At 45.3% G+C, this 246,920-nt stretch overlaps 5 protein-coding genes and 1 pseudogene across 8 annotated transcripts; all 6 read right to left on the bottom strand.

Annotated features, from left to right (window-relative positions):
- Window positions 1-24,987: 24,987 nt before the first annotated feature.
- On the bottom strand, window positions 24,988-25,051 carry LOC128897273 (U2 spliceosomal RNA; annotated as a pseudogene).
- Window positions 25,052-39,491: 14,440 nt separating this feature from the next.
- Window positions 39,492-103,274, bottom strand: LOC104300366 (cytochrome c oxidase assembly protein COX16 homolog, mitochondrial). The gene is made up of 4 exons (XM_054161574.1): window positions 103,168-103,274; window positions 84,355-84,432; window positions 55,021-55,083; window positions 39,492-40,115 (listed from the first exon to the last, which is right to left on the bottom strand). Exons 1-4 carry the CDS (start codon window positions 103,225-103,227, stop codon window positions 39,999-40,001), a joined length of 318 nt encoding a protein of 105 aa, XP_054017549.1. The 5' UTR covers window positions 103,228-103,274; the 3' UTR covers window positions 39,492-39,998.
- Window positions 103,275-106,691: 3,417 nt separating this feature from the next.
- On the bottom strand, window positions 106,692-172,681 carry LOC104300354 (deubiquitinase DESI2). 3 transcript variants are annotated; one of them, XM_009900627.2, is made up of 5 exons: window positions 171,450-172,676; window positions 132,797-132,869; window positions 131,497-131,590; window positions 130,186-130,327; window positions 106,692-108,712 (listed from the first exon to the last, which is right to left on the bottom strand). In XM_009900627.2, exons 1-5 carry the CDS (start codon window positions 171,486-171,488, stop codon window positions 108,470-108,472), a joined length of 591 nt encoding a protein of 196 aa, XP_009898929.1. In that variant the 5' UTR covers window positions 171,489-172,676; the 3' UTR covers window positions 106,692-108,469. The 3 variants fall into 3 exon arrangements, 1 of the variants encoding a protein (XP_009898929.1); XR_008462247.1 differs by lacking the exons at window positions 130,186-130,327; window positions 131,497-131,590; window positions 132,797-132,869 and having other exon boundaries at window positions 108,599-108,712; window positions 171,450-172,681; XR_008462248.1 differs by lacking the exons at window positions 106,692-108,712; window positions 131,497-131,590; window positions 132,797-132,869 and having other exon boundaries at window positions 130,241-130,327; window positions 171,450-172,681.
- Window positions 172,682-203,322: 30,641 nt separating this feature from the next.
- SYNJ2BP (synaptojanin 2 binding protein) lies at window positions 203,323-212,542 on the bottom strand. The gene is made up of 4 exons (XM_054161573.1): window positions 212,414-212,542; window positions 208,508-208,644; window positions 206,350-206,445; window positions 203,323-204,903 (listed from the first exon to the last, which is right to left on the bottom strand). Exons 1-4 carry the CDS (start codon window positions 212,475-212,477, stop codon window positions 204,760-204,762), a joined length of 441 nt encoding a protein of 146 aa, XP_054017548.1. The 5' UTR covers window positions 212,478-212,542; the 3' UTR covers window positions 203,323-204,759.
- Window positions 212,543-214,464: 1,922 nt separating this feature from the next.
- LOC104300365 (disintegrin and metalloproteinase domain-containing protein 21-like) lies at window positions 214,465-216,686 on the bottom strand. The gene has a single exon (XM_009900638.2). The coding sequence runs from the start codon at window positions 216,684-216,686 to the stop codon at window positions 214,524-214,526; it is 2,163 nt and encodes a 720-aa protein (XP_009898940.2). The 3' UTR covers window positions 214,465-214,523.
- A 13,060-nt stretch (window positions 216,687-229,746) lies between these two features.
- On the bottom strand, window positions 229,747-242,184 carry MED6 (mediator complex subunit 6). Of its 2 annotated transcripts, none has more exons than XM_054161572.1 (8): window positions 242,143-242,184; window positions 237,912-238,071; window positions 236,597-236,688; window positions 233,745-233,827; window positions 232,251-232,359; window positions 231,692-231,807; window positions 230,890-230,917; window positions 229,747-230,307 (listed from the first exon to the last, which is right to left on the bottom strand). In XM_054161572.1, the coding sequence occupies exons 1-8, from the start codon at window positions 242,162-242,164 to the stop codon at window positions 230,177-230,179; spliced, it is 741 nt and encodes a 246-aa protein (XP_054017547.1). In that variant the 5' UTR covers window positions 242,165-242,184; the 3' UTR covers window positions 229,747-230,176. The 2 variants fall into 2 exon arrangements, with proteins under 2 accessions (XP_054017547.1, XP_054017546.1); XM_054161571.1 differs by lacking the exon at window positions 242,143-242,184 and adding an exon at window positions 240,930-240,972.
- Between the last annotated feature and the right edge of the window lie 4,736 nt (window positions 242,185-246,920).

The following is a 246,920-nucleotide window of genomic DNA, read 5'->3' as shown; positions in this document are numbered from 1 at the left end:
CCCCTTACACTGTGAGATGATGAGGGAGCAGAAGCTTTCTGGTGAGACCCAAGCACATGCACAAACTGTCCATGTCAAAAGCAGCTGTGTAAACTGCTCTGAGAAACCTGAGTCTGGGTAGCAGTTCTTACCTTGGCACAGGCACACAGGCAGGGGATATACAGAGAGGAAAGGGGAAAGGGCAGCAGAGCAGTTACAGGGAGGGTGATGTGAAATAGTTGCACCTACTTCACACTGCCAAAAACAAGTAAGGAAAGCTGCAGAAAGGCTGTGGTCCCCCAATAGCAAAGCATGGACCACTGGGTACCTGAAAGTTCACTGGTATGTTCTGGTTATGGCTTCACAGGGCAGCTCCACATCTCAGCACAGAAGGGATCTAGAGACCTTGAGGAACTGTTGCACACCCTGGTCTGGCTACTCCTTTTTACCAGGAATCCCAGAGACCAAGGTGCAGCTGGAGGTGGCCACAAGGCTGCTGCTGGGTGGGGTAAATGAGAAGGAGATGACAGCACAAAAGAGTGGGTCCCAGATTCAGCCCTGTATCTCTCCAGTCCTGCAGCCCCCAAATAACCCAAGCAAGGCAGCATACCAGATGGGAATGTGGTGTAGGATGCACGCAGACCAGAGTACAAGGTGAAATCTCACATGTGCTGAGATGCCTAAGCTCAGGGCACTTGCCAGCCTCACACAGAGCTGCATGCCTGGATGATGTTTCTGTGGTGATGGGAAGGGTTTTCCAGTGCCCAGGGGCACAGAGACATTTATACATGTGTGGCCCAAGACATTAAAGTGCCCAGCAAGCTTGCTGGAGCTGTGGAAGACCCTCTTATTGACATAGAATTATAGAATCATTTAGGTTGGAAAAGACTTTTAATATCATTGAGTTGAACTACTAACATAGCACTGCCAAGTCCACCATTAAACCATGTTCCTAATACCACATCTACAGGACTTTTATACACTTCCAGGGATGGTACCCATTTCCACCTTTCAACTCCATCACTTCTCTAGACAGCTTGTTCCAGGGCTTCACAAGTCTTTCAGTGAGGAAATGTTTGCTAGTATCCTACCTAAACCTCCCCTCGTGCAACTTGAGGCAGTTTCCTCTTGTCCTATCACTTTTCACTTGGGAGAAGAGACTGACATCAACCTTGCTACACCCACCCTGAGCTTCCTTTTCTTCAGGTTAAAGAACCCCACTTCCCTCAGCCATTTCTCACAGGACTTGTGCTCTGGACCCATCACCAGCTTCACTGCCCTTCTTCAGACATGCCTCAGAACCTCAGTGTCCTTCTTGGGGCATGGGGCTGAAAACTGAACATAGAGTTCAAGGTGCTGCCTCACCAGTACCTAGTGCAGATCATCAATAAAGGCCACAGTTGGCCCCAAAACTGAGCCCTAGGGAACACCACTTATGGATGGGCACCAACTAGATTTAACTCCATTCACTACCACTCTTTGGACCTGGCCATCCAGCCATTTTTTTAACCCAGCAAAGTGTCCACCCATCTAAGCCATGAGCAGCTAGTTTCTCCAGGAAGATGCTTTGGAAAGCTGTCAAAAAGTACATGAAGTCAGCAGCACAGCATCAACGGCTAAAACCCAAGATTGTATGGATGCAGGGACCCTGGTGCCAGCCACTATCACTCACTAGCTGGGTGGCCACCTCCCAGACCTCACAGCCCTGCCAGTGGGGAGAGACCCCCAAGGGCAGCAGCTCTCCGGTCTCCACCAACAATAAGCAAAGGAAACTATCCTGGCCAGCACAGGGAATCTCTCCCAAGTCACAACACATCATCAGGCGCTTCCAAACAACCACTTGTGTTTCAGGCTCAGTGAGAGCAAGTCAGGAGTCAAGGAACAGTGTGGGAACAAGCCCTGGGGGCAGCACACATATATACAGTTGACAATAACTTAAGAGAGTCAGAGCTGTTCATTGTACACAGATGTTTCATTTCACCTCATCACCTCAACTCAGTACATAAAAATCATGTCTAATACGTTTAAGAAGTGCTCCCAGGCATTTCCCTCTTCCCTTCCTGGTCTTAGGCTGATCAGATTAAGCAAAAATTGTTCATCACCAGTGGAAGTACAGGAAATTTTTTATCTCCTTTGTCTTGAAGGTGTCCTTGCAAGGTACTAACCTAGGAAGAGAGGATCCAAGTCATTTACATAAAAATACTATTAAAAAAAACAGCCACAAACCAACCAACCACAAAAAGAACCCAAACCACCCCAGCCTCTTCTTGTTTACCTTAGCTTTAGCAAATAAAATACAGGGATTTCAAACTCCTGGGCTGCTTAGCACAATCTCACTAAAGAAGCCTGGATGTCAGTTTTCAATGAATGCCAAAATAATTTGATGCTTCAAGAGTTACCTCACCTAAACCAAAACCAGGAGAAGACTATCAAATACTAACATATTGAAGGAACACACACTGTTTCCTTCATAAAAGCTTTTCTCACTCCCTGTGAGCAACAGACATAAAACTGATAGTTAATAACTCCATTGTGCAGCACCAAAAAATAAACATACAATTTGTAAAGCAAACCCCATTCCCCTCCAGAGTCAATCACAGAATCACCAAGGTTGGAAGAGACCTCAAAGATCATTAAGTCTGACCTGTCAACACTGACCTTATGACTACTAAACCATGGCACCAAGTGCCATGTCCAGTCCCCTCTTGAACATCTCCAGGGATGGTGACTCCACCACCTCCCTGGGCGGCACAATCCAATGGTTAACAACTCTCTCAGTGAAGAACTTTCTCCTCAACTCCAGCCTAAACTTCCCCTGGTGCAGCTTGACACTGTGTCCTCTTGTTCTGTTGCTGGGTGCCTGGGAGAAGAGACCAACCCCCTCCTGGCTACAACCACCCTTCAGGCAGTTGTAGACAGCAATGAGGTCTCTCCCGAGCCTCCTCTTCTCCAGGCTAAACAACCCCAGCTCCCTCAGCCTCTCCTCATAGGGCTGTGCTCAAGGCCCCTCCCCAGTCTCGTTGCCCTTCTCTGGACACGTTCAAGTCTCTCAATGTCCTTCCTAAACTGAGGGGCCCAGAACTGGACACAGTGCTCAAGGTGTGGCCTTAACCAGTGCCGAGTACAGGGGCAGAATGATTTCCCTGCTCCTGCTGGCCACACTATTCTTGATGCATGCCAGGATGCCATTGGCCTTCCTGGCCACCTGGGCACACTGCTGGCTCATGTTCAGCCAGCTGTCAATCAGCACCTCCTGGTCCCTTTCTGTTTGGCAGCTCTTCAGCCACTCCGGCCCCAGCCTGTAGCTCTGCATGGGGTTGTTGTGGCCAAAGTGCAGCACCCGGCACTTGGATTTGTTGAATGCCATCCTGTTGGACTCTGCCCATCTGTCCAGTCGGTCGAGGTCCTTCTGGGGAGCCCTTCTACCCTCTAACAGATCAACATCTGCTCCCAGCTTGGTGTCATCTGCAAATCTGCTGATGACTGACTCAATCCTCTCATCACTCATGAGCCAGAAAGCCATCGGTCCAGTCCTTTTCTCATGAATGATCTTGCTCTTCCTTTCCTTATCCACCTACGACTAAAGAAGGTTTTTCTAACTTAATCCATGGTTTCAACATTTCATGGCTTCGTCTTCTGCTGGCAGCCGTGCTGATAATAAAGACGCTGACAGCAGAATGCAGCCGATGGCAGCACCGTCGATAAAACCAACGTGCGGAACAGGCATCGACTTGCTCTGCCAGGCTGGTATCATCTATTGACATATAAAACCTGCCAATGTCCTATAAGTTCCAGAAGAAACTCTAGGAGTGTGTTAGCTGATTCAGAAAGGACTTACTCCTCCTGCTTCATCCACCAGCCATGCTCTTGGCACACATGGGTCAGAATTTCACACAGGCACCCTCCAAAGTTTCAGATTATAGAATCATAGAATTGTCAGGGTTGGAAGGGACCTCAAGGATCATCTAGTTCCAACCCCCTTGCCATGGGCAGGAACACCTCACACTACATCAAGTTGCTCAGAGCCACACCCAGCCTGGCCTTCAAAGCCTCCAGGGATGGGGCTTCTACCACCTCCCTGGGCAACCTGTTCCAGTGTCTCACCACCCTCGAGGTGAAGAACTTCTTCCTAACATCCAATCCATATCCAGATGGATATGGTCACATTATTGTTTTATTGTGGGAGACACCACAAGCTCCAGGTTTGTCTCCTTGGAAAATTTCTACCTGAGCAAGTCCATAGGAATTTCTTCCATCATCTTAACCAACCTTCTCTGATCTTTCAACCCATGACCCAAGAATGGCCACAAACACTGTCTGCATTTGCCCTTGTTGCTTGAGTACAAGTGGCCCAACTGCTCCTGCTCCGAGGTTAGTATGTAAGGACCTAGCACAACCCTCTTCTCTCACTCATGATTTGGCTTCGTGAACCTGGTTTATGTGCCTGGTTCTTTTTTTCCATCACTTTGCTTTTCCTCTCTCATCAGCTTTCATCAGGTGCCTGCTCACGTTCATGTCAGAAGTGATGGGATAATGTGACATTTATTAGTATGATGCATCTGCAGTGCCTTGAAATGAAGATCCAAATCTGAGAAAAAATTGCTTTCCAGGGGAAAGAGGAAAGGAGCCATGGTGTAGGAGGCAGCTTCAAGGCTGTCCCTGATTACGGAGCAAATGAACCCAGTTTAAATGGAAAAGTCTGCTTTGCAAACATGAGTGAGGCTCTGAGAGCCAGGCTGAGCTTCACACAAACATCCCCAACAGTGCACAAGGTCCCTTCAGATAAGCCTTGAGACACTGGGACAGTCCACCCTCTCTTCATGGCAATTCTTGTGACCAGTAGGCAATTCCCCCACAGGTCCTAGCAAAAGGATTTCTGTCACAGATGCCCAAGGAAGGATGAAGCATTGCTCATTCTTTGTTTATGTTAAATTACTTCATAGTGTTTTTTCACCCCTGATTCTTATAGACCAGGAGCTGAGTCTCCCAGGGAGAAGCACATTCACCCTATGGCCTGCATTAGCAGAGCCTGGCACAGGGCTGTGGGTGCTCAGAAAATGCTGGTGCAGCTACAGGTGCCCCTGGCCTTCACATCATCACAGTTTCTGTGGGAGCTGCAAACAAGGATTCACGCTGTGGTTTGTCTCCACTTTGAGCAAGCAAGATACCAGAGCTGAAGGCCCCAGACCTCAGGGGATGTTCCCAGATGGCACAGCTACAGACCTTAACAGCAGAGTCCAGTGGGGATAGCAGTAAATGCTGGATCAAGATAGAATAAGATTTTACTCTTCTCCTAAGGTCAATGTAATAATTTTCCTAGCAAAGCAGCTGAGACCTACTGAAAAATAAAATGAATAAAGAAAAGTCTCCTATGCAATAATGTCTCTGCCTTCAAAAATCTGGGACAAAGTGGAGGGTGCCAGATTGCCTCTTCCCCCCTGAGCAGTCAGAAGAAAGCCGTGCTTCCCTCTAGGAGACTGAGCTCTGATAATCAGGGATAAAAACCCCTATGAAGTAATTTAACATCAGCTGTTAATGAAAGTTATCAGTTCAATTAAAAATAGTGAGCAGCTTGGGTGTGGATTGAGTGGAGAGATGCACCCAGCTCTGGGATACACATGCTCTCTGACCAGGTCTGGCAGGACCCAGGACAACCTGCACTTGCCCTTTGGGGAAGACCCTTAGGAACTGGAAGCCACTAGAGAGAGAACATCTTCCTGCTACCAATATGTTACCTGTACCCTGACCATTTTTCATTACCTATAGCAGCACAATTCAGCCTGTGAGCAAATCCACTGGCCAGGGAGTAGCTTACCCAGAATTTGAAGGTACAGGCAACAGGATGAAGGGGGAATAGTTGGAGAGAGGTGTAAGAAAGTCAGCCTGTGCACAGCACGTGGCCAAAGCACCAGCTGCTGCTCTAGAATCGAGGTGAATCCTCTCCATGAAGCACTGGCTTAGTTTTAGAAACACAGGAATTGTTTTTCATGCTATGAGACAGCACATGGTGGAAGAAGCTGGGAAAAAAAAAGCTGGTGCCAGTGTTTCACAGGGAAAGCAGAGTGGTGGAGGTACAGTTGATTTTTATTTTTCTCTGTCTTTGGTTTCAAAAAATCAATAAAAGAGGAGGGGTTTTCCCAGTGATCTTTGGAATTTAAAGTGATTTGGGGAAGCTGTTAAATAAGTTGGACACCTATGGAACAATTGCTCCTGGTGCAAGGTCTGATCCTAGACTGCTCTGGTGATTGTGGCAGGTCAAAGAGTCTCCCTGAGAGGAGGGCTGCCATCACTCTCACCACTGAAGCCTTGACTTCAACCTCTAGTTATGTCAGCCAAATTCCCTTCTGATATATGCTGTGGTTTAAGAATACAGAATTAATCAGGTTGGAAAAGACCTTTGAGAACGCTGAGTCCAACCTATCACCCAACACCTTCTAATCAACTAAACCATGGCACCAAGTGCTTCATCCAGTCTCCTCTTAAACACCTCCAGTGATGGCAACTCCACCACCTCCCTGGGCAGCACATTCCAGCGGGCAATCACGCCTTCTATGAAGAACTTCTTCCTAACATTCAGCCTAAACCTCCCCTGGCACAGCTTGAGACTGTGTCCTCTTGTTCTGGTGCTGGTTACCTGGCCACAACCTCCCTTCAGGTAGTTGTAGACAGCAAGAAGGTCTCCCCTGAGCCTCCTCTTCTCCAGGCTGAGCAACCCCAGCTCCCTCAGTCTCTCCTCATAGGGCTGTGCTCCAAACCCCTCCCCAGCTTTGTTGCCCTTCTCTGGACACGTTCCAGCAACTCAACATCTTTGCTAAACTGAGAGGCCCAGAACTGGACACAGGACTCAAGGTGTGGCCTAACCAGTGATGAGTACAGGGGCACAATTACTTCCCTGCTCCTGCTGGCCACACTATTCCTGGTACAGGCTAGGATGCTATTGGCCTTCTTGGCCACCTGGGCACACGTTCATAAGAAGTAGCTGAGCCCACTTAAAGGATGACATGGGTCAGACTCAAGTAGTATCATTTGTTTCAGTGCTTAAAAAAAATGCACAGCCACAAAAGGACAGAGGTGCATGCCACCTGTATCTGCTCAGATCCTGCTGAACATAACCTATTTGTCCTGTCACAGCCCCACAGCATTGCTCTGGGAACAGGATCTCACCATCAGAATAGCCAAAAGGATTCAGATGGAAGGAATTTGATTTGTGGAGGAAAAAGGCATGCTCAGATGCATGCACAAAAGACAGAGTGCTCTTCCACAGCCCAAGTTTTCTTTCTAAAGGGGTCTCTTTTCCACACAATATGTATTTTGCCCTGTGCTTTGTACACAGACCTACACTCAGCCTCTGCCCCTTTCTGCACACCCACTCATGCCCCTCTTCCTCTCACCACCCACCCTCTTCAAGTCCTCCTTTATGTTCTTGCTGTGGGGACGTGGGTTCACCTGTTGCTCTTTGTCACCATATCACATAAACTGTGAACCTGGAGCAGCTCTCTCTCTTCCTCTCCATGATAACTAATTTGCATCCCATGATGTGCAGATGGAGTTTTGCTCTGGAGATTATACAGGAATAACCCAGAAACACTTCAGAATGGGGAGTCTCAGGCTGCCCATCTTCTGCCCTCAGCATGATCCTCGTGCTCCTGGCAGACAAAGGCTGCAGGCAGTTTGCACAGCCTCTGGCCTGGGTGAATTCTCCCATTCATTTTTGCACTGCTGACCATCTTGCAGCTACAGAGCAGTACCTCCTTCTTCCAGAAATCCCAGACACATGGGGCTACTCACAGCATTGGTTACCAAATTCTCACCCCACGGATCAAAACCACCAGGTAGGTAGATCAAAACCACCTTACCTCCAGGTGCAGGTAGGAGGTTTGTTCAGGATTCACACCTGCATCACATTAATCAGGAGTGACCCAACATCACTTGGCACAGCTGGGCAGAAAAGACCCAGCTGGCCACAGTCCTTGTCTCCCAGTAGAGAGACTGGGTGCTTCCCTCAGCTTGGGCATCCCCAGCCTCTCCTTCCTTCCCTCATTTGCCTAATTTCTCACAAGGGAGAAGTTAAAGTTTTGGAACCTGCTACTTGACTACCAAGTTTTCCTGCAGGAGGCTAGTAGGTCCTAGAGCTATGGGAGGGACTAGCACAGGTAGGTACCTACTGGCAAAGCAAGACCACACAGGCTCCTTGCTTCAGGAACCCATGCCAGGAGTCACAACAGGTTTCACACACACGCACATTAAGTGCCAACCCCACAAGCCCTTTACAAAGGCTAAACCATGAGAAAATGCCAATGACTTTAATGGGAAGAGCAGCAGAACCTCACACAAACACCAGAGTTTGGAGGAAACCAAATGCCAAAGGCCAGCAGAGCTGTGCTCCCTACAGTGCTGGCAAGAGCTGAAGAAGCAAGCAGCTTTGTAGGGCTCAGGGAGGCCCAGCTCACCTGCATAACAAGCAGGTGTGTGCTCAGAGCAGGCTGTCTGGCAGGCTGGAACCAGAATGGTGACAAGCTGCAGGTAGGATCCTCAGCTCAGGAGCATGCTGCCTCCCCAGCAATGCTGCCTCTGTGGAAGGTAATGAGTGATACCAGGGAGCAAGTCCTATTTCAGGTATGTGCTTTTGGTACCCCAGAAAGACTCCTGAAGAAAACTCTGGGGGCATGGCAGAGTCCTCACTCCTTTTCTCCCACCAGTCCCCTTCCTCCTGGGGTCAGTGATCATCTGTGAACCCACATGAGCAACCCAGTCACTACCTCTACATGCTGTTCTCTGCCCTAGCTTGCACTCAGCTCACATCTGCTGTATCCACAGTCCTCAGAACAGCCTGGATTTACTTCTGAACTCTAAGTCAAAGGCACTGACAGTGCTGGAAGCAGTTTCCATGTCCATCTTCCAGTTATCCATGCAGCAGAACAGGCTCCTGAGTCTCAGCAGCTTGCAGACCAAGTAACCTGACCAGGAGCCAGGAAACATGCTGCTCCCAGCTCTGCCCTGTCTTACTCCAGGAGCTCCAGCAGTGCCAGGCAACTCCTTGGATACAACAGGGCATTATTCATCTCCCAAGGATGCTGCAAGGGCTAATTGCTGGACACTTGGTCACAATGCCCTGTGGACAATGAAGGTGTGGTTCAGCACATGCATCATGTGCCTTATTACAGAAGTTAGCATTTAATAGACAAAGGAAATGGCACTCTAGCAGTAGAAGCATCCCAAAGCAACCTCCTTTCTTTGCATCATGTTGTTTTGCTCACACTGCAAGAGCAGCAGGTGCTTGGGTTCCCTTTCAGCTGGTTCTGCTATGAACCACTGCAGCTGCCATCCCCACTTCCATGATCTTACCGATTTCAGCTGCATCTAGGAATGGATTGAGCCCACCCTTACTTAGTATGGTTATATTCTGCTAAATGTCTTTCTAGTGCCTCTTCAGGTACTTTCTTGTTACTGAAAGGAGAGTAGGAGGATGGCTCTGTGTCATGCACGGCACAGGCAGAGAGCTGTGGCTTCTGCCAAGGAACTAGGGATACCCAAACCATGTGCTACCACTATGCAAAAGAAACCCCAAAACACAAGGTTCCCCTCTTCTCCACTGGTTGGTAGAACAGTATCCCCTCTGCACAACACTGTCTTGCAGCCCAGCATGCCTGTAGGTGTTTGGGTTGCTCCCTAAAACTTACCGCACTCAGAAGCTGGGTGACAAGTCCCTGACTTCCCTGGGCTGGGTTGCTCCCAGACCCATTACAGCTCCCAGGGGAAGTGAAGGGCATAGCTGTTAAGAGTTTTGATTCCATCCCTACAAGGGTGTGCAGGGAAAACAGCAAGCAGCGGAGCCATGAGGTGAATCTCATTTTGTCATGTTTTCAGAAAGACAGAAACCAAGGAAACACCTTTTATCTAGCCTCTGCACAGGCACATTTTCATCCTCCTTCCTTTATTGGTGGCTGCATGGCTTCCTGCCTTTGTGAGACAGACACAGCTGCTGCCGTGTGGCCAGGGGACAGGCTGCAAGAGCAGCTCCCTTGTTGGACTTATCGGGGGGGTTGTACTGAAATTTTAAGTCCTTTGCCAGCTTCCATGAGCAATGAATGTGTGTTCAGGAAAGGGTGTATGCGTGTGGAATAAAAGAGAAACATTCTATTATCAAAAGGAGCAAAGCCTCAATGAGTGCCATCACTTCTCCAGCTGCTGCTGTGTCTAATCATTTGCACAGTGTATCAGAATGTGTGAAATTACTGATTAGTTTTATGACAAAGGTTTTCACCACAGAAGGTGGGGACATGAAGCCTTCCTCTCCTGAATGCAATTGCAGCACCAGGTTCATTCTGAGCTGCGGAGTCTTCCCTCTTACCCCAGGTACCAGTGGGGAAAGTGATGAGACAAAACACTCCAAACCAGGTCACCTCTTTTCTTTGATGGAAACACACAGCTGAGTGTCAGTCCCTGCTACAGAAACCTCCCAGGATGCTGAGATGCTGAGCAGGGGAAGTTCCTTTCACAGATTTCTCACCAGCACACAGTAAATAAGACAGGTGGAAAACTCCTCCAGGGCTCTGCTGCCTGGAAAAGGCTCTTGTCACCTCTCAGTAGCAGTAAGGATACTCCAGCTGTGAAGCACCAAGCACCCAACCTCTGCCTCCAGGCACTGTCTTAACTGTCTGAGCATTGCTCTGTCCTTGGCCAGATCAAAGGTCTCCACACCTTGTAAAACCAACACAGAAAACAAAAACTCACGAACTTCGGGCAACCTTCTCTGAGCTGTTGGAGAACCTAAGAACAATCTGTCCTCACACACCCCCCTGCCAGTGCAGGACCTCTCCCTTAACCAATGCATTTAGAGACAGCCAAGTGCTGCAAGGTCCTGACAAGCTCAGTGTCACCGCACTGCCCTGCCCAGTGGGAGATGCAGAGAGCTTCAAGTCGCTTCAGCAGAGTACAGACTACAATGAGATCAAACCAAAGCCTGATCCTATGGGAATTAGCTGGAACTTTGTCCCTGTGAACACTGTAGTCCACACTACGCTATAGAAGCTGCTAAAGAGACTGGAGGAGCAGTGCAGTGTGACAGAGGGCAGGACACAAAGCGTACTGCCTCTGACACCTTCCAAGAGTAACCTGCAGAAGCAGAATGCAATTCGTACTCTGTCCAGAACATGACAGCCAGGAGCCCCCTCACAGAATACAAGAGGCTTTTAATGACAGCTGCTGATTGGATGTCTGCCACTGAAAAGCAAGACCACAAACAGGTCATTGGTTTGCTCCTGACACTGAACTGGAAAGGAAGCTATTGCAGTCCCACTGGCACTGTGTCAGTCTCTCAAAGAGAAGAGTGCATTATGCATGAAAGCTCCCTGCATCACGCAAGGGCTGCCTCCTTCACACACCAGCCCAGCACAAGGTCACTGGCCACCCTGGCATTACACTTTAGCTGGTCATTATTTAATGAAGCAGAGGGGAAGGGGATTACCTGGAGCAGCAACAATTCTCCTGCTTCCCTGGCATGGGATGGTGGTAGTGGGTGACAGCCCCAGCCTCACCTCTGTCCAGAAGGAAAGGCTAGCATGAGCCACATGTGGGTGCAGGTAGTGCTTGGTTTCCACCAGCATCCAAATTGGACTGAACAGATCACAGCACTGGGACAGAAAGAAACCCTTGAGCCAGGATATAAAACTAAATCAAAGTTTTATGGGCAAGGATGAAAGGGGAAGCACTTCAAAGACTGCAAAGCATTAGATTTTGGTTTTGCTGTGGTTTTTCCTTCCCCCTTGTTTTAATATGAAGGATCACCTGATAATGCCAGGCCGTTGCTCTGACCCAGGACAAAGGAGAGCAGGAAATTGGATCTGAGGTTCTATGTTGTATTTTAGTGAGGTTTAGAGGCACTAGAAAGAGACCCTTGGCCAGATTGCTGAATGCCATCACATTCCCTGCAGCCACAGACATGCAGTCCTGTGTTCAATTTCCTGCCATCACTCGTCGTGCCTAGTGTGCAGCCAACAAACAGGAGTATGAAGTGTATCTGATTTAGAGATGTACATGGATGAGGCACAAGCTCTGGCAACAGTAGGAAATTGAACTGTTGATGGAAATGCTTTTCACCAGGGAGCTTCCTTCTCTTCTCCCTGCCTCTCCCATTCTGTGTTGTCCAGAACTTAAGATCGCAACTACTGCCTCTTTCACCAAGGCACTGACAAACTGGTTTAGTACTTGCTTTTGTAGCCCCACCTTTTCCATCCACTCTGAGGACAGTCCTCTCAAAGTGCATAGAGCCTCTTTCCCTCTTGCTCCCTTTCTCTCTGCTCCAACTGCTCTGTGCCATGGCAGAAATAACACATAACCTCAGTTAACTTCACTCTGTCACCTTCTGCAGCCTACAGCAAAAGCTGATTTGCCTTCTGAAAGGGATGAGGAAGGCAGAAGGGGGGCAGGGCAGGGGGTAGATTTTCTATTACATGGTAGACCCTCTTGTGGGTTTGGATCTGGCCTTGCAGGAACTGTGAGAACATTGGGAACCTGTTTGTGTTGCAGGCTTTGCTGGATTGGCAAAGCCAAATCCCATCACGTGCTCTCTCCACTGTTAGGAAGGCAGGAGGATGCTTTCCCAGAAGGACCATGAAGTTTGTGATGTGCAAAACCAAACATTGATGTGGCACTAAAGCATCAAGTCCTGGATCTTACCCTGCTGATATTTTGAAGGAGAGGAAGCTTGTAAATCCCAGCCTGGAGAAAGGCATTGATGTTGGTACCTCTTTCTGAGCTGGACTCAAATAGCTTTGCATTCCAGAGGTTTTGGAGTCCAAACCCTGATTTACAGTCCTCACTCATCTCTTGCCACAGACAGCTATTGCAGCCTTGGATTAAAGACGGGTGCTGTGAAACACACAGGAAATGTTTTTGCTCAAGTACAGCCATCCCTAAGCAAAGTAGCCTCGATATCTTACGAAAACAGTGATTTCTGTTTCAGATTCATGGCTTGGACAAGCATCTAAACATGCATCAGTTTAAATTGCTTCCCAGCTTTGGGGGAATCTGCACTACACCCCCTTGGAAAGCTGTTTTAATTGCTACACCACCTGGAAAACCACCCAGCAATAATATTCCTTGCCTTGCTGGCCCATCAGGCTGGGCTGTAACAGATGAGATATTGATGCAGCAACCTGATGTAATCAAGAGCTATAAAAGGCAAAGCAGTAAATCATTTGGATGCAAGAGTCTGTCTGTGCACTTAGCTGTTCTTTATGTTTTCTAAAGCATCCAATGAAGAAAACTGCATTTAACCATTATCAGTCATACAGCAATTTTCCTTGCAAAAATTGTGTTCTCACAGGCGATGGGTGGTGATGGGGAAGGAACAGGACTGGAAAAGTAGGTCAAGGATTGTCCAGAATGAAGATTATTCTTTTCCTTTTTATTTCCTTCAGGTGGGTCATCTGTAACTTATCTTGTAGTCGAGCACAGCTCTTGGAAAGGTGTCTTTCACTGCTCCTAAGGTTAGAAGGTCAACCATATTCTTCACGGTGCTTCCCCTCGGTGCTCTTAGGACTGGCCATCAAACCCACTCCTAAGACTGTTCTAAGGGAAGCTTGTGCAACACTAACTGGAAATGGTTTGTCTCTTATGCCTCAGTTAGGACCAATGAGACCTGCCCTGGGGGGCAGGAGCTACCTGGGCAGAGGCAGAAATGCTGGCAGCAGCTTTCCTCCCGAGTGGTTCTCCAGAGCTGCGTGCTCAGATAAGCTGGAAAAGTGCACATCCAGGCGATAAGCAAGAGAGGGTCTTTCTAGTAGACCACAAGGGTCCTCTCCACAGCACAGAAGTGGGTTGTGGTCCCCTCCATGCCAGGGACTCAGCATTTCAGCATAACCCATGGAAATACAAAGCCTTCTTAGAGATTTCAGATGCCCTAAAGCACATTTTTGTTCCAGCCCATGAGATGAGCCTTGCTTTTCTTCTGCATTTCAAGACTCTGGTTTCCAAATAAAGAATCAGTCAAGATAAACAGAGAGTAAATGAAATCAATAATTCCTATCAGCTTTTAAAGTGATTAAAGAGACAACTGAGGAGCTGGAAAGAACTGTAGATTAGACACAAACTGAGGTATTTTCTCAGCTGCTGCTTTACCAGAATTTCTGAAAAGCAGAGGAAGACTGAACCCTTCACTTTACTTACCTGGCCCCACTAATAAGACAAACTATGAGGTCTCAGGAGAGTGAAAACAGGCTTTCCTTAAAAGCTCTGGACCCTCTTACCAGCCTCACCTCAGCAAAGCTTTTGCAGGTAAGAGCTATCGCACCAGCCAGCTCTTGAGGTGGATGTTTGGTGGCTGAGGGTCCCTGACAGCTATATGGAGTGACTTTAACTTAGCCCAGCTGAAAATTTTCCCCATTGGCTGGCATTTAACTACCCTGTTTTTTTCCAGGACTTATCAAGAAGTCAGGCACTCAAGGTGACTCATCACCAGCTTAGCCAGAGCCAGCAAGAGCTGTCACACTGCACAGTACTCCAGCTGCCCAAGGGGGCTGTCAGTAAAGCAGAGTGACCAGATCTTCCCCTGTCTTACTCACTTGGGCATCAGTAATGTGTTGCAGGGCATTAGTCAGGTTGGATAAACCCCTTCTATGCGTTAGAGATGTGGACAATGAGCAGCTTCTGCTTCACACTAACACCACAGCTAAACTTCAGATCACCAGGGCACATACAGAGCAGCCCAACTGGCTTGTGTGCAGTCACACCAGGATAAACAGGAATAAAATCCCCATTGTCAACCTGCCCATGTCTGCATCCAACAGATATTTTGCTCCATGGGCCACCTTCCCTCTTCAGGTCCCAAATGCTGTACTTGGACCACAGGCCTTTCTCACTAGACAGCAGCAGGATGCATTTAGAGACGGACACAGTGGAGCCAACTGGGCCAGAAATCAGTCCAGCCCTCTGGATCCCTAAGAATCATAGAATGGTTTGGGTTGGAAGTGAAATTTAAAGGTCAACTAGTCCATCCTCCCTGCAGCTAGATCAGGTTCCTCAGAGCCCAAGAACACAGGACTTGGAGAAAAATAAATAGGACAATAGCCAGGCTGTGGTTTTGATGGTGCCAACAATGCAGCATGAACAAGGGGCCAGGAAGAAGCCAGCCCAGAAAAGCCCTGGCCAAGCGGGCAAAGGGAAGGTTTTGCACTCAGAGTTATGCCAAAGGGTCCAGGGCAGCACTGCCTGACATTAATATGCTTGGCACAGCATTAAAAGAGAGGAGCAAATGGGATAGGAGGCCAAAGCACCAGCCTTGATGTAGGACATGAAAGGAAACATTTGCTATCAGAAGATCAGAGATGAGGAGGCGCCTCTGTGAAAAAAAACCTGAAGAGCTACGGCAGAGGGTTCAGCTGCCAAACAGCCATGTGATGGGCAGGCCTTTGGAAAGAGCTGCTGCTTTCAAAGGCAAACACAAACCTGCCTTCCCCTGGGTAGTTACAGAGAGAGCAGGAAGGAGATGTGGGATGAAGCTGTGTTCAAACAAGAGAGCTGCTAAAAGCTGTAGAAAACTGAATTGAGTGCGCAGGATGAATTGAACAAATACATTGAAGCGACACAAAGTTTGTCGCTGGGATCTCTGGAGTGGGGGGAAAAAAAGATGTAAAAGAAGTGGAAACTTCTCACTGAGGGCAGGCAAGCCTCTGTTTGATCTGTGGAAACAGCATTTTCAGTTTTACTGCAAGAGCCAAATTAGTCCAGGGGCACCGAAGGCAGCGCTCATTTTGGCGGGCCAGGGATCTTCCCTTTCGGTGCAGGCTGGAGCGAGCGCCTGTTCCAAAGGCATGATCACAGGTAAGTGGTTTGGTTCTCAAATACCAGCTGTCCTGTAGGTGACACCACTAAATTATTGCCCAAGCTAGTCCCTGCTTTAGTGGAGAGGAAAAATAAACCCTGCAGAAAGCAAGGGTATGTACCAGAAACCATACAGTTATTCTTCTCCCAAGGATCAAAGGAAATCTTTGTAAAACTTCACAAACCACTCTGAGCCACTCCATCCACCATGGAAATGGAAACCTCGGGGGGAGCACAGCAAAGCCATAACCAGGACACTTCCTTTAGGACAGGAGCTGAGGAAGGCAACATCCAAATAGGACTGGGGAGTATGTTTCTGCAGATGAAGAGAAGTCACCATCATTGGACTTGGCCAGGAGGAGGCTCTTAGGGTGCTGTGGGACTGTAGACCTAAAGGTATCTGCATAGACAGGTGTGGTCTGAGCCAAGAACTGGACAGAGTCAGGGCCCAACGTTGAGTGATGGAACCAACCAGCCACTGGTACAGTGCGGTCCAGAGCACAGCTACCTCTTTCCTCTGGCTGGTTTCATCCTGGAGGCCAAAGCTTGCCAAAATTGTGTGGGGGCTAGGGGACCTCATCCTCTGAGAGGCACTGCTGAGGAGACACCAGTATCTCAGCATCTAGGAGCTGACGGACATTGGGCTTTGCCTATGACTGTTACTGGTTTCAGACCCTTTGCTGTTCAGGAGCAGACTGCTTACTGCAGTCTGGATGTCTCAGCAAAGTGATCTTCCTGGCCTCATCCTGCAGATGGGTGTCTCTGGTGGAAGGCTGTGGTCACAGTGGCCAGTCAGCCCTCTTCTTTTATAGCCTTCAGTAGTGGTCTAACCACAGGGAGGGACAGCTTGTGTTGCCCCAGTGCTGTCCTCCTGGGACACGGACAGCAATTTGGAGAAGGCACTGTTAGGGGAGGCATGGGAGGGCTTCAGTCTGCAAAGCTGAGCTTGCTAAACACCAAGCAGTCCTCAGCTAGGGCATGATTCTGCGACACAGCCCTGCCAGCAGCTGAGATAAGGACAACCATGGCCGACCCACCCATGCTGGGAAAGGTCTCTTGAAGAAAGGCTTAGAGTTGGAGGACAGCCAGCATTTAGCCCGGTATAACACTTAAATAAGCTTTTTTTCAGCTATATTTGGACCCCTGAAAGGCTCCCAAGTTTTGAGATAACTTCCCAAAGCAATGAGGTGTTCCTGGGGGTCTGTATCTCACTTGTCTCTGCCACCCTCTGATCCCAGTGGCTAGAGACATTGCTCAGGCAGAACAAGACAAGAGCACAACTAATTTAGGGAAATGGAAGCAGGACAGCAAACCCCAGACCTACAAACGGTTATCTTTGAGTACATAGTTCCTAACTACACACTTCAGCAAAGCCAAGAGTAATTTAGTAAGTTAAGCATGTAATTCCTCTTTAACTGAAGGGTGAGTCCCTAAAACAAATGCCTGCATGCATGCAGGGCTGCTCTCTAACTTGGCCAAGACCTGCTGGGGAGCTGGAAAGGCCTTGCTTAGGTGGCACAGGGGATGCTTTAGCAAGGCACCATACTGGTGTGCACACAAGCAGACAAAGCCATGCCCCAAATGTGTACAATCCCAAATCTCTGAGAGCAACTCAGAGTGAGAATAACCCACTCTTACTGAAAGGATGGACGGCAGGGACAGATGCAGAATTGGGGGGCGGCTGCCCAGCCCCACCCCACACGGCAGCAGCCAGCCCTAAAGCCTCCCCAGCAACTCTGCACCTCTCCATCTGCCAGCACAGCTCCAGCAGCCAGCCAGCTCACCTCTTCTCACCCTGGCACAGCTGCACTGCAACGAGTTTGTTGCACAAACCTGTCTACTTCTTAGCTTCACTGTCTATAAAACTAGGTTGAAAAACAGACATTCCAGCCTTAGAAAAAATATTTGGAGATCCCTAGGTGGGAGCTGGACAAATAGAAATTGTTGTCATTAACAGCCAGGTAAAATGAAAATGCCTAGGAAAAACAAAAAATAAAATGAATCTATTAAAGCCACATTCACCCTTTGAAATATTGCCCCATCTCTGATCGTGCTAAAAAAAGCTCCTGCCAGCTCAGGTCAGCTCCCTCCACTGGTGTTTGCTTGCTGTGCTGGTGGGCTTGCTGCTCTCGGGGAGCCCTCATGCTCTTCACATGAAGTTTTCCATTTCTGCCTTCAGACAAGTCATGAAGCTGTACATCAAGTGAAAGCACAGGAGAGAGAGAGGAGAAAGCCAGCACCATGGCTTGATTAATCTTCTGGGAGGTAGCATAAACATGAGACCAAAGTCTTGGCACACTGAAGATTCATCACACTTCTGCTGGTGCCAGCACAGTGGAGAAGGGATTCAATGTGATGCTCAAGGGAGGAAGGGTAAAGAGGTGAGAGTTGCCTCCCACTCTCAGGCACATAAACAAGGCTCTGGGACAACAGGACCCATCTAAAGGATTACAGCACTCAATGCACATCCAGCTTGTTCAGTAAAGAAGGTCACACAAGCCACAGATGGCACCTTCACCAAGACGCAGAGACCCGTCTGCCTGGCATGTGACAGTCAACCTTCCTCAAGCAGTAGCATCCTTCCTGCTTCTTTACCTTCCCACTTGGCACTGAATAACATGCCAAAAGAACAGTGCAAGCCAGTCCTCCAGTTCTGGTGCCTGCATGCCTCTGCTGGAGTTGAGCCAGGGTTACAGGGTGGATAGCTACAAGTGGCCTCCAGCAGTCTGAGCTGCATGCTAACAGCACCAAGGAATTTATCCACTGCAGAGGATCGTTGCTCTGGGCATTGTGTAAATGCAGAGAAAGCAGTTGTTGCCTTCTCACCAGCCTATGAAAGCTAGGCAAAGGGTGAGGACAGCGGGAAAAGCAGATCAATGACATGATCTATCCACAAGTACAGAGGGAAACTGTGGCAGATCTTTTCCATCTCCTTAGCAAGTAAGGGACAATTTCTTTCAAGAGCAGCATCAGTAATTTCTCCAAGGCCAACAGTCAGTTCACTAGACAACACAAATGCTCACTGGCATTTTGGAGGTGAACAGCAAATAAACATTCGTTGCTGAACAGATGCCCTCCTCTCTTCCTTGCGTTAGATCTGCTTTTCTCTTCGGCAAAAAGATAAACGAAAAAGGCATTGCTGATTAGCTTCCATCAAGGCATGCAATGGCACCTGGCCAGGCCTGCCTACCCCCTGGGTACCACTCTGGGTGAACATCCCAAAGCATCTTGCATGTGCTGGGTTTCATTCCAGCTGGGTGTAGTTTGGAGGGTGGAATCACCTGGGGAGAGATGTATGAAGGAGGAAGCAAAATGAAACTGAAGAGCTGGGAGGGGGAGGAAGCATGCAGCAGGGAGGAGATGAGTCTGCCCTGGACAGCACCAATATCACTCAGTCAATGTGTGACTCAGTCAATCCACTCTGAGCATGACATTTCCCTCGGTAGAACACGTCCTCTCCCAGTTTCTCCGCTCTAATGCACTGGTGCTTTCATTTTAAAAGGTGACACGATTACAAAGGGTGCTAAAAATACACACAGGCTTTCATCCCGCTCCCCCATCTCTGGTGGGACAGCATTTCTAGCTTTCCTGCTAGCCAACAAACAATTATTTAATCCAAAAGGCATTTGAGGGGGAACAAGACCATTTCTTGGTTTTCATTATGTCCTTCCTTCATACAACACTAACAGCCAAGGTTCAAACCTTGGCCCTAGTCTAGTTCTTTGGATGGCCATCAGTTAGCACTCCCCAGCCTAGCAAGGGAAAGAGACTTTCCCCTGCCCATCTTTGCAGCAGCCAGACTCCTTAAAGGTCTAGCCCTTAAATGTAACCACACCTCCCATGCTGCTGGCCACCTTAGCTGCTCTCCGAGGTCCTCACAGCCCCTTCCTTGCTGTAGCACTGAGTATACAGCAGGGAGAGCTGGGGTTCCTCACACGCGCAGCAGCAGGGCGCTCCATGGAAACGCAAGCCTCCCAGTAGGCAAGCACCACAAAACCCCTGCCAACTGCCTGCTGCTCCTGGGGGGCCCTGGGGAGAGAGGGGCCTGGGGACCAGCGCACAGGCTGGATCAGTTGTCCTACCAGGGAATTCAGCTCTTAGCTACATAGAATCATTCCAGACCGGAGGTGAATGTCCAGGGGGGTTTAGATAATAAAGAGGTAATCATGCAAATGTGAAGCTCTTCTTGCTTCAAATGCTCAACATACTTGCAATTCTGCTACCAAAAAAAAATCAGCCTATGGATTATATCAGGCAGACTTTCTGCAGGGTTGCTCTTCAAACTAATAAGGAATTATTTAACAAAATGACAGGGTTTTGGGGTGTTTTTTTTGTTTGTTTAACATTAGGCCACTCTGAACTTTCTGCAGCTTTAAATCCTTTTACCTCACATCTGAAACGCTTTTTTGTTTTAGCTTCTTCCATTGGTTGAAAGGCAGAGCTAAATACTAAGTTACAGTAATTCCTGCTTGTGCCTTAGGTGTTTAAAATAGAAACTTTAATTGCAAGTTGCAAATGCTGTAAATGGCAGGCAACAAATCTCGAGAGCAGAGGATTAAAAAGGGAAGAAAAACCAGCAACATGGTTATTTTTACCTAAAACCAGGACACGTAAGCCTGGTACAAGACCTCAGTTGTTAAAGGGAAAGCTTTACCTTCAGCAACAGATTCTGTGAAACCCTTCTGTATTAGGAAGATTAAGGAAACGCAAATGTTTCTACTCAGGATTATTGTTAGGGGCTGACTCTGGCATTTCATTGTCCTTTCAGGAGAAAAAATTTGCACACAGAAAAGTGCAGGGCTACTGAAAGGCACTTCTTCTAATAAGCATCCCATAGCCTTCATTCCAAAAATTGCATAAGGAGAAATGGATAACTGGAAGCATTTTAACCACACCTGTGGTTCCTGAATTATTGATGAGCATAAAACCAGACATTTCCACTTACACGTTGGAAAACCCTTTTGAGGTGGATGTTTTGTAGCAAGATGCAAGCCTCATATAACTTCATAGTAAGCTTAGATGGAGAAGATATCTTCATGCACAGGAGCAGGGAAGTCACTGTGCCCCTGTACTCAGCACTGGTTAGACCACACCTTGAGTACTGTGTCCAGTTCTGGGCCCCTCAGTTTAAGAAGGACATTGAGACTCTTGAACATGTCCAGACAAGGGCAACGAGGCTGGGGAGAGGCCTCAAGCACAGCCCTATGAGGAGAGGCTGAGGGAGCTGGGTTTGTTTAGCCTGGAGAAGAGAAGGCTCAGGGGATACCTTATTGCTGTCTACAACTACCTGAAGGGAGGTTGTGGCCAGGTGGGGGTTGGTCTCTTCTCCCAGGCAACCAGCACCAGAACAAGAGGACACAGTCTCAGGCTGCACCAGGGGAAGTTTAGGCTGGAGGTGAGGAGAAAGTTCTTCACAGAGAGAGTTGTTAGCCATTGGAATGTGCTGCCCAGGGAGGTGGTGGCATCACCATCCCTGGAGGTGATCAAGAGGGGATTGGACGTGGCACTTGGTGCCATGGTTTAGTCATGAGGTCTGTGGTGATGGGTTGGACTTATCTTTGAGGTCTCTTCCAACTTTGGTGATTTTGTGAAAATGAGCACACCCAATTTATGTCCTAGTTACTGACCAGAAATCATTTAAGTATAAAATCTGTGTTAAGGGCTAATGAATTACTCCTTTAGGAACATGAAAGGAAGTTCCTTAGTAAACTCAAAAGCATGAGTTACCTCTCCAGAAGAATTAACCAGAGAGAAGATGACCTTCTGTTTTGATTACAGGATGAAAGAATTCATTACTCTTAGAGGCAACTTTAAACTAAAAACACTTTCATAGATGCTTGAAGCAACTGAAACAGCTTTTTAGCTCCCATGAATGAAAAAAAGAAGGCAAAAAGCAAACTGAATATATATTTTATGTATATATAATATATGTATATGCTCCTGTGTAGATAATATATAATACTCCAGGGATATCTAATTGCAACCTTAAAGGGGGCCTATAAGAAAGATGGGGGCAACTGGGCCTGTTGTTGCAGGATAAGTGGTGATGGGTTTAAAGAGCTTCACCTAGAAATAAGGAAGATATTTTCTACAAGGAGGGTGGTAGAAGCCCCACCCCTGGAAACATTCAAGGTCAGGTTGGACAGGGCTCTGAGCAACCTGGTCTAGTTGAACATGTTCCTGCTCCCTGTAGGGGGTTTGGACTAGATGACCTTTGAAGGTCCCTTCCAACCCAAACCATTCTGTGATACAATGATGTATTTATGTATATCAAAAAAGGCTCCAAAGACATTCTGCAGAGCTGCTGCCACAAGGATAGGGCATCACAGCCTCTCCAACCCTGCACAGGAAGCCAAATTCATGAGTGAAGCAGTCCTTCCACAACCAAGGCACCAAGCTGTGGCACCCGTGAGACTGTCACCAATAATGGCAGGCCCTTCTTGCATGGCAAACTCCATTTCTACAGAAACTTGAAGACAACAGATGGTTTTCTTTCACTGAGCAGCCCACAGTGCCCTGCCCTCCCAGCAGACCTTTCTGTGCATGCTCACTGCTATTGCCTATCTCAGCAGCAGCGTGAAGCAGCAGCTTCCCAGGTCAGCACCATTTCCTAGCATGATGGCATCCCCCACCATGACACTGGGAGGAGCAAGAGCCTGGCAAACAGGGCCAGCAGCTTGCATGGCACTTCTCTAGTTCAGCTTCTAAAGGGCCAGTGAGGTGGGATTTTAGGTAGGAACAGATTCTGTTACACATTACAGGCCTGAGGCCACATACCCACAGGGAGACAGGAGCTCTTCTCAGTAAACAGATTTCACTTGACCGAACATATTCAGTTATTTTTTTCCCCTGATTTGGTTTAGTGGTTTTCCTGCCATTATTGATTCAAATACTTTTGCTAATTATTTGGAACACAGCTGAGATTTGCCCAGCTGCTGCATTTCTCTGGGATTTACCAAACAAGGGTCACCAACTGGTAAAGATGGTTCTTGTGTCAAAAACCTCATCAGATTACTCACACTGGAGCAAGGCTCGCTGCCACGTATGGAAATGAGGGCTTTGCTGTCCCCTAAGGAGCATCCAAATGCTCCTAGGTCTGTTCAAAGCTCTTCAAAGAGACAGAGAGAGAGAGACAGAGATTGTCTTCCAAGTAACCATGGTTTATTATTTATTTCTACCTTTTCCTTTTTTAGTAACAAGCCAGTCATAATTAATAATCATGATTGTTTTGAGTGAATCTAATTGCAGTGTTCCCTAAAGCATAGCAACACTCCCTCTACACCCAGCCAAGCAAAATAGGGAAAAAAAAAATCACATACCAAAAATAGCAGCCAGAGACAGTGAACATAACCTGGCCTCCCACAACTTGTGTTGCTAGACCAGACAGATCTTTGAGACAAGAATGAGAAATGGAGACTCTGGAAGACGTTGCTGCCTTCCTACACAAGCCTGCCAGAGATTTCCTGCAGCAGAAGTCTCCTATAGCTGCCCCTACATCAAGGGGCATAGACCTGGCTGATGCCAGCCCTAAAGCTTTTTAGAGTAATACCTGGCCAACCCTCCCTGGGTGGAAGACAAATTCACAGCATCCTCCATGTAACTCCTCTACAAAGGGCAGCTACAGTCACAAGGGTGGGGTTTTTAAGTGATCTCTGCCAACACAGTGACTGGAAACACTCTGTAGTTACTGGGTTTGATGTAGGAATGCTGGAGTAGAAGTCCTCTATTTGAGTTACCCACAAGGGTTCCCCCTCTATCATTTTATGGTTTCTTCCAGAAATAATATATATGATTTCTTGTTCCAAGAAAAGCCCCAAAACTCCCATGCATGATGGAATTGTTCCATAGAATCCCCAAGGGAGGTCCACCACAGAAATCAAACCAAGGGTCTGCTCTGAAGGAAAAGCTCAACAGAAAAATGCACACAGATGTCTGGCCAAAATCAGTTGCTTGAGAGTTCCTCACTTGGTGGTTGAGCACAAGCCCTACAAGGAGAGGCTGAAGGAGCTGTGATTGTTTAGCCTGGAGAAGAGGAGGCTCAGGGGAGACCTTCTTGCTTTCTACAAATACCTGAAGGGAGGTTGTAGCCAGGTGGGGGGTGGTCTCTTCTCCCAGGCACCCAGCACCAGAACAAGAGGACACAGTCTCAAGCTGCACCAGGGGAAGTTTAGGCTGGAGGTGAGGAGAAAGTTCTTCACTGAGAGAGTTGTTAGCCATTGGAATGGCCTGCCTGAGGAGGTGGTGGAGTCACCATCCCTGGAGGTGTTCAAGAGGGGACTGGACGTGGCACTTGGTGCCATGGTCTAGTAGTCATGAGGTCTGTGGTGACAGGTTGGACTTGGTGATCTTTGAGGTCTTTTCCAACCTTGCTGATTCTATGAGTCTGCAACTGCAGCAGTTTAAACTGGGAAGGAAGGGAGGTGCCACCTACATTACATCACCCATCTTCTATCACAGTAGTTAGAATGGGTCAGGAAGGCAAAGCATTGAAAAAAGTGTTCCAACAAACTCCCAGACAAAGTAGCATTCAAAGGTTTTTATCTGGGCCATCAGCATTTCCCCCCCAGGTCTAACTGCCCAACAAACTCTTTTTCATTGCAAATTAATAGATCTGTGCATAAAAGCCAGGATTACATAAGGTCCTCAGGCACTAATTCTGGCTGGCAATTACAGTACCCATTGTGAGCTTCATATCTAGGAAGTTTACAACTACCAAAACCATAAAAACATGAACAGTGGAGCATAGCATTTTCAAGTTTTCCTGTCTAAGGGATGTTTTTTTCCTGCCCTTAAAGCCCCACTGATGCAGGAGTGCAAAGCTCCCAAAAGACTTACCTCTCTTTTCTTCTTCCAACGATTTCTGGTTCATATTTCCTCCAAACATTAAAGAAACTAAAAAAGGAAAGAATCTCCTGTTACACATAGATGGGCTTATGTTGGCCTTCAACAGAAGGGAGCTAAGCCCTCCAGCTGCATCACAATTTCTCCCAGGCTAGAAAGCTGAGGCCCACCTGCCTTTTGAAACAGAAGCAATGCAGGGTAATGCACCTCAGCTGTACTTGCAAGGCATGTTAAAGGGGACCTGGCTTCTAAAAGCTGCCAGGTCTTGTAAAGAGCAGGAATTACAGCAGTTACAGATGGAAAAGAGCTAGGAGGTCACCGAGCCCAGCCTGCTGCCAGGGCAGGATAGAGTCCCCAAAGACATCAACTGATACTACACTTGATCTTAGCCAAAAGGCCAAGAAGCAATAATGGGAAGGGGACTGAGGATAAAAGCAACTGGCAGCTGCCTCTATGTGCTTGGCAGAGGAGATTCAGGCAAACCTCTTTGGAATAATACTTAGAATTTATCACATTAGGCAGATAGTATTTGACTTGCTGCTCTTAATACATAATCCTGAAAGGTCTGTGCCAGTTCCCTGCTGTAGAAATAACGCTGTTTCACATGTTACAGGCAACCTGAGGCAGCATCAATAAAGTAGTCTCACTGGGACAGTTTCCTGACACACTGTCCATGCCCTTATTGTACACAAGGTTATCTTTCACAGCAGAAAATATCTTTCTATTGCTCCCTCTTGACTTCAGAGAAGACTCTGGATCCTCTGTCCTTATTGCCCATACAACAGGAGCTTTGGCTGAAGGATGGTCCAAGCAAAACTTTGCTTTTGAAGTAGTTTACTTAATCCATCAGGCAGGACTGCCTTCAGTGCTGCCCAAGAAAGCCTATAGCATGACTTCCCCTTGTCTGTGCCATGATTTCCCTGATCCAAAAAGGCATCTTAGATATATTACCTCTGTAGTAGGCAACGCTGGGATTGCAATTTCTGTCTAAACACCAGTGTGACACAGTAAAATATTTGCTGATCATTGTAAAAATAGTTTACTGAGATAATCTTTATTTCTGTCAAGAAGCTCACCAGCTTTTCAAGAGAAAGAAATAATAAACTTTACAATTCTGGCAATATCAGAGATGCCCTAATTTTCACACCCATTTACAGTGCCATAACACTGTCCCAGAGGGTTCAGGGAGAGAAGCCTGGGGGCAGTAGCAGAGGAACACAGGCCCTCACTGGTTTTGCAAGCATCCATCCAAAGATTTTTTCCTTAACTTCCATGAAATCCAGAAGTGGAGTTTCTCAGACTGCTTGCTAAATAAGGAGACTCCTCGGGATCCAGATCTTCCAAAGCTAGGCTTAGGCTTAAAAGGCAAAATGATCAAAACTCGTCGTGGAAGTGCCTTTCGTGATCAGTGGAAAGGAAGAAGTGGTGGAGCACAATTCAATACCCACCTTGGTAAGCATCTACTTTTGAATGAAGTGATGACTGCATGTGCTTTGTTTGCATAGACATTTGACTTCTGTGGAGATAGCACATGCATGGATAGAAAAAGGAATTCTCTTCCATGTAACCTGAGCAGGCAATCACCACACAGAGCCAGTTCCTGCTGCCACAACCATCCTCATCCCTCAGAGGTGATCCTCGGCAAGTCCCCACCTTGGCAAGGCAGTGACTGCAAAGGGATACTGTGCTCCAGCTCTCCATTGCGTGGGCACAGAAGGGAATGCAGTCTCTGGGGCTGTCAAATATGTCTGTCTGTCTCTGTCATGCACATCCAGCTTTAACAGCAGCATGGCAACACACAAGAGGCCTGACAGCATTACGTAGTTTCCAAATTTCAGACCTTCTGCTACACCTCTGTAGTGTGCCCAGGTGGCCAAGAAGGCCAATGGCATCCTGGCCTGCATTAGGAATAGTGTGGCCAGCAGGAGCAGGGAAGTCATTGTGCCCCTGGACTCTGCATTGGGTAGACCACACCTTGAGTCCTGTGTCCAGTTCTGGGCCCCTCAATTTAAGGACATTGAGACTCTTGAATGTGTCCAGAGAAGGGCAACAAGGCTGGGGAGAGGCCTTGAGCACAAGCCCTATGAGGAGAGGCTGAGGGAGCTGGGGTTGCTTAGCCTGGAGAAGAGGAGGCTCAGGAGTGACCTTATTGCTCTCTACAATTACCTGAAAGGTGGTTGTGGCCAGGAAGGGGTTGGTCTCTTCTCCGAGGCAACCAGCACCAGAACAAGGGGACACAGTTTCAAGCTGCGCCAGGGGAGGTTTAGACTCGAGGTGAGGAGAAAGTTCTTCACTGAGCGAGTCGTTCGTCATTGGAATGTGCTGCCCAGGGAGGTGGTGGAGTCACTGTCCCTGGAGGTGTTCAAGAGGAGATTGGACGTGGCACTTGGTGCCATGGTCTAGTCATGAGGTCTGTGGAGACAGGTTGGACTCGATGATCCTCAAGGTCTCTTCCAACCTTGGTGATACTGTGATACTGTGATACCTCTTCATGCAAAGAAAGCAGAGTGATGAATCACCTGAGGGCCACAAAAAAACTTCCCCAAGGACAAAAGAACAAGGCACAGAAATGCTTTGGTCCACTGCTGCAGGAGTTCTTAAATCACAGTGTCTCCAGACAGAGAGCACAGAGGAGAACTAACACCTGTTCTCCCCATATTTTCTTGGCATTACCTGAACACACAGAAAAGAAAATGCAGAAAGACTGTACAGAATATGTGGCAGTAAAAGCAGATAGTTTGCCATTGTTTAAAAAGAGAATGTCCTTTTGGGGAGAAGAATTGCTGATGTTTCAACCTTAGGGAGCTGTAGAAAATCCTGTGCATCTTTCTACTGCTAACAAAGAAGATGAGGGGAAAACAAACAGACACCTCAGGGATAAATAACTGGGAGGCTTGTGTATGCTACAATACATGCAGAGGAGGCTATCAAGTTAGTGAGACTAGTCTAAGGCACTAACATGCAAATCTGGCTTTGCCAGGAAATCATATCTGCACTTTTAAGATAGTGTTAGGAAAATGGACCTGTCAGGTAACATTGCACAGCCCTGTGTAGCTTCAAGGGACCAAGGCTGGTTGAGGTTGGATTTTTGTTGTGAATAGTTAATTACAGGGGCATGAAATCTTCTTGAATGGATGAAAGAGATGAGGTAAAAGTCTCCTCCTCCTCTTCCTGGTATTCAAAACCCCTGACGAGCCAGCTGGGTCTGGCCATAGAAAGTAGAGGTTCCCACCAACAGCTTTATTGTTGCGAAGTCTGAATAGCTTGGACTAGTCACAAACCCCAGATCACTTAACATAAGAGGTCTGTGCTGGTTGTGGAAGACAGAGTAAAAATCAACATTCAACAAACATTTTACACATTTAAATTGCTGATTATTTAAAATATAGAGGGGTTTAGCTAAACTGAAACACACCCTGAATATTCCCAGCTGATCCTCTGCAATACCTCCCCTAAACCAAGCTGCAAAACGCTGCCTGTTATGACTCCCTTTTAAACCTTCCCCCCACCCCCCAAAAAAAACCCAACCTCTTATCAGGGCCTGGGTGAACTTTTGAACAAAATTGATCAAACTGCATTTGACTTCTCTCCATCATTTTTCAACACTCCTGGCTCACTGGAGAGGTCCCAGAGGACTGGAAGCTGGCCAACGCGGTGCCCATCCACAAGAAGGGCCGGTTGGATGAGCCAGGGAATTCCAGGCTTGTCAGCCTGACCTGAGTGGCAGGCAAGATTATGGAACAGGTCATCTTGAGTGCAATCACACAGCACTTACAGGATGGCCAAGGGATCAGGCCCAGCCAGCATGGATTTAGGAAGGGCAGGTCCTGCCTGACCAACCTGATCTCCTATGATCAAGTGACTGCCTGGTGGATGTGGGGGAGGGCTGTGGATGTAGTCTACCTGGACCTCACCAAGACCTTTGACACCGTCCCCCACAGCAAACTCCTGGCCAAGTTGTCAGATCCTGGCTTGGACAGGAGCACTCTGTGCTGGGTTAGGAACTGGCTGGAGGGCCGAGCCCAGAGAGTGGTGGTGAATGGTGCCACATCCAGCTGGCGGCCAGTCACCAGTGGTGTCCCCCAGGGATCAGTGCTGGGCCCCATCCTCTTTAACATCTTCATTGATGATCTGGATGAGGGGATTGAGTCTATCATCAGTAAATTGGGAGATGACACCAAGCTGGGGGCAGGAGTGGATTTGTTAAGGGTAGGAGAGTTCTGCAGAGGGACCTTGACGGGCTGGACAGATGGGCAGAGTCCAAGGGCATGAGATTGAACACATCCAAGTGCCGGGTTCCGCACATTGGCCACAGCAACCCCATGCAGTGCTACAGGCTGGGGTCAGAGTGGCTGGAGAGCAGCCAGGCAGAGAGGGACCTGGGGGTACTGGTTGATAGTAGGCTGAACATGAGCCTGCAGTGTGCACAGGTGGCCAAGAAGGCCAATGGCATCCTGGCCTGTATCAGGAACAGTGTGGCCAGCAGGAGCAGGGAAGTCATTCTGCCCCTGCACTCAGCACTGGTTAGGCCACACCTTGAGTCCTGTGTCCAGTTCTGGGCCCCTCAGTTTAGGAAAGATGTTGAGTTGCTGCAGTGTGTCCAGAGAAGGGCAACAAAGCTGGGGAGGGGTTTGGAGAACAAGCACTATGAGGAGAAGCTGAGGGAGCTGGAGCTGCTTAGCCTGGAGAAGAGGAGACTCAGGGGAGACCTTATTGCTCTCTACAACTCCCTGAAGGGAGGTTGTAGACAGGTGGCAACTGGTCTCTTCTCCCAGGCAACCAGCACCAGAACAAGAGGACACAGTCTCAAGCCGCACCAGGGGAGGTTTAGGCTGGATGTTAGAAAGAAGTTCTTCATAGAAAGAGTGATTGGCCATTGGAATGGGCTGCCCGGGGAGGTGGTGGAGTCACCATCACTGGAGGTGTTTAGGAAGAGGCTGGATGGGGTGCTTGGTGCCATGGTTTAGTTGATTAGATGGTGTTGGATGATAGGCTGGACTCGATGATCTCAAAGGTCTTTTCCAACCTGATTAATTCTACTCTATTCTATCTGGATTTAAAGGATGATAAAAATAAAAAGATAGGATTTTGCTGCTTGTTATTCCAGCAGAGCTGATAAGGATGTTTGCCCTGCACAGAAAGCACACAGACCCAAATGCCTGCTAAAAGAAATGTGCAAGTTCAGACTTCTGTGCCGAGAGTATGTGGCTTAACTTCAGTCACAGCTGCAGCCCAGTCAGGATGTTTGCAAGGGAAGAAAAAAATCTGCAGTGGGGCAGACAGCCAAACAAAGGTAAAGGCATGACTCCCAAATTAGATTGACTATAGTCACTTCAAATGGGCCTGGTATGAGTCAGAACATAACTAATTCTGTTCAGTGATTTTACTTTCAGGTCAGTCTGTTCTAAGCGATGGCACTTTCTGAAGCCAGCAACATGTTTGTGCAGTGTCCACTTCCACAGGTGGGTCAAACTCTCTTCTCCAACAGCTAGCACTGAAGGGAGACTGTCCATTCTACCTTCAATCATGACTCCAGCTTCAGAATCCAGCTCCTGAATCTGGTTCCCCCCTGTCGCTGAGTCTGGGACTTCCCCAGTGCCTGCCCACAGCATCAGAGGTGACAGTGCCATCAGGGGATTTGGGCTCAATATTTTGAATATGTTTGCATGTATTTCATTTTATTGTTATCCTTTTCATTAAAGCTGTTTAAGTTTTACTAATCCACCATCTCTCTTCCTTATTCCCCTTGTCTTCCCTTTGGGAAAGGAGAGGGGATAATAGAGAGCATGTGTTAGAATCACAGAATGTTAGGTGTTGGAAGGGACCTCAAAAGATCATAGAATTGTAGAATGGTCTGGGTTGAAAAGGACCTCTAAAGGTCTTCTAGTGCAACCCCTTCTGCAGTAAGCAGAGGCATCCTAGGTCAGGCTGCCCAGAGCCCTGTAAAGCCTCACCTTCAATATCTCCAGGATGGGCCTTAACTACCTCCCCATGCAATCTATTCCAGTGTTCCACTACCCTCATGCTAAAGAACTTGTTCCTAACATCCAATCTAAATCTACTCTTCTCTAGTTTGAAGCCATTGCCCCTCATCCTATCACTACAGGCCTTTGCAAACTGTCTATCCTTCTTGTAGGTCCCCTTCAAGTGCTGGAAGGTCATTGTTTGGTCTCCCCAGAGCCTTCTCTACTCCAGGCTGAACAACCCCAGCTCCCTCAGCCTGTCTTTGTAGTAGAGGTGCTCCAACTCCCTGATCATTTTTGTGGCCCTCCTCTGGACCCTCTCCATCAAGTCCATGTCCTTAGTGTATTGAGGGCTCCAGACCTGGATGCAGAACTCCAGGCAAAGTGGTAGAATCACCTCTCTGGATCTGCTGGCAATGCTTCTTTTGATGCAGCCCAGGATGTGATTTGCCTGCTGGGCTGCAAGCACACATTGTCTGCTCATGTCCAGCTTCTCATCCATCAGCACCAAGCCTTTTTCCACAGGGCTGCTTTCTATCACCTCCTCCCCCAGCCTATATTGCTAGTGAGGATTGTTCTGGTCCAGGTGCAAGACCCTGTTGAATCTCAGGAGGTTCACCTGGGCCCGGTCATTGACTGGGATATCAGAATACTTGATGCAGTAAGGGGTAGGTCTTCTCTTTGGGATTGTTGAGCAGCAAAATCCTGTTAAATTGAAAGTGTGCAACTTCCAGAATGCAGGTGTGCACCCCTTTGGGGGGAGCACGCTGCTGCACACAGCCACAGAGCTGTGCAGTCACACGCTCTCCAGAGAGCAGGATCAGCACTCCCCAGTTAATGAAGGAACTCACTGGTACCGATGGTGAAAGATCCCTGCTTGGATCTCTTCTTTTCTTTTTGCTTTTTTCAATCTGATTGATTGACATTTGGCAGCTTGTTCACTGGGAGTGATCTGCTTTGACAGATCTTTCCCCTTACTGAGAATGCTTCTTGTGCAGTTTTGGGAACTGTTGAGACACTTTGTGCTAACAGTCTTTTAAGTGAAAACCCACACTGATAAGATCAATGGGGAGTTTTCATTTCTGAAGTTAAGCTCACCTGAGGAAAAAGAATCAAGAATGGGAAAACTTGAAAATAAAAGGGCCAATGGCATCCTGGGCTGCATCAGGAATAGTATGGCCAGCAGGAGCAGGGAGGTCATTCTGCCCCTGCACTCAGCACTGGTTAGGCCACAAATTGAGTCCTGTGTCCAGTTCTGGGCCCCTCAATTTAAGAAAGACATTGAGACTCTTGAATGTGTCCAGAGAAGGGCAACAAGGCTGGGGAGAGGCCTCGAGCACAAGCCCTATGAGGAGAGGCTGAGGGAGCTGGGGTTGTTTAGCCTGGAGAAGAGGAGGCTCAGGGGAGACCTTATTGCTCTCCACAACTACCTGAAGGGAGGCTGTGGCCAGGAGGGGGCTGGTCTCTTCTCCCAGGCAACCAGCACCAGAACAAGAGGACACAGTCTCAAGCTGCACCAGGGGAAATTTAGGCTTGAGGTGAGGAGAAAGTTCTTCACTGAGAGAGTTGTTAGCCATTGGAATGGGCTGCCCAGGGAGGTGGTGGAGTCACCATCCCTGGAGGTGTTCAAGAAGGGACTGGACGTGGCACTTGGTGCCATGGTTTAGTAGTCATGAGGTGTTGGGTGACAGGTTGGACTTGATGATCTTTGAGGTCTTTTCCAATGTTGTTGATTCTATGATTCTATGAAAACATTGGAGTTCACCCAAAAAAACCAAACCAAAAAGGTATTTCTAAAACCACTGTCTTGCAAAATATTAGACTTGAGTTTTCATTCTGACTTGAGTATTTTTTGAGCTCAAACATTTTTGCCTGATACAGAAACAATTTCCTTCCCTACTCTATCCAGAGGGACCAGTCAGAAAGAACACTGTGTTTTCTATTACTATTTTTGTCCCTAAGCTTTTTCCTTTCTACATTTCTTCTTTTATTTCCTCTTCCCCTCACCCCCAACTTTCATTTTCTTTCCTTTTCTTTCTTAAAATGCCCTATCTACTATAAAACAGAACAAACCCAAGCCTGGAACCCAAGACTCTTTGCTCTTTTCTTCTGTTTATTCAGAGAGAGTATGGAAAGAGCTGTATTAAGCTGAAATTTTATTCTGCTGTCCCCTGTTCAATAAAAGATAGTCCACTAAAGCCACTGAATCACAGATAACACTTCTCTGGGCAACATTATTAGGAACTGACAGCTGGTGATGGATGAATATCTCATCTTTTAAAGAAAAAAAGAAAAGTACATTTAATTTCCTTTGTACATAAAATACAGAGCACAGCATTGTGTGTCTAAAGATAAAAAGAGACCCAGTGTATGCTGGGTGCCATACCTATGGGAATACAACACTAGGTTCTCTGCTTCTGAACTTACATTTTTGCAGGGCATCTTCAAATCAATTTAGAAACCACTATTTTCAGTTCTTGGTAGACCATGAACTTATAAAAGCAGGTGACATTTTTCAGCCAGCTCCATTAGAGAAGAGCAGCTCAGGGACTGAGATGTTACCTTTTAAGAGGAACACTGGAAGAGAGGACAGAAAACCCAAGGAGAAGTCAGAGAGGGCTGACAGCTCTGATCCTGCCTGGGATTAAGCCACACTCCTGGAAGCCACTAGACCCTGTAATGCATTTAGTACTGAACACACACAATGGCATTGGTACTGAACATCACAGAATCAACAAGGTTGGAAAAGACCTGAGAGATCATCAAGTCCAACCTGTCACCCAACACCTCAGGACTACTAGACCATGGCACCAAGTGCCACGTCCAATTCCCTCTTGAACACCTCCAGGGATGGTGACGCCACCACCTCCCTGGGCAGCACATTCCAATGCCTAACAACTCTCTCTGTGAAGAACTTTCTCCTCACCTCAAGCCTAAATTTCCCCTGGTGCAGCTTGAGACTGTGTCCTCTTGTTCTGGTGCTGGTTGCCTGGGAGAAGAGACCAACCCCCATCCTGGCCACAACCTCCTTTCAGGTAGTTGTAGAGAGCAGTAAAGTCTCCCCTGAGCCTCCTCCTTTCCAGGCTAAACAACCACAGCTCCCTCAGCCTCTCCTCATAGGGCTTGTGCTCGAGGCCTCTCCCCAGCATCGTTGCCCTTCTCTGGACACGTTCCAGCAACTCAACATCTTTCCTAATCTGAGGGGCCCAGAACTGGATACAGTACTCAAGGTGTGGCCTAACCTGTGCTAAGTACAGGAGCACAATGACTTCCCAGCTCCTGCTGGCCACACTATTTCTGATGCAGGCCAGGATGCCATTGGCCTTCTTGGCCACCTGGGCACACTGCTGGCTCATGTTCAGCCAGCTGTCTATCAGCACCCTCAGGTCCCTCTCTGTTTGGGAGCTCTCCAGCCACTTTGACCCCAGCCTGTAGTGCTGCATGGGGTTGTTGTGGCCAAAGTGCAGCACCCGGCACTTGATTTGTTGAATGCCATCCTGTTGGACTCTGCCCATCTCTCCAGCCAGTCAAGGTCCCTCTGCAGAGCCCTGCTACCCACTAACAGATCAACATATGCTCCCAACTTGGTGTCATCTGCAAATTTACTGATGACTGACTCAATCCCCTCATCCAGATCATCAATGAAGATATTAAACAGGATGGGGCCCAGCACTGATCCCTAGGGGACGCCACTAGGTGTCAAGGTTCTTACCACCTACCTTGAAACAGACATGCTAAAAAACAGATGGTAATTTACCCACTAACTGAAGCCCATGAAGCTAGACTCCAAGTATGCTGGGTGAAAGTGCACAAATGTCTTCTACAGAGGCACTGGCAATACACAGTACTCCCTTCTATCTGGATTTCAGCTTCTTTTCACTCTCACATGGCCTCTAACTACGGCACAGACACTATTTTCTTTTCACATTTGTAATGGTCACCATGTTTTACATGTGCTTTCTGGGCACCACCAGCTGCTGCTTTGGTTGGGTTTTATTTTAACACGCCTCCCAAGCAGCATTGAGATGGTGAGGGTGAAACTTGGCCTGAGTTAAGCAAGATGCTTGAACATGCGAGTAGAGCACCTGCTCAACAACAAAATCTGGTTGCTCTGATTTGAGTGGTGTCCAAGTCTGCTTTGGGCTCATGGGGTGAGGACAGGCTCAAGAAGAACCTTTACATGGGGTTTCTGTTTGTAAGCATAGAGGCTGCTTGTGTGTTGGCTGGGTCTGGCTGCAAGCCCTTGCAGGAAAGGAAGGCCGAACAGCAAACAATTACTTCCCTTTGATTGAAGCCTTCTAATTTGCTCATCTAAAATAGGCTGGAAATTTTTGTGTGAACCTTACTCCACTGAAGGATGAAAAACGGTTTTCCACTGCAAACACTGACAGAAAGCAGTGTTTTTGACCATGGAAAGGGTTTATGGAAAACTCTTTGGCCATCTTCATGTAAAAACAGCTATTCTGCATTCCCTCAAGACTGTAGATCATTCTCTTCTTTTTCCCTGCTGCTGTATTCTTACTTTTTTTCCAGTGGACAGCAAGTAGTTACTAGCAAAGCATAACACGAGGCTTTCCCATTTCTTGCAAGAAGAAAACCCTCTGGAAAGTACAAGCTAGGAAAATGAGATTTGCCCTGGACTTGTGCTGGAAACTCTAACACAGCAACTCAGAGCAAATGCAAGATCATCCAGAAGTACAAGGGTCTGTGTAGTTACCTTGGAAGGTGAAACCTGCTGTTTCATGTTTCACCTGTACACATGCACATACAGCTAAATAAAAATCTCAAAACATCCAGTGAACAGTGACCTTTAAATCCATGGCAGTTGTTGCTTCTCTGTGAAGAAATGGATTTCTCCCTCTGTTTTTTGGGCCTGGTCCCCAGCTGATGATGGGGTATGCTCAAGTTGTTTTTTTCAGCAGTTTCTGCATTCTATATTCTGGTCTGATTCTCCTATCATCACTCATCTCTTATCATACTCTAGCTTACCTTTATTTGGGTAGCTGGAGCCACGTTCAAGACCTTGGGGGATCACTATTGGCAAGACTGTTCCCCACATCTTCATTCTAACAGTTTTTAACACCCAGCTGCTCATCCAGATGTATTTGGGAGCTCTGAAATTCAACTGCCATGCCATTCAGCAAGTTTTGGAACCCTTTTTTTGGATCACAGCAGCTACAGCTTTTGCAAAGCCTCCTCTTCATCTGCGTTACAGCTGAACTAAGATATTGAGCATTTTCTCTTTTGGGTCATCCATGACTCTGCAAATTCTAAGTGCTGTAGGAGACACACACTCAGTAAGCAGGCTCCACGGGGCTGATCTCATACAAATATCTGGTTAGCATTTTGCAGATAGCTGAAGCTGGGAACCACCCAACCAGATACCCTTTACACCAAGCTCTCCCTGCTCCTGGAGACAGGTGCCCCAGATGCCCTCCACTTCTATGCCCTTCTGCTTTTTTTTGCTGGGGGAAGATCGCAGAGACCAACCTTGCCACAGTTGCTTTTGAGAGAGAAACACTTTCTCCTTCATTGTCAGAACAGAGATTTTGAACCTGTTTTCTCAGTCCACACACAGGCAGACACCTAGCCAGACTTGCTTCTTTTATGTCTAACCTCCACAAGGTTGATTAGAAGAACTGGCTCCTGCAGTCCTCTCTTTTATCCCTTTCATACTTCACACCTCTAACTAAAGCCTTGTTTTCATTCCCTTCAGACAGCTATTTACCAGTTACCAAAGAGGATGCAAAAACATCAAACAATGCCTCAGACTGACAATTGCATGTAATTACCTCTGACCGCCCCCTCAACACCCACAGATGTTTAGAATAACAATTCAGGAATTCAACATAGCTGTCCCCAGGTGCCATAGAGATAACCAGAAGTGCTGTAACATGGATTTCAAAAGGGTAGTTCAAATAGGGAGCCAAACTATGCATGAGTCCTGAACTAATTAAGTTTCTCTCTCTTGCCAGTGTTGTGAACTATAATTTTCCACACTTCTGGAGTGCCTTCTACTCTGGGATGCATGACAACTTAAGGCACTTTGATTGACTCCATCTATTCCTTCCCTAAGTGCTACTTCCAATTCCATGGCTAAGAAAACCACAGCATAAAACTGAAATCCACTGCCCAAGCACAGGGCAACAAAAAAATTGCTGAAATGACATTTTATGAAAGGTGCAGCCAAAAAGATACAGTTCTGCTTGGGTTTTGTTTTGTGGAGGCTTTGTTTGTTTGTTTGTTTGGTGTTTGGGGGTTGTTTGTTTGTTTGTTTGGGGTTTTTAATTCATAAATGTGTCAACAGCATTGAAAAACCCCAAACAACAAACTTTTGGTTTTTTAGGGCACTGTCAATAGGTAAGGGCTGTCTCTTCAAAGGGAAGTTGAAGAGAGAGGCAAGTTGGGAAGTTTTCCAGCAGCATGTCAGGATTTCTCAGAGCTAAATCCATCACTTTCCAGAGATGTCACTTCAAAGTTCCTTCCAAATATGCCCTCAGAAGCTACAGGAAATTTAGTGCCTATAGAATACATAGAATAGATAGAACCAGGTTGGAAGAGACCTTCAAGATCATCGCGTCCAACCCATCAACCAATCCAACCCACCTAATCAACTAAAGCATGGCACCAAGCACCCCATCTATGAAACAGGGAAGGGTAGGGAGACCCCACAACCAGCAAGCAACCAATCAACCTAATCCACAACAATAAAAGTCTTCTGCATGGAAGTACTTATTTACAACTACATTTCCAGACCTGCTGAAATAAGATGATTGTTTCCAAAATAACTTTTGTGGGATATCAAATCACTAAAACCACACAGTGAGTGAAAATTGATAAGCCTAAGGTGTTCATGGAAGAGAAATATCTTTGCTTCTTCCCCTAGGGGGAAAGGTAGCTTTTCCTACACATGTTGCTCCTAGAACACCATGTGTTTATCTCAGGGGTAGCATTGGTCCATGTTGTAAGCACCATAACCTGGATTTAGGAGTTGAAAAAATGCTTAGCAATGTACACAGCTTTAATTGCTCCTTATTTTGTCCTACCTTTTATCTTTTCTGCCTAAGAATATTGCTCTGTTTTTTCAGTAAAACTAATGACAAAACAATTAAATCAATATTGTTGTTTTTCTTGTCTAGGTGTAGCACAGCTTAATGCAACCATATTCTACTTTTCCAGTTGTTTCCCCTCTACCTCACTCTTGTATTGCTCCTCTTGTGCCTCTTCTGGTTGGTTGAATTTGTTAGTACATTTATTTAGAACCCAAGATATCTATGATATTGAACAGGGCAACACACAAGCACATGGCTCCAAGCTTGTTCCAAATAACATGCAACACTTTTCTGATGGTCTCTGCAACTCTACCAGAAGAACACATGCACAAAACATGGCTAAGACATTTCATGTAATGCTTTATGAAATGCCTTGCAACCTTCTCTAAATCAATGTTAATTCTTCTTTCTGAAAGGAAAACTAGGCCTTATCACTGAGAGACTGAAGAAAATTAAGTGCTGAGGGAAGGTTTTCATGAGGACAAGGAGGCTACCCTAAATCAAGCATCTCAAAGGACATTTAGATTGTATTTGGCACTCCTGCAGAGAGGAGTAAGACCATACATCTTCCAAAGACACTTCCAAAGACACTTCCAAAAGGATTTACTCATAGGCATCACTGAATGCTTTGAAACTAGAATCTACTGTTAATCTGTGCTCTACTACTCAATTGCTCTGAAGAGAAGTTTGACAATCTACTGTAAGCCTTATCAAAAGCATCATTTCATTTGAAAGATTGACTTGATGCTTCTTCACTGAATCATCTATGGAACAATTAACTAACCCATGGTGAACTGGTTTAAGGGACTCTTTCCCCATAGGTAATTTTCCCTTTAGTTATGCCAAATCAAAACAATGTGAGGCTGTGTCCCAATCATAAAAACACAAAAGCTGCCTCAGCAGAAGGGTCCTGAATGCTTGCATGCTTTGCTCTATCACTTAGCACATGAAAGCAAATACAAAAAGACAAGGATTTCAGAAGGATTCATCAAAAGATAAACTCTGCACATGCACAAATATACATGCAATAATACATGTAAGAGGAGCTTTGCCACTATACAGTGGTTTGGGAGGATTCTGCTACAAAAGCTGCTCACAGTAAAACAGCATAGCTCTTAGCTCTTTAAGATGTTGACTTGCTGCATCGTGTCCAGAGAAGGGCAACGAAGATGGTGAGGGGTCTGGAGCACAAGCCCTGTGAGGAGAGGCTGAAGGAGCTGGGGTTGCTTAGCCTGGAGAAGAGGAGGCTCAGAGGAGACTTTATTGCTCTCTACAACTACCTGAAGGGAGGTTGTGGACAAGTGGGGGTTGGTCTCTTCTCCCAGGCACCCAGCACCAGAACAAGAGGACACAGTCTCAAGCTGCACCAGGGGAGGTTTAGGCTGGATGTTAGGAAGAAATTCTTCATCAAGAGAGTGATTGCCCATTGGAATGGGCTGCCCAGGGAGGTGGTGGAGTTGCCATCACTAGAGGTGTTTAGGAGGAGATTGATGGGGTGCTTGGTGCCATGGTTTAGTTGACTAGATGGTGTTGGATGATAGGTTGGACACGGTGATCTCAAAGGTCTCTCCCAATCTGGTCTATTCTATTCTATTCTATTCCTATTTCTATTTCTATTCTATTCCATTTCTATTCTATTTTATTTCTATTCTATTCTATTTTTTAGTGAGGAAAAATCCTCTCAATTGAAACTGAGAAGTTCCAATGGAAAGAACCTACCTGCACAGAGGTAATGGCAAAAATATCACCACAGCTACACAAAAGTTATTTGAGCAACTACCAGCTGACACCCTGTACAGACAAGTTCCTGGAAATGAAACACAAGAATATTATTTAGCCAAACCCAGGCTCTCTGTTCCAAACAGCTCATATGCCTGTGGAGTCCCTTCCAAGCTTAAGAGCCTGAAGTCATGCAGAGGCTCCCTGAAGCAGCATTTACTGGGCCACGCACATCTAGATGACAGCACTGTTGTTCTCATTAGGGTGACAACTTCTGGTACTGACAAGTGGCTCCTGAAATGTTATTCTGTGCTGTAGCATCTCAGTTTTGAATGACAGAGAGTGAAAAACTCTGGAATACTCTCGGTAGAATAATCAGCTATTCTTTAATTGAGAGCTCGTATCTACAGCCCGTGGAGCTCTATGCAAATGGAGGCAAACAAAGAGCTTCACATTATACAGTGCTTTTTGGACTGATCTCACAGTTACACACGGCTCAGCGCAGCCCACCCATCTCAAGTCTGTTCCTGACAATGGATTAAAAATTAAAAGTTCAGCCTAAGGTGGTTTTGTTGTTGGGCTTGTTTTTTTGCAGGGGGAGCACCAAAGCAGTCTTGCTCAATCATTCTGTTTTGAGACGGAGAGCCTCTCGTTGTCGCTTCTGCACAGCCCTGGAGTCTTCCCCCAGACGGGGCCCTCTGATGTTCTGCCAGTTATCCAAGTTGGACTTCTCCAGCTTCTGCAGATAAACAGCAAAAGTAACAGTGTCAATTTGACATGATTGAACATATGTGTTATTCTAAATGGGTTTATTTTTCCAGCTGAAACTCAAGCGGCACTATTCAATTGATCAACTTTGACCCACCCTGCAAAAGAAGTTCAACAATGAGGAAAAACATTAGGGAGCTATCCATAGCTATACATAAACAACTAAGGTGGGCATCATGGCACCTACTCATCAACAGGTACAAATAAGATGTAGGACAGGAAGCACTACAGCACCTGAACACGACTGATGAGATCTTGTATTCACTTTTTCTTTCTTCTCTCACCTTGTTTTCCCAATCTGTTCTACAACTGCAAGTCTGTCAAGCACGGAAGCAAGAGTGATAAGCATTGATACAGCTCAGAGAGAAGATTAGTAATTAGTGACCTGTAGTATCCTGTCAGCACAGATACAAAGCATACTGGAAAAGATGAATTATCTAGACAAAGAGAGAGAGTAACAACGCGATCCCTCTCAGTTCATGCGGTTTTGAGAGAGGTAGGTGATGTTTTCTGCTGCCTAGTTTCTCATGGTACCAAACCACCACAAATAGGTCTCTCACTAAATCATACATGAGATACACTAACTGGCACAACTGTCAGATGCTTTAAAACTGCCTAGATTTTAATTATTTCCTTGCCTATTTCTATCTTCCCCATTTAGAAGTATCAATGATTGCAAGTACTTATCCAGCTTTAAAGGCAGGCAAACATGAAGAACAGGTACCCTCCTGACACCACCTGCCAGCTGCTGCAGTTGAAGGAGACAAACATGCACTGCATCTTCACAGTCCTGCTGGCAGAGACACAGAAGGCCCTTCCCAGACCTCTAGATCCACATAGCAGCCTGCAGCATGGAACAGTGCATTGGACACAGTGGGGCTCTGCCAACAAAACACTGAGGAGGGATCTGCACCACTGCCAGAGACAGGGCTATTCTACATGCCCCAAAAAGGGCCATGCTGCATGCCATTAATGACAGATACTGCAGTTGAGATTTAAACCTCTGATCTGTGACCAGGGCCTCATCCCAGCAAATGCTGTAAAAATACACCAAAAAAACTTTAGCCCTGCCCTGAGCCCGGGGTCTAATTTGCCTGCCATCAATCATCCCAAAAATGGGCAAATACTGAGGGACTTGAGTAATAGCCACAGAATAATTCAGCAGCTATAACAGAACAGACCTGCTGCTATTAGTTCATGTTATGTAAAACTTTTCTGCCACTTCTACAATTGAGGAAATTGCAATGAGGTTAGTCAGGTATCAAAAGAAATTAGGCAACACTCAGCAGAAGATCTGTTAGAACACATGCACAAACAGAGCAGACGTTCACAAGGTAGGAGCAACTGAATTTTTTATACAGTGGAGTTGGCAAAGGTCCTTCTAAAGAATTGTCTTCACTGCTTTGTACATCTTATGATTATCTGGTACCCTCACTTCATCTGGAAGGGATCTGAGCTGACATGGAAGGAGGGAGAAAAGGGGAAGGTACCCATCATCCCGTGCAGCAGTGACCATCCACAGCGATTGCAAATTCAGAATGTAACATCTGATTCCAATGGAAGCTTCAAAGAAAACTGGACTGGAAATAACCTTGTGCTTTAACAGAAGGGAAGCATGCTGATTTTATTAAACACAAAGGAACAACCCAGTTGTGAGGATCTGAACTATCCCCAAAGGTGCTCCATTAGAGGAGACCTTATTGCTCTCTACAACTACCTGAAGGGAGGTTGTAGCCAGGTTGGGGCTGGTCTCTTCTCCCAGGCAACCAGCACCAGAACAAGAGGACATACTCTCAAGCTGCACTAGGGGAGGTTTAGGCTGGATGTTAGGAAGAAGTTCTTCACAGAAAGAATGATTGGCCATTGGAATGGGCTGTCCAGGGAGGTGGTAGAGTCACCATCAATGGAGGTGTTTAAGAAAAGACTGGATGGGGTGCTTGGTGCCATGATTTAGTTGATTAGATAGTGTTGGGTGATAGGGTGGGCTTAATTATCTCAAAGGTCTTTTCCAACCTGGTCTATTCCATTCCATTCCATTCCATTCCATTCCATTCCATTCCATTCCATTCCATTCCATTCCATTCCATTCCATTCCATTCCATTCCATTCCATTCCATTCAGCTTTGTGCAACCTGATCTAGTTGAAGATGCTCCTGCTCACCATAGAGGGGTTGGAGTAGGTGACCCTTAACAGCCTCTTCCAACCCCAAATATTCTTTGATTCTATGAAACACAGGAATGCAAAGCAGATTAGCAGTGACAATCAAGTACAGCTTTCAGAGAGGAGAAGCATGTCGATCACACAGTAATTCTGAGGGTGGCATCCCAGTCATCCGTGATACACATGTGCCTGTATCTGCAATTTAAATAGCCCACTTTTACAAGCAGTGTTTCTCTCAGTTATAACTGTTATTATTTATCTGCCTACTTACTATTTGTGGCCATTGGTTTTAGTGAAAAAAAACAAAGCTCAAATGTATTACATCTTGTAAAATGAAGGGTTCAATTACTACACAAGGTTGGACTCGATGATCTCAAAGGTCTTTTCCAACCTGGTTAATTCTATTCTACTCTATTCTATTCTACTCTATTCTATTCTATTCAAAACTTAGAATGAAACTCATACTATCTAAAGATAGGATACACAAAGAAGACATGCATACTTTTTATCTTTGTCTTTTAATCTTTACTTTCTATCTTGTGCTGGGAGTGCACAAGGAGTTGGGAGGGTAGAGCTGGGACACTTGACCTCAGCTGACCAAAGGGCTATTCCATACAGTATGATGCCACATTTGGCATATAAATTTGGGAGGAAGAAGGAAAGTGGGGACTTTTGGAGTGATGGTCTGCCCAAGTAACCATTACCTGTGATGGAGCCCTGCCCTCCTAGAGATGGCTGAACACCTGCCTGCTGATGGGAAGCAGTGAATGAATTCTTTGTTTTGCTTTGTTTGCATACACAGCTTTTGCTTTACCTATTAAGCTGTCTCTATCTCAAGCCACGAGTTTTCTCCCTTTTACCTTTCTGATTTTCTCCCTAGCCCACCAGTGGGGAGTGAGAGAGTGCCTGCATGGGGTTCAGCTGCCAGCTGAGGTTAAACCATGACGCTACTTCACGCACAACTAACCCAAACCCAACCTTTTTCTTTGGGCACCGACGTGAAAATTCTTACAACAGTATCACCACCAAAAGAATGGCTACACTAGATGTAGGCTAAAGATACAAACATGGCTACATTTTCAATTTTCTTAGTGCTGAGAGTAAGACCAAACTGACAGTCCCTCCATCAATGAGGTGCAGCATGAGCTGCAGTCACACAGCTCCTGCATATTTTCTGAGCTGGACAGTGAGAATGAGGCAAGCAGCTAGTTCTGCTCCCAGGTGAAACCCACCTCTTTCATTCTAACTGGCTCTTTAATTTCTTTTATCTTTGTCTTCTTAATCATTTTTTAATTTTTAGCCACCTAGACTCTGCCCACCTGACCTAATGAAGATGTCACATAAATCACTCCCAGGTTTTAGTAAATTGAAATACATATGAACTGGCAGTCTGAAAACCAAAAAGCTTCGTCCTCCTGATTCAAATGTACTAAATAGTCAATCACTGGAGACTGCAATGAAGTGTAATCAGATCAGACCAGCACTGCTTCTCCTGCTTGTCTCAAATAGCCCAAAGGATACTGAAAATTAGCTGTTTAAAGTAAGATCAGTGTAGTCCATTAAATCTACTGATTCACTTCCTAAATCAGCTGAACTACCTCTTAAAAAACCCAGCACTGACAGAAGCTGCAAATTCAACATCCACAAAACCAAGCAACAAAAAACAGCTATGCAGAGAGGCAAAGCTAACAACCCCCCCTAAAAATGTTCAACTATACTTCACACATATGACTTTTAAGACTCCTGTCCAAAAGCTTGCCTGATGCAAAGGTACCGATAAGGATGTAAAGAGACCTTAGCTTCTTCATGGCTGGTTTATATGGCCACGGCAACCCCATGCAGAGCTACAGGCTGGGGTTGGAGTGGCTGGAGAGCTCCCAAACAGAGAGGGACCTGGGGGTGCTGATTGACAGCTGCCTGAACATGAGCCAGCAGTGTGCCCAGGTGGCCAAGAAGGCCTATGGCATCCTGGCCTGCATCAAAAATAGTGTGGCTAGCAGGAGCTGGGAGGTCATTGTGCTCCTGTACTCTGCATTGGTTAGACCACACCTTAAGTCCTGTGTCCAGTTCTGGGCCCCTCAGTTTAAGAAGGACATTGAGAGACTTGAACGTGTCCAGAGAAGGGCAATGAGGCTGGGGAGAGGCCTTGAGCACAAGCCCTATGAGGAGAGGCTGAAGGAGCTGGGATTGTTTAGCCTGGAGAAGAGGAGGCTCAGGGGAGACCTCATTGCTCTCTACAACTACCTGAAAGGTGGTTGTAGCCAGGAAGGGGTTGGTCTCTTCTCTCTAGCAACCAGCACCAGAACAAGGGGACACAGTCTCAAGCTGTGCCAGGGGAAGTTTAGGCTCGAGATGAGGAGAAAGTTCTTCGCTGAGAGAGTCATTCATCATTGGAATGTGGTGCCCAGGGAGGTGGTGGAGTCACCATCCCTGGAGGTGTTCAAGAGGGGATTGGACGTGGCACTTGGTGCCATGGTCTAGTCATGAGGTCTGTGGTGACAGGTTGGACTTGATGATCTTTGAGGTCTCTTCCAACCTTGATGATACTGTGATACTACTGTGATATGCCTGAGTTGATATTAAGGAAAAGCCACAATTCTCTGTCAAGCCTTAAAATAAACTATTTTAAAATAGTTTGCATCCTACTCTTGCTACTCCTCCTGCCATAATAAACAAACCAAAACCTGCAGAAATTCATTTAGAGCTATTGGTGCTCAGGCTGAGTCACTTCAAGATGGTCACTGCTGAAAAATGTTTGACTTCAGTCTTTGTTTCCCACATGTGAAAAGTAGGATAAGAAAATCCTGTTTGCTTTACAGCTTGATGCAATAAATTCTGTGATGAGCACCACAGAAAGAAATTGCTCTCATTCAGAGAGACAAATATTTCCCATCATTATAGCAAGCAAACCCATCCACAGATAGAAGATGAGCCAGGAAGAATATCCTCATGGCTGAAAACATGCAGTGGAAGAAGTGAACTAAACCAGTCAGCATTTGCCATAAACAATATGTCGAGGAACTCTTATGATGATGTACAGATGCCAAGGTACAGAATTAACTCTAACACTGAATCTGCTGTCTTGTGCCTGACTGAAAATCTTAACTTTATCGTCACACTGATAGGGCCTTACTTGTTTATTTACATCTCCCTCCTAGAGACAACTTCTTCTAAGTTTGATGTTGCTTAATTTGTTTAGGATGTGACGTAATTTAATACCTGTCATTAAGGATTTGATAATGGGATTAGCAATTTGATCCTCGGATTAAAAAGAATCATTTTTCCAAGTAAAGAATGTTTAGTTATTAGTGTATAAGCAAGTCAGCAAGCAGCATGCTACGTCCAGAATAAGGGTTTTTTGTTCATTAAGGGAAGGAATGGGGATATTTTTGCATGTAGGCACCCACAGAGCTGCTTCTCTTTTTAGTTTTGCTGAAGAGTGGCAAAAACCATGATGATGAAACCATCAGAGGCTTTGTGGCTAACTTCAGTGGGATCTAAGACCTTTCATCTATGGATCAATTAACTAACCCATGGTGAACTGGTTTAAGAGACTCTTTCCCCATAGGTAATTTTCCCTTTAGCTATGCCAAATCAAAACAATCTAGGGCTGTGCCCCACTCATTAGAATAGAATAGAATGTAGAATAGAATAGAATATAGAATAGAATATAGAATAGAATAGACCAGGTTGGAAGAGACCTTCAAGATCATCGCGTCCAACCCATCAACCAATCCAACCCACCTAAACAACTAACCCATGGCACCAAGCACCCCATCAAGTCTCCTCCTGAACACCTCCAATGACAGTGACTCCACCACCTCCCCAGGCAGCCCATTCCAATGGGCAATCACTCTCTCTGTGTAAAACTTCCATCTAACCTCCAGCCTAAACCTCCCCTGGCACAGCCTAAGACTGTGTCCTCTAATGACATAGATGAAGAAAACAAATACATACTGCTGATGAATTAAACCTATTTAAGGGTATGCAATACTTGAACTGGCACAGATGATGGAATCTCTGGGTGGAGAGAGACCAGAAACATTTCTGAGTAGCTACACTGTAAAAGATGTGTATCAAGAAACTGTGCCAGCAACTTGCTTGTGCATCCTTTTCCCAATCTGAGGAACAAGAATAGGATTTACTTCCATCTCAGAGGTGTCAGAGGTTGTAATTAATGTTCACAGAATGCTCTCATAGTTTTGAGTGAAGATGCTATAGTGATACAAATTACTCAGTAAATCAAATACTTGTAGCACTCAGTTAAAGCCACACATTTACACAGCCTTGGATTTTGAAAATAATAGAAAATAAGGTTGGGCAGATATATTTGCATCTGGGACTTAGGGTTCATAGTATCATAGTATCAGTCAGGGTTGGAAGGGACCACAAGGATCATCTAGTTCCAACCCCCCTGCCATGGGCAGGGACACCCCACACTAGATCAGGCTGGCCAGAGCCTCGTCCAGCCTGGGCTTAAACACCTCCAGGGACGGCGCCCCAACCACCTCCCTGGACAACCCATTCCAGGGCTTCACCACTCTCATGGGGAAGAACTTTCTTCTCACGTCCAGCCTGAATCTCCCCACCTCCAGCTTCATTCCATTCCCCCTAGTCCTATCACTACCTGATATCCTGAGAAGTCCCTCCCCAGCCTTCTTGTAGGCCCCCTTCAGATACTGGAAGGCCACAATGAGGTCACCTCTGAGCCTTCTCTTCTCCAGACTGAACAGCCCCAACTCCTTCACCATGATTTCCTTCTAATCAACACACAGCCTCACTTCTTAAAATGAAGAATGCCTTAAAAACCACATCAAATCTCAGAGGATAACCTGGTGCCATTTACACATTACACCTGCAGATCACCCAAGATGGACTTCTTGGTTCAAAAGTTCCATGGGTAAAGTCAAGAGAACTCATGAGTGGGTCATTTACTTCCAGCATATCTTAGTGAGTATAAATGAAACTCTGAAACACCCAGCATAACGAACAGCATGACTGCAATACTACACCTTCAAGACCAAATCTCAGAAATTCAGCAAACTCCACTTTTAATTAAGTACTAAAGTGCACATAGGATAGTTTTCATTTCTCTTGTATATGGGAAATTATATTGAGCCGTGATTCATGTGTCCTAGAAAGAGAAGGGCTCATTGTTGAAGTTCACCTCTGGGATTACAGCTTGGGAGACCTAGCCAAGTTAACAGGACCAGGGAATTTCCCAACTTTGACTGCTTGATCTTGTCAACTTTGTGACATCCTTAACTTTGTACAGGTACATCCTAGTTAGAGCAGCACAAGCCTCTAGAAGAGGAGCAGCCAAGGACAGGCTTTGGGCACGTGTGCAGAACTTGTGTTAACTATATAAAGGTGACCTTGGCTGAAGGGGTATGTGATCTCTTACAGTGTAGGAGTGCAGGGAGAGAGAAAGAAGAAAAATTAAAAAGAGCTAAAAATGACAGTTCTGGAGCTGGTAGGAAGAGCACGTGGAGGATGCCTCTGAAGGATGCCTCCAAAAGTGTCCTGTCACCACTGAGAAGGTTTATTTCAAACATCTTGCTAGAACTATGTATACTTGGAAGCGTGGGCAATATTTTTTACTTGGTGTATATAAAACTTGGCACACTATGTCCTTCTAATAATGATTAAAAAATACAGTCTTAATCAAAAAAAGAAAGAGGTGTACAAGGATCAAAATAGAGCAGACCCATGAGTCATACACGGTGTTTTTTTGACAAAGTCTGAAAAAAAAGCTTGTACAGGCTGCTTATGTAAGAGGAAAAAGCTGTGGTGAGTATCACAGTGAAGGGCTAAGGGATTACCACAAGAAATGACCACTTGCCACTATGAAACTGCTAACAGAAGTGTGTGGGCATAAGAAAAGATACAATGAGAGATGGTTTACAACAATAATAGTATCATAGTATCAGTCAGGGTTGGAAGGGACCACAAGGATCATCTAGTTCCAACTCCCCTGCCATGGGCAGGGACACCCCACACTAGATCAGGCTGGCCAGGGCCTCATCTAGCCTGGTCTTAAACACCTCCAGGGATGGGGCCTTAACTACCTCCCTGGACAACCCATTCCAGGGCTTCACCACTCTCACAGTGAAGAACTTCCTCCTCATATCCAGCCTGAATCACCCCATCTCCAGCTTCATTCCATTCCCCCTAGTCCTATCACTACCTGAGATCCTAAGGAGTCCCTCCCCAGCCTTCTTGTGGCCCCCTTCAGATACTGGAAGGCCACAATTAGGTCACCTTGGAGCCTTCTCTTCTCCAGACTGAACAGCCCCAAGTCCTTCAGTCTGTCCTCACAGGAGAGGTGCTCCAGCCCTCTGATCATCCTTGCCGCCCTTCCCTGGACACCTTCCAGCACGTCCATATCCCTCTTGTAATAGGGGCTCCAGAACTGGAGTCCAATTATTCTTAAATCCAGGAAATTAAATAACTATTTTATAGTAACCACATGTTTAAATCAGCCACTCTGAATTGGCGAGTTAAATCATGTGTCTCACCCACTGCTCCTCTATCCTGGCCTCACTCAGTCCACCTAACATTCACTAACATTGGTTAGTGCAGTTTAGGACTTTTGTTTCTTATCGACACCTTCCTGCTGATTTTCCACTCAGCTCTCTTCCAGAAGAATAGAATAGAATAAACCAGGTTGGAAGAGACCTTCAAGATCATTGTGTCCAACCTATCACCCAACACCACCTAATCAACTAAACCATGCAACCAAGCATACTGTCAAGTCTCCTCCTGAACACCCCCAGCAATGGCGACCCCACCACCTCCTCGGGCAGCCCATTCCAATGGGCAATCACTCTCTCTGTGTAAAACTTCCTCCTAACCTCCTAAAGTTGCTTGTCAATTTATATGCAGAAACAGAATGCATTTCTGTGTAGAAACTAGGGGTTTGTCTAAATATTAAAAGAGCTATTTCAATCCTTTCAGCCATAAATAGCTTTCTTTTTCAGCGATATCAATGGCTACTGCTTGATTTCTGCTGTGGGGGGAAATTTCCCATAGGAAAAAAGATAATCCTCCTCTCTCTTCTTTGTGGCATTCCCTGTCTACTTGATGAGGACAGTAACATGAGTGTTAGTCCCCCACTGTATTGCCCATAACAGTAAAACTATTTCTCAGCAACACTGCTGATTGTACAGTACACAAAAACCTGATGAATCTTTCATTCTGTCAGAACCAACAGGACTTCAAATCAGAATGACTTCTGTCTGAGAGGAATCAAGGCATCTATCTACATTCTTACAAGAATGCAGAGAACATTTCAGAAGGTAAGGTCTGGGCTCTTTCTGTGGTTGGAGAGTATTTTAGTTTTGAGCTCCATCATGCTTAGACTATTTTCACATTGGAACTGTAAGATGGCACAGTGCAACAGAAGCTTTCCAGTGACTCGCTGGGAAGATGCCATGAACAAGATGGAGTACTACATACTGAACTGCCAACAGTATTCTCCTCAGCCTCTGTATTTCTCAGTGATGTCTCCTAGCTGTACTTGGGCGAAACTCAAGTTTTACCAGCTGCATGATGAAGTCAGGTATTGAAATGGGGACCTTTTCCATTCAATTTCTTTTAAAGTTTGATTATTTAGTTAAAAAGCATGCAGACTCCATGGCCAGTCTGCAGTGGCATCTTAGATCTCATTTTTGTGTTCAATCAGTAAGCCTCTTAGGACAGACAGTGAGACCAACTCTCTGACTGTAACTTGCTGGTGCAGACTACAATTGCACAGTGTAAGTCTGAGCATTAAATACAGATGAGTAAAAACAACCTGAGAAGCAAAGACCATGCAAGAATTGCATAACAATCTTTTAAAGTATTTAAAATTTGGAGTGAGTGTGTGTGTGGGCATCACCTGGAAGCATGCTGGCAATCAGAGAATATTCTGGATAGTTTATGAAATTGGCTCCTCTCCATGAGACTTTGGCTGCGCTGCTGTGTCCCCAGCATGCTTCAGGGCTACAGGCTGAAGGCCCTTACTAGTTCCCCATCCCACCAGTTCTGGTGTGTCATCCCACAGCTTATCACATAAAAGCCTGATGCTATTATCACCCTCCCCTTCACACCTAGTTTAAAGCCCTCTCAATCAGCCCTGCAATCTCCTGGGTGAAGACCCTCTTCAAATGGTGCTCCCATCTACTAATAACAAAACTTACTTCTAATTTTAGTACCTTTGCTGGAATTAAAACCAAAATCTTCAGTAACTAGCATTTCTTCTTATGAAGGTATCTGTATATAACTAACATTCTTTTTGGTATCTTTTAGAAGATTTAATTAAAGCATTTTCTCAAGCCCTAAGCTGATATATTCAGCCTGTTCAGCAACCTGTTCCATTTTTAAGGCCTTGTTCAAAATGTGGGCACCAGAAGTAGATCCTTCATTTGAGCACTAGTCTCATCAGTATTACACTCAGAAGGCCATTGGAATGGGCTGCCCAGGGAAGTGGTAGAGTCACCATCACTGGAGGGGTTTAGGAGGAGACTTGATGGGGAGCTTGGTGCCACGGTTTAGTTGATTAGATGGTGTTGGATGATAGGTTGGGCACAATGATCTTGAAGGTCTCCTCCAACCTGGTCTCGTCTATTCTAGTCTAGTCTAGTCTAGCATCTAGCATTCATGTTTATATTCATAAAGACTGAATTAGCTCTTTGCACCACAGCAGATCAATCTGAATTACTTACACACTGACTCCTAAATCTTCTCCAGCATTACTGGAGGGTTAGGGCCTGCGTTAACAGTTTTAGAAACAAATAACTTAGGTTATTTCAAAAGGTACTTTGCTCATTTAATGGAGCCAGCTTCCCAAGGAGTATGACCAGCTCCCTGCCTTGCCATACTTTTACCCTTTCAATACTTTTGTATCACTTGCACTTCAGTACTCATTTTACAATTACTTCCATATCACTGAAAAAAGTACTCAGTATAGCCCAGGTATGAACCAAATCTCACTGAGCACCTCAGAATACCACTTTCCTGCCCAGTGATGATTCCCAGAGAATCATCATCCCCAGACTGATATTCTGAGCAGTTACTGAAGTCTTCCCAGCATTTTCTTCCCAGCCATAAGAGCCTGACACTATATTAAATAACATCTTGTTTGATTATCAAGAGTTTTGGAAGTATATCCCTCGTCTCTTCTCATTTGAATACAAGGAATTTTTTCCTCTATAAAGTAATAGAAATGTTGGGGTTTTTTAATGCTGCTACTCTGCCAATGTGCTTCCTCATGATTTTACATTCTCATTACTGTATTTAGTTCCCTGCAACACCATCCTCTTACCCATATCCTTGTCAGCTTAACTTATCAGACAACTCTCTGATGTCTTTAGTGCCTTTTATCAATCTTCACTGCTTTATAATCTCATGCACTGTTTCCATAGCAATCCTTCACATTTTTTTTCTTTATTGTGATATTTTTTTTATCTCTGCTTTCAATTGTCATTGATTCCCACTGGATATCATGCATTTGATTCAAACTTAACTGATGTTTTCATTGTAAAATGTTAATAAATTCCATTTAAAGAGCTTTTCATTTGTTTGAAAACCCTAAGCAACAATTCCTTATTTTACAGTCTGATGTAACTAACTGAGGACAGATTTTTTTTCAATGTGTACTAGACCCTTAATTTGACAGAAGGACAGAAACCAAGTGTTAGAAAAAGGAATGCTATCCTGAGATTGCATTTAAGGCACTGAAAAGGATTGTACTGCTGTGGTCAAACATCTACAAGAATGCTTTTCACAGATCACATCGATTTTCATTTTCAATTTTTCATTCCCCTCTTTCAAACAAGATTCCTATGCTTTCAAATAAAATACTCTAGGCTTTTGTCACAGGTCAAACACTTGACATTTTTTACAGTGTGTTCTACAAGGCCCAGCTCAGCAGCAGAACTACATTCACATCAGTACCAGTGTCACTAGTGGACAGAGCTGTGATTTATTAGGCAAAGGGGAGCAGCAAGGACTAATGAGGACATATGAGGACACCAAAATGTGTGAGAGGAATGCATAAAGGGAAAATGCATGCAAAGGTAGCTTGCTTCTCTGGCATGTCCCAAGGCAGAAGATAAATAGCATTATTAACAGATCAGAGATACAAGAAGTGCAGTATGTATTACACACGCCAGTTCCTCCTTCCTCAAAATAGTATCCTGGCCAGAAACACTCCTGTGTGAAATAAAGCAACTTGTGTATAGCTTGAGAAGTCATAAGTTAGTAAATTAGAAGGTGAGAAAATGTCTTTATGTTAATTTCCTCACAGTAAGTTGATTCAATCTGTGATTACAACTTTTTTCTTCACCACCACCACACTGGCGACAAAACACAGACTTCAACACGTTTTAAACACACACACGCACACACACAAAAGTCTTTATCTTTTGCAATATGCCCATAAAGATGTATGCTTGTTGCAGGAATTGTGACATTCTAAAAGAACTCAGCATACAGGCAATATGTGAGGAGGTTTCTGTAAGGACAAGGAGATATTTTTAAAAGTCGTAGAGAGGGCCAATGGACATTTACATGGATCAGGCAACCATGCTTCAAAAGAGCTGGCTTGGTATCCTCAGTAACAGCTGCAGATAAAATGCTAATAATATTGGAAAATAAGGCTTTACATATGAAAAGAGCAACTTTTTTTTTTTTTTTTTTTTAAACTGCCCTTGATCTCTTCTCATACCATATTTAGTAACAGCCACCAGTGTAATCCTCCACTGTGACCTACATATACAATTAGAAGATGTTCTCAAGAGCTGTATTTTGGACAAGGTAAAAAAAAAAAATGATGAGGGGGGGCTAAAAAACCCCCCTGGCCCAGAAGACATGGGGGGGTCTACAAAAAACTACTCTCCTAAACACCAGCTGTAACTCAGTGACTGGTTAGATTTTGTCCAACAGAATATAGAGGTAACGTTGACTAAATTTGTCACATGCTCCCTGTTGAGTCTAGGAAGTACACACGATGACTGCTGGTAGTTGGACTCGATGATCTTTGAGGTCTCTTCCAACCTTAGTGATACTGTGATAGTTCCACAAGTTTCAGTGAAGCAAGGAATGAATTTGCCTGGTGCTGGCAAGTGGGTACCCAGAGTTAAGTGTATATTGAGATCAGAGTTCAAAACATTAATCTGAATGCATTTTCATTATGTGGAAATGGAAATCCATTTGTTTTGTTGAACTGGTCTAGCCCCTCTAACACCTAAATACTGCTTTGGGAGAATTTCAGTCTGGGAACTCTCTGTAGTTTAGAGGAAGAAAATAATAAGATTGCTTCTGTCATTTCTGTCCATCAGGAAGAAGCCTCATTACCCAGTAGGCTTGTAATATGTGGTTATGCCAGTTGTATTTTATTATCATCGATTTATCCATAAAGCTAATGCATTTATGGCCATTTAAATATTATCCTTCAACTATTTACTTCTGAAGAGAAAGCAAGGCATATCTGAATACAGATCAGTTGATTTTGAGGTTAGGTAGTGAGTTAAACAGAGAGATGTGGTTTCTTTCACTGCTTGGGGCTCTTCCACATAAATAAACCAAAGCAGCCTTGCAGTATATTCTCAAGAAAGTGAGACACAATTATCCCTGAGGCAATCAGAACTTTGTGGATTTGTACATTTTGAGTTTCCACTGGAGCCTTCCACATGCACTTAGGGATCACATATTTTTATCCCCTGCACCATAAAACATGGTTCATAGGAGGAGGATGCCCCAAACCTGTTTGCAATAATGGCAAAGACACTGTCACAAACCTGGCAGGTAGGCAGGCATTCTGAGAAATTAAGCACACAGAAACAGGAAAAGTTTTGCTCTCGTTTCAGAAAAATCACAAAAGAGTAACACGACAGGAAAGTTTGATTAGCAAGACCATGTGCTGCCATTTGGACATCTGACAGATATGGGGGCAATCAAGCTCTTCAAAGGCTTGTGACAGGAATGTGGCACAGGAAGCAAAAGAAAACCCGTGTTAAACATAAAGCCACAGAGATAGACAAAGTGTTAGCTGGGCATTCAAGTAATTTTAGAAGATTATCAATTATCTTACACAGCTTTATCCTTTGTTTCTGGATACAGGGTGGTTTTTCCCAATTTTCCTAACATTGCTTTTTGCAGGCCTGAAGATTTATGGAACTGTGGCTATCAATCTGGCCAAAACAGCCATTTTGGACCTCAGTAACATCTGAAGAAAAGGCATGGCTAAGGAAAGAGTGAAACTGTTCCCTATAAAATGTTCTGAAATAGGGAAAAAGAACAGCAGTTATTTGAAAGACACATGTAAGCTTCAGGAGCAAGAAACATCAGAAAGCACACCTAACACATAGTTCCCTAATTTGGTACACAGATCATCAAAAGTCATACAGTGGAACTGTTGACATATACACATACACACATTCCATCTAAGGCCAACCTCAGCTCTGCATTTATAGACTGGTTAGCCACAGAAGTGGTGGAACTGATTTGTGCCGCTGTACTTGACACCTGGACATCAAAGTAAAGCTTGTGTTCAGAAAGAAACACTGCATGTTCAAAAACCTTTCATTACATAAAATCTTGGTTTTATTGGACATCAGTGAGTCAAAGGCAGATGGCTGATCTAATTTTAGTTAGGGCCAGATACAACCCACCAGCGGCCAGGGTAATCAAGGGTAGCCAAGGTTATGAGCCACAAGCAACACATTTATTTTACCTCATATTCAGATTCCAGTGTCACTGTGTTCTGTTTTAATTTTTCTTTCAAAGCTGGATCGACCTGCAAGACAAAACCAAAACAAATCTGTTTGCTTTTAAGAATTTCTCCTTAAAAAAAATCTTAAGCTCTAAATGAAAACCCACCCCGAAATGAGTTCCTGTGCTCTTTGTTCAGATACCAGGATGATGAACACAGTACAAGACTTGGGCTGAAAAGAGACAAGTCAACAGCCAAATTTTTTTCAAATCAAGCAAGGAAGCACGTTTGTAACTGCAATTGCATTACCTTAGACACTGAAATCTGTAACTCTCTAGTTTGAAACTGTCAAGCCATGCAATGCCTTTAAACAGATGAAACACGACCACGAAAGAGACAATTGTGATCACATTACATGTTTCACTGCTGAATGTTGTGTTCAGTGGTTTTTCAGTGTCTAAGCATGAGTCAAGCTTCCACTTTTCTGGCGAATACACAGCTGTTTCATAGTTTTGCTTCTGTGCCAACAATGTCAATGATTCCTGACACCTTTCACAGGAATCTGTTCAAAGAACAAATCTAAGAACAGACACGTCAGTGAACCATAGCAGATGCATTCCATGTTTTAACTTCTGAGTCCAGAAGAAGCTATGTTCATCCTCCCCTTCACTAAGAAGCATCTGTCTCCCACAGGCCTAAGTGTAGAAGCAAAGCAGAGAAAGAGAATTAGCATTCTTCATGCTTAGAGAGAGTGTTTTGTCTTCTCCTCAAACAGACATCAGCCACAAATGCAGTATTCAGACACAGTATTTAGGCTAATCAATTAAAGTCTCAAACAAATCTATCATAAGAAAACATTCTCATTTTTAAAGCTTCAATACAACCAGTGTTAAACAAAACAGATGTGTAAGGAGACTGGTACTGAGTCTAGTGCTACATCCTTGGTACACTAGTCCATCTATGACTAGTTCAGTGAAGAAAAACTGCTATTCTTTTAATTTTCTGCTTCTTGATCTAAATGAAAAGGGCTCAGCTGTCCTTGTCACAACCAACTTCAAATGCCTATAAGCAGTCTAGGAGAGAAAAAGAAGGCAACATGTCACAGAATTTGCCTGGTTGATGAGAAGCTCTCCTTTCAGATTCTGTCCCAACACAAGCTCCTGATCCTCAGAGGTACTTAAAATACACACCTACTACCTCTATTGACGGGAACTGCTCTAAAGATTTCCCTAGGCCATAACATTCCCCTTGATTACAGACACTGCCTGCTAGTTAGTATGCAGGCTGTGAGACCTCAGTTCCTAAGGATGCTCAGACAGGCAAGTCTAACACCATCTGTGCATGGCCAGAGGTTTGATTTCCCTATCGGATCAGAGATCTGGCCGGAGAAGTAAATGTGTTTGCAACCTCTAGACTCACTACACTTGGGAACTAAGCCAAAACTTTGAAAATGGTTGAAGTCTGTGCAGGATACAGCTCCCACCTTCTTTGTAATATAAAAACAACTTGTAAAACAAGGTCCTGTCTCTGCACTGGCCCTCTACATCAAATAAAAAGTGAAATGCTACGTCTCTGTCGTGGCATTTGAGGCCTGCATACAACTGCCCCTCATTAAAGATGGATTACAGCTCTCCTGTGACCATGACCTCCAACAACAGCCATGCTTCATTAGAACAACAAACTCATCCATCACATGCACAGAAATGCTAACTCTTTGGAGCTTGCTTTCAATGAGATAAGAGTGATCATGGACCTCACTGTATTCAGAACTAAATGCAAACACCATTTGTTATGCTTGGTATTCTCTCAACACACATATGGACAAGGGGAAATAAATGTTCCAGCAAGTCAAGAAGCAAGAGAGTTGTTCTCCTCCTGTGCTTTCTATCCATTTAATAAAGCACCAAAGATGACATAGTTGGAGCAGTGTTTTCACTTAATTAACCACAGCCAGAATTTATCTTGCCAAGCTCAATAGCTCCATTATCAAGTTTTATTTTAGCAATTCTTAGTGTAATTTTTAAAAAGTTTGCATGGTCACATTTATGCAAGGTAAAGGGAAATAAGCAGTGAAGTCACTGCTGCTCCTGCTTCCTTACAGGCTCTTCTGTCCTCAGATTTGTCTTGGCTCCTCTGCCTGCACAAAAGGAGAAGAGTAGCTAAAACGGAGACACAGCATCCAATTACTCATAACTGCTTGATGCTGTAGCTGTAACACAGACACCAAAAAATGCAGAAATGAAGGAGGCTAGTTAAAGTTTCTACCCCCAAAAAAAGTTATGCTGTAAATGATACATTAAGAGAAACTTCTTTAGAAGCAGGAGTTTTACTCAGCAAATTAATTTAGCAAAAAAGTAATTAAACCCTGATTTGAGGGCACAATATACACCATCTTGACATGCTCTCAACACTCAGCAGGCAGGCACATGAAAGACAGAAGTTCACTCTGAAGGACATGTTATTTTGCTCAAAGATCCACCAGAAAGAAAAAAAAAATAAAAGAAAAGGGGGGGGGGAGCAAGTTTGTATTTCCTCTTGGCTTTACCTTTTCTTCCCCTCCTATATATACACTTACCCACATAGAACAATTTAAACACACTTGCTGGGGTTGCTTAGCCTGGAGAGGAGGAGACTCAGGGGTGACCACCTTGCTCTCTACAACTACCTTAAGGGAGGTTGTAGACAGGCAGAGGTTGGTCTCTTCTCCCAGGCAACCAGCACCAGAACAAGAGGACACAGTCTCAGGCTGCACCAGGGCAAGTTTAGGCTAGAGGTTAGGAAGAAGTTCTAGAGAGAGAGAACGATTACCCGTTGGAATGGGCTGCCTGGGGAGGTGGTGGAGTCACCATCATTAGAGGTGTTTAGGAGGAGACTTGATAGGGTGCTTGGTGCCATGGTTTAGTTGATTAGATGGTGTTGGATGATAGATTGGACGCTATGATCTTGAAGGTCTCTTCTGGTCTGGTCTGGTCTATTCTATTCTATTCCAACCATGACTCTGCACAGAATTTGACTCATAGAATCAGTAAGGTTGGAAAAGACCTCAAAGATCATCAAGTCAACCTGTCACCCAACACCTCATGACTACTAAACCATGGCACCAAGTGCCACATCCAGTCCCCTCTTGAACACCTCCAGGGATGGTGACTCCACCACCTCCCTGGGCAGCACATTCCAATGGCTAACAACTCTCTCTGTGAAGAACTTTCTCCTCACCTCCAGCCTAAACTTCCCCTGGCACAGTCATCTGCACTTTCTAAAAAGTGATTGCAAAGCCCTGCTTTTCAGCTGCCAAATGGAGACAGATGGGTTATACAAATTGTTTTCAGAACCAATATGGCAGTTGAGAAAGAGCCTCACCGTAAAGTTCTGTTCCCGCAGTGTTGGTCCCAACGCTAAACCATCCTTACAAGATCACAAGAACAACAACAAAAAAAAAAACCAGCAGAGAAAGGAGAACAGAACGGTGCCATTTTCATTCTGAAGAGGCAGATAAACACAAATGTGAGCCACAATCACAGCTCCTAACTAGGGAACACTTAAAATGTGGGCAGAGCCACGACAAGTGGCTGCGCCAGAGCAGCAGCTCCTTTACGTTACACATCTGCCACAAGATCCAAATTTAAACGCGTACATTCGCTTGCATGACGACGGCTATGCCAACGCAAATACTGCCAAAGGAGCTAAAATTACTCAGCTATGGACTGGCAAATGAATCATCAGCTAAATTATGAATACAAATCCCTATTAGTAAACACGACGGAGGAAGCAGACAAAGCCCAAATGCCCTAACAGCCTGGCAGTGTCCTCTGCACCATTATTTAGGAGGCAGGAAGGAGCACAAGACAATATCCTTTTGCATTAGAGGGCTCCTTCTTGACAGGAAAAATCTCAGACTTAAGATCCATTTAAATGCAAGCTTTGTCTCTAAATATAGAGTCCCAAGATATATGGGCTTCTAATTACAGCATAACTTCACATTACATTTCTACTGAAAAACTACTGAAATACTTGATGTGAGTATTGTAGCCAGGAGGGGGTTGGTCTCTTCTCCCAGGCAACCAGCACCAGAACAAGAGGACACAGTCTCAAGCTGCACCAGGGGAAGCTTAAACTCGAGGTGAGGAGAAAGTTCTTCACAGAGAGAGTTGTTAGGCATTGGAATGTGCTGCCCAGGGAGGTGGTGGAATCACCATCCCTGGAGGTGTTCAAGAGGGGATTGGATGTGGCACTTGTTGCCATGGTCTAGTAGTCATGAGGTGTTGGGTGACAGGTTGGACTTGATGATCTTCGAGGTCTTTTCCAACCTTATTGATTCTATGATTCTATTCTATGATTCTATCCAGTTTTCATCAGAAGCTGTGTGCAAGGCTTCAAAACCAATGCTGTAAATAAAATTTTTCAAGGCTTTACCATTTTTTTTTTCATGCTGGCACAGTGGTGGTGTTGGTTTTTCCCTGCTGCAGCACTTGAAGCAACAATGAATGAAGCATTCTTAAAGTCTTTTGGGCTATACATTCCTATTTCACATTACATCAATTCAAAGCGCAAGGACAGGTACATACAGAAAGCTCCAAAGAAGGTTTAAGAACAATGTTTGCAAATGAGAATTTTGTCCCATTTCATGCTTGCTGTTCCTTCAGATTTACCCATGCTAAACTTCAAAAGGTTCCCACAGATGAAGACTTGAAAAAAACATTCTTAGGTGGCTGAAAGTAATAGGGCTTAAGTACAAAGTTATTCTTGGAAATCTTCACAGGTAGCTATTTGTGGCTGTAAGTACCTAAAATCCCTTTAATATCTGGCTGCCACTACTCATTCAGGGCTGACATTTCAGATTTTCAGTTACAACATGGACTGAAATTCAGTGGGGGAAAAAAACACCAGATCCGCCTCAGGGGGCAAACAATGGGCACCACTTCAGAGCAAAGGAGAAATACTTTCTATTTGTTCACAGTATTGCCAAGGTTGGAAGAGACCTTAAAGATCACCAAGTCCAACCTGTCACCCAACACCTCATGACTAGACCATGGCACCAAGTGCCTCATCCAATCCCCTCTTGAACACCTCCAGGGACGGTGACTCCACCAACTCCTTGAGCAGCCCATTCCAATGGCTAACAACTCTCTCAGTGAAGAACTTTCTCCTCACCTTGAGCCTAAACTTCCCCTGGCACATCTTGAGACCGTGTCCTCTTGTTCTGGTGCTGGTTGCCTGGGGGAAGAGACCAACCCCCACCTGGCTGCAACCACTCTTCAGGTAGTTGTAGAGAGCAATGAGGTCTCCCCTGAGCCTCCTCTTCTCCAGGCTAAGCAACCCCAGCTCCCTCAGCCTCTCCTCATAGGGCTTCTGCTCCAGACCCCTCACCAGCCTCGTTGCCCTTCTCTGGACACATTCAAGTCTCTCAATGTCCTTCCTAAACTGAGGGGCCCAGAACTGGACACAGGACTCAGGGTGTGGCCTAACCAGTGCTGAGCACAGGGCACAATGACTTCCCTGCTCCTGCTGGCCACGCTGTTCCTGATCCAGGCCAGGATGCCCGTGGCCTTCTTGGCCACCTGGGCACACTGCTGGCTCATGTTCAGCCAACTGCCAATCAGCACCCCCAGGTCCCTTTCTGTTTGGCAGCCCTCAGCCACTCTGACCCCAGCCTGTAGCTCTGCCTGGGGTTGTTGTGGCCAAAGTGCAGCACCTGGCACTTGGATTTGTTGAATGCCATCGTGTTGGACTCTGCCCATCAGTCCAGTCAGTCGAGGTCCCTCTGCAGAGTCCTTCTGCCCTCTAACTGATCAACTCCTGCCCCCAGCTTGCTGTCATCTGCAAATTTGCTGATGACTGATTCAATGCCCTCATCCAGGTCATCAATGAAGATATTAGAGGATGGGGCCCAGTACTGATCCCTGGGGGATGCCACTGGTGACTGGCCTCCAGCTGGATGTGGCACCATTCACCACCAATCACCATGGTTGAAAAAGACCTCTAAGAGCATCAAGTCCAACCATTACCTAGCTGCACCAGGGCCTGGTGCTTGCAAGGACTGCGATTAACTGTTCGTCTCTCTTTCCAGCAGAGGGAAATTTTTGTGTGTGACACAAATATTTCTGGTTCAGTTACAAAAACCTAAATGTTCTGCTACTAAAAATAATAATAAAATAAATCTCTAGCTAACAATTCTGCATTGATCCTCAGAGACCGCAGTGTATTTCAGTTCAAAAGCAAATAATACAGACAGAGAGCAACTGTGAAACTTGTGAATGCTGCTAATTTAACCTCCAGGAAAGGGAAGTTACAGCTCTTCCACAAAGGAACCCCAAGCACGCCACTGGTATCCCCTTCTGATGTTCAGAGGGATGAGGCACCTCTCCTACAAGGACAAGATGAGCATGTTGAGGTTGTTTCAGCCTGCAGAAGAGAAGGCTCTGGGGAGACCTGAAGGCCTTCCAGAGTGGAGCTTATAAGAAAGATGAAGACAGTCTTTTTAGTAGGGCCTGTTGTGATGGAACAAGAGACAATGGTTTTAAATTAAGAGAGGGTTGATTCAGATTAGATATGAGTAAGAAATTGTTTACAATGAAGGTGGCAAAACACTGCCACAGGTTGCTCAGAGAGGTGGCAGAAGCCCCAACCCTAGAAACATTCAATGTCACGTTCAGTTCTGGGCCCCTCACTTTCAGGAAGATGTTGAGTTGCTGTAATGTATCCAGAGAAGGGCAACAAAGCTGGTGAGGGGTCTGGAGCACAGCCCTATGAGGAGAGGCTGAGGGAGCTGGGGTTGCTTAGCCTGGAGAAGAGGAGACTCAGGGGAGACCTTATTGCTGTCTACAACTACCTGAAGGGAGGTTGTAGCCAGGAGGGGGTTGGTCTCTTCTCCCAGGCAAGCAGCACCAGAACAAGAGGACACAGTCTCAAGCTGCACCAGGGAAGGTTTAGGCTGGATGTTAGGAAGAAGTTCTACACAGAAAGAGTGATTGGCCATTGGAATGGGCTGCCCAGGGAGGTGGTGGAGTCACCATCACTGGAGGTGTTTAAGAAGAGACTTGATGAGGTGCTTGGTGCCATGGTTTAGTTGATTGGATAGTGTTGGATGATAGGTTAGACTTGATGATCTCAAAGGTCTTTTCCAACCTGGTTAAGTCCATTCCATTCCACTCCGTTCCACTCCACTCCACTCCGTTCCACTGCACTCATCAGGGCTCTGTGCAACATGATCTAGTTGAAGATGCTCCTGCTCACCATAGAGTGGTTGGAGTAGAATAGAATAGAATAGACCAGACCAGACCAGGTTGGAAGAGACCTTCAAGATCATTGTGTCCAACCTATCAACCAACACCACCTAATCAACTAAACCATGCAACTAAGCACCCTATCAATTCTCGAGTAGGTGACCCTTAACAGCCCCTTCCAACCCCAAATATTCTTTGATTCTATGAAACACAGGAATGCAAAGCAGATTAGCAGTGACAATCAAGTACAGCTTTCAGAGAGGAGAAGCATGTCGATTTACACAATAATTTTGAGGGTGGCATCCCAGTCATCCGTGATACACATGTGCCTGTATCTGCAATTTAAATAGCCCACTTTTACAAGCAGTGTTTCTCTCAGTTATAACTGTTATTATTTATCTGCCTACTTACTATTTGTGGCCATTGGTTTTAGTGAAAAAAACCAAAGCTCGAATGTATTACATCTTGTAAAATGAAGGGTTCAATTACTACACAAGGTATCTGTGAGGAGAAAACCATGTCATGAGAGGAGGACTGTGCTGTTAACAATATCCTTTCATAAGGCAGTGCAGTAAGCTGTATACTTGTGTCCAGAGACTGGCACATACTGAACAAATATTTGTATGCCGAAGTCTTACAAAACTTTCCCTCTCGCAAGCATTACCAGAAGGCAGTAGAAGATGTTTTTATCTTAAATCAGTTCTTTTTGCCACAGCATGAGTACCCTTCACAAAATAATATCCCTCTGAGAAAGACTTCAGCTTTTACTTTGGAAATGAGAAAGGACAATGGGATGAATGTAATGAAAGTGAATTAATTTCTTCTTTCATCTGCTCACATCAGCATAAATAGATTGGACACGATTCTCCTGCAGTGTCCACACACAGAGTCCACCAAAGGACTGTTTATGTGAAATTCTTCATTTTATTCTCCTCACCCATTTTTTTTCAAATAGAGTAAACCAGAACCAGCAGCACTGGCTCTCCCAGTAGAACACCTTCTTTGAAAACATTTATCATATGCCTAAATCCCCTAAATGGAAAATCGGTGATCTTGCACGGATCAGTCAATCTTAATCTTCCTTAAGGAGAAAAGACTCCCACAAAATGTTGCAAAGGTCTGTGTCATAAATATTTCAAATTGTGGTTTATGAGCAGAGTGAGAAGCTGTAGAAAAGGGAGAAGCTGTAGACTTAGGAAGTGCACTGTAAACTACAGCCAAGCTGAGTGTCATTCTACTTAAGGAATTAAAGGAATAAAGCTTGTAAAGGTTGTAAAGTACAACAAAGGTTGTACTTATGCCAAACCATTTGGCATAGTCTTTGGTAACAGAGAAGGGCAAGGCAAAACATACCATTCCATGCAACCTCATGCACAACATCCTTTAACTACATTATTTATGCCATTTAATACAGGAGAAACACTTAGGTAAGCCTACTGCATATGCTTGGACTTGGAGTGCTTCTGAACACTGGGGAGGCGGTGGAGATCAAGATGCAGAACCTGGCTTTGTGTCCTCTGACTCTTTCCTACTAAGATCTACATAGAATACAGACAGTTAAACAGAAAAATATTTCATCCAGCCTCTGACAGAAATCAATGCAGACATTTCCAAAAGAGCAATATAAAATCTTATTACAGCAGCAGTTCCCAGAGTTACAGTACATCGTGTACCAATGACCTCTCTAAATCCAAATCTTCTACTTGCTTCCAGATGGATCAGAAAAAAGGACCTACAATCCCAAACTCTGGACCATACATTTTCACATGGTAATGCCACGGGAAATACAATTAAATTTCAGGCTAGCATAATGTCCAAACCATCTCACACTTCAGCAAGCTCTTAGGCATACTTAGATTTCTCATACATAAGGTCATTAAAACTAACATGGGTTCTACAGCTTTCAGATACAAGAAGACAAATACCTAATCAATGATTTGTATGCTTTTGCATCCAGCTTGATTTGCAGGTACAGTTATTTATCTGATTTATAAAGCACAAACCTTGGCTCTGAGTATGCTAACATAAATTTCATTCCACAGCAAAATTCAGTGCAGTCTAAATTCCTTCCAGTCTAAAACAAAACAAAATATTCCAATAAACATCCCTAAGTCCAGAATTAATGGCAAGACCCTTGGTGTTTTTGGAAGGTCCCTGGAAGGAAAAGCAACTTTTGCTACATAAATAAAGGTGAACTAATTCTAAACACAGACTCAACCACCACAAAGTCAGAATTACAGATCACTCCAGTACAGATCTGAAAGCTGGCATTCCTGGGCTTTGTTACAGAATCACAGAATCACCAAGCTTGGAAAAGACCTCGAACATCATCAAGTCCAACCTGTCACCCAACACCTCATGACTAGACCATGGCACCAAGTGCCACGTCCAATCCCCTCTTGAACACCTCCAGGGATGGTGACGCCACCACCTCCCTGGGCAGCACATTCCAATGGCGAACAACTCTCTCTGTGAAGAACTTTCTCCTCACCTCCAGCCTAAACTTCCCCTGGCACAGCTTGAGACTGTGTCCTCTTGTTCTGGTGCTGGTTGCCTGGGAGAAGAGACCAACCTCCTCCTGGCTACAACCACCCTTCAGGTAGTTGTAGAGAGCAATAAGGTCTCCCCTGAGCCTCCTCTTCTCTAGGCTAAACAATGCCAGCTCCCTCAGCCTCTCCTCATAGGGCTTGTGCTCGAGGCCTCTCCCCAGCCTCGTTGCCCTTCTCTGGACACGTTCAAGTGTCTCAATGTCCTTCTTAAACTGAGGGGCCCAGAATTGGACAACGACAAGAGGGGTGAGCTGTCTATTTTACAAACATCAAAGAACAATTTCTTAAGGTGCCTTTGCAAATTCTCTTTACTATGCTCTACCTGCCCTGCTACAGCTATTTAAACATTGTGAAGTACCGGTCATAAACAAAGCACCCTTAAGATATCAGTTCAGAGAAAGGAAGTATTACTTGAGGCAGTATTTTTTAAAAAATCCTTTTTTTTCCCCCTTCTCCTCAATGTGTGGATATAATTTATGAAAAATTAATGAAATCTACCAAAATATTTTAAGTTCTTAAATGTCAGTTTCCTCATACTGTAATTTACAGGCAGCCTCTTTGCAACTGTTTAACAAATCTCTCCAAGTTTCTTACAATGCACCTGCGGTAAAATATCACAGAATCACAGAACTGTCAGGGTTGGAGGAGACCTCAAAGATCAGCCAGTTCCAAACATCCTGCCATGGGCAGGGACACCTCACACTGGACCAGGTTGCTCAGAGCCTCACCCAGCCTGGCCTTAAAAACTTCCAGGGATGGGGCTTCCACCACCTCCTTGGGCAACCTGTGCCAGTGTCTCACCACCCTCACCATGAAGAACTTTTTCCTAACATCCAATCTGAGTCATAGAATCAACAAGGTTGGAAAATACCTCAAAGATCAAGTCCAACCTGTCACCCAACACCTCATGACTACTAAACCATGGCACCAAGTGCCATGTCCAATCCCCTCTTGAACACCTCCAGGGACAGCAACTCCACCACCTCCCTGGGCAGCACATTCCAATGCCTAACAACTCTCTCGGTGAAGAACTTTCTCCTCACCTCGAGCCTAAACGTCCCCTGGCACAGCTTGAGACTGTGTCCTCTTGTTCTGGTGCTGGTTGCCTGGGAGAATGAGTCCAACCCCTTCCTGTCTACAAACTCCCTTCAGGTAGTTGTAGAGATAATACAGTAAAAAGAATGCAGAAGCAGACTTAGAGGTTAGCAATGCTTTCCTTAATCAAACTTCAGTACATATAAATATTGCACATTTAGAAAAGGAAAAAAAAAAAAGTATGTTAGTTAAAGTCTAAGTCCTGTCCTGAGCCAAGTGAAAACATCCTTGTCATCCTCATACACAAACAAGTTCAATTTTCACAGAGAGCAAGAAAACATACGTTAACATTTTTGCAATAATCAACAATATAAACCAAACCCTGAAGTCTTCTGGAGTTGTTTTTTAATCCATAAAAAATGTTTCAATTATGCTTTTAAATCCAATCTCAAACGTTTAAATACTGAGAAGTGTACTCAAAAGTGTAAATACTGAAACAAATTCTGACTTTCTATGTCGATTTGAACAGCAATAATTTTCAGGATTCAATGCGAATTTATCAAAATTACTTTCATTGCTCTGAAGCTTCATTTAGAACAGAACAGAACAGAACAGAATGGAATAGACTGGACCAGGTTGGAAGAGACCTTTGAAGTCATCGTGTCCAACCTATTATCCAACACCACCTAATCAACTAAACCATACAACCAAGCACCCTATCAAGTCTTCTGAACACCTCCAATGACGGTGACTCCACCACCTCCCTGGGCAGCCCATTCCAATGGCCAATCACTCTCTCTGTGTAGAATTTCTTCCTAACCTCCAGACTAAATCTCCCCTGCCGCATCTTGAGACTGTGTCCTCTTGTTCTGGTGCTGGTTGCCTGGGAGAAGAGACCAACCCCCGCCTGTCTACAACCTCCCTTCAGGTAGTTGTAGAGAGCAATAAGGTCACCCCTGAGCATCTCCAGGCTAAGCAACCTCAGCTCCCTCAGCCTCTCCTCATAGGGCTTGTGCTCCAAACCCCTCACCAACTTTGTTGCCCTTCTCTGGACATGTTCCAGCAAGTCAACATCTTTCCTAAACTGAGGGGCCCAGAACTGGACACAGGACTCAAGGTGTGGCCTAACCAGTGCAGTGTACAGGGGCAGAATGACCTCCCTGCTCCTGCTGGCCACCCTGTTCCTGATACAGGCCAGGATGCCATTGGCCCTCTTGGCTGCCTGGGCACACTGCAAATATTTCTACAAATAAATTTGATGACCCCCACCCCCCAACTACCAAATTCATAGTAAATGCCACCCTAAATCTGCACATGCTAAAGGAATTAACACTTGTCATTGGACAGTTTGTGCAGCATTTAAGTTTCAAAATACTTTCCACACTGACATCTAGTGAAGTTCTGCAATAAGGAGAAAAAACCTACTCCAACACTTTGCACTTACAGAAAGCTTTTCATCTCGCAAATTACCTGTTACTTCAGATCACTAGAATTTGCAACACATTTGTACATCAAGCACCATTCTCTTTTGAAAGATGTTTAGCTCCTGTTCTTAATAAATAACATGTTTGCCCGCCAAAGGCTCAGGCATTCTGATGGGTACATTAGAGAAGTTGCAAGAGCTGCTGTAATTACATTTTAACCAGAGTAGCAAAGTTACTGTTTTCCTGTTATGCCAGATGTATTTCTAAAGGCTAAACACACAGCATTAACAAGCAATTCCACCTAATTCAGCGGGGATTATAAATGCAAAAGATTTCAATTTGTACATTTTAGATGTTATCAAATCAAGTCATCTCTCTTCTCCACGCAGTACCCAGAAAGAGCAAAGGGTTTTCACTGCCCTTTAAATTCTGCAGTGATCTGCAAGTCCAGAAGTGCAGAAAAACCTGACCTGACTGGGATCCCAGTACTTCTGTTTGAGCTGCAATCTCCTGACACCATGGCTATTGGCTTCTCAAGACGAGTTTGGAAAGCGAGATGTTTTCTGGTGCTTGATGGATGTGAGAGGAAAACCAGCTGGATATTAAATTATGTTTTGGCTATAAACTGCCTGAAGCTGAATTACACACTTGTAATCACTTCAACTGCAAGGCAAAAATACTAGTAATTAATTGTGGCAATATGACAGGATTTAAAGCAACCATACAGAATTCTTGGTAGCATAGAAAATGTAAAAACCTGAAAGAGCTCAACATTTTATGTACTGAAATTAGTTCCACTTGCCATGGCATCAGAATGAGTTTCTCCACTTAATAACCTTCTCTTCAGCTGAATCTAATCTTGACAACAAAAATGCTATCAAGAATTATGACATTGAAAAATGGCTTCTGTTTAAAACAAGGAAGTCTTAATACTTGCACTCTATTTTGTATTTCATCACAGACAAGCTCAATAATCTGAGATAAAGCTGCCAGCTGTCCAGGTTTCTCTGGACACAGCCCCTTTTTTTTTTCCCCAACACAAATTCTGCCCTGGAAAAAAAATAAAAATGCATAAATAAATAAAAAAAAAAAGGTAAAAACTTTTGGATATTTGCCTGGAATTCCCAGATGCTGGGCAGCATAGTCAGGTAGTAGGTTTAATGTGGCTGCTCGATGCTTGGAAATCATGGACAATCTACATGCACTGAGGAGTTTTGTGCATCTGAATAAAGAACTGCTTTGTGTGCAGGACACATCTAGCATGCTCCCTTTACTAATAGTTCTGAGGAAGACATGCCAGATATTTATGTCCAGGAAATTCAGAACATGCCTATGAAAGTCCCTGCGTGAAGTACTTACTCCAAGGCAATCTTCTAAGTGCTTCCTCAACTTGCACATGCAATATGAGAAAGTTGGAACGCTGCACAGGGTCACTAAGGTACTTATACAAGATGGGTGAATAGCAGTAAGTACACAGATGTTAGTACATACATCTGAAGATTCAGAACTAGATATACAGGGACCTGCTTTTGTAGTAAAATCAACAGACTTCTGGAATCAAGGGGTAAGGGGGTGAAGGCAAGAGAAGATGCTTAGAAAGGGGATATGCTGGACTGGGCAGCAATTAGAGCAGCACTAACTACAGACAGAGAAGAGTTTGTAAATACTGAAACAGCTTATCCTGAGATTTGAGAAGATACTTCCTTCCAGTTAGGATCCATAGTCATTAGCCAACTCAGGGTAAGGCAGACCAGGTTTTGTTTGTTTTAAAGAAAAAGACCAAATGCCTCATTTCAGAGAAAGAGCAATGCCCTGACAAAAGGTTGTCCAGCTTCACCATCACTGGAGGTGTTTAGGAAGAGACTGGATGGGGTGCTTGTTGCCATGGTTTAGTTGATTACATAGTGTTGGATGATAGGTTGGACTCGATGATCTCAAAGGTCTCTTCCAACCAGGTCTCTTCTATTCTACTCTACTCTATTGTACTCTATTCTATAGACAGAGAAGAGTTTGTAAATACAGAAACAGCTTATCCTGAGATTTGAGAAGATACTTCCTTCCAGTTAGGATTCATAGTCATTAGCCATCTCAGGGTAAGGCAGACCAGGTTTTGTTTATTTTAAAGAAAAAGATCAAATTCCTCATTTCAGAGAATGAACAATGCCCTGACAAAAGGTTGTCCAGCTTCACCATCACTGGAGGTGTTTAGGAAGGGACTGGATGGGGCACTTGATGCCATGGTTTAGTTGCTTAGATAGTGTTGGATGATAGGTTGGACTCAATGATCTCAAAGGTCTCTCCCAACCTGGTTAATTCTACTCTGTTCAGGATGTTTAATATTAAATACTCATTTGACAAAAATACAGACATTCTAAAAAGCATAGGAATTAAAAACCAGGTTTCCCCCACTTCACATATCTAAGCACCAGGTCACCTTTCCTCTCTCTCATTCTTACAATTTTTTACTATTCCATACAGAGATGAGTTTTTAAAAGGAAAGCTGATAATGCCTGTAATCCATGCCTACTGCATGTTTCACAGATAAAGATGTGTCTGGAAACTCTCACCCACATCCTGGGTACCTGCTGTCTGGCTGAACCAGCAGGTCACAGAAAGCAGCATGCCCACGTCAACACCCATTTTTGTGAAGCCTCACAAGCTGTACTCAATGGCTCACTCAGCAGCACTCACATCTCATCCATAGCATGGATTGCGGAACATCTATTTAACGGAGCACAAAACATTTTCTGTACATTTCATAGACACCAAGGCATGCAGCACCATGAAAACTACGGCACTAGAGAGCCTGCCCAAAGGCAGAATTTTAGGTACATAAAGGATACAGAACACAGAATTAACCAGGTTGGAAAAGACCCTCCAGATCATCAAGCCCAACTTGTCACCCAACACCGTGTAAACCATGGCATCAAGTGCCCCATCCAGTCTCTTTTTAAACACCTCCAGTGATGGTGACTCTACCACCTCCCTGGGCAGCACATTCCAACAGCAAATCACTCTTTCTATGAAGAATTTCTTCCTATCATGCAGCCTAAACCTCCCCTGGTGCAGCTTGAGACTGTGTCCTCTTGTTCTGGTGCTGGTTGCCTGGGAAAAGAAACCAACCCCCACCTAGCTACAACCAGCCTTCAGGTAGATAGAATAGAATAGAATAGAATAGGGAATAGGAATAGGAATAGGAATAGGAATAGGAATAGGAATAGGAATAGGAATAGGAATAGGAATAGGAATAGGAATAGGAATAGGAATAGGAATAGACCAGACCAGACCAGGTTGGAAGAGAACTTCAAGATCATCGCGTCTAACCCATCAACCAATCCAACCCACCTAAACAACTAAACCATGGCACCAAGCACCCCATCAAGTCTCCTCCTGAACACCTCCAATGATGGTGACTCCACCAGTTGTAGAGGGCAATAAGGTCTCCTCTGAGCCTCCTCTTCTCCAGGCTAAACAACCCCAGCTCCCTCAGCTGCTCCTCATAGGGCTTGTGCTCCAAAATCCTCACCAGCTTTGTCGCCCTTCTCAGGATATATTCCAACAACTCAGCATCTTAATCTTCAGTCCAAAAAGCAACACCACACAGGTAGAATAGTATAGAATAGAATAGACCAGACCAGACCAGACCAGGTTGGAAGAGACCTCCAACATCATCTTGTCCAACCTATCATCCAACACCACCCAACCAACTAAACCATGCAACCAAGCAGAAAGGAAATGTTAAGAATCAAAATTTCAGATCTAGAGAGGTATTAAGCCCATGAAACTTTAAGTCATTTTCCCCAGTCATTCTAAAAGGCACAAGATCTCTCTGCCTCTCAAGAGACTTGCCATTTTTGATTCAATGATGGTTATTAATGTATGCTACACAGCATGTAGCACAACATTCCAGGATGGATGGCAGAAGAGGCTTGCAATTTCTGCAGCAGCAATAACCACTGCATGCATGGAAACTGACAGGGAAGAGCTCTCCTTCATAAGAAAAATCTTCTTCAAAAAAGCTTGACCAAGATTCAGTGAAACACTTTACCATGGAAACCCTGAATACTATTATTTAGGGTCTCTGGACAAACTCAGTACCATTAACAACACAATTTCATATTCATTGCCAAAAAACTATGCTGACACAATACAACCAGACAAACTAAAGATTCATTTAAAACCCAGGCATTTCAAATAAAGAAGAACTACAGAATCACAGAATCATCAAGGTTGGAAGAGACCTCAAAGATCATCAAGTCCAACCTGTCACCACAGACCTCATGACTAAGCCATGGCACCAAATGCCACATCCAATCCCCTCTTGAACACCTCCAGGGATGGTGACTCCACCACCTCCCTGGGCAGCCCATTCCAATGGCTAACAACTCTCTCTGTGAAGAACTTTCTCCTCACCTCCAGCCTAAACTTCCCCTGGTGCAGCTTGAGACTGTGTCCTCTTGTTCTGGTGCTGGTTTTCTGGGAGAAGAGACCAACCCCCTCCTGGCTACAACCACCCTTCAGGTAGTTGTAGAGAGCAATAAGGTCTCCCCTGAGCCTCCTCTTCTCCAAGCTAAACAATCCCAGCTCCCTCAGCCTCTCCTCATAGGGCTGTGCTTGAGGCCTCTCCCCAGCCTCGTTGCCCTTCTCTGGACACGTTCAAGTGTCTTGATGTCCTTCTTAAACTGAGGGGTCCAGAACAGCTTTTATTCTTCATCACTGAACACACATATTACCAAAACAATCTCTGCATTACTATTATTACTATCATCACATCCAGATTAAATGGGACCATCCCAACTTGTAACAACTAACTACACTGTGATTTTGAGAGCCCAAAGCTCCTTCAGGTTATTAATAGAAGTCTTCTGGTATTTACAAGTCTCCTGGTTTCATCAGAACAGGCTATATAGCCTTGGTCTATTTTTTTTTTGTCAACTTTCTACAAGATGGTATGAAAGAGCAGCTATGGGCAACATCCAGACTGCCCTACAGTGCTTTAAGCTGTCTGTGATGAAGACAGGCAGTAGAGGTCTAGGTGGATCCAGTCACTGGAAGCCATTCAAAACCATGCACACAGTATCAGCCTCAGAATGGGGCAATAAAAATCTTACTGATTCCCAGATTGACTCCACATTTGCCTTTTACAGAAAAACAGTGGTTAATATGCTAAACTGAAAGGATGTCTGACAAAGGGGAAAATACACATCTCTGCCTGGTGTACCAAATTCAGTGAGCAGCTGTTCAGAGACAAAGTGGGGAAGTAATCTGAACTCGAGCAAAATGGGTTAGTTTTTGCTGAAATCAGTGCAAAACCATAAACCCAACACTAGCATCTGAACCTCAAAATCTTCAAGAATAGCATGGGTAAAGAGCTCATTGCCATACAATCCTTTTGGACTGAACAGGAAAAAAAAGAAAGAAAACTGTTGTCTGAACATCTGGTGCCACCACAATAGAGAGTATAAAAAGCTCTGCTACCCTTTCATTTCTGTGCCATATTACAGGACTGAAATTACTACCTTGGATGATTCCAAACCATGGTTAAAAGATGTAATAAGTTCCAAAATTTCCCCTGCCAACAGAAATAGAGACACTGTAAGGACACCTGCTTACCCATCAATCAGGAACCAGGCTGTCTCTCTTAACATCCAATTCTAAACCCTCCACTGGAAAGCAAGATCTGCTTAATTTAGCAAAATGCACTTCTTTACATGAATGACTGACAACCATCTTTTTGTCCTCACCCACAAGCAATCAAAAACTTATGCCTCTCACACTCCCTAAAGAACCAAACAACATTTCAGTGCATTTTTTTTCTTAATTTCTGGAGGACCTAGGGCAAAGCTCATTAATGAATTTAGTCTTTGAATGAAAAAAAAAATCAAGTGAATCTACTTACACAAGTAAATTAGACCAAGTTTGTCTTCATTAGACTTGAGGCTCAGGTCAACCTAACCTGCTTAAGTTATAAAAAAGGAGAGAACAATAATCACCACCATCAATCCCTTGCCACAATGGGCTTGTATAATTAGCTTACTGAAACCAATTAAACACACAAAGATGCCTTGATAAATGAATAAATGCTAAAATGCTAGACAAGGAGACTTAATTATTCCTCCAAGTTCCGCAGCAGGCACTAAAACAATTCCCTTGCTGATGAGTTTAGAAAGGATACCTTTCCACCAGGCACCAATTAAAGACATCCTGATTTTGTTCACACTCAAACCAAACAGGATGTTACCACAACCTCCAACAAAATCAAGGAGGAAACTCTTCAGAGCCATAGAATACCTTGGACAAACAATGGATTAAATAAGAGCTCCTCTACCTTCAAGCTGTCTGCCAGTTTGCCAATGAAGCTCCAGGCAATGAATATTTAGGGCAGGCTTCTTCTCATCTAATTTTATCCATCTAAATTTCTGACTTGGAGCAAAAGGTCTGTAGTTCAGTTTCTCCTACAGTCAGTTGAATAAATGTGAGCATTTCCCGAGAATGTAAAATTCCACTTTAAGGTAGGTGCCCAAAATCCTAACATGCCTGCACTTGAAGTTAGGCAGAGGCTTCAGAGGCCTCCAGCACAAGCCCTACAAGGAGAGGCTGAGAGAGCTGGGGTTGCTTAGCCTGGAGAAGAGGAGGCTCAGGGGAGAGCTTATTGCTGTCTACAACTACCTGAAGGGAGGTTGTAGCCAGGAGGGTGTTGATGTCTTCTCTCAGGCAACCAGCACCAGAACAAGAGGACACAGTCTCAAGCTGTGCCAGAGGAAGTTTAGGCTGGAGGTGAGGAGAAAGTTCTTCACAGAGAGAGTTGTTAGCCATTGGAATGGGCTGCCCAGGGAGGTGGTGGAGTCACCGTCCCTGGGGGTGTTCAAAAAGGGATTGGATGTGGCACTCGAAGCCATGGTTTAGTAGTCATGAGGTGTTGGGTGACAGGTTGGACTTGATGATCTTTGAGGTCTTTTCCAACCTTGTTGGTTCTATGATTCTCTCACCTACCATTCACTGGTCATATTGCATATATATATCTTCATATGCCATGGATGGTGCTCATCTCACTGGAATGTGGTACTAATACAGCGTTGAGCCCAATCTCCCTAGTTTTACAGTGGTTGAGAGAACAACATATTTCTCAAGCATCTACTTTAAAACTGAATGAAGTATATTATGGGATGGTTTCCTCTTCACATCCACACAACCTGCCTGGATAGCTACCTCAAACTGGGAATTCATTTAAAACAACAGAAGCATGAGCAAGATGAATCCCTGAGAGTGCACTGTACCACAAACATACATTTAGATTTAGTTGAGCAGATACTAAGTGTTGAGATTTCATTTCCTTAACTTTAACAACACAAATAACTCAGAGTCCTTTGAGTACTAACATTGTTAATTTAAATTGACTTTAGCATAGGTAGGGGGTGTTGGCACACCAGGATCTAGAGGATGAGTATAAATCCCTTTGGAACAAAATCAGGCAGAAAGCCTGCAGAAGATAGAAGATAACTGAATGTACAGAATGACCTGGGCTGGCAGCCATTGTGTTAAGTCCATTAGCTGTCATTGGAACAAACTACATCACTATGGGCTTTGCCAGGCCAGTCCAATCAAAATCACCTGGCCTACCCAGATTACTCCTTGAAATGATCAAGTCAAGTCAACTTGACTTGGTCAGACTAATGATCTTTGGGAACACCAAGGTATAATATGATTTCAAGCATGGATGCCTATCCATTAAGAACTGGAACAAAAACACATCATTTAAAGGAAGAAAATTATGTGGCTTGTTCTAACTTCATAATAACCTTTCACACTACATTTACCTCTGTAATGCTTCCTTTTGCAGGGGGAAAAGAAAAAACAACAAACTCAATAAATAAACAAACAAAACACACACAAAAGCAAAACAAAACCCAAACCAAACCCAACAAAAAGACCCCACAAAGCCAACAAAACAAACCCAAAACCCAAAATCAAACCAATCATCTGCTGGGGCAAACAAATCCTATCCAGGTGGAGTTCACAGGCAGGTAAAACAGAAGCAATAACCAATAATTTCAGGTGTAGTATTTCGGGGTATGCCTATGTGTGGACCTGCTGCAAACATAGCTGAGCTAGTTTATGTATGACAGCAACATGGATGTGCAACACAGCACAGTCTTGTCCAGTCACTTGCAGCTTTATTCACTGAGGTTGCAACATCCACCCAAAATCATTTAAACACTGTGCTGATGCAGTTGTCACCATCTCAACTCAAGGGTTTGAAACAAGTGTCAGTCTCTGAACCAGAGCCATTTCTCACTGCAAGGCAAGAGCACTCTAATGGGCTGATACCGGTTAGAATCACAACATTGTTTCGGTTGGAGAAGACCTTTCAGATGGATAGGCTAGGCTAGGCCAGGACAGGCTAGGCCAGGACAGAACAGGAGTGGAGTAGAACAGATCATGAAGTCCAACGATTATCAAAACTTTCAAAGAGTTGTAGAGAGCAAGAAGGTCTCCCCTCAGCCTCAATTACCTCTCAACTATCCACTCACACTAATGAGAAAATGCTGGACTGATTTCCTGGACCTTCCTGAGGCAAATGCCAGTTATGTTCTCCCCTGGTAAAAAGGTCTCATGGAAACTGATCAGTTCTCTGCTCCTGCTTCCTCCTAGACTACTTCACCCTAACCCAAAACACCTGAATTGATGGAACTCACCTCAGGAAATCTTTTTTTTTAATACTCACTTGAATTTAAATAGCTTCCTTCTATTTGGATTAATTAACTTCCCTGCTCCCCATGTAAAGCAGAACAGGATTAATTATCTGCCTTTAATTATCTTCCCAGACTGAGAAAAGTGAAAGACTAAAACTCAACAACTTCATAAGCAGGGGGGACCTCCATGGCAGAGGAAGAAATTGAAGCAAGAACCTGAACAAAATGGCAATACAACTTCCATGAGATCAGTGGAAGCTATTTAAATCACGTGTTGCTGCGAGTCCCCTGACACCCAATCAAACACAATGGTAAAGGACAACATCAGGGACCCACCAACAATATTCTGAAACTTTAATACTGACTATAAACACAGAGGCACCACACTTAAATCACTATCAAGCTCAATTATGAGAATAGCTGTAAATGAGTAAAATGTCAGTGTCATAAAGGATTACATTAGCCTTCTTTTCTTTTCCACTCTTCATGCATTTCTTTTTCAAAGGACAGCACCATATGTGCTCTTCTTCTTCCCACCTCCACGGTCTAGAATTAAACAATGAAAGCTAAGATCCTCAGAGTTATAATTATTTCCTGACTTAGGACTTTAAGACAGCAAGTAAATGAGAGAGGCCTCAAACACAAGCCCTACGAGGAGAGGCTGAGGGAGCTGGGATTGTTTAGCCTGGAGAAGAGGAGACCTCATTGCTGTGTACAACTACATGAAGGGAGGTTATAGACAGGAGGGGGTTGGTTTCTTCTCCCAGCACCAGAACAAGAGGACACAGTCTTAAGCTGCACCAGGGGAAGTTTAGGCTTGAGGTAAGGAGAAAGTTCCTCACAGAAAGAGTTGTTAGCCATTGGAATGTGCTGCCCAGGGAGGTGGTGGAGTCACCATCCCTGGAGGTGTTCAAGAGAATAGAATAGAATAAACCAGGTTGGAAGAGACTTTCAAGATCATCGTGTCCAGCCTATCAACCAATGCAACCCACCTAATCAACTAAACCATGGCACCAAGCACCCCATCAAGTCTCCTCCTGAACACCTCCAATGATGGTGACTCCACCACCTCCCCAGGCAGCCCATTCCAATGGGCAATCACTCTCTCTGTATAGAACTTCTTCCTAACATCCAGCCTAAACCTCCCCTGGTGCAGCTTGAGACTGTGTCCTCTTGCTCTGATGCTGGCTGCATGGGAGAAGAGACCAACATCCACCTGTCTACAACCTCCCTTAAGGGCAATGAGGTCACCCCTGAGATTGGATGTGGCACTTGGTGCCATGGTTTAGTAGTCATGAGGTGTTGGGTGACAGGTTGGACTCAATGATCTCAAAGCTCTTTTCCAAGACTTTTATCTTGCAGATGTCTTTAAGGGGCTAATAACACACCAGTCATCTGGTCAAAAAGATTAGCAAAGGAGCTCAAAACACTGCCAATCCTTTAACAGAAATTTTAAGGGCATCTACTCAGTCTGCACAGAGAAAGCTTTAAGCTCCTAGCACACTTACTAGTAAGCTCCATGCCACCACCAGCACTTCTTCTATGCCTTTTCTGGGTTTCAGAGCTTAATTTCTCATAGAGGATAGTGTTCTGAAAGAATAGGTCAGGTATTTCCATTTTCACTTGGATTTTAACTCTCAGAGGGGCACAGTATGTGCATTCGAACGTATAAGAGATGACTCTAGGGTGAAACTCGTGTAAGAGAAATGGCTGAACTTTGGTCATTTGGACTCTTCACTGCTTCCATTTTCTGCCTCAGTAAGACAGAAAATGTTATTATCCTCATTTCTTAACATTTTACATTTAGGGTGCACTCACTTTGCATAGAGCAAAGTCAAAATGAACAGCCACTAGTGGTATTCCCCAGGGACCAGTGCTGGGCCCCATGCTCTTCAATGTCTTTATCAATGATCTGGATGAGGGTATTGAGTCCATCATCAGTAAGTTTGCAGATGACACCAAGCTGGGGGCAGGTCTTGATCTGTTAGAGGGTAGGAGAGCTCTGCAGAGGGACCTTGACAGGCTGGACAGATGGGCAGAGTCCAAGGGCATGAGACTTAACACATCCAAGAGCCGGATTCTGCACATTGGCCACAACAACCCCATGCAGTGAGACAGGCTGGGGTCACAGTGGCTGGAGAGAGGCCAGGCAGAGAGGGACCTGGGGGTACTGGTCAATAGTAGGCTGAAAATGAGCCAGCAGTGTGCACAGGTGGCCAAGAAGGCCAATGGCATCCTGGCCTGTAACAGGAAGAGTGTGGCCAGCAGGAGCAGGGAGGTGATTCTGCCCCTGTACACTGCACTGGTTAGGCCACACCTTGAGTCCTGTGTCCAGTTCTGGGCCCCTCAGTTTAGGAAGGATGTTGAGTTGCTGGAACGTGTCCAGAGAAGGGCAACAAAGCTGGTGAGGGGTTTGGAACACAAGCCCTATGAGGAGAGCCTGAGGGAGCTGGGGTTGCTTAGCCTGGAGAAGAGGAGGCTCAGGGGAAACCTTATTGCTCTCTACAACTCCCTGAAGGGAGGTTGTAGACAGGTGGGGACTGGTCTCTTCTCCCAGGCAACCAGCACAAGAACAAGAGGACACAGTCTCAACCTGCACCAGGGGAGGTTTAGGCTGGATTTTAGGAAGAAGTTCTTCATAGAAAGAGTGATTGCCCATTGGAATGGGCTGCCCAGGGAGGTGGAATCACCATCATTGGAGGTGTTTAAGAGGAGACTGGATGGGGTGCTTGGTGCCATGGTTTAGTTGATTAGATGGTGTTGGATGATAGGTTGGACACGATCATCTCAAAGGTCTTTTCCAACCTGATTAATTCTATTCTATCCTATGTTGTTTGTAAGCACTAGAGATCTATGTATAGCAACACTGTCATACATATGCCACGGTAGAACTATTTACAGAGTTCAAAGGCTAACTGATGCTTTGTTTTCTGACAGAGTGACCCATAGATTCTAGTCTTCCTTGAAGTGCTTCTGCTGCATGTTACCCTGGAGGAACTTGCTCAGTTCTATCCCCTCCCCATACTCTGCAAACCTCCCTTGCAAAAACTCTTCTTCAGCAAGGCAGTTTTGGAGCTTATGAACTCTCTTTTATTAGTCTAAATGGTTTGCTGCTGGACTGACAGTCTGGCCTTTCCCTGGTAGTTTGTATGTTGCTTCTCTTCAACCCTCCACAATAACCAACAGTCAACAGTACAGACAATTCCGCATGTCTGAGATCAAAGAATGTTAGGGGTTGGAAGGAACCTTGAAAGACATCTAGTCCAAACCCTCTGCCAGAGAAGGATCATTTAGTGTAGGTCACACAGGAACACATCCAGGTGGGTTTTGAACGTCTCCAGAGGAGACTCCACAACCTCTCTGGGCAGTTTGTTCCAGTTCTCTGTCACCCTCACAGTGAAAAATTTTCCTTACGTTCATGTGGAACCTCCTGTGCTCCAGCTTGCACCCATTGCCCCTTGTTCTGTCACTGAACATCACTGACAAGAGCCTGGCTGCATCCTCCCAACACTCACCCTTCATTTATAAACACTAATAAGGTCACCCCTTAGTCTCCTCTTGTCCAGGCTAAACAGACACAGCTCCCTCAGCCTTTCCTTAGAAGGGAGATAGGGAGATGTTCTACTCCCTTAATCATCTTTGTGGCTCTACACTGGACTCTTTCAAGCAGTTTCCTGTCCTTCTTGAACTGAGGAGCTCAGAACAGGACAAAATATTCCAGACACAGCCTCACCAAGGCAGAGATTCTTCCACCCACAATTAGATCAGCAGGTCTCTAACATGCCTTGAATGACAGCAGTGGGCACACAGTAAATAAAAACAATTCAATTATTATACAGAAGTCACATCTCCTATAAAAAGCCTCCTTAAATAAGCATTTCTATTCCATTACATACAGAATGAGAAGTAAGACACAGAAAGGGCCTAGTTTTCCACTTGAGAATAAAGGTGTTTGGAATGATGCCTATACAAAGCTACTCCTTTCTTCTCCTCTAATTCCAGTAATTTTCCCGTAAGCATACCTGGGTTTCTATGCCCAATTTGGATTTGCATAAATTCTTCCCAGAAAAGAAACAATTACCTCTTACAGAATGATTTCTCCATTAATGGACATTTTGGCAGCAACAGATAATGGAGGAATCCTTGATTAGTTGCAGGAGAATTCTGACCAGCAAAAAACAGCCATTTACATCAAGAGTCTGAGCAGAACTTTGCTTTAAAAGCCAGAGCACTCAGTGTGTAAAGGGAACATGACTGTGGTGGTTTAGGCTGAGTGCCTCCTGCTGCCACCACACAAGCTACACCTGCGATGTCCTGAGGGTCCAGCCCAGTGGGTGGGCATGGGAAGCCATGTATTTCATCCCAGAATGACCTGCTCCTTATGAAACCATCAGCAGGGTTCTATACTACCTCTTTCTTCCCTCATTGCTCCTATGGAGATGGTCCCTATCTAGTAATGGAGGGAGAGCTATCTCGAGGCCTCTTGGGCCTGGCTAGGCCTAAGGCTGGGAGGAGAAGGGGGAAGGGCAGTCTCAGATCTGGCCAGCTGAGATTAGCCTAACAGTGGAAGGAGGGCAGGGGGGGGGAAGAAAGAGCCCTTGGGGTTTTGGGTGTACCCTCAGGTGGGGAGAGGGAAGTGTTGGGATGCTCTTGGGTATGCTTTAGGATCTCTTTGTCACTGTGCCCTCTTCAACTGCAGCTCTAGGCTCTGTCTCTCTATCCTACACACTGGCTGAGCATCAGCCCAGAATTCCAAGCCATGACCCAAATGAACAAGAGGATAGAATTCATTTGCAGCCCCTTCCCAGCCCCATTGCAGGTCCAGCTCTAGGCTCTGCCTCTCTTCCAGCCCTATACTTCCTGAAATATCCAAACTACCATTTTCTCTTGAATTTTGCTTCCTCTTCAAAAGGCAGGTTGCCGTCAGTAACACAGACATTGTCACTAATGCAGCTTCTGCTCATTAAGCCCCTGTGAAAGTGGCAATTAACCCCTTAGGCACTGAAACACAATGCTTCCGTTGAAATACCAGAGTCAACTGAGAAGTTGTCGACTAATATGGTTTCCCTCTCAGCACAGTGAGAATAGTTAGACTTGGAAAGGACAAACTTTGGAAGGGAAGGCATTATAGTTTAACATTTGAAGTGTTTTAGAGATATACCACTAAAGTTCTGTATATCAAGCAGCAGAATAGAATAGAATAGAATAGAATAGAATAGACCAGGTTGGAAAAGACCTTTGAGATGATCGTGTCCAACCTATCATCCAACACCACCTAATTAACTAAACCATGAAGCCAAGCACCCCATCCAGTCTCCTCCTAAACACCTCCAGTGATGGTGACTCCACCACCTCCCCAGGCAGCCCATTCCAATGGCCAATCACGCTCTCTGTGAAGAATTTCTTCCTAACATCCAGCCTAAACCTCCCCTGGTGCAGCTTGAGACTGTGTCCTCTTGTTCTGGTGCTGGTTGCCTGGGAGAAGAGTCCAACCTCCACCTGTCCACAACCTCCCTTCACGTAGTTGTAGAGAGCAAGAAGGTCTGCTCTGAGCCTCCCCTTCTCCAGGCTAAGCAACCCCAGCTCCCTCAGACTCTCCTCACAGGGCTTGTGTTCCAAACCCCTCACCAACTTTGTTGCCCTTCTCTGGTCACGCTCCAGCAAGTCAACATCCTTCCTAAACTGAGGGACCCAGAACTGGACACAGGACTCAAGGTGTGGCCTAACCAGTGCAGTGTACAGGGGCAGAATCACCTCCCTGCTCCTGCTGGCCACACTATTCCTGATGTAGGCCAGGATGCCATTTGCCCTCTTGGCTGCCTGGGCACACTGCAGGCTCATGTTCAGCCTACCATCAACCAGTACCCCCAGATCCCTCTCTACCTGGCTGCTCTCCAGCCACTCTGACCACAGCCTGTAGCACTGCATGGGGTTGCTGTGGCCAATGTGCAGAATCCGGCTCTTGGATGTGTTAAATCTCATGCCCTTGGGCTCTGCCCATCAAGGAAACCAATTTAGGAGTCAGGCTTACAGAAGGGAGGCATACTGTAGTTTGCATTAAAACATGATCAGAAAGGACAGGCATGCAGGTATACTGAATCCTAACCTACTTTTGGATGGGGTGCTTAACTTTTTTCAACTTTGATTTTTCCACAGGAAAACAGAAATAATAACAACAATAATAATAATCATCATCATCATCATCCTGCCTTTCCTGACAGTAAAGCAATGAAACTTAATTCATTTAAATTCTGTGACAGCCTTTTGAGCCTCTTGTAAAAAAAGGGTTTATTTAATTAAACATAGTTACTATTCCAAAGGAGCAACTGTAAACAATAAAAATCCTACTTATTTTCTTGCCTACTGCAATATGCATATAACTGCCCAACCCCTTCCTTACTGAGTGCTTGTCTCTGCTCTGATAAGGACTTAGGCTAGTCAAATTGTGTTATGTGAGGAAAGCACATTCTGCTCCAACACAAACCCATTTTAACAAGTGGTAAATTTAGCAGCTGTTACGAATATCAGGAACTTTAATAGTGGTTTCAAATTAATTAATGTTATTTTCCTGTGTTTCATGTACTTTCTAAACTAGGTTTGTTTCTCTTTATCAGTTAAAATACATTCTAAATTCTTTTGCTGCCTTATTTAAAGAATTAGAATAGTTCTTAGCTCCATTTTTCATGGACATAGAAAAGGAAATTACTGGAACACACTGTTTTGAAATTTCTGTCTACAAATGAGCCCAAGGTTGGTGTTATTATCTCTCAACCAATACTGCACTGCTCTTTATTTATATTTCATCTATTCCTAAGTGAAACTGTAGTGAAAATGAAAACACAAAAGAGATGCTGCAGTCTTAAGTAATACCAGTTAGAGCAGAATCCAGATGTCCTTTTTTAGCTTTTCAGAGCTTAAGAACTCCAGCTTCCCCTCAGAGCTTTCATGTACTACTGTCTAATTCAATGATGCTTCCCTTGATTATAAATGTTGGGACAAGGAGCCTCATAGAGTTGAATGTGCACAACTGTTACTGGGTTTCTTCCCTGGGCTGAGGTCACAGCGCACATCGTGGAGGCCAAATGTAACTCACGGAGTATGAATCTGATCAGAAACCTGACAGAAACACAACAGGCAAACTCGTGGCCCTGTTGTGATCCCCATCTGGTTGGAGAAAAACCTGAAGGTTCCAAATGGTCCTAAAAGCTCAGGACTGATAGAAAATACCTAGAAGACAGCACTGGATTTGTCTATAAGCTATGTGAAATACAGGACTGAGCAGAAGTGGGCTACAAGGTGCTTCAAAAGCCACAGCCAGGTATGCAGCACAAGGAACAGTGAGGAATGATGATAGTAAATTTTAATGGACCACAGCAAGGGTCTAAGAGAAAACAAAAAAGGGGATCTCTAAGCTCTCAAAGATGTGACCACAGTAGAAAGCCAGTTTTGGAACCAATTTTGTATTTGGAGGCGTAAGCAGCACCAGTAAGCAAGGTATTTCCCTCACTCAGGATTCCAGTTTGTTTAAAGCACATTCAGACATAACAGCTCAAGACTAGCCCCTGCTTCTTTCACAAACCTTACAGAATAGGACACAGCACAATGTTAAAGGTATCTGCTTATCTCAGGCAATGCAAAGCCAAGCCCTAAAAACCATCTAACATTTTATACTCAATGCCAAGTATTGCTGAGGGAGCTGGGGTTGCTTAGCCTGGAGAAGAGGAGGCTCAGGGGAGACCTGAAGCGTTTGCCTGAAGGGAGGTTGTAGACAGGTGGGAGCTGGTCTCTTCTCCCAGGCAACCAGCACCAGAACAAGAGGACACAGTCTCAAGCTGCACCAGGGGAGGTTTAGGCTGGATGTTAGGAAGAAATTCTTCATAGAGAGAGTGACTGCCCATTGGAATGGGCTGCCTAGGGAGGTGGTGGAGTCACCATCACTGGAGGTGTTTAAGAAGAGACTGGATGAGGCATTTGGTGCCATGGTTTAGTTGATTAGATAGTGTTGGATGATAGGTTGGACACGATGATCTCAAAGGTCCCTCCCAACCTGTTCTGGTCTATTCTATTCCATTCGATTCGATTCTGTTCTGTTCTCAACTATCAGCGTTCTTAGTCTACATCAGATAAAATATCTTTGTAATAACCTCCTTCCAGATGTGCTAGACTTCTGTCTTAGGACTCAGAATTGCCACTCATAACTAAACAAAGGAACACAATTTTTCTGTTATGTTGATACATTTCAGACAGTAAAAGGATTCATCATCATGTCAACCCCTTTATTGCTACCTACACTACTTGCTACCCAAGAGTCTTACCTGTTAGCCCAGGGCCCGGTACTGAAAGACAAATTCCTCATACCAATAGTTTGCTTGAAGTCAGTACATATGCAAAGTGAAATCAAATGAAAACTAAAGCAAACCATTTCAACTACCTTGCCATGTAGTTTGTGGACATCATATCTTATTTGAGCGAACTCACGGAGCCCAAAAGATCCTCCAACAAGATACAACTGAAAAACAACAACAGGAAAACAGACATGTCAGAGGACTATGAGGGGGAGAAAAACAACACTTTGCATACTGACCCAATTCATTTACCAAGAGATCCTACTATTTTTCCAACAGAAACACCAGGAAATGAAAACAAGGATCACTTGGAAGATATGTTATAGGAGAAGAGGAGTATATGTAAAGCCAAAGGCTTCTTCCACTCTCTAAAGCTTGGATTTAATGAATTTCCTCCCTTATACAAAGGCAACTACTTCATGACTCACATTTTCTACACACTTCCTCTCCTCTTACCCCTTCTTTTCCCTCCCCATATGGCTTCTTGACATAACTGCAGCAAAGGAACCTTTACCTCAATGCCACAGGATTTATTCTTATCATTTGCAAACTCTGTGGGGAAGTACCAAGGCCACATTGACTGATTTTGATGTCTGTGGATAAGAGATCTAATTAACCTTCTGAAAAGATTGAAGCTGTAGTTCAATGATACATTATCACATAGGCTAAGAAATCATATCCAGCACACCTCCACTTTTATTACTGCCTCCTTAGATGGCTTGCAATTCCCTCCACATCTGTAAAGCTTATAAATGAGAATAATAAAGGGAGAAATGGCGGAGGGCAGGGGGGGGAACCTTCATATGCACATAAAGAAGTTGTTAAATTATTCTTTCTTATGACAGAGGGCTAGCATAAAACTGCCTATGTATTTCTACCATTAAAAAAATACAGAGTGACCAAAAAAGATGAAGTATTATTAACAAACAACATTAAGGCCTTTAAAATTTACTTTGAAAACTAGCTATTTTGTGGAAGAATCAGGCTCCTGCTCTGACCTGACAGACTCTCTGCTGTGCTCTGTTAAGGCACAGGAGGCCAGAAGGCTTCCCATCTAGAGATGCACATCTATGGAAGGTGGTAGCACAAGGAAGCTCTAAGGATCTGAGCGAAAAAAATACCTGACCAACCAAATGAAAAACAACCCCCAACACCATGCTGTTTTATTACACCACATTGCTCTTACAGTTCTTCATCACAGGCTGCTGCTGCACTGGCAACTGTTTTCTACACAATATTGACTGGTACATACTCAGTTTGCAGCAATGGCTTGTGTCCAAGAATTGTTCTAATTATGCTGTGCAGGGAGTTAAAATTATTTCCAAAAGGTATGCAATGCAAAGCTCACATCACTAAGGCCACAAACTCATAGTCATTCCATTTAAACAACAAATCAACAAATAAACCAATCTTCTACATTTATTCCTTCTAGAAGTTGCAGGACTACATGATTTCCCATCAAGCAGATTAAATTAGTCACAACCATGTGAATGCACCACACACACTTACATGCTGGTAAATTACAGACTGGAACCTAGGAACTACTGTGCTCTTTGCAGAACAGAAAACCCTTCAAGGACAGCCAGGATTTGAAGGCTCCACAGCCTCTTTCTTACCTGGCCCTTTCAATGAACCTACAAATTTAGGATAGGGTAGGACAGGGTAGGACAGGACAGGGTAGGACAGGACAGGGCAGGACAGGATAGGGTAGGGCAGAATAGGATAGGGTAGGGCAGAATAGGATAGGGTAGGGCAGAATAGACCAGACCAGACCAGGTTGGAAGAGACCTTCAAGATCATCATGCCCAACCTATCATCCAACACCATCTAACCAACTAAACCATGCAACCAAGCACCCCATCAAGTCTCCTCCTAAACATCCCCAATGATGGTGACTCCACCACCTCCCTGGGCAGCCCATTCCAATAGGCAATCACTCTCTCTATGAAGACTTTCTTTCTAACATCCAGTCTAAATCTCTAGCTAATAATTAGAGAGAAACAGACCAATATTTTGTGATAGGAACATTCATCTACTAGGCCACAATCAGAAAATCATCACATTGCACCAAGTTAACTTTCAGTGACTAGAAATCTGATGTACTATAAAACTGGATGGCACCATACTTCTAGCATAACTGGTCAAAGAATCAATGATGTTATAAATACTGAATCACCAAAATGCAAAATAGAGGCGGGGGGGGGAACACAACAAACCAACCAAACACAATAACAAAAAAAGAACCCTCATGCATCAGTATTTTGGTAAAAAAGAGGAACAGGAAACAGAAAATGAAGTATTCAAAAGGCTTAAAAAGAACCTGCACCAGAACAAAAGGACACAGTCTCAAGCTGCGCCAAGAGAAGTTTAGGCTCAAGGTGAGGAGAAAGTTCTTCACTGAGTCATTTGCCATTGGATTGGGCTGCCCGGGGAGGTGGTGGAGTCACCATCCCTGGAGGTGTTCAAGAGGAGATTGGACGTGGCACTTAGTGCCATGGTTTAGTCATGAGGTCTGTAGTGACAGGTTGGACCTGATGATCTTTGAGGTCTCTTCCAACCTTGGTGATTCTGTGATTGTTCAAGCATTATGCAATTAAAGCAGATCTGTCACCTAAAGATATGGTAACACATAAGGCTGAAAGCCTCAAGGATGAAACTAATTGAATTTCAATATGGTTGACACCTCAGCATAAATCTTCATTAGCAGATCCTCCTTTTAACTCCTAGCAAGCCTTGTGTTAATTAACAGCCAATGAGTTAACAAACTTCAAGTCTCAATGAACAGAAATCAGAGGTGCTACAGACAAGTTTATGGCTGCTACAAAGCACAGGTTATTGCCTTTGTGGATAGTAGTAGGCTGTCAAAGAGTGGCTATGGCAGGGCTAAAGCAACTGTGTTAGAAATGGTTCAGTACACAGTTGTTAAACCAGGCAGAAAGCAGCAATTACTTGTGACATCAATTAAAAATCAGTTTGCCTGATAACAAACTTGTATGAACTCCATACCATTATGGGATGCAGTATAAACAAGTGGAAGACCTTCGACTGGCCTCCTCCTTGTAACCCAACTATTATTTAACATATAAGCTGTGTCTTACAAAAACCATGGTCCAGGCTAAAAAAAGGAAATAAATAATAAAACAACAAAAAAATAAAATGAAAGTTCTGAGCCCCTCAGTTCAAGAAGGACAGGGAACTGCTTGAAAGAGTCCAGTGCAGAGCCACAAAGATGATTAAAGGAGTGGATCATCTCCCTTCTGAGGAAAGGCAGAGGGAGCTGGGTCTCTTTAGCCTGGAGAAGAATAGACTAAGAGGTGACCTCGCTACTGTTCATAAATATGTGAAGGGCAAGTATCAGGAGGATGGAGCCAAGCTCTTCTCAGAGATCTCAAATAACAAGACAAGGGGCAATGGGTGCAAGCTGGAGCACAGGAGGTTTCACACAAACATAAGAAAAAACATTTTCACTGCGAGGGTGGCAAAGCGCTGGCACAGACTGCCCAGAGAGGTGGAGTCCCCTTCTCTGGAGATACTCAAAACCTGCTTGGACATGTTCCTGTGTGACCCACTCTAGGTGATCCTTCTCTGGCAGGGGATTTGGTCTAGACTGTCTTTCAAGATCCCTTCCAACTCCTAATGTTCTGTGATAATACATTCTTTAGCTTTGCTCATTCAAAACTATGTAACATACACTGTAACAAAGGGAAATCAAGGAGAATGTTGTTGCATCAAATAAATCATGTGCTACTCATTTTGTCTCATCTCATTATATCACTTGTTGGACAGCAACCACCTATTTATTATACAACACATTTTATATTTGCAGCTCTATACATGATGATAAAGAAGTTGATACACAGACATCTCAGTTCCTTTAGACAGGTTTTGGCCTGTTTTACTCACATCACCTCTATATTACTAAAGGGGAAAAAATAAACCCACTTGGTTTCTGATGCACTTTTGCTCTTCACACAGCACAAGCAGTGTAACTACTGTGGCAAACTGGCATATTTTGCTTATTGGGCTTTACCAGTATAGCTGCCTTTACACTTCCAGTACTGCAAGGGTTGATTTATTTTAAGATGAAACACTGATGCTGTAAGAAATTACAGTGAAATATTACACCATGCAATGCTGGAAGGTTAGGACTAGGATTACATCATTTTCAAAAGCACAGAATATACACACACACAATAAATATATATATATATATATATATATATATATAAGTACTTATATATATAAGTAATTTGTTCTAAAGAACCTAACATGATGTCTAAGACCACTGTAAAACCAGGCCAGAATCAGTCTTATTCAGCATTTATTTAATCAACAGCATGCCAATACATTTAGCTGCCAGCTCTGAACATGAACTGCCTTGATCTACACAAGCCAGAGCAGCAATTAGTCAATTAGGTTTTGGACAAGTGTTTTAAAAAGCTAGTAAGAGAAGGTATAAATTAATGTATGCAACTGTAACAGCATTAAAGGTAGTAAAGGACTTAGTGACTGACAATTTATGGAGTGGAAATGCTAGTCCTGGTTTAGGTGTTTGCCTTCTCTTCTTTGCATTATGAGGGAAGACATCCTCACTACCTTAATTTAAGTTAACTGTATCTAGAAGTAAGAATGCATACATACAAACAACAAGGAAGCAGCAAGACGTCACCAGACAAAATGATTAAAAGTGAGACAAGACTCTAATTTAAAAGTCCAGCATCATTATCAGCTTGTTGGCTTTACATATTCTATAGGTCTCACATACCTTTCTAGTCTCCCATCTATAAAAATAGAGATAACCTCTACATTCCTTGCAAAGCCACTCCTCAGTTCAAAAAATACAAACAGGGACAAATTTTCCCAGCATAAGCCAAGGGCAACAGCAAAAGTCAGTATGTTCCATCCACTAGTCCAGGTATAAAAGACACAGTAGAAGTTATCACAGTATCACACAGTATCACCAAGGTTGGAAGAGACCTCAAAGATCATCGAGTCCAACCTGTCACCACAGACCTCATGACTAGACCATGGCACCAAGTGCCACGTCCAATCCCCTTTTGAACACCTCCAGGGATGGTGACTCCACCACCTCCCTGGGCAGCCCATTACAATGGTGAATGACTCGCTCAGTGAAGAACTTTCTCCTCACCTCAAGCCTAAACTTCCCCTGGCACAGCTTGAGACTGTGTCCCCTTGTTCTGGTGCTGGTTGCTAGAGAGAAGAGACCAACCCCTTCCTGGCCACAACCACCCTTCAGGTAGTTGAAGAGAGCAATGAGGTCTCCCCTGAGCCTCCTCCAGGCTAAACAAACCCAGCTCCCTCAGCCTCTCCTCATAGGGCTTGTGCTCAAGGCCTCTCCCCAGCCACATTGCCCTTCTCTGGACACGTTCAAGAGTCTCAATGTCCTTCCTAAACTGAGGGGCCCAGAACTGGACACAATACTCAAGGTGTGGCCTAACCAATGCAGAGTCCAGGGGCACAATGACTTCCCTGCTCCTGCTGGCCACACTATTCCTAATGCAGGTCAGGATGCCATTGGCCCTCTTGGCCACCTGGGCACACTGCTGGCTCATGTTTAGGCAGCTGTCAGCCCGCACCCCCAGGTCCCTCTCTGTTTGATAGCTCTCCAGCCACACTGACCCCAGCCTGTAGCTCTGCATGGGGTTGCCGTGGCCAAAGTGCAGCACCCGGCACTCGGACTTGTTGAATGCCAGGATTCAGATTGCCATATAAATAAAGCAGTTAGGATGGCAACATTCTAATGAAGTCAGGCTCAAGTTCACTTTCCAGTTTACTGAAAGGGGAAAAGCAACGCAGCTTATAAAGAAAATTAAGGTATACTTTTCTTCATGCCAAATTTTAGGATCATATAGGTACATTACTTACATCATAAATCATTAAGGCACTGACATCTGAAGAGCTCTGAAGATTAACATTTCAAATAGACCTGCATTGTTTGATTGTGAGGGAACTACTTATTTTACATGCTTCAGAATGTGGAGCAAACCCCATTATTACATAGTGAACATCATCTGTCCAGCTACTCAAATGCATTCAGTAGATCAAGGAAATTGTAACAACTTCTCCCTGTTCCCTTTTCATCTGAAGTTTACCTTAAATAGGCAAAAATCATAAAACACACCACTCAGCCAGCACTTAACAGCAAAGCAAAGAGCATATATCAGCACTGCTAGCACAACCTCCCCCTAAAGCTCTCACATTGGATTATTCCTTTACGTTTCAGTCACTGCACACACACACACACACACACACAACCAAACCCAAAACCCCTCAAACAAACAAACCAAACAACACAACACAAAACAACACAACCAAAACAAAACCAAAAACAACCAAGGGAAAAAAAAAACCTGCAATGTGGTAATGCAATTATGCATGCATGGAAGACTTGCATGTTCCAAAACAAAATGAAAGATAGGATGTGACATAAGAGCACCATCTGTCACATACACTCAGCAACCTCAATGAATGTTTTATGTCTAAAAAAAAAGTGACATCAAATTCTCTTTAATAACATTCCTTTCAAAATTCTATTTGTCCCCTTCTCCATTGGGAAGTATGTTATGCAATCACTTATAGATGGCAGCAATCCTGTCTCTTGAATCACATCTTAGGATGGGGAATGTTTGCATTTGTCACCAATTACAGTGAGATGGTCACTCTAACTGTTCTCTCGACAGCAGAACTTGGGACTTAGAGCCAAAGCGTGTCCAGAGAAGGGCAACAAAGTTGGTGAGGGGCTTGGAACACAAGCCCTATGAGGAGAGACTGAGGGAGCTGGGGTTGCTTAGCCTGGAGAAGAGGAGGCTCAGAGAAGACATTCTTGCTCTCTACAACTACCTAAAGGGAGGTTGTAGACAGGCAGAGGTTGGTCTCTTCTCCCAGGCAACCAGCACCAGAACAAGAGGACACAGTCTCAGGCTGCGCTAGAGGAGGTTTACGTTGGAGGTTAGGAGGAAGTTCTACAGAGAGAGAGTGATTGGCCATTGGAATGGGCTGCCTGAGGAGGTGGTGGAGTCACCATCACTGGGGGTGTTTAGGAGGAGACTTGATAGGGCGCTTGATTGCATGGTTTAGTTGATTAGGTGGTGTTGGATGATAGGTTGGGCACGATGATCTTGAAGGTCTCTTCCAACCTGGTTTATTCTATTCTATTCCCTATGTTTTCAGTCTCCTGCACAATCTAAAGCAGCCATCTTCAGTGCAGTGGGTTAAAGTAACCAGAAATTATTTCTCTGGCAGCACCCAGCAATTTGCCATATTACAGGCATCTCTGTAGTTTGAGAAAGCCAGTCCTGCTACAGTACTAATTGTGAAAGCCAGATCACAACATTACATAAATCCCTAAATGAACCAAATCACAGTATTTAGTGCTGGCAACACAGATTACACAGTGGTGGGAAGTGTTATGATATACATCACTGAGAAGGTACATGATAATTTTCTAACCTCAAGATTGCTGCTGCAAAAGCCACCAGCTATTCGTCAGGAGTGTCAAAATTAGAACAGTCATGTGAATGATTTGCTGTTAGCTCACAGGGATTGTGGTAAGAAGGGTTTGGGGGGAGGGGGGGTCCTTTTTAAAAAACTGTCTTATGTGCAATGCAAGACTGGGGAAAGATGGCAATCTGACAGCCCAGAAGACTGAAGTCTCTTTTCAGTTCCCTAAATAAAGTAGCAGGGCAAACTGCCAGTCCCAGAAAAGACCCAGGCAAGTCATCTTAACCTGAGGCGCCCCCCTCTGCCAGCTCCTACTCTCAGGAGCTTTCCCACAGCCATTCCAGCACCTGGCTCTAAAGCTGAAACTACTCAGAAGACAGAAAGCTGCAAAGTCTCCTCAGAAACCTACCCTCGATGGGCACAGAAGGGAGTCTAACTTCTCTTCTTATCTACAACAAATGGATATAATTTTCAGTTCAGATCAGAGGCCTCCTTTGGGGAAAACCAAAATCTGAAACTTATCCATCCCTTAGCAGTCATTTTCTTCAAAAGGACAGCAAACTGCATTGACTTAATGCATACACCAGAATTCACAAAGTGCAGAAAGACCGATTTGCATTACATTCAAAATGGATTCAATGTGCCAGTAGATGACTGCATGGCTACTATGCTGCGTCAGCACCCACCCTGGGACCTACCACCCTGGGACCTACCACCCTGGGACCTACCACCCTGGGACAGCAGCTAGTATAAACTGGAGCCAATTGTAACTGACTGATAAAGCAGAGGGGTATAGTTTTCAGAGCATGCCCAACTCTGTATGGAGTATTAAACTTGACCCAAGGTATTTGGTTAATCAGTTCCATACAGAGTGTGACTTTGCAAATACAAATGACTACAGGCCAAAGTAAAACAAAACAAAACCTGTCCATACCCTTTCACTGCTACTGCTCTCTGTCATTGTTTATTAAAATGTCCATTCCATAACAGGTTGGAAAGCACTGAAAATGCATTTACTAGAAACCAATCTAAGAACAATGCAGAAGAGACAGAAACATATATATGTTCCTCAGCATGGGAATTTGCACAAAAGGGCATTTTCAGACACAGCATTGCCATTTTGCATTACACACATTGCTTGGGCTGGTCAGGTAGCAAGGGAATTTCACTCTGCAGCTCTTTGAAAACCCAAGTGTGCCCTGGTGGTCAAGCTGCACTTTCTGAGCACCACCTTCTCTTTCTTCGTAAGCTTCTGAAAGCCAACGCTTTGACCCCTTATTAACATTATCCTTCCCTTTAATCAGAAGTTCAAATCCAGCCAAGGCACAGAATCACAGAATCACCAAGGTTGGAAGAGACCTCAAAGATCATCAAGTCCAACCTGTCACCACAGACCTCATGACTAAACCATGGCACCAAGTGCCACGTCCAATCCCCTCTTGAACACCTCCAGGGATGGTAACTCCACCACCTCCCTGGGCAGCCCATTCCAATGGCTAACAACTCTCTCTGTGAAGAACTTTCTCCTCACCTCAAGCCTAAACTTCCCCTGGCACAGCTTGACACTGTGTCTTCTTGTTCTGGTGCTGGTTTTCTGGGAGAAGAGACCAACCCCCTCCTGGCCACAACCACCCTTCAGGTAGTTGTAGAGAGCAATAAGGTCTCCCCTGAGCCTCCTCTTCTCCAGGCTAAACAATCCCAGCTCCCTCAGCCTCTCCTCATAAGGCTTGTGCTCAAGGCCTCTCACCAGCACATTACAATGAGAGATGGTTACATATCATGGCAAGCTGGTGTTCTTGTGGTATGCTAGGCCCAGCTCAAAACAGCAATAAACTGAAAGCTGCAGTAAAGAACACTACTACTCAGGTAAAACTTCCCTACTAACACTGGACAGAGGATGCAGATTAAATGCATTATAGAGTACATATCAATCCTGCACCCTTGCCATCACCATCCCCTGAAGAAGATGGAGACTTGGAGCAGGACTACACACACAAAGTGAAAACAGAGAAGTCTGTACTTATGTTCCTCTTCTGAGTCTCAACATAGAACCTCAGTTCCCCCAGGTGCCAAGTTAGCCATTTTAACAGCACTCAACAAGGCAAACACACTCTTTATGCTTTAAAGGGAAACACAGCAGAAATATGGACCACTGAACAGTGTATAATATTTACCTGGAAAATAGTGCTCAAAGATTAAGAATCAGAACAAAGGTTTAAGGCATTGATTCAAAAGATGAGCTCAGAAATATTAAGAGCCTGATGGTCAACTGAAAGAATGAAATCAGCTAATTCAGACTGCACAAACTGGAGTCCACAGAAGCTCATTCAGCTTGAACACACACTGGCTCCCACTCCAGCACAAACAGTTCCAGGGGTTTTGTCTGGAACAGCTCCACACTCCACTGTGGGTTCAAACCCAAACAGATGAACAGGAGATGCAAAGCAGAAGTCAAAGATGTATCTCATCATAAGCTCAGAGACCCAGTATTTATAATACCAGTCACTGAAGCATAAAAGCAACGTTCTGTGCTTCAATGATTAGGAGGAACCAGTTTAAAATTTTAAGAACAGGTTTGTATTTATTGCCTTTCCAGGCTACAAATGTAACACTTGTGACTCTTACAGGCAATCACAATTTATCTGCACATATTAGAAGTCAGAATTCTCTTCCTGTGGGTAAGTGTTAATTTCTCCTCATCTCTCCACAGTGTATTAACATTTAAATCAACTGCTATGCATATGTCACACCTCAGTGTAAAGTGACAGGAAGTAATAGATACCAATAAAAGTCCTGCAGTTCAATCTTATGATTTGATCAAGGTGATAGTGTGAAGGATGTTAACAATAACATGGACATATCTAACAGTGAAAAATGATGATTGGAGTAATCCTTTCTCAACCAGTATCAGAAGATAATGTAATAATGGTTTCTACACACAGACACTGATGGCAGCCATAGATCTCAGAAATGTGATTACTCCACAGAATTTCCCATGTTTCTCCCTGTTCACATCATCGTTTATGGGCAGATCTTCCAGAATCCATGGGGAAAAAAAGGTGTGCCTTGTGTTCAGCACACCCCAGGACTCAGAATTCAGTGGCTTTTTATGAAATTAACTGGGAATGTTGTATTTGGAGCACAAGCCCTCTGGGGAGAGGCTGGAGGAGCCGGGGTTGCTTAGCCTGGAGGAGGCTCAGGGGAGACCTTATTGCTGTCTACAGCTACCTGAAGGGAGGCTGTAGCCAGGTGAAAGTTGGTCTCTTCTCCCAGGCAACCAGCACCAGAACAAGAGGACACAGTCTCAAGCTGCACCAGGGGAGCTTTAGGCTGGGTGTTAGGAAGAAGTTCTTCACAGAAAGAGTGCCTGGCCATTGGAATGGGCTGTCCAGTGAGGTGGTGGAGTCACCAACACTGGAGGTGTTTGGGAAGAGACTGGATGGGGTGCTTGGTGCCATGGTTTAGTTGATTAGATGGTGCTGGATGATAGGTTGGACTTGATGATCTCAAAGGTCTTTTCCAACCTGGCTAATTCTATTTAAAGAAATCTGGGGAAATTTAGTTATTTAAATGATAAGAACACAGTTTCCCAATCCATTAGCCCTGTAAAACTTTCACTTTCAGTGACTCAGAGCACAATCAATTAACATTTCACAGTATTTGCAAAATACTTCTGGGCATCATCATGGCTTTCAGGTGACCCTGACTTCACCAGTGAATGAAACTAATGCACTGAAAAAGAATTGCATGTCCTGATGTCTGGGAAAGGTGTGTGTTTGGGTGGGGTGCTTTGCTTTATTTTGTTTGTCAAGAAAGGCTGAGAGACAACTGGTTCATTAACAAGGGCTTAAGATGTCACTGACCTTCTCTAATAGCGCCTGGAAGCACTGATCTCGTTGTCAGGGACTCTCTCTACACTGCTCTTCCTTCTTGTCCTACATGAGATGCCCATTCCCGGCATCTCTAGACAAAGTGTTCCCCCAAGTAAACCTGTACTTCTCAAGGCAGCAAAGTAGATGGCATTGTAGTACTCTGTGTGCAGAAACACAGATGGAGAGAGATTTTGGAAACATGTTTCTTCACAGGAAGCTCTCACACTCTTCCAAGTTACCCCATCTCCTCTTTTGGCAACACTTGGCGCAGCACATAAAACAAAGACAAGATCCAGAAGGAGAAGCCCAGGTGGCCAAGAAGGTCAATGGCATCCTGGCCTGCGTCAGGAATAGTGTGGCCAGCAGGAGCAGGGAAGTCGTTGTGCCTCTGTACTCTGCATTGGTTAGGCCACACCTTGAGTCCCGTGTCCAGTTCTGGGCCCCTCAGGTTAAGGACACTGAGACTCTTGAATGTGTCCAGAGAAGGGCAACGAGGCTGGGGAGAGGCCTCAAGCACAAGCCCTATGAGAGGCTGAGGGAGCTGGGATTGTTTAGCCTGAAGAGGAGGCTCAGGGGAGACCTCATTGCTCGCTACAACTACCTGAAGGGTGGTTGTAGCCAGTAAGGGGTTGGTCTCTTCTCTCCAGCAACCAGCACCAGAACAAGAGGACACAGCCTCAAGCTGTGCCAGGGAAAGTTTAGGCTTGAGGTGAGGAGAAAGTTCTTCATGGAGAGAGTCATTCGTCATTGGAACGTGCTGCCCAGGGAGGTGGTGGAGTCACCATCCCTGGAGGTGTTCAAGAGGGGATTGGATGTGGCACTTGGTGCCATGGTCTAGTCATGAGGTCTGTGGTGACAGGTTGGACTTGATGATCTTTGAGGTCTCATCCAACCTTGGTGACACTGTGATACTGTGATCTGTGATACTGTGAAGCAAAGTACTTTCAAAAGTATAGCCACCACAGAGAGAGGAAAAGAAACCCAGAAAACATGAAAATATGTTATAGGTATGGAGAATTTTGCAACATACTGCAAGTTTGAAATCTGCAACATTACATCTACACAGCAATATATATTTAGTTTAGGTGTGCAACAGAAACCATCAAATGAGCCACAGACTATTTTGTCTCTGCCAAGATACCAGTTTGGATCCTCAGAATTGAAATTTTCACTGTTAACATGTTGACAACAGAACTGGAGCTACATCTACACATTCATCTGGCAGCTTAGGGAGTATGAAAGATCTCTGTTTTGAATCAGACAGAATCACAACAGCAAGTTTGGGGAAGTGGGGGGAACCTATGTAATCATGTTCCTTTTTTGAAACAGTTTTTAAACTTTTACAGAAACTGTTACTGCTTTGCAGTTCTAAAATCCAAACACATTCCCTCACTGATCTAGAATCACTCTTTGTACTTGCCTAAAAAAAATTAGTTCCAGCACTAGAGAAGCAACCTTACATGTTCAGTGTCTCTTAAGAAAGGTAGGGCACGGGATCCACTAGCTGTAATCATAGAATCAATAAGGTTGGAAAAGACAATAGAATAGAATAGAATAGAGCAGAGCAGAGCAGAGCTCCCTCAGCCTCTCCTCAAAGGGCTTGTGTTCCAAACCCCTCACCAGCCCTTCTCAGGACACCTTCCAGCAAGTCAACCTCCTTCCTAAACTGAGGGGCCCAGAACTGGACACAGGACTCGAGGTGTGGCCTAACCAGTGCAGTGTACAGGGGCAGAATGACCTCCCTGCTCCTGCTGGCCACACTGTTCCTGATGCAGGCCAGGATGCCATTGGCCCTCTTGGCCACCTGGGCACGCTGCTGGCTCATGTTCAGCCTACCATCGACCAGTACCCCCAGGTCCCTCTCTGCCTGGCTGCTCTCCAGCCACTCTGACCCCAGCCTGTAGCTCTGCATGGGGTTGCTGTGGCCAATGTGCAGAACCTGGCACTTGGATGTGTTCAATCTCATGCCATTGGACTCTGCCCATCTGTCCAGCCTGTTGAGGTCCCTCTGCAGAGCCTCTCTACCCTCCAGCAGATCAACTCCCAGCTTGGTGTCATCTGCAAATTTACTGATGATGGACTCAATGCCCTCGTCCAGATCATCAATAAAGATGTTAAAGAGCACAGGGCCCAGCACTGATCCTTGGGGCACACCACTGGTGACTGGCTGCCAGCTGGATGTGGCACCATTCACCACCACTCTCTGGGCTCAGCCCTCCAGCCAGTTCCTAACCCAACACAGTGTGCTCCTGTCCTCAAAGATCATCAGCTCCAACCAAGACCTCATGACTACTAGACCATGGCAACAAGTGCCACGTCCAATCCCCTCTTGAACACCTCCAGGGACAGCAACTCCACCACCTCCCTGAGCAGCCCATTCCAACAGCCTTGCTCTCTCAAGATCTTGCAGAAGCATCACAGCAGCAATAGGACATTGACAGACATCATTGCTTTTAGCCAGGTAGAGTTGATTGTGGAATGTAAAGCAGTGGTGACTGAAGCTCATTTTCTATAATAGAACCAAGTATTGAGAAGACATGAAAGTTATGGTTCATGTGATAATGAAAAGGCTCCCATGATCTTGGTAGGAAATGGAGATGTCAGTATAGCTGACAAAGATGTTTAAGTTGCCAAAGAGAGGCACAGGCCTTCATCACAACTGCAAATTTTACAGATGCATCTGTCAGGTCGCTGGAGCTCATCCCAACACCTACACAGATGTTACCATCTTCACCAATGCTTTAAGACTACTCACCCCGTAGCACTCAAGCTGCTAAAATATTCCACAGCAGGTTACATCACTCTTTCCTGCATGCTTACTGTTTCATGCCACGCAGACATAACACATCTGAGAAGTTCACGAGTTAAAGGAAACATTCACAAATCAGGGTTTGCTGAAGGTTTAATTCCTACCCCCTACAGTCTTGTCTGTGCTCACAAGGAAACACTCTTACCTTCTGAGAAAGTATGACTGAAAACTGTGATTTACAGTTTGCTCTGAAAGCTGTCATCAGTTTGAGGTTTCAAGATCAACCAAGAATGGAACAGAATTAACCAGGTTGGAAAAGACCTTTGAGATCACTGAGTCCAACCTATCATCCAACACCATCTAATCAACTAAACCATGGCACCAAGCACCCCATCCGGTCTCTTCCCAAACACCTCCAGGGACGGTGACTCCACCACCTCCCTGGGCAGCACATTCCAATGGCCAACCACTCTTTCTATGAAGAACTTCTTCCTAACATCCAGCTTGAACCTCCCCTGGCACAGCTTGAGACTGTGTCCTCTTTTCTGGTGCTGATTGCCTGGGAGAAGAGACCAACTCCCCCTGGCTACAACCTCCCTTCAGGTAGTTGTAGACAGCAATAAGGTCTTCTCTGAGCCTTAGACTAGAATAGAGTAGAGCAGAGTAGAAGAGTAGAGCAGAATAGAGCAGAGCAGAATTCACTGAAATCTAACAGCCCTGAGCCCAAAGGAACAAAGAATCAACATAACTTACACTACAAAGTAAAAAACATTTGTAACATATATTTGTATGTGCATATGTATGAGACATGCAATCTCTCCTTGAATTTTGACTTCTTTTAACCTTGGAGGCTTTAAACCAAGGGGCATGGGGACTTTTCATTCATACAGGCGGTGTAATGATTTTATTTATTTGTTTGTTTATAGTTAATTATTTTGATATTTTTAATATGTTGATGCAGTGTAGTTATTTTAATACAAAAAAAGGCAAATATGACACTGATGAAAGCCTAGGTAGTACTGAAGGGCAAAGTCCTGACTAGTAAAATAATTATGGGGGAGAGATGTAAGAAGGTAACAAAAGTGTTTGGGTTTAGTATTATCAGCAATTTCAGCAGAATGTCAAGGGTTCCAAAGGCTTGCTCCCTCAGATTCTGTGTATGGATTCAGTGCCCTTTTTTTTTGCTGTAATTGATCTTTTAGCACAATTCAGCTTCAGAGAGGCTTTCAGCGCTCAATAGACAGCTGGGGAACTGACAAGAATTGCATGAATTTTCCGTTTTCTTACTCCTTGGGAAGCCTTTGGGCAGCAACACAGAAATATTCTGGAGTACTCATGGGGGATCAGAATGTTAAGGCAGGGAGATAGGAAACCCTGGAAAGAAACATAATAAAGTATTCCTCTGTATACTATTGCCTCTGGAAGAAAGTGCTCTGCAGTAACAGAAATGGAATGAAATGAGGCAGTGCAAAGAAACCAGTCTCAAAAATTTCTACTATGACCTATGGCAAATCATGCTAAAACACCAGGAGGGCCAAAGGAATAACCACAGGTCTGCCTTGCCCTGGGAAGCTGAAGCCTTACCTCCAGCACTGAAGCAGAACTGAGAAAATCTAAGCCATTGCTGCCAGACCCTCCCCTTACAAACCCTGTGGTGTATAGAGCTGCGCTATCCTAACAAAGAGTGGTGTTTTCCTCACATCTGGTCTACAGCACATTTATTTTGGTACCTTTTTCCCAAGGCATGAAAAGCAATTACCACTCTTAATATATGATGCACAGAACTTCTCAGATTTCTCTAATCTAAGTCAATTCCTCCCAGCAGTAGAAATGTCTACTCCATCTTTCATGTCACTCTTCTTGAGCCTTCAGAGTTTGTCTTCATCATCTCTACAATACCACCACAAAGGCAGAAAACTACTCCAGCTTTGAGTAGTCTGGAAGAGCTCTGTCCCATGCTTTACTTTTGACAAGTTTCTGTATCCCAGGATGACATCTCTGGGTTTTCAAATATTACAGCCCACATTACTTCTTCAGGACCCACCCCACCTAAGACACCTGCCAATTTGGAAGGCATCTAACTACACTTCACAGTATTTTTTCAATCCTCTGAGAACACAAATGAGAACTACATCCTTGCCACACTTCCTGTAAGAAGCAATTCTCACACAGAAGCTCATGTAGAAAACTTAATCAAAGTCAAGATCTTGTGTATCAGTTGCACCTCCTCACCTACTATACCAGTTGAGCCATCTGTCATGGTTTAATGAGCAGACAGATTGCCCTATTGCTCCAAAAGGGGCTGAAGAATAACACTCACACACAGTGGATTGGATAGTAATGCAATGTTGAAATGGAAAGGCTACTCACAAACTGCAATGCTACAGTTACATAGTGGGAGCACAGCAAAGCATATAAAATACAAAGAAATACACAGTCTAGGCTTAACACACAAGCTCATTAAGCCAAAACTTTACACAAAACTCTATTTAAGGACATTGAGACTCTTGAATGTGTCCAGAGAAGGGCAATGAGGCTGGTAAGAGGCCTCGAGCACAAGCCCTGCGAGGAGAGGCTGAGGGAGCTAGGATTGTTTAGCCTGGAGAAGAGGAGGCTCAGGGGTGACCTTACTGCTCTCTACAACTACCTGAAGAAGGTTGTAGGGGGGGTTGGTCTCTTCTCCCAGGCAACCAGCACCAGAACAAGAGGACACAGTCTCAAGATGTGCCAGGGGAGCTTTAGGCTGGATGTTAGGAAGAAGTTCTTCATAGAAAGAGAGATTGGCCACTGGAATGTGCTGCCCAGGGAGGTGGTGGAGTTACCATCACTGGAGGTGTTTAGGAAGAGACTGGCTAGGGTGCTTGGTGCCATGGTTTAGTTGATTAGATGGTGTTGGATGATAGGTTGGACTCGATGATCTCGAAGGTCTCTTCCAACCCCGTTAATTCTATTCTATTTCCTGTGTCCATCCACTGGCCTGGACACTCCGGAGACTGGAGGTCTCAGCTCTGTGGCCCTCTTACAGGCAACCATCAAACATGAAATCTGCTATGCTTATTATTGAAAAGCTGTGGTGGTTTTTTTCAGTCCAGCAGGTTATCACATCTAAACAGCTGTAATATAATCATGTAACATTTTCCCAAAACCTTTCATGGGGTTAAAATTGAGCTGAAGAGTACTAGCCTGCCTGGGTTCCCATCATCTTGAAAGAGAAACTGCAAACATCAAACAATGCCATAAACAATATGTGACCTACAACTATATCCAACCTTAAACATCTAAGAAAAGTAGTGTTGAACTAAGGATTAATGTCAGAGCGCTCAAAAACTGACATGAAAAATTAGAAAGCAGAATAAATTCAGCCTGGGCCTGAAAGCAGCAAAGTTATGGATGGCCTTTTAGATATACATGCAGGCAGCAGGATATCTAAAACCAGTTCTAACGCTATGCTTCATCACTCTATGCCAGGTGTTACATGAAGAGGTTGTCTGCACTATCTGGGAGTGGAGTTATTGATGCAAATGACTTATTCAGTGCTGGTATTATCACAGTAGTTTGTTGGTTTCTTTGGGTTTTGTTAAACTCTGTTTTCATTCCTTGCAAATGTCTTCAGCAGCATTTGGAGAAAAGACACTTCAGTGTATTCATCTGCAAGGATATTTCCACTTCAAGTCCTTATTCTAGAACCTCTTTACTGTCTAACAAGTGTCAATCTCCTTCTTCGGACCACTCCATTTCTCTGAGGCATGCTGCTGGAGGCACGAGGAGCCTGACACCCATATCTCTAGTACTAATATCAAGTACTAATATTAAAATGTTGGACTTATCCTTTGCCCTACTCTTTATGTGCCAAGAAATTTGCTAACTTTTTCCAAACCGATTGTATACATGGGAAACGAGGCAGGAATTGCACAAACTAAACCCACACTGTCCTGGCTGCCGATTTCCTGCATCTCTAGCCATAAATGCATCTGTGTTGTTTAATTTTTCCTCTCGTGTGCACAGGTAGTCAGAATGGGCAAGAGCAATCCATTATGATGTCCATCCTACATGTTTTTCGTTCCTTTAGCTTTATTGATATTTTCTAATCTCGACTATTCTTCATAGCTATGCCTCACCTATTGCTTGGAGCTCAATCGCTATTAACCTATCAAATCATACAACTCACGACCTTTCCCTTTCTTTAGAGATACAAATTATCAGACCAATACATCCACTGCGGTTTAAACTTCGCTGAAAAGCTAAAGGAAGCTGGACAAACACTTAAATGATGCTTACAACAAACAAACACCAAGCTGCGTTCTCCTCACCTTTTCGTGAGAAACATCTGTACGACTATGCTATCCCTTCCCCTGACCACCAAATGCCATCACTGAGCCTGCGAGCAGAGCGGAGCACACGGCTCACGCCCTCCCTTCGCCTTCTCTCCGGGCACACACCGCTCCCCTGCAGGTCCCAACAACTGTGGAAGCCAGAAGCACCATCCTGCAGCCAGCACAACCCTCGCCCTCCATCCTGCCAACACAAATCCAATCGCCGTGCTCCCCTAGACCTCAACAGAGACCTCCCCACGGTGTGCCCCCCTCTTGCCGCTCCCTGCCCCGCAGCACACGGCAGCCAGACCCTGCAAGCACACACGACCGGGGCCTGGGCTGCGCCCTCAAAGCTCCAGACCCTCCGACCGTAGGGCAACAGGGGCACCCCCGGCACCCGCTCGCCCCTACGGGGTGCCGCCGAGCCGGGGCTTGGCGTCGCACCGACCCGCCCCCAGGCCGCTCCTCCCTCCCGGTGCCAGCGCCCCTCCCCGCGGTGCTCACCAACAGGGGGACCCCGAAAGTCATCGTGCGGCCTCTCCACAGCTTCCGCAGCCGCTCCATCCCCCGCCCTCCCCATAGGCCCCGGGGGCGCTCTCCCGCCTCCTCCGCGGCCGCGGCGCTTCCGGCGGGGCGCGGGTCCGCCCTCCACAGCGGCCCCCTCCGCCGCTGCAACGCGTCGCGAACACTGCGTTCCGCCCTGCTGCCTGCTCCCCGCCGCCTCCTCTCGGGGCGTTCGGCACGGGCTGGACGTGGGAGCAGCGGACCTCGGCATCCTAGGGAGATGGATGGAGCGAAAGGGAGCGCCTCTCGTGTGAGGAGAGGCTCAGAGTGTTGGGCTGTTCAGCCTGGAGAGGAGAAGGCTCCTGGGAAACTTCATTGCAGCCTTCAAGTACTTACAGCGGGGGAGGGGAGGGCTGCAGGAAAGATAGGGACAGCCTGTCGCAACTAGGCAAGGGTTAAGGATTTTAAACCAAAAGAGGGGAGATTTAGACTAGGTATCAGGCAGAAATTATTCACAGTGTGGGTGGTGAAGCACTGGAACAGGCTGCCTAGAGGGGTGGTAGGTGTCATGCCCCTGGAATTATTCAAGGCCAGACTGGACGGGGCTCTGGACAGCCTGATCTAGTTGAGCTCTCGCTTATTGCATGGGTGTTGGACTGGATGACCCTTAAAGGTCCCTTCCAACCTTCATTTTCCTGTGATCCAGCCAGCCTGTGTGGCACAGCCCGGCTCAGCAGGCTCCTGCCCACGGTTCTGCAGGCATCGCTGATCACTTGTTGGAGCTATCCACACTGGCTCAGTGCATGTGCAGCCCCCACTAGCTTTGGTAGGTGAATACTCGTGTTTACTGAAGGCTGCCTTCTGTAATGTTGAACTTTGCCTCAAAGCTCATTGATTAAAGCATTTGTGAAGGCCTGGTCACTTGCCATGTTTTTCATTCTGGATGGTTTCCTGTGGAAGGAAGATTGCCATGGCCATACTGTCTGCTTTCCTGCATTATTATCCCTAATTGCAGTCTCACTGGACCCCAAAAAGTTTTATAGCCTGTTCAAAACAAAGCTGGCTATAGAAGCAGTAATGGTCAGTCCTACTCTGACATTTAGAGCTACTAGTCATGCATTCCTGCTAGTATTTAAATGTGCCATGCCATCCACTCTTAACACCTTTCAGCTACAGCCACGTGCACAACACCTAGAGTGCTGACATGTTAGAGGTAAGAGCATATACTAATCAACCATAGATTGCAGTGCTTTCATATATTACTGTAGCCAAAGTTTTGGTAGCCTGTGGCAATGGCAGAGTGGAGCTGCCATTCCCTTCAGCTCCTCTTCTAAATGCTTCACGAGTCACAGCACAGCCTTTCCACAACACAAATCATAAACAAGCAAGTACAAAGTGGAATAGGGCAGCTCCTGCCTCAATGCAAGAGTAACTTAAAACCATTTGAAAGTGAAACATTGATGATTTCTTCCTTTGGTTTTCTCCATTATTCACATCAGGGAATTGGTGGAGGTACATGTCAGAAGTCACCACTTACATACAAACTAAAATGAGGAGAAATTGAACACATATGAGAAGATAAGCTTACAATACTGCAATCCGGTAGCCACTAATTGTGAAAGCCTCTCCAGCCTAGAGACAAACAGAACTGAAGAGAAAACAAAAAAATAACATAGCAGGAAATTACTGCTTTGCAAGTACCTCAATAGCACAAAGGAAAGAGAAATGCAAACTCTCAGTGGGGAGTGATGAGAACAAGCGAGCAGGTCTGTCTCCATCCCTGTGCTATGCTGAAACTGGGATGAACTCAGAGCACAAGCTTAGTGCTGGGGGACCAGCTCACCCAGGGTCTCTGAAAATATGAGTGTGCCTTTTAAAACTTCCTAAGACACAGTCCTCAAATCACAGTTGACTGACCAAAACCAAAACAAAACAAAACAAAAAAAAAACCAAAAAAGAAAAACAGTAAGAATAATCTCCTGAAATTAAGAGAGTTGTTATTACAGATGCAAGCATGCTGAGCAGAGACGTTATTACTTACCTCTTTCCTCTCACCCTAACTTTTCCCTAGAAGCAGTTTGTACTGCAACTCTGATATTCCAGCATTAGGCTAGCCTCACCTTCAGTCTTAATGCCCCACCTGCCGCTTTGTTAGAAGCAGAACCCACAGCTGCTGATGCTTACATGCAGAGTTGGTGCCCTCTCATTCCACCTTTTAAAAAGGCACCAAAAGGCCTGGCAGGAAGAAGGAGGATTAGGAGTTTGTGACAGTGCCATAGGGTACGCCTGTTAAGATTCACAAGCTGCTCTTTTGTTTTAATTGATAACTGCTGGTATCTGCAATTTTCCTGTGGTGTTATGCTCTAAACCAGCAAGAGAACACAACTGTGTGACTAAATGCCAATATGATTATGTAGCAACAGTAATTTTCTAATAACTGGAAGGATAAGAAAGGGTTCTAAAACAAACACACTGTGCCAGAGATGAATAGTAAATTAGACTTTTAAAATGTCTTCATGTTTAATAACCTAAAATGGTGTTAAATTACAGAGGTAAAGCTATCATCAATACATATTTTATTTCCACAGTGTCCCTTTGTTCTTGTCATTGTTGGCTGGTCACCTTGAACAGAGGCATGGGGAGAAATGCTTTTGAAGACTGGAATATTCTGGTTTTGATTTAGAACAGAGGTTTGATGCCTCCTTGGTGTGACCCCTACTGTCATAAACAAAAAGACAAACATAAAATATATATATATAAACATCTGGGTTTTGTGGCATTGACAGCTCACCCTTAGTGTTGTTCCCCATACCTCAAGCACATATTCATGTCCCCAGGGAGGCTGAATGTGGCTTTCTTGACCAGGTTGCCATACAGCCAGTTTATAATGTTTTTCACTTTGTGAAATACTGTGAGAGGCTTTTCTGTGTGGAGTGCTTCTCTGGAGGCCTAGTTATCTCCTAGACATATTCATGGTGCTGTATCTGAAGCCCAGGTGCAGAGCAGAAACACAACCATGATGGCTTACTGGCTTTTGCCACATCAGGATCTACATGTTTCTGGCTGCAGTTTCCCTGGCCTAGACAAAAGCTCTAGGAAAGCCTCTTCTCACTTTCCTCCAGAGAAGGACCTAAAAGATTCTAAAATTCACTGCACATAATGTGCTGCTGCTTGTTGGCAGGCACCCTGGGAACTTCAGACAAATGAAGCTAGCACTGCTGGTTTAGGCTGCAGTCACCATGACTGCAGAGGAATAGAGAGTGCGAAGTACATTGTGTAACGCGGGCTTTGGACAGCTAGAAGGAGAACAGGATGAAAATCTTACTAAACATCCCCGAACAAGCCAGGGTAATCAGGATTGGTGCTGGACTGGATACCTACCAGGAGCTGCAGAATTGCTCACAGTGGAATATTGGCTGTGAGTAGCCAAGATTAATAAGAAACCTGACTTTAGTTCAGTACAGAACTTGCAGCAAATTGTTTGGAGGCTGAAAATGAGAGGCATGTTGTAAAGGTCACCCAAACATGCATCACTTCAGGAGGCAGTGGAGTGAGGCCATCCTATGAAGTGTATTTCCATCCAACAGATCTCTCCAAAGCCTAAGAGCATGCTCATGTAACAAACCATTAAGCACTGCCTGTGCAGACATGATGTACATTATAGCCATGACCTTCAGCCCTGAAAGCACACACTTCTGTATACCTGAGCAAAAGAGACAGCTGTTTGGCCCTAGCATGCTATTACAACCAGTAAGAGGAAACAACCACCCATCTTAAGGGTTTGTGGTTCTTTCTGAGCAGAGAGTGGAAGTCCTGAGGTGGTAGTAGCTGTTGAGAACAGCATTTCTAAAATGGCAACCCTATCTACAACACTGTGCCTGCTACTTTTTCATCCTTCTTTCTGCAGCCAAGAGGAGTTGCAAGGGAGAGAGGGGGCCTGGATTTCCTCTGTAATTCTCTCCTATGTCTTCTGACTAAAGTCCTAGTGAGGTAATTGGAAGAGTTGGTGTACTTGTCCTTTTCTCCTGTCCTTTCTCATCAGCTGTCAAAATGAGTATAAATACATCCAAGGACAAGATTCTTGTCAAGAGCAAGCCTGGAAAGGCCAGTGAGCCAACTATGCCCATTTTTCATGCCACTGAAGTAGTGCACACAATGGAAAGTGTTACAGTGGCCCATGCATTGGAAGGGTCATCCATGATTTCCAGATGTGGCCCCCTCCACCTCCAAAAAGCAAGGATAAGGAAACACATTGACATTCTTTGGGTTCACCACTTATTTTTTTAAACAGGCTGGGGAAAGATGGATCTAGAGTTACTTTTAGATCTGTGGTACAGGAGGAAAAGCTGAAGGAAATACTGAACTTCCCAGTAAATTCTCTTTCTTCCTCTTTCTATTCAGGAAGGCCATTCCCCCAAAGACAGCCAGCAAATTTTAGGTAGGAGAGGGATTCCTCAGGGAATCCATGAGGAAAATAAACAAACAAACAAAACCTCAACCAACCAAACATAAAAACCCCTACCACAACACAAAATCAAAAAGCACCAATATGATCAACAGTCATCTCTGCATCTACTTAGCTGCCTCTAAGCACTAGCCCCATCCTCTTTTTGACCCCAAAGAAAAGCCACAGTAACACATTCATTTTCTATGTTCTTTGTTATTATTTTCAAGAGCAGGGTGATCATTCTAGCTCTGAAATTTGAATACTGAAAACTGGTGGTTGTAGAACAGCAGCACCTTTCATTTGTCCTTCACATGAATTAGAAACCTGGTAATTACAAAAGGGATGGGGCTGTTGCTGGTCTAAGAGATGAGAAGGTTGAGTTCTGGCTCTGATTCCTTCACTGGATGTGGGCAGGAGATTTGTCACTGGGAAATGGCAAACCCAGCAAAATAGAGAAGAGGCTGCTGGGCTCACATAGGTGGGGGGATAGATAAAAAGATAAAACAGTTCCAGAGAAGGAACATCACAGTATGTTACCCCCCTGCCCAAACACATGCCCTCATGCCTGAGAGAGCTAGCAGTTCTCTGTGGATTGAGGGGCATGGGGGCCCTGGGAGGAGAATCCAGTTTAGTTGCCACACTCCTCAGTTCAGTGTTGGGATTCAGTCATTTTGCCAAGCAACTGTAGTGGCAGCTCATGGAAAGAGGTTGAAGCTTCACCTCCTCAGTAAAATGGCTCTTCCCTCCGCTGAGTTGTCTTTTGAAGAAGAGACAAACCATGGTGTGTGAAGGGGTGTGAAAAAGAAATAGTACAAGAGAGAGGGGTATGTTATTTGAGGGCATACTGGGCACAGTTTAGACCCGGGTATGTCTACAGGTTCGAGATGAGCCTGAGGCTGAGGGGGTTGCCGACGTAGAGGGGGACTCGTCATCCGTTGTGTCCCCCTGCTCTTCCTTGTGGAGGCCCAGGCTGATGTGGCTTTGCAGGGCTGCTGGGGTCAGCCACTCCTTGGGAAGGCAGCTCTGGAGGAAGGGGATGCACGAGCTGAAGTAGGCCAGGCGGTTCACCCAGCGTGGGATCTCTTTCCCACACAGTATCTGTGGAAGAAACCGAAAAAGGAGCATAGTTAATATTACCCAAAAACGTGCATGGTGGCAATGTCATTCCCATCTGCACCACCACCTCAGCAAGGCCAGTTCCTTGTAGTTCAGAAGAGAGCTGTCTGAAATGTAGGCAGTGTCTTCCTTGGTCAGAAGCAGCTATAAATGCAAGTGACTACACAACTGCTCAACAGGCACAGAGCCCTGCCAGCCATAGTCCTTGTCAGCATAAATGCAGAGTCTGGGGAAAACAATTCATGGCCCCCAACAGCTTTGGGCATTCTGTTCTCCAGGTAGTCCACGAGTAAAGGGACAGGCCTGCAGCTGCTTCTCAACCAAGACAAGGACACTCTTTTTACAAGAAGCGTGGAAATTCTGGCACTTGGTGCCATGGATTAAGTCATGTGGTCTGTGGTGACAGGTTGGACTTGATGATCTTTGAGGTCTCTTCCAACCTTGGTGATTCTGTGATTCTGAGATTTTTAGGGAGCATAACTGAAGCAGTTGCTAGAGGGCAGGCTATGCCTCATTATAGTTGTTATGGCTGATGACCAGCTGGTCCTTCATGAGCTTGGCCTGGGCAGAACAGTTTAAGCCCTACACTAGCAGTCACCTTGAGGGTAAGGGAATCAGCTTGCTCCAGCAGCATGGAGTTTCCAAAGCAGTATGGAGAAGGTGGCAAACCTCTGACTGCTAATTTGACTACTGAATTCACTTTGTTTTGACATGCAGTGTTTAAAAACCAATGTGTGAAATTGAAGACACTATCATAGGTATCAGAGAATGAGCAGAGCCATTGAGCTGCTAAAATTGATTGCAAGCATAGACTGTTCTTTACCTAAAAGATCACAAGGACTTTTGTTTCAGTTCCTACCAGTGCCACATTCTATATAACCTCAGATACAGCTATATGAATCTATTTTTTATTATTATTTTTTAGCTGGGAGCAATTACTTTATTAGCAATTCTTTATCTCCATCCAGATCCCTGGTTTCCATGGCTGGAGTAATTACCTGTGCCTATAAGTAGGCGACCTCTCCACCTGCATTTAAGTCTCACTCATAAAAATGTGCTGATCTCTTTGATTATTTTTTTCTCACAAGATGTATCTGGCCATAATAGAATAGAATGAACCAGGTTGGAAGAGACCTCCAAGATCATTGTGTCCAACCTATCATCCAACACCACCTAATCAACTAAACCATGCAACCAAGCACCCTATCAAGTCTCCTCCTGAACACCTCCAGTGATAGTGACCCCACCACCTCCCTAGGCAGCCCATTCCAATGGCCAGTCATTCTCTCTGTGTAGAACTTCTTCCTAACCTCCAGCCTAAACCTCCCCTGGTGCACCCTGAGACTGTGTCCTCTTGTTCTGGTGCTGGTTGCCTGGGAGAAGAGACCAGCCTCTGCCTGTCTACAACCTCCCTTCAAGTAGTTGTAGAGAGCAATAAGGTCACCCCTGAGCCTCCTCTTCTCCAGGCTAAGCAACCCCAGCTCCCTCAGTCTCTCCTCCTAGGGCTTGTGTTCCAAGCCCCTCACCAACTTTGTTGCCCTTCTCTGGACACACTCCAGCAACTCAACCTCCTTCCTAAACTGAGGGGCCCAGAACTGGACACAGGACTCAAGGTGCAGCCTAACCAGTGCAGTGCACAGGGGCAGAATGACCTCCCTGCTCCTGCTGGCCATACTGTTCCTGATGCAGGCCAGGATGCCATTGGCCCTCACAAGAATACTGCAGAAGTATTTTAATTGTGTTTAATATGTTCTACTCAGACACCGAAGCTGAGCCAAAGCCAAATAGCGCAGCGCAATTGCTGCTAGATTTTGTAGCATTTCTCTTTCTTCCTCCTCAGGAACTTCAGCAACATACTGAAAGTGACTCAGTTTAGGCTCCTTGTGATGTTATGTGTGCCTTGGAGTTCAGTTCTCAAGCAATCATAAGCTTTAATAAAGCTTTTTCCCCCAGGTAATAATAGGAAAACAAAACCATGGTATGACTGTTCAGAAAATTAGCTGAAACAACAGAACAGCACAAGGTAAATCTGCCTGAAAGGGAAATACTCTTTTTAAGCTTTGTCTTTCTTTCCTAATGTGATGGGTTAACACCCATCCTGGAAGCAAGGGGGAGGATGGCTTGTGAGAGCACTGCCCTCCCTGCAGGGGGTTTTCCCCCTGGGAAACTAAATTAGTCTGTTCCACTCCCCTCCCTGCCCAGCACGGCTATAAAAAGGAGGATACTGAAGCCATTAGGTTTCTTGGCCTCTGCTTTTGCTTTGGACAAGGACTACTGGTGGCTCCCTGCTTCTCTGCCATGTGGTCAGGCCTGATCCTTCTCCCTGCTACCTCCACACCTCTTCAAATAGACTGGTTTTGTATGCTTATTTTTTCTCCCATCCATCCTTGTTCCTTACCCATGTGAACCCTACCTGTTATTGTCATATATATATAGGTATACACACACACACACACACATATATATACTTCCAAGCCAACTCCAAATTATTTCTTGGTGGATTTGCTCCTTCCCTTTTTTTCCCCCTCTCTATTGGGTAAGAGGAGGGAGGAGCTGGGGAGGGATTCTCAGCCTTGCCCCCATCTGAGCTCTTAAGTCCCAGTTAAAGCTCAAACCACCACAACTAAGCAGATTCACTAGCAAATGAAATAGCACTTCCCAATGTGGAAGCAATGCTGAGATGCTTGCCTTTTTTTTTATGGGAGCTCCTTCAGCCAGAATGAATCAGTGAGGCAAGGAAGAGGCAGAAAAAGAACAGGGATATGTGGGCATCAGTCCATCCATCATCAGAGGGCCACTGGTGGAGCTTAAGGATAATGATGAACTCAAAGCAGTTTCCCTCTCCTCAGTCATGCTTGTCCTCACCTCTTGTCAGTGAAACCTCCTTACTATTCTACAGCAAAACACAATACTCAACAGGAGCAAAAGGGCACTGGCGGGGAATGCCGCTATCACTGCAGCCTGCTCCTGTGTTTATCACTCCTTGCCATGAAGCATATTGTGCTGGAGCATCCAGCAGTACTCAGCTAATGGAGGAACATCAAATAAACCTGACTGCAATGGGATTAAGCCAACTGAGTTTAAAACAAAAATAGTGGAAGCAAGATGAACTGGGTCTTTTCCAATTGCATATGAAGCCACAGAAAAATCTACCTACTGCAGCTTTTCAGGGCAATTCTCAGCTGAAAACCATACACACTGGAATGAGAAACTCACAGAACCCTGTTACTCTCCATTCTTTCCATCAGCAGAATTCCTTTTTTTTTCCCAGGTATTTTTAGAGTTTAGGATTTACAGTGTGTTGGTTTGGATTTTTTCTTCATTGCCAAACAAGTAGGGTTTTCTCTTATGAAGGGGGTAAAATTCTCTGTGATGGGTCACTTGTTCATCATGTCAGTTCATAAATAAATAAAATGCTGTTATGAGTCAGAAATTGTTGGTTCTGACCATCATACCAAATTGTCCTGTACTGGGAAACTTCATGTATCACACAGTATCACAGTATCACTAAGGTTGGAAGAGACCTTCAAGATCATCAGATCCAACCTGTCACCACAGACCTCATGACTAGACCATGGCACCAAGTGCCACGTCCAATCCCCTCTTGAACACCTCCAGGGATGGTGACTCCACCACCTCCCTGGGCAGCCCATTCCAATGATGAATGACTCTCTCTGTGAAGAACTTTCTCCTCACCTCGAGTCTAAACCTCCCCTGGTGCAGCTTGAGGCTGTGTCCTCTTGTTCTGGTGCTGGTTGCCTGGGAGAAGAGACCAACCCCTTCCTGGCTACAATCTCCCTTCAGGTAGTTCTACAGGGCAATGAGGTCACCCCTGAGCCTCCTCTTCTCCAGGCTAAACAATCCCAGCTCCCTCAGCCTCAGCCTCTTCTATGTACCTGTAGTAGAACCTGAGTTTGACATTGAACAAGAAAATAGCTGAGGCTTTTGATATGCAGATGACTGTAGAGGGAACTTTAAAGAAAAGGCTAAGTTCATGTGGGATACAAGCCAGAAATATAAGCTCAGGGGCTAGTTATAGGTTATCTGAGGCAGATAAGCATTAGGGACAGGAAACACTGCAGGGTACATTAGAAGCTAGACTACTGGCAGTGAAGCCTGGAACACCACAGCCCATGCAGGGCTTCCCTAGGCTTTGCAAACCTCCTGTGAATGGTGTCTGGCTATCGTTGCCACTTGTCTTTTTCTCTCTGTCAGGTCTCTGAAGGTGTGAATTGTTCTGAACCCACAGAGGCTGCCAGTACTTGTCACAGACTGGGACAGCAAGCACAGCTTCTGACAGCCCACCGAGAGACCAGCCTCTGTTTCAGGCAGGTACTTCAGCAAAGGCTGCATGTACTTGCAGCTTCCACTGAGCGGCACCTTGTGATAGAAAGCCAAGTCCTGCTGCCGCAGCTTCTTCTGGGAACTCGGTGTAAGAACTGCGAATGACCCAGCTGGCATCTGCAGAGTCAAGTGGAAACAGCAGTTCAGACATCCGTGGCTGAAGCCAAATGTGTGGGAGAAATGGGACCTGACAGTTTGTGTGCTATTTCTAGGCAACTGTCAAAGCCACACCAGGATTTCAACTCATCAAGAAACAACTCATTTAGGATGCAAGAAGCTCCGCTGAGCATCTTAAGCTGCATCCCCGTTTGCACTAAACAGTCACTGGTTAAAATGTACAAACTGCCCTGGGAGTAAGGACTGCACCCCCATCACTCTTCCCTCCCCTAAGTGTCTTAAGAACTAGACACTACTGCTCAGTAGTGCTTTGCATGGTAAAGCTTTACTGTGGGCAGGGGAACAGCTTGACAGCTGGGAAACATGGATTTAAATGCCATCCAGCAATGGAAGAAGCTGTATCCTGTCTTCTAGAGGACAATGCTATCAAAATGCTGCATTCTGGGGGGGCTTTGGGCACATGGGCACATGCTGGACATTATCAGAGGTAGTCCAAAAGGCTAAGCCCCTTTCAAAATAAAAGTGAAGAGCTGATCAGTTGCAGATCCTAAGAGAGAGCTCTCAAATGCAATAGGTTCTGTGCTCTGCTGGATGCCACAACTGGGGCAATTCAGGCCATGCACAGAACTCAAGGCACTTAGGAATTTTTCAGTGAGTCTTCCCAATGGCACCATGAAAATCACCAGGCACAGAGGCAACATTACACTCCTCAAACAATACACATTATGTACTTCAGTTCTTGCCTTTAAACTGAGGCTCAGACAGTTCAGCACTGAACACCTGCTGAACCACACCCTCTGCCACTTCCACTTAGCAGCTTTGCTAAAGATGAGGTGGTGGCCACATGGGGCACGTGTCTATTTGAGCTCCTGTACAGTATTCCCCTTGGTGAGTCTTAGCAAATTGCAAAGGGCTTTTATCAGCGCCTGACACACACCCCCAAGCACGTTAAGAGCAAAGCCTTTAGAACCCAAGGGAAATCTTTCCAGTCTGTGCATCAGTGCTGGGCCCCATCCTGTTTAATATCTTCATTGACAATCTGGAGGAGGGGATTGAGTCAGACATCAGCAAGTTTGCAGATGACACCAAGTTGGGAGCAGGTGTTGATCACTTAGAGGGTAGGAAAGCTCTGTAGAGGGACCTCGATAGGCTGGACAGATGGGCAGAGTCCAAGGGCATGAGATTTAACACATTGTTGTAGTTTGAGCTGGGTGCCCCCCTGGTGCATTCACTTCCTGTGTCCAGAAGTCCAGCCCAGAGGGATGGACACAGGAAATTGTGTATTTCCTACCATAATTCTTTGCACCACTATAAGATCCAGTGCGGAGTCTGGCACTCTCTCTTTCCTTCCCTCTCCGAGACTTGGTAACTGGGGGAGAGATCTCCCGGCCATGGGCCTGATTGGGCCCAAGGCCACAGGGGGATGGGCAGTCTCAGGCCTGGCCAGCTGAGACTAGCCCAGCAGAGGGAGGGGGAAGAAGGAGCCCTGGGGGTTTTGCATGCACCCTCAGGTGGGGATGGGATCTTTCTTTGTCACTGCGCTTTGGGTTTTCTGTAACATTCACTGCTTTCTATTTAAACTTTCATCACCTTTGCAATCCGTTTGCCTGAGTCGTTATTTCTGCCTGTGGTGGGGAGGGGACCTGCCCCAACCCATTACACACATCTAAGTGCCAGGTTCTGCACATTGGCCACAACAACCCCATGCAGCGCTACAGGCTGGGGTCAGAGTGGCTGGAGAACAGCCAGGCAGAAAGGGACCTGGGGGTACTGCTTGATAGTAGGCTGAACATGAGCCAGCAGTGTGCCCAGGTGGCCAAGAAGGCCTGCATCAAGAACAGTGCGGCCAGCAGGAGCAGGGAAGTCATTGTGCCCCTGTACTCAGCACTGGTTAGGCCACACCTTGAGTCCCATGTCCACTTCTGGGCCCCTCAGTTTAAGAAGGACATCAAGACTCTTGAACGTGTCCAGAAGGGCAACAAGACTGCTGAGAGGCCTCAAGCACAAGCCCTGTGAGGAGAGGCTGAGGGAGCTGGGGTTGTTTAGCCTGGAGAAGAGGAGGCTTAGGGGAGACCTTCTTGCTCTCTACAACTACCTGAAGGGAGGCTGTAGCCAGGTGGGGGTTGGTCTCTTCTCCCAGGCAACCAGCACCAGAACAAGAGGACACAGTCTCAAGCTGCTCCAGGGGAAGTTTAGGCTCGAGGTGAGGAGAAAGTTCTTCGCTGAGAGCATCATTAGCCATTGGAATGTGCTGCCCAGGGAAGTGGTGGAGTCACCATCCCTGGAGGTGTTCAAGAGGGGACTGGACATGGCGCTTGGTGCCATGGTCTAGTCATGAGCTCTGTGGTGACAGGCTGGACTTGATGAACTTTGAGGACTCTTCCAACCTTGGTGATTCTGTGAGTTAGCTCCTACAAGGCCTAGACAACAGAGCATAGCGGATGCTTATCAGCATTTCAGAGAAAGGCCATTAGACATGAACCAGCCTTCAGCCCAGGCAAAGCTTGCAGGCTGTGCTAGTGTAGCCAAAAGCCATATGTAGAAAGAGAAGCATGACAACAGAATGAATTGAGTGCTCAGACACATCTGGAATGAACCATTAACTCAATCCACAGCGATATCTTTTTTACCACCTTACAAAAACTAAACTGGTAGCTTAACTGCCCAGTGCTGGCAGAGATAATGGAGCCTGAATGTGTCTCTGAGGAATGTACCTCTAAGCATCAGCTGCTGCACATGGCACATATGCAGGAACTAACATTCCTGAATGAGAACAGACATGCAGCCTTTGCCACATACCTGGAAGCATATCCTCAGCTTGGTGGAGTTGGCATGCTAGGATCAATTGCTTGAGGCAGATTTATTGCATGGTTACTGTGTAAAAACCAATGGTTTCTGCTCTGAGGAATATAACTAGCTTGGGGGGATCACAAAATAGATGCAGGGGACTGCTTCACTGAGCCATGAAGGCAGGAATATGCTGCATCTTGCTGGGAAAAGAGTACAGCTAAGAAACTGTAGATGAGGTTGAATGAGCTCAGTAATGAGGCTGCATTCTGGGAGGTAGCATCTCAAGTCAAAGGCAGGAACAGAAGAATCTTTTAAATACATTTAAGCAACTGTCTAAAATACTTCCATTCTCCTATGCAATCTCTTTTTGGACCACAGAAGGCAGGGAACTGCCACCCCTACAGGTCCTCCCCAGGAGTGCAGCTGTTTCTGCCATGTAAAGCAGAAGCATCTGCACCATTTTCATACATGTGTAGAATTTCCCTAAGTCCAGTCAGGAGTGAGGAAAAGGGAAGTCATAGGAAGGAAGAACTAATACCTATGATCTTGCTCCCTTTGCTGGAAGAAACATGTCAGTCACATCTGTAGTCCTATGGCAGAAGGACAAAACTGCCTCTATGCAGGAGCCTGCACAAAGGGCTGCCAGAACAGAGAAGGTGGAGTAGATAGCTCTAGGTCAAACAGGACAGCTGGCTTAGACCACCTCAGCACTCAACAGCACCATTTCAGCTTCACCAGCTGTAGCCACCAGCGTAGTAGCACAATGGCTGCAAATGTGACATCCTGGTGAACCACATTCAGAGCTTAATTTTGAGCTACATCACTGATTAGTTCTGTACCAGCACTGGAATATGCTCTCTTTGAGCATGAAGTTCCTTGTAACCAGCACTGCTACATACAGCCAGCAGCTGCAGGATGACAAGAGAGGCAGCAAGTGGCCTCTTAACAGATGACAATTTGGGGAATACTAAGTATAATTAAGTCTAGCCTTGTTAGTGACATTTAAAATAATGTCTCTCCCACCAAACAAATGTGCAACTGCAATTCATTCATATTATCATGATAGCATTAAGAGGAACAGCCTTCTCCTAGCAGGTGCTGTTTTGAGGGCAGTGGCTGAGAACAGCTGCTGCCTAATAGGGTTGTGCTTTCCAGTGTTTGTGGACATGCTGAAGGTCACCAGGCCAGCCCACAAGCATAGAGGGATGAGCATTGAGAGGATCTATTTTTTTTCCCTGAATAAATACCCAAGAAAAACCTGTGTTTCACTCTCAGCTCTTGTTTCCTAAGTGAGCAGCAGATTACTCCAGATAGAGATAAAATGAGAAGAGAGAATACAGGAACCCATAGGAACAGAGAGAGAGACCTGCTGTCTAGGAGTGCTGGCAGGACTCCCGAGCAAAAGGTTCCAGTCTCTAAAGCCTATCAACACACTTAGTTCATTTACACTCCTGACACTTTTTGTTTATCAACAGACAGCTGGTGAAAAGGACAGACCTTTTGCTTGCCATCTTCATTCATGGGAAGGTGGCATCTGTTCTCAGGCATTAGCACACACAAAAGCTTCATGATGGTGCAACTAGAAATGAATTCCCCAGACAGTACAAACTAACTTAGCTCCCAGGTATTCTGCTTATTTATAACAGATAAGGACACCTGCTGGGAAGACATGCAAAAAACCCCAGATAAAATAAAACAAGCAGTGCCAAACACCCACATTTCCACAAGCTCCAAAGAACTTGAGATGGATTGTTTGGTTGTGTTTTGGTTTGGGATTTTTTAAATTCACTCTTAAAATCTCTTCATATTTAATATTCTTTTGGCTAGATAGATCACTTTAAAGGGAAAGCCTGAAATATGTGGCCAAACCACACCATTTGCAAAAACTTGAAATGATGTGCTCAAAACTTGCTGGGATTGTGTGTGTGTGATGCCTGCTTCATTTAGAATAGAATAGACCAGACCAGGTTGGAAAAGACCTTAGAGATCATCGAGTCCAGCCTATCATCCAACACTACCTATTCAACTAAACCATGGCACCAAGCACCCCATCCAGTCTCCTCCTAAACACCTCCAGGGATGGTGACTCCACCACCTCCCTGGGCAGCAAATTCCAATGGCAAATCACTCTTTCTATGAAGAACTTCTTCCCAACATGCAGCCTAAACCTCCCCTGGTGCAGCTTGAGACTGTGTCCTCTTGTTCTGGTGCTGGTTGCCTGGGAGAAGAGACCAAGCCCCACCTGGTTACAACCTCCCTTCAGGTAGTTGTAGACAGCAATAAGGTCTCTCCTGAGCCTCCTTCTCTCCAGGCTAAGCAACCCCAGCTCCCTCAGCCTCTCCTCATAGGGCTTGTGCTCTAAACCCCTCACCAGCTTTGTTGCCCTTCTCTGGACACTTTCAAGAGTCTTAATGTCCTTCTTAAATTGAGGGGCCCAGAACTGGACACAGGACTCAAGGTGTAGCCTAACCAGTGCTGAGTACAAGGGCAGAATGACTTCCCTGCTGGCCACACTATTCCTGATACAAGCCAGGATGCCACTGGTCTTCTTGGCCACCTGGGTACACTGCAGGCTCATGTTCAGCCTACTATCAAGCAGTACCCCCAGGTCCCTTTCTGCCTGGCTGCTCTCCAGCCACTCTGACACCAGCCTGTAGCCCTGCATGGGGTTGTTGTGGCCAATGTGTAGAACCTGGCACTTAGATGTGTTAAGTCTCATGCCCTTGGACTCTGCCCATCTGTCCAGCCTGTCAAGGTCCCTCTACAGAGCTTTCCTACCCTCTAACAGTTCAACACTTGCCCCTAGCTTGGTGTCATCTGCAAATTTTCTGATAATGGACTCCATTCCCTCACCCAGATCATCAGTAAAGATACTGAACAGGATGGGCCCAGCACTGATCCCTTGGGGACACCATTAGTGACTGGCTGCCAGCTGGATGTGGTACCATTCACCACCACTCTCTGGGCTTGGCCCTCCAGCCAGTTCCTAACCCTCATACTGTTCCCATGTGCACATTGATAGATAAGGAAAATAGGATGGACCAAGAGTGCCAAAAGATCCCATGTAGAAGTTACTCCACAAATTGTTTTTACTGGGCTAGGAGACTCATCCAGGACAGCAAGGCTAGAAAAGTTAACCATGGTAAAAGATGTTTGTATTTTTGTAGCAGCCTTTCCTCTGAGGACTTCCCAAATGCTTCATAAATTTTAACTAATGCACAAACCACCTAGGGATCTGTTTGCCTCAAAAGAGAAGCCACATCTGGAATTCAGTACAGCAGTTTATTAACCCTAGGCAGTCAGGGTTGTGCATACTTACAGGCAGAAACAAGAGGGAAAACTGCATTCATTTGAAACCAGGACAATAATTTATGGGTGCAGGATGTTGTTATTAGCAAGCTTCTCAACGTACCTGGCAGTTAGAAAACAGAAGACAAACACAGCCTGCCCCCATAGAGCTAACAGCACTCAGAGGCTGCTGCAATGAACCAGTCCTTCAGTGAGGACCAGGTAATAAAGCTTTTCTAACATTCTTTAATGCCCCCTGATTGTTTGTTTGGTCCTTTGTTTGTTAATTTCTTTCTCTTCTTTCTATCTGCTGAGAGCATCGTGTCCCCTGATGTTAACAGAACTGCATGAAGGCTTTTATGCAGCAGAACACCTCTCCTCTTCTTCAGAGAAGGCAATTGAAAAGCAATTGTTGACTAAGGAAAACATGGGGATCACTTGTCTGGTTTATAAAAGCTTCTGCTGCTTTTTGACTGTGACTCAAATGCCACCCAAAGCTCTTTTCTCTGGTGTTTAATCCTGTCTCCCTGATAGATTTCAGGCAAAGGGGAGCTGCCTAGTTCTTAGTAACACTGTGATGAGAACTTACGTGTGTGTGGGGGTGGACCTGAAAAGCTTTCAGCTTAACTTATTCACTGATGATTAAAACAAGGCGATAGGATAGGATAGGATAGGATAGGATAGGATAGGATAGGATAGGATAGGATAGGATAGGATAGGATAGGATAGGATAGGATAGGATAGGATAGGAATAGAATTAACTAGGTTGGAAGAGACCTTTGAGATCACTAAGTCCAACCTATCATCCAACAGTATTTAATCAACTAAACCATGGCACCAAGTGCCTCATCCAGTCTCTTCTTAAACACCTCCAGTGATGGTGACTCCACCACCTCCCTGGGCAGCCCATTCCAATGGCTAATCACTCTTTCTGTGTTCTTCCCAACATCCAGCCTAAACCTCCCCTGGCGCAGCTTGAGACTGTGTCCTCTTGTTCTGGTGCTGGTTTTCTGGGAGAAGAGACCAACCCCCTCCTGGCTACAACCTCCCTTCAGGTAGTTGTAGACAGCAGTAAGGTCTCCCCTGAGCCTCCTCTTCGCCACGCTAAGCAACCCCAGCTCCCTCAGCCTCTCCTCACAGGGCTGTGCTCCAAACCCCTACCCAGCTTTGTTGCCCTTCTCTGGACACGCTCCAGCAAGTCAACCTCCTTCCTAAACTGAGGGACCCAGAACTGGACACAGTACTCAAGGTGTGGCCTAACCAGTGCTGAGTGCAGGGGCAGAATGACCTCCCTGCTCCTGCTGGCCACACTGTTCCTGATACAGGCTAGGATGCCATTTTCCTTCTTGGCCACCTGGCCCTTGATTCAGCAAACCTGCCTTTTTCAGAACATTTCCTGCAAGTCAAGTTCATCTAAGATAAGCAGGGTTCTGATGCAAGCTTGTTACATGCTGTCAGCATTGCCTTGGCAGAAAAAAAAGACAGGTAAATAGCCAAGAGAAGAGAATATGCCTTGGCTGCCATCTCCTGTCACTTCAGCACAGCTCTGTGCCCTCCACCAGTAAAGATCCCTTTGGCCTGCCAAAGCTCTAACCATATTGACAAAGGACAAACAAGACAGTCATGCCATCGGGGAAGCATACATCAGATAGAGCTCTAAAGCCAATCCCAGAGATCTTACCCCCACTCGAGTTACAAGCAATGTGTATCTCCTGCTATCATGCTGATCTGCAATGACAAAGCCTCTCTCTGCTACTATCAATAGAACAGATCTTTACCAATAATACACAGAAAAAGGAACAGAAGCCATACCATTCAACCTAGATGTGATCTGCGTGCGAGTAAGCCTGACTGCACCCTGCCTTCCAAGGAAATGCTGATTGTGTGGCTTCACCAAGCATTTCCACCCAATCTGGCATGTAGATTTAATAACATCGCTGTGCTGTCAGCATCAATAGTCTGTATGCTAGATGCCTGCTTCAGTCCTTTCTAACCATTATTTTGCAGGATCCACTGTTCAGATGCATCTGCTAATCTTCAAGGTATTTCCTATTGGAGACCATCCTTCTACACCGATGTGAGGGAGTCCTGCTGACTTTGTCAGACTGGGAGCTATTTACCTCCCAGGTTGAGCATTTCAGTGCTGCAGCTGACTGGCAGACAAGCATTTGGCTGTGACAAGGTCCATAGCCCTTGCCTTGTAGGAACCAGCCTCATTTAGGATACTGAAGAATTTTCCAAGGCTGACTTAAGCCACCTCAGATGCTTAGAAGACTCCTCCTGTGTCAACAAAGAATAAGCCAAGCTAACTTCATTAACCCCCAAGCCTATTTTCCAAGGCCCCTTCAGCCCACAAACAAAATAGTTTCCCAAAATAGTTTCCTCCCTCTGGAAATTTCTGCAAAGCTTACAACTTCAAAATGAGCTTCTAAACCCACAAGCCTATGAATTCTGCTCTTCTCCTGCTGAAATACATTCTTAGTTGATGTAAATAATTAAAGTAGGACAGTTCCCATGGGGGAGGCTGAGGGACTCCCTGCTCCAGAACATCTTCTGACTGAGATTCAGGAGAATTTTTGCTAAAATGAAAGACAAAAGATAAATAAATCTTGAGCCCAACTCGTTCTCCCACACCCTAGCAAGCTTCTCTCTATCCAGGAAGCTCTCAGTTATTTGAGGTTGAGCATGTCTCACCAGCTAGGTCTGTCCAAACACATGAAAGTCCAAGTAAAAGTTTGCCAAATACCTCTAAAAGGCTCATCTTAGAAAAGAATTAGCCAGGTTGGAAAAGACCTTTGAGAACATCAAGTCCAACCTATCACCCAACACCATCTAATCAACTAAACCATGGCACCAAGTGCCTCATCCATTCTCTTCCTAAACACTTTCAGTGATGGTGACTCCACCACCTCCCTGGCCAGCCCATTCCTTTGGTCAATCGCAAGAATTTCTTCCTAACATCCAGCCTAAAACCTCCCCTGGCACAGCTTGAGACTGTGTCCTCTTGTTCTGTTGGTGGTTGCCTGCTCTACTTTGGGTGACTTGGTTTACTGTTAAAAAAGTCCTATTTCAGGTCTAATACTTAGATCACATTTTAGCCATTTACCCAGGTGGCATCTCTGAGCACTGTGCCCTGGATCCAGTCCTTTGAATCAAGAAATGCTGAGCAATAAGGAAGCAGAGTCTTTAATATTTGAAGGAATGCAGTGGTGAAAAGGATCAGTGGGTGCAAGGGGAAGCTGAATAATGAGATACCAATCTGTTTTCCTGGAGAGAATTTTTAATCCCTCAAATCCAAGTGACCTTACAAAGCCTTCTGAAGAACGATCACATGTGGATGTGAAAGATGTGCACTAACTTTCAACTCAGTTCTAGTCTTTCTTTGTTGTTTGGGTTTTTGTTTTGTCAATAGATTTCTCTGGGTATAAGACAAAGTCATGGCAATTTAGGAATAAGTTTAGGGTGTTGAACAGTGCTTCACCATCTCTCAGTCATGTGGCCAAATCCTTCTTTCATTAACTCTAGAGGAATTTGTACCAGATCACTCAGGTGTTTCTGAGCCAGAGAGAAAGAGAAAAAAGAAGGGAAGGGAGGGGAAGGACACAGACTTGGTTTCCAAAAGTCTGTAACTGCATGTTTGTCCTGGGTAACCCTTGTTCCAAACCACTGCAGTGACAAGTGCTCCTGCAAAGCAGTGACATGGCTGAGCCCTCAAAGCTGTGGGTCCTTGCAGGGGAATTTAGAGCCCAGGGCTTACTTCAAGGTTGGCCTTTTCCTGAAAGCACAAATATATTCCTTTCCCTTCGTGTCTGCTTTACAGCAATTTGCAACTTCTGTCATTTTGCTATCTCACAGAAAACCAGAAAATTCAACAATTCACATAATAAAACCCCCCATTAATTACTTTAGCCTTTCTTATTGTTTCAAAAGGTTTTTTCCTAATGTTCCAAAGCTTTTTTTCCCCCCTTTTCCACTCTTTCTAAGTGGTAGAATTTAAACAGCCTCTTTCATCCCCCAGGACACCTAATAAAGAAAATTAATATTTTGCAGCTTCTCAACTGGCCATTTGGACTTAGTTTTGTAAGCATAGATGCAGGATTGTTAGGAACATAGTGACTTAACAACAGGTGATCAAAGGGAAGGGCTTTACTCAAGGCTTACATGGTTCTAACTGAATTCCCCACACGTGTGTTGCCTCATTAGAATGCTAGAACCCCTGCTGTGTGCCAGCAGCATTGCCTGTCTGGAGTACTGACACAGAGAAAGACACACAAACTCAGAACAGGATGGGAAGTTTGGGCTCTGATGCTGGCCTGATTTTTCTTTGCAGAAATTGCAAGCCTAAGTACCTCAAAAGGATTGCCCATCCTCCTGGACAGGTTCTTCAGAGACCATGGTACTGATACGTTGACACTCCCTAGAATCCAGTAGTAAGCACCACGAAAAGAGTAAGCTTCTTGTAGGCAGATTGCTAATTCCAGTTTGATGGCCCTCTTTATTTTATCCCACTAACAATTTGCTTAAGTAATTTATAAATATAGGTACCATGGGACTATGGTGCAGGAGTAAGAGTGGCTGAGGCAACCCTAACTGGATGTTCACTGCTTAGATCTAGCTGCCATCACCTTCCCACACTGACACAGAGAGAGTCATAGAATCATTTCAATTAGCAAAGACCCTCTAATAAGTTCACTGAGTCTGACCATCATCTAACTCTGCTGGTGAGATTAAAGGGAGATTGCAAACAGGATATTAAGTGGTGTTTGTACTAGTGACCTTAAATTGAAGCTGGGCAAATGCACAGGGAATACATCCAATTTCTTTCTCATGACTGTCCACTAAGAAATTCTGTGCTGCTTTACATCAGAACTTCCCTGGAAACTAATTAGGATGGTATGTGGCACTTACTAGGCAAAGACTTATGCTCTCTCATAGTTCTTCACTCCTTAAATAACTCTGAGTTCCCTGATGAGGAAGAATTTCTCAGGAAATCCACAGGAAGTAACTCCCAATCATGCAGCATGTTCACTGTGTCACTTAGTGAGGAGTCTGCCATGAAATGGCATTGAAGAATATGAAGTCTGAACTGCTGCTGCTGAAACCAGGGCATTCTCTGTTTTCTTTCTCTGCTTTGTGAGGAGACCCAGCCATGGCTCTTTGATCCAGTAGCTGCTCATTAGAAGTCCATAGGGAACTGGCAAAGTGAGGAGAGATCTAAACCTTGAGCAAGTATGAATCTGCTCAGCAGTCTGCAGTAGAGAGTAAGGAAAATTCTGAGCTCAATGCCCATGCAGGAGTAACAAAGCCCCTTGCAGCTTGCTCTTGAATGTGGGCAGGAAGATCAGAACAGGTTTGTTGCATCACAGGGAGAGGCTCAATGCTACAGCAGCATGCAATTATGCTCAATCACACTGCAAAGTGAGCTTCTCTGGAGTTAAACAGCAGGTCAAAGCCATGCCCAGTGGTTAAGTAAAGCTTATCTGCCTGTGCTGGGCTTGCCAACTGACAGAGTCATGAACAGAGGTCTAGGCATGCCCCTAACCATTAGCAGTCAGTCTGCATATAACTGCTGAAGAGAAGTTGTAGTTATCACATTGGAACCTGAGGCATCATCATAGAAAGCAGAAATTTGACAGAAAAATCATTCATAAATAGGTGTAGGTGGAAGATACCTGAATGGATGTTCTGTTTGCTGAGAAAGTGCTGGTAAATGACAAGAACACAAAATTTGATTATAAAGCCTGACTCCTACAGCTTCAGCAGTCCTTCTGAGGAGGAGCAACCCAACTTACAGGTCCTGACAATTGGACATGTGGCCATTGCCTCATGGTGTGATCCTGAGAAAGCTGGCTGGGAAAGGAGAGCCAGCCTTTTACTTCCTTCTCATTCCCTCTGCAGAAACGTGACCTCAGCCAGCAGGACTCACAGCTGCATCTGCCCTCAGACCACAAGACCAGATGGTATCCTCCCACCCTGTGGCCCAGCCACTGGGGCAACATCTGTATAGATACCAATTAGCAAGCCCACAGCCAGATGAGGAAATTAAGGCAGCTAAACACAGCTACCTAGCACATGGCCAGCCAGGTAGGTCTGGGTAAATACACAATAACTCATACATCACCACATGGCCATAAAGCTCTAGATCTGGCTTTGTGTGCTGCTGCAGAACGAGACAAGCCATAAGCCAGCTAATGAACCTTGGCAGGTAAGAGAGCTGTCACTGAAAGTTTTCAGAACCCTTTTTGTAGGAAGGAAATTACCCAGTATGCAAGGAGGGCTGCATAATCAGAAAGCAGAAATGTGAATTGCCTGGCATTACTCAGGCAAGTTTCCTGAACTTACTACAACTGCTTATGCCCATGAACAGAAGGCCTGAAGGTTTGTAGGAAGAAACACTGGTCACCCTCTCTTCCAAGCTAAAAACCAAGCCTCAACCCCCACCCCTCTCTGTCCTGAAAAGACAGTGCAGTATTGATAGCATCACCTTTCAGCTGCACTACAGCAACAGAAAGACCAAGAATTTATATCCACTTAAAATCCTTGGCTGCTTTTTATGTGGCTGGAGTTAAATCTCAGGTCCAATGAAAAATTATATTCTGCTGAACAAAATTTCTACATCTTTTAATTATTTGGATTTTTTTTCCTGTTTCCTGTCTTAAACTGCCACATAATACAGCTACAGAGGAATATTATCATCATTGTTGTTGTTATTATTATTACTGATTCAAAAGTGAAAACTCTAAAAGAGAGGACAATATAAATACTAAATAGACTCATCTCAGAATTAATTTTGGAGCACAAATACAAGTTCTGTTTTCAGTTCTGGGCCCCTCAGTTTAAGAAGGACATTGAGACACTTGAACGTGTCCAGAGAAGGGCAACAAGGCTGAGGAGAAACCTCGAGCACAAGCCCTATGAGGAGAGGCTGAGGGAGCTGGGATTGTTTAGCCTGGAGAAGAGGAGGCTCAGGGGAGACCTTATTGCTCTCCCCAGCTACCTGAAGGAAGGCTGTAGCCAGGAGGGGGTTGGTCTCTTCTCCCACGCAACCAGCACCAGAACAAGAGGACACAGTCTCAAGCTGTGCCAGGGGAAGTTTAGGCTGGAGGTGAGGAGAAAGTTCTTCATAGAGGGAGTTGTTAGCCATTGGAATGGGCTGCCCAGGGAGGTGGTGGAGTCACCATCCCCGGAGGTGTTCAAGAGGGGATTGGACTTGGCACTAGGTGCCATGACTTAGTCATGAGGTCTGTGGTAACAGGTTGGACTTGATGATCTTTGAGGTCTCTTCCAACCTTGGTGATTCTGTGATTCTGCCCACTATGGAAAAACATATCTATGCAGTCTTGACAGCCCCTTTTTACACTGCTGACACCCATCACATAGTTGTCATGTTCTCTGCACTATAAGGCTATGCCTCACAGCTCAATATGGTAGGACCCAGAGCTTCCTAATGTGGCAATTTTCATTTTCTTTAGTTTTAATGGGAGCTATAGGGAAAAGGAAAAGGGAAAAGAAAAGGAAAAGGAAAACAAAAACAACCCCCACCAAAACAAACAAAACTGCTAAGGTTGTAAAGTTAAGCAAGCACTCAGGAAATGCGAATAGAAACTTTAATTGCTTTCAGTTCATGCAAGTTCTGTCTCAACAGATATCAAGCAGACTTTCCTCCAAGAGGTCAGAAGTATCCCCAGATGAGCTGTGCTACTTCTCCAAAACACAGAGATTACCAAACTGCTGTGTTCACTGGAAAAGATGGAGACCTCTCCTAAGACAGCCACATACATTTCTCACGTTGCTGACTGAGGCACACTGAATCACTAGGACTTTGCTTAGTGTCTTAAAATCAGCTATTTCTTTAAGAATTTCAGCTCCCATTTTTGGTATCTTGATGCTAGAGACTTCTCTTGGCCTTCTCCTCTTAAGCCTGAAGTGGTCCAGGTACTGCTCTGGTTTTGCATTTGTAGTACTTTAGAGAGGGGTAATAAACACAGGCTTATGCAAATAGAATAGAATTAGAATAAGAATAAAATTAGAATGGAATTGACCAGACCAGGTTGGAAAAGACCTTCGAGATCATCAAGTCCAACCTGTCACCCAACACCATCTAATCAACTAAACCATGGCACCAAGTGCCTCATCAGGTCTCTTCCTAAACACCTCCAGTGATGGTGACTCCACCACCTCCCTGGGCAGCCCATTCCAACGGCCAATCACTCTTTCTGTGAAGAGCTTCTTCCTAACCTCCAGCCTAAACCTCCCCTGGTGCAGCCTGAGACTGTGTCCTCTTGTTCTGGTGCCGGTTGAGCAACAGCAACAAAAAAAATCCTGCTTGCCTATGGAGGGTTTCTTTAAAACTGACCTAAATCCTGAATAAATTCTGCCCCTGGGAGGAGAAGTGTCAGAACAAGCCATTTAAGTTTTTGTTTTATTATCTGGACAGGTTAGAGGGCAGTGAATGAGCGCATCGAATCCATCAAGAAAGCTCCTGCAGGAAAACTTAACCCTAAATTCCACTCCTGTGAAGATGTTCACTGAAGGCAGATTAAAAGCACAATTCAGAAGTACCCTTGTTGTTTTTCAGTAGTATCTCTTATTTGACCTGTGTGTGAAAGGTTGGGTAAGGAAGGGGCAGTGAGGGGTGAAAGGTTGGGTAAGGAAGGGGCAGTGAGGGGTGAAAGGTTGGGTAAGGAAGGGGCAGTGAGGGGTGAAAGGTTGGGTAAGGAAGGGGCAGTGAGGGGTGAAAGGTTGGGTAAGGAAGGGGCAGTGAGGGGTGAAAGGTTGGGTAAGGAAGGGGCAGTGAGGGGTTCACTGATACGTAGCAGCAGAATCAAGGAAGCATAGCTCTGTGCTTATGGCTTGGACATGAGACACATATTGCTCATATCAAAATACATAATAAGCAATGACCTTATTTCACTGCTGCAGATGAAGAGGGATTTTTAGCTTTTGGTAATAATCACACAGCTTTCTCCTGGGTCCCCTTCAGAATTTTTCAGGTTCCCATTTTCTGCTGTACTAATTTGGTTATTGGACTCCAAAACAGCAGTGTGGCTAACACCGACTCGATCACTGCAGATTGAAACTTCACTCTCTGTACCAATACAATTTCTTCCTATTTTAATTTGCTACCATTTACAGAAAGGACTCAGTCATTTTGTCTTTCTGTAATTAGCAAGGATGAGACCAGTGGAGAACTGGTTTTCCCAAGAGCCTAAGGAGGTCCCTTGCAAATGAATTGCTGCTTCTTGAAGTCACCAGGGATTTTCTTAGAAAACCATATAATGGGTGATGTTTTTTTTTTACAGAATCTCATCTCACTCTGAATCTCTGATTGGGCCTGTTTGGGGATGAATGACACTTGTGGGTAAAGAGGTTGCTGGCAGAGGCCTGTTGCCCCTTATGATAAAGAAAGGTGAGAGATGTGCAATGAATGAGGATGGGGACCTTAGAAGGAGAAATGGAAGTTTCACTGTTAAAGCAGTTGAACCCTTGTGGTGGTTTGAGCCTTAACTGGGACTTAAGAGCTCAAATGAGGGGGACAAGGCTGAGAAGCCCCCCCTACTCCTCCTTCCCAACAGAGAGGAAAAAAGAAAGGGAAGGAGCAAATCCACCAAGAAATAACTTGGAATTGGCTTGGAAGTAGAGAGGTAAAGAATTTTCTTTAAAATATATATAACAGGTAAGGTTAACAAGGGCAAGGAACAAGGATGGATGGGAGAGGAAAAAAAACAATAATACAAAACCAATCTCTCAGAAGAGGCACAGGCAGCAGGGAGAAGGATCAGGCCCAACCATGTGGCAGAGAAGCAGGGAGCCACCAGCAGTCCTGGTCCAAGCAAAGGCAGAGCCCCAAGAGAGCTAATGGCTGCAGTATCCTCCCTTTTATAGCCTTGCTGGGCAGGGAGGGCAGTAGAACTGACTAATTTAGTTTCCCAGGGGGAAAACCCCCTGCAGGGAGGGCAATACTCTTACAAGCCCTCCCCCTGCTGCTTCCAGGATGGGTGTTAACCATCACAACCCTATTGTAAGGAATTCTATTCTCTCCTTGCATTTGCCATAAAGCACTGATGGAAAGCACAGAAACAGGTTTTATGGAAGCTCACTTCCATTTTGTGCATTTCTCATCTTTTTTCTGGCACTGAGTGAAGGTCCTGAATTCAGATTTACACGAGTGCTGAATACTCACACCTTTAATGAAATGCACTTCAAACACATCATCTAAGGGGTGAGGAGGAAAGCATTTCCCCCAAAAAACAATCAGATCTTCAGGAATAAAACCAAAATCCAATATCCTGAATAAGCAAGTATTTAGGATAAATTTGTGCTTCTCTGTGCTTCAATTCTGAAGAGAAATCACAGCCCTGTTGTAACTCACAGTGTTTGTGTGAACATGAAAATGAAAAAGCACCTCAGATGTCTATGAGGAAAATCAATACTTCTTTTTAATGGGTTTTGGATGACACATATTAAATAAGGAATAGGGACACCCACTTCCTGAATACTGCAAAGTTTTGTTTGCAGAGCACTGGTAAGTCATTTTCATTCCTTTGCAGCTCACACAGGGTTGTTTGTGTTTGCTGTAAAAATGATGCACATTTGCACGCTGGCTAAGGGCACCCTTCCGATTCCTGCTCAGGACCTACCCAGTGAACCAACAATTCAGGCACTCCTTGTTCCCCACACAGTTTAGACCAAATGTGATAACCATGCTTCATCTCCACCTCCTGACTTCATCCCTGTTAACAGGCAAGACCTTCCAAAATTGTGAAGGGCAGAGACAGGATATGTGGTGATGGACTCTGTTGGGGCATGCAGTGCTGACCCCAGTTCTCTTTTTGTAAGCACTACTACAGATCTGAAGAAGCAAAAAAAGAATAAATTAAGAATAGTAATAGATTTTTTAAAACAGCTGTGGTCACCTCAGCCAGAGCAGCAGAGAAGTGATTGCAGTTCTTGTGCATCAGGTGGTACGCATTTCCTTTGTACTCCTTCCCCAGCTCTTCCATAATCTTATCCACATCCTCCTCTGTGAAGTCTGTGGTGCCCAAGGCAATGGATTCTCTAGTGAAAAACAAAACACACAACAGGAAACATGGAAAGGTACAGTGAAGAGAGTGATAGGTACCCAAGGAGGAGGAGATCATTGAGCATTGACAAGAAGGACAGGCTTAAAGCATGGGCATGCATATCTGGGGCTACTGGAGACTCTGACTAACATAATGGCACAGATAATCCCCACATTATCCACAAAGCAGGGTGTGACACAAACAGCTTCAAGAGCTTCCTGATCACCAGCAGGAAAGTCTCTGCTCTGCTCCCACTCATTCCACAACATAAATTTTCAGTAGGGCAGAGAAGATGCTTTTTCCATGAGGGTAGTGGAACACTGAACAGGTTGCACAGGGAGGTAGTTGAGGCCACATCCTGGAGATATTCAAGGTGAGGCTTGACATGTCTCTGGGTAACCTGATCTAATTGAGGATGGCCCTGCTTACTGCAGAAGGGGTTGGACTAGATGACCTTTGGAGGTCCCTTCCAACCCAAACCATTCTATGATTCATGATTGAGAGAGTTTCCATGGGGTAGGCCAAAGAGGAGCAGACTGAACACTTTATGCAATAAACTATTGCTTCTCCCAATATTCACTCAGTAGTGCTAGTTGTAAGTCTCCAGTGATCCTCAGCTTAAACTGGCAGTCTGGAAATATCAAGCCTCACCTGCCAGCAGCCCCACAGTCTGAGCACACTGAACAACACATTAATGCAGCACCCTCTCAGCCTCCTCTATCAGTTTGTCTGTTGCTTGTGACAAAGAAGGAATAAATACAGGAGATGACATCTGGTACTCTGCACAGCATCCACAAATAGGTGATACTCATTGAAAGACAAGGCTTTGTTTTTTCCCCTGTGCAACACACAGTTACTCCCATTCTTGCTGACAGGTGGAACTGGGAGCACAGGAAAAGAAAATGGGGGAAAAAACCCTGCATTGATTTATAAGTAGGCTTTTAAACCCTGACACACACAGTTCAGCACTGTTTCTTCTTTGGTGTACATGCCCTTCAATCCACCTGCAGGGCTGGCCTGGAACCAGGATCAAGTAAAGGGTGCAGGGAAGGTGTTTACAAGGAGAAAGAAGGGGGAACCCAGAGGATAGGGCATCCCTGCTCCACAACAACCACACTGATGGCTACTGGGGGCAGAGGAAAAGAGGTAGAAAAGGGCCCTTACTTGAATTTAAAGGTCTCGCCAAGTTCTACTGCACTGCCAGGTGTGATCTCGAAAATCCCACTGAAAGGGTAGGGATGCCCTCCATAGGCAAACTCTGACAAGGAAGGAAACAGACTGTGAGTAATTAAATGAACACAAAGTCAGGGAAAAGTCTACGGCAGCTGTCTGCATGGCTCAGCATCAGCATCAGGGGCTGGGCTACTGCCAACATCCATTTCAGCCAGACTCTGAAAGATGTTTTTTTTCTGTTTGGTTACCTATTGGCCTCTCACAGCCTCTCTCCATGCTAATACTACTGCTTTGCCACAGTGCCTGGAAAATTAATTCTGTCTCTGTGCCCTTCCAGGTGGCTTCCTCTCAGCCTCTCATAGAGAGACTGTCAATGGTGATACTGAGGTGGAAGAAGTCTTTCCTGGAGTAGGGACAGATCAATCTTCCAGAGGGATTGACAGATAAGTGGGGATTCTTTGCAGAACACCAAGCTGATTGCACTCTGCTGCCTCTGCATGCAGGTTGAGCCAGAAAGTCCCTCCATGTCATACAGGCCATCTTGGAGGGGTTATATTCACTGCATGGTGCTGGCTAAAAATACCATGAGAGTAGCCAAAGTCATTGACATCTAATGCTGAAGGAGGAAACAGGAAGCCTGTGATGCTAGTCTGTCCTTCACTACTCTACAGCTGTTTTCCCAGATCTCTTGACTATGCCTGTTGCAATGGGTGCTCTAATCAGCTTCAACTCAATGCAGACCACTTCAAAAGTCTTACTAGACATTTTGTTTTTCCTTGTAACTCTGCTGTTTTAAAAGAACAGCTTTGAAGACCTGGAAATCTAGATTCCAAGGTTTCTAGACTATAGACATTCATAAAGAATCAATGCAAAATGGATTCATCCAAAGAGAGGATTAGTACAAACACAGATGTGCAGGTCTCAAGACAGCCACTGATCCACCTGTCCTCTGTCTTCTCCATCTGTCCCATTCTCCCTCCATCTTCTTCAGTGAAGAATTGTTTTCCAACATTGCTGGGTCCCTCTTATCTGCCATCCTGCCACACACTTCCACACACCATAGAGTTTGCAGTTACATGCTGAAAATAAGAAGGGCTATGTGGTGCATGACAAAACTGCATAAGTTCCTGCTGGACTCCACTATAGACTCCAAAAAGTGGTCTGGCTGACTTTTTGTTCCTCAAAACACTCCTTGCCAAAAGCTGTATGTTTGGAGTGCTTTTCTGTATCAGACTAGCCATACATACTAGTCCCCATGTTCTGCAGGTAGTGAAAAGGAAGTGCTTCATACCTCTGCCGTAGATCTCGATGCCAGAGTGGAAGACACCAATCCCCAAGGTGGAGGTGTATTCATTTATCCAGTACTACAGTAAGAGAAAAGCCACATTTGGAAGCATTAGTGGAAACACAACACATGACCTTGGGTTTAGGGTATATTCCCCATCTCTTGTCCTCACAGCAAGGTCTCTTATGGACAAGAGTGATTTTGAAATGATACTGAAATAAACAAATTGAGACTCCTTATAGACTGACAGAAGTGGGCTGTGTTTGTACAGCTGGCTGAGGCTAGGTCTTCAAAAAATGGTCATCTAATAATTTCCATGTAAGGCATTAACCTGTATTAAGGTCTAGCTGGACTGGAACCTGCATAAACCCAGCTGGTACAGGATATGTGATTATTTATCTTCCTTGCCTCTTAAATAACTGACACTGAGCCAGTTTTACCAATTCACTTGTCTTACCTGATCTGCAAAAATCTCGAGTTGGAGAATCCCCAAATATTTTCCACACTTTCCAACATCTACTTTTTATTAAGTTGGTTTTGGGCTATGAAATCATACAGACAGAGGTCTGTTCCCCCTGTAGGTCAGAGGAGCACCTTTTAGCAATTACATGACAGGTAACTCCTTTATAGAATAAAAGAAGGAAAAAAACCAACGGTTGGAGCATGCTAGCCAACACATTGTTCAGGGGCATCATATACTAACAGGCACTGTTTTCAGAGGAGGCAAAAGGTCCAGGGTGACCACAACTTCATCCAAGTCAAAAACAAATCATCAAGAGGAGCTGTTAAGTGACTTCATTTCTCCAGAGCCTAGCACTTTCCCCAGTACATCAAGGGCAGAGTAATACTGCAGTCTGGTGCAAGCACGAAATGCTCCTCCACCAAGCACTGCTCAAGGCCTGTTTCCACCATACCGTGAAGGACAGCGCAGATACCCAAACAAGTCTCAGCTATGCTGATGCTGGAGTGGGAAGCTATACAGACATGCCAGGGCAGTGCCGCACTGGAGATAATTAGCCCTGCTCAGCACTAGTATTTATTAGGTTAGCTGCAGAGCTGTGCTGCTACAGAAACTATGTTTTCAGGCACCGAGTGGAAATGTCTGGTACACTTCCAGCTTGTTTACAGCTACTGTGCAGTGAAGATGCATCCCCAGTAACTCAGAGGAACTAAATTCTGATTTTAATCAAGCACTACAAGGAAAGCGAGTGTTCTTCACTTGTCCCTGTACAGAGACAGACTCATTCTCTTTTGGGTCTGGCAGCTGCTTCTGTTGGAGACAGAATAAGCTGCACAGTCCCTGGTGTCTGGTGTCACTGAGCTGACATAGTATCACAGACTCACAGAAACACTCGGGTTGGAAAAGACCCTCAGGATCACCAAGTCCAACTGATAGCCCTACTCTACAAAGTTCACCCCTAAACCACATCCCCAAGCACCACATCCAAACGACCTTTAAACACATCCAGGGTTGGTGACTCAACCACCTCCCTGGGCAGTGCATTCCAATGCCTGACTACTCTTTCTGTGAAAAACTTCTTCCTAATGTCCAGTCTAAACCTACCCAGTTGTAGCCTGAGGCCATTCTCTCTTGTTCTATCACTAATCACCTTTGAGAAGAGACCAGCACCAGCCTCTCTATGACATCCTTTCAGGTAGTTGTAGAGAGCAATGAGGTCTCCCCTCAGCCTCCTCTTCTCCAAACTAAACAGCCCCAGCTCCCTCAGTTGTTCCTCATAAGATTTATTCTCCATGAGTGAGAACCCAGAGGTTACCTGACATACTCCATCTACTTTCCTCACACTGCTTGCTTACATATTTTTGATGACTGCAATAGGTCTGTAAATTGCCTGGAAATGCTTTCTGTGAGACCACTGCTGCCCTTCTCCACACTTCTCTATTGCCCCATCCTCTGCAACAGGAATATCCCTGTTATGACTGGGAAAGAAGATACAGAGGTAGAGGCTGCATACAGGAGCCCATATGACACAGACCACATCTGCTGAAGAGACCAAAGCCTGTGTCCCATAGTTCAGTTCTTTGCTCTTCCAAATCTGATGGGTTAACTGGTCAGATAGTTTCAGTACGCTTCAGATAAACACTGATTTCTAGAGTTCCACCATAACAGCTCCCAGAGGATACAATAAGTAGGTTGTCTTCTTCCTTCAGGCTGAACTATTGTCTCACAGCAACAATGCCCAGGTCACACCAGCTGCTTTGCTTAGAGGAACAACTAATAGGAAGAGAAGGGAGACTTTTTAAATTAGAAATGCTTTTGCCAGTTATCAAAGTCAGGGCTATTTGCAGAGGCTGCTCTGCATTAGGCTTTGTATTTCAAATAAGAAAGTTAAACTGAAAATCACTTCCAGCTATAGCTTTTCCTTCTTACATCTTTTAAGTTTATGTTGGATTCAAACAACAAATAAGCAAACAAGCAGGAAAAAAACCCCAAACCTCTCCTTGATTAACCTGCTAGAGTAATGCACTGAGACATGATCACCTCATATGTGCAGAGCTCTGTCAGATCACAAGCCTATGCTGTCCCCCAAGCACTCTTGTTCCCAGCATGGAGTCACAGTCCCTGAAGCCCACCCTGCTGAACTCCAGGCTGAGGACAGCTCTGGAAGCACAAGTGGTGAGGAAGCTCCACCACAAATAAAGATTTGAGGAGCAAATATGGTTCTCTGCCTGATGCCAGATGTTGGGGGTTACAACTATCACACGGACAGTTCTGTATTTAAATGGTGTTATTTTTCAAGTATGAATTCCTTTAGTGAGTTGTTATGGACTGAACTGCAACAGCCTCAGCCATACCTGAATTTCAACTGAACAGAAGCTGTACTGGTCTAGTACTTTTAGTACTCCCTTTTCAAATAATTGCAGTAACACAAGGGTGTTATCAAAGCAGGATCTGATTTGTATTTTGGTTCACTGTAAATAAAAAATTTCAGTACAATCTATTAGCAAGACCAAAATGCAAAGCAGCTCTGAATCATGGCTGCTGCTGTCCTCATCTCACCCCTGTCTCCAGGGTGCTGCAGAATCTGCCTCCAGTGTGTGACTGAACAGGCAGCGAACTCCTCATGGCACTTTGGCACAGCCTACGGCTTGTCTTGGGAGGAAGCTCTGCTAAAGTGAACATGTCAGTCACTTGCTGAGCTGGAAGAGAGAATCCAAGTCAGATTTGAAACCAGGTTTGTATATACATGCACGAGCTGGCCTTGTTTTCCAAGGGGTTTGTAATTCTGAGCATAACAATCAGCAAATACTCATCTCTGGAGTAAATTGGATTCTGCTTAGATTAAAAACAAAATTCTGCAGCCTCTTCTGAGTCAGATGAAAGACTCAGGGAATCCAACACAGCAGTGTCTTAAAGGGAGTTGTGATTCATGCTTACATTACATCCTGCCTGCAAAATCATGCTGTAAACCCTACAAAGAGGGACTAGAAGCATGCTGTCTCATTTCCACTTTCAACAGAGAGAGAAAACAGCTCAGAAGCTAAGAGAGGCAGGGAGGAAAGCTAACCAGACTGTAGCTGCTTCACAGAAGCAGCAGATACCCAGGACTTAGAATCCAAACCCAGAGTAACCTCTCTGCATTTAGTTTGTATTGTATCAGTTAGGAGCTTTTAAAGCAGGTCCCTGATGAAGTAGAATCTGAAATTTTCCAGTTTTTATTCAAGTCCTGGTTGGTTTGGTTCGGAGGCCTGAATATCTGGTGAGATATTTCAGATTCTAGAAGATACTCTGAGTCAGTTGCTGTGTTATTCATTTCATTTATCCATCTTTCACACAGAGATGGAAGTGACAGTCTCACTGGGACAGTGAGCCATGCCCTAACTTTCCAGAAAGAAAAGAAGTTTAAAAGCTTCATTATATTGATATGCTTCCAGTAAGTCTAGAATGGAGAAGCAGATGGCGTGATACTAGCAGATGATGTCATCCTGGTGACTTTTCACAGCAGCAGCTCGTGGGAAGTCCTACCAGAAACAGGAGTTTCTGAGAGTTCCATCCATCCAACCACTAACTTCTACCTTCAATTAATATTGCACTGCAACACTGAAGTTTCTATCACTAGCTTTGTCTCTCTCTCCCTAATTCTGACCATTATTTTCCATGGTGTGTCACCAAAATCTCTCCTGCATCACTGCGCTGAGCAGCTTAACAAACCAGCTCCCTAGAAGCTGGAGACGAGACCACTTCTGTGAGTATCTCAGCACAGACTGGATACTCCACTCCACCAGATCCATCCACTGCTGAACAGACACTGAACCATCTTTTCTCATTATAAGGATGAACATACAGAAAAGAAATCTGCTAGGAGCTGTTAAATAAATCTGGTTTCAGCAAATAATTCCAAACTCTGAGTACTCAGTGTCCTAGATCCTCGCCATGTTCTTGTACGCTTCAGCAGATATCACATGCAATCATCATCTGATCCTGGGTACCAGGTTAGACAGACTCATAGAATCATAGACTCAATAAGGGTGGAAAAGACCTCAAAGATCATCAAGTCCAACCTGTCACCACAAACCTCACGACTACTAAACCATGGCACCAAGTGCCACCTCCAATCCCCTCTTGAACACCTCCAGGGACAGCAACTCCACCACCTCCCTGGGCAGCACATTCCAATGGCTAACAACTCTCTCTGTGAACTACTTTCTCCTCACCTCCAGCCTAAACTTCCCCTGGTGCAGCTTGAGACCATATCCTCTTGTTCTGGTGTTGATTGCCTGAACTAGTCTGGTTGCTCTAATGTCCATGTATGACCATGCACTGCTTTGAATGAGAAGCCTGTCCCAAGGGTCGATGGGACAGATGATGAACCAGAAACTAATTTAACCATATCTCCTCTCAAAACACTACCTGTATATAATTCAGCAGGATTACTTCCTTTTCCCTGTGAACACATTGGCGAAGATTTGCTTCTAGGAGGAAGGAGAGGGGGGAAAAGTGCTGAGAGACACAGAGAATTCTGATGATTGCTAGTAAGCAAGCAGTGTCTTAAGGGACTGAAGGAAATGGCCAAGTCACCTCACCCTCTGCTAGCCTTTATGGATCCTGTCATCACATGTCCATTAACAGACTGTCCCCCTATTAGATGGTCTTGATCTTAGTCCTTTCCTCTTTGAGGGCCAAGTTACACATTGCAACACCAAGCAATTCTTTGCAGAGATGTCTCCTCTCTGTAGAATGGAGGAGCAGAAAAGACTCACTAGCTCAACAAATCCAAGTGGAGAACACCCAGGATTCCAGCTGCTAACTAGAGTGCTTCATGAAAGGAGTCAGACTGGCAGAGAACATTTTTTCACATCTCTGCCTTTACACACTGTAAAGTCCAGGGAAGTGATTCTGCCCCTCTCCTCCACTGTGGTACGACCCCACCTGGAGTACTGTGTCCAGCTCTGGAGCTCTTAGCACAAGACAGACAGGGATACACTTTTCAGCAAGGCCTGCGGTGGTAGGACAAAGGGTTGTGGTTTTAAACTAAAAGAAGGTAGTTTTAGGCTAGATGGAAGGAACACATTTTTTACACTGAGGGTGATGAAATACCAGGCACAAGTTGCCCAGAGAGGGATGGAGGATCCACCCCTGGAAACATTCGAGATCAGGTTGGACAGGGCTTTAAGCAACCTGATCTAGTTGATGTCCCTGCACATTGCGGGGGTGTTGGGCTAGATGACCTTTAAAGGTCCTTTCCAACCCAAAGCATGCTATGATTCTATGAAAGTCTTTTCCCAGAGGCTTTGTCCTGGGCTTAGCAGTGTTTGGCCCCTGAAGTCAACTTAGGCAGCATCACGAAAACATGCAGAAAATTGTGTGTACTAATACATGCACCAATTGGTCATTCTCAAACACTGGGAAAATCCTCTGCAATGTTAAAGCCCAACATAAAAGCCAGCATTAAAAAGGCAACATCTGATTGATGCAGGAGACAAGCCAGGAAACAAAGTAATATCTCAGCATTATTTTCTGAGCTGAATTGATCTAGGTATGAAATATGAGAGCACCAAACTAGAAGGGAAAGCCAGAGAGCATCACTTCATGAAACTAGTGAGTAAAATCCCAGCCCTATACAGTCAGCAACTTCAGAAGAGTTTCAGTTTCCTGCAATACATTTTTCTAAACCACAGTCCATAATTTGGCCCACAGAAGTGCTTGCAGGGGTGAAGGAAGCATTACCTCAGCTACAAACATGCAGGACAGGGGGCTTCCCATAGGTCTTTGCCAAGGCACTTCAGTCATATTGCAGCAGTGTGGCATATGTTCCACAGCCCTAGGGACACACTTGGTTCTGCCAAACTGGCTCAGTCCTGCTGTTCACTCCTCCTGGCCTGGAGCTCTAGTAATATGAATTACTATCATGTGGGATAAGATCAAATTATACAGCATAGCTGCTATTGGTAAGTTTTCTTTAGCAACTGGATGAGACTGAAGCTCATTTCAGTGTGACCTGTGTCTCCTACACTCAGTTCTCCAAAGGTCCAAGGCTTGTATATTCGCCATGCTTAAAATGCTATTGCCCTGATATACTGCAAATACAGATTAAGCAGGAAAGGATAGAAATGCATGTGGGCAGAACAGCAACTGAAAAAGAAGCTTAACAGAATGTAGAGAAGAAGAACAATGACATAGAGTTGCTGCTTCAAACCTGGGGAAAGATACCTGGGTGAAGCCTCACTCCAGCACATGCAGAATGTGACTCTTACTGGCTGGAGGATAACTTCCTATACCAGGTCCTCCTTGTTACTGACAAAAGCTATCAATCTGCAAGTCATAGACCAGGGTGTGCAGGCTGTCAGGTCACTCCAATTCACCAAAAGCACCTGCTGTAGTCAGGTAGGTTAACTTTCACTTAAAGTACTAGACAGGGTTACAGAAACAAAGTCCTGCACCCTAAGCAGGCCCTTGTGTACAGATAGACTCAGCTTCCCGTGGTGATTGGCAAGAAAAACAGTTCCCAGGATGCAGGCATAGCCTGTTTGCAAACAACCCAACTGGCAGAACTGAGTGAAGATTAAGGAACTATGGATTTTCTTCCAGGAGAGCATTCAAGTACTGAGAATTCGTCAGCTTCAGTGCAGGCAGGGAGCTTGAAGTAGCTCTGAAGCAGGGATACAGGGTTATACAGGACCTCACTGAAGGACCCCACATCAGACTTGGAGCAGGACAGGAGAACTGACTGGGGAATAGACATATGAGAAGCAGAGTCACATTACAGAAAGAAGAAAAATAAAAGGTATCTCTTAGCATGCAACTGACTCCACTCTGCTGCATTTTGAGCGAGAGAAACTTCTGCTGAGGACAGTTGTCCGCCCTTCAGTTTAACACATGCTCTGAAACACCAGGAGTTTCCTAGGAAATGACAGCCCCAAATTCACAAAGTATACTGATAAACATATTCCCTCATTCCCTCCTGCAAACCCACAAATGCTAAAAGACACAGGAAGCACCCTGGAGAGGGACAATAGGTCACAGGTCCAACAGACTGGGACAGCCAACTCAGTCTCAGCAGCTCTTCTGCGTCAGCCAGGCTCTGCTCTGCTTCCTCTCAGGCTGGGCTAAATACATTTCTTAGCTGTCTGCTGAGGAGGAATTGCTTTGGAGGTTGCCATGACTTTTCAGACATTATAATGTGCTTCTGAATTGCTTGATGCATGAGCCAACACGAAAGTCTTTGCAATCACAAAGCATAAAGAGCTTATTGCAGTGGCTTCTAAAGCACTCTGTGTGGATTAAAAACTGCTGCTGCTGAGGGAGAGTTGGAAATCTGCTTACGCCTCAGTGCCGTGACGCAATGCGATTTGACTGGAAGAATAGCAGGGCAGAAGGAAACATTAATCATGCTGTGGAAACATGCATTTGAGAAGTTCACTTTTGGTTCTATTTAAAATATTTTTAATTACAATTCATTAACAGGAGTTAGCTGTGAGAACAGGATACCTTCACCGTTTCCACCGACAGCCTCATCCTACAGAAAGGGCAGGCACAGTCCTGGCTCAGTGCACTGGTATTATGTGAAGTCTCTCCAAATTATCTACTTTCTCCATTACTGTTCCACTGCCTACCCTGTTGCACTGACAGCAGGCATTGTCCCAAGCAGAGCTTCTTTCCTGCAGCAACAACTGGGACAAGTTTACCACTGGGCATCTTTTGCCTCAAGCCGTACAGGTTTGTAGCCTGATGTTCAGAAAGGAGCTAAATCCAGCATGATCTGCATTAAATACAGTTAGCTCTTTCAGGGGACAGTGAACACTCCTCCAACCTATGGTTCAGAGCTTGAGCAGAAACTTGCCTCTCCAGTGGAGAGATAGGGCAACTAGCTGGCTAAATTAAGCAACTATTTTATATCCCAGCAGAATGAACATCCCTGTCTCTTCTGTTTGTAAGAACACACAGAAGCTGGCAGAAGTTAATCCACCAAGGGTTTGTCTCACTGGTAACAATACTAAAGGCCCATCTTAGGTGTTTGTGCACACAACAGGCCATTTGTAATAGACTGGTTGTGCCATATGAGAAGCAATATGCCATTTTCCCAACCTGAAGGGGCTTGAGTGGGACTGAAGGCATCACACAGATGGAGCTGATGGAGATGGGTGCAGCATGTGCCAGTGCCAAGGACCAGTCCCGGGCAGTGTTCCCATAAACAGCCCTGTAGAAGGATTACCCTTGCTATTGAACACCACTTCACATGCTATATCTCCTTGGCTTTGACAGCTTTGATGTACCATCTTAATCTCAGCTATATGAAGCTAGGGGAGAAAAAAGGATTCATTTGCAGGCTTACACTGAAGCGTATTTACTCAGGGAACGTGCTTGAGAAATTTGGATGTGTTATAAATTTAGCAAAGTGATAAAGCCTTTGCCTTGGATGCATTCACAGTGACAGGTCAAGAGGTATTCAGAAAGAACAGCAGCAAAATGATCAGGGAAATGGTGAGACTGACTTATAAGAGAATTAATTCAGAGGAGTTAATAGCTTGGCAAAGCAGTGACTGCAGATGACAAATTTGCAAACATTTGAAGGGCTGACATGCATTATAGGAGAAGACTTCTTAAGAATAATATGAAAGGATTCAAGTGGAGCAAAATACTCAGCTTCAAAAAGAGAGACTTCAGCTAAGTGTTTAGAAGTTTCCTGGCAGCAAGAAAGCACCAGGAAACATTTGCACAACTCAAAGCCAGATATTAAGAAAGCCTTAATATGCCTGTGCAGGACAGAATGCTATAAATTGTTTTTCTCTGCTAATGTCTAGGAGCCTAGGATCATGTTTGAGACTGTACACCTACAGGCATTGTGAGACCTCAGCCTGGTCTTCAGAGCATGTCAGAAAGCAGACTTCCTGTCAAAGAGGGTTCAGGTGACTTGTAAAAACCCACAACAACAAGCAAACCAACCAACAAACCAACCACCCACCAACATAGGGAGATAAATACCCTACACCTTGGTTCACCCAGAGATATCTCAAGCACAATACAGAGGCTTTGGCTCTGGAACTGTCTTGGGTCATAAGTATAGCCTAAGGGCTCTCGATACGTCATCTTGCAGGAAAGATGTAACTCAACTGCAATAATAAACAGGAGCAACACTGTGGAGCAATGCTGCAGCAAGGCCCTGCTCAGATCAAGGAATATTAACACCTTCTACTTGTTGGTAAGGATCTTCACTATCTTCTGTGGACCACTACCAGTCTTTCTCTCCAAAGAAGAATAGAATAGAATAGAGCAGAGCAGAATTAACCAGGTTGGAAAAGACCTTTGAGATCATCGAGTCTAACCTATCATCCAACACCATCTGATCAACTAAACCATGGCACCAATTGCCCCATCCAGTCTCTTCCTAAACAACTCCAATGATGGTGACTCCACCACCTCCCTGAGCAGCCCATTCCAATGGCCAATCACTCTCTATGAAGAACTTCTTCCTAACATCCAGCCTAAACCTCCCCTGGTGCAGCTTGAGACTGTGTCCTCTTGTTCTACACCTCTTGTTCCCAATGTCCAACATTACAGAGGTCAAACAGACATTTAGTGCACCTTTTGAAAATGCACTCCACTCTACATAACAATCTTACCTAGGCCAAACCATCTGTCTCTGAACAGAGACTTGAGCTGCAGGTAACATGCTCCTCAAGTCCTCCACAGAATGGCTGATTGCCTAAGAGCTGTACCATGGCCCTAAAGTGCCATAAAGCACAGCTCATCTCACTGCTTCAGCAGATGGGTAGCAGGGATTTGAACTTCAGCCTGTCATATTCAAGATGAACAAGTGTAGCTTCTCCATCAAAGAGATACGTGCCCATGTAAACAGCTCTAGCAGAAGAGATTGAGAGATCCATGCCACCGAATAAATTATCAGTGAAGACTTCTCTGTTAAGATCTTATCTAGGTCCTTCCTTAGGTTCCTGCATTTCTCTCTCATAATAACAAAGTGCTAACACGACACTGATTCTTCCTCATGGGCTTACTCTTTGAGTGCTCCTTCATGGCTAAACAAGTAACTGCTCTTTGGCTACCTCAGGCACACCAGCAGTCCATGTCTGACCACATGAGGCATATTTCTTGGAGCCTTTTTCTTGGGTATCTAATGAGAACATCCAAACACTACAGCATGGGTTGAAACATGCTCCACTGTGCTGCCTCCATTCAGGAATGAAGTATTGTTCTACAGGATCCAATTCATAGGTATAGCCATCAAAGCCTTTAAGGGGAGAAAATTAATACCTATTACAAAAAAAGTCTGTCTGCTCATCCTGTTAACAAGGAGCAGAGCTCTATGACTTAGGAGACTGAAGCATCTGCAGTTATTCCTGAATGGGACTCCTTTCAGTTATCCTCTGATTATTACTCAGAGCTGCCAGGTGTCCAAACATGCTCAACCATGATTTGGGCCCCTCAGTTTAAGAAAGATGTTGAGTTGCTGCAACGTGTCCAGCAAAGGGCAACAAAGCTGGGGAGGGGTTTGGAGCACAAGCCCTATGAGGAGAGACTGAGGGAGCTGGGGTTGCTTAGCCTGAGAAGAGGAGGATCAGAGGAGACCTTATTGCTGTCTACAATGACCTGAAGGGAAATTGTAGCCAGGAGGGGGTTGGTCTCTTCTCCTAGGCAACCAGCACCAGAACAAGAGGACACAGTCTCAAGCTGCACCAGGGGAGGTTTAGCTGGATGTTAGGAAGAAGTTCTTCACAGAAAGAGTGATTGGCCATTGGAACGTGCTGCCCAGGGAGGTGGTGGAGTCACCATCACTGGAGGTGTTTAGGAAGAGACTGGATGGGGTGCTTGGTGCCATGGTTTAGTTGATCAGATGGTGTTGGATGATAGGTTAGACTCGATCTCAAAGGTCTTTCCCAACCTGGTTTGTTCTGTTCTATTCATAAGATTTGCTTACCTACCAAACCATATCTAGTCAGTACTAGGGGAAGGGAGAATCATCTCCAAAATGCCAGGCTTTGACCATCCTGAAGAGATGAGATGCAATAGACTAAACAAAGCCCTTATTGCCAGACATATGACCTTGAAAACTTTTATTAGCTGCATGCAGACCACTTACAATTTCATTTTGGCAAGAACATTCCCTTCTGTGCTGCTGTCTGAAGACATGCTGTGCCAAGGAGTGGGGAGAAAAACTCTGAGAGATTACTATTAAATGGAAGAAATTAGACATCAAGCTTAACTTATGGCTCAAAGTCTCTTGTGAAGATGAAAGGATTGAAAACCAAAAAGAAGCAGAGCAAAGCAGGACAGAATTTGAGAGCGCGAGCCAGCATGCGGGTTCATCATCATCTGGCTCTTAGCCTCCCCTTGGAGAAACAGACCTTTCTGATGTAATACTAGAAGGGAAAGTCACTCAGGAATTGCAGTTCTGGAAACCATGAGGCTCAGGATTGCTCCTATGCATAGCAAAGGTGGCAACTGTCAAGGTACAGGCTTTCAATAAATGTAAAGATGCACTCAAAGATCTCCTTGGGTTTTTTAACATCTCAGGTCAGATGGCTCAATGGCACTCTGCTTCTCTACTTCACAGTCCTTCCTAGGATTTCAGTACTTTACAAGCATTAAGTCATTAAGCCTCATAACACTTGTGTGAAGCTGGAAGATTATCTTTGTTTTAGAAGCAGCAGAAGAAAATACGAGCATCTAGCTTGTGCTGTGACTACAAAGGCACAGCAGACTGGGAGCAACAAAGGGCAACAAAGCTGGTGAGGGGTCTGGAGCACAAGCCCTATGAGGAGAGGCTGAGGGAGCTGGGGTTGCTTAGCCTGGAGAGAAGGAGGCTCAGGAGAGACCTTATTGCTGTCTACAACTACCTGAAGGGAGGTTGTAGACAGGCAGGGGCTGGTTTCTTCTCCCAAACAACCAGCACCAGAACAAGAGGACACAGTCTCAAGCTGCACCAGGGGAGGTTTAGGCTGGATGTTAAGAAGAAGTTCTTCATAGGAAGAGTGATTGCCCATTGGAATGGGCTGCCTGGGGAGGTGGTGGAGTCGCCATCACTGGAGGTGTTTAGGAGGAGACTTGATGGGATGCTTGGTGCCATGGTTTAGATGGTGTTGGATGATGGGTTGGACACAATGATCTCAAAGGTCTCTTCCAACCTGGTTTATTCTGTTCTATTCTATTCAGAGATGAGCTCAACATCCTGACTCAAAGGTTAACAATCCAACAACACTTCCATGCTGGATCATTAACCACCAAAAAGAAGTAATCTACAGTACTGTCATATGGTTTGTTGAAGTAGAAAGGACTGATGCTGATCCACCCATAGCTCCTCTTCTGAAAATGGATATCACACTGGTTTTCTTTTCCAAAGACACTATAGCCTATTGAAAAAATGAGCATCCCATTTGACAAACAGAATTAGAGAAGAGTGTAGAAGTGTTAGAAGTTTCAGCTGTGATTTTTAAACTTCTATCTCCTGAGAACTTAGAGCCTTAAAAGTCAAAACTCTTATTGACAACACTGTATACCTATATGCATTGCAACCCCATTCATTAATGCTTTGATCAAGGACAGCAGCATCCTTGATACACAAGGCAGGGACATCTCTTTATATCAAGAAAGTGTAAGAAACTAGTTAAAACAACTTCTGACTTCTGCCAAGTTCCTGTATGGATAACTACTTGTAGAAGACTGAGGTAACAACAAAGTCCTTGTATTACAGCCATCACAAAGGGATAAGAAGTCCCTTTCTGATGTCACAGAAGGACCAAGAATGCCACAGACAATGAAGCAAGTCAATAGCTCCTTTTGTTCTATCTCATTAATGCAAGGCACAGTAACACTGTTTTCAACCTGTTCTGCACAGATCCAAAGGAACAGCAAACTACTTCAAAGGAATCTGCAGGCTGGCAGACATTTACTAGACAAAAGCTGACATCTTCAGTGGGGGAAAAATAAAATTGAAAATGAGAGGCACACAGATGTTAAAGGAGAGAAAATTATTGCCCAAAGGAAAGCAGAGAAAACATCCTGGGTTCAAACAGGATGTGGAAGCATGTTCAAACATCCATAGACAAACTGATGAAGGACAGTCCCATAACCAGAATGTCAAACAAGGACTTGAGAGGTTCACTTTCCCTGCTCTGTTATGAAGATACTAAAGAAAAAGTCAAAACTAAAATTTAATCAATGTGATACTGCTTTCAAATTCAAAGCTGTGCTCCTCCAAACTCCTTCTCAAATTCCCCATTTACCCTGAAGTGTTTAACACCATTAGTATCAATAATCTGAGTGGAAGACCTTCCCACTCCACTACAGCCAGAACAGGTGGGCTCCACACTCAGATTATAAGAAACCCAAGTAGAGATGGTCTCCCAGCTCTGCTTTTCAACATTGACTCTTTGCTGCTCGTAGTCCATAGGCACAGGCCTCCCCCTGGCATTCTTAATGGCAGCAATAGAACATCACAGCCAGGAGTTGAACCACAAAGAAATCTACATCCCTACAGAAAACAAGTAACACTCTCAGAGCTGCTCTCCAGGCAAGTGCTACATAAATCCAAATTTCAGTCCAGTACTTACATGCCATACAGACATGTAAATTCTTGGTGTCTCATGCCTGCTCACTTGCCAAAATCAGTGGTGATTGTCCTTCAGCCAACAGCAGCAGCTTCAGAAAAGAGTACAGTGCAGGCTGTTACCCCTAAGGAAAGTACTCGCCATGCTGGCTTTGGTGGCACCTGGTTAGTATGAAATAGAATAGCATAGCATGGAACAGAATAAACCAAACCAGGTTGGAAGAGACCTTTGAGATTATCAAGTCCAACCTATCACCCAACACTATCTAATCAACTAAACCATGGCACCAAGCACCCCATCCACTCTCTTCCTAAACACCTCCAATGATGGTGACTCCACCACCTCCATGGGCAGCCCATTCCAATGGGCAATCACTCTTTCTATGAAGAGCTTCTTCCTAACATCCAGCCTAAGCCTCCCCCGGTGCAGCTTGAGACTGTGTCCTCTTGTTCTGGTGCTGGTTGCCTGGGAGAAGAGACCAAGCCCCACCTGGCTACAACCTCCCTTCAGGTAGTTGTAGAGAGCAGTGAAATCTCCCCTGATCCTCCTCTTCTCCAGGCTAAGCAACCCCAGCTCCCTCAGCCTCTCCTCATAGGGCTGTGCTCCAAACCCCTCCCCAGCTTTGTTGCCCTTCTCTGGACACGTTCCAGCAAGTCAACATCTTTCCTAAACTGAGGGGCCCAGAACTGGACACAGGACTCAAGGTGTGGCCTAACCAGTGCTGAGTACAGGGGCAGAATCACCTCCCTGCTCCTGCTGGCCGCACTGTTCCTGATCCAGGCCAGGATGCCAGTGGCCTTCTTGGCCACCTTGACACACTGCTGGCTCATGTTCAGCAACCAGTACCCCCAGGTCCCTTTCTGCCTGGCCACTCTCCAGCCACTCTGACCCCAGCCTGAATGTCTTGTAGTACCCTTGGCAGAAATTGACTGAGTATCATTAACATTAGTTCATTATGGAGGAAAAAAAAAGAAGAAAGAAAGAAAGGGGGGGGGCGGGAATTAAAAATCAATATTCATCTCCAATCTTCTGAGATGGGAATCTCTTATCCACATGGATGAGGGAAACCCTTGATAAGCAGAGATGTTTTTCTTGGAGATGTTCCAGGTGCCAGGCCTGGCTGGCAGTGTGCCTAACCAGCTTAGCTTAGAAAAATACTAGGAAATACAGATTCCCACAGCTAGTGACTTGCCCTTTTCCCCTACAGTGCTTTGTCCTGTCTTGGATAAAACTCCTCAGATACAGTGCCAATTTCATGCAGCATCTCATCACTCTGTATTCTCTTTTCCTACAAGAGAAAGGATATGGGCACAGTTGATAGTTATGCAGCATTATTATGCATATTATCATACACTTTCTCTGCTTATTGCAGCACAGTTATGAAAGAATCACATTGCAGAGATGCCTCCAGATTAGAATTTAAGGCATAAAACAGAAAGCAATGAACCTGAACACAGCAATGGTAAAATGCTGTTGTGCCATGGAGATTCAAAAATCCAGTGTCTGCTGGTCTGACATGCAACTCTGCAGTACTCATGCTGCACCAGAAGAAGAGGACACAGTCTCAAGCTGCACCAGGGGAGGTTTAGGCTGGATGTTAGGAAGAAGTTCTTCACAGAAAGAGTCACTGGCCATTGGAATGGGCTACCCAGGGAGGTGGTGAAGTCACCATCACTGGAGGTGTTTAGGGAGAGACTGGATGAGGCACTTGGTGCCATGGTTTAGTTGATTAGATAGTGTTGGGTGATAGGTTGGACTCGATCTCAAAGGTCTTTTCCAACCTGGTTAATTCTATTCAATTCTGGTTACTTGGCCTTCAGCCATCCCTTGCTGAAAGGCAGAGATGACAGCAGCAGTACCTGGCAACAATCCATCAGCATTTAGTACTATGAAGATGCTGGTTTGGGTTAAAACCATTTCAGAATGAAATGTAGATGTTTGCCCCTTGAAAGGGAGAGGCCCTGTGCTTACTTTTCACACACGCCCTTGCACAGGGAGAAGCAGAAACATGCCAATTCAGCTTCCTTGGGAAATACTGTTATCCTTGCTCCCACCTCCTACTAAACAGCATAGCATGTATGAGACTGGCGCTGGACTAGCAGTCAGGCTGCACTAGGTATTGCCCTCCTGCTGAGCACAGTATCATTTCACAGTTATGCTAAAACAAATCTTCTGTGCTAGCCCATTGTGCGCTGCATACATCTAGACACAGACCTGGAATGACCCTAGTGATTCAGCCAACTGGTTTCTTCACAGGCATGGATCTTAAGGTATCTCCACACCTGAAACATACCCAGTGAGATCAGGGATTGAAGGGGAAGAGAGAAGATAAGGGAATACTTCAGTAAGATCAAGAATGGAAATTTGCCTTATGTAGTAAGTTTCACTGGGACTATTTCCTCACCTTCCTCTCTGTCATTTGTATTCATTTCTATAAAAATCCATAAGATACTGCACCTACACTTTGGCTCCTATTTATTTTAGTGATAAGAGCAATGACTATATATTTATACCATGGCATGCAAATGGTGTTGTCTGCCAGATCTTTCAGAGACCTGCCAAAAAATTCTTCTGCATGCAGAGCAGACATCTAACCTGAACTGTGGCCAGGCTAATGTAGGGAAAAGAGGTAAGCACAGTAAATGTCTCATCTAGCTCACAATATCCTCTAATACCAAAGACATCTGCTCTCAGATTAAACTGTCTCGCTCATTTGGCCCTTTTATGAACCTTCTAGGTGCCCAGATGTCTATTGTAGGAAAATGAAGCTTTATTCAGCCCTAACTGACAATGGCCCAAGACTTATTTCAAAAGCAGATAGTAACTCATTTCTGGGAGGGAAGAAGCACACTCCAAGCACAACTCCATTTTGATTAGCACCAAAAAGAAGAGCCCATGCTTCTAATAAGACACTACACCTGGCCAAAAGGAGACTGTGGGGAGACCTTCTTACTCTCTACAACTGTCAGAAAGGAGGTTGTAGGAAAGCAGGCATTACTCTCTTCTCCCTAGTAACAAGCGATAGGACAAGAAGCAATGGCCTCTATGGAGGTTTAGATTGGATATTAGAAGAAGATTCTTCACTGAAAGGGTTCTCAAACACTGAAATAGGCTCCCCAGGGCAGTGGTTGAATCCCCATCCCTGGAGGTATTTGAAAGATGCAGAGATGTGGTGCTGAGGGACATACTTTAGTGCCAAACTTGGTAGAGTTAGATAACGGTTGGACTCAGTGATCTTAAAGATCTTTTTCAACCAAAGCAATTTTATGATTCTACACACAAGTCATATAACATAGCCACAAAGTGTGTGTGTGGGGGGGGAAGTGCTTCCCAGAGAACCAGAGACTTCAGAAAAATCACCACACTCTTTCCAGAATGATGCATGGGGTGGGAGAACAAGAACAAAACACCAGACAATTGGGCTCAGCTTAGATAGGGACATGATTCCCACAAAAGATGCAGGGACAACAGATGCATATCTCAGTTCTCCAAGGTTGCTTTTGTGTAAGTTCACTCACATAAGATAGGGAATACAAATGTTATAAATCTATAACTTAAGGTAATTATCCTGCAGAGCAAGGGGAAAATAAATATTTCTGTTCTTGTATAAGACAAGGGAATATCTGGACACTCCATCAATGAAAGTCATGTAAGTGATACATCATGCAAGTGACAAATGGATGGGTTGGAGACCATTCAGTTCACACTCCATAGATCTGCCTTTTTCTGAGTTAGATGGATACATGCAAGAGGTAAACAGATTTATCAAACAAATAAGATCAGCAGCTCAGCCTGATATATTTCACCTTATGTGGAACTTTTGTTTGCTTTATGAAGTACGAGTTGGTAGCATTTATGTATTTCATTTTACTTTAGCGCTTCTCAGATCTTGCTCAGCCTTATGGGAAGACAGCAAAAAGGGATAAAAATATTAGGATAAAACTTGACAGAGGGAACAAAGTTGTATTTAACTGGGCACTGCAGCCAAAGGAAAGTTTGCATCCGTGGGAAAGCTGATCTTGGAAGAGGTTAGGTTCATCAGATGAAGTTAATAAACCAATTGCTGTTTACATGCATCCTATCAGACCTAGACAAAAAGTAGCTCATAATTTCTCTGGAGCCAGAGTTCTCTCTCTGGTTCCCATTTATGCCTGAAATGTGGTGGAATCTCAGTTCATGGCTACAGCTCAGTTGGTATCACAAATAATTCATCAACAGCAGGACAAGACAAACACCAGCATGTTGTAAGAAGCAGAGCATTGCTTCATCCCACGGGAGAGAACAGATGGGACTTGCATCAGCAAATAAGATAGATTTGCTCACACATCACATGTGCAAACACAAATACAGTCTGCATGTGTACTGTGGAGTCCTAGAGAACAGCCCAGTTCAACTCTCTGGTTCACATGAGGTGTCCTGCAAAATATAGTAGCAAACAAACCTGAACATGTACAGAGCTAACCATGGACAGATTGACAATCCACCTCCCTTCACATACAGCATGTTGGTAAGCAAGCCTAGAAGCGGGCCCAGCATTGCACCAAAAGTGCTGCACTACAGATTTGTCCTTGGCAAGTCTTATGGGAACAATTTTCTCCCAACCATCCTCTTCTATGGCCACTTGCATAGAAGTGCCTCTGCCATCTGTGGCAATAGTTAGGCCTGCTCAAAGGACAGGCTTCTTCAACAAGAAAATCACAGAAGATGCAAATTTTTTAACCCTCTCCCAGCTTACCCTGTCCTCCAAGGTACACTTTACATTGTGAATGACAAGAATAAATACACAGCTTGGTTCGCTCCCTTCAGTGGCAGCGAATTCCAGGTAACCAAGCATGGAAACAATCTGGGTAGATAAATACTAGTCAACAATGTACCTTTTTCCTCTCTCTTTGTGAAAAAAGACCATGACACACTGATGTGGGCTGCATTTCTGTTTCATGTCCTCATGTAGCCATGGTTTCTAGCTCATTTGAACAGCAATACCATTGGGATCTGTGTATCCGTGCTTGCAAATACCTTCTTCGCTTGCACTTACAACTCCGCAAGGCACAGGCTCTTTTTCATCTGTTTGACCAGATGACAGTACACAACAGATGTGAACAAGACCAGCCTGATGTTGAACTGCTGTGTTGCTGCCAGTTTGAAAGAAAACATACTGCCTCCAAGAGAAAGCTTACCAACTAGGTTCATCGGAGAGCCGGGATAGAGAACAACATACTTCTTTGGATGATGTAAACAGGAATCAGTCTTGGGTTTTAAAGCCTTAAGAATACCTAAGCCTTTGCAAGCACCCAGATGCTCTGTTTCTTCACAGTGTGGAACTGCTTGGCATTGTCACACTCAAACCTTAGTTCAAGCACAGTCACATAAAGAATGTAGATAACATGAACCCACAAATTAGGGTGGGAAAACCCCAAGGTATCCAGCAGAGAGCACTGCAGACAGAGTTCTCTCACTGGTGATCATTCCTCTTCCAAATTACTTTTAGCTTCCCGGTAGGCTTTATAAGGAGAAAAAGAGCAGGGGGGAAGACAAAGATAGCCTTTCCAATTACATTAAGCTATTTCATCAATCCTTCCTCCAACAGAAAAGTGTGCAGGGTCAATTGATACTAAACCTGACAGGGCTGTTTCAGAGAAAAACACCTTTGCATCATCGCTTTCCTGTCTCCATCAAAATGAAACTGATGAGGTTGGGAAGATTCCCATGCCCCAACTTCCTACTTTTTTACTTTTTAGAAAGTGTAGGAAGAGTGAATTAAAATCTGCAGTCTGCTGTGATCTCAGCAAGAAGCAGCAGTTTGTTGTGTGTTGACTTGCTGGAACATGTCCAGAGAAGGGCAACAAAGCTGGTGAGGGGTTTGGAGCACAAGCCCTATGAGGGGGAGCTGAGGGAGCTGGAGTTGCTTAGCCTGGAGAAGAGGCGGCTCAGGGGAGACCTCAGTGCTGTCTACAACTACCTGAAGGGAGGCTGTAGCCAGGTGGGGGCTGGTCTCTTCTCCCAGGCAACCAGCACCAGAACGAGAGGACACAGTCTCAAGCTGCACCAGGGGAGGTTTAGGCTGGAGGTTAGGAAGAGAAACTTCATAGTGAGAGTGACTGGCCATTGGAATGGGCTGCCCAGGGAGGTGGTGCAGTCACCATCATTGGAGGTGTTTAGGAAGAGAGTGGATGGGGTGCTTGGTGCCATGGTTTAGTTGTTTAGATGGTGTTGGATGATAGGTTGGATGTAATGATCTTGAAGGTCTCTTCCAACTTGGTTTATTCTATTCTATTCTAAATCAGGAAAGGCTGTTTGAAGCTGACATGGGTAAGTGCAAGATATAGACAGATGGAATTGACCCCAGAGAATCCCAAGTGTGGGATGTCACTTACCCAAGAGCAAGGGAGGAACCACAGGGACAAAATATCTGAATCACTAATGATTGTGGGCAGCCACTCATGTAAAATGTCTGGAACCTAAGCACCAGAAGGTAGCAACTGTAATGCTAATCTTCAAACAAAGGTCTACATGAGATACAGGGAATTACAAGTCTGCAAGCCTGGCATCTAGACCAGATTAAATTGCAGAAGAGATAAAAGAGAGCATTAACAGACAATAAATAGTATCTTTTGGGTAAAGGTCAACATGACTTCCACAAGGGGATGCCCTGTGACACCCAGCTCTTGGTATTCATTGGAGAAATCAGTGAATAAGTAGTTAACTTATTAAAAACCACATTTGATTACATACTTCAGCAATTGTCTTTAAGTATCATGAGACAAAGAGATATGGTGGAGCTTTGCAAGTGGCATGGGAAAAGTAGATGGGAATTGACTACTGTCAGATATAAAGCCTACCAAAAAAAATTAGAAGAAAAAAAAATTACTTGGCTTTTCACCACTAGGTAGTAGACCTGTAAGCTCCCTGGCAAGGGATGTTGATACAACAGGTTACCTTTCTTCAGGAGAACTGAATCAAAGAAAGAGCCATCAAGGATTAGTAATGAGATAGAGGTCAAGCTCAGAGAAACCTCAGAGCTGAATATGTTTGGAAGCTGTGAAAGTGCTAGAAGGAAATGTCACATACATTCGTGCTGCTCTATCTCTCATAATGCCCACAAGCAGGTACTGAGGAAAGGAGAATAATATTGGATGACATGGCCCTTGGTCTGAGCCAGTCTGGTCATGTTTACGTTTGTGTTCTTCTGCACAAAGAAGAATGGAAATACTGAAAGGAAGCATTGAAATGAGTCGGGTGTTCCTTCCCCCCCCCCGCCCCATCAGAACTCAGTGATATTTTACAAACCACAAAATTAACACAGAGGTTTTATTTCCCAGAAGAGATGGAAAGATAAAGAGGAGAGCTATTTCAAACACTCATCTGAAAGACTCTGGGCAAGCATTATGAACCAGTGGAAGAGAATCTGCCTCACACTTTGATAGTCAGGATACAGATTAAGGAAAGGTTTTGAGATTACATTGTAATGACCCAATTAGCTCTTGCATCCAAAAGGAATTCTCTTGCACGTATTCATACCCACCAGGGCAGAAATCCAACGCTTTCTGCTCACTGTGGATTTGCTCTTCCAATTCATTAGGATTAATTTCTTTGCCACCTGCACAATTCTCTGAATCTCTTCCTCCCCTCCTGCCCCATTGCCACCTGTCAAAGTTGTGAAGATGATTGGTGATTCTTAAAAGCAGAACAGAGCATCTTTATCCATTTACTGACAGATGATTTTCTCCCCGCCCCCCCCCCCCCCCCTTTGCTAGACTAGTTCTTTCCAAAAGCCTGCAGCCTGTCAAGCTGTCCCCACAGCACATATGTGCATGCAGTGTTTATACACATCTCCTCCTGTAACCCTAATGTGTAAGGTTGCTGTCTTCCTACCATCCCCCCCCCCGATTCTAGGTACGATGTTATTTTGACAAGTCCCAAGTAAAACACAAGAAAATTTTCAACTCTCTTTGTCATCAAATTAAATCCATAACCCACCAAACCTGGCCAGCATAAAGGCTCTGGGCTGGCCCAGAGCAATGGTTTTTATTGCTAAAGCAGGGGATAAATTCTGGTAGATTATCAGGCACGCAATCCTCTTGTCGAGTCATTGGGCAGACTAGGACTGATAGTTCCTCCTTACCTCTTCCTACCTCTGCCCAAACCTTGTACAGAGTCATAGGAAACAGGGAAGGGAAAGGCTGGCATTAATTTTTCATGCTCTGGCTCATTTATCTCTGTTTACTAAGTGACATCTTTTCAGAAAGCCTCTTGAGTTTTATTACCAGAGCTGCTCAGTAAATTAATTTAGGAAGAGCCATCTCTGGTCCTGATGGCATCACAGTACAACGTGTAATCCTGCAAGGTTTCTTTCAAGCAGGAAATCACGACAGCACCAGAAAGCCTGTGCTTTCATTTTAAAAAGACTGAGTGCTGAAAGAGTTCATTCCAGTGCTGGAGCCCACCTGAACTCCATCAAAGGGGAAATCAAACTGGGAAATCTCAATAAAACTCTTTGCTTTGATACATCTCTCACAGCACTTAAAAAGTAATTGGGGCATTTCCAGCAGACAAAGGTGGAGAAGAGCAAGAACCATCTCACAAACATAAATCCACGTCAAAACCCAAGACATAGTACAGCAACAGGGCACCTAATCATAGTATACCACAAGTTGGAAGGCACCTATAAGGATAGAATAGAATAGAATTAACCAGGTTGGGAAAGACCTTTGAGATCATAGAGTCCAACCTATCGTCTAACACTATCTAATCAACTAAACCATGGCACCAAGCACCCCATCCAGTCTCCTCCCAAACACCTCCAGTGATGGTGACTCCACCACCTCCCTGGGCAGCCCATTCCAATGGCCAATCACTCTTTCTGTGAAGAATTTCTTCCTAACGTTCAGCCTAAACCTCCCCTGGTGCAGCTTGAGACTGTGTCCTCTTGTTCTGGTGCTGGTTGCCTGGGAGAAGAGACCAGCCCCCACCTGGCTACAGCCTCCCTTCAGGTAGTTGTAGACAGCATTAAGGTCTCCCCTGATAATTGAGTCTAATTTGATGCAGGGCTACCTAAAATGAAACCGTGATGACTAAGAGCATCCTCTAGATGCTCTTTGAACTATGACAGGCTTGGTGCAATGACCACTTCTCTGGGGACCCTGTTCCAGTGACCAATCATCCTCTCAGTGAAGAGCCTTTTTTTGATGTCCAGTCTGAGACTTCCCCTGATGCAGTTTCATCCCATTTCCTCATGTCTTAGAATCAGACAAATCAGCCTCCTTGCATGCCAGTGCCCCAGCTGCAGAGTGGGGATAACAATCTTTTCCTTCCCCAGAGAAACCCTGGGAAGTGCACTAGAGAGGACCAAGAAAGGATCATGTGCTTGAGTGAAGGTTAAGCAGGTCCTTTGCGTATCCTCCTGTCCCAACACCTGTAATGGCAGCACAGCGTGGAGAAACTCACACTTGCTTTAAGCTGCAAGTACCATCAGCAAGCTCCAAAGCACAAAACTGGTCAGTGGGAGCTAATGCAAGAAGCATGCCATACATTCCCCTCATGCTGTGTTGTTTTCTTACTCGCTGTTTCTGCATCCTCAGTCCCCTGAACAATATTCATCATGCTGCAACAGGCATGTCTGCAGCTCACACATCATCATCTTGAGTTGCTTGGGCTTTCCCCAACAGAATTAAATGAATACCAGAATGAGCACTGCCTTTCCCTCCCCCTTACTTTGCTCTTCCCTTGCTTTTGTATATGCTGAAGTAAAAAGCTTCCTCTGAATCAGATTTCAGCTGTCACAAAGCCAGCAGTTTTCTCCTAGGAAGTCTGGGTGCTAATGACAGCAATAGCAGCTGAATGCTTCATCTGCTATATGTGGTCAAAGGGCAGCAAAAGCCAAGGCCAGGAGCAGATGTCGAGGCTGGCTGCTTGCAGCAACTCCCCACCCTCCCCAGACAGGCTCTGGTGGGGAAAGGAGGGGCACCACCACCTCCTGATTAACAGTAAGGCCAGGGACAGCTGCTAAGCCAGCCTGAGTGAGGCTGTAACAGAGCAGAGACCTAGGCACAGGTTGGGTGGGTACTGTCTCTCAGCCCACCACTCAGAAGCCCTGCTGCTGCCTCCCATTCCTATGAGAGTCACATCAGTCCAGGTAGTTACCTCTTAGATGCCAAAAAGCAGTTAGGATTTTAACCTCCCAAGCATCTCCTCCGACTCTAGAGGCAAGAGCTCTCTTTCCCTTCTTACAGGTAAGGCAACCCAAGGCAAAGAGATTGAAGTGACTTGCTAGAAGTGCAATCAAGGTGAGAACTAGGACCAGAGCTTTGGCATTTCTTTCTCAGCATCCAGTGCTTTACTCAAAACAAAGGTTTGGTTGTTCTTGGCTAGGGTCCAAGGACATGATTTGTTGGCAGCATGACACAGTCTGTCGAGAGCTTTTTGAGTCCCACATGTTCAAAGCACTTGTACTTTTCACAAAACATTGTGGTATCATTGAACACAATACTATGTCTGTACTGAAAGGAGGGGGAAGAAACAGCTCCAGCTATTACTGCATTTAAGAGCTGGTCTCTTACAATCATGCTGTCCTAGTAGATAATAAATAAGAGTGAGCTGTGCTAATTAGCAACACTCTTATCAATTTCCTGAGACAAAATAGAATTCTGTCAGACCCACCATCATTTCTTTCACTCTGGATCCTGGGATAGAAGGAAGGGTGGAGGAGAACACAGAATCCAATCGTGTCATAGAGACACTCAAGAGCACATTTCAAGCAGTGTCCCAAAGACAGGCACAACAGACAGACAGCCAGTCAACAGTCACAGGAAAGTAGTTGTGCCCCAAAGGTTTAAAAGCTCCCAGGTATAGAACAATATATAGAACAAACCAGGTTGGAAGAGACCTTCAAGATCATCGCGTCCAACCCATCAACCAATCCAACACCACCCAAACAACTAACCCATGGCACCAAGCACCCAAACAAGTCTCCTCCTGAAAACCTCCAATGATGGCGACTCCACCACCTCCTGGGCAGCCCATTCCAATGGCAAATCACTCTTTCTATGAAGAACTTCTTTCTAACATCCAGCCTAAACCTCCCCTGGTGCAGCCTGAGACTGTGTCCTCTTGTTCTGGTACTGGCTGCCTGGGAGAAGAGACCATCATCTGTCTATCTTCCAAGGAAGCTAAATACTTATGTGTTTTTCCTAGAAGGTGCTCCTAATGGGCAATATACTTGTGCTGCAGTAGCATCACAGTTCTGAACAGATCCCAAGGTACAGCACCAGCTCTCTCGTAGGATCCATGGTACAACCTCAACTTTCCCTTCTGGTTTCCCACTTCGCACCTTTACTGCCCCTCCTGGCACCAGGTCATCTGGTGTGGGGCTCAGATGAGGTAACTATCACTACCTGGTGCTGAAGTTCTTTGACAGAACTTTACAAATAAAGAGTGGCAGAGCACTAAAACCTTTCTGACTCTACTGTGATAAAACAATTCTCCATGCTTCACAGGCAGCTGAGATGCTTGACATAAGGGATATTGTGATGATTAATAATTGAGTGGCTGGAGAGACACCATGAGCCCAAGGACAGATGCCTCCCATCTGCAAGCTCAGGGAGCTGAGCCTGCACTTTGTCAGTGGGAGGGAGGGAGGGGAGGAGGTAGAATGAGAAGGTGACAAGGTTGGTGTGACCCTGGACATCAGTAGCCTTTTCAAGACTCTGCCTTTTGTCTCCCAGCATAGAAGAAGATATTATCCTGCATTTCTCCAGGTGGCTTTCACTATCCATGCCATTGTGGGACCAGAGCAGAAATGATCCCTGCCAATTCCTGGTGACAACTCACTAAATGAGATGCATCATTAGAAGCTGCATTCGTGTACTTAATAGCCTTTAACATCAGCTTTAATGAGACACCTCTGAGATCTCAGGAGAGGTAACAGACAGCTGGAATTATGCTTCAAGGTCCTGTGGGTATGACAAAGTAGTATTCAAGTTCAGAGGTACCAAGTGCAGGATTTTGAAGCACCTGATGTGTTAGAGACTATTAAATTGTTCTTTACACTACCTTTAAAATCTCCATCTGCATAAATGCATCTGATCCAACAAACAGCTTTAACTGTACCAAGATTATTCAAAACAGCAGCTGCAACAAGCACTGAGCTGCAGCATAATTACACATTACAAAGGGAATCCTTGAAGCATTTCAATAACACATCGTACTACAAATGGCACTTGAAAAGCCAGAGAGGGACGCTTGAGCCTCCTAGCACAACTTCACTGCAGAGATGGTTTTGGAAGCTAGGATGTCACTTGGACTTCAGCTTGCTTCCTGCTTTCTTGCTTTTCTCACCAAAGTAGACAGTGAAGAAGACTATGAAAGAGAAAAAGTGTAAGGAGTCTTTCTCTCTCCCCCTCCCCATTCCTTTTTCTTTTGTCTCCCATTTCAGCACACAGGTGAAGTGTTCCCTCCAATTAGCTCTGCCTGAATACGAGGGACAGAAGAGTACACCCAGCAGTCAGAGGGAGAAGGTATGACCAATCCAATTAACAGGGTGCTGGGATAAATGCCTTTCTATCCTCCCTTTCTCCTCAAGGGATGTCCTGTCTGCTGGCCTGGATTGCCAATGTCTCTGGCTACTATGATACAGAGCATCTCCTGCCAGCAGCACTCTGCCCAAGGGAGGAGGCAGAATTCGACTCAGACAATAAAACCAACTGAAATCTTCACAGATCCATGTGGTTTGCACTTGTTTATCCTTCCAGAGTTTTTGCTTAGTATAAGTCACAGCTCTTTTGCTTATATTATGAGACCTACAGGGGAAAAAAGGATTTGTAGTACCCTCTGTTCTGGTCCCAAGAACACATGAGCTTGAAATGGACCCATTTATTTTGCCCCCATGTTTTCTTGGCCTGCACTGGAATTAATCTGTTCTGTTTCAGTTCAGTACAACCCATTCCTCAATGCACTGGCTCCTAGTATTCTCACAGCAGCAAGTACACAAGGCACAATGCTCCAGCAGCAGAAAATAGAAGAGGTCTATTCCACATCCTGAAGAACTGCCAATGAGAAGACAGCCAGCTGTCTTGGATAATGAGCAGCTATAAAAATTAGACTGAACAAGGGCACAGCAAATGGCACTGCAATCAAGAACAATGAATGTTAGAACTGGAGACAGATGGTGGGTGGATTTCAGCTGGGACATGCATTTTTAAGATCTGGTCTCCACAGATTTGGAAACCTCCAGCACTGTCTTCCCAGTTTTTCCACAAGTGCCTCCATCACAGACTCTAAAGATGTACTAGCTTGTGTGCTGGGACAGACTCATTAAAACTGGCTGCTAATCTGACTCTCCTAGTTAGGTACCCAGACAGGGAGGAAAGGACAGAAGAAATCCTCTCAGGGCAACAAAGCCTGACATCTGCCTAAAACTGCCCTGAATGGAAACAAAGCAATGAAGGGAAGAGAAAGGTTTGCCTCTACTTGCTCTTCTACAAGAGCAGCAAGTGCTTTCTGCTTGTACCTGATAACCAGGAGTCCTCATTTGTCCAGGAGGGTACAAACCAACTTTCTAACCACCTCAGCCTCCCAGAGGGGATTTTACTGTCCCACTTCCTCAGAGGGAAGCAACCTGGTTATAGTGTATCTGAGTCAGGCTTTCTTCACCCCTCATGGAGAAGCAGTTTTCTTTCATATAAAGATTCCTTTCATATAAAATGTGTGTCCACTGGGCCAGAGAATAAGCATGACTAACATTATTACCTGGCTTCAGGAACACCTACAATCCACTGGAAACATCCAGTCTTCTGGTGAGTGTTTCAAACAAAACCTTAAAGTTTTGACACAAGGGACCCAGAACAACCAAACCTGGAGCTTTCTGCTGTCTGCTTCTATGGCAGACCTGCACAAAAGGGAAAGTTGTGTTTGAGTCCCTCAGGGATTTTAACCAGGTCACTGTCACTCCATATGCATCAGCACACTAGATGGTAGAAGTCAAACGCAGAACTACTACTGAACTTCCCCCAGCACATAAGTAGCACTCATGTCAGAACCTCTGGGCACGTCATGCCATCTCAAATACCCTAAAATATTCAAGACATCTCTACAAAGTTGATAGCAATGAAACAGGATCCGTGAGGGAAGAAACCTTTCCTGAGAAGAAGCTAGATGGCCCTTAATGTCTGTGCTTAGGAAGCTGAATGGAGCCTTTCATTTCTACATAAACGATTTGCTAGGAAAGCCCCTCAGCCCTGCCTAGAAATACCAACCACCTGGACCTCTTTTTCTGCAGCTAGAAGCAGCTTGCTGAGGCTCTTGCCACATGTACTGCCCAAGAGTGCAGGATAATGACAGAGGTAATGACTTACTAAACTAGTTCTGTGGTTAACCTCTTGGTCCTCTCTGTCACTTCTCACATGCACCAGGCTAATCCAGAGCTGGGGGAAATGACAAATACAGAGCAATTATAAGATCATCTACTCCATGTATCCCCGACAGAGCAAAACACACAGATAAGCCATGAACAGACATCTAGAAGATCATGTACCTAGGGAAAACTAATCTATGGCAAAACCTGCAATTCAGTCTAGAAGGCAACACTGGACACCTCATGCACTTTAAACTCTGAGTCAGCCATTAGCATCTATGAGGCATTTTGCCTTGCTTCAGTATCCAGTATAAATCAATCAATAGACATGCTGGAGAGAACAGCATAGGAGTTGATAGATTCTTGTGGATTTAAGACTGCATGTAAAGCACAGTAACAGATCGGTAGTTGAAGGTTCAGCAAGCTATGTGAACCTTCAGACCATCCTCTGAGATACGGATCTATCAGTCACCACGTGGCATTTGACCCGTGTGTTGACTCACACGATGAAGACACTCACTGAACAGGCTGAAATGCTTTCACCATTTCTGTACCTGCTGTAGATCAGCATTCCTACCTATCAGAGATCATTTGTAACCCACAGCATTTCTTCCCCCCTTATCATTGCTGTCCCAGACACTTTAAGATTCATTGCTGAGAAACTAAATTAGCAATTAAGACCATTTTCCACTCTTAGGACATAGCCTCATATTTTGCTCCCAGACGAGAAGTCTGGGAAGATTCACATGCTGATTAGACAGAGCTCTGAGGCAGAGACATCTATTTTCACTTCTCTAGATCCTGCATACTGAATAGAATAGGAATAGACCAGGTTGGAAGAGACCTTCAAGATCATCGTGCCCAACCTATCATCCAACACCACCTAATCAACTAAACCATACAACCAAGCACCCTATCAAGTCTCCTCCTGAACACCTCCAGTGATGGTGACTCCACCACCTCCTCGGGCAGCCCATTCCAATGGGCAATCACTCTCTCTGAGTAGAACTTCCTCCTAACCTCCAGCCTAAACCTCCCCTGGTGCAGCTTGAGACTGTGTCCTCTTGTTCTGGTGCTGGTTGCCTGGGAGATGAGACCAGCCCCCACCTGGCTACAACCTCCCTTAAAGTAGTTGTAGAGAACAATAAGGTCTGCCCTGAGTCTCCTCTTCTCCAGGCTCCCTTAGCCTCTCCTCATAGGGCTTGTGTTCCAAGCCCCTCCCCAGCTTTGTTGCCCTTCTCTGGACATGCTCCAGCAACTCAACATCCTTCCTAAACTGAGGGGCCCAGAACTGGACACAGTACTCAAGGTGTGGCCTAACCAGTGCAGTGTACAGGGGCAGAATGACCTCCCTGCTCCTGCTGGCCATACTGTTCCTGATGCAGGCCAGGATGCCATTGGCCCTCCTGGCTGCCTGGGCACACTGCAGGCTCATGTTCAGCCTATCATTGACCAGTACCCCCAGGTCCCTCTCTGCCTGGCCGCTCTCCAGCCACACTGACCCCAGCCTGTAGCACTGCATGGGGTTGTTGTGGCCAATGTGCAGAACTCAGCATGTGGATGTGTTAAATCTCATGCCCTTGGGCTCTGCCCATCTGTCCAGCCTGTTGAGGTCCCTCTGCAAGGTCCCTCTCCCTCTGAGGAACACCCAGTGTTCACACAGATAGGTATAATACATCTTCAATTTTTTGTTTCTCTCACACAGTTTGAGCCCTTTTCCTAGAGAAAGAACCACCAGAGTTGTAAATTTTGCTTCTTCTGTTCTGCAGCAGAAATATAGATTTTATGTATTGACTGATCCCTGCCTCCCTGCCCAGCTTCCGCTACGCCATCTTGGCGTAACAACAGGAACAGGAGAGAATGAAACAAACAGGGAAGGGTGAGGGCAACCCAGGTCACTAACATAGCTTTCAGCCCTAGGACACCCATTTAAATTCAGTTCATTGCACTAATGCACAACTACATACCTGCCCATTACCACACTTAGAAATGGTCTGACAGCTGTTCCAACTTCGTATCTCTGTTTCTACACTAATGCTCAGCTCTCTCCAGCAGAACTTCCCACCACATGCATAACTGGTCCCTGTGGGCTGCCTCAGGGGATGGTGGGTGACCAGCTGAGCCACGATGCCATAGTTCAATCTATAAACCAGGAATGAGGTACAAAAGGCACAAGGATCTGCTTTGCTACTGCCAACATGAATTTATTTGGTAGGAGAGCGACAGCCTCCCAGACTGTCAACACATCAGCTTTCATCAATACTAAGAGGGGTTTGTTTGCTCTAATGAATAGCCAAGTGACATTAGGAACCTTGACAGCCTAATGAGCCAGAGGCTACATCTTGCTCACAGAAGTGTCATGTTTTAAAAGGAGTCTGCCCTTCTGTGCAGGGAAACCCCAAAAAGCAAGACAGAAAACTCACTGGAAACCAGCTTCCATATGGTTTCAAAGGGAAACAATAATGTGTCTCAGAGATGCTCAGAGACAGGCCAGGGAATTGTGAATTTGCCTGCAGTTGGATAAATGGACAACTTAGAGCAGCAGCAGCAGTTTTCTTTATCTCTGTGTTAGAGCTGACCTTACCTTGAGCCTCTGGGCTTACATGTGAAATCTGGCCCATAAGAATTCTGACTCCACAAGAATTCAGGCTGCCTTGAAATGAGTATTTTAGAGACAGTAAGCCAGATAGTCATCTGCAGAAACTAACTCAGGAGCACTGGTGTGGGAAAACTGAGCTAACAACAGGATCTGTGAAGCTTTGCTCCAGAAGCAGAGTTCACATATTTTTTTACAGTGTGTTAGCTTTCCTAGGTTCTGCTCACTCATAAGAACCTCTTATATTTGCTGATGTAAAGGAGAACATGTTGTGGAGCAGTGGTGGTGCATGCAGGACTAGCAGAACTGAGAATTCCCACGTGGCCCTGCGAGTCAGTTTGAGTCAGTCCACAGGACAACAGAGCACTGCTTCAGCGAGCTTGCTGATGGGATGAATGCTGTAGCTGGAGAAGGCAAGGCTCTGTGTACAGTAAAGAGAGAGCTTTTTAAACTTCTTGTGCATAACCACAGAGTAGTCAGCTAAAGACCTGCAGTGCTGCAGAAGATCAGCAGTAACATGGACATGTAGTCAGCTCGTCACCCTGACATCAAAACAGACTGGATAACACATCTACAGGTTGTTGCTAAGACAATTGAAATCCATTTACTATGCATAAATGGGCACACTTGGTCATTGCACTTATTAACCCAGGCCATGCCACTTACTCTTTAGCTTCTTAATTAGTTTAGATCAGATTCACGCTTGGATTCCTTCAGGAAGGGATGGGCTCAGCTGCAGCTCAGCTTATTCAGTTTCCTCTCTTTTCTGCCTCCAACTGATTTCCTCACTCCAAAGGTTCAAGAGAGGGATAGCTAGTTGCATTTTATCATTTTCTCAGAAGCTTGAGCCAGGCAACTAGTAAAGAATAGTGCTCTGCATCACCAAACTGCTTTCATTATCCTTCTGCTGCCGAGTTCAGGCAGAGCAAGGCAACAATCCCATTCTATGACTAGCCTGGCTAAGGTCAGCCTGTTGTCACACAAATTAAATTGATGCAGTAGTCTAGAAGGAAAAGAGCAGAAGAAGCAACGACTTACCTGCACGCAGTGCCAGGCTGCTCAACCTGATTTATTTGGAATTTCTCATGCATTGCCACTGGATTTGCCAGAACTTATTATTAGTATTTAATTCAAGACATCCAAGAAAAGTGAAGCAGTCTGGATAACAGTCGCAGAACTCTGCTGACATACAGTGAGAACAGCTTTCTCTGCCTCCTGTCTCACTCACAGCATTGGTCCTATCTGATCTTCCTGCTTCTCAACTAAGAGTCTGTCCAAGGAGTTCTTGGACCCATAATAACAAGTATGACATCACTGTTACAGATTTTGCAGTAGGTCCACTACTTTACCTGTGTGATACAAGGAGAGGCTGAGGGAGCTGGGATTGTTTAGCCTGGAGAAGAAGAGGCTCAGGGGAGACCTTATTGCTGTCTACAACTACCTGAAGGGAGGTTGTAGCCAGGAGGGCTCTTCTCCCAAGCAACTAGCATCAGAACAAGAGGACACAGTCTCAAACTGCACTGGGGGAAGTTTAGGCTCAAGGTGAGGAGAAAGTTGTTAGCCATTGGAATGGGCTGCCCAGGAAGGTGGTGGAGTCACCATCCTTGGAGGTGTTCAAGAGGGGATTGGACATGGCACTTGGTGCCATGGTTTAGTCAGTCATGAGGTGTTGGGTGACGGGTTGGACTTGATGATCTCTGAGGTCTTTTCCAACCTTATTGATTCTATGATTATAAGCCCCAGATGTATTATGCAACATAAGCACAGTTTAGCAGTCTAAACTCAGTTCTGCCCCCCCAAAAAAAATTCCAACCCAACAGAACAGCACAGAAGGCCAGCTAAAAGCCCTAGGAAGGCACAGAAAACAAGCACGTGGGATCTACCTGATCCCTCGTACTACGCTCAACTACTCTTAGAAGCAAAGGCTGTTTAGTTTATGTAGGACAAGTTACAGCACTATGGGGAACCTATTACTAGACACCAGGCACCTGCTGTCTCACCATTCTGTTTTGTTACCCAGTATGCTGTACTTGATGTGGTTTGAAAACAGCACAACAAATAAGGCTCTGGGTAAATGAAGAGTCACTGACAAAGTAAAGCTCCAAGGCCAAAATCTTCCCCTTTTCATTCAGGAATTTAAGGAGCAGATTTGTCTTTTACCTGACCCCCCACAATAAGCCTGTGAAGAAGATAAAACAGCCAAGGTATTCCTTAGTTCTTAGTCATGGAAGAGGGGATTCTGATGAGCTTTGAGAGTGGCTACAGAATAAATAGGCATGTGATACAACTACCAAGCCCTTCCAGAAACATAACAAAGTTTTGAGTGAAGAGCATGTTTTGGAAAACTGAAGTGATTCACATTTGACAAATAATTTTGGCCAGAGATGACTGGCAAATATTTGAAGGAAGAGTCAAAACATTTCACTCCATGTGTTTTAAAACGTGGTGATTTTGTTTCAGAACAACTTTTCATATGCATGTTCTAGGAGTTGCCAGGAGTTAATTAAAATCTCCCCAAGGCAATATTTTGCAGTTTGCTCTCTATTTGTTCAATACATTTAATTTGGCCAGCAGGTGAAAAAGGGAAAAGAAAGAAGAGATCCTAGTGACCTTCTGTCACTGAGAGCATCTCTACAGCTCACCACAGCCAGAAACTCCACAGCTGTCAAGATGCTTGACAAAAATGTTCCCTTGCTTTCCATGTGGCTTCCTGGAATACCAGAGTCAGGCGATGCTGTACACCTCCACACAGAGCAGCTCACAAACAGCTAATGAGTACTGCAGAGGTGGGACCACCACTTGCAATAGGATTTCTCACTCTTCTGACTAAGTGAGCCAAGACAATCTGAAATTGCTACTAAGAGTAATCACAAACATGCTGACATTTTGGTGAATAAATAGAATTGTTCCTTCCTCCAGAGAGATAATAAAATGTTCCATGATCTAGCCAGTGCTTAAAACAATCACTTCACAGAACAAAGTGCTCTTCTTGCAATCCTGTTGCTGCTTCTAAAGCAGACTCAGATGTTCTTCCTGTACCAAAGCTAGAGGTACTAAGTACCTCTATTCCTTCACTCCCAAAGTATTTAATTATAGCAACCAAGAGTCTCACTCTCTTCCACTCACACAAGAAGCCAAAAAAGGGTGCTAGAATGCTAAGACTGGGAGGAGAGGTCATCAGCTCCAAATAGGATAGGACAGAACAGGTTGGAAGAGACCTTCAAGATCATCAAGTCCAACCTATCATCGAACACCATCTAATCAACTAAACTATGGCACCAAGCACCCCATCAAGTCTCCTCCTAAACACCTCCAGTGATGGTGACTCCACCACCTCCCTGGGCAGCCCATTCCAATGGGCAATCACTCTCTCTATGATGAATTTCTTCCTAACATCCAGCCTAAACCTCCCCTGGTGCAGCTTGAGACTGTGTCCTCTTGTTCTGGTGCTGGTTGCCTGGGAGAAGAGACCAGCCCTCACCTGTCTACAACCTTCCTTCAGGCAGATGTAGAGAGCAATAAGGCCTCCCCTGAGCCTCCTCTTCTCCAGGCTAAACAACCCCAGCTCCCTCAGCCTCTCCTCACAGGGTTTGTGCTCCAAACCCCTCACCAACTTCATTGCCCTTCTCTGGACACATCAAAGCACAACGTTGAAAATGACACAACTTGAAAAAGGGAAATTCCCACCTCCATAATACTATTTTATATCAGAAACTGGCTTTGAAGCACTCATTTTATGTATGTATTCTGTGGCCACACAGACCCTCTTAGCTTTATGCCTTTCCTCACAAAGAGCTGGTGAGAAGACCATTATAAAGAATTACATTGTGGCTACTTCTGTGAAACTGGAAGTCACAGGGGAAAAATCTCAGAGCCAGTGTGCCTCCTGTGACTTGGATTTTGTTCCGCTCTCACTCACTCCAGAGGGAAGACAAGTAATGCCTGTGGAACCAATGGAATAACAGTGAGCAAGGCTCAGAAAGAGACTCACCTCTCTCATCCAAACAGACCCTACATCATTGCTCCCTGTCGACCGGGGCTATGATTCTCCTCTGCCGCACACCTCAGGGGCTTATTTCCTCAGCATAAAAGGTAAGCAAAAATTCTAGCAGATCAAAATGACAGCTTTGTATGTTACCAGCTGTAAAGACAGTGGAAATCCAGGACAACCATATCTGTAATAAAAGGGGGAATAGCAGTGATATGAATATCTTTGCTTTTAATTTGATAGCGTGAACACGCTGTGCAATAAGCTGAAAATATGATGAGAGCCCCCAGCTTGAATCTCTGCCAAGTGAACTATTTTTAGTGGAATATGTTTAGCTTGCTTGTTTAAGATTTAAACCTAGGCAATCATTTCAGTTGCTCTTCTGTCTGATTTAAGTAGGCAACATTTATTAATGCACAGTGACTGAAGCAACTATCCCAAAGTAAGCCACAAGGATTTAAAGACATGAGGAAACAGGATGAGATCCTGGCTGAAGGAAGTCAACCCAGTGATCTGAGACCTGATCCATGATAAACACCTTGTTAAGGCAGTGCAAAGGGAAGAGAGGTGCAAGTTATGAAGGGGAATTCGATGTATCTCTCTGAAGGCAAAGTGACAACTGACTGGTGAGAGCACGTTCCATCGCAGATTTTAATACACCAAATTATTTCATGCAGGTCTCCAAACAGCTGTTGGCTTAGGGCAAGTGCTGGAGCTAGAGCTGAATTCAGATTGGAAAAGAGAACCATCACACCCCTGATCCATATTTTTATTTTGTATTCACACTTAGACCTTAAATCAGAGTTCAATATCCACATATTCACCCTTTGAAATGTTGAGTAGCAAAGTTCTCCTGCCCTATCTGTTTTGTAGGAGCGCAGGTGTGGAGAAGCTCTTTAGCAACAGAGGAAGCAGGATGTAATCACCCTACAAGCTGAGGGTGAGGGAGGTTTCTTTCAGTGATGATATTTTGAACACTTGGAATAGGCAGTAATTTTTGTTCAGCTCTTTTATTCTAAAGACAATAAGTCTGCAAATAGATCTACCTGCTTCAGCTATTTGTGCAAAACACCTCATTAAATAGAAGCACTTTTTTTCCCTAAAGAAGCCTGGAACATATCCAGTGGGTAAAAGGATAAATGACTATAATCTTTGAATGTACCAGGCTACACAGAATGGGTATTTCAGAGTTGCACAAAGCTCATAATTGAACTTCTGCCCTAGGGGTAAGTTTTCCTGCAGCATAAGTGCTTCCAGATGCCATACAGGGGTCATGTTCCTTGTCAGGAAAGCAGAGTTTTACATCCACTTAATCGTTATGCCCAGCTGTCCTTTTTTCCCCCCCCCTTTCCCCATGGAGGCTAGTTTTCCAACAGTCATTCAAGCAAATGTGCTCATTTCCCAGTTCCCCCGCAATTCACAGCATAGCAAAGTGCAGATTTTTTTGCATGGCTCCATTCCAAACTCCATGTTGCTAAAATCATAGCAGCAATGGAAAAGCATGCAGCCTCAATAATCATAATGTAGGACCTGAACAAGGCGTGACTCAGTGGTAGTCAAACAGATGCTACATGAAAATAGAACAGTTTCTATGTACAGAGTGGTTAACTCATGGAGTTAGTACTCACACATGAAGGTTTTCATGGCTTGCTAAGCATCAAAAATCCCTCAATCTGAGTTAAACTCATGACCTCAATTCAGTTCACTGTGCCTGGGTACCCATCTCAGAACACAGAGGGCCATTAACAGCAAGTCCAGTCTCCAGTAATTTGTTTGGGCTTCATCTTTGGTGTCAATCAGAGGAAAAAAAGTAAAAGACCATGTCCACCCAGTATGTGGGTCTCTTCAACTCAGTACCAAAATATTCACTGATTTGGGACAGCTCAACAGTGGCTGAGAGAGAAGAGTTCAGACCACAGCCTGCAGCAGAACAAGCTACAGAAACTGCAGGGAAGAGAGTAGATAATAAAAGGGCAGCACAATGCCTGCATCCTCCTCAAAGCATTAATATGAAACTTTAGTGTGTGCATTTGCAGCACCAGTCTCTTGGTACCAAGTGCTAGCTACCAGCTGCTAGGGTGTCCAGATCTTTTGCTTGAAGAACAGCTTCAGGGAGTTGACAATTCAGGCTATCAAGCAACACTCAAAACCAAAGTCTAAGGGAAGGATTTCACACCAACTTTCTCAATTTTACCAATACCAGCTCTAGAAGAGACAGCTTCAAGGCACTGTAGTTGTGCTTTTCAGATGGTCTTACCTAGATACCCCTTACCACTCGCTCTTCCCTTAGAGAACAACCCAAAATTTTTAGTCAACAAAAGATCACTTGATCTCCATCATTAAAAAAAGGGTTTGATGTTCACAGAAACCAACTCATAAGCTCTTTGCTGTCTACAACTACCTGAAGGGTGCTTGTAGCCAGGAGGGGGTTGGTCTCTTCTCCCAGGCAACCAGCACCAGAACAAGAGGACACAGTCTCAAGCTGCACCAGGGGAAGTTTAGGCTCGAGGTGAGGAGAAAGTTCTTCACTGAGAGAGTTGTTAGCCATTGGAATGTGCTGCCCAGGGAGGTGGTGGAGTCACCATCCCTGGAGGTGTTCAAGAGGGGATTGGACGTGGCACTTGGTGCCATGGTCTAGTAGTCATCAGGTGTTGGGTGACAGGTTGGACCTGATGATCTTTGAGATCTTTTCCAGCCTTATTGATTCTATTCTCTGGATTCCCCCAACAGGGAAACCCACATTAAACTGTGGGCTTCCTATTGAAAGTCAGCACTGCCTGATGACAAGAGGAAAATTCATGCCACAATCTTACAGGTCTGGAGCTAGACATTTAGAAGTGAGGCAACACCTGGGCCTTAGAAGGTTGCATTTTCCCCAGCAAAGTTCACTAAATTTTCAGACAATCTGAAAGCTTTAATTCTTTTTTGCCAAATCATTAGCTCATGAACAAAAACCAGAGGTGAAGTACACCATAATCAAAATGTTCCTCAACTGAGAATGCCTCTCCTAAGCATCTGTCAGACCAGAAAGCAGACAGGTTGTTCTAAGGCTTTCTTCTCTCTGAGAACTTGTGCCACTTGGTACACTATGAACTTTCAGGAAACATTGATGAGGAGCATGTCCCTGTGCTGAAACTTCACCAGTCCAAGCAATTTCTTACTCCTATTGTTGTGGTTAACCTTCAGAGAAAATTAACTACAATCTTATGCTTATGAGGGACTGATCAGCATTATTACCCTAGAAACTATGTCCTTACTGCAATTCTACAGTTGTTTCTCCTCCCTGGATGCAATCCTGACCCCTTCCCCACAGCCTGGCAGTGCTTGATGTAATTATCTCCCACAAAGAGAGAGGTGATCACATCTCCTTCCTTAACTGGGACACTGGAAATTAAAAAGTTCTCCCCTCACCCAGTGCTGCTCCTTAAAGACCCCGCAGAAAATCAGGCACTGTTTTACCTGTAATATGGTACAGTATTAGTAAATGTTCCAAATAAAAAAGGCAGGGTCAGCATCATCTCTGACAGCCAGAACATGATATGCTTGGATGAAGAGTTTGGAAGGGTGGGAATCAGCCTCTCTGGGGACCTGTGCTTCGCTCTTCTTCATACACTTGCCTGCCTCAAGCACAGATTCCCATGGGGCCCCACTGCCCTTCCCGCCCCCCCCCAAAAAAAAAAGAACACCACTACTCTTTCATACTCACCATGTCATAAACATTCAGAATTACCGGTTCATTTGCCATGGCTGATTGCAGTAGAGGCTGGAATAATTTCAGTCCCTGCCAGATATGTGCTGCTGCCTTCGGGATAAGCCTTTACCCTGAGCTGGGTAGAAGGAGACGCCTCATCCTACAGTCCCCGAAAGAAGGAGCATGGAGGGAGGAGGAAAGGAGGGAATTCTTGTGGTTAGGGGGGTGGTAAAGTTGGTTGCAGGGAAGCAGGAAGGCTTGGGCTGAGTTTGATGATTGTATAGGGTTTATTTTACTCCTCCACAGTACGACAGACGTGAGGTTCCTTTCCAACTCTGTAGCAGCACACCTCAGGGTCTGCAGACACCAGAGTAACCAGGCACCGTCCAAGCTCGTAAATCCCGATCCACTGAAGATAGCCTCTGAGCCCAGAAAGAAGCTCTCTCCCGGTACCACGAGAGCGGCGGCTGGTGGCGTGTGGGGGGGGGTCTCTCGGCGTCCTTCGCGGCGGAGCGGAGGGATGCTGCTACAGCGCAGGGCGGCCGGCACCGCGCAGCGCACGGCCGCGCCGAGGCATGCAGCAGGTTCGCGGCCGGCCGCCGACGGCCCTCGGCGAGCAGAGCCCAGCAGCAAGCCCCACCCCGGCCCGCCGGTACCCAGGAGCTGTCCGCGGTGCTGGAACTCGGCTCCCGGTAGCTGCCCGGGGCGCTGGCGTTCGGCGAGCCGGGAGGCGTCCGCAGTGCTGGGGCTCGTCGGGAGCCGTCCGCGGCAACAGAGCTTGACCCGTCGGCAGCCGGGAGTTGTGCGGGGCGCTGGAGCCCGACTCGCCGGAAGCCGTCCGCGGTGCCGGAGCTGGGCCCGCGCTCAAGCGCTTCGGGGAGGGCTCTCCGCCCCTGGCAGCTCATCGCGGAGAGGCTGTGCCAGAGAAGCTCCAGCGTGGGGCTCAGCGGCGGGAGGAGGAAGAGGAAGGGGCTGGCTGCCCCCGGGGCAGAGGGGGGACGCCACAACCCCCATCCTACCCGCAGCCCTGCAGGCAGAGCTGGAGTCGGCGCCCAAGTTAGTGGGCAGCTCTCGGCTGGAGGTAGCGCGGGATTACCCGGAGTCGGGACTAGAGGGAGGATGATGCCGAGCGGGGGATGCTTCCACGCAGGGCGAGGGACCGGGCACCCCCAGCTCTGCCTGCTGTCCGCCGGAGCCAGTCCTTATTTCGGAATCAGCTAGTCTTGAACCGGGCAGAGCCTACTGACTGACAGCCACGGAGACCTGCTCCGTCCTCTGCTGGCCGGACGCATCCCTGCACAGCGCACGGTGGGAGGGCGGAGAAGGGACCAAGTAACTGGGCAGGGCGAGTAGTTTCACTTCTGACAGCTGCAGGGTCTGGAGTTTCTTCTGTCCTGGAGCTGCTTAACAGCCGTGTGAAGCCCGGGCGGCTCTACAATACCTTGCCAGCAAACGTTCACCTCCGACCTGGATGCGAGAGTCAGTTATCAAATCTGCTGCGGTAAATTCCTCTTCCTTTTGCTCCTCCTCTCCCTTTAAGGGGAGAGCAGAGTCTCTGATGGTGCTGGGAATGGGAGAAGCTTGGTGAAGGGGGAGGGGGGACGGGAGAAGGAGGGGTTACGAGGGATAGAAGGGGATTCCTGCGCCCAGGAAACTGCAGTGGTGTGGGAATTACCACGCTGACCTTAAACGTTTGTTCAGACACCGCAGACTCCTTCTGAAGCAGGGAGAAAAAGAGGGGGGAGCAAGAGCAGGGATGACCTCATCTGATTTAGAGGCGTATCCAAATCTCTCTGCCAGCTCATAGCCAACCAGAGCTGAATGAAAATTGCAGAAGCCCGTTACATCAGCAAAACCCAGCATGCCCCAGCCATTTCCGATACTGTCTTTAGCATGGGAACAATCCCGTCCGGAAAAAAAGGGCTCGGAAGCTGAATAAGATCATAGATCTGCAGCCTTGTACATGACTTGTTACCCAGCCTGCAGGAAGACTTGTGGGGAAGGTAGGCAGCACGAAAGGGAGACGATTTCACGTCCTGCCAGCCCAATGGAGTCAGACAGAAAACTTTGCTTCCAGCCAATGCCAGAGCCCAATAGGCTGCTTTGCTCTAACAGTGTTCATTTGCATTTCGAAAGAGCAAAGCCACTGCTCAGCCCTGGGCGTGCAACGTGACAGGGACTCCAGCAAAGCAATTTCATGCGGGCTAATCATTCCATGCGTAGGCGAGGCAATTCCACACCCCAGCCCTTCAACCCACCAGCTTCCCTGTTAGGTGCCATCAACCATCTGGACTCGCAGGAGCAGTTTGTGCAGGTGGGAAAAGGTACTTCCTTCCTACCATCTCAGAGTCCTGATGCTGCTCAGGGGACCAGCTGAGGCCCCATCATCATTTTAAAGACTGTGAAGCAATGAAAAGCTCCTTCTGCGAGGAGCTAAGCACTATCATTCATGCCCTAAATAGCAAAATGAACCTCCCACTGAATCCCACAGGGTTTCTGATAAACTGTCAAAGATACCCTGAGATCACCACGTTGGGTTTTGCCTTGCTCTGGTGATGTTTAAGGAGACTTGAAAGGGGAGGGAATAGCTGTTATTGTACTAACAGATGTAAAGGGGGGGGGGGGGGGGGAAGGAAACAGCACATGAGCTCTTCCCACATTTGTCCACTTGCTAAATTAACTCCAATGTCTGCTGTGCCCAGAGTTCACTAAAATAAATTAAGAGACTTAAACCAGATCCACATTGCAGGGACAGGCATCTATAAATAAGCAGGATTTGGGAGAGGTGACAGGCAGCCACAAGCTTAGACATTTTGTCCTGTAAACACTTCTAAAATCATCACTGGGGGGAGTGGGGGAAGCTGTACATGAAGACCAGAATGCCACTTCTGAATTATAGACATGAGGGGAAAAAATGAAAACCAAAATCTTGCCTTTAAACTCATTTCCTTGCCTTAAGAGATGCAAGCCAGTCTACATGTGCATTTGTTATTTAGAAGACTTTTGCTCTAGGAAAGACAGTAAATACCACTTGCACAGTAAGACCTGGATTCACCCCCCTCCTAACCTGAAACACAACTGCAAGACCTACATTACCAACATTGTTGGTCTAGGCTCCCTTTTCTTCCCCTTCATGAAGGTAAGTTGTTCCACATTGTGAATTACTCTCACCAGTGTTCCAGGCATCTTTAAGTTCCTTTTTTTACCCTATTCTACCCCAGATGACCTCCTGAAAGGAGGTTGCAGTGAGCAGCAGGTTGTTCTCTTCTCCCTATTATCAAGTGACAGAACAAGGGGGAATGGCCTGCAACTGTGCCAGGGAAGGTTTAGATTGGATATTAGGGAAACATTTCTTTACTGAAAGAGTGGTCAGGCATTGCCATAGGTTGCCCAGGGAAGCAGTGAAGTCACTGTCCCTGAGTGTTTCAAAAAACACATAGACTAAAATAATTCTATGAGTCTAACTCCAGATAGAAGAGACCTATCTGAATACAAATGTCCTAACATGGATGTAAGCTGTTCAACAGTCAGATGAACTCTTTACGAGGCTTGGTTTGCTTTGAGCTGTGCTGAAGCCTTTCAACAATAGCTCAGGTTGATACCAGCCAAGAAACAGAAGCATTCTATTTCAGGTGCTTGAGTCCAATCCTGCAGGTACCCCCCCTGCTGCCAGCAGGCACCACAGCCCAAGTCATGCCCTGTAAAAGCACTCAATTTTAAATTAAGTGTAATACAGAGGAGGAGGGAGATTCTTCTTACTAGTGGTTACAACAGTTCAGTTCTGCCCCCCACAAGCAGCTAGAATGAAAGCTGTGGGATCTGTTCTGAAACCACATCAACACTCACTTTCCCCATATGTATGTCTAAAGCTAGACACCACATTCACTCACATCGAAGCAGCCTGCTGCAATGCCTGATTTTCTCAGATGCCTCACACCCTTGGTACTCCCTCCAAAGGGACTGGTGAATTCAACATTTATCTCTGCAGAGGGACCTTGCCAGGCTGTACAGATGGGCAGAGTCCAAGGGTATGAGATTTAACACATCCCAGTGCTGGGTTCTACACACTGGCCACAACAACCCCATGCAGTGCTACAGGCTGGGGTCAGAGTGGCTGGAGAGTGGCCAGGCAGAAAGGCACCTGGGGGTACTGGTTGACAGTAGGCTGAACATGAACCAGCAATGTGCCCAGGTGGCCAAGAAGGCCAATGGTATCCTGGCCTGTGTCAGGAACAGTGTGGCCAGCAGGAGCAGGGAAGTCATTCTGCCCCTGTACACTGCACTGGTTAGGCCACACCTTGAGTCCTGTGTCCAGTTCTGGGCCCCACAGTTTGGGAAGGATGTTGACCTGCTGGAACATGTCCAGAGAAGGGCAACAAAGCTGGGGAAGGGTTTGGAGCATAAGCCCTGTGAGGAGAGGCTGAGGGAGCTGGGGGTGCTTAGCCTGGAGAAAAGGTGGCTCAGGGCAGACCTTATTGTTCTCTACAACTACTTGAAGGGAGGTTGTAGGCAGGTGGGGCTTGGTCTCTTCTCCCAGGCAACCAGCACCAGAACAGTCTCAAGCTGTGCCAGGGGAGGTTTAGGATGGATGTTAGGAAGAAGTTCTTCATAGAAAGAGTGATTGGCCATTGGAATGGGCTGCCCAGGGAGGTGGTGGAGTCACCATCACTGGAGGTGTTTAGGAAGAGACTGGATGGGGTGCTTGGTGCCATGGTTTATTTGATTAGATAGTGTTGGATGATAGCATGGACTCTATGATCTCAAAGCTCTCTTCCAACCTGGTTAATTCTATTCTATTCAGGGCATAAGTAATTGTGTATTTTCAATGACCACTGTCTAACACAGACAATGTGGCCTTATTTGTGTTCCCAGACTAAGAAAGAGGAAAAAGGGTTAAAAGGAAAATAATGCCCCCATCCAACACTTACTGGAAACCCAAGAATCAGGTACAACCTTTGGTAATTACCTGGGGCATTAAACAAGGCAGTAGCTGAGAGCTTCAGCCACCTCCTCCAGGACCCAGTTACAAAAAGTGGCAGTGCCAGGTACTGTGAACAGTGTTGTAGCATTCCGCTGAGGACAAGAACAAAAGAACAACAGAGCAAGAGAGGACTAACGGATATACTAAAGGCAACGGTCATATCTGAGGGTCTGTCTACTTGTATTGCTATTCAGAAATCCTAGTTTAACACTTTTCCTTAACTGACCCTCATGCACTTTCAAAGCCCCTTACCAGCTCAGGAGACAATGAGGCTTTCAAGCACATTTCACAGCAGGGCTGCCCCGTTTAAACTTCAAGACACGTCATAGTCTTGTCTCCACATGAGGTGCACCACCCCTGCCTGTCCATTATACTGTTTGGCACCTTGTCATTTTGGATTGTATCTAGTGCTTTTGCCCATGTCAAGCTGTCATTATGATCCCATTCCAAGTACATTAGTCAAAACTATCCGCTTTAAAGGAAGTATAAAATGGCCTTTTAAATACTAGAGACTGTATTTTTTCAAGCCCCTGACAAGAAACCATACCTCTAAGCATCACATGTGCTTTTAAATCACTTCTGAGTAATTCCAAGGATGGTGACCCCACCAGTCCCCTGGGCAACCTGTTCCATGTTTGATGACCCTTTTGGTGAAGAAGTTTTTCCTCATGTCTAACCCAAACCTCCCCTGGTGCAACTTGAGGCCATTTCCTCTTGTCTTATCGCTTGTTACTTGAGAGAAGAGACTGATCCCACCCCCTGGGATATGTGTTGTATACCTGAGGAGCTAAGCAGGTTTACTTTCAGAGGGTTTTTCCATCAGCAACATTTTCAGATTATTTATTTGCATTGATTTCTAATATGTTTAGAAGCTGCAGCAGGGAGCAGGGGTCCATGTTACTGGACACTATATAAAAACACAGGAGACAAGTGCAACTACTCAGTGAGAGATGGTAATTCAAAGAGAGTGTGCAGGTGAAAGCAAGGTTAAAAAAAAAAATACATCATCAACCCTGTGTCATAGAGGTATGAAGAACCAAAGTGACCAGACTTCAACCAAACAGCAAATCTGCTGTACAGGCAGGACCAAAGAGAAGTGGAGCGAGGTGCAATGCTACTCTTGTAAAGGGGACAGGAATTGACACTATGAGATGTGATCCAAAAGGAGAGGTGCTGCATAATACTCTGTGTGGCTAAGCTGCCTCTCTCTCAAACCAGGACAATCTTTGTTCCCCTGCTAAGCATGTTCCCAACTACCTGAAGGATGGCTGCAGCCAGGAGGGGGTTGGTCTCTTCTCTCAAGCAACCAGCACCAGAATGAGAGGACACAGTCTCAAGCTGCACCTGGGGAAGTTTAGGCTCAAGGTGAGGAGAAAGTTCTTCACTGAGAGAGTTGTTAGCCATTGGAATGGGCTGCCCAGGGAGGTGGTGGAGTCCCCATCCCTGGAGCTGTTCAAGAGGGGACTGGACGTGGCACTTGGTGCCATGGTCTAGTAGTCATGAGATCTTGGGTGACAGGTTGGGCTTGATGATCTTTGAGGTCTTTTCCAACCTTTTTGATTCTATGATTCTACCCTAACCAAGGCCCTGTGATTCTGTACTCCTGTCACAGTCTGACAGAGATGCAGAAAATCAGCATTCTGACGCATAATAACCCCAGGTAATTTGGTCTCCTGATGTGCTCTGATCCCTCCTACCACGTGTTGGCAGACAAACTCAGAATCCTAAAGAAAAAGCCAAGCTTCTTCAAAAACAACAAAAAAAATACACTGCTGGGGTCACTGGCTGCTTTTTGTATAATCACCTTCTAGATCACAGGAAACTGGAAACCTGGGCTCCTTTAGCCCTGCAGATTCAAAGCTCATCCCATCAAGAAAAGCACCCAGACCTTCAGATTACAGAGCTGCATCTTTCACACTCACCACGCAGAAAAGGAGACTTAAGCTCCATTCCCAAAGCAAGATAGGATAGAATAAACCAGGTTGGAAGAGACCCTCGAGATCACCACGTCCAACCTATCATCCAACACCACCTAATCAACTAAACCATGGCACCAAGCACCCCATCCAGTCTCCCCCTAAACACCTCCAATGATGGTGGCTCCACGACCTCCCTGGGCAGCCCATTCCAATGGGCACTCTCTCTGTGTACAACTTCTTCCTTACCTCCAGTCTAAACCTCCCCTGGCATAGCTTGAGACTGTGTCCTCTTGTTCTGGTGCTGGTTGCCTGGGAGAAGAGACCAACCTCCACCTGTCTACAGCCTTCCTTCAGGTAGTTGCAGAGAGCAATAAGGTCTCCCCTGAGCCTCCTCTTCTCCAGGCTAAGCAACCCCAGCTCCCTCAGCCTCTCCTCATAGGGCTTGTGCTCCAAACCCCTCCCCAGCTTTGTTGCCCTTCTCTGGACACGTTCCAGTAACTCAACTATGCCTCCCCATGAAACACAGCCAAAGTGCTGTCTTGCCATTGCTACTCTTCAAACACAAGTTTATCAACTTCCTTGTACCCAGTAAAGAATCAGGAAAGGAGGAGGAATAGGAAAGCAGCAGCTCTGGCTCTCCAAGGCATGCAGAGGCAGGGTAGGCAGCAGAGCTAGGGCTGTTTTCCCCCTCAGCAATCTGCTCTGACACCCATCCACTGGTGGAAGCCAATTCTGCATGACTTCTTCAGGTAGCAGAGATGCCAGTCTCAGCATCCCAGCAGAACTCCATTTGCTGCCTTCGTTTCCCCCCACATACTTTTAACTTGTGAATGCTATGAAATGCCACAAAGCACCAGTACTATGTCACTAACTGCTCCAGCTTCACCACAGAGATGGCAGCTTCTGATAGGACTCCTAAGAACAGACTCTGAATCACTTTAGGATGAATCAGATTGTTAAAATATTTAATAGTCATGCATCAGCTAGGCTGCTTCCTTACCAGCTATGAGGAATACTTGCCATGAACAAGGAACTACCATTCTGAAGAGAAATAATCTCCATTTCTCCCAGTTTTAACTCCACAGGGCAATGATTTTCAGATTGCAGATGAATGATGATGAGCTTGAATTGCTGTATCTTTAAATGAAAGTGGGGAGAGGATCATGAGGTGAATGTTTTCCAGGTAGTTTTTAATCTTTCTAAATATTCACGCCATACTCCCTGCTGTCCCAAGGATGAGGAGGCTAGGTGGCACTGCAGGATAATGGACCAACTCATTATTGCAGGAATTAATCAAGCAAATTCAGTGAGCTTATCAACAAGCTCCATAGCTAATACAGATTTATGCAAGCCTCAGTCCCTGGAAAAAATGGACAGCAACAGTTCTAAGTAAATAATTTTGCTACGTCAGTGCTGGAGTGACGAGCCAGTGGGAGCCCACTTTTCTTGAAGTACTGCTTGTCCTCATAATTTTGCTTGAGGTAATGGAGCACAGAAAAGTGTCAGTACTGCTTCAGACATACATCAGAGTTTGCCTATTCTGTGAGCTGCTCACTGTAGGTGTCATAAACACCAAATCACATGCACTACTCCCACTCAGCCACACCCCAGCCTACCAGAGAGGGGGAAATCTGCTGCTTTCTGGTTAAAGCACTGAAATAAAGCTAAAAATAAAATAATATCAATAATAAGATATAAAAAACTTAGAATTAACCAGGTTGGGAAAGACCTTCAAGATCATCATGACCAACCTATCATTCAACACTATCTAATCAACTAAACCATCACAGTATCACCAAGGTTGGAAGAGACCTGAGAGATCATCAAGTCCAACCTATCACTCAAGACCTCATGACTAGACCATGGCACCAAGTGCCACGTCCAATCCCCTCTTGAACACCTCCAGTGACAGCTCCACCACATCCCTGGGCAGCACATTCCAATTGCAAATGACTCTCTAGGTGAAGAACCTTCTCCTCACCTCGAGCCTAAACTTCCCCTGGTGCTGCTTGAGACTGCATCCTCTTCTTCTGGTGCTGGTTGCTAGAGAGAAGAGACCAACCCCTTCCTGGCTACAACCACCCTTCAGGTAGTTGTAGAGAGCAATGAGGTCACCCCTGAGCTTCCTCTTCTCCAGGCTAAACAACCCCAGCTCCCTCAGCCTCTCCTCATAGGGCTTGTGCTCAAGGCCTCTCACCAGCCTCATTGCCAAGCACCCCATCCCAGTCTCTTCCTAAACATCTCCAGTGACGGCGACTCCACCACCTCCCTGCACAACCCATGGGCTTCAAACCAACCAAAAAACCTTCCTTCCAACCCACCCAAACCCTTCCTTCCAACTTCCCCCAAATCAGAATAAAATTTAAAAATAAATAAAAATAAAATACTAATTTTTTAACAATACATTGAAATAAATTAAAATGAAGCAGCATTATATTCTTCCTGTGCTGCCTACTCCATTGCAGCAGCATGCCACTATTGGCATGCTTTCTAGGTTCCCATTAGGAAAAAGAATCATGACACCAGCAAAAGGGTCATGCAGGTGCAGTCCTACTGGCTCACAAGGTTCTACTTCCACCAACAAAGTGAAAACCCATAGCAGGCTTGCTCCTCCCAGGGAACTCTGTGCCCTGCTCTATGAGCATCCTGACATCTCCTCTCTCAGTCTCACACCTCTACACACACACACAGACAGACACATGTGCATCTTTGGTTGCATTTTCAAACTCTCCCACACCACATGCTTTAGCCATGCTCAGGAGCCCCATCTTAGATACCTGCCTGTTAATCACTCCCACTGCCTGGGGGAGTTGTTTCTCTTTCTGCATGCTTTGCCTTTCCCTTACTTGTGTCTTTGCACAGCAGTAATCAAAGTCACCTGCAGCAACGATAATTCTCACGTACACAATAATTGCAAGGAAGGATCTCCATCTCTACATTAGGGTGAAGATGTTACTTCTAGAAATTCCTGTTCTTCAATAAAAGCTCCTGTATGATTATCTAGAAAATGACTCCTTATTGAAAAGCAAAATACACCCTTAGTTTTCTAACAGAATGGTTGCCCTTGCATTAGGGCTCCAGAGATCCCAGTTGCAGACTGCACTCATATACTTTGTACAGCTGTGGACTTAACGGAGCAGAAGGGTCTTAACCTCATTTCAACCCTCTCCCTTTCACCTCTCAGGGGTCTGTGAGTTCCCAGACCAGCATTTCTCTTCCTTTTTACCTCCAAATCTCACCCACCAGCTGTGGGGAATGAAGTGACAGTGCTGCAGCTGAAAAGGAGATTAGCAGAACTCTCTTCTTGGGCAGAATTTGCTGAGTAGAAGACAGGCTGATATAGCTCACACAGAATCTGTAAGAGTCCTTGGGTAAGAAGCCTGCAGGAATAGCCTCTAAACTTACCTTCCAGCCAGCCAGCACTGCTTTTCTTTCCCACCATCAGGACAAGACAATAGCATTCCTCTCTTCTGTTTTCTAGTTATATCCTTTTTCTTCCAAGGTTCTTACTGACATAGAAGTTGTCCTTGAGTCCAAGAGGAAATCCTGTCCAGGGAGCTCAAGCTGACATGGGACAGATATCAGCAGCTTCTCCACAAGGACAGAGGGCAGCCCCTCTGCTTCTGTCATCTGGGACAGCCAGAGGAAGGACACAATTTACAGAGAAGCTGATGGGGGAAAAGGAAATAGGAAGCAGCAGCTATCTTTTAAACCCTTCTTATCAGAGTCTTACCACACCCATATCTCACCACACCTGTGTCTCAGATTTTCAGAGGTGAGGAGACACCAGGCTTAGCTTCTGTTCCCAAGCTTTCTCATGATTTCCACTAAGAAGTCCATTAGTTCTTCTTAATGAGGGGCAGGGAACTGATCTGGATTCTGGCAGAATTTCTCTTTCTCTTCAGATGATATTATAAAAAAAATAAATGGTTGGGAAAACAAATCAACTGGATTAAAAATGGATTGAATTGAACAGACAGTCCTTGCTGATCTAGAAACCAAGACATGTCAAAGTAGCTGTGGAAATGGCAACTGCTCCTGGTATTCTTGAACAGCTGGAAAGCTCTGTTGCAGCACTGCAGCAGCAGCATCTTGCATTCTTAATGAGAATAAAGCCTTATAGAATACAAAGACCTAAACAGTTGTCCTGTGTCACTTCCTGCTCACCACTAAGAGAGATGAAAATGGCTGGCAGGCAGTAACAGACCAGTGCAAACCCTTTTTTTGGCTACAATGTGCCAAAGTAGCAAATGAGAATGATGCCACCTTAGCAGAGGGCCCTGGCTCACAGACACCTCAGCCTGCTAGTGCCTGGGATACAACTCAAGTGGGAACCAGTGAAGACTGCAACCAATGTACTTATGCCAAGGGGAATGTTGCTCTGTGAGAAAGCAGGGACAGCTCTCACAGTGACAAAACAGCAGAGCTAAGCCATGCAAGGCTCAGCTGTGACACCAGGGTATGCCTAGGATATGCCTGACCAACCTAGTGGCTTCCTATGACAAAGCAACTATGTCAGTGGGTGAGGGACAACCTATGGATGTGATCTGACTGGACTTCTGCATGGGCTTTTACATGCCCCCCCACAGCATCCTCCTCACCAAGTTGGAGAGAGATTTGGTGGGTCGACTGTTCAGTGGATAAGGAATTGGCTGGATGGTTGCATCCAGAGGGTGGTGCTCAGTGGCTCAAAGTCCAAATGGAGAGCAGTGACAAGTGGTGTCCCTCAGGGGTCTGTACTGAGACCTGTACTGTTTAGTATTTTTATTGATGATATAGGCAGTGGGATCAAGTGCACCATCAGCAAGTTTGCACATGACGCCAAGCTGAGTGGTGCTGTTGATAAGCCAGAGGGATCTGGATAAGCTGGAGAGGTGGGCCCAAGTGAAGCTCATGTGGTTCAACAAAAGCAAGTGCAGGGTCCTGCACACGGGTCAGAACAATCCTCATTAACAATACAGGCTGAGAGATGAGGTGGTAGAAAGCAGCCCTGAGGAAAAGGACTTGGGAGTGCTGATGGATGAGAAGCTGGACGTGAGCAGACAGTGTGTGCCTGCAGCCCAGAAGGCAAATCACATCCTGGGCTGCATGAAAAAAAGCATTGTCAGCAGATCCAGAGAGGTGACTCTGCTACTCTGCTCTGGTGAGACCTCACCAGGAGTACTGTGTCCAGGTCTGGAGCCCTCAGCAGAGGAAGGATGTGGACTTGATGGGAAGGGTCCAGAGGAGGGCCACAAAAATGATCACGGGGTTGGAACGCCTCTGCTATGAAGACAGGCTGAGGGAGCTGGGGTTGTTCAGCATGGAGAAGGCTCCAGGGAGACCTAATAGCAGCCATCCAGTAACTAAAGGGGGCCTACAAGAAGGATGGAGAGAGACTGTTTGCAAAGGCCTGGAGTGATAGGACAAGGGGCAATGGCTTCAAATCAGGGAAGAGTAGATTTATATTGCATGTTAGGAACAAGTTCTTTACCACGAGGGGAGTGGAACACAGGAACAGGTTGCACAGGGAGGTTGCTGGGGCCCCATTCCTGGAGATATTCAAGGTGAGGCTTAACAGGGCTCTGGGCAACTTGACCTAGTTGAGGATGCTCCTGCTTAGTGCAGAGGGGCTTGGACTAGATGACCTTTGGAGGTGCTTTCTGTGATTCTTTGATTGTCTGATTCTATGCTCCTGGCACTGAAAGCACTATGGAGTGTCTAAGCCAAGGGTACAGCCTAAACTATCAAAAAAAGAAAAGTATTTTTCGAAGACACAATGAAAAGAGCTGCTGTATGAAACCAGCTGGGTGAAGGGAAATGAAGGGGAAGCACATGATTTGAATGCATCAGGCCTCCTCATCCTGCCTTGGAATCACCATCTGCAATGTTCTGGACACCCCTTTGGGGATGCTGGAGACTGTACCAATTTTAGCACATAAGGATGCAGAGGCTACAGGCCAAACACATCATCAGAGAATGGCAGAGGAAGGGAGGGGAGAGGTGGGGCTAGACAGTTAATGGGTTTGATCCAGCATAGAGACAGAAAGCAACTGAAGGGTAAAGTCACAGGTACAGATTTTGACCATCCCCCAAGGAACCTGGGCTAGTAGACTTGAAAAGTGAAGTCTGATGAAACTGACCATATTGGCACAGACATTTTTGCACAAAGGTGTTGAGGGTTTCATTAAATGTGTATTCATATGTGCACATAGATTTGCACACATATAAACCCCTCTACCTTTGAAAAGAGTTCAGTGCATTATTTTCCTCACTTTGCTAAAATCCTTTTGCCCACTCCCCAGATATCTTCACGGACAAAAGAGAAGAGAGAAATTTGCTTTGTTTGGTAAATCTCACTGAGACTGAGCAGGAAATCAATATTATTTTTTTTTGGGGGGGGGGGGGGGGGGAGAAGGAAAAAATAATCCCAGCCTTTTGGATGAAAAAGCCATTTTTTACCAAAAGAACACTGCAGCAAAATAACTCTTGTCATTAAAAAAAAAGAGAAAAAAAAAAAACCAAAACAACTGCTTGCAAAATGGAATCCCAGCAGGCATTCAATCCTTCTTCTCCAGCTTAAAAGCATCCCAGGCTCGTCAAGGCCTCAAGGAATCCATCCTTAGAAATTCAAGCAGCACAACTCCACCTTTGGCCACCAAATCACACACACACACATACACACACACATACACACACACACACGTCCTCTTTCTCCCACTCACAGAGCTGTCATGCTAGCCAATGCAAAGAGGTGAGCTCTATTTTGTATTCTGGGCACATTCCAGAGGGGGCTCTTGAGATCTTGCTATGCTGATGGAATTCAGCTCGGCCTCATTTGCAGCTGTTACTGAGGTCCCAAATGGAATCAGATACAGGTCAGGTGTTTTTCGCTATATTGAGCTGCATTGCTTTTGAAATCTCTCTGCTAATCACATCTCTTGTAGGAGAAGAGAGAGATTCAGGTGAAAGATTTGAAAGAAATGAATAAATGTTGGTTTAAATGAAATGTCTTTAAGTCTGCTTAGAGGCATCCCCTGTCCCTGCCACTCAGTTAAACTCACCCAAGCCAGAAACGTATCTTGACCCCAGCAGCTGATAGTTAACAATATGCTTTGCACCAGCTCAGGTATGTTTCTGCCAAGATACACCTGTGACAACCAGAACACCTGGTTCTTCCATCCATGAAACTTACTGATAGCAGTGAGGAGACTTTCACATGCAAGGTCTTTTTAGATATGCATAGGGTGTGTAACAGCACAGGAATAACCTTACCTGCCACTCCAAGAAGGATCTAATCAGGGCTACGTCCCCATCTCCCTTGTACCCACTCCACTACTCATCACTAGACAAAGATAAGCCTATCTCCCCTGAGACTAAAATGGAAGAGGGGATCTACAGGAACTAAATCATCCACAACAGAACATAATTTGAAGAGTTCCCTACAAACTGCCTTGTGTTGCCTCATTTCAGCTGCAGTGATCTGTGAGGGAGGCAGCATGCAGAAAGAAAGAAAGCATAGTTAAAAAACAACATCCAGCAGAGTGGCCAAGATTACAGAGAAGGACTCAGGGACACAATTATTTTCTTTGTGGCATACAGCAGCAGAGCACTGGCAATGGGTGGCTGTAAGCAGAGCAGATAGGCAACAGGTGAGGACCCAGGAATAAGAGACAGAATAAGGAGCTACAGGAATCTAGGTGCAGCCATCAGAGGCATGTTTCACAGGTGCACAATGGCATCCACTCAAGACTAGTATGATCACACCTTTGTACTGACACTTGGCTCATCTCGAAGCTCCACTTTTTCTTGATGTGTGTTCTACTGGAAGAGACTCAAAATCCTTCAGTAATCTCATTTTTAGGTGTACTCAGCAAGGATCATACTTTATACATTATCTGATTTCCTGAGACCAAGCTATAAGGAAAACAATATCTTCACTCTCATCCATATCAATACTGCTCTACCATTGTGCCTAGCTCAAAGCACACTGTGTTCTTTCACACAGTCAGTAAAATGCCAGCAACATGCAGGTTTCTGAGTTATGAGGGCTCACATACTTGGAGTCTCTCAATCACACTGAGTTACATCAGCTCCTCAGGTCAAGGGAGAAAATGCAAAGGTTCAGCAGGAAATGGTCTGTGCTGTGTTTCTGGTGGATAACAGCATATTCTCTGGAGTGTTCTACTGGCAATGCTGCAAGTGTGATGCCATTTTCCACGGTCTTTCCATTTGCCCTTTGCCAGGCTCACGTTCACAGATGCCGCTCGACAAGGGCAGCACTTTTGGGTAAAGTTTGCAGGCTGCAGTTCTCACTGCCCAAAAACAGAGGAGGAAATTTCTCTCTGCTCCTCTCTCAAACAGCACTAGGGCTGTTTGATTTATCCCTGGATAAGGCTGTGTTGGTAGCAGTGAGAAGCTAAAAGAAATCAAGAGATGTGAAAATTCTCCAGGGAACCATTTCAGAGCCAGGTGCTCTAGGAAAGCTTTCACCTCCCTCAGACCAGCACTGGAAGGTCAGGCGATAAAAGCTTTGCATTAGATGTCCTTTGCTCAGCCTTGCTGTCTGAAGCCTCATCTCTTTGCTGGAAAAAGGCCAGACCAGAGATCTCTAAGCACTGACAGGAGAAACCCACTCGCACCACATAGGAAGTCAAAGTCAGCAAGAGCAGAGGACACAGCCACAAACATTTTGCCTTCTGACACCTCAGTTCTAACTCACCTCACGCTGTATGTCTGAACCGTACGGGTGACAGATGTGTTCTGCTTATTGCTTACTAGAAGAGTGCCAAAGAGAAAGGATTCGCTGCTCATACCCTCTCCTTGCTCCACTACCAAAGGAAATGCTATTTAACTAAATGAGAAGGAGGTATTCAAGCACAGAAGACAGCTACAGGGTGGGTGCTCAAAGAAGCGATACGCTCAATTGAGCAATGCAGAGTGTGTATCTACAAACCAGAAGCCTATTTCCTGAGTAAGCCATACCTGCCAAGCTAAATATCTCGTTCTAACACATGGTGTCTTTGACATTTACCTTCAGCCGTGAGGAGACTTACAATTCACAAGCGCCATAACCATGTATGATTCAACAGCTGTCTCCACAGGACTGAAAAATAAATCAGACTGAAATCATTATCTACTTTATGGATGCTTATTAACACACCATTCAGTGTGCCAAGTTTGCTTTGCTTTGCGGAGCTGAAGGATTTTTTTTAGCATCTTTGTTTATGCACACCTCAAAAGCACTTTGCCATCAAATGAATTACACCTTGCAAGTGCTTTCTTGCTCAGAATTCACATTGTTTGCTTTGGTTTTTAAAAACAATGCCCCTCCCCCAACATACTGAAACTATATACAGGAGCCCCACTGAATTCAGAAGCAAAAGCAGACCCAAAAGGCACGGGGAGCAGACTGTAGTGCTAAGAAACAGCAGCAGTCTCACAGGGCTGGGAATCACGGCACGAAGCAAAGAGGAAGTGTCCCACCAGAGAGCAACGCAAGGTGCAGGGAAAGAAGGAAGAGCCCTTGTGCCCATTTAATGTGGTTGATGAGATGAGGTCCAATTCTGAAGGGTGGTGAGGGCCTCTCAGACAGCAGTGAGGACTTCTTGCAGTGCCAAGTCTTTGGTCTCTGAAGCCTAAATGCCTCTATAATAAAATGCTCTTTAAAAGGAGTTGCAGATGAGTCCCCACAGAAAAGAAGAATGCCCCTGTTCTCCCTGCTGCAGTTTTCAGCATGTGCCCACTGGCTGATGCCCACGTAGTCTGGCTGAACTCAGCGTGCTGTTCGTAGGCAGGAGCAAAAGTTGGATGTGGCCACGATTCTGAGGGGCAGCACAGAACAGGCTGTGTGCAGCAGCCTGTCTGCCACACTCCACAGACTGCACAGGAGGCGAGCCCTGCCAGTGCCTCTGCTGATCCCCAAACTGCAAACACACTTCCCATCAGGCTCTGACTCACAGCCTGGAAGTGAGCAGCACTACTACACTTTTCAGATGAGCTTGTGAAGACCACAATTCCTTTTCATGTCCTGAAAACCTGGAGCTCAGTAGCAGCTTGCTCTGAGCACTGCAGAAAGTTCATTCAGTGAAATTTCACTGGCACACAGATTCAGACAGACACAGTCTTCCCTCCTTCTGCCCTTCCAACATGGAAAGGCTCCAATTCTTTCTGCTCCGCTTCTAGGTGGCTGGGTACCCAGGGGCATTACATGTCATCCACAGGACTGGCATTGCACGGCCACTCTGTCACAGGGGAGGACTAAGAGATCCTGGGAGCAGAAGCTAACAGGATACAAAGTAAATCCCTTGGCATCTCAGTGCAGGCAGCAGTACTCTGGGCCCAGCACTAAAAACAGTGGTGACTGTAGAAGAGCTGTTTTGTTGACAGGTGCCACCCTACAACTTGACGCACACTGAGCTGGCCTTGCCCACTGCTGTTTGCAGCAGTTGCAGTCTGGGAGGTATTTGAGGATTAAATTCAACGTCTTGTCACAGACATAGACTCTCATCTTGCACATCTACAAAAATTGCCATTTGAATAGCTCTCAGACAAATGGATGTTGCAAGTAGTCCACATAGAATAGAAGCACACAGAAGTCCACCTATTTAAGCTGTATCTTTGCAGGGGATGCTTACAAACATAAAGCTGAATGCATCAAAATGGAGATGAAGGAGTTGTCAGCCACAACTGACACCCTTCAAATACTATCACTCCTGGTTTAACCTATATTAAAAGTGACAGGCTAATATAGCTCTCACACAACTGTAGCACTACGAGAAAGAACCACTTCCAGTGCAGGCATCTCTTAGCAGGCAGCAATATTCTAAAGAGAAGCTCAGATTATCAAACTCATGTAGCTCTATTCCACTTAATTCAGACATTACTAGCAATTCAGGAGCCCCACTAGCTTACCTTCTCCCTCCCTCCTGCTCGTCCCCATCCTTGAAATTCAGATTTGAACCACCATGAAGCATAGAGAGTGTTTCAACTCCAGATTAATTTCAAACCAGCAGGCAGATATAGCCAAGCAATGGAGTTTAAATGAAAACTCCAATCAAAACCTCTTCAAAGTTCATGAGAGTAGGACTAAGATCTGAAACTTGGAGTATTCCTCTCCCCTTCAGAGATAACTAAGAACACAGTGAGACATTCAGTGCCTTTCAAGCACATCAAGAATGAACCTGCCCCATTAGACTTGGTAGATCTGGACAATTTAGATCTGGGGCCAAATAACAGTAACAGCTACCAAACATTTTCACCTTATATAGGCACATTGAGTGTAAAATATCTTTTTTTAATCCTACTACTGGGAAAACAGTCTGAGCTATGGAAACTCTCAGAAGACCAAAAGAAAGAATGGACTGAAGCTTAATATAGGTAAGTCAGAAAACCTGTCTGCAGAGTGAGGGTCCAACAAGACAACTACAGCAGGAGGGATTACGTACAAGTATATTGGAAATCAAACACTTGAGCATTATTATTGAACTCCATAGTGGTCAAAACTACCTTTTCCTCTCCCTCATTCTGACTTGTGGAAAACTTGCTAGGCCAAAAGAAGGGCACTACACTCAAGCCAGATAAGAGAGGCAACCACAATATCCCTCGTTTCTTCTTGAGGGAATCCGGAGCCGGCAACTTAGCAGCTCTTTCAGTCCTAGTTTTGCAACCTAGTCCATCTTTTGTTCTGGAAAATAACTAACTAAATAAGGAAAGCCATTTTAAAACCTTGGGCAGCACTTCCTATATTTGTATGCATCACGTTGTTAAGCTCTGGTAGAAGATTTAGCATGAGCAGTACCTCACCTCATTAAACCCAGCCACCCTGCGAGCACAAAATGCACTCTGTGCCACTGTTAGCAACACTACTGCAATTCTACTACTGTGCTGCTCAATTCAGGAGAGGCTTCAGCCTGTGCTTCTGCCCATTAGGAAGACTGCCAGCTGCTTATTTGCCTCTAGTCTTCCTGTTGCCATTACTGTTGATGTTTGAAAGAAGGAAAGGTAATGACAAGGAGAGAGCACTTTGTGGATAGAAGACCCTTATCTGCCAATATTCTTAAGTGATCTCTAATTCTGAACAAGAGTGGAACAACCTGGAAATTAAAAGAGATGTTAGAACACCACTAATTACTTGGTTCTCCACAGAAATAAGATAACTACCTCTAAGGGATGCATGTATTACTCTCCCAACACTACAGGGTCACGTCACTATAGTTGTATTAAATTGTCCCAGAAGACCAAGAGCTACCTGTTGGCAGCTCTTCCACTTGCTTCACTGAAATGTTGTTATACTACTCCTTCCTGAATGTTTGTGAGTGCTGCCATCTGTAAAAGGGTTGGCTTTGACTGCTATATGATTTCAGAACTTGTGGGAGTCACAAAACCCCAGTCACTGAAGTTTTGATGAGCTGAGCACCAACAGCTGCCCAGAAGACTCCCTTGAAAAGAAACATCATGTTCCAGGTGGAGCCTTTTGGATTGGATCTGACCTGCAGATGCATATGCTATGGTATACAGCCAAGTCTCTTTGCACTTGAGAATAGACCTCCATCATTGCAGGGCATTTGATTTAGAATAGAATAGAATTAACCAGGTTGGAAAAGACTTTTGAGATCATCAAGTCCAGCCTATCACCCAACACCATCTAAACAACTAAACCATGGCACCAAGCACCCCATCCACTCTCTTCCTAAACACCTCCAATGATGGCAACTCCACCACCTCCCTGGGCAGCACATTCCAATGGCCAATCACTCTTTCTATGAGGAATTTCTTCCTAGCATCCAGCCTAAACCTCCCCTGGTGCAGCTTGAGACTGTGTCCTCTTGTTCTGGTGCTGGCTGCCTAGGAGAAAAGATCAACCCCCACCTGGCTACAACCTCCCTTCTGGTAGCTGTAGACAGCAAGAAGGTCTCCTCTGAGCCTCCTCTTCTCCAGGCTAAGCAACCCCAGCTCCCTCAGCCTCTCCTCACAGGGCTGTGCTCCAAACCCCTCAACAACTTTGTTGCCCTTCTCTGGACACCTTCCATCAAGTCAACATCTTTCCTAAACTGAGGGGCCCAGAACTGGACACAGGACTCAAGGTGTGGCCTAACCAGTGCCAAGTTCAGGGGCAGAATGACCTCCCTGCTCCTGCTGGCCACACTGCTCCTGATACAGGCCAGGATGCCATTGGCCTTCTTGGCCACCCAGGTACACTGCTGGCTCATTCCCTGAGCTCCTCTAAGCATCTGAGGCACCTTTTGCAACAGCTAACCAGAGTTATCTGTGTGAAGGTCCTTTCCTTTCAGAGACAGGTCAGGACTTCAACAGAAGCTCTGCAAATTAAAAACTGCAGTTATTTGGATAAAGACTCATCCTAGGATAGATTCCGTGCCTATAAACTATTGCTTAGAGAACTGTGGCACTGTCTACTTAGGTTTTTCAAAGTCTCTACTCTGAACAAACACTCAGTCAAGCTGTGCCTATCAGAATTTTTGTCACATTTGGACCTAGTCTGGAGCTGTCCCTTCTAGGGAGAAGTTCCTTATTGTCGTCCTGAAAGAAGCACAATCAATGCAGCCACTTCTAAAGGGCAGGAACTGCAGGTCAGACAGTGAAAGAACACTGCCTCTCCTAGACACAGATAACTCCACTGACAGGTGTATTGCCCTCCTGGTGTGTATAACCAGACACTTCCAGCATGCCATTTATCCTGGTTTGCAAAGCTGAAGATGTGCTAGGTAAAATACTAAAGGCCTTCAGTCTTCTACCCTCTTCCTGCTCTTTTCAGGTTTCAATAATCAACATTCATCCTCTTAGCTAAGGGGAAACAATACAGCCAGTCACTGATGCTGGCACAGATCATCTTGTTGGAGACCGTCTGCATGCAGCCATGTGTACAAGCAGCTGTGAACAAGTGGCTACAAGTGTCAGCTCTTGAACAGTCTGTGTTGTTAAAGCCTGGGGATAAACACACAGGCCCACAAATGATAAGCTTAAACCATACTAATAACTGTTTGAGAAAGCGTTCCTTCATCAATAACAGCTATCAGCACATCCCAGTCTGACTCACTTCTTTCACCATCTGTGACAACACGTCATTTGCATTAAGCCCTCATTTTCCTTGCTCCACATCCTTCTTAGCATTCATGATTCCCAGTTTGCATGAACATTTATCTGACCCTTCCCCATCAAACAACCACCATCAACACATGTATTGGTTAGGCCACGCCTTGAGTCCTGTGTCCAGTTCTGGGCCCCTCAGTTTAGGAAAGATGTTGACTTGCTGGAATGTGTCCAGAGAAAGACAACAAAGCTGGGGAGGGGTTTGGAGAACAAGCCCTGTGAGAAGAGGCTGAGGAAGCTGGGGGTGCTTAGCCTGGAGAAGAGGAGGCTCAGGGGAGACCTTATTGCTCTCTACAACTACCTGAAAGGAGGTTGTAGCCAGGAGGAGGTTGGTCTCTTCTCCCAGGCAACCAGCACCAGAACAAGAAGACACAGTCTCAAGCTGTGCCAGGGGAGGTTTAGGCTGGATGCTAGGAAGAAGTTCTTCATAGAAAGAGTGATTGGCCATTGGAATGGGCTGCCCAGGGAGGTGGTGCAGTGACCATCGCTGGAGGTGTTTAGGAAGAGAGTGGATGGGGTGCTTGGTGCCATGGTTTAGTTGATTAGATGGTGTTGGGTGATAGGTTGGACTTGATGATCTCAAAGGTCTTTTCCAACCTGGTTAATTCTATTCTATTCTATTTAGACAAGCCACTGACCATAACCAAAAACACTGTGCTGATTTGATATTGCCATCCAGGGACCCCACTGAGAATTGCAAAAGGATCACCAATGCTCAGTGACTGTACCTTCAACAGGCAGTGATTTGATTGGACAGATGAGTCATCTCTGTGTGTATGCAGTATCACTTCTTCTTTTCATCCCTGCACACTTGAAAACAGATTCAGATAGAGAAAATATATCAAGTGCTCTCATGAAAAATATGGGAGCTAAACCACACACAAAGACTGTGCATCAGAAAGAATTTACCAAAGCCTTTTTTATGTTATAGAAAAACACCATTGCTGGTGGTTTTGAAAACAAGTGTTCTGCTTTCGACACCTTTGATTTAATCAGTAAAAAATACATTTAGAAAGCAACTCAAGTGATTTGAATTTATCTCCAAATCAGAATTTCAAGAGGACAGCTTTGGGGCACACTGGGGTTTTCCTCCTGCTAACCCATCCCTGTCCCACAGGTGATAATTACCTCTCTCTGCCTTTCGCAGTAAGGGCAAACAGATCTCTTCTCCACAGGGAAAGAATAGAAGAATAGAATAAAGTAGGGTAGAGTAGAATAGAATAGAATAGAATAGAATAGAATAGAATAGAATAGAATAGAATAGAATAGAATAGAATAGAATAGAATAGAATAGAATGAACCAGGTTGAAAGAGACCTTCAAGATCATCAAGTCCAACCTAGCATCCAGCACCATCTAATCGACTAAACCATGGTACCAAGCACCCCATACAGTCTCTTCTTAAACACCTCCAGTGATGGTGACTCCACCACCTCCCTGAGGAGCACATTCCAATGGCAAATCACTCTTTCTGTGAAGAACTTCTGTGTCCTCTTGTTCTGGTGCTGGTTGCCTGGGAGAAGAGACCAATCCCCACCTGGCTACAAACTCCCTTCAGGTAGTTGTAGAGAGCAATAAGGTCTCCTCTGAGCCTCCTCTTCTCCAGGCTAAGCAATCCCAGCTCCCTCAGCCTCTCCTCACAGGGCTTGTGCTCCAAACCCCTCCCCAGCTTTGTTGCCCTTCTCTGGACACCTTCCAGCAAGTCAACATCTTTCCTAAACTGAGGGGCCCAGAACTGGACACAGGACTCAAGGTGTGCCTAACCAGTGCTGAGTACAGGGGCACAATGACTTCCCTGCTCCTGTTGGCCACACTATTCCTGATACAAGCCAGGATACCATAACATTCTTCTCCCTCAAGCACTTTATCAGATTAACATAATAAATTTAAGTTCCGAGGAAATGCATCAGCCTGTACTTAGCTTCAAGTCTGTGGTTTGAAAACCACAGGTTTGAAATAGCTCCTGTGTCCCTCCATTGCATGGAAGAGCTGGTGACAGGCAACAAACTTTCAGACTTAGGTAGAGAAAGGTCACATATGTTTTGTGACAGGCCAGCAAAAAAGCAATATATTTCTGGCACAGAAAAAATCATTAGAAAGCTGTAGCAAAGCAAAGTTTTAGAGAACAGTTTCCAGCTTGGTGCTCTTAAAATAGATCAGCATTTGACAAGCAAGACAGACAACTCTATGCCATCACCCTTCTCCTCCCACCCACCTGTTCCCACTGTCAGGAGAAGTGTGGTGGGAACACCAGCCTAACATTGCTTTTCTTTCCTGAACACATGATATTCATCCTCCATAACCCCTGTTGTAAAGCTCTGAACCAGAAATGGTTGCCCCTGAAATCTCACCTCTAAAATGTTAAATACCACCACTGTCAGAACCTATTTCAGTCAGCTGAAGCCACTGAGAGGAAATCCCTTTTAACTGTAACCACTTTAAAATCAAGGGCATGTTGGCTTTGTGCAGAAAAATAAGCTTGCATTTTGGAAAAGCAGGGCCTGCTTCTCAAAGAATCAGCACAAATACGCACAAGACCTTGACTGAGGCACATGCAAACAGTGCCAGAAGGTGGCCCAAACCTTGTCATTCAGCAACAACTGTTGAGTCCTGTGGTAGTTTGTGGTAGTGTGAAGGTTTAATCCTCCCACCACATAAAGCACAGCTAAAGTCAGTCAGAGAAGCGAATGGAAAGCTGCATTTTACAAGCAGAATGAAATGCAATCACAGTATCACAGTATAACTAAGGTTGGAAGAGACCTCGAGGATCATCGAGTCCAACCTGTCTCCACAGACCTCATGACTAGACCATGGCACCAAGTGCCACATCCAGTCTCCTCCTGAGGGAACTGGGGTTGCTTAGTCTGGAGAAGAGGAGGCTCAGAGGAGACCTTATTGCTGTCTATGACTACCTGAAAGGAGGTTGTAGCCAGGTAGGGGTTGGTCTCTTCTCCCAGGCAACCAGCACCAGAACAAGAGGACACAGAAGTTTAGGTGAGGAGAAACTTCTTCACAGAGAGAGTTGTTGGCCATTGGAATGTGCTGCCCAGGGAGGAGGTGGAGTCACCATCACTGGAGGTGTTTAGGAAGAGACTGGATGGGGTGCTTAGTGCCATGGTTTAGTTGATTAGATAGTGTTGGGTGATAGGTTGGACTCGATGATCTCAAAGGCCTTTTCCAATCTGGTTAGTTCTATTCTATTCTATTCTATTCTAAGTCATGCTGAAGAATCTCTTCCTTACAGTGACCTTTCTGATGACGAAAAGAAATATGCTTTGTGCACAGACGGTTCCTGTCGTCCTGGTGGAAACAAGCAGAAATGGAAGTCTGCAGTGTGGAGTCCAACACACTGAGTTGCAGAGTTAAAAGATGGAGAAAGTGAATCCAACCAATTTGCAGAGATAAAAGCTGTCCAGCTAGCTCCCAACGTAGCTGAACGTGAGAGATGGCCAAAGCTTTATCTCTACACTGATTCATGGATGGTAGCAAACACTTTGTGGAGTTGGCTAAAGGACTGGAAGAAGAATGGTTGGCAGAGGAAAGGAAAGCCTATTTGGGCTGCTGATCTGTGGCAAGACATTGCTGCTCATATTGAGAGAATTCCAGTGAAGGTGAGACACACTGATGCTCGCGTTCCTAAGAGCAAAGCTAATGAGGAACGTCAATACAACCATCAGGCAGATTTATCTGCAAAAGTTTCTCAAGTAGATGCAAACTGTGATCTTGATCTTGACTGGACACACCAAGGTGAGCTCTTTCTAGCTCAGTGGGCTCATGATTAATCAGGACATCAAGGCAGAGATGCAACCTACCAGCAGGCTCATGACAAGTCCTCAGGGTTATCCAAACCCTTCTCCCTCTCCAAGCAATCTTTTATAATCAGGGCCTTTCACATAAAGCCCTCTCTATACTGTGGTGTTCAGCTTGAGCAACAGCACACATGTTCTGATGCTGGCATTTAAAATAGCACTCACAGAGGGCAGTAGCAAAGTGGTTTCCCTGAAGGAGCATTTAGACTGCACTTCTTTTGTTTGTTTTTAACCACAGAAGTCCGTGTGCTGCACCGTGCTTGGTTTTATTCCCCTGCTTCATACCACAGCTTCAGAACCACATCCAGCTGTCCAATGCTCTTACATCCTCCACACCACAAATTCAGCAGCCAAAATGGGAAATCCCAGAAGCTCAAGGGAAGATTAATTAAAGCTTGCCAAGCAGGGAGAACTTGACTGTGGAATAGGGAAGGCTTTTTCCTCCTCATCCTAGTGTGCCTAAATGCTCACACAGGAACATCTGAAGTCCTGTTTCAGCCTCTGAGCGAAATGCTGTGGAGCCCATAAAACACCCTGCTGCATAATTTCAGTACAGATACAAACACTCCCTTGTAACTACCATTAGAAGAAAGTTAACAGTTTGATCAGATACCTTGACAATACCTACACAACACTTCCTCGGTGCTTTATAGTTAACTGGCAAAACTGGTACTGCTGCTGGGGAGGTGGGGAAGGTAGTTTAAGAAAAAAGTCTCAAGACTGCAATTTCTTTGCAGAACTGTAATCTCCAAATGCCAGGCTGGCACACAAAAAGGGGGTTTGTGCCATTCCTGCTGCAATTTTGCCATGTGGCATGTGACAAACTCAGATGGGACTCAGAAGTCCCACAGTGCTGCAGGGATTTGGATGAAGAGGCTGAGCAGCTTGGTTTCTTCAAGGAAGCTCCCAGCAGTGGTAAACTGCTGTGCCATGCAGACCACATCTCTGGCCTTGCATCCTGCTGATATCCAGCCTGCTTCTGCAAGGCCTCTGCACCTTTTCTGACCTTACTTCCTACCTTATTTCTGCTTCCTATTCCTACGCGACCCCCACATGGCCAAGCCAAGGACACAGCCCTTCTACTCCATAGCCAAAGGTGTTATTTCTGCCATTAGAGTGCATGGCCAGCATGCCATTTTGTGCAGCAGCTGGTAACAGTCTGTGGAGGAGTGTAAACAGAGCTGCATAATCATAGAACTGTTAGGGTTGGAAGGGACCTCCAGGATCATCTAGTTCCAATCAATAAAGTCTTCTCTAAATTCACTGGAAACCCTTCTGAAGAGTATTATTTACACAAAGAAAGAAGGAGGGGAAAAATAATCCACACAGCCATGGTTCACCACTCACCTTTTGAAAATAAATGTCTAAACTCTATTTCTAAACCTTGTATTCTACTTACTATAGTTAGAAATAAGGAAATGGAAGAAGCCCTAAATGTTACAACTCTTTTATCTCCTTTCCTTGCATGTGCTATTGTTTCAGTGATCTAGAAGTTTAGTAAAACATTCTGAGGAGCAATGAATGCCAAAGACCTTTTGGGGTAACTGTGAACCCACCATTTCACGTGTCACATTTGGGCTCCCATGCAACCTTGCTGCTTAAGTGAGACAGCAAATATGTCACCAGTTAAGCAAGTAATTTCTTCCATGCATCCTCCATTTCCACCTGGGAATCTCTATCCTAACAACTTTTCACACCAGACTGCTAGGATCTCAGTCATTCTAGATTTAAAAAGCACTGTGAAGAACCCAAGCATTTTCCTGCACTACTGTTACAAACGTTGAATAACCACAGAACCATCCAGCTCCAACTACTTCCTATTTCACTGCTTGATGTCCTTCAGTTAATGTCAGCAATCTACCTTGAAAACTATCTAGGAACTCTAAATTTTAAGTGATTCAGGGAAACTGAGCTTCTAGTCTACTTGCATGAATGTTATTAGCATCCAGAGTAGCTCTAATGGTTCATCAAGTGCTTATTACTAATCAGACTAAAGCAGCTGAGGCAGGTGGCTGTGTCAAAGAGGAAAAACCAGCATGCCTTCAACCTTTCTCTGCTAGTTCTCCATTCCCTGAAAACACTGCATTTAAACCAGCCAAGCTCAGCTGTGTTCTCTGCCCTCCTCCCCACCCCAACCCAAGCAGTCCTAGTGAACCAGGTTCAGCTGTCATTTCATTTCAACCTCATTTCCTGTTCTTTAGGAGCACGCTTCCCTCACACACTCACTAGGAATAAGAACAAACAGGTTTTCTTCTGCCCTTCTCCTCTCATGCCCATTAAGTCTCTCCCACAGACTTGCAGACAACCCTGCTCTCATGCACAAGTACAGCTGTCTTTCTAAAACTCTGCTTGCCTTTGCTAAACTTTCTCTTTTTCTCCCTACTCCAGAAATACTCTGTCCCAGCAGAACAACACAGCATAAAGTGTGCTTCTGCTGCATGCTTCCAAGTCGGGGGTACATAGTCATCTGGCTGGTGACCCCTAAGATCTACCTATGCTGCCCACCCATCCCACAGCAGGAAACAGGGTACAGGTCCTAGTTGGACTGCCACAGCCTAACAGCTGGAAACATCTTTTCTCTCAGAATCACCACAATCAGGAACCTGGAAAGGTGAGACAGACACATTGTAAGGGCAAAAAGGGCACTTACGGAGCTAGGGGTTGGCATGCCATCAAGAGAGGTCTTCAGAGGCATCCACAAAACTGAAATCCAGCCCTTACTGCTGTAGAGACCTGGACTATCCTGCTTGAAACACTGATAACTCAGCAAGAGCTTCTGGTGTCCATATAACCACACACTGAAGTTCTTATGGCTTCTCTGGGTTCATTTCAGAGCTGATTAGAGTCCCCTACTGCTTCAGCTGCACAATCCCCACTACCTCAGAAGTGATCTGCTCTAACACATTACAAACAAGCCAGAATGAGGGCAGTCACAGAACTAAGTGGTAGCATCCATTTCCAAAGGGAACAGAAAAGGAGTAACACCAAGTCTGACAGCTAGTTCTGAGCAACCGAGGGGACCCAAATGCATCAACAAATATCAGCACCTGCTGACACAGAGAAAAAGCAGAATTTTTGTGACAGTTGCTTCTGTGTCACAGCAAAAGAAAAAAATGCAAGCCAGGCACAAACACTAGGCTGCTGAGTGGTGAACAGGAATAAGAGGGAAGAGAACCTTACCACAGGAAAACACAGCTAGAAGACTTGGACACAAACACAAGCGTGAAAGCATGGTGAATGATCTCCAATCATTCACATGCCACTTCAAATATTCAAATTACCCTGCACACTCAGTGCAGTTACTCTTCCTTACTAAGAGTGCCAACCTAGGAAGGTTGGTTTGGTGGGTTTTGGCAGCCAGGTAAGAGATATACAGCACACTCTATGCTGGAGTTTGCCTTTGATCACTTACAGCTGCAGCAACAAGGACAAAAGCTTTTAGATTTGACAAGGAAACCCATTTTGAGTCTGCACAACATTGCTCTTCATTTAAACCAGTGTATGTTCTCATTGTATGGGGATCCCCTTTCAAGGGAGCTTTGAAAGGCCTGGAGTACTCCCTCAGCTGCACATGGGGAGAAACAGAACAGAGCTCCAGAGAAGACACACAGGATAGTTGCAGCATGAGTCTGCTGAAAGCCAGTCATGAAGAAGAATCCTGAGGACAAGGGTATAGTTAAGGCCCTTCTTCAGACTTCTCCATGTAACCCTTCCCTTGGGTCCCCATCTGTGGTAGTACTTCACTAGTAACTGATCTGCTCTTTCCTTCCACCCAAGTAGAGGAAAGTGGCTTTCATAGGCAAAACCCACACCAGTAAGTTAGAAAAGAGGATGGGAGGAAGACTGGCTTCTAAAGTTCACCTGAGTGGCTTATTACCCTTGTATCAGCTCCTGCTGGTAAGTGAACAGATAACATTTCCTGACCACTCAGATGTAATCTGCTTAGTACCATGCAGCATGCTGATATCCATATGTTTAGGAAAATCAATGCTATGCACTATCAAAATACATCTGTTCAACAGACAAAGAATCCAATTATCAGGAGACAGCAACAGCTAATGAAAAATCATCATGGGGGAAGTTGCCCTTGTACCAAACTCTATTTGGTATTTGCACCAGAAAAGACACCAGAAGACAACACCAGTCCTGCTGAAAGTAGTGGGATGCAGACAAGTCAGAGAGAGAGTAATCTGGGCCTGTCAGCAAGCACAGGTGATGCTGTTGTTCAACAAAATGGAAAAGTCAGACACCTTGAAGCACAGCATGCAGGTCACGTCAGGTACGGACAAGGACTTACAAGCCAGAATAGACAAGTGCTCAACACTTGTTTCTAGCATCACACTATGACCAAAAGGACTTGGGCCTTTTGATCTACAAACTGGAATGAGGAGAATTCACCTCTCATGTGGCAATGGTATTTATTCTGTGGCTTACAGATTCCTTACAGCACTTCAGAAAGCAAACAAAGAAGGGCAGGCTGTATTATACCACTTCTAAGAGATGTGTGAAAGTTACTGAAGAAAAGCCAGCTCTTAGGAGTTGGCACAAACTTGCTTTGCACATCTGCACCTTCACCAAAAAAAAACCAACCCACATGTTCAGCTTTCACAGATAAAAAAATGATAAAGAAAACTCCTAGGACAGGGCACTGGCATGCTCAGTACTCAGACTGCACATAGCTGGGGTGTCTGCATTTCAGAGCAATAGTGAAACACTGGAAAGAGTGCACAAAGACACAGGAACTGCTCCAAGAAAGTGTCTTCCACTGAGAATCTTCAAGGGCTCAGTTGGCTTCTCTTCCTAAAAACAATGAGAGGTAAGCAATTACAATGTAGAAGACTTCTCATGGGGAGGGACTATCAGTTATTAGAGGCCTCTTTAATCTAGCACAGAAGAACCTAACAAACCAGTTGTTGGAACCTAAAGGTAATTCGAGAGCAAGGCACCTCTCCCTCCCACACACTCCTTTCTAGTTTAATTAAAAAGTGCCAGAAGCAGTGCATCTTCCTATCTTCAGATCAAGTCTGGCTGTCATGCCTAAGTTAAACACATATTATTAGCATATACAATTCAGGAGACTACAAGAAACCCAAACGCTTAGAATACACAGGAGTTCAAACCCAAACCAGATGCATTTGTCTTTAAACTGTGAATATGAAAACCCAGCCTTCAGCAGGTCAGTAAGTTCACATTAAGGTTGAGGGAACAGATGAGGATGGGAGAGAAACATGGACATTTGAGAGTGTCAACACCTTGAGTACTGTGTCCAGTTCTGGGCCCCTCAGTTTAAGAAGGACATTGAGACACTTGAACGTGTCCAGAGAAGGGCAACGAGGCTGGGGAGAGGCCTTGAGCACAAGCCCTACGAGGAGAGGCTGAGGGAGCTGGGGTTGCTTATCCTGGAGAAGAGGAGGCTCAGGGCAGACCTTATTGCTGTCTACAACTACCTGAAGGGAGGTTGTAGCCAGGTGGGGGTTGGTCTCTTCTCCCAGGCAACCAGCACCAGAACAAGAGGACACGGTCTGAAGCTGTGCTAGGGGAGGTTTAGGCTGGATGTTAGGAAGTAGTTTTTCACAGAAAGAGTGACTGGCCATTGGAATGTGCTGCCCAGGGAGGTGGTGGAGTCACTGTCCCTGGAGGTGTTCAAGAGGGGACTGGACGTGGCACTTGGTGCCATGGTTTAGTCATGAGGCCTGTGGTGACAGGTTGGACTTGATGATCTTTGAGGTCTCTTCCAACCTTGGTGATTCTGTGATTCTGAGTATTAATGGCAAATGAGTTCTTAAAAAAAAAACCCAAACAACAAACAAACAAACTTTAAAACTAGAGCTAGGATGGTTTTTATATTTGTCTTTGTGATTTCAGTTGTTTTTTTCCAAAACCCTGAGATTCAAGTTGTAACAAAAGCTAAAGCCTTCTCTCATCACTTACAAGCTGTCCTCACTAGGTTTTTAAAAAATTCACTTACTCTGCAACAACAGAAAATGTACGTGCAGCATTTAATATAAAGATGAAACTCAAGGGCACAGGAACCACATGGAAGAAAAAAAGCCTTGTAAAGCACATGAAGTTTCGATGAGACTGTCCAGCTGCTGAGAGGAAGTAACATGAGCCACAGCTCACAGGTGAGTTTGAGGCTGAGGTGTATTTTCCACAAGGATTTTGTCAATAAATGGGACAAGAGGTGGCTGGAGATTGAAAAAGGGATTGCTTGGTACTCCCCAGGCTCTGGTTTGAAGACAGCAGACACAGGAAGTTGCTCCTGAAGGTTAGACCGGATCGTTTAAATTCTGAGTGAAAGCTTCAGACTTCTAGAAAAGGCAGAACAATACCATGCTGTGGTATTATTCAGTAATTATGACAAGAACATTGCCTGCAACAGAAGGCAATCATGTCTGAACAATACCAAAATTCCAAAGCTAAAAGGTAAAAAAAACCCAAACAAAACCCCCCCAAACCCCTAAACAAACCAAACTGAAAACACATAAAAACCCCCCAAACCAAAAGGAAACAACCCCAAAGGCTTTGCCTTCTCTGCTTACTTCAGTGGGAAATGTGTAAAACTACCCAATCCCTTCCACAAACCCACTCTCTCCTCCCAGCCTGGTCCATATACTCCCTCTCACAGAAACTTGATTCAGGCAAGGCCTAACATGGGCTTTGCTCCAGACAGACCTTTTTGTTACCGTCTGCATCTTTATCCTGATGGCTGCAATGCAATGGCATCAACTTCTAATTATCTGTTTCAATGCACACCTGTCTTCTATGTGGACACCACAGCCAAACATTCAGAACAGGTCACAGACAAGCAATCTGGTGCATGCTGCACCAGCAAAGGTATGTCCCAACAGCAGCCCTTCTGCTATCAGGCATAACTGGTTTGCAGACCAAGGCATGCATTGGCCCAGGCCATCCAACACCAACGTATGTTCGCCAAATCCCAAGTCTACTCCCCAAGTCCCCTAAGAACAAGGAGCAAAATTCCTCCTGTTTCCTTTTCCCCTTACACTGGAGCAGTTCACTGGCCAAAGCAAGATTTCATGTGGTCTAAGTGCTGTGGAACTCCATGGTGATTTGGGAACCAGATAAAACAGCGTACCATTTGTATGTCCACCAGACAGCAAGAATACAGCCCTGAGCAAACACGGCGATTTCAAATACACGGGCAATGTTCTGCTAGAATAATACACAACAGAGGTAAGTAAAGCACTAAGACACCAATTTTCCTGTGATTAAAAACATATATGGCATGTGTGATTCATTTTTTTTGGCATCATACAGAGCAGAACACACGTTTGCTTTTCCTGTTACAAATACAACAGAAGACATTGATTTCTTGGAGATAAGAAAAACAGGTCTTACCCCACATCAGAGCTCACATCAGCTGGGGCATTTAAAACCATTCAAATCACAGTGAGGAAATGAGACCCTGCAGGTAAATTCAGCAACATGCTTTCCTGAGCAAGAGCCTCTCCCTTTTATTTTACTCACTGAGCTGGCTTACACCCACCAGTCCGTCTCCTGAACATCACATCAGTCTTCACAAACAATCAATCGCCAGGATGATCCCAGCCTGCTCTCAGCTTCTCCCTTTTAATCACCCCAAGATTTTCTGACTTCAGAAAACATGTCAGCTGCTATAGAAAACTTTATTCAGAGTAACCCCCCCATGCAAAAAATAACCCCCAAAGCAGAGGTTTAACCTGAGAGATACAGACTTCAACTCATTTGACAGGTGGAGGGACTATTGCTTCATTATTAATATAATGACTTTTCCATAGCTTCTGTGAGCCCAAATCTCTTGCCACTGCTTATCCTTGTGATTCACTTTTCTGCCTGCCTCCCTCCAGCATACTAGCATTTTGTGGAAAGCTTTCTCTTACAACTCTGACCCAGGGATGAGCAGTCACTCTGACAATCAAAGTCTTTTTCTAGCAGCAGCAGGCTACCTTCCACCTTTCCAGAACTGTTAAATGCATGTTACTGTTAAATCAGCAGCTATGCTGATGATTTTACCTGTGAAACAACAGAATCAATTTTATACATTCTTCTTAAGGCATTTATTTAGCAACAACCAACACAAATTCAACGGGAAAAAATAACATACCCTCTGCGCTGCTTCTTTACTCTGCATTGCTCACAGAGGGATCATTAATCTCCAGAAAAATTCAGTGGAAACAAGGCAAAGTCTCTAGTAAATGTCTTTGAATTTAAAAACACCTCAACCCCCACTCCCTTCAACCAAAAGCTGCATCTTAAAACATGGAATAACTGAATGTGCTTGAAAGTTCCTGGTGCAAAATAGAGGAGGGTGGAAAAACCTCCTCTACACGTGGACAAGCTCCCTTCCCCCTTTTCCTCTCTGCTTCAAAAATCCACCCTGCAACAAAATCAATAAACAGCAGCAGCAGCTTTATGATAGGCAATGATCCTTTCTGTCATCAGTCTGTGGTAAGATCGTTGATTCTCTATCGTTAAATTACATCACAGCTGTGTAAAATACGCAGTGATATCCAAAGTGTGAACTCTTCACATCCGCTGCCGATGCCTCAGCAAGATCCAGACCGCTGCTGCAGCAAGCGCCAGGCCTGGCACAAGAATGGCTGCCAGACGAAGCCCACCTGAGTCTCCATCATCGCCTCGATGACCCACAGGGCCGTTCTGTGTCTGCAACTACAAGGGGGGGAAAAAAAAGAGTACTTGTGTCAGAGCCCATCACAGGAGAGCCCCCAGTTCTGTGTCAGGACCAGGTGGTTCTGTAAAATGATCTCCCCAGGTCCCTGTACACTCCACACGTGGGAGGATTAGAACAGCTCTGGATGGACTGAGCTTTACTGCAGTGTAGCCAGTCATCACCAGGCACCCTCATGATTCTCTGCCACTTTGTAAACTAGGACTCCTAACACCTGGAGCAGGGACACACACACCCCCAGTCATCCCTTGAAGTACTCACCACACCATTTCCTGGTGTCTTTACCAGGTGAAGGGCATCACAAATTCTCTGGTTTCCTTACCTGCCCTCTACACTGGTCCAGAAGATTTCCTCTTTTACTAAGGAAGTAGAAAAGAGACCTCAATTCACCTCTCCCATTCAGCATGTTTCAGGGTGAGTATTTCCTTCATGAACTTCAATTCAAGCCAGGGGTGCTCAAATTACAACAGTGGATTAAAGATTCCTTTCTTTCTATACCCAAAATGGTGCCAGTACATTTAAACTACAGCAGCCCATGTTTCATAGAATCATAGAACCATTTTGGTTGGAAAAGACACTTAAGATTATTGAGTCCAAGCAACAACCCAACACTGCCAAGTCCATCACTAAACCCTGTCCCTCTGGACCATATCTACACATTTTTTAAACACCTCCAGAGACAGTGAATCAGCTACTTCCCTGGGCAGTCTGATCCAATGCTTGACAACACTTTCAGGGAAGAAATTTTTTCTAATATCCAATAGAAATATCCTATGATGCAATTTGAGGCCGTTTCTTCTTGTCTTACTGTTTGTTACTTGGAAGAAGAGACCTACCCCCACTTTACTACAACCTCCTTTCAGGAAATTGGGGAGAGTGAGAAGGTATACCCTCAGCCTCCTTGTATCCAGCCTAAACAACCCCAGTTCCCTCAGCCACTCCTCATAAGGCTTGCTCCTAGCTCCTTTACTAGCTTTCTTGCCCTTCTCTGGACACACTCCAGCACTTCAACCTCCTGCTTGCAATGCTGAGCTGCACGCACATCTCAACATACACACAAGTGATGTTCTCTGAAACATCAAAGGTGTTCTGTCTCCAGAAAAATGTTAGCCCTTGAAACAAAACTGAAGAACTTGAGATTCTGTCATCACAGACAAGCCTTTGCCTCTGAGAAAGGAGATCTATGAGAAAACACACCATACTCCAGCAACAGAAAGACTTGGGGACTTCAAATTCACCTCATCACTGACACTGCTACAAACAAGTAATGCATGGATGCTTACAGCTCTGGGCAACTAGAGAACTTCAAGCAACATCTTTACATGCATAGCTCACACTGAGTAGCTGGACACAGAATTGTTCAGCCTCAGGAAAGAGAGAGCTATGAATCACAGAATCCAGTGTAAAGTGAGCCAAACATAACGTACCCTGTGCTGAATTTTCAGAGACACGTCATGGCCTGCATTCCTGAACAGTTCCACAGCATCCTTGTGCCGCAAATCCTTCAACTCTTTGCCATTGACCTAGCAAAAAAGCAAAAGGACAACCAGTTGCTGAAGGGCAAAAAGCTATTTTGTTTTAAGATGCAGGCTAACACAGGAAGGAGATAAAAGTCTTCCTCTTTCACAAAAGTCTGCATTTGGAGAATTATACTACAGTTAGCAAGATCCATATTCATCCATTCATATTATAGATATATTTTTACATTTTCACATGAGAAACTCCCAGCAAAAGCACAGAGGTAATGAAGAAAGATACCTAAAAGCAAAACCAGAATATGAGAAGGCAGTTGTGTCAGTAGCAGCTTCTTATGCTATTGCTTCACTGGAAACAAAGCAAAGGCGTAATTCTGACTGCTAATGAAAATAAAAGAGCAGCTACAGCAAAATGATTATTATGAGTCTCTTTCCCACACTGTTCCCTCTACTGGTTTGCTTTTGAAATCTTTTGTCTGAAAGGCTGTTGTAAACATGTACTTAAAAGCTTCTTGATGCAGCAAAACAAAACAAGAAGGACATGCATGTATATTGACATCCACTCGAAAGTGTCAGGATTTTTGCTCATGTAAATTAGTATCTCAGGGCAGAAGGTTTTAGAACCCATTTGACTTCATTCACTATCTGATGATACTCATTCCCATTTTTCTTTTATGTCCCTGTAGCACTTTGGGCTGGGTGCCCCCCTGCTGTGGCCACATAAGACACGCCCCCAGAGTCCTGAGGACAGTCGGTGGACACAGGAAGCTGCGTATTTCATCCCATAATGTCCTGCTCCCTATAAATCTACCTGCAAAGTCCTACACTTCCTCTTTCTTCCCTCACTGCTACCAGGGGTGATGCTCCCTATCTGGTAACGGAGGGGGAGTCATCTTGAGGCCTCTTGGGGCCTGGCCAGGCCTAATGCCAGGAGGAGAAAGGGAAAGGGCAATCTCAGATCTGGCTAGCTGAGATTAGCCTAACAGTGGAGGGGGGGCGAAGAAAGAGCTCTGGGGGTTTTGGGTGTAACCTCAGGTGGGAAAAAGGGAATACTGGGAGGCTTCTGGGTATGCTTTGGGATCTCTTTTGTCACTGTGCTTGTGGTTCTCTGTAAAACATTCGCTGCTTTTCCATTTAAACTTTCCACCACTTCCGCAATCCATTTGTCTGAGTCTCTTTTTGTCTGCCCTGGTGGGAAGCAAGGAAAGATCAGCCCTTCAACCCACCACAGTCCTCATTACCCCTAACTGTATCCCCTGAGAAGACATGCAGTGCCCCCCTTCTCTTGATATTTAGACTCCCCAAATACAAGCATGTAAATATTAAACTGTCAAGAAAAGGCAGGATAATATTCTGCATTTAACTTAGTATCATTTTCTGGATCAGTAATAGGCTCTGACTAGTGCAAGGCTCTCTACAGAAGCCATAAACATTGCATGTGGAACATTGTAAGCAAGTATAAAATCAAATTTAGGAGTATTTAAAAGATCACTTATCACACTAGGAGAGGCTACCTCTTCTTCATCACTTTGTAAAGTATATTGTCTTGTACGATTGCCAGCTGTCTGAAGAACCAGCAGGACTAAACTTCAGGCACTTTGAAATGTTTTTCTAAAAGAAGCAGTCTGTATTAGTCCTGGTAAGCTGAAATGAAGAGTTTTAAGGTCTAGAAGTTGTACAGCCTAAGAATCCCCTGAGCAAAAGCAGCAGTAATCACGAAGTAGCAGCCCAAAAAACATTGAAATTTAGAGGTGGGAGATCTTTATTTACATGTGTGCAAGTGACAACTCATAATGAGCAAGAGGTCTGATGGATCCTAAAACCTTAGGGAGGCAAGACACAGAAGAAATATAAATGCAGCACAAAAAGAGTGCTTCTGAGACAAATCAAGAAGGCAGAGGAGATGGGCCTGTATCTACAGGCACTCATCTACCTAGTGCTCAAATCTCTCCCTAGGACACCAGGACAGCTCCCCCATGGAGTTTGTTCAGCATCATCTACTTGCATTCATTACATCCTCTGTGGACTGGAGTGGCAAATCTGCACCTCGTATCACATCACTGATCACAGCATTTCAAGAACACACAGGGCGACAGAAGAAAGGGCTTACCGCTAAAATTTTATCTCCTTCTCGTAACCGGCCATCAAGGTAAGCGGGCCCGTCCTTTTTGATCCGGCTGACATAGATGCTGCTGTCATTGGGAACGTACTGCTGATCTGTCCCACCAACAATGTTGAAGCCCAGCCCTTAGGGAAGCCAGAGAGAAAGCTGATGAGAAAATACCCAAAGCTTCAGACAATCTTGCTGTTGTTGGGAACTCTACACCTGCCCTGTCGTCCTGTCTTCTCCACCACGCTAAAACTCACAGCGCACAAACCTGCATCATTTTTTCCCAATCATCACTAGAAAACATATTCTCATCAAACTTGTCTTGAAAGCAGAGAGACCCTGAATGCCTGAGGGTGAAGATGCCTCATTCCTTAAAGTATCCATGAGCTGTTTTCAGGTGGGTGTTGGGGAGCAGAGGGACAAGTCGTTATTTTTGGAATGCTGATTCAGCCCTCGGCAGGAATACGCCTCTTCAGCACAGCATGAAAGGAAAGGAAAGCTTTATGCGTTTCACAGGAGGCTATAGTAAATCATTACCTTTGAGCAACATGAAATCATGCCTGACAAGCATTTCATGAGCTGGGAAACAGAGTGAGGAAAGGCAAAGAGCATTAGATCCTGCCTACAGATGAGGAAAGAGGCAAGTGGAAGTGTGTGACCAGCACGAGAGCACCTAGAGCTCAGAGGGCTCCTCTTTCACATCTCAGGAGCTGGAACTGGCATCCCTAACCTCCCAGAATGAGTTTAGATGCAGCTACTTCAAATGGTATATAATTGCTTCAAGAATTTAAAACATGAAAGGATATAGAGACAAAGTTCAGAGATTCAAAGCTAAATGCAAAGGAATACACATACATTAAAGAGAACTGGTGTCCACATTTTTGTTATGTTTCATAGTGTTCTTTAAAGTAAGCCTCAACTACAGTTCTCTAGCTGGAACCACCTGCTGGACTGAAGTGCAATTAAAGACTAAGGCTTCCTTTTTCACTGAAATCCAGAAGAACAAACTGCATTTCAAATCTGGAAAACCACAGGTTGCAACAGCACTTTCCCCATTGCACAGGCAGCTATAGTTTCTCTGTAAACAGTAAGTGACAAGGGATGGGAGAGATTCCCTAAGAAAAGGTTTGCAATGGCAAAAAAAAAAAAGTCAATGGGAAAAAAAATAAAATCCAAATATAAAATCAAAGTAAATAGCTCTGGTGAGACCCCACCTGGAGTACTGCATCCAGTTCTGGAGCCCCTATTACAAGAGGGAGATGGACGTGCTGGAGCGTGTCCAGAGAAGGGCCACGAGGATGAGCAGAGGGCTGGAGCACCTCTCCTGTGAGGACAGACTGAAAGCATTGGGGCTGTTCAGTCTGGAGAAGAGAAGGCTCCCAGGTGACCTCATTGTGGCCTTCCAGTATCTGAAGGGGGCCTACAAGAAGGCTGGGGAGGGACTTCTCTGGATATCAGGTAGTGATAGGACTAGGGGGAATGGAATGAAGCTGGAAGTGGGGAGATTCAGGCTGGATGTGAGGAGGAAGTTCTTCACCATCAGAGTGGTGAAGCCCTGGAATGGGTTGTCCAGGGAGGTGGTTGGGGTGCCATCCCTGGAGGTGTTTAAGACCAGGCTGGATGAGGCTCTGGCCAGCCTGATCTAGTGTGGGGTGTCCCTGCCCATGGCAGGGGGGTTGGAACTAGATGATCCTTGTGGTCCCTTCCAACCCTGACTGATACTATGATACGATGAAAAAAAACCCAAACAAAACAAAATCAACCAAAACCAAACCCAACAACAACCTTTTTTTCCTTCTGATATAAACCAGTCATCCAAAACCTGCTGTCAAGAACAGCTGAAGGCAAATTCTCCCAACATTCAGCCAGGCTGACTAGATTTATTTTCCCTTTCTTTCTCACTTTCTCTCAAAGCTGTGACTAGAAACTTTGAGAGAGTTGCAAATGAAAGTAAAACCACCTTGTGCCTGCTGGGAAGCAGCACTTTACATCAGACATAGATCAAAGGATGTACAAGATGAGTCATGTTATTTTAAGTATACATCCACAGCTGGGAAGTAAAGAAATATTAACAGCAACCTTGCCCCACCTTGTTTTTTTTCCTCCCCTTCCTGGCAGCTTCAGATAAATGAGGAAGAAAATGGAAGCAGCAGCAGCTTGAAGAAACACTGACATTCTAGCCAGAGTAATATCTGTTCCAAGAAGGAAGAGTTGTGCACAGTGTAACACCTTCTGATGGAAATTAAAAATTACCACACACCCCCCCCAAAAAAAAAATCTACAAACCTGAAGCCCTAAGCCTGGGAACAGGGGGAATCAATACCGCCGAAAGTGCAAGGTTTAATCAACACTTATTAAAAAGCCAGAAAGAAGCAATCAGAGTTTCAAAATACATGGAATCTCCCTCACATATATAAAACACCTCAAAAAAAAAAAAGAAAGAAGTATACATTTTGCAACTTTCCACCTATGATTGGAAAAACTAAAGTCACAGCTTTCATAAACAGAGGCAACAGGAGATGAGAGCAGATCTTCATGACACAAAGGCAGCAGGTTCATGCTTGACCAAGTTAAGTATTCTCAGGGCTTTACATTGCGCCTTTCCTTTCCAGAACTTACACTTCCACTCTGTAAGTTTCCTTTCCAGAACTTCAACTTCCACTGGCTAAAAATATCTCCCCTCCACCATTTCTTGAGCTCCCTCTTTCCAGTTCATGCAGCCATAGAAGGAGACACAGCACAACCAATAGAAAAGCAGTAAAGGGAAGAAGAGAACACATGGCACAAAATCCCAGGTCTGCACACTACCAGAAGTGGAACGGCAGAGCTTTCAACTCAGGTTCTGGGCTAAACTTCTGACCTTCCCTGTATGCCTTATTTACTCCCCTGAAACTGAAAAAGTTCCTCAAAAAGGCATTAAGATAATCATGATTCGCAGGATTAAGAGAGATTAAATAATACTGGAAACTGAACTTATTAAGTTAGCTAGTTCTCCATAAAACCAGATTTTTCTGCCCAATTTCAGCCTAGTACTTGAGAAAGAAATTTGAAAGAGACATACACACGTTACTTGGCCACTGTAAATAGGTTCACCTCCTCAGCAGACTTTTGCCAGAGATGCTTAGCACCAGACCTGCTTTAAAAAGTTGCAGACAAAATTCCAGATAGAGAGGTCACTTCTTGAACTGCATCATAATGCCTGTAATAATACGAGGGCAGACAGGTGTCTGCAGGCTTCCATGAGAGCACAGGCTGCTGCGGTGGAGAAAGCAAAGCCAAAAATGTGCCCTGTTCCCTCTCACTTCCAGTCTGCACTCCTCTCACTTACCACCCCGACTCCCCCTCTTAATGCTGCGTCGAACAATTAATGCAAAGCTGACACTACCAGGTAGTATCACGACCTGTGTACACTGCCCCTGACGCTCTTCAAAACACCCCTGGATTTGGGGTATCCAACACGGGTGAGCGCAAAGCACCTGCAGCGGGTGCTGCGCTGGAGATGGCAGCTCGCGGGGAAAGCAGATGCGTGTTGTTCCACCCGAGACAGCAGTGCAGCCGCTGCTCCCACCAAGCCAAATCCTGGCCCCGACAGCTCTCCCCGCTGCCTCGGTCACGGGCTCTCCCCACAGCAGCGTATCCGCCAGGGGCACGCCGCGGCAGGAGAGGCCGCTGGGGCCAGGAGCCTCCGGGCTGCCGCTCCAGCGCCTGGGATGGAGCACTGTGCTCGTCGTCGTCTTCACGTAGGGGCCCTCCTGCCGCCACGACAGAGTCCGCTAACGTGTCCCCCCAGCAGCCCGCACCACCGCCCGCACCGGTCTCGCTCCGGCCTTCCCGCAGGCCTCGGCGCGGCTGCCCCGTCCCGGGAGGCGCCGAGGGCCCGGCGAGGAGCGGCCGCCTCCGCCGTACCTGAAGGTCTGCGGGTGAGGCGGATGAGCTCCTCCGAAAAGCCGCCCGCCACGCTGCCGTTCATGCTGCGGCCTGAAGGTGAAGTCAGCTCCCGGGGCAGCCTCTTTCGTTTCTTCGGCCGCCGCCGGAGGGCCGCGCCGCTCCGCGGAGCGCTGGGAGTTGTAGTTCGAGGCCGGCTGCGTCGCCCGGGTACAGGGCTGCTCCGCCAGCCAGCGTCCCCAGCTCGCTGCGGGCACCCGGCCCTCGGGGCGGCGAGCGAGGCCGCGGGCCCAGGGAGGAGCGCCGGGGTCCAGCACCGGCGGGGCCCAGTCCTCAGCCGCCCACTGCGGCTGTACCGTCGGAAGCGGTGTCAGTACGCGTCCGGACAGCTGTACATCCTTCGGGCTGCGGGACGGGGCTTCTCCCTCCTGTCCCCGAATGCCCTCTGACGGGCTCTCACCGCAGCGGCGGCAGCCCTCCCTGGCTGTACAACACCGCGTCCTCCTGCCCACAAGCACCTGCTCCTACACAGCATCTTTGGCAGGCCCCGCTTAAGGGCCCGTCTGCTTTACACAAAGAGCCGCGAAGCGCTGCACATCAGATTCCTTTTATTTTACATCCAACCACAACGTAACCAGACCTTTTTGGAGGCAGAAGTTGTTTTTTTTAACAGTGTACACAGAAAAACGGGTATTCTAAAAACATTAATGTCACACTTGGGAGGCAGCAAGAGTTTAGCATCAGCATTTGCAGTCACCAACATCTTTTCGTCCAAATATTGCAAGCATTGGGGTACTTACCCTGCCTTTATAGTATGTTTGCTAAAAATGGAGCATTTGCTTTCCAAATACAAGTAATTCCCTTGGTAGTAGACAGGTGCATTATATAGCCCTTAATTCAGAAACACCTGTCCTTTAAAGTTTTCACTGTAAATCTGGACTCCAGCCTTCTGTTTATGCTCATCTGGCTGGAAGATCTAGTCATAGCTATAATAATAATAATAATAAAAAGACTTATTGAATGGTATTTCCATATCCCTCCTATTTTTCTCATAAGCTAGATGCATTTTATGATCTTGGGTTAAAAAAAAAAAAAAGTAAAAGTACAATGTTTCTGTGTGGCACTGAGTCAAGCTGCAAGGACAATAGCTTAAGAAGCAATCACAAACAAAGGGCCACCCTATGAGACAATTAGCTAAAGCATCTATCAAATATTGCAGAAATTCGAGGTGGGAACAACTACACTTGCAGAATAGTTCCAAGTGTTTTAGAAATCCAGGTAACTTGTGCAGCCTCACCCACAGCTCCTCTTAGTGACAATAAAATACATAGCACTTCTCAGAAGAACTCAGCCATCGAGGCACTGGAAAGTTTCCAGGAAATAAAGACCATTTGTCCTTGTGAAATGTCTGGTTTGGTGTTGCTGCACTCTCGATGTGCATCTGTTGGTTCAGAAATACAGCACCTACCGGCATGATCTGGGTAACACTTCACTGTCTCACAAAATGAAGACTCTGTTCCCTCTGGTGTACCTCCACCCTAACGGGCTACTCCCTGGAAACAGTTTGGAAGGGCTCACACTACAGACACCCTGCAATACCTGTTTCTTGCCTGCTTGTGTTGTCACAGATGTGAATTAAATGGAGCAATTTTTTGTCTGTGGTTATTAATGAAGGACAGCAGCAAGATGTTCACAACTGTGTCTCTCCCTGAAGAAAACATTGGATGGAAGAAAATGTAGCAAAATGGAGCAAATAACTTACACCTTTCTTAAGAATCATAGAATCATTTGTAAATTGTTAATATGATGCATAAAAGCTATCCCTATAGCTTACCTACCTACGTCAGTTTAAGAGCTCAAGGTGCAAAGAACAGCATGCCTTACTGCCTGCATTTATTAATTCAACATAAACAAGGTAACATTTACTCTGCATTTAATGATACCACATGAGATTAGAACTATTGAGAATGTCTTGAATTAGTCTGATGAATTTTCACTTGGCTTTGCTCAAGAGAGCTTTCCCCAGGAGCACCCAACTGCTTGTTGGTCTTTGGGAAGTGCTTTGTGGTGGATTTTCATGCACCAGCAGTTCTCCTTTTGGAACTGCTGGTGCTTCCAGTATTTGAAACAACTACCTTAGGTGAATTTGGACCTTTTTTTTCCTAAGCCATCCCACTATTTCTTGTTTGTAACATATGATAAGGGTCACACAAAGGATAAATGGGGAAAAAAAAATAAGTAGTATTTTTTGTGTATGAAAACTATCCCTGGCTGGAGGAGGTCCACTGTCAATGCTACCTCCAAATCCTTCCTGTTCACAATATGGAGGATCCCATCCATACCAGCAGTGACAGTTCTTACGATTGTTACACACTCCCCTGCCATGACACTTTGTCACATCACAGTCATAGTTCAGCAGGGATACACTGGTACACGTCCTGTTGATACAAAGCATATCCCTACCACACGGTGTGCCATCTTCCACAGCTCCCATGTCAGCTATCGGCATCCCTACATGATAGTCAAAACCCCAACACTTTTTATCTCCAAGAGGGGTTTGGACTAGCGTTAGGTGGTTCTGCAAGACAGGTAACTCGTGTATGTTTTCACACTGGATCCTGCCACATAAGATATTCTCAACGCTGCATTTTGTAAAATGGACGTTGTTATGAATACCACAATTCCCAAAACGGTCACCTCGAGAATTCACTGCTTTGAAGCAGTCTAAAGGAGCAGGCCTGGCTTGTTTGCCGAAGAGATGTTGGCACTGCTTCCTGTGGGAAGAACATTTTCCTCGATAGCAGTAAGAACCACCTTTGCAAGGGGTTCCATCTTGTACATATACATCTGGCAGGCACTGAGGGGAAGTCCCATCGCAATACTCCGGCAGGTCACAGTCACCAGCACTAGCTCTGCAGAGCGTTCCTGCTGGAAGGACATGACAGCTCTTACAGCATTTTCCAGAAGCACAGACTGAACCTTCAGTAAACATACAGTTTGGCTGACAACAGGGATCCCTTCTGCAGTCTGACTCTGAACCACAGTCACATTGCTCTCCACTTTCTACTATCTTATTCCCACAGTATTCACGCTTCAAGGCATAGTAAGTGCCGGGCGCTGGTGGCTGACGAATGCAGTTGGAATCGTGTGCAAGCTGGTTAAAGTAGTCTTTGTAACTGCAGTCACTGAATGCATCCGTGTCGGCACTGCTTTCATACATAATGCATTTCTCTCGTCTGCATTTACAGTTCTTTGTGTCATGGTGCATCCCAAGAACGTGGCCCAGCTCGTGAGCAAAGGTGTTAACAAGCGAGGACAATTTCCTGTCAGTGAAGGAGGAAATTGCTGATGACCACTGATTATCACATATGGACCCTACATAAGCCAGTCCCAGGTTCTTTCCAAACTTCTGAAAGGCGAATAAGTGAGCGGTATCGTGGGGCATTCGCGGCGACAGGTCTGACTTTCGCCACTTGTTAAAGTCATGAAGCGTCTTCGGGGCAGAGTCAGTAATGTTTATAAGGTTGGTTTTGGTCCAGATCTCCAATCCCACAAGAAACAGCTGAACGGAAAGCTGTTTATACAGCGAGTCCCCAGCGTTGAGGATTTCTATGACTTGCCTCAAGACTTCAGATTCCTTCCTGCCTGACTTCACAAACCGCACGTTGTCCACGACCACTGCGATCTTCACGTACCTGATGTGTGTCCACCAGTCCTCCAGCGCCTCCTCCTCCTCCTCCACCTCGGGGGCCTTGAACCCGGGCGGCGAAGCCTTTTGGTGCTGCATCTCCACCAAGCTGAGCCTGCAGGCGGGACTGGCGGGGTTGCAGGCCGCCTCCATGCGGTGCAGGAAGTGCCGGTAGAACGGATCATCGGGGATGGGCTCGATCTCGTAGGTGCCACCCTCCACCCAGAGGACGCCGTGGAGGCCCGGGCCGCAGGTGCTGAGGGCCACTAGGGAGCCGGGGCTTCCCCACACCTCGCCCTGGTAGAAGCAGTTGTCCTGCACGAAGGGGTGCTCCTCCCAGCGGGCCCCGTCCTGCCCGTAGGTGACTAAGGTGATGGGGCGGGAGACCAGGCCCCGCCTGGGCCGCAGGCTCAGCACCCGCGGCTGCCCCGCCAGCTCCAGCCAGTAGGAGACGGCCGGGGCGCCGGTAGCGGTCCGGGGTCTCAGCTGCCGCGGCATCGTCACCCATGTGGCAGTGACACGCAGCCCTCCTGGTGACGGGTTCCTGAGGGCAGCAGGGCACCCCGCCAGGCCCAGCAGCACCAGCAGCCCCAGCAGTGCCTCCATAGCAACCCCACGCCCCGGGTTGTGAGGGCATGGAGTCCGGAAGGACCCTGCCCCGGCTAACCACCCCCAGGCCTCCAACTGCCGCTGCCTGCAGAGGGCCGCAGCTGGGGAGGAGCCGCAGCAGCGCTCCACAGGAGCACCGGCCCCCTTCGCCTTCCCCTGTGGAAACGGCACCCTGCTGCCTGGGGACACACCTCAGAGGGCCGCGAAGGTGCTTTGAGCCGTCCATCCTCTGCTCTTTGAGCATGTAGAGAGGCTCCTGTAGGGAGGAATAAATACATTACCCTACCATAAGCACATTCCCAGTTTTTTATATTCTTAATTTTCAAATTAATGGGTGTTTTGCCTTTGGAGCAGACGCAGCAAGGAGGGGCCCCAGCTCAGCTTCACACTCCGTATCATGGACATTTGTGTTCAGCAAAGGGATCATTTGGTTAGACTGTGAGGGGGAAAATCTGTTTTAATAGCTCAAAGGCTGGCTTTTGCTTTGCTCACTTGTTTTATTAAAGGGTGATCTGTGAGTAGAGATCAGGAACTGACTATTTCAGTTCAGAATCACAGAATAACTTCGGCTGGAAGAAACCTTCCAGATCATCTAGTCCAACTTTCAACCCAGCACTGAAAGGTCACCACTAAACCATGTCCCCAAGTACCAGGTCCACACCCCATTTAAATGCCTACAGTGGTGGTGACTCAAGAACTGCCCTGGGCAGCCTATTCCAGTGTTTGATAACCCTTTCCATGAAAAAATATTTCCTAATATCCAGCCTAAACATCCTCTGGCACAGCTTGCATCCATTTCCTCTAGTCATGTCATTTGCTACCAGGCAGAAGTGGCTGTCCCCTTCCTTGTTCCAATCCCTCCCTCAGCCTCCTTTTTATGCAGGCTGAACAACCCCAGCTCCATAAGGACTTCTGCTCTAGGAAATATTTGGAAAAGCTGAAGATCTGAAATGAAAAAGAAGTACAGAAACACCAGTCTCCTAGGTGGTTACTAGGACACAGCCACACTCTTTGGTGCCCTTCCTTCACATGTGCCTTACTATAGCTACTACAGCTATACACACACCACACTCTCCCAAACAAAAAGGTAGAACCAAACAGGGATTCACTTCCAACATGTTCACCAATAAAAAGGCAAAGAGCACAAAGTATAAAAGCATAAAGCCTATCCACACCACAGCTGCTACATACCTGCAGCAAAGTGCCTTAACTACAGACCTCACTGATGAAACAGATGTTTTGTCCCACCATGGCCTTTCTAAAGGATTGTGCTTGCAGAGCACAGGGAAGAGAGAGCCTACATCTACCACTGTGGTGGTTTGAAAGGAAAGGCTCTGCTTTCCCTCCCCCACTGAGAAAGAAACCACGGCTAAACCCAGTCGGAGAAATGAGATTATATTTTACAAGGAAACAGATTATATGTAACACAACAAATACAGGTATTTTACAATATATACAGGAATGTACAGCAAATGAACTCAACCAGAAACCAGACCCCCCACAGAGGGGGCTTCCCCCTGTGCCCCCTTCAACCCCCTACCTCCCTTCTCCCCTAAAAGAGGTAGAAGAAGAGACGAGGACGGTTAACAGGGGAGGAAAGGAAGAAAGGCCTTGCACAGGAGTTAGTATCTTATCTTAGTTGGCCAGAATCCCAGAAGCAGATCCAGCCGAGAGGGACAGCGAAGGAAGGAAGACTGAGAGAAAGTTCCCAACTCCCCTGGGTCCAATCTCTCCTCCCACAATCCTACCAATGAAATTCGTTTAGAAAACCAAAATATTTTACAAACATTTAGCCAGTGTGCCCCTTTCTTAAAGGCACAGCGTCAAACGGCCACAATCCACCCCTTCTAAACAATTTCATTGGTCGTTCGCACTGTCCATCCAATTGGAAACAATATTTACAGTTCGTGAGCAAAGTTCATAGTCCGTTCCGGCTACACTCAGATGTAGATGATTCAGAAGTCCAAACAAGTCAGGAAATAAGAAAATGGAAACCAGCTTGTCTCTCTGCAGACGAAGTGAAGAAAAAGCAAACAGCCACACAGGGACTCTCAGTTGACTCAGGGCTCTCAGGGCTCTCAGGGTTCGTGCACTGTAGATTCCTCAGGGATTCTTCCTTTGGGCGCGTTGTAGCTGTACAACAGTCTGAAATTAAGCTCTTTCAGCTAAAGTTAAATTTCTTTGTGGAATACACTGAATTTGACCATTCTCCTGCATTACCCAATAAGTGTGACCCGGACCTTCTGCTGAAACCACCCCTCGGACAGGTTTAGCCTCTCCTGAGGGCGAAAATACCCAAACAGTTTTACCTAACAGATTCTTTTCTCTAACAACAGGAACTCTATCACCTTCTACTCTCCGTAGCAAATCTGAATGTGCCGGTCCAGCTCGGTTCACTGAACCTCTACTATTCACCAGCCAGGTTGCTTGTGCTAAATGTTTCTCCCAGTTTTTCAAAGATCCACCTCCCATGGCTTTGAGAGTGGTCTTCAACAAACCGTTGTAGCGTTCAATCTTCCCTGCAGCCGGTGCATAGTAAGGAATATGGAAAATCCACTCAATACCGTGCTCTTTTGCCCAGCTCTTTACAAGGTTGTTCTTGAAATGAGTTCCGTTGTCTGACTCAATCCTCTCTGGAGTTCCGTGTCTCCACAGGATCTGTCTCTCCAGACCGAGAATGGTGTTGCGTGCAGTTGCATGTGGGACTGCGTAAGTTTCCAGCCATCCAGTGTTCGCCTCTACCATAGTAAGCACGTACTGCTTACCAGAACGAGAACGTGGTAGAGTGATGTAGTCAATCTGCCAAGCTTCACCATACCTGTATTTGGACCATCTGTCACCATACCACAAGGGCTTAATTCTCTTTGCCTGCTTAATAGCAGCACAAATGTCACAGTCATGGATGACTTGTGTGATAGCATCCATGGAAATGTCTATGGATCTGTCACGAGCCCATTGGTATGTTGCATCTCTGCCTTGATGTCCTGACGAATCGTGAGCCCACCGAGCTAAGAATATCTCACCTCGGTGTTTCCAGTCAAGATCAAGTTCAGAGTCCTTATCTACTTGAGAAACTCTTGCAGCTAAATCTGCCTGATGGTTGTGCTGCTGTTCCTCAGTAGCTTTGCTCTTAGGAATGTGAGCATCAATGTGTCTCACTTTCACTGGAATTCTCTCGATTCGATCAGCAATGTCTTGCCACAGGTCGGCTGCCCAGATGGGTTTTCCTTTCCTCTGCCAGCCATTCTTCTTCCAGTTCTTTAGCCAACCCCATAGAGCATTGGCTACCATCCATGAGTCGGTGTAGAGATAAAGCTTTGGCCATCTCTCACGTTCAGCCACGTCGAGAGCTAGCTGGACAGCTTTTACCTCTGCAAACTGACTGGATTCTCCTTCTCCATCCTTCGCCTCTGCAACTCGGCGTGTTGGACTCCACACGGCAGACTTCCACCTTCGCTTGTTCCCGACGAGACGACAGGAACCGTCTGTGAACAAAGCATATTTCTTTTCATCATCAGAAAGGTCATTGTAAGGAGGAGCTTCCTCAGCACGAGTTACTCTCTTCTCTGGAGGTTTAGCACAGTTGGTATCTTCAGGCCAACTTGAGATCACCTCCACCAGACCAGGTCTTTCAAGATTTCCCATTCGAGCTCTCTGTGTTATCAGAGCCATCCACTTGGACCAGGTGGAATCTGTAGCATGATGTGGTGTGGAACCCTTGCCTTTGAACATCCAATTCAAAACTGGCAATCTGGGAGCTAGGAGAAGCTGTGATTCAGTTCCAATCACTTCAGAAGCTGCTTTCACTCCTTCATAGGCAGCTAGAATCTCTTTCTCTGTTGGAGTGTAATTTGCCTCTGAACCTCTGTAACCTCGACTCCAGAAACCAAGAGGTCGTCCACGTGTCTCACCTGGAGCTTTTTGCCACAAGCACCAGGTTGGACCATTGTCACCTGCAGCTGTGTACAAAATGTTCTTAATGTCTGGACCATCTCGGACAGGTCCCAGACCCACTGCTTGTACCACTTCTTGCTTTATCTGGTCAAAGGCTGCTTGCTGTTCAGGTCCCCAGTGGAAACTGTTCCTCTTTCGAGTCACATCATACAGAGGTTTCACAATCTGACTGTATCCAGGAATGTGTAGTCTCCAAAATCCCACTATCCCCAAGAAACGTAGAGTTTCTTGCTTGTTGGTGGGATTTGCCATGGCAGAGACTCTATTTACCACATCCACTGGAATGTGTCGGCGTCCATCCTGCCACTGCACTCCCAGAAACTGGATCTCTGTAGTAGGACCTTTCACCTTGTCTCTCTTGATGGCAAAACCTGCATTCAGAAGAATGTCCATGATTTTGTTGCCTTTCTCAAAGACTTCCTCAGCAGTTTTACCCCAGACGATGATATCATCGATGAACTGGATGTGTTCTGGAGCACCACCTTCCTCCAGAGCATCGTGGATTACTGCATGACAGATGCTGGAGCTGTGGATCCAGCCCATTGGCAGTCTGTTGAAAGTGTACTGGATTCCTCTCCAGGTGAAAGCAAACTGAGGCCTGCATTCCTCTGCTATGGGAATAGAGAAGAATGCATTAGCAATGTCTATAGTAGCATACCATTTGGCCTCTTTGGATTCCAGCTCATACTGGAGTTCCATCATGTCTGGTACTGCTGCACTCATAGGCGGAGTTACTTCATTCAGGGCTCGGTAGTCCACTGTCAGACGCCAGTCTCCATTCGGCTTTCGCACAGGCCACACTGGACTGTTGAAAGGTGAATGAGTTTTGCTGATGACTTTCTGACTCTCCAACTGACGAATCAGATTCTGAATGGGCAACAAAGAGTCACGGTTGGTTCTGTATTGTCTGTGATGCACAGTCTGAGAAGCAACCGGCAATTTAATGTCCTGAATCTTGTGTTGTCCCACAACTGCAGATTCATCAGAGAGTTCAGGTCTAGCAGACAGCTTCAGTTTTTGTCCATCAATTTCCACAGAAGCTACTCCAAAAGCCCATTTGTAACCTTTAGGGTCCTTGAAACGCCCTTCTCTCAGAAAATCAATTCCCAAAATACAAGGTGCATCAGGTCCGGTCACAACTGTATGCTTCTTCCACTGCTTACCAGTTAAACTTATATTAACTTCTACCTTACTTAACTCTTGAGATCCACCAGTGACTCCCAGAATAGTTATGGACTCCGATCCCTGATAATTTGATGGCAATATGGTGCACTGAGCTCCTGTGTCAACCAAGGCCCTGTACTTCCGAAAGTGTGAAGTGCCAGGCCACTGGATGTACACATCCCAATAGATTCTGTTATCTCCATTATCCCTCTCCTCCCCCTGGCGGGAGGCAGGGCACCCCTAATTATGGGGAACATTTCCACAGGTGCAACGAGCACACTGTGCAGTGTTAGAACTGGAGTCACTGTTGGAGCTGTCAGTGTTGTCCTGGGGAACTGTGGAAGTAACAGCTACCCTTCTGGTATTGCTACCCTGGGTTCTGCCACTTTGCAGTTCCCTCAGTCTCCTGAAAAGATTAGAAGTTGGTTGGCCATCCCACCTGTTCATGTTCTCACCAAACTGATCACGTAGAGTTATCCAAATGGTCCTACGTGATTGCCTTGGTGGTCTGTTTTGGTTTGGCCTGTTTTGGAATGACCTCCTTGGAGGATGTCTATTCCTCACAGCTGAAACCTGCACCCACCTGGAGGAAGAATTGGAATCATCTCTTTGTGCCAATTGGCATATGGAATCTTTGATTTCATCCTTCAGCTCTCTCATGCAATCCTTTATCTCACTAGACAGAGCTTTAATGGCTGAAACCAAAGAAACACGTGTCATACTATCATCCAATTGTCTTAGTTGATCAGTGAATTGGCCAACCGTGGGAGGATCTCCACCATAATTTCTTGCCACAATTCTACTTGCCAGAATGTTTGCATAATTGGAAGGAGCAAGTTTGATGAGCTTTTTAGCAAGACCAGCTGCCACAGGAATATCATCAGGATTCAGAGTATCATGGTCACCATAGAGTATCTCTCTAATGGCAAACTCTCTCAGACGCTTAATTCCCTCATCTATGGTAGTCCAGGGCTTAGGATTCCATGGAAGATCATCTCGGGAAGGGTATCTCAGGGAAACCGCCATTAAAAGGCGTATCCACAGATTAACCTTACCGAGAATCCTGGCTAGATGTCTATCTATTCCATTATCCTTTGAGAGAGTTCCTAGCTGAGCTGCTGACTTGTCTCCAACTATTAGAGCTGGAGCACCTGTATCATAACACCTAGCAAGCCAAGATAGGATGGGTTCCTTATCTGCTCTGAGGTAATCTTTGCGGACATTGCGAATCTCCTCCCTCGGTGACGAGCATTCGGTGATGTCATCTTGCTCTCCATCTATCACATCTTCCTGAACCTTTTGTCCCCATAATCCTGCTGTCACTCTCCTAAGGACCTCTTTAAGCTGAAAAGCGCCACTGCCAGCTGCTGTCTTAGCTGCATCTCCATCCTGTGATGATCTCAATAACTCAGCTATATCTCTAAGACAAATCTTCTCCTCATCTTCAGCAGGCCCTTTCCTAGCAGAGGTTCCCTCACCAGTATCATCCTGTCTAGTAGAGGTTCCCTCACCGGGATCAGTCTCCTGCTCTTCTCCTCCATTAGCTCCACTAGCTCCTGGATCAGCTTTGGCCTTTCCACCTCTGGTCTTTAAGACTGCTACTTGTTTAACTGGAGCTGTGTTTGAATTTACAGCCATCCTGATAGAAGCTGACAGGTCCTGATCTAAATCAGCCGCCGTGGGGGCCCCTTCCGGTCCTGTCATGGTGGACGGAAATGACCTTGCCTCACTACCGGTCGCCATCTTGGGAATGGGAGCCGCCCCTGGCTGCTTGCCAAAGTCATAGAGTGGAGCATTTAAGGCTGCTTTTCCAATAGGTTTTGCTATTTTTCTAACTGACGCAGCCCCTTCCTCGTCACTCGAGGACTCTGGGGCAGATTTAGAGGAACGCCTACGCTTCCTAGATTTTTGTTTAATCACAAAACATGGTCGAGAAACCTTTCTCTCTATATATAGAGCCCACAGCAGACACACAATAATTATCAGCAACAGCAGGATTACACCTGTCAAATAAATCACCTTAAGATCCCAGCCAGCACTTAAAGTTACTCTTTGACCTCCTGAAGCGTTAAACTCCCTTATCTCGATCGGCAGAGTGGAAGACGTTCTATTGCCGTAATTAGTGAGCCGAAAAAAACCCAAACAGTGTTTATACAGCAGCTGGATCCTATGCATAAACCACAAATAGATTTTACGCATTAAATATTTACCTATCTGGTCTAACATCAACCCGATGCAGTACCGGTAGACCAACATGCCACAGACCGAGAAGAATAAACGTTCTAAAACCCAGAGCACCTTCATTTCGTTTCTCCGGCTGAGACAAGCAATAAATCAACTTAATTACTTAATTGCCCGGCCCCACGTTGGTGAGCCAATAAAAAGAGTGTGTGGTGGTTTGAAAGGAAAGGCTCTGCTTTCCCTCCCCCACTGAGAAAGAAACCACGGCTAAACCCAGTCGGAGAAATGAGATTATATTTTACAAGGAAACAGATTATATGTAACACAACAAATACAGGTATTTTACAATATATACAGGAATGTACAGCAAATGAACTCAACCAGAAACCAGACCCCCCACAGAGGGGGCTTCCCCCTGTGCCCCCTTCAACCCCCTACCTCCCTTCTCCCCTAAAAGAGGTAGAAGAAGAGACGAGGACGGTTAACAGGGGAGGAAAGGAAGAAAGGCCTTGCACAGGAGTTAGTATCTTACCTTAGTTGGCCAGAATCCCAGAAGCAGATCCAGCCGAGAGGGACAGCGAAGGAAGGAAGACTGAGAGAAAGTTCCCAACTCCCCTGGGTCCAATCTCTCCTCCCACAATCCTACCAATGAAATTCGTTTAGAAAACCAAAATATTTTACAAACATTTAGCCAGTGTGCCCCTTTCTTAAAGGCACAGCGTCAAACGGCCACAACCACTTTGCTGCCATCCCTGTTTTAGGGAACAGCTCTGTCAAGACACAGCTCTAAAAGTGATCTGGATTGTGGTGAGACAGAATGTCCTGTGCAACACAGCTATGCACACTCTGGGTTGGGGGTTTTTTTGGAAGGTAGTGCTGGGATTCAACACAGACACAGCTGCTATCTTTTGGGAACTGTTCACAACTTTCTTTTCAGCAATAAAATATGTCTGGGATGAAGTCCAACCTGCTATGGCCCTCATCTTTCCTAACTGCAGGAGGTGCACCCTCCCAGCACATCTCAGGAATCCTGCTTTTTGGCACCAGCTTCTGGGTCCTGACCATCACCCCAGCATGGACAGCAACACTATAAACATTTCAATCTGTCCAAGACAGGCTCTGCCCCTTACAAGGCTGTGCAGTGAAACGGCCTTATGCCTCAGGGCCATGAGGGGGCTGATACCTTGAGCTGAGCACACAGCAGGCCTAACCAACAGCTGTGAAGGTCACCAACAGTTATCCAGAAGGGCTTCAGATTCTGTGAACTAGCAGCATGCTCATTCAGTACAAGCACGGCCAGCAGTAGTAGTGTACACCTCAGCCCCTTCTAGATACCCATAGCTGTGTACGATTTGGATTTTATTACTGCTTTACAGTGAACAAATTTGTGACCTGTGTTAGCCTCATTAAAAATTATATAAGCTCTTTTCTGTGAAATCTTTTATGTGCAGTTGTTGAACAATTGCCCACTATTTTTCAAGTATCAGTTTTGCATCCCAGCACTGAACTGCAGCAGATTATGTCTTTTGAAATTAATGTTAACTCAGACCACAGCAGGAGAAAAATCCTCTTACACAATCTGCATGCAATGACTGTAGCACTATTTTTAAATGCATGCTTCTGCTATGTGATCACTCCTTAAGTTATAGAAAAGGCCCTACTAAATCACTCTGCCAGTGTGCTGGAGACATGTCTTAGTGCCAGCTCCCTGCCCCCAAAGTTGCCTACTACTTTCTGTTTAAATAGTTAGGAACTACAGAGTACTTGGGGAGGAAGCATCGACCTACGTTTGAAACACTGCGCTGAGCATCTACACAAGCTCTTCAGCATTGAGGTTACATAAAAAGGGATGACACAGTTGTGTTCAGTTCAGAGAATCACAGAATCAATAAGGTTGGAAAAGACCTCAAAGATCATCAAGTCCAACCTATCACCCAAGACCTCATGACTACTAAGCCATGGCACCAAGTGCCACGTCCAATCCCCTCTTGAACACCTCCAGGGATGGTGATTCCACCACCTCCCTGGGCAGCCCATTCCAATGGCTAACAACTCTCTCTGTGAAGAACTTCTTCCTAACATCCAGCCTAAACCTTCCCTGGTGCAGCTTGAGACTGTGTCCTCTTGTTCTGGTGCTGGTTGCCTGGGAGAAGAGACCAACCCCTTCCTGGCTACAACCACCCTTCAGGTAGTTGTAGAGAGCAATAAAGTCTCCCCTGAGCCTCCTCTTCTCCAGGCTAAACAATCCCAGCTCCCTCAGCCTCTCCTCATAGGGCTTGTGGTTACCAGTTACCAGAGCCTTGCACTTCTATACCAGATCTAATCAGGTAAACATCAATGGGGAGGGAGGGAAAGATTCCCATTACATGACAATGAACAGGTTGGAAGAAAAAAAAGTTACTGACTTCCCAGTAGAGCAGGGGAAAAATATTGCAGCAATCCATAGCTATTTCAACTGCAGAAACAGATGTTTGGAAGGTCTAAATGGTGTTCTCACTTTTTTTTTTTCCTCTTCTTCCTCCAATCTTGCAGGCTTCTAAAATTTCCAGTGAAGATGCAGGCTTCTATGGAACTGAATCCTACTAGCAAGACATCAGCCTTCTGAACTACAGGTTGAAATCCAATGTCCTGGCAGAAAGAAATGAAGCCTTCTGACTGTGGAGAGATCAATACATCACAACTCACTCCACTGGGAAAATTTCTCCCCAGCACTCATCCACATTAGGCTACAGAAGGACACTTGTCATTGTTCCACACATGATTACAGGACCAAAGCAACACTTTGTCAAAAATTCATCTTCCTCTCCAAGACAAAACAGCTGCCTTGAACCCTGAATGCCTAGTTATTATCAGGTGCTTTGCCACTGAAAAAAACACATCAAAAATAGCTGGGAAAGTGTATCATGTCACCTTTTGTTCAGAAGCAATCTGTTGGTCTAGCCACAATGTTTTTTTGCACAACATATGTTCACTTTTTTTAACCAGGAACCTCCATGGCTCAAAATAAAGCTAATGTCTCCCCTTTGCCTTGTCCCTCCTCTTGCCTACCCTTCTAACCTTGCTCTAAGTACACCATGTGCTGACTGTCCAAATGGCATCTTTCTTTGCTAGGAAAAGGTTACCAAAATGCAAAGCATGAGGATGAAGCAGCAAAGAGAAATGGGCGGCAACAACACATAGCCTGGTCAGACCTTAGTGGTAGGTAGAAAAAGATGGTATTTCTGCTCCTCCTGAGATGGCATTAGCTTGAGACAGTTTACTGAGGTAGCTAGACTGCCCCTCTGCCCTCTCCTAGCTGGAGTTCTGTGTATACTTGCATAAATACACAGACACATACAGGTATGCATATCTGTTCCTGTGCACACATACATTTGCATGTACTTCCAGGCTCTCAGGAGCATGTTTCTCTTCATTCTAGGTCATTTTTAGCTCCTTCCAGCCCATGATTTAGGCCAAGAAACTTCTTGAATTCCAAGTGAGAAAAAAATAGAGATAATTCTCCTAGACAACCAAATTTCTCCTTTATGCAAAACAAAATGATGCACAGGGCAGATTTCAGAGCTACCTACTTATTTCCCTTCCATCTGTAAGCTTTGCAAATACCAAAAGTGCTTTGTGGGACTCTGGACTTCAGTGCTCAGGCTCCAAACCAAGAGACAGTGTCTAAATACCAGAGATAAGACTTAGATTCCCATACTCTGGAAAACATTACTGACCAGAAGATAGATGTTTAACATCTTGGTGACAGGAAATTGCTTGGAGTTTAACAGCAATATCTGACATAATGCCACTGAAGTTAATAGCAAAGCTGACTTAGCTGCCAAAATTATTTCAGAGTATCTTGCCCACAAGTAACAGGATCAGAAGGTATTTCAGTCCCTCACATGGCAAATCTTCAGCACTGAATGACAGCTACTGAGAATGCAACACACTCATTGGTAACATCTCTCACTGCTTTCTAATCTAATTCTCTCAGGAAAAGATTATCCCTCTCAATACACTTATCACATTCTAATGCATTTTTTCCATGCATGGAAGCCATTTTCTAGCCTCTCATTATCTGAGATGGGATGAGACCAGAAGCCTATCCTTTGTAACATCCTCCAACACCAGACAACACCAGGTACTTCTGCATAAAGAAAGAAAAAGAGCTGTTAAGAGATGCAGATGTGAGGACAGTCAGCCCTTTAAGTTCCACCCTCATCTCTGAATCAGCTCAGATTCTGAGCACAGAGTAGAATGATTCAGTCTAAACATAACTCAAACGCAATTTCATTAACTTGTCTTTTGATTTTTCTACAAGACAGACCAAGAGTTCTCTACTTTCCTACTTGCTTTGCAATGCTTCTGGTTTCTAAAGACTCAGTATTTGCCTTTTCTTTCCAAAGGAACTAAAGTCTTGGTCCTCCCAGTGGCTTCATAGGAGAAACTTTCTCCTACTCATTTTATTGTCCCTCCTCAAACCTCTCTACTTCAGGAGAACTCTATTTTTTTTTCCCCAGCTATTGAGCTGTGCAACACACTATTTCAGCTGAAGGCTAAATGACCTTGAGTCCTGTGTCCAGTTCTATTCCACTGCCCTACCTCCTCAGGTCTAAAAGGCAGATGACTAATCAAGATGATCAGATGCAGCAAGAGTGCTAGAAGCACAGAGGAAGAGATGTAACTGATGTATTTGAGTTACAGTGAAAAAGTAGAAAAAATAAGCAGCTTCATTGAGTGTGCAACAGCAAGACATATTCACCTGGTTGACGTCATCTCCCTCACAGAACACTACCTTTCATTATAACAGACCAGCTCGGCCATTAAGTAAAATGAGCGCCCAAGAACATTGAGACCCCAACACCAGTTAGAGATCTAATTGCATGGATCTGAGTCATAGAATCACCAAGGTTGGAAGAGACCTCAAAGACCATCAAGTCCAACCTGTCACCACAGACCTCATGACTAAACCATGGCACCAAGTGCCACATCCAATCCCCTCTTGAACTCCTCCAGGGATGGTGACTCCACCACCTCCCTGGGCAGCACATTCCAATGGCTAACAACTCTCTCAGTGAAGAACTTTCTCCTCGCCTGAAGCCTAAACTTCCCCTGGCACAGCTTAAGACTGTGTCCTCTTGTTCTGGTGCTGGTTGACTGGAAGAAGAGACCAACTCCCTCCCAGCTACAACCAGAGTCTCCAGGTATCAAAAAACTTTTATCTGTATCCTAAGCAACAAAGTTGGTGAGGGGTTTGGAACACAAGCCCTATGAGGAGAGGCTGAGGGAGCTGGGGTTGTTTAGCCTGGAAAGGAGGCAGCTCAGGGGTGACCTTATTGCTCTCTACAACTACCTGAAGGGAGGTTGTAGACAGGTGGAGGTTGGTCTCTTCTCCCAGGCAACCAGCACGAGAACAGGGGAGGTTTAGGCTGGATGTTAGGAAGAAGTTTTTCATAGAGAGAGTGATTGCCCATTGGAATGGGCTGTCCAGGGAGGTGGTGGAGTCACCATCATTGGAGGTGTTCAAGAGGAGACTTGATGGGGTGCTTGGTGCCATGGGTAAGTTGATTAGGTGGGTTGGATTAGTTGATAGGTTGGATGCAATGATCTTGAAGGTCTCTTCCAACCTGGTTTATTCTATTCTATGCTATTCACACTAAAGGTGTAGCAATTTATAGGAGAAAACCTAAACCCTTTAGCTGAATGTTTCTTCCTCGAAATAGCATACAATATATTATACTATGAAAGCAAAAAGCCCAGGCTGCTAGCACACATGGAGTATTTGCTACTAACAAAGCAAGCATTTAAGAAAGGCATTCTAGCAGCCAGTTTTATTTTCCAAGAATTCAGACTGGTTTGGTTTGGTTTTTTAATTTCTTTTTACAAAAGTTTCTGCTTTTCACATAGGAAACCAAGACACAAAGGATGCAAGAGTTTGTGAAGACTTCAGGAGGCTGCAAAATATGTCCATTAAACACCATTCTCAGAAACCATTACTCCAAAGAAGATGAAGAGTGGAACCACCTTAGAGGCAGCTCACATCCTGATATGGACATTTGCATGACAGGCTTCTACAGAAAAAGCTGTTAGAGAGCCTTCAGTGCCTGAGTCATCAGTCTCTGTGGAAGAGCTTAAATATAAAGAAAGGGGAGCAAGAATCTCCCATTTTCAAGGTACTGACTCATCCAGATGTATAAGAACTCTCTTCACTGGAGTCTCATCCGTTTTTCAGGTGGTCCTTTAGTGCCAGAACTCTGCTGAGCATTCTTAGCAGTCTCTTTTTCCTCTGGCTTGACAGCTTCAGGGGCTGGTTCCGGCTCCTTCTTGATCTGATCCACTTAAGAAGAAACAGCAGAAGAAAGTTAAACCTCCCATTTTTATTCCTAAAATGTATTAATCCTATTCAGAGTACACAGAAAAATATTGTTGATGTCAAAGGGGCAAAATTAATTTCAAAGGTGTAAGAACAACCAAGGACTAAATTCATACTTGTATGAGTTAAAAAGTAGAACAGATTGAAGAGAGACAGTTTGTGTTTTCCTGCTAAGAGGCTGCTTATGATCAAAGCCTTTGCATGCTTTGAGCTTGAGCACTGACTAAACTGTTCCCACATTCAACCTTTCAACTTTCTCCTGCTTTCAAAGACAACTTCCTGCATTTGGACCTTCAAGCAATGCAGTTTTACAGACAGAAAGGGCAGGAGTAGAATGCTATTTTTTTCAGTTTCACTCTGGCTGTCAGAGCATACTCTTACCTAGCACTTTCCCCCACTCCTCTTATCCAGTACTTTGTACAACCAGGCAATGCCAGAATTCCTAACCACCTCAGCAGCAATAGCAAGGAGCTTATATGGCAACTGGAAGACACTTCTGTATAAAGCCTGGTTTTTTAAGTAATGTGAGAATATTAAGAGTTTTACCTGGGACAGGCTTTTCTCCAGGCTTTTGCTGTGGGGGAGGGAATAAAAACATTAAAAAACAAGAGATCACATCAGTGGAAACAAAGTCATCATTCTTAACCCTTCCTTAGAAATATAAACCAAGCAACACACTCTTAATAGTTGAGTGTAGAAGGAATCACTAAATACACTTTAAACCATACACAGTTAATGCTTTACAACATCCAGTTTTCCCTCTGACTACTAAAAAAAACGCTAAACCAAAAACAATTAGCCAGTCTTTCCCACATTTGAGGAGTAAAAGGTTTTGTGAGATGCTGTAAACACCATTTCCTTTGCTCCCCAGCAGAAGAGCTGGTGGAACAAGTAACAGCTAGAGACAATCAGAGGTAATCACAACCAACTTCACAGAATGCCAGGAATTTCCATGCTAATTACCGAGCCTCCAGAACAATGGAGTAACTAAAGCAAAATAGCTGTGGTGGCTTGATGGAGCTCACAAAGCAGGAAACTGGAAGCAGCAGCAGCAGAACCTGATAGCTGACAAGAACAGATCCTCTGTGATTATATAACAAATCTGTGTAATAAAATTCACCTTTGGTTTTGCCAAGGTCTTAATGACATCTGCAATTACAAAGGGGAATCCTACACTCCAAATCGGAGCCTTCAATTTCAAATGTATTAGCTTATCTGTATCTAATTTGGTCTGTTATCATTGCAGAAAGCCCACAAAATTCCCATTCCATTTCAGCTGTTCAAGTACTTACGACTGCTTTCAATTCTAAGTAACTTACAGCAATACAATGGCTTGTGAATGTCATACCTGAACAAATCTGGGAGGAAACTTCTGCCTGAGGTCTAAAAGCAAAGCATCTACCCGTTGCCTTTGGAAAATAGAACTCGGCTCTTCTTTCTTCTTGGCTTTTGGTTTAGCTTTCTCTGCAAGTCACACAAATGCAAGAGAAGGCTGTAATAAAAGTTCTGGTCTCTTAGCAGCAATTTGTTGTATGACAAGTTGGTATTTGTCTCATCACTGAACTTCACCTTTATTTTCCCTTGGCAGGGGGGTGGTGGTGTGGAAGATAGACTAAGGACAATTCTTACCCCCTGAACGAACTGGTTTGGCTTCTGAAAATGGTCTCCAGTGGGTTGAAGAGTTGCCCACTTCACAGACCCATTTTAATCTCCTACTCATGCCTCAGTGTTCATTCCCAGCAGGACAGAAGACCACGATTCCCTTCACCTAACAGGGAGCATTAACTTATTCTTCAGGGAGACAAACTCTTAACCTCACCTCTATGCCACCACTGTGCACTGCCTCAAGCTTTTCTTTACATTACCTTCCCTCACCCAAAGTAGGCAGGATTGGCTAGGAATCATACCTCGTTCCTCTTGATCTTTGAAATGCCACCAGTAGCCCTTGGATGGGTGATAGCGACAGTAGGACATAGCTTCTTCAAAAGCAGACTGAATTCCATGCACTGCAGTGAGCTTTCAGAACAAGAACACAAGGCAGCATTCAGAATTTAAGGAGCAAATATAGCATACCTTTCTGAAAGAAGGAATTTTAGAATTAGTATTCTATACTCATTTTTGTTCTGGGGAGGGAACTTGGGACATCTAGTTTTGAACCAAGAATGTGATCTTTTTAACGAGCTCTTAGAAGACCTTTGCTGATGTGCTTTTCTAAACTGACAGAGTAAAACTTGCCAAAGCAGTAGGTCACTAGAACAAAAGAATGAGAATAGGAATGAGAATAGGAATGAGAATAGGAATGAGAATAGGAATGAGAATAGGAATGAGAATAGGAATGAGAATAGGAATGAGAATAGGAATGAGAATAGGAATGAGAATAGGAATGAGAATAGGAATGAGAATAGGAATGAGAATAGGAATGAGAATAGGAATGAGAATAGGAATGAGAATAGGAATGAGAATAGGAATGAGAATAGGAATGAGAATAGGAATGAGAATAGGAATGAGAATAGGAATGAGAATAGGAATGAGAATAGGAATGAGAATAGGAATGAGAATAGGAATGAGAATAGGAATGAGAATAGGAATGAGAATAGGAATGAGAATAGGAATGAGAATAGGAATGAGAATAGGAATGAGAATAGACAAGACCAGGTTGGAAGAGACCTTCAAGATCATCGAGTCCAACCTATCATCCAACACCATCTAATCAACTAAACCATGGCACCCCATCCAGTCTCTTCCTAAACACTTCCAGTGATGGTGACTCCACCACCTCCCTGGGCAGCACATTCCAATGGGCAATCACTCTCTCTATGAAGAATTTCTTCCTAACATCCAGCTTAAACCTCCCCTGGTACAGCTTGAGACTGTGTCCTCTTGTTCTGGTGCTGGTTGCCTGGGAGAAGAGACCAGCCCCCACCTGGCTACAACCTCCCTTCAGGTAGTTGTAGACAGCAATAAATCAAAACAAAGCCCAGTATGTCATTTAAAAGTAAATACATCAACCTAAAAAGGTAAGCCTCATTTAAAGAGAGACATTGCACTACCTCAACATTCCAAACCAAGCATTGCTTGTGTGTTTACTTGCTGTTTCATATGTATTTGCCATGTAATATTTCTTCTGATTATTCAAACTCCATACTGTTCCACCAAATGTGTTGCTGCAGTTATACCCTTAAACAACTGCCATGGGTTGAGTTGAATCTAGTGATGTTCCATACCATGCTGCACAACAATGTATCCTACTTTTTGGTCCACTTATCTTTCATTTCCATGTGGGACAGACTTGGTATTAACCACTGTGTAATAAGCAGGATATCTCCTCAAGCAGTAAAGGGAACAACCAAAAGTAAAAGCAGAAACAAAGCAGTATATATGAAAAATCACAGAACACTTACTACTCTGGAGTTAATGACAGAGCCTAGGTCAGGTGCCTGATAAATCACTCCAGCAATAATGTAGTAGTCAGCCAATGGAATAACTGTGGGAAGAAAAAAAACAAAGCAGGATCAGTTTAAAGCTCTGGCAGAAGACTGTGTGCCTGTTGCTGAACTTTAGCAGTAACAGCAGATATTGCAGCATTCATCTCAAAGTTCCTCTTTTAAACCTGTTCCTTCAAGGTGCTTTATTTGCACCCTGGCCAGACTGATGAGGGGAACAAGGTCTGCTTTACAGACAGAAAAGGACACAGTTAGAGGACACAGTCTCAAGCTGTGCCAGGGGAGGTTTAGGCTGGATGTTACGAAGAAGTTCTTCACAGAAAGAGAGATTGGCCATTGGAATGTGCTGCCCAGGGAGGTGGTGGAGTCACCATCACTGGAGGTGTTTAGGAAGAGACTGGATGGGGTGCTTGGTGCCATGGTTTAGTTGATTAGATGGTGTTGGATGATAGGTTGGACTCAATGATCTCAAAGGTCTTTTCCAACCTGGTTAATTCTATTCTATTCTAAAAGCCTCATCCTTAAGTCCTGTCCTACTGCAAACATATAACTGACCTTACAAGAGCTGGGATTTTGAGAGCTAGCCAAAAGGATAATGCAAGTGATAATGCAGTACAAGAGAATGACACAGCCTAAACAGATGCATGAATAATCCTTTCTCCTTAACTAGTGGAAATCATGGTTCTTCAAAGTAAATCAGTCACAGAGTAGCCATTTCAGCTCATCAGCCCTAACCGAGGCTATCGGCAGCCTCATGCAGAAATCATTACACTGAAAACGCTTGCAAAGCCTAACAGATGTACATGACACGGCACGAACGGTATTAGCAGTTTCCTGCGGTATAATATACCACAGGGCAGCACCTTCTCATTGCACTCTTCCCATTTCACCACAAGGTGGCAACCCCTGCTGTCAGCACACTAGAGGTCACTCAAACCAAATTACCTTCACCCCACCGCAAAGCCTCATAGCTGAAAGAGGGAAACTTAAAATATGTTGGTATTCTTTTTTTAGAAACTATTGAATTTTGTAACTGTGATTCTAAAGGGACTTGTGGGGACAACTGAATTTTGCAAGGCTCAGCTTCTGCAAAAGCAGCAGAACTTGTGGAGCTGGTCCCCAGGTGATAGCTTTTCCAGACAAAAAGGACTTCAGGACAGCACAGTATCACCACCATGGTTGGAAGAGACCTCGAGGATCATCGAGTCCAACCTGTCACCACAGACCTCATGACTAGACCATGGCACCAAGTGCCATGTTCAATCCCCTCTTGAACACCTCCAGGGATGGGGACTCCACCACCTCCCTGGGCAGCCCATTCCAATGGCTAACAACTCTCTCAGTGAAGAACTTGCTCCTTACCTCGAGTCTAAACCTCCCCTGATGCAGCTTGAGACTGTCCCCTTGTTCTGGTGCTGGTTGCCTGGGAGAAGAGACCAACCCCTTCCTGGCCACAACCACCTTTCAGGTAGTTGTAGAGGGCAATGAGGTCACCCCTGAGCCTCCTCTTCTCCAGGCTAAGCAACCCCAGCTCCCTCAGCCTCTCCTCATAGGGCTTGTGCTCAAGGCCTCTCCCCAGCCTTGCTGCCCTTCTCTGGACACATTCAAGTGTCTCGATGTCCTTCTTAAACTGAGGGGCCCAGAACTGGACACAGGACTCAAGGTGTGGCCTAACCAGTGCTGAGTACAGGGGCACAATGACTTCCCTGCTCCTGCTGGCCACACTATTCCTAATGCAGGCCAGGATGCCATTGGCCTTCTTGGCCACCTGGGCACACTGCTGGCTCATGTTTAGGCAGCTGTCAATCAGCACCCCCAGGTCCCTGTTTGGCAGCTCTCCAGCCACTCTGACCCCAGCCTGTAGCTCTGCATGGGGTTGTCATGGCCAAAGTGCAGCACCCAGCACTTGGACTTGTTAAATGCCATGCCATTGGACTCTGCCCATCTGTCCAGTTGGTCGAGGTCCCTCTGCAGAGCCTTTCTACCCTCTAACTGACCAACATCTGCTCCTAACTTGGTGTCATCTGCAAATTTGCTGATGACTGACTCCCCCCTCATCCAGATCATCGATGGAGATGTTAAAGAGGACAGGGCCCAGCACTGATCCCTGGGGGATGCCACTGGTGCCTGGCCGCCAGCTGGATGTGGCACCATTCACCACCACTCTCTGGGCTCCGCCCTCCAGCCACTTCCTAACCCAGCACAGAGTGCTCCTGTCCAAGCCACGAGCTGACAGCTTAGACAGCAGTTTACTGTGGGGGATGGTGTCAAAGGCCTTGCTGACGTCCAGGTAGACCAGTCCTGATAAGACAAATGGTTGGCTTGGGGGCACACATCTGAAGGACAGGTGTCCAAGAAGATTCAGTTATCAGAGAGGATACACTCACCAGCCATTTGGAGGTGTTAAAAGACCGTGGACAACAGATACCTTCATGGTCACTTGACCTTATAATAGCTATGAGTAACATACAAGCACCAGGTACAGGAGGGGATAGGATAATGATTTCTGGGAAAACTAGTGAATATGCAATGTTTACATGCTCCAAAAGCTCATAGGCTCATGGATTTGGCAGTACACACTTCAGGAAAGATCCCAGTGTACCCCAGTGCTGCAATAAGAGAACACCAACCTGACAAACTCATTGGCTACCAAGTGTCATTTCTAATTTCTTTGTTTCATAGCCTTTTTATTTAGATTTAAGATAAAGGCAGAAAAAGGGAACCAGAAGTGCATAAACACAAACTAGGAACAGATAAAAGCAACTATCTGGTCAGCCTTCTCAACAGTGACAAGAACAGAGTGGCCTTACCTTGTGTTGGAGATTGCCTTTGCTGTTTTCGGATAATGAAGAGAATGGGCTCTTGAGTATGAAGGAGGATATACTCCACTCCAACCATCTGGCTGAAAAAGAAGCAACTAGAATAACTATCTTCCTCAAAGTAAAATCTGTAGGATGTGAAGAGCTACCAAAGGGCTTAGCAGTAAAGTGATGAAGTTTTGATGCTTTGGAAGCTTTGCTATATAACATGCAGTAAATAAAGGCATGGGATTTCCTGAGCTAGCTATCAAAACATAGCTGCATGTACAAAGGGAGTTACAACCACCTGACACAGTATCTAAGTAGCATGTTATCAAACAAATACACAGCAAGCTAACCATCTCTCCTCACAGAGATGTCATTTAAACACAGAAACAAAGCATCAGTGTACCATGTCACTGTCACACTGTCTCAGGCTGCGCCAGGGGAGGTTTAGGTTGGATGTTAGGAAGAAGTTCTATACAGAAAGAGTGATTGCCCATTGGAATGGGCTGCCCGGGGAGGTGGTGGAGTCACCATCATTGGAGGTGTTGAGGAGACTTGATGGGTGTTGGATTGGTTGATGGGTTGGACGCGATGATCTTGAAGGTCTCTTCCAACCTGGTCTGGTCTATTCTGTTCTATCTGTGTGTCTGATGTGAAAGCTTCTCCGCAATCACATCTGAGCACAAGTGCCTTTCCCAATGAACTCTTATCTCAGCTTGCACTCTCCCTTGTGGAGCCTTTAAATAGTTCTCAAGCATCCCACTCGTGCTGAGTGTAGCAGATGGGGAACTGCAAAGAAAGTTAACTCACGCAGGCCACAATCTCATTACACAACCATCTGTGATCAGATTATTTACAGCACTCACTACTTTTATTATCCATACTAAAAAGCCAGCTCTTTGGAGGAATTACATACTAGTCATGGCAGGTAGCCAGTGGGATACAGAAACACAAACTATTTATGAAGTCTAAGTATCCCCTAACATAAATTCTACTCACCACAGGAAAACACTGAACTACATTAAGTGTTACTCGGGTTCTATTGAGCTGGAAGGCTGGGAGAAGACAGGTTTCCTAAGTTACAGAACTATCTACCATGTAATTTAGGGGAATCTCAGAACATGCTTCATTCATTCTTCATGCTTAACACAAGAGGAAGTAGAAGACATTCAAACATGAAAAAAGCTGGCCTCCCTGTGAAGTGGTAGGAGCAAAAAGCACAGAACAGGATGTTTCCAGCATGCTTCCATTCAGTCTTGAAAGCCTCTCAATGGAGAGACAAAGGAAAAGGCAGAGGAAGCAGTTCCAAATGACAACTTACTTCAAATGGTCCAAGGTCATCCGCTGCATTTTGACGACTTCATTGTTACAGGTTCGGTCATAGAAGGGGTTACTTCGCTCCGAGAAATAGTCCAACACATTCCCATTGTTCAACACTGGAATCCAGGAGCTGTCAACCCAGGAAATTCCCAAGAGATTATCTGGGAAGAGAAATGATTGCTGAGTATCAAAACAGCCAGAAACACTACAAGTAATTCCACTGGTTGATGATTATAGCAGGCGGGTCACCTGATCATAGAAGGAGATCAGGTTGCTAAGGCAGGACCTGCCCTTCCTAAATCCATGCTGGCTGGGCCTGACCCCTTGGCCATCCTGTAAGTGCTGTGTGATTGCACTCAGGATGACCTGTTCCATAATCTTGCCTGGCACTGAGGTCAGGCTGACAGGTCTGTAATTCCCTGGCTCATCCAACTGGCCCTTCTTGTGGATGGGCATCACACTGGCCAGCTTCCAGTCATCCGGGACCTACTGAGGTCAAAGAACAGTCTCCTAGCTACTGGCCACTTCAGGGGAAGTTTAGGCTCAAGGTGAGGAGAAAGTTCTTCACAGAAAGAGTTATTTGCCATTGGAATGTGCTGCCCAAGGAGGTGGTAGAGTCACCATCCCTGAAGGTGTTCAAGAGGGGACTGGACGTGGCACTTGGTGCCATGGTTTAGTAGTCATGAGGTCTTGGGTGACAGGTTGGACTTGATGATCCTTGAGGTCTTTTCCAACCTTACTGATTCTATGATACTTTTTTATTTGCAAGAAATCTATAATAAACAAAGAAACAAAACCAGAATGGTAGTCATGAAGATGTTATCACTGGGCAGCTGTTTCCCAGTAGTCTGGAACAAGAGATTCCATTCTTGGCTCTACAATTCATCTGCGAAACTGCCTGCAATAACTTACTCACTCCATAACTCTGGATATTACTGGAATCTCTAATAAAAATCACGTTAGCAATTATATTAAAAGCAAGTTTTTGAACAAAACAAACACTATAACCTGCAAACCATTATATGCCAGGTAAGTTTCTACAAACCTGGGGGCACTTTAATTAAAATCCCCGAATTTTATTATCACGCTGCAGCAGCGTGCTAACAAAGCAGAGCAGAGTCAACAACTGGTTCCAAAGCTAACACATCTACTCTCACTGAAGGTCTAACAGAGACCTTGAAGAGCACCCTGAAATTCTCCATTTTAAATTGCAGCAGCAGCTCATAGAATTTCCAAGCAGGAATATAAAAGCATGCATTGTTTAGAATTAAAACACAACCGATGAGAAGCCACTGAAGACTGAATGAAGAACTGAAATTCCCTTCTGGCAGGGACCAGTCCCTTATGCTCAGGCATTACATACATACCCAGAACTCCCACTTATCTTTCCACTGTGAATATTCTTCTGTAACAACTCTGCATGCTCAAGGATGCCTGGATCAGTTCCAAAAGCAGCAGTTCACAATATTATTAGCAGCTTCTCTGAGGAACGGTTAATAAAGCAACACTAGCTGCCCAGCAAACCAGGAAAAGTGCAGCATAAATAGCCATGACTAAATTATTTTCCCTCATTAATCTCCAATTTGCCAGCCTCTCACTCAGAACAGCAGTGGGGAATCTAGAGGCATTCCTGTTACTTCACACAGACCAGGTGTGAAGACAGGTTCTCCTCCCCTTCTACTCTACCCTGGTGAGGCTGCATCTCAAATATTGTGTCCAGTTCTGAGCCACTCAGTTTAAGGATGGGGAACTGCTTGAAACTGTCCAGTGCAGAGCCACAAAAATGATTAAGGGAGTGGAACATCTTCCTTATGAAAGGCTGAGGGAGCTGGGGCTCTTCAGTTTGGAGAAGAGGAGACTAAGGGGTGACCTCATTAACGTTTACAAATATGTTAAGGCTTAGTGCCAAGAGGATGGAGTCAGGCTCTTCTTGGTGATGCCCAGCAACAAGGGGTAACGGGTAGAACTTGAGGCATAGGAAGTTCCATGTAAACATGAGGAATTTTTTCACTGTGAGGGTGATGAAGCACTGGAACAGGCTGCCCAGGTGGGCTGTGGAGTCTCCTTCTCTGGAAATACTCAAAACCCACCTGGATGTGTTCCAGTGTGATCTGGTGTAGGTGATCCTACTCTGGCAGGGGGGTTGGACTAGATGATTTTTCGAGGCCCCTTCCAACCCCTAACATTCTGTGACTCTGTGACTATTCTCCCTCCTCGCTATAAAAAAGGGAATCTCACAAAACAGAGCACTAAGATCCATTATTAACCACTTGTGGTAGCACTGATTATCCAAAATGTCTTTCAAACCCAAAAGACAAGCTCTCTTTCCCAACCAAACCAAAAATCTTAGGTGCCTGCATTCTTGCCAGAATAAATTCTCATACTATGCTTTAATTACAGATCTTAAGAAGAACATCAGGCAAGTTTCCTACATATATACAGTGATTTTATATATATATATATACACACACACATAAGCTATATATAGAGTGAGAAATGCATTGTTACATGGAATACAAAAATGAGCTCTAAGGCTCAATTATCCATAGCTGCTTAGTGCCAATATTTGTAATTGCCTTTATAAATAGAAAGACTGTTTTCTTAAACTAGTCTTGAGAGAAAAGGGAAGGAAGAACAAAACCAACCATGAACCTGACATGCCCGCTACTCCCACTTAGGTGGGAGTACTTCTGTTCATCTTGGGTATGAGAAAGAGGATAGTGTTCCCCACTCCCTGATCCTTTTTGGTGGAATTTGCATCACAGATGCAAAAGCAAAGTGCACCTCAAGACAATCTGGGAGACAAGCCAGCAAACCAAAAAAATAAATCCAAGTCACACACACTGTTTCTCCAGCCAGCAAGGCCAGGTAAGTCCTTTTGACAAACTGAGAGGAACAGTAAAAAAGCTTGATAGGTGAGAAAACAAGAGGTATGCCTCAAGATCTACTGAAACTTGAGTTGTTAAAGCTCCCTCATAGCCTTTAATACAATCTGACTAAGAGAAGGTTCTTGTACCACCTAATATCTGAATACAGCACTCCTCCATTAATTGTCCACATAGTTCCTGGCTGCAATCTGAAACAACACAGTCAGGAAAGCAAACAGGACTGTAGGCACCATTAAATAAGAATTAGAAGGAAAAAAAGATTAAAATCTATGTGACACTATCAAAATTAACCCTATATAAGCTTTCCCTAGATATCTTGGCCATTCTCTGAGACTCCACCACAGGCTTTCAATATCATTCCATTCAGATGCCTCGTGGAGAAAAATTAATTTGTTGTGCCTTCTCAACTCCCTGTTCCTCTCAAACTCTTCCCAGTAATTTAACCTGCATTTCATTCACAATGTAAATCTTTTAATGCTTCATTCAAATATCCTCCCTTCTTCTTCAAAACATTCTCTCCTTCTACGCCTATCGCTGAATTCTCAAACCTTTCTTGCTCTCAGTTACTCCAGCCTGCTTTCTGGCTTTTCTGCTACCCGGGCTGCTCAGCACATTTACCCGAAGTGCTGTTAGGATCTCCAGCTTCACCCACCGCTTGGGTCCCGTGCAAGTCCCACATGTACGAGTGCTTCCCACCTTCCTTCATGCTTCAGAGGGAAACGTCTCTTTTTCGGCTGTTCCCTTACTTTACTGTCTCATTCCAGGACCTCCTTATTCCACCTGTCCATCTGCGGAAGTGTACTAGAAGGGAAGCTTGTTTTTCCCAGGTGGCCCTGAACACACTCTCCCAACCTGCCTCATACCCAAAGAAACTTCTTTCTGGACGGTTTTTCTTCCCAGTTCCTTCCAGCGACACAGCTGCATTACCAACGCTACTGAACTCTCTTGCACGGAGTCTTCAAAGACACAAACAAGCTTGGCTGCTCCGTGGCCCCTACGGAGCACTATCAAAAGACGCAGCTCTACCAGCCCCGCACCTTTGGTCCACCAACGTGGAGCGAACACTAGCACAGCAACCTCAAGCCACCCAAGCAGGTGCCCATTACACAACGCTCCTCTTTCAGCCGCCACTGCCCAGGGGCAGCCAGGCGCCGCGCTCTGCCCCACGGCGGGGGCTCATCCCTTCGCGTTCCCCGGGGCTCCCCGAGCTCAGCTCAGGGCAGCGGGCAGGACCCACGGCTCCACGTGGAGGCAGACCCCACCCCCAGGACCTGGAGCCGCAGAAAGTGCTCCCCACTCAGCAGAGCCGCTAACAAAAAAGCCCACAAACGCCTACAGCCCTACCTCGTATATCCACCGCCGCCATGGCCGCGCCGCGCACTTCCGCTGCCGCCCCGACCGGAAGCAGGGCAGAGCGGCGCCAGCCCGAGGGGCGGGAGGCAGCGGCAGAGCGGCGGGACCAGCCCAGCCCCGCCCCGAAGCAGGGCAGAGCGGCGCCAGCCCGAGGGGCGGGAGGCAGCGGCAGAGCGGCGGGACCAGCCCAGCCCCGCCCTATGGGGTGGGATGAAATGGGGCGGGAGGGGGTGCTGCCTACCGGCGCGCAGCCTACCGGCGCGCAGGTACTGCCCGGGGAAGCACCAATGTGAAGCGCAGGCTTGCGCTGTCCCGGCTTGCGCTGTCCCGGCTTGCGCTGTCCCGTGCGCTCCCTCCACTGCCACAGTGAGTGGCTTTTCACCTACGAGCGATACTGTTGTAGTATAGATGTTGTAATTACCTCGAGCAATGGTTTCAGGACAAGATGTAAGCAGGCAAAGACGTCTATTACGTTATACAGCAAAGCTATATAGTCTATCAGAAGGCACAGGTGTCACATCTCAATTGGGCATTTTCTGCATGCGTGTAATTAAGGCATACAATAGGTCAAAATAACAAAGCAATATTTTAACACATCCAACCAAATTCTGCCTAGTTTCTCTCCTTTGGTTACAAGGTGTTTACCTTACCCTCAGAGTCAAAGACAAAACATAGCTTTCTCTAATTCGAGCAAAGGCATATCTTCCCTATGGCTTTCCAAAGCTGTCTGAAAACAACCCTCTTCCCACATGGTACTATCCTGGTTTGAGTTAGAACAGAACCAAATCTGTTCAGCGATTTTACTTTCAGCTCACTCTCTAAGTGATGGCGCTTTCTGAAGTTAATGGCATGTTTTTGCAGACAGTGTCTGCTTCTACAAGTGATAACACTCAATGTTTATACTTACTATGAAGGGTTGGTATGGGCAGAAAGGCTCTTGCATATACTTGCTGCCACACAGACCAAGGTCACTGCTAAATCTCGTGTACCGTCTTGGGGTGCAGAAAGTAAGAGGTCACATCTCCAGGGAGGAGACAGGTGACATGCCAGGTGACCCTAAACTGATCATCAACATAATCTATTCCATTCCATATAAATAATATACAGTATAAAACTGAGGCATGACAATAGTCAAGCTTCCTCTTCAACTGCTGATGTCTAAGGAAGACCCTGCCCATTCTGCTTTCAATCCTTATCCATGAGTTCCTGCATCCAGTTCCAGAATCCAGTTCCTGAATCTGGTTTCCATCTTTCACTGAGTCTGGGTCTTCCCCAGAGCCTCCTCCCAACATCAGTGGTGTTGGTGATGTGATTGTCATTAGTGGGGTTGGGCTCAGTATTTTGTATATATTTAATTTTGTTATAATTTTCCCTAAAGCTGGCTTAGCTTTCTTTTCCAACCCATCAGTCTCTCTCCCTTATTGCCTTTCCCCTCCTCATGGGGGAGCGACAGGGGATAATATAATAATAATAATAATAATAATAATAATAATAATAATAATAATAATAATAATAATAATAATAATAATAATAATAATAATAATAATAATAATAATAACAAACAACAAACAACCACCAGGTTGGAAGAGACCTTCAAGATCATTGCGTCCAACCCCTCAACCAATCCAACCCACCTAAACAACTAAACCTGTCACTCCTTTAGAGGACTACCCAGCCTTAACCCTTGACAGATACATAACCAGAATGACATCATTAGTGACAAAATCTAAAGGTATTTTTAATGCCAACTGAGCTATTTGTTCAAAAACCCAAGATACAGGCATTTTACAATGGTTCTCACCTCCTCTGGGCCCTGTGGTAATTGCCAGTCACTTGGAAATGACAGAATTGTGGGCTGCAGGTTCCTGCTGAGCATCATACTCAGCCTGGATGAGTTGGGAGAGAATACTAAGGGATGTTTTAGATCACACCATCAAAACACTGTGTGGTTCCCGTCCTAAGGTTTGGCCCTTGCCATTTTGACTCTTAAGTGATATCACTGGTCATTTATATGCTGAAGGAAAACATTCAGTGGGTGGAAGAAGATTAGCAAGCTTTTTATCTAGATTGACAGCCACAACACACCAATATGCTCTACAAAGCATTCAATACCCCTGCATCCCACTAGCATGGCCCCACGCACCCACCTCTCCTGAGCCTTTGTGGAGGGCTGCTGAGATCAGCTGTTCTCTCTCTGGGAGCAGCAGGGGCTGTGAAGTGACCTCGGAGGTTATCGCCTTAGCAGTATCACATAGTGGTAACAGATGATGGAATTTCTTCCCTTTCCATCTGTTGAGTGTGTGCAAAGTACACTAAAGGAGTGTTATTATTGTATGAGAGCACTCAAAAGTTAGGAGGAATTAGAGAGTACCTTATTTGCTCTTCATTTAGTCCTCTTGAACCAATGCAGTAGAAGATGAACTTTAATTGCATGCCCACATACTCTTATTCCACCCCCCTCCACCCCCCTCCACCAGGATTCCTGTTAAGGTCACTATATGACTTGAGGATATACCAGGTTCATTTTCTGTGATGGAGAGCTGTCTGCAGAGTGGTTGCTTTGTGTGTTTCAGATGGTGAAAGATGTCAAAGTACCGAGTGAAGGTTACAGAAAGTGAGAGGATCAAACAGTTAAAGCAGAAGAATGCTGCTTTGGAGCACTGGACTCTATTCTTGCTGGTGATATAGTCATACATTATATTAATGAAGCTTTTTTCAACTCAGAATTTCACAGTTGCCCAGTAATTTCAGTTCCTTATTTTCTGGAGTCTGACACCAGATTTATAGATGTGCTGAGTCCTTGCTGCATATAAAGTTATGGTGGCCATGCTTTGTCTGTTTTATAATTCTCTGCACTCTGAGAAGTTGAGTTCTCTCAGTTTAACCACAAAAACCAACCAACCAAAAAACCCCAAACAAATATTGTAATCTCCAAGCCTCAAGACTGCATTTCTAAAAGGGGGGATAATAACAGGTTCCTTAGGTCTGATTCATTTATGAACATAAATTTAATGTCTTCAAACATATAATGATGCTGGGGTGGTTAGTGTCATGAGGAAATTAATAATCCCTTCTTCATAAAAGGATTTGCTTAATGTGCAGTTAAGGAGTAAAAAAGAGTGAACAGTGGAGGAAAACAAAGTACTGAACAGATTACATAGAATTACATAAAATAAACCAGGTTGGAAGAGACCTTCAAGATCATCGCGTCCAACCCATCAACCAATCCAGCCCACCTTGGTGCCAAACCATGGCACCAAGCACCCCATCAAGTCTCCTCCTGAATACCTCCAATGACGGCTATCCACAGAAGAGTGTTTCCAAATAATATTATGATAGGCAGCCATCCCAGACCCAATATTTAAATATCTCTGTCATGAACAATCCTGCTGAAGGGCAGAAATGCCAGCAGACATAACAGCCACCCTCCTGGAGCATCTCTGGTGCCCTGTCTCATTTTATTTTTGTGCAAACCATTTCTCTCCAGCAGCAAATGGGAACTCGACCTCCATTTTAATTATTCATGATGTCCATCTCTCCCGCTGACTCTGCACCTCTCCTCAGCAAGTATGTATTTGGACGAGTGAGAGGCTGAAAAGCAAAGAATCCTTGTTGGGAAATAATGGGGTTTAATGGCTTACAGTAAATCTTCAATTACATGGTCAGAGTAGCCAAAGCACTGCTGGAAAGAATTGTTCATCTGGTAACATTTTCAACCTTCTACTGCAGCATAGAAGTCTAAGGTTTTTTCACTTGGCTTCCTCTGCAGGGAGAGCCTAATGACTGTTGCAGTTCCATCCTTGTTAGCAGGAGGTGTGGATTACAGATGGAGAGCTAATGGAAGCTATCAGGTAAAATGAGGAATTTATGCACGCTGCTTTTAATGCCAAAGGAAGGCACCTTAGGAAATGACTATTTAAACATATTCATTCTATGTGTCTGCTTTAAAAATGCACCAAATACTGGGATAAAACCAGCACAATGCATGCCCCAGTGTTTAGATATCAGTTAGTATCCCTCTTCCATGAGTGGAATTATTTTTACATTGTTCTGTGATCAGAGCTAATGAGGAATCTCATCCTACTACATTCCACTCTGCTAGGTGCAGAACATACACCAAAAGAGACATGCCCCTAATTCACAGCATTCGTTATCTCCAGTGGATGCAGGACTGGCAGTGCTATGGGTGCAGTGGGGACACTACCAAGGACTCCCTTTATAGCCTCAAATAAACACAGCTGAACTGAGAGAACTACATCTACAAATGGAAAGAAAACTGTCTCTAGCAGTCTGTGGAGACAGAACAAATAAACAAACTATAGCCATCAGGTGAGAAGCATTGTGTATGTAAGCCTTTCATTACACCCTGGGCACTTTCCAGAGCATATTAGAGCCTGCTAAACGAGGAGATCATCACAGCACTTTGGATTCTGCCAACCTGCATTTGAACTCACAGATCAATAGTAAAAAGCTTCAAGTCCCACTCTGTGTTCTGGGCAGTGAGCACAAGGGAGATTTAAATTCCTCTGCTAATGCAAAATTGCCAGGCTTGAATTACCTATGAAATAAGCAGTTTGCTGCAGGTTTTATAGTAAATAGGAATGGAGAAATGTTCTTTTAAATGCCTATCTGTTGGTTTGGGGGAAAGACACGAAAAAATGAACAAACCAGTGATAGAAAATTATGGGCAGTGCTGAAATGACAAAATTTTAGGGGGGGTGGGTGGTGGTGGGAATGAAGGTTTGAGTGTGCTACTCTGAGTTCATCCC

Source organism: Dryobates pubescens, chromosome 5 (assembly GCF_014839835.1).
Source record: "Dryobates pubescens isolate bDryPub1 chromosome 5, bDryPub1.pri, whole genome shotgun sequence".
Classification (NCBI taxonomy): Eukaryota; Metazoa; Chordata; class Aves; order Piciformes; family Picidae; genus Dryobates; species Dryobates pubescens.
The sequence above is the reverse complement of the archived record's forward strand: the minus strand, read 5'-3'. Positions and strand labels throughout refer to the sequence as shown.

Excerpts from the sequence above, each read along its gene's own strand:
- LOC104300366 (XM_054161574.1), bottom strand. The coding sequence starts at position 103,227 with ATGGAGCGGCTGCGGAAGCTGTGGAGAGGCCGCACGATGACTTTCGGG. Across the intron at positions 84,433-103,167 it reads CTTTCGGGGTCCCCCTGTTG|TTGTATCTTGTTGGAGGATC; the intron begins GTGAGCACCGCG and ends GTTGTTTTTCAG. Across the intron at positions 40,116-55,020 it reads CACTGGAATCTGAATATGAG|AAGCTGGAGAAGTCCAACTT; the intron begins GTAAAATAAATG and ends GTTTATCTGCAG.
- LOC104300354 (XM_009900627.2), bottom strand. The coding sequence starts at position 171,488 with ATGGCAAATGAACCGGTAATTCTGAATGTTTATGACATG. Across the intron at positions 131,591-132,796 it reads CATCGAGATCTACGGCAGAG|AGTTTGCCTATGGAGGGCAT; the intron begins GTATGAAGCACT and ends CTTCCTTGTCAG. Across the intron at positions 130,328-131,496 it reads GGCGAGACCTTTAAATTCAA|AGAATCCATTGCCTTGGGCA; the intron begins GTAAGGGCCCTT and ends GTTTTTCACTAG.
- SYNJ2BP (XM_054161573.1), bottom strand. The coding sequence starts at position 212,477 with ATGAACGGCAGCGTGGCGGGCGGCTTTTCGGAGGAGCTCATCCGCCTC. Across the intron at positions 208,645-212,413 it reads CCTCACCCGCAGACCTTCAG|GGCTGGGCTTCAACATTGTT; the intron begins GTACGGCGGAGG and ends GGCTTCCCTAAG. Across the intron at positions 206,446-208,507 it reads AAGGAGATAAAATTTTAGCG|GTCAATGGCAAAGAGTTGAA; the intron begins GTAAGCCCTTTC and ends CTTTTTTGCTAG.
- LOC104300365 (XM_009900638.2), bottom strand. The coding sequence starts at position 216,686 with ATGGAGGCACTGCTGGGGCTGCTGGTGCTGCTGGGCCTGGCGGGGTGC.
- MED6 (XM_054161571.1), bottom strand. The coding sequence starts at position 240,957 with ATGGAGGAGTGCTGTATTCAGATATTAG. Across the intron at positions 236,689-237,911 it reads ATGACCTTGGACCATTTGAA|CCAGATGGTTGGAGTGGAGT; the intron begins GTAAGTTGTCAT and ends CTTCTTTTTCAG. Across the intron at positions 230,308-230,889 it reads TGGAGAAAAGCCTGTCCCAG|TGGATCAGATCAAGAAGGAG; the intron begins GTAAAACTCTTA and ends TTTCTTCTTAAG.